Source organism: Carcharodon carcharias, chromosome 3, assembly GCF_017639515.1.
Source record: "Carcharodon carcharias isolate sCarCar2 chromosome 3, sCarCar2.pri, whole genome shotgun sequence".
Classification (NCBI taxonomy): domain Eukaryota; kingdom Metazoa; phylum Chordata; class Chondrichthyes; order Lamniformes; family Lamnidae; genus Carcharodon; species Carcharodon carcharias.
In genome coordinates, this window is record NC_054469.1 from 36,886,025 (window position 1) to 37,174,382 (window position 288,358).

General features: G+C 44.8%; 1 protein-coding gene across 1 annotated transcript; it reads right to left on the reverse strand.

Moving 5' to 3' along the window:
* Positions 1–39,499: 39,499 nt before the first annotated feature.
* On the reverse strand, positions 39,500–197,637 carry vipr2 (vasoactive intestinal peptide receptor 2). The gene is made up of 15 exons (XM_041183927.1): positions 197,592–197,637; positions 196,320–196,427; positions 190,739–190,836; positions 136,827–136,924; positions 119,978–120,084; positions 115,758–115,768; positions 113,750–113,753; positions 98,160–98,176; positions 96,197–96,347; positions 96,031–96,091; positions 81,453–81,522; positions 49,458–49,549; positions 47,443–47,572; positions 47,308–47,349; positions 39,500–39,796 (listed from the first exon to the last, which is right to left on the reverse strand). The coding sequence occupies exons 1-15, from the start codon at positions 197,635–197,637 to the stop codon at positions 39,638–39,640; spliced, it is 1,194 nt and encodes a 397-aa protein (XP_041039861.1). The 3' UTR covers positions 39,500–39,637.
* Between the last annotated feature and the right edge of the window lie 90,721 nt (positions 197,638–288,358).

The window sequence follows — 288,358 nt, forward strand, 5'->3', positions numbered from 1 at the left end:
CCTCGTGGAAAAAATTATGCAGAGAAACACCTTTGATCACAAGTCCATCAGGCAGTGGTCAGCACGTAACGTCTTAGAGGCCCTGCGGGAAAAGGAGAGGGTGGATCCTGTGGGATGGTTCCCCGAGCAGACTGTCAAAGTCATTTGGCAGAAAGCCTCATCGCCAGAACTTTCCAACAAGCACAAAGACGTAGCTTGGCTGGTGGTGAGAAAGGCCTTCCCCGTCAGATCCTTTCAACATGCCAGGAGTCTCACCCCCTCGGCACGTTGCCCTCGAGGTGGCTGTGGTGGGGAAGAGACCGTTGTTCACCTCCTTGTAGATTGTGCCTTTGCAAAGAAGGTCTGGAGAGAGATGCAGTGGTTTCTGTCGAGGTTAATCCCGAGCAGTTCTGTGACACAGGACTCTGTGCTCTGTGGGCTGATCCCAGGGACACACACCGAGACAAACATCAGCTGCAGCTGGAGGATCATCAACTCGGTGAAAGACGCTCTTTGGTCTGCCCAAAACTTGTTGGTCTTCCAGTGTAAGGAGTTGTCCCCGACTGAGTGTTGCAGACTGGCACATTCCAAAGTCCAGGACTACGTGCTGAGGGACGCACTGAAGCTTGGGGCAGCAGCCGCAAAGGCACAATGGGGAAAGGTCGCTGTCTAAGACCTTTCTGCCACAGTGCACCGAGGGACTGGGAACTGTGTAGAGCCCCTCGGGCAGTACAGCTCAAAATGAATGTCTGCAAATGATTGTAACATTCATTGTTTGTACTGATGCACCTCTTGATACATGTTGTAAAAGTTGAACTTGATTGTACTTTTGTGATGGTGATTTTGAAATGGTTTGGAATGTTCTTGAAGATATTTTATGAATAAAGTATATTTTTGCAAAAAAAAAGAAATCGGCTCTGAATGTGTTGGTTGCCTTATCGCATCTGAATTGGCTGATGCTTTGTCCAATGCAGTAAATAGACTTCCTGTCTTTACCCAGGTACATGTTCCCTTGGCAAATTGTGATTCCTTTTACCTTTAAAAATGGAACGTTGTGGTTAGTTTAAAACATTTTATACTTCAGGATTGATTTTTATCTTAACAGTTATAGGAAAAATAATTGTTATTTGAGTTAATCTATAATCAGCTAACTAACCATACCAATAATTCACTAAAAGATATCTTGGCAGTAACTTTTCATCTCTTCATAGAGGCACTGTACTGCTAGTGTTAACATGGCTCAGCATACTTACCTAGAGGTTATGGGTTAAAGTTCTACTCCAGCGACTTCATGCACAAAATCTAGGCTTGTGTTCCCATGCAATAGTTAGTGAGTGCTGCATTGTCAAAGGTGCCATCTTTTGGATGAGACGTTAAACCAAGGCCCTGTTTTCTCTCTCAGGCAGATATAAATGATCCATGGACCTATTTTGAGCAAGTGCAGGGGGGTTCTCCCTGGTGTCCTGGTCAATGTTTATCTTCAACCAAAATATAAAAAAAATCTGGTCATTATCACATTGTTTGTGGGAGCTTGCTGTGCCCAAATTGGATGCCACATTGCAACAACCATTGTCAAGAACAGCACCCGTATTAATCTCCAAGGTATCTGAAATGTCCTTGTGCTTGACTTGTAGAGACCTGGCTATGTCTATGAGTACATCATTTCCGATATGGAACCCAAACAGGCTACCATGAGAGGTGAACTCTCACATCTTAATACGCAGGCAAGAGTTAGATTGACAACCTGAGTTAAGCTATTGCCTTAGAGTCAATGTACAGCCAAAACTCCTTTGGACTAATGCAGTAGTTGCAATCTAAAGACATATTTTACGTAATGATATGAAAGTCATTATTTCCCTGAGGGATGTTAGGATATCGGGATATTATTTGCTATCATGTGGCCCTAATTACGCATGGGGATGTTTGTTGAGTGTTGTCGAGAACACCAGGAGAACTTTCTGCTGTTCTTCAAATAGTATTCAAGGATATATCACATTCACCTGAACAGGCCTTAAATCTCATCCAGAAGACATTTGCTTGGAATCTCTGTGATGCTCCTCCAGTCAGACATCAGCGCCAATCCAGAGAAATGGCAAAAGCTGCTGTAAAAAAACATTTACATTTTACCTCAGGACTTTATTTGACAGGAGATTAGGAGAATTATGTGCAAGTTCAGATCTAATGTCTCTGGCATTGCAACATTCCCTCAGTACTGCACTGGAGCATCATCTTAGATTATGTGCTTCAAGTCCTCAAGTGAAACTTGAAGCTATAGCTTGTTGATAAGAAGGTTGATACACTGGTCCTGCAACTGGGTGTAAGGGATCACATCAAGCTCAGGCAGATTCTGGGCTCCTTTAAGGCTGAGCATTCCCTCACCGAACCCTTGCTCAACAATTGCTCTTTGACCAGTGCACCGAATGATCCACTATGTCCAGGAGCAGAATGAGGAAAACCTCCCCGAAGAACTAAGCTAAGCTGAAGCTAAGGCCTCAAGATTTGGAGATATGAAGATTAACCTTTATTTCTTTAACCTTTAAACCTTTAACATTTAAGCAAATTGACTATATGAAGTTCCATCTCTGGCCCAGGCGTCAAACTGAGTATTTCAAGGTCATGATGTTGGGCAACATGATAAACATAACACCACGATCCTCATCAGGATTCCTTTTGAGGACACCTATGATCAAGTTTATGCTTGGCAGAATTACACCTTCAGTTCAGGATCAACTGTGTCCCCAATAACAGAGGAGTTTTCCCAGGATCTGGACAAATGTTCAAAGCTACAGAGAAATCCACACCTGTATTAGGTGGAAATGGGCAGATCAGGCCTTTCAGATGAATTCTTATGTTCCTTTGAATGTGTGAAAACTGAAGCAGATTGAAGATGTTAACATATATAACTGATGCTCATAGCTAATGGCCGCGCATAGATTTACAGCACAGAAACAGGCCATTCACCCAATTAGTCTGTGCTAGCATTTATGCTCCACAAAAGCCTCCTCCCATCCTACTTTATTTTACTTTATCAGAATTAACTTTAACATTTAAGCAAATTGACTATGTGAAGTTCCATCTCTGACCCAGGCGTCAAACTGAGTATTTCAAGGTCATGATGTTGGGCAACACGATAAACATAACACCACGATCCTCATCAGGATTTCTTTCGAGGACACCCATGATCAAGTTCCCACCTTTGACGATGTGACCACTCAGTAGGATCCAGCACCACTATCCAAATCATCCTTTCACTGAGAGCTCAGGGAAGGTTTTGCACCATCATGTGGAGTCTGGGGTTCCAGGAACATACTTTCATATTGTAACATTAATTCATCAGACAGCTGAAACTATGATATTCCATCGCAAATGCAATGCTGGGTAAGCCACTTCATTAACATCTATACTATTGCTTGCAATCGTTGCATCAAGAGACAGAAATAATTCAAGTCTCATTCAGTGTCAACATCTTCTTAAATAGTGAATTTAAAACAAAAATCTGGAGATAAGGTGAAACCAATGTCCTCCTTTTATGCCTGACTCCTATTTTATCCACTTGAATTAGAGTAGCAAAATTAATAATGATATTTACTTTAGAAATCCTTGGTGTCTGTTAGAGTCATGAATTCACTTGCCGATCCATGTTTATTCAATGATGATGCTGCAAACAGCTTTGACGGTTTCTCCTGAAAACAGATTTCACTCCAATTTTATGCTCAGTTCAGTGCTGCCATTTGCAGGGGAAGGTGAAGCGACATGCTCCATCAGAGAATAAGTGTACCAATTAGCATTGTCCCTTTAAATGGTCGACCGCTCTGCACACTTGGCACTTTGATCAGCCAAGCAGCAAACTGTCCACAGGCATTTTAAACAGACTGTTTAAAAACCACAAGATGTTGCATTCTCCCTCATGTGGAAGTTGAAGAACTCAATGTTTGATTGCATCAGTAAATTGTCACAAGTACAGAGAAGGCCATGACTAAACAAGAAATTAATATCAATATTTTCATTATAAATTGCACAAGATGATGTTGCAGACAATTTTTAAAGCTTGAATTGCAGTTTGATCTTTTATTAATTACTAAACCATCTAATGTCTAGTTTATACTTAATTTTGTATAGCTGAAACACATGTTTCCTGGTCCTTCCCAATCTGCTCAGCTGAAATTATCTATTAATAAGTATGCCAATTAGCCCATTCTTTACTTTTTATATCTCTCACAGGTCATCATTAAGACTTCGCTGTTTTAAAGTTAATAAACCCAGCTCTTTAAACCTGCCTGAGTAACTAAGGAATCAGTCTTGTGGTTCCCATCTGAACTCTCTTCAGGGCCACTATGTCACCCAAGATGTAAGGGGACCAAAAATGGATGCAGTCTTCCGGATGAGGTATAACTAATAAACCATATGACAGCATTATTTTATGCTTTGATTTGTACTTAAAGGTTTTAATAATGCAATCCAATTCACTGTTTTGTCTAAAGCTTTTCTGCATTGGTCATGAATTGCCATTGATGTATGCACATTAACATCCAGGTCCTTTTCACCCGTAACTGCTTTCGGTAGCATTCTGTATGAATGGTAAGTGTATCCTGTGTTGGTCCTACCTACATTCATCGCAACTGCATTTATCTATGTTTAATATAATTCACCATTGTTTGACCCATTCCCCCAGTACATCTGAATCCTTTACCATCTTAAGTCCTGTACAACTTTTAGTATCATTGTCAAATGTATTTATCATAGTCCCCAAACCTACTGCCCAGGTTATTATTAAAAACAACGAACAATGGCAGACTAACACTGATTCCTGGGGAGCCCTGTAATAACCTGCCTCAAGGCTGATTGCAGCTGTTGACTACAATGTTTTGGTAGTGGGATTGCAGCCAATTGCTGATCCAGCGTATCAAATTTCCACTAATACCGTCAGGACCGTTGCTTGTGAAGTAACCTAGTGTGAGATACTTTATCAAAGCTTTCCGAAAAGTCCAGGTAGACAATGTCAACCAAATTACTCTCACCCACTAAGCTACTTGTTCAAAAACCTCATTCAGGTTTGTAAGACACAACCTTCTTTTCAGGAAGCTGCTCCTTCTCTTTCACTCTGACCATAAAGGACATCTTTTAGGATCACTCCAATCATCTTCCCAGTGACGGCTAACAGGCTGAAGGGCCTCTAGTTCTCTGGCTCCGATCTGTGCCCTTTATTGAAAATGGGGACTACATGAGCTAGATTCCAATCTAATGGAGCTGGTTCTAATTTGCAAAAGTTGAAATACCACACTTCTGCTAGTCCACTTCTTTATCAGTTATTTTGCCAATGCAAGTTACAGTTCGATGCGATTATAGCAAGTTTTCAATGAATCAAAAATCAATTACCTGAATTGATCTCATTTCCAAATTGGACACAGGGATCTGAGGAGGAAGGTGGGGTGTGGGCTGGCCACATTTTGTTTCTTTTTGGAATGTCTTCTTGCCATCAACATTAACACAATGTCACTGCTGGGGCATGTCAGAGGAGCAAGGCACATTATATGTTAACCATTCATGATTTTGCAAGTGCGCAGTTCAAAATATGTCCATCAGGACAATCATGTATTTCCCCTATGGACCAATAAATACCGGGGGGGAGAATTTTATGATCCACATTCCCCAGCTGGTGTATTTGCAGACGGGGGGCATGAAAAGTAGGATGGGTGGCTAGCCCACCACCTTCCCGCTCACCCCTGAGATGTCTCCCATAATATGGTAGGCAGGTAGGGCAGCAGCCAAGCCTACATGCCCTTAGGACTGATGAGGCCCTTATCTGGCCAATTAATGGTCAGCTAAAGGCCTATCTCCAACCCCACTGCAATAATATATGTGGCTGAGGAAGGCGGAATGAAGGATGCAAGCCCACTAATTCATCATCTCAGATGAAAAGGTGGGAAGGAAGGGAGAACCTCTTTTGGGGACGCTCTGTGCCCATCTAGGCACCCTCCCAAGATGTTACCTCCTTTGTGACTCCCCCAACTCCAGCCTTCAAAATCCAACACCCCTGCCCCGCTCCCCATCCCCACGCCCCCAATCCCTCTCTGACTAAAAGCCCCAGAGTCACCTTTGTCTGGTACCATGTTGCCTTTTCTCTTGGGACTGCTTGTAGTCCCAGCAGCGGCCACTACCGAGTTCTGGCACTGCTGGGACTACTCAGCTGCTGGCCAATCAGATTGGCTGGTAGCTCTCGAGGGCGGGGCTTCCTTTCCCTGAGGGGTCACAATGACCTTATGGCTGTCCCCAACCTATTATCGCTGCAGGGCAGCCTTTTTTAAAATAGTTTGGCTCACGACTAACTTTTCAATTGGGGTGGGATGGGGGGTGGTGGTGTGAACTATGCACCTTCCCTCCTCCCATAAAATAGAGCCCATGGTTACCAACAAACAGTAAGTCTGCTGCCAAGTCAAGGCAGTGGCATACTACATATTCACACAAGGTGGCTTATTGATCTGGGCACTTGGATAACATGCATCTTCCCTGTTACAGCTTATTCCAACGTATGCTACTGTTTATTTTCTTATAGGGGAAGGCTGTACTTAAAAAACACAGAGAGAAATGAAAAGAGACAAGAAACAGGGCGGCCAACTGTTTCTAAATGTTTTCCTTGAGATTTCATCACATGATTTGCCTCATACTCCAGCCATTCTTCAGGCAACACATCCATCCTAATGATGCATTGCCTTTCTACACCAATTGGAAAGCAAAAAGACCCATTACCCAGATGGATGATGCTTGACTGTCAGCCAAACTACTCCCCCCCACCACCCCCATTTTCAATATTTATACATCTGATAAAGAGCAAAGGTCAAAGAAAATGACAAAAAAGAACCTTTTGTCACATGCCAATGACTTATCTCCAGGGCTGCACTGTCCTGGGGACCGAGCCTCAATCCCTGGGGAACCCATGGCCAATTCTGGAGGGTTGGCAACCCTAATAAGAGGTCAGAAAAAGGCCAAAGAGAAAGGGGGAGAATAAAATGTAAAAGCAAAGAAGGAAGTAATTGTAATTATAATGAAGAAACATCGATATTGTAAATTCTGATGTATCCCTTGCTACCGTTATCTTTTACATCATGGCCATCTAGATTGTTTCATCAAAACCTTCAGTGCTGGGAAAAGGAGACAAAACTTCACTTTGATTTCAGGCTTCCAAAGTGTTGAACGTGGTTATAGAGTCTTTTCAATGAATAGAAACAAACCAGTGGGTCAGAATTTTACACCTCACAGGCGGGTGTGTGCCTGACCCGATCGGGCGTGAAATCACCCGAGATGACATTGGGCGAGCGTCCTGACGCTATCCTGCACGCGAGCAATCTTCAGGCTGGCGGGCACGCGTGAGTGTCAGGCCCGTGCTTGCCATCAATTAAAAGGCCACTTAGGGCCATTAAAAAGGCAATTGTTCCCAATGTTACGTTACCCGTGCAATTTCGCACTTGTCGCACGGGCGAAACGGGCAGGCGGTCAGCCTGCTTTTTGCAAAACCTCATCCAAGGGCGGGATAAAAAGGGTCAGCGGCATTGCCAGTGTGAGTAGTGAAGATTTTAGGAGATAGCTTGCTGCTGGTTGCTTATTTGAATATGACAGCTTTATCTCTGTTCCGAGCTTCATTCTCAGCATTTCTAGGCTTCATTTCAGGACTCATTGGTGTCTCCAAAGTGCCTGGAGGACCATGTGGATCCTTCCAGGTATCAGACAGCCTTCTTTTACCCTGGTAATGGGGATTGTGAGCTCTGCTGGAGGCACCTCCTCTGAGGAGGAAGATAGGGGCCAAAGGGTTAGGAGACCAATGCAGCTTCCAGGGGAGGGAGCTGTGGGAGAAGAGGCGCAGGCACAAGGGGTGCAGGGCCAGCAGATAGTCCAAGGCGTTAGGGGCTACGGAAGATGTCACTATCCTGCTGCCAGGGTTTACAGGCAGTGATGCAGCTATCTCAATATGTCCAAGGTGCAATGCTGAAAGAGGGTCCAGCTCCACAGGCCACAGAGAATAAATCCAGTGGTGAGTCAGAAGAGGAACACAGTGAGGAGAATGCTGAGAACATGGAGGCAGGGCAGGGACACCTTGATCCAAGGCTTCTTCAGATAGACTTTTTTTCTTCATTTGTTCTTGGGAGATGGGCATTGCTGGCTAGGCCAGCATTTATTGCCCATCCCTAATGCCCTAGTTCAGGGGGCATTTTAAGAGTCAACTACATTGCTGTCGGTCAGGTAAGGATAGCAGATTTCCTTCCTTAAAGGGCATTTATGAACCAAATGAGTTTTTATGGCAATTGACAATGGTTTCATGATCATCCTCAGACTTTTAATTCCAGATTTTTATCTTATCTCAAATTCCTTCTGCCATCTGCTATCTGCCATAGTGGGATTCTAACCCTGGGTCTCTGGGTTACCAGTCCATTGGCAATACCACTACACCATAGGCTGCCAAAGACCTGCTCCCACCTCATGCCAGGGCTGCCGCCTCCATCCCGGATGTCTGAAAGGACCCTTTCATTTGAACCCAATGTCTACTCAGTGCCTGTGCAATGAAGTTTAGAGCCACTCACATCCAACATTACATTACTGGCGAACTCTGCACCAAAAAGAAAAGGTGAAGCATACTCAGGCCGTTGAGACAAAAGCAAAAATTTATATAATTTGGCCACTCAAAACAAATGAACATTACCATATCTAGTGTTAATGCCCACGCTAGTAAACATGAACAAAACACAGCAGAACATAAGATCACCCATGAACAGTGCCTCTTGTGCTCATGGTGCCTTAAACTTACAGCTATGAGTGCTGCATCTGGGTGTTGCCCCCTCGCTGGTAGTGGCATTAGAGGCAGCCTGCTGACTCTGCTGTCTTGTGGCCTTGATGACCTTGGTGGTCTTCCTCTGGCCAGTGGAGCTGTGCTGGCCTTGCCTGGGAGGGACCGGCCAGTGCCACAGCTGGCATCTCCCCAGTCATTGCAGCCTCATCAGATGCCATGGTCACTGGTGGAGGGGTGGAGGAGCTGCTGCCATCATCCAGAGCGCCCTGAGAGGAGTCCGCAGAGATGACAAACAGGTCATGTGCCAACTTGGGGTTGCTGTGAACCTCCCTGCTCTCCATTGATGGACGAGCACCCGGCTGGATACTGGGTGTCTCATCCATCTCCCAAACTGGCACTGACCACCTGAAGTCAGTGTCTGTATGAGCGCAACCCCAGGAACCCCTGATTCTGTTATAAAAGCAAAAAACTGCGGATGCTGGAAATCCAAAATGAAAATAAAAACCTGGAAAAACTCAGCAGGTCTGGCTGCATCTGCGGAGAGGAGCACAGTTAATGTTTCGAGTCCGTATGACTCTTCAACAGAACAGAACAGAGTTTACCCCTGATTCTGTCCCTGGAGCTGCCTCTCCATGAGAGTCGCCACTCTCTCAATAGAGGAGGCAGTGCACTCAGACATGAAGGTAAATACAGTGCTCATGCTTCGCATGGATTCCTCCACTACAGAGACTATGACATGCATGGATCTCCGCCAGATCCTCCCACACATCACGCTGTACATCCAGCATCTGCCGCCTAATGGACGACTTCAGAGGCTCATCATCTGCCTTCGACTCAGCATCATAAGACCATAAGACATAGGAACAGAAATTAGGCCATTCGGCCCATCGAGTCTGCTCTGCCATTCAATCATGGCTGATAAGTTTCTCAACCCCATTCTCCCACATCCTCCCCGTAATCTTTGATCCCCTTACCAATCAAGAACCTATCTATCTCGGTCTTAAATACACTCAGTGGATAGCAGAGGATGGTTTTGATCCATCGACCTCTGGGTTATGGGCCCAGCAAGCTTCCGCTGCGCCACTTTGCTGCATCAACCTGGTATCCAGCAGCCCTCCAACTGCCGGTGCCCTGGGCACTCTCTGACTCTGCCTGCTCCTCAAGTGAGTGTGAAGTGCCCTGGCTTCTATGCATCAACATTCTAGCCGCTGTTCTAATGGCCACCGAGGTGCTGGTATCGGCACTGGTGCCTGATTCAGAGACTGGGTGTGACGTAGGTGCACCTGAAGCCTGGTGGTCCTCTGGCATCAAGGGTAGTTCCTCGGGGTCCTGCATGCTGGTGCATGCTGGAAAATCTAAGGAAGAACAAGTTATTAGTTTAAGTTATCACACTGTCACTGTGCATGCCAGACACCCTGGTGAGACAATGGAGATCTGCATCCTGGTGCCAACATCTTTCAGTGATCAGTGGGGACTCCAGTTTTGAGGCTGCCATCAATGAAGAGACTACACAAGAATGTTTGCACAGTCTGAAACTCTCCTCTGTGCACTGCACTCTTACCTTTGTCAGAGACCCTGCCTCTCCACACCTGGCTAAACAAGATGTGTGGCAGCTCTCCAGCTCCAAAGCATCCATTTCAAACCTCGTCATGATTAGGATGTTTGGGGGGCCTCGGCCTGTCTGTGACCCCCTCTATGTTGTTATGGCTCATCTCCCCCTAAAAGGACAGAGGAGCATTGATTTGTCCAGTCTCTACCTCCAGCGCCATTGCAGTCTGGCCAACCCCACCTGAGGAACACCTGGCAGGGCACATCTGGGTTGTGGTTCTTGAGCCGCAAGGCACTCAGCTCAAGCAGCCAGGGCCCACCCCCTTGGCCTGCTCCGGCATCATTGACAGTTGGCACCCAGACTCTAACACCCCTGATCTCCATGCAGGGATGGCCAGACCTTAACACTTCTCCACACTTCTCCATGCCAACATGGTACTCACCCTTGCAGAGCGCAGCAGGTCATTGAACCTTGTGTGGTACTACACCCAAGTGTGCCTCACAATGTTGTAGCTGCTGACCTCAGCTCCTCCCAAGCTTTTATGGTCTGATGCGGTGGCCTCCTCTTGCCATTCCTGGGACTGAGGGTGAGCCGCTGACACCCACCTCCTTCATGAGGACCGTGAAGCACTCGCCTGAAAAATGGGGGGCCGAGTGCCCACCTGACCTGTCCTCCCACCTGACGTCTCCAGCCACTGTTGAGGCCATTGGTCCAGTCTCCAGAGTGCAGAATGATGCCTCTTCCTCTCCCCTGGGTCACCACATGCATTCAAGCTGTCTTCCTTGCACTGTCTCTCACTCACTCAGCTGTCAACAGTGCACTACTGCTTCACATGCCCATAGCAAAGAGTTACAGATCTTCAGCTGTCTCTTTGGACCTTCTGGCGTCTCACTTTAAATCTGCTTCCTTTAAGTTCGGAGCCTTTCTCTCTGCCCCTCACTGTTAACTTTACTTAAGAGGAGTTTTTCCAAGTTCCTGTCCTTCCTTTGACTAGATGGTCTTCTTGGGACTTTGTCCTGTGCCACTCCCCTGGATTTTGAGGTTGTTTCTTTAGCTTGGGACTGGCTATCTGTATCCCTTGCCCAAGTCTCTCCTGGCAGCTACTTTCAAAAACGACTAAACTCAAACAGCTACTAAATCAAACTGCCGTTTCTAGCTTCTTCTGTGTGTCTGTGGGAAGGACCTGCCTCTCTGGAGTCCTGTTGCTAGGCAACAGCCCAGTTTCTCTACTCTTGTTTGCATAACTTAGCTGCAACAGTTGCAACCCTCTCATCAGAAATGCAGGTACATTTTAAAGTGAAACTAAAACTCAATTCGACCTTTTCTTAACACACAGATGCAGAAATAGAAATCAAATGTAAAACATTAAAGCTAAAACTCATTCCTAACACCCACAAATACCAATATAACTTACTTAAAGCAGCTCTATTTCTTAAAAGTTACAAGAAATAAAAAGTTATATAATTGTGACATTTGTGGCTGCAGATATCCACTTGTGATAGTTATGAAAATCTATTCTTTTTAAATGCACACTAGATATAGGACCTCAGCTCCTCTCGTCCCTGCAGTAAAAGCGGAAGTTGATCTATTAAACATCAGCCCCATTATTAAACCCCAATCTGGCTTGGATTTGAATGCAATTTCTCCCCCATGGAACTGTAAAGCTGAATGTGCTCTGTTCAATACTTATTATAGTAATACATGTTACTCATCATATTGTATTGTCATGTTAAAACGGAAGGTGACAGTATGGTGGTTCAGTGAAGAAATCCTTAAATTAAAAAAATAGTGATGGCAATTATCCTGCAGGGAACTTACAGAATTACAGAATCAAATGACATCGAAGGGCGCCATTCAGTCCATCGATCCTGTGCCAATTCGTCTAAAGAGCTACTAATTGGTGCCATTCTCCTGCATGCTTTCCCCCCTTCAAATACTTATTCAATCTCCTTTTGACCCTGCATCCATCACCCTTTCAGACAGTGCAGTTAAATTAGCTGGAGATCTGTGAAAAAAACTTTTCAGTCACTGAAGTATTACTCCACCTGTTTTTAAAACATTTGAAGTGCCTTTCAATTTTCTGTCAAATCAAATCAAGCTCTGAGGTAAGAGCCCTATAAGGCCTGAATGTTCACTCTTGGGTCGGGTGCTCAGAGTTAGGACAATTCCTGGCTAAACAGCCCTGGAAGTTCCGATTTTTCCGATTTTCATTCCAGAGTGGGGCGGTGTTTGGAGGAGGGGTGGAGTGTAATAGGAGTTGGACCTGCCGACTCTGGGATCAGTCGAGAGGCAGCACAAGGGCTACCAAGCGTGCAAGTGTCTGGGCGAAAGACTGGCTTTGGCGATCTGGCACTCTGTCCCAGCTGCAAAAAAGCCCAAAAGACAGTCTTTAAACTCTCACCTTCTCACCCACCACACACTCCCCATGCCTCCTCCATGACAACCCATGCCACCTCATGTCCCCACCACCCCTCATGGCCCCTCATGTCTTCCATACCAATCTGTGCCCCCATTCACTATCCATGGCCCTTTATAGCCCCTATGCCACCTTAGTGCTAACTCATGTCAACCCATGCCCCCCAACCACCATCCTTTGCCCTTACACCCTCCATGCCAACTCACCCAGTATTCACCATGGGCAGACATCAGGGATTGTGCTGAGAGGAAATAAGATAAAGTTCTTCATTAAAGTATTTATTGATTAATTCACAATATTAAAAAATGCTCTTACTGATAAAAACCCATTCACCACATTTAAATTCCTTCGATCACTTAATCCTTTATTATAAGTGTTTTTATTCATAACCCACATCGAAGACCTTATAACCACTTGGAGCTGTCAATCAAACTGTGAACTGGCAGACCTCCCACTGCCTTAATGATAGGTTGTAAAATCAGTCATGCAGCACAAATCCTAAAATGATAGACCTTAGGCTATGTCAACAGAGTGAAATAGCAGCACTGATTTTGTTAACCAGCAGACTGCTTTTTTAAAAGTTAAAGACCAGAAGGTTTAAATCCCTTGATACTTTGACAGTTCCAACCAGTTTTAATTGTTCCCTTGACAGCTTGTCAGCTCCATTGACATTTCCCTGGGCAGTTCTCTTGATAATTCCATTGACAGCTTTATAGGTCCCTTGACAGTTCCAATGAACTTGACAGTTCTACTGAGTTTTTCTACCTTTTGCACACATTCATGTCTAATTTTAACAATGCTAAAGAGCAACTTACCTCTCCCAAAGGGCACCTTATTTCTCCCAGAGGACACCCTACTGCCCCAAAAGGTGTCCCTGGACCAATCCAAAAGGGTACACTATCTCTCCAAAAGGGTACCCTGTTTCTCCAAAGGACTCTGCTAAATTTAAACTCCCTGATAGGTATAACGTGCACAATTTGTGTTTTGGACATCTGACTAGCCAAAATTGGATCTGACTGAAGGCTTCTGGCTTTAACATGAGCAGCTGCCTCCGTGAGCCACAGATTTGCAAAAAACAAGTGGTTTCTGTTTCCCCCCAGACCCTATGAAAATGGTAGCAGCCAGATTTGGGGATGGGACTTCCGGTTCTGGAACTCCAGTGCCATTTTAGCCAAGCCAGACACCTGCTCCAATTGCATGAAAATTCAGGCGTTAGTTCCCAGAGGGTGTGATGGGAACACAGGAACAAGAATAGGTTAATTTAGTTCCCTTGAGTCTGTTCTGAGAGTCATTGAGATCATGGCTGATCTGCGATCTGACTCCGTATGCCCGGTGAATGGCACAATGGGTAGGGACACAGCCCTTTCATCTCTGAAATTGGGTTTGAATCCAGTCCAGGGTGACAATCTCCTCTATCTGGGAAGCCAAATGGCAGCATATTTCCTACTGGTTGTGGGCCCATGGGATAGGACTGCTCGTAATTCAGCAAGGATTGGCAATGTCACTTGCAAAACCATAAAGCTGCCTGGTGTAGGAAGTGGAAAACTTCACACTGCTGCAGCAGAGGATGTAAATATTTAAACGAGATCCTGAAGCAGGGAAGGGAAAATATTACATTCTCCTTCTGGCATGTTTTGCAGAGACAGTGCAACGATAACTGTGCTGGGAGCTGTCGAAGGTAGACATTTCATCAACCAGTCTTTTTGTTTGTATAATAAAGTTGCTGAGGTCCATTGTGTGAGATAACAGCAAGGCTGAAAAAGATTGGGTCAGAAAATAAGGTAAAAAGGTAATACCCAGCTTGGGTTTTCTAGGAGAAAGGGCAGGTTGCATGAACTCCAAATTTTTGATATACTGGGATATCCAATAGTGATTCTGAATTACTGTTAGTGCCCAAATCTATTAGAAAATGTCCATTGGAATAATATCAGTGACAACGGATACTAAAATGAATTCACATAACAACCAATGGAAGTCACCTCCACAGCTCCTGATGATACAATGTCAGAACAATAGAACCATTTTTCTGAGGAGATATTCAAGAAGATTTTTCAAAGCTTAACTATATTTTCTTTTAAAAGAAATGTGAGTTACACTTAGCCCTTATAAATCTGCTGGTGAACTCATTAAACCTTACTCTTATCTTCTCCTTTAATACACTTCTTAAATTGTTCAAGTGTTTGTAACGTAGGAGGCTTGTGCCTGAGGCAGGCGAGATTATGTGCTCAAGGCTGTAGTGGGATTTAAGCCCACAATCTTTTTATTAGCAGAAGCGAGAGTGACACCAACAGAGCATGGCAGCTGATGCTACTCTTCATTGTGACTACTAGTAGATACTAACCTGTATCAATGGCCATCACTTTCACCTCAATGGGTTCAAAACCCACTCTAGAGCTTGAGTACAAAATTCGGGCTGACACTGCAGTGCCTAGGGAATGCCAATATAGGATGTTAAATGGAAGCACAGTTTGTCTTTTCAAGTAAATGTTTCAGATACTAAATGAACCAAACTGACACTGGAGGGAAGTCTAAAATGAGGGATTGTCTTGTGGTTCCCAGAAGTCTGAAATAATCACACTATTTAACACAGATACTTGGAGTTGACATCAAGCGTATTTTTCACATCTCTCTGCGTGTGTAGCAGAATGATACAATGTAGATTCTGCACACAGGCTGCAGTGCAGTAGTGAGTGCTGTATATACAGGTATGTGCATGACAATATAGGGTTTACGGGGGTGGGGGGGGTGGTGGGATGGCGTGGGGGGTGGTGGTGGCGGCTGGGGGGGGGAGTGGGGTGTGGACAGCTTGTCCGCCCCCAGAAGGTATGTTGCCAGCAGCCAGTGCACCCATAAGTAGCCTGCCCCGCATCCATAGCCAGCAGGCTAAACTGGGTGGCAGTGGGACTTTTTGCCCCTCAGTGGGAGGAAGTCCCACCCTCAAGAGATGCCGGCCAATCCCGACAACGCCAGATCTCAGTGTTGGGCACTGCCGGGACTGCAAGCAAGTCCAGGACGAAGAGAAGAGGGATGCTGGAAGGTAAGTCGGGCTCTTTTTGGATAGGGAGGGATTGGGCAGCACAGGGAGGGGGCTGAGGGGAGATGGGTGGTGGGGTTTCTGGCTTTGGAGGTCAGGTGGGAGGGAACGGGGGGGGGGGTAAAATTTTGTAAGGGGTACCCCCAATGCACAGACGGCACCCACCCACAGGACATACCCCCTTCCTTCCCACCTTTTAAACATCTGCATTTGAAAAACCACCTGCCCACTCCTGCCCACTGCCCATGCCAACCATATTACAGCCTAGACAGCAGATGATCCGGGTCAATTGGCTTGTTACCAAAATTATTCATTTAAATGTGGTGCTGATTTTGGCACCTGCCCACCCACGGTATTATGGGGAAGGCCCCAGGGGTGGACAGGAAGGTGGTGGACCTGCCACCCGTCATATTTTATGTACACACCACCCTCATCTTAAACACGCCCACTGGGCTGATGTAAAACTGAGCCCATAATTCCTAAATCATTTTGGAATGAAATAACCGTGGCTCAAAACTTCCGATCCGAGTCAGAACGCCTGTGTTCAAAAGGCTCCAACTTCCCACCCACGATGCAGAAAACTCCCTCAGCGCAGGAATCCACACAGAAAGCAGAGAAGAGAATCAGTGCAGAAGCCCGCCGCACCCCTCCCCCTCCCCCAACTTTTACAATACCAGCCGCCATAAGGTAAGTTCAAATGTCCAGTGTGAATGGATGAATGAGTGAGTGAGTGAATGAATGAGTGAATGGGTAGGCTGGGTGGATAGATGCGTTAAGTGGGTAGGGTGGCAGATGGGTGAGGTGATAGGGTGGCAGGTGGGTGAGGTGATAGGGTGGCAGGTGGGTGAGGTGGTAGAGTGGCAGGTTGGTGAGTTGGGTGGGTGGGTGAGTGAGCCAAAGGGGCAGCTGGTTTGGGTCAGGAGGGGTTGTCAGGTCGGGGGCTAGTCGGGTCACGCAGCGGGGAGTTGGGGCTGGGGGTTGAGTCGAGGGGTCACGGGGTAGTTGGGTGATGGGGGCTAGTCAGGTTGCGTCTGGGGTATTTATGGGGTCAGCGGGTGTCAGGGGTTGCGTTGGGGCGTCAGGAGGCTACTCGGTTCAGGGAGTTAGAAGGTCAGGGGGTGTAGTTGCAGGTTCTGGGGTGGTAATCAGGGAATCGAAGAGCAAGTTGGAGGGGTTCAGTGTGGGTGATTGGGGGCGTCAATTGTATAGTCTCCCAGGAGTTAGAATAGGAATTTTCAGTCTAACATTTCCTGCGCCACTATCCAGGTGTGTCTCGCGGAACTGTCCGAGATCTCCGACCCCAATTCAGAGGGTACTGGGCAATTCCCGTGGAGTCGTTGCACTGGGACTCCCACGGGGTCCCAAAGTACATCAATGGGGGTACGTCTGATCTCCAATGATCCGGCGATTGTAAGATCTGGGCTGTTATAGCAGAAAGATTGTGCAAGGTCTGGGAAGGGATTTAATTGGGCTTTGCCATATTCCATGATGGATTTCCAATTTCTGTGGGACCTACTGTGTGTTCATCCGAGCTGTTTTTCTAAACTACTAGGGACACACTCGGAGGTATGATTTTCTAACACGGCTTTATTGGTGGAGAGCTTCTTCGCAAAAAAAAAGGGGAAATCTAACCTCCAAGAAAAAAGATGGGTTTGGTAGGACGAGGTTCAAAAATTTAAAAATCCTAATACCCTCAGCCCAACCCACCACAAGTCCGCCCATTTCTAGTTTTAACGGAGACGGGATGGGAGGGGGCGGTGGTAGGCAGCCAACCTCCTCTCAGGAGGTGGGTTGTTGGCTTAACATTTTAGAATTTATTTCCTTTTTAAATTTCATCTAGCAGCTGAAGGGAGGCGTGAACTGCAGCGTGGAAGACATAAGTGGCTTTTCTCAGTGGCTTACAGGCCAGCTGGGCCCTCAGCTAACCTACTTCCGCCTCCAAGATCAACCACCTTCCCCCGCCCCCACCACTATCCTCACTCACCTGTTAAAGGAACCTCCTGCCCTGTGACTAGGTCACTCTGGTCCCTGCCCTCCTGTCCCACCAACACCATAATTGGACCCTTCTACGCTGATCCTTCCCTGACCACGTCCTACCCCAACCTTCGCTCCAGTTTGCCTCCGAATTTCCAGCAATTGACTCCTATGCCTACAAGCCGCTCTGTATCCACTCCTCCCCCACACCTGCCCACAATCTCTACCGCTTGGGTAAAATTGGACTCCCAGGCTCCTGGCCAGAATTCCTTCAAGCCATCCACCCTCACTCCCAGCATGAAAGTCCTGCACCATGAAATACCGGGGCCAGTATGAGCAGAAAGTGTGGCCATAACCATAAGTGATCAGAAAATCATGTGCAAGGTGTGTTTGAATTTCTAATATGTGTGCCCACTGGGTTAGGCACTTCAATGGCAGTGCCAGGTTGGAACATTACACATCTGATACCATTTCTAAATAGGAATCAGAAGGACAGAGAAAAAAAACACATTCATTCTTACCAGTCTTTGGAGTAAGTCCAATTGGGAAACGTTTTAAAATATTTTTTGCATTTAGCTTCTTCATAAAGCTCCCCCAATTCCTTCAGCTGCAAATTTCATAAATTCTGACCCTTCACCTCTTTATATAAATCGACAACCTCTGCTCTAACTGGCTGGCAGTGGGCATAGTTTCATTTGGCCAAAAATATGTATGAACCTTGGTCCAGTGAGATATACAACCACGATTCACGGAGCACTCTTACTCTTGTGACTCAGCCTTTGCTACTGCCAATCTCCGAATGCTTGCATTGTGCAATTGGATGTAATGGGAAAGAAGATTGAAAGAAATAGTAAGTAAGCAGGTTAGAAGAATTGGAGAGTGTACAGAGCAGTTTTACCAGATTGATTCCAGGGTTTAAAGGATTAAGCTATGAAGGCAGGTTGCTGAACCCTGGCTTGTGTTCTTTTGAGTTTTGAAGTTTGAGTGGTGATCTTATAGTCATTTAAAATGATTAAGGGACTTGGTAGAGGAGAAACAGAAAAACAATTTCCTCTGCTGGGGCAGTATGGAACAGAAGGATAGAAGCTTAACATTGGAGCAAGACCATTTAGGATTGAAAACAGGAAATATCTCCACACAGAGGCTGGCACAAATCCGGAATTCTGACTTCCAAGAAGCTGTGAATGCTGAGTCAATTGAAACTTTCAATACTGAGATTGATAGGCTTTTGTCAGGTAAGAGAATGAAGAGACATAGATCAAAGAAAGGAGTTAAGGTATAGATTAGTCATGCTCTATATGAATGATGAAACAAACACAATGGTCTTTATGTCTATTCCTATCCTTAAAAATAAGGAATAAGCTCCTTTGGGCCTGATTATCTCTTCCTGTAGTGAAACATTCTTATCTTGGGATATTTCTGTTGCTAACTTCATTCCTATTTATCAATCAAAGTGCATGGCCAGAAACTACGTGACAGGAAACAACAAAATAACAACAACCATTTTCATTTATTCTGCACCTATAAACTAGTAGAAAGTCCCAAAGTGCTTGGCAGGAGCATTATTGCACCAAAAGTTTGCACCTAGTATTTGGCACTGAGAAATGGATAACTAATAACTTTGTAGTGAAGGGGCCTCTAGGAAAGAGTGACCATAATACTGTAGAATTTTATATTGGGCAGGATTTTTCACTGAGCAGGCGGGCGCGAGCCCAACCTGCTTGAGCATAAAACAACTTGCGGTGACATTGGGCGAGCAGCCCAACATTATTGTGCACTCGCCCGCTATTTCGTTCGGTGGGCGCGTGTGGGAGTTGGCAGAGTGCCTGCTGACAATTAAAAGGCCATTAAAAATGTAATTGAATTATATTTTTCGCTGCCCATCCTTACGGTTGGCGGGCAGGCGAAAAGACCACGCATTTTTTTGTGAAGCCTCATCCACGGGCGGGGTGAGATTTCGACCTGTCGTTAAAAGTAAACAAATTTCATCCTAATTTCTAACACGACCCTGCTCACGGGACAGAGTCACATGAGGGGACCTTTATTTTTAAACATTTTAAAAATCTTTATTTTCAATTTTCAAAACTCTTCACCTCCCTGAGGCTGCTCTGTTCCTCAGGGAGCTTTTCCAGCGCACCTCCACCAAGTTGCGCTGTTGCCCTCCTCGCCACCCCCCCACCCCACTCCCCCCTCCTCCCCCCCAACACAGGCCACGCTGAACCATGAGTTTCACGTTGGGCAGGCCTTAATTGGCCCATCAGTGTGAAATCCCGGCCCAGCCCCGATCCACGGCGACGGTGGACTTCCCGACTGCTCCCGACAGCTCCCGCCCGCCCCTGCTGAGCCCGCCCTGATGAGGGAAAATTCCTGGCCATTGAGTTTGAAGTGACTTGTTAAGCCCGCAACAACTTTAAGGGCGTATTTATTCGGGTGGTTAAGGAGAAAGCATCGGATGTGGTGCTCGGGGCAGAATTTTCTGCTCGGCGCGAGAACTGGCAACGTGCCCGCTGACAATTAAGAGGTCCCTTCAGGCCATTAATCGGTTGATTAAGAAGTTTTTTTTGCCGCCCGTCCAACCTTACGGGTGGGCGGGCTGGTGGATCGGCCAGGCGGCCTTTGGGTTTTTGCGCAAACTTCATCCAAGGGCGGGGTGGGGGGGTTTCTGATCATTTTTAAAAGAGATAAATGTTTGGGCAGAACCTTTATCATCGACACGTTTAGGTGAGTGCTTCTTATACGTGGAAAACGATATCAGGGATTTTGACATCTTTATTTAAGGGTTTAAGATTCTTCAGCTCCCTAAGGCAGCCCTGTGCCCTCGGGGAGCTGTCAGTGCGTGATTCCCCGTGCCTGTGCAGACTTCTGCGCTTGCCCTCCTCCCCCTCCCCACCCCCCCTCCCCCCCACAACCACCACCCACCCCCAACCCCGCTCTTCAGCACTTCTTTCATGCTGGCCGGCCGTTAATTGGCCAGCCAGTGTGAAATTGCGACCGGAGGCCGATCGCGGGTGGCAGGCCCTATCCTGGCCGCTCCCAGCCCTGCCCACCGCGCCCGCCTGGCGAGCCAAAAATCCTGCCCTTGGTAGTGTACAACTCAAGACGACATTCCCCGTATCGGGACCCATGGGATTGGCGGGGGGGGCGATATATTAATATGAATTCGGGAATTGGTTACTGGAAAGAAAACAGAGAGCCAGGGCCAGAATTTCCGGCACAGCTCGGCGAGCGGGGCCGGCTCGCTGAGGGGTAAAATGACGCGGGGTGATGTCGGGCGTGCGTCCCAACGTCACCGCGCATCATTTAGATTTTCAGTTCGGCGGGCGCGGGGCCGACTCAGCTGTGAGCCCGCCAAACTGGCAAAGGCCTATTAAGGCCATTTAAAAACTAATTAGAGAAATAAACTGAGCTTCCCGTCCAACCTTAAGGTTGGCGGCCAGGTGAAGAGCCCAGGCGGCCTTCGCATTTATATCATGGAACCTCATCCACGGGCGGGGTGAGTTTTTATGAAGTGTTCACAGATTGAATGAAAACTGAAAAAAAATTCACTGGCATGTCCCAGCTCGTGTCACATGAAGGGACGTGTCTTAAAATTTTTTCTTTTCTTTATTCAGCTTCTTAAAACGCAAATTAATCTCCCTGAGGCACCCTCTGGGCCTCAGGGAGATTTCTGCGCTCTTTCGCACGCACGCAGGCCCTGACTCAGGCAACCCCCCTTTCGCCCGCACAGGGAGCGCTCAGCGCTTCCGGGTGCGCGTCACGCTGGGCGGGCCCACTTAAAATAGCGGCGCGGATCCAATTGGGGGCGCCGATTGGGTTCGCGCCCGCCCCCACACAACCCACCCCCGACAGGTGGGGTGGGGGGGAAAATTCTACCCTAAGAATAAATGAGACACTTGGCAAACTGCAAACAGGGGTGTGACAAGGATTAGAACCGAGTGCTCAGCTATTTCCAAGCTACATTAATGACTTCGATGAGGGGCCAGAGTGTAAAGTATCCACGTTTGCTGATGGCACATTAGATGGGAAAATAAATGAGGAGCGTGCAAGTGGCTGCAAAGGGATATAGACAGGTTGGATTCTGTCCAACCTGTAAGAACGTGGCAGATTGGATACATGTGGAAAAGTATAAAGTTACCCACTTTGGTAGGAACAACAAAAATGCAGAATATTTTTTGATTGGTGGGAGACTTGATGCATTCAATGGAATCTGGGGCGTCCCTGAACATGAATCACCGAACGTTTACATGCAGGTGCTGCAAGCAGCTAGAAAGGCAAACGGTTCATTAGGTTTTGTTGCGAAGAGATTGGAGTTTGAGAGTAAAGAAGCTTTAGTACAATTATAGAGGGCACTGGTGAGGCCCACAACTGGAGTACTGAACGTAGTTTTCGTTTTCTTAACTAAGGAAGGACATAGTTGCCTCAGAGGGAGCACAGCAACGGTTGATGCCTGGAATGAAAGGATTTTCCTGTGAGGAAAGATTGAGCAGACTGAGACTATATTCCTTAGAATTTAACAGAATGAGAGATAATCTAATTGAAATATATAACATCCTTCAGGGGTTTGATACGGTAGATGCTGAAAAAACCTTTCCCCTGCCTGGGGAATCTAGAACAGTGTGTCATAGGGCAGAATTTTCCCATTAGCCTGAGGGGGCGGGTCCCGCACATCTGCGCATAAAACGACGTGTGTTGTCGGGCGAGTGTCCCGATGTCATCGCGCGCCATTGCGATATTTGGTTGGGCGGGCGCGCGATGGTATCTGCTGCGCACCCGCCATTAATTAACGGGCCACTTAAGGCCCTTGACTCAGCAATCGGCACCGATTTTTCGGCGCCCGTGCAATCTTCGGGTCAGTGCACGGGCAAGACAGGCAGGCGGGTAGGAGACATTTGCAGAAGTCTCATCCACGGGCGGGATAAGAGGGCTCAGTGGGGTCGCGGGCATCCTCTCTCAAGTATTGATTTTTCAAAGTTATTGAAACTTGCCTGTGTGATCTGCAGTACTTCAAAACGCATACCAGCTGCTTGGTCTGGACTCATAACCTTCAGGTCAGCACTCTGCAGTGAGGAATCTCTTCTGGGCCTGCAGGTTTCAGCAAGTCTTCCCTTAGCCTGGGAATGGGAGCTGAACTCTCCACTGGAGGCACCTCCTCTGAGGAGGAAGGGAGGGCTAGAAGGGGGAGGAGGCCAGGAGTGCACATTCAGCCTCCAGGGGAGCCACCTTTGGGAGGACAGGCACAGGCACAAGGGGCGCAGGGCACCCTGAGCGGTCCAGGCATTGGAAGCACATCTTGAGAAGACCGATGGCCTTCTCTTTCACAGCCCCAGATAGTCCAAAGTGGAAGGGGCCGCAGAAGACGCCACTATCCTGCTGCCAGGGTATACAGGCGGCGAAGCAGCTACCTCAATATGTCTGAGCTGCAGTGCCAAAGGATGCTCCGTCTCTCAAGGAGACAGTCAACTATATCTGTCAGATGATTGGGCCTGAGATCTCCTCTAACTGTGTGGGTGGACACCCCATGCCAGCGGCTCTGAAGCTCACAGCTGCCCTCAACTTCTCCGCCTCTGACTCCTTCCAGGGGTCGGTGAGTGATCTTTGTGGTGTCTCGCAATCAGGTGTCCACACTTGTGTCAAGTAGGTTACAGATGCTCTGTTCAGGCATGCATTGACCTTCATCCTCTACTGTTAGGACCAGGCAAGCCAGACACAGAGAGCTAGAGGCTTCGCGGCCATTGCTGGCTTCCCCCGTGTCCAGGGTGCAATAGGCTGTACACATGTGGCCAACAAGGCGCCAGCAGGTGAACCCGGTGCCTTCGTCAACAGGAAGGGCTTCCACTCCATGAACGTGCAGATAGTGTGTGATCACAGTATGCTGATTCTACAAGTCTGTGCAAGGTACCCAGGCAGCTCCCACGACGCCTACATCCTCAGACACTCCCAGGTGCCGGGGCTCTTCAGTGCTCCAGCCCGGCTGGATGAATGGCTGCTGGGTGACAAGGGCTATCCCCTCAGAAGGTGGCTCATGATGCCTCTCTGCCTTCCAAGAACAGAAGCTGAGCAGCAGTACAATAGGAGCCACGGCTCCACAAGGGCTGTGGAAGAGGGGGCAATCGGTCTTCTCAAGATGCGCTTCCAATGCCTGGACCGCTCAGGGGACGCACTCCAGCACCCCCCAGATTGTGTGTCGGTGATAGTGGTTGCATGCTGCGCTCTCCACAATCTTGCGCTAGAAAGGGGGGGCGTGGTGGACAATGAAGATGTTGGCACAGTGGCTGTGGCTGCACACGATGAGTCCAGCAGTGAGTCCGAGGATGAGCACACACAGGGAAATGCTGAGGGGGTAGACGCTGGCCCGAGCATACTCCAGGGAGGCAGCGACACCCAGGAGGCTTTAATCCAATGAACCTTCAGCAAGCACACCACGTATGAACTTCCAGGACAGGCCTGGGCTGTAGGCTCAACACTCGATACCTGAGTGCAAAATCTGCCAGGTTAGGAACAGTAACTAACAGGGACTTGTTATTAAAGCTGAATGTCCCACAAAGCACTCATTACAGTTTTGGAAACCATCCACAAACAGAAGAAAAGTGGCAACGTCAGCCATGGTGACAATACCTGAATTTAGAGCAAAGAAACCTAAGCCAAAAAAATGACAATGGTGTTCCAATTCAAAGCAAATGATTAAGATCTCATCTCGGGCCCACACAAAAGCACCAGTGATAAACCCATGGTGTGCCTAAGGTGCCTCATTTCCAGGTGCTATGTCTTGGTGCTGACCCCTCGCTGGGAGTGGATCTGAGACAGCTGCTGACTCTGCTGTCCTGTTGGCTTCAATGACCTTGGTGGTCGTCCTCTGGCCCGTGGAGCCTGTGCTGGCCCCGCCTGGGAGGGAGCTGCCAGTTCCACAGCTGCCATCTCCCCAGTCTTCGCAGCCTCACTGGATGATACGGTCACTGGGAGAGGGGCAGAGGAGCTGCTGCCATCATCTGGAGCATCCTGAGAGGTGCCCGCAGAGACGACTGGCAGCTGCTGCGCCGACGTGAGGTTGCTTCGGACCTACCTGGTCACCGTGGATGGATGGACACTGAGCTGGGAAACTTGGTGCCCAGACCATCTCCCACACTGGCACTGAGGTCAATGCCGATGTGAGGGCTTGCTTCTCAGAGCGCATCCCCAGGAAGCCCTGGTGGGTCTCCTGGAGGAGCCTCTCCATGAGAGTCGCCACTCTCTCCATGGAGTATGTTAAGTGGCGCTCGGATAAGTGGCTCATTGCTTTGGGGATCTTCCACGTAGACTCCTCCACCACAGAGGCCAAGCCAAGCATAGCCCCATATATCCCCCCCAGATGCTCTCACACACCCGGTTGCATTTCCTGCCCTTGCTGTGTCACGGATGAGTTCAGAGGCACATCATCAGGCACCGACTGAGCATGTGCCTGATCCCCTGCAGTCCTCCGATTGCTGGCACCATGGGCACTCTCTGTCTCTGCCAGCTCCTCCAGTGACTGTGAAGTGCCCTCACCGCTGTGCCCCAGGACAATAGCCGATATTCTAATTTCCACTGAGGTGCTAGTATTTGCGTTGGTGCCTGCCTGGCAGAGATGATGTGACGCTGGTGAGACTTCAGGGCCCTCAGGTGTGAGAGGGGGCCTCTGCTGCTCCTCCTCCCGGCCCTGCTCCACTGATGCTGAAAGGAAGAACAAAGGAAGAACAGTGGATCAGTTAATATGGAGACAATGACAGTGCATCCCTGTCCCCCAGATCATTATGCACTCATTCTTCCATAAACAATGGTCAAGCCCTGTTGCAAAATTAAATCAATTAACATTCAGCACTGCCATGGCTGTTGGGAGAACAATGCTGACCTCACTGCTGGGCAAACATACCTGGCCATAGTGCCCCAGCCTCACTGACACCAGTGGACCTGGGCGCATGGCCCCTCTCCAAATCCAGGGCCTCCTGCTTAAACCGGATCAGAATCATTAACTGTGCCTGGCTCCACACCAACCTACCCTCCCCTTGGCCACATGCTGCCCACATCACATTAGGCACCACACGGTCCTGGGGAACCAACACCTCCCGCCGTGGTGCCACCTCCTCGAGGAGGGCAGCAAGGCACTCATCATAAAAACAAGGGGCACAATGGCCCCCCCGCCCTACCCTCTGGGACTGGTCTGCCCCAGTGGTCTACCCTCCAGACTTACGTCGGTGCCCCTCTGCAGAGTCCTTTGCCCAGCCATTGTGAGCAGCCTTTCCAAGGCTGTCAGGCCTTCCTTTATACAGGCCGACGGGTTGCTATTGAACCCAGCGGGCTGAGCGTGCCCGCCCACCCCCGCTATGCACAGGAGTCGTGAAGTACACTGGGCGGGCCTTAATTAGTTGCCCGCGAAAAATGGCGGCGTGGACCCGATCGTAGGCAGAGGTCGGGTCTGCACCCACCCGCGCCTGCTTACGTTCCCGCTCCATCGCACCCACCCCCCCCCCCCCGGCCAGCCAGAAAATTCAGCCCATAGTCTCAAAATAAGGGGTCGTCCATTAAGAATTGAAATAAGGAGAAATTTCTTCAATCAAGCGGCTGTGAATCTTTGGAATTCTCTGTCCAGATGGCTGGGAATGTTCATTCACTGAGTATATTCAAGACAAAAGTTGAGAGAGTTTTGGGTGCCAAAGAAATTAAGGGATATGGGGATAGAGCGGGAGCGTGCAGTTAAGGGAGATCAGCCATGATCTTGTTAAAGGGACAAATAGCTTAATCCAGCTCCTATTTAATTTAACACTGAGCCAAATGGGGAGATAGTAGGATCGGTGACCCAAAATTTGTTTAAAGAGTTACACTTTAAGGGAAGGTTTAAAAGAGAAAAGAGATTATGGTGAATATTTAGTTCAGGATTCATGCGTTTTGGGATATAATTTTTATTAAAGCTTAACTGTAGAAAATGGGATATATGTAATTAAAGCAAGCTTGGAGCTTATTGCACTTAAAAGTTTGGGGCCATATTGCCTTAAGATGTTAACAGCTAGAAATATAAGATCAAAACAGCAGGTGGCCTTACTTAGCGAAGGAACTGGAAATGTGAGGTCCATAATGCTTGCAGTAATGGCTGTCCAGAGTAATGTTTTGTTTTGGAACTTAGATTTAAATTAGTTTAAAGCATTCAGGAAACCCTGAAAAACCTATTTACTTAATCAGATTAAAAAACAAACTGTAAATAGCGATAATTAACTTAAAGTTCAGTTTGAGGATAGCCCAGAGCAGGCTACATTGTCGTGGAGATGCATGGAGCTTAGGAAGGCTCCCTGGTTTCAATTAATATGCATGTTTGCTGGGAGAGGTCTTTTAGTTGCAGAGTAGACCTCATGTGGTTTGCAGCGCACTGAGAAAAGTTAGCCAAAGTAAATTACATTTAGACAGAACTGCACTGGAAGCAGAGTAAAGCACTAACTTCATCATTAATCACGTGGAAAGCAGGTGAAGCTTAATCTCAGTTTAAATTTTGTAAAGGAATTGAAGCCTGGCTTGAAGCTAGTGGGAGAATCAACAGTGGGCCTCATAGTGTCTTATTACAAAAGAAAACAATCAGCTGAATTAACTTGGAAGTATTGAAAAGTAACCAGAACAGGAGACTGAGCATCCACAGTCAAGCGATGGTAAATGAAAGTTTTACCTCTGAGAACAGTTGGATCTGAGGAGGATTCTCAGAGGACTGTGGCATACTTACGAGTGGTTCCCTACAGAAGTAAATAACTTTAAAATTGATGTGTCTTATAAGAGAATTCTTGGGGAAGTAAGCAGTAAACCTTGAATGCATAACATATATAGTTATAAACCATGTTGTTAAATTAATAGTGCTTGTTTTAAGTCTTTTATGTACAATAAAGTTTGTTTGTGGAAAAAAAAGTGAAATCTTGTGGCATAGTTCTGTTGGTCAGATTGTAACAATATTCAGAGAGGTTTAAGGGAGAGAATTCCAGATTTTAGAATTTAGGAAGCTGACAGTACGGCCATAATGCCAGAGCAATAAAAATCGGGGATGCACAAGAGGCCAGAATTAGAGGACTGTAGAGAACTTGGAAGGTTGTAGGGCTGGTGGAAGTTATTGAGATAGGGAGGGGCTGATAAGTGCTGATTAGCATCAAATCTGGAGCAGTTTTCTGCTATGGGTTTGTTCTCACTGGAAACTAAGTTGAGACCTTCCCAACTCATTTTCCTGTAAGGACTTTGTAGCCAACAGACATAAAGCTTAGCACTTTATTAAGAACACTGAGGTCACCATTAACTTGACAATCAAAAAGCTGCAAATGTGAAAACAATAATACACAGTTTAGAATAATAATGGAAACACATAACAAATTCAAATACTGTTTCCGTTTATAACAAAACTCTTTACACCATCAACTGTACATTTTTTTGCTAACAAGAATAATTTACACAGATTACAGTCCAATGGATACAACACATTGAAGTTTACTGCACATATGTTATCTGTACTCTATTTTGTTCTAAAACATTTCAATAGGACTATTTTTTTTTTGTTTATGGCTACTTATCAGCAAGGCAACCAAGATCCTCGGGGGTTAGCAATCTATTGTACAATATACAAATACAACACAGGTTTATGAATAGTCGTTTGGTAGTACAGAGCTTGAGTATTGCTGAAAAAGTATGTTTTTGTCAAAGCTTTTCGTCTTGCACTCATCAGGACAATTCGCAAATATACCCATTGTAAAGGGAACAACAATTTATACTGTATGAGAAGAGAGTGCTAATTGGTTGGCAAGTGGAGTCTGATTGGTAGAGGTGTTGCCATGAGGAATGCATCTGTTGATGGGGACAATTAACAACCCTATTACCAATCTGTTCAATCTCATCTTCTAAATTGTTCTTCCCTTTAGATTTGGTATTCTTGCGAATTATTCTGAAGAGTGCAAAATGAAAAGCTTTGACAAAAATGTCTCTTTTCTCAGCAGCACACAACACACATTTTTTCATCAAAGATTATTTTCTTGCCTCAATAACAATGAAGCCCCAGCATCAAATTATTTTAATCTGAACAACAATTTGCAAGGAATTGTATTTGAGACACTTGTGATTCAGCTTTCATGAGTTCTAATTACACACTCTATAATTTAGTTCAGTAAAAGTCTCCTTATGCATGAATATTTTCTTAAAAATTGGTCTTCCAGTAAACTTAAATGTGTTCCAGGTCCTTTTCAGTAATAGATGGGCTGACCGGAAATGTTTCACGGAGTGCAAGAACCTTTAAATAAAACTATCATCATTTCAAATTCCAATCACTTGCTGGAATATTTTTGGGATGGAATGGCTGGGGTAGCCATTTTTCATATAGGAGGAAAAAATACACAAAGTAAAGCACTTTACAGATCATTGTTTAGTGCTTATGTAGGGCATGGGTAGCAGCTGTGTTTTAGGAAAAAACCATAAACCATTCACAGATTGGTAGAGTGGCGATATGGTATGATGGTACAATGAGGCTTTGGCAGACTCGGTGCTGAGAGGTTGTTTCCCCTGGCTGGGCAGCCTAGAACTAGGGGTCAAGGTCTCAGGATAAAGGCGCAGCCATTTAGGACTGAGATGAAAAGCAATATTTTCACTCAGAGGCTTGTGAACCTTTCGAATTCTCTACCTAGGGAGCTGTGGATGCTTAGTCATTGCGTATAATCAAGATAGAGGTCGATAGATTTTTGGACACTAAGAGAATGAAAGGGGGAGTAGGGTATGTCAGGAAAGCGGAGTTGAGGTTATATCTCATCCAGGATCTTATTGAGTGATGGAGCAGGTTTGATGGGCCATATGAACTCCTCCCGCTCCTTTTTCTTACACTCTAACGATAGTTTGGCAAAGGGACATTTTGTATTATGGGGCTGAATCTTCGGCTCAGCGTGCGGGTGCGGGGCCCACTGGCTGAGGCATAAAATGACACGGGGTAACGTCGGGCGTGCGTCCTGATGTCATTGCGCGTCATTTAGATTTTTAGTTCAGTGACTCGGTTGCGCGCCCGCTGAACTGTCAAAGGCCTGTTAAGGCCATTAGTGAACTAATTATGCCTATCGAGAAAGCTGCCCATCCAACCTTAAGGTTGGCGGGCAGGCGAAGAGCCCAGGCGGCCTTCGCATTTTTCATGGAGCCTCATCCACGGGCGGGATGAGGTTTTATGGAAGGTTTATAAATTAAATACATTTTTTCATTAAAGTTCATTGGCATGTCCCAGCTCATGTGAGACTGTCACATGAGGCGATATGTCTCTAAATTCTTTTTCTTTGTTAAAATTTTTGGAACTTATACTAATCTCCCAGGGGCAGCTCTGGCACTTAGGGAGGTTTCTGCGCTCTTTCCCACACATGCGTGAAAGAGCGCAGACCCTGACTCAGGGAACCCCTCTCCTCCCGCTCGGACAGGGGGCACTCAGCGCTTCCGGGCAGGTGTCACGCTGGGCGGGCCTTAACTGGCCCGCCCACGTGAAATGGTGGCTCGGACCCGATCAGGGACGCCGATTGGATCCGTGCCCGCCCCCGCACAACCCCTTCGATGGGGGGGATGTTTTTACCCATGGTGTTCTGATGCAGTGATGGTTTGGCATACACATAGTTGGTATAGTAATGGTTGGTGCACTACTTGTTCAGTATAATGACAATTAGTATGGTGGTGATTTGGATATGGAAACAGTTCAATATATACATAGTTTGCCGCAATGATCTATCAGACAGTGGAAGGTTGGCATTTTGCAAACTTGTTAAAGTGGTGATTTGGTACAGCAGAGTTCAGTGCAATGACAGTTTGATACAAAGGCAATTTACTACAATGCAGTTTGGCACACTGATGTTTTACTATAGTGGTTGTTTGTCTAGTGATAGTCTGACACAATAGGAGTTTGGCATTGAGACAGTTTGATGCAATGATGTTTTGGTACGAAGCACATGACACAGTGGTGGTTTAGTATAGAGACTGTAATGCAGTGGTCGTTGGGTGATGGGACAATAGTGACAGCACAATTTTGTCCCAACTTACCAAAGTCACTGAAGCCAATCCTGTCCTCATTTGGTAATTAACCTATTATTGTCTTCTGCTCACTGGTTCCAACAGAATTCTCATTCAGATCCAATAAAAAGACAATTAAATTATTGGTCATCAGTCATGAGCTGAGGAAAATTCACTTGTTATGCGTTGAATTATCACATTTATATACAAGGTTGGGCCAAAGCTGAATGAGCTCATGAATACGAGGATTGAAAGTTGCATTTTCCCATTGATATCCGGGGATTTGGACGAATTATGTTTTTTATCCTTCAGTGATGCTCATGTCTCACCTCACTGATGACTCAATCTGGAATTTTTGTCGAGCTTTTCCTAATCTGTGGCTATAACTTCAGCGGGAGATTGGTGGGAGATCCCAATGGATAAAAACAGCCACTTGTGATGTTTCTCAGAGGTATCTCCCAGAATTCTGTGGAAGCTATGATGAGATACCAGGAAGATGTATAAGAATTCTCCCCCTATTATTGCATGGAAATGTATGAAATAGGCATAGGTGGTGAGTAGGGGCTAAATTGAACAGCTCTCAAAAATGGGTATGGACATTGCAGTGTATGATTAACTCTTCAGAGCATTGGAAATGCCACCCTTTCTCTGATCTGAGATTGTAGTTATGGCTGCAGCATATGGCTGATTTCAGTGAGGATGGCCTCACTGAAGCACAGATGTTTTACATACTGATCCCCATTGAGATTCAGGTGGGAGAGTTGCTGCCTGAACACCTTGGGCAGAAAAGGCCTACTCCATCACCTCTTCCCCTCTCTTCTGGTAGCTTGCCCTGCTCTGTGTGACCTCTGTCCATTTCCCAAGTCATGCTAAATTCCAACGGGAATGGATACTTGTGTAGGAGCAATCATTTGTACAGAAGCCTTGAATTTATCAAAAACACTTTGAACACCAGCCACACCACTCCCTGTGGAGCTGGTGGGGGGTGGTGGGGGGGTTAGGGGAGACTGTCAGGATGGTCCTTCCTGCTGCTGAATGCGTGTTCAGCTGTGTAAAGTTCAGACAGGATGTTAGCTGAAGTGCTGAATTCAAAAATTGGCATCATGATGTCATGATCTGCCAGATTTGCATGGTTCTGCACCACACACTGTCACCTTCACCATGGCTCACCCCAAAATGGTCCATGAGCTGTACACATCATTTTCTCCCTAGTTGACATAATTGAATCATAGAATAGTTACAGCAGATAAGGAGGCCATTTGGCCTGTCATGTCCATGCTGGCCCTATCCATGAAATATTCACCTACTGCCACTCCCCTGCTTTTCCTCATAGCCCTGCACATTTTTCCTTTTCAGATAATTATCCAGTAATCACATCCATAGTGCTCAGAAAACCCAATCGTGAGCGGTACGTGCTTTGTTTGGAACTGGCTCCTGACAGTGTCTGGTTTCCAAATCCACGTACCTAAGAACTATGTGTAAAGTTAATGAAGTAGAATATAGCAAAGACTCTTACCAAATCCTTTCGTGACTGTGAGCTTGTGCCAATTGTGGTTTTAAAAGTTTGCTGTCCTTAGAACACATTGCCAGATATTACAGGAGCTGGATCATTGCCGACTATGAGATTGATCTGTTCCTTATAGGTAACTGCAATTAATACAAATTAATTTCTTTCACTTAATTATCTCACCCTTAAGTTGCTGGATGGCAGTTTGGGTATAAAATACATTACAAGTGCTCACAATATTGGGCTACCTTTCGGGGGGGCACAATTTTGGATGTGCAGTCTTGGCTTGTCATGATCCCGAGGGTATCTGTAATATTTTTAACCTGCCACTCGTAGTTCTTTAGCTTGCAGAAGCATTTTGGAAGCTATGAGTGATTCAACCGCAATATTTCCTTCCCACATTTTTCAGTTACAATCAGATTTTCTAAGTTGAAGCAGCAATTTGGTTTCAATGGATTTCAATGAATGGTATTTCCCATTCTGGGACTAAGCCCTGTGGTGGCAGAGAGAGTGGGGAGACTTTTATGCCACTGAGGCTGCTGGGAACTTGATTTCAATTCTTGTTCGTTCATGGGATGTGGACATCATTGGCTGGGCCAGCTATTATTGCCCATCCCTAATTGCCCTTGAGAAGGTGGTGGTGAGCTGCCTTCTTGAACTGCTGCAGTCCATGTGGTGTTGGTACACCCACAGTGCTGTTAGGAAGGGAGTTCCAGGATTTTGACCCAGCGACAGTGAAGGAATGGTGATACATTTCCAAGTCAGGATGGTAAGTGACTTGGAGGGGAACTTCCATATGGTGGTGTTCCCATGTACCTGCTGCCCTTGTCCTTCTAGGTGGTAGAGGTCATGGAAGATGCTGTCAGAGGAAGGGGCTGTCCAATGGCACGGCACAATGGGTATCAATTGTGGACAAGTTAGATTCCAAGAAAGTGGAGGCTAGATTTCAATGGTATGGAGGCTGGGGTTCATTTATGTGAAGGCTGCATTTCAGTAGCATAGACATTGTGGTACAATTGTGCAAAGGTCATGTATAAGATACTGATGGGAGTTGACGGGGTGGATACTGAAAGGGGTGGTGTATCCCATTCTGGGACTAAGCCCTGTGGCGGCAGAGAGAGTGGGGAGACTTTCGTGCCACTGAGGCTGCTGGGAATTTGCGTCGTTTCGCCGGCCTAATTACTTATGCAGTCGGGGGTTTCCTGATATTTTGTGTGTCAGGACGGGCTGCATGGCTCATGCCCCATCATCATATCCGGACGCCATATTTAAAAGGCAACTAGACATCAGCTGATCCACTGTTGAAGTGGGAAGATCCACCTCCTGGTAAAGTCCTGATGTCAGAAGATCCACATCGTATATGCTCCACTTACTTCCTTCCGTTCTGATCTCGGTGAGCTGCCCCGGGCCTTCTTGCAGGTAAGCCTGACATTTGCACACCATGCCGGTGCAGACGTGCTCTGCCCCACCGTGAAAAACCCGCTGGCGGCACGGGAAGTCGGATGGGGCGGATGATTCTGGTTGGGCCTTCATCCCAGTAATGGGATGCAAAACGGCTTCATGCCAGCCTCTGGTAGGAATGGCGACCTGCCACGATGGCTGGGAGCGCACGTTCCCGCCATTATTTTACGCTGGTGGGAAACTGACTTTTTGCCTCCTGCTGCATTGCCCCCCCTCTGCCTGCCATTGAGTGAAACTAGAACTGGGGGACACTGTTTAAAAATAAGTGGTCTCCCACTTAAGACAGAAAGGAGGGGAATATTTTTCTCTGAGAGTTGTGAGTCTGTGGAACTCTCTTCTCCAGAGTGCAATAGAGGCAGGGTCTTGGAATATCTTGAAGGCAGAGGTAGATAGATTCTTGATTAACAAGGGGGGTCATGGGTAATTGGGGGTGCGGGGGAAGGTGGAGTTGAGACCACAGTCAGATCAGCCATGATCTTATTGAATGGCGGAGCAGAATTGATAGGCCGAATGGCCTACTCCTGCTCCTAATTCGTATGTTCATACGTCTCAGTGGTGTAGGGACTGCCTTCGATGCTGTACCAACAAAGATTCTTTGGGGACCCCTCCCAAACCTGTGACATCGATCATCTCGAAGGGCAAGAGCAGCAGGCGCATTGGAACACCATCACTTCCGAGTCTCGCTTTTAAGTCGCCAACCTGAGTTAGAAATATATCACTATTCCTGTGTTATTACTGGGCTAAAATTCTGTAACTCCCTAGCTAACCTCATTTTTTTTTCTTGTTCTTCCACGGGATGTGGGCTTTGCTGGCTGGGCCAGCATTTATTGCCCACCCCTAATTGTCCTTGAGAAGGTGGTGGTGAGCTGCCTTCTTGAACCGCTGCAGTCCATGTGGTGTAGGTACACCCACAGTGCTGTTAGGGAGAGCCATTGTTGGCCCATCACCACCTTCTCGAGGGCAAATAAGGATGAGCAATAAATTTTGGCATTGTCAGCAATGACCACATCCTGAAAATGAATTCAAAAAAAGTTGTAATTCAATGTTGTAGAGGTTTGGTTTCAGTGGTATGATAATTGGATTTCAGTGACGTGCAGGCTGGGGTTTTATTTTGGAAAATGAACTGGACGGTCAGTAATTTAAAACATTTGATGTGCACTCGCATTACCAAACGAACACGTAGCCCATGTTGTGCAAGGTTACTGTCGAATGAATCTGATTTGGTTTCAGTTATACTACACCCTGTGCATTGCAGTGACGCTGAAACAACTTCCTGGTGGTGCTGAGTACTGAGCTGTTAGGAGTGTGAAGAGAGTGCAAACACACAGGAAATCTGCTTTCACTTATTCTTCCGATTGAAACATTTACCAGAGCATGAACCTTTGAACTATTATTTGCAATCAGATTTGTTTTTCACTACTAGTGAAGTGCAATAGTCAACCCTGCTATCTGGGAGAAAGGGGAAATTTTTGCTTGATTATTTTTCATAATGTGTGCCCACCTAAATACAGATAGCCATATCCAAAAAAGGTGGCAAGGATGGGGTGATGCCATATGTCACATTATCCCTCATTCCGTCTTAGCAATGCTGGACGCTAGCTGTGGCAGCAACGTAGTGGCATTCAGCGTCACTAGAACTAGCACAATGGGTTAGAAATCTTGGAAAGGTCTTGGTAAATTGATCAGTTAAAGTCACCAACATTCCCAGCATGCTGCAGCTGCCTAAGGGGACATCAGCGTGGTGCGGCATCTGGTGCGGCATCAAGACCAAAAGGAACTAATAAAACAACTCAGATTAGGCCAGGCCTATGAAATGTGCTGAGGTCAATAGTGGGGCAACTGAGCAAGTGCCAAATGAACATCAGCAAATATCAGCATCCATGAAAACCTCGGCGATAAATTCACTTTGCTGACATGCTATTGGGTTTTTAAGATTGAAAGAATTGTTGGCGCTTTTCTCTTTGTAGCTTTTTAGTTCTGTCTGTAGCAAGTTTTGTGAGAAGTGTTTGTGTACTCTGCTTAATGTAAGCCACAATTGGCAAAGTATTGCAATGTGCTGCACACTGGAAGGTCCAGCTGCATTGACGCAAGTCATTGCCGTGATCAGGGTTTACAAATAATTCAAAAACCAAATGCTGCAAATCTGAAGCAAAAAGAGAACTGGTTCTGATAAATTGACCTGAAACTTTGGACTGAATTGTACTGCCGGCCACAGAATACCGATGTCAGGACCAAATGAGGGCCCTGAGCATGCAAATGCCAGTAAAATGGCAGCAGCCCCACTTAATAGACCCTAATTAAATGCTTCAGTTGGCTGCCCCAGCGATGGGACTGCGTTGGGAAAAGGGGCATTTTATTAACTCTGTGTCTCCCAGTCTGCCACCTGGTCCAGCCGATTTCCCTCTGTTTCCCTCTCCACATTGGCTGTTGACCTGCTATATACTCCAGGGATTAATTATATTCTAGCTCTATGACTGCACAAGGCAATCTCTAGTGTGATTTTGGTTGAGGACACTGTCTAAGAAAAGGACTTGGCCTGAAACTTGGGCCTAGAAATGACAGTTTGTGACATTGGTTTAATGGCATTTCCTTGTCTAATATTTTAAGAAAAGCATTAGCCTGTTATAGGTTGGTGCATTAGTTTGGAGTGTATAAACTTGCTCTCTCATCCACAAAATAAATAAGCATTGTTTCCCTAGCGGATAAAACGTGCCTCCTGACTGCGCTCCTCCAAACAGGGCAGCAAACCAGAGTGACTTGTAGTTTTCTGAACAATAGAAGCCATAATTTTCCTGCAAGTGTTGGAAAATCATTCTTTAACACAAAAATATGACATGCTGGAAGGATCAACCACGGTATAACCAACTGGAGAGTTCCCAACATATACCCTGGTACATTTCCACTTCTAGAGAGTTCAGATTCAACTCTGGAACATGGAAGCAGCATTTAAAGTGATAGGAAGTTCTTTTTCACTCAAACGCATGGATCAGCTTCCAGGTGGGGTTGTGGAGGGAGGAATTGAAGCACCACTTGCTGTAATCAGGGGCACTATCATTCTTCCTGGGTTCTTATCGGGTATATGAGCTATTAACTTCATATCCTCTCTGTCACCAAGGCCAGTTGTCTCCACCCCGGCCTCGGCTCATCTTCTGCTGAAACCTTCATAAACACCTTTGTTATCTCCAGTCTCGACTATTCCACTGCTGCCCTGGCTGGCCTACCACCTTTCCCCCTTTGTAAACCTGAGCACATTTAAAACTCCGCTGCCCGTATCTGAACGAGCTCCAAGTCCTGTTCACCCATCAACGCTGTGCTCAGTGAGGTTAACTGGATCCCTGTCCAGCAACATCTCGATTTTAAAATTCTCCAGATCTCTTCATGGCCCCTCCCCTCCCTCTCCCTGTGACCTCCTCCAGCCTCTCGAGAACTCTGCTCTCTTCCAAATTTGGTCTCTTGTGCACTCCTGATTTTAATCACACCGCCACTGTTGGTGGTGCTTTCAGACTTGGCCTTAAGCTCTGAAATTCCTTCCCTAAAAATCTCCATCTCTCTACCTCATTTCCTGCATTAGACACTCCTTAAAACATTACTTCTTCAGCCAAACTTTTGGTCATCTGACCCGATACGTGGCTCGGTGTTATACTTTGTTTTAAAATGCCTCTGTGAAGTGCATTTTTATACATCTGATTGGCTGGCAGTTCTGTAATCCCAGCATTGTCAGTGGCAGCAGTGGTCAGGACTGGGGCTACAAACAGTTCCCAGGCTCTAAGGGTGGAATTTTACATCCCCTCCTGTTGGCAGGATTTTCCTGTCCCACTGAAGTCAATGGACTTTTAAATGGTTCATTGCATTTTCTGGCCTTGCCCCCCCCCCCCCACCCCCGCCCCGCCACTCCCTGCCCTGCTGAGGCCTCGCTCGCCCCATATAAAATGGCAGACTGGTCCCCCACCCCTATCCGCCACCCCCCCCCCCCCCCCCCAGCCCCCACACACACACACACACACACACACCCCCCCACCAGGCTGCAGGCCCCTGGCGGGGAACCGTAAAACTCTGCCTGTTGTTGCTGTTTATAAGTTACAGGTATTCATCGAAACATCAGAACTAATTTGAGGCTTCCGGATGCTCATATCATCATACTGACTCTTGCACTGAAATAAGAATTATTCTGTTTTATTGAAATATACTCACCTCCTGGTATTTGCAATTTCTTCTCTGAATCATTCAATTATTTGACATAAGCAACATAAATAGAAAAGCAAAGAGTGAGTTCAGTGTTGGACAAATAGAGTTATCAGCTATTTTGAATTAAGTAAAAGAAGATGAGTGGATCGTGGTTGCTATTAATTCTCTACATCACGTTGTTGTGAAATTTGTGTCATTTGGTGTCGACTCAAGAATATTGCAGTTTGTCGACATATTTATTTGTTAGAATGGCAGTCAATACATATAATGTGATAGAAATGCATCGAATATGCTTTCATCAACTGGATCATTGTAAGTTGACAAAAAAAGCTACATATTTTTTGGTCGAGGGGTGGATCTTATATGCATCTGTGACATTTTATACAACTCCCGTTCATATTATCTGAATGGAGCTGTAAGGCTGGGATTATTGCTCGAAACCTTAATCAGGCTTTGTCCCATTCAAAGCAAATGAACTTATGCCATGCCAAAACCTTAGAGGGTGTGCAGAAGAGGTTTATTAAAATGGTACCTGCGATGTGGGACTTCAGTTACGTAGAGAGACTACAGAAGCTGACGTATTCCCTTCAGGGAAGAGAAGATTAAAGGAGTCTTCTCTTAATAGAGGTGCTCAACTTCATGAATGGCATCGATAATGGATCAAGGAGAAAAACTTTCCAATGACAGGAGAGGATATGGATTTAATTTAATTGGTAAAAGAACAGGAGGGAACGGACATGAGGGGATTTTTTTTTCACAGTGAGTTATGATGCACTGTCTGAAAGGCTGTTAGAAACAGATTAAATGGTAGCTTTCGAAACGGAATTGGATAAATACTTAAAGTGGAAAAAAAATTGCAGGGCTACAGGGATAAGATTAATTAGAGAGCTTGTTCAAAAATGATTTGACTGGCTTTCTGCAGTGCTGCATCACTCTATGATTCTAAGAAAATAGCAGAGAGAGGAATGTCATCCAAACCCACCAAGCGTTCCGACATTGGCTACAGTAAACTTTAGGCTTTAATTACTTCCCGAGCACTATAATCCCACTGATCAGCGGGATTAGTTTGTAACTGCCACATACTTACTTACAATACAGCCCCACAGTAATTCCTCAAAACGAACTTTGGGGATGAAATTACGTACAGAAATACCCAGTTACTAAATGATTAGAACATAATTTATCCATCTTGAAATCCCGGAATGTTTAAACAATAAATAAAACCTCACGGATTTAAATCTTGTGATGGAAGTTGTGACCTGGTAGAATTCCAATGTATGCTGTTGATGGATTTCCATGAGGCATTCAAATTTGTGGGTGTCCATCCATCCCCTGGGACATCGGAACAGGAACTCATAGCACTCTAAGAACTGGTGATGTGCCTTGTTCGTGTTGCAAAGAGTTGAATGTGAAATACTGGCCATTTTTGTACATAAAAAAAAGTCAACATCACAAGGCTCAGTAAACGAATGTCCGAGCCGCTACTGTGCAGAAGACTACATATATAATCGATTTTCAAGAAATCCTTAAAAAGGTGTTGTCTTGACTGCTGCACACGTTGTTGGGAAGTTTTAAATGTACGCATCGCAAAATGCAAGCTTTGAAAAATTCTCGCGTTTGGAAAGAAAGCGCCTGTGCCTGACGTTCCCCTCGGTTTCTCTCATGTGTCCAAGGAAAACACGAGTGGATCTCTTGATTCCGATGAATGTGTGGGAGGTAGAAAACTGCAGGATTCAGCACCGCCCTCAGAACCACGTTTATACCAGAGAGGTTTCTGTCTGCAGGAAGGACTGAGCTCGGGTATTTCTGCGAGAAGAACCATTCCCTGAAATTGACGTTCTGTGCATATTGTAATCAGACTTTAAGTGACAAGTTGAAACCAAGCTCCGCCATTTCTTTTTCAGTTCCGCTTGAACCTATATTTTAAAAATGAAGAATTGCAATGGCTATAATATATTTAATTTATTGTAGTTTAGTCCTAAAAATAAGCACAGCCACATAAATACATAATATATATGTTAATACATTTGCACTTTTCATTAATATATATTAAAATATATCAGCATATATTAACATACAATACATTCCATAATAACATTAATATGCATTAACATATGCATTAATATAGGGGATAGTGATCATTGTATCATAAGCCACTCACCAAAATGAGTTGGAAATATATCACTGGTCCTTCACTGTCAAAATCCTAAAACTCCCTTACTAACAGCATTGAGAGTGTGCCTACACCACAGGGACTGCAGCGGTTCAAGAGGGCAGCTCACCACCACCTTCTCAAGGGTAATTAGAGATAGGCAGTAAATGCTGGCCGAGCCTGCGATGCCCACATCGGACTTCATGGGGTCCGGAGTTGATGTTGAGGACTCCCAGGGCAACTCCCTCCTGACTGTATACCACTGTGACACTACGTCTGCTGGGTCTGTCCTGCTGGTGGGACAGGACATACCCAGGGATGGTGATGGTGATGTCTGGGACATTATCTGTAAGGTATGATTCTGTGAGGAGGACTATGTCAGGCTGTTGCTTGACTAGTCTGTGAGGCAGCTCTCCCAATTTTGGCACTAGCCCCCAGATGTTAGTAAGGAGGACCTTTCAGGGTCAACAGGGCTGAGTTTGCTGTTGTCGTTGCCTAGGTCGATGCCTGGAGGTCCGTCCAGTTTCATTCCTTTTTTAAGGCCTTGTAGCAGTTTGATACAACTGAGTGGCTTGCTAGGCCATTTCTGAGGGCATTTAAAAGTCAACCTGGAGCCACATGTAGGCCAGACCAGGTAAGGACAGCAGATTTCCTTCCCTGAAGAACATTAGTGAAACAGATGGTTTTTTACAACAATCAACAATGGTTTCGTGGTCATCATTAGAATTTTAATTCCAGATTTTTACTGAATGCAAGTTCCAGCATCTGCTGTGGCAGGACTCGAACCCAGGTCCTCAGGGCATTACCCTGGGTCTCTGGATTACTAGTTCAGCAACAGTACCACCACTCCTTGAGTTGACATTTCTCTAATGGGGTGCTGTGCAAGTGATAATTATTGGCACACCAATATTTCCTTCAGCTTTACCGACTACTCATTTGTTTAGTGAATGGTATTTCCAGGAAAACTCAGCTATGTAACAAAGATTTCTACCAAGTAACTCTGTCAACAGCAGCTGTGTTCATAAAGGTATAAACTGGACCTCTTGTATGTGTGAAAATGCCCTATTTATTAACTATTAACAGAGCTGAAAAATTGTAATTCCCTGATGCCAACTTGTAGCTGTAGGCAGTTCCAGAGCAGAAACAGCAGCCACTCATTCATCTGACATCTCATCCTTCAGGGGACCTTTAGCTGGATAGGGATGAGCAAAGTCTGGAAAATGGCATTGTCAGATTCTCCTGTTTGGAGTCTAGGACTATAAGACAATTTACATTCTACAAAAACAGCCTTGCTCCAAAGTCTTGTGTTAGCTCACAGACTAGTACCGTTGTGGATAACGCCCACTGAGGAATCTTTTCTAAAAACTGCAAAATACAACAAGGGCCCAGATTCAAATTCTCTAAAGTGGTTAAACTTAGCTTTTCAGCAGCCACAATGTTGTCAGCTTTCATTCTGATCTCAGGCTGGATACTGCTGAAACCTTTGTCCATCTTTCCTGGTTCAACTTCTCTGATGCTATCCTTGCCGGTCTCTCGGAGAGCTCGGCTGCTCTCACCCTGTCCCGTCCAAAGTCTAGATCAACCTCATGCCCTTGACCTCACTGACTTCCAGTAGCTCTTCCCATTCCCTCCTGCAGTGATTTTAAAAGCTTCGTCCTTTTCTATGAATTCTTTGGAATCCTCTCCAGCCCCATGTTCTAGCACGCACCCTCTTGTTCCTTTGTGTATTCCCTCCTTGCTCTACTCTCAGCATCCTAAAACTCCCTTCCTAAAAACCTTTCATCTTGCTGTATTTAGCAGTGAGGAAGTGTTGTGGTTATGACACTGGTCGAGTAACTGCAGAGTTTGTAATCACTGATCCTGGGGGGGCGGGGGGGTGGTGGGGGGGTGGGGATGGGGGTGGGGGTGGGTGGGGTGGGGGGGAAGTGATTATGAAAGCTACTGAGGTGTTGTAAAAACCCAGTAGGATGAGTGTCTTTCAGGGAAGAGACCCTGCCAACAGTATCTACGCTCACTCACTTTCCAGAACCGCTTCATGAAATTCCGGGTCATGGGGAGTCGGAACCTATCCCGACAGGCAATGGGCACCAGGCGGAGTACACCCAGGACGGGCCACCAATCCATCACCTGGAGTATCTATACTTGAACAGGGAAATGTGCAGGGCAGCAGGGCAGTTTCAAAGAATTGGGGCAGCCATAATGGGCTGAATGGTCTCCTTCTGTGCTGTATGAAATGATATCTCCCATCACTGTTAGAAATCTCCTCAAAATCCACCTTCACAACTATTCGGTGTCCTACACAACTCGCTTCACACACTCCTGCTCATTGTCCGTCCAATTATTTGCAAAGTGTCTTGAGAATTTCGCTATGTTACAGGTGCTACACAAGCTGCAAGCTGCTGTTATTTTATTGGGATCGTTGCCACTGCCTGCTCAGGCATTATTTCCTTTGAGGCTAGCTGACTCACACATTCTGTTGGAGTGCAGGGTTACAGCCAGGTTCTAGATTCTGGCTGCCTGTTGTTGTCATCCATTAGAAAATTACATTCCTTTAACATTCAAGTCTTGTAACCAAGTTATCAGGCAAAGGTCACTGAAGCAGGCAAAATGAATAAGTTCAAGGAAGAATTGGATAGAGTTCTGGAGAGAGAAGAGACTGAGAGCTTAGAGCAAGATGGAAACTAGGTGCACTTCACCTACAAACATAATAACCTTTACGTGTTCCTAAAACTATTTCTGTTCTTAAACAAATGTGCATCTTTACTAGGCTTAGGAAGGTAGATAAATCCTGTGCTAGCTTGCATATAGATTATACTTTGTTATAGCAAACAAAAACCAGCTGAAATTAGGGGTGCCATCCCCTTGCAAGTTATTATTAAGATTTTCCTCAGGGGTGAGTCACGCTTTGGAATGATGCTTTATATTAGTGGTAACCTTTGGGAAAGATTGACATTCGTGGAGACATCACACAGCCTGTAATTCTCATCTTTTAAAATTAATGCACAGAGGCTCACAGACAATGTCCCCAGGTGCTGCTAACATATTAGAAGTTCTGGAAGGCAGAATTCCCTATTTTGTTAACATGATAGGTGGAAATTTCCCTTCCAAAGACTAAGTGCGTTGGCAGGTGGGAAAGTCAGTGTGATTCCCACGAGGCCGCGGGGCAGGTTCTCACGCCTGATCTTCCGCTTTTCAGCTCATTTTTTATGCATCTGTGAGGACATTGTCGAATCTCATGGTGGGGCGGGCAGTGATTCGTCCGCCTCGCCGATACCTCATGGGGTCGAAGGTCCTGGCACCATAGTGTTAGGACATGGCAGATGACCTGTGCCAGGCAGATCAAATCCACGAGGGAAACTTGATCATGTGGCCACAAAAACTGTCTTTGTATTTTATTTCGAGATGCGGGCCTTGAATTCAGTAGTAATAAGTCCACCACGACTTCAGAGCTTCTTTAGAAAACTAAATTAAACATTTATTAACAAAAGAAAAGATTTCAAGCACATACATAAGTCAACAAATTATTACTATAATAACTCCTAAAACCCCGAATTAATCTGGCTTCCAGTTACACCCCGGTTAAGGCAACAGTAAAAAACAAATAGATTTAAACAGACCCAGGCAAAGCACACAATACCCTGGACAGTGGAATTCAAAGTGAGTATTCTCAACTTCGGTTCCTGTAGACAGCAACTTAATACATAGAGGCTGGAGGATTTTTACACTTGTGTTAGACCTTAGAATGCCTTCTTCCCTTACACATAGCCTTATCACATTTATACATATTTCTTCTTTTTAATGCAAATCCCGTTGTTCCCATGGGCAGGATTTTCCGTTTGTTGGGCGGGAGGGCATGGGAGCGGCCGGGATAAGGTCTGCCACCCGTGATTGGCCCTTGATCACGATTCCGCGCTGGCTGGCTGTTAATTAACGGCCATCCAGCGTGAAACGTGCACTGAAACACTCAGCGCTGGTGGAGTGGGGGCAGAAAGAGGGCGAGGGTGGAAGTCTGTGCTTGTGCAGAACAGCATGTGCTGAAAGCACCCTGAGGGCACAGAGCTGCCTCAGGGAGCTGAAGAATCGGAGAAAGGAAAGTAAAGGTTTAAAGATGATGTAAACATGTCCCCACATATGACTCAGTCAGATGAAGAGGGACATGTTTAAAATGACGGTGAAAAGTATTTAATGGATTTTTATTTACTGTTGGGAACCTCATTCCGTCTGTGGATGAGGTTTTGTTAAAAATGCAAAGGCTGCCTGGCCTATTCGCCTGCCCGCCAACTGAACAGTTGAACGGGCAGCGAAAAATATAAATTAATTAATTGCTTAAGGGCCTTAATAGGCCTCTTAATTGTTGGCAAGCACACTGCCGACTCTCGTTTGCACCCACCAACTGAAAGATCACCAGAGTACGTGATGACATTGGGACGCTCACCCGATGTCATCATGTGTGATTTTATGCCCAATCAGGTCGGGCGCGTGCCTGCCTGATGTATGTAAAATCCTGCCCCATGTTTTTGCAACTTTACTTTTGTCATAATATAAATCCTTTTTGGTACTAATTTTATCACTAACCTTTGGGAAAAATAAACACACTTTTTTGCTTAGCGTCTCCTGGCTGGTGTAACATCTTACCATCTCTTTGAAATTCAAACTACTCTGGTTTATATAAAAATGCTAATTTTCCTTAAACTTCACATTCTAAAACTTCAGCCATGTTTACGTATTTAGCGTTTAAAACCTAGCTTCCTTTTTGATAACTCATAGTCCCCAGATCAGCTGTCTCCAATTCAATTAAATCCCATACACATACTCATCCAAACCCCACTATTAACTTACTTTTACAATAAATCACAATAATATTATGAAAATTAATATATTTTCATGACAATATTTAAATGGCACCCTCCACCAGTGCAGATACATAGCTTGGTGGGCCCTAGTTCTATAGTAGGCTCGAGCTCACAATCTGATCACCTCACAGATGCATGTCCACAGCAGACAGAGACAGTGACAGCCGAGGTCTCTGATACTTGGGGAACTATTAGAGACCAGGTACCTGCTGAGTCCGAGTCCTGTGGTGAGCCTCTGGAACTGGCTTTGAGAGAAATGTTGGAGATGCGGGGACAGGCAGGGGAACATTAGGTAGAGTTGTCAGAGGCCGTCAGCAGACTGTTCTGTCTGGTGACATGGCTCCGGCATGCAAGCACATTGAAGTCTCCATTGGAAGGGAGACAGTTTCTGCCGGATTTGCGTTCAGACCTGCACATCATCACTCTAGCCATGTGTGCGTTGAGTAGTGGATAGGCAAGAAGGGGACGAGGCACCTCGACCTCCCTCCATGTGCCCCTTTCCTCAAGTAGACAGGGAGGAGTCCTTGGGCACCCAGACAGCATAGGAGCATCAGCCAGACACCCCAGGGGCATCACCCAGGAAATTCTGAAGGTGTCCAGTCGCTCCAACTCCCCCCTGACTCCATCAATGACAGCTGGTCAGGCCGAGGAGGGTGCATCTGAGCAGGTGAACCTTAGCAGGCTGGGGACCTCCAGACCTCGGGCCTCCAGAGGATGCCAGCCAAAGTCACCTCAGACAACAGGGCGTCGCAGTCAGCTGGCTGCCTCCATCTCTGCTGCGGATGTCAGGGCTGCAGCAATACGTAGAAATAGGTGTTTAATCACCACTTAAACTTTGCACTTTGTAAATGTATTTTGCTGCTCTCCCTCAAAGTCTCAGGTACTTAATGGCTCTTCCATTTGATGCAACGTTCTGTATTCATTCAAGGGTAACAAATGCCCTCCCACCCCTCCTCAAGTATCTCCCATCATGTCCCACGTTCCCCTTCCTCTGACACAACAACCCCACCCCACCCCCCCCGCCATTTGATGTTGATGGCCCCGTACCTTTTGTTGACCTGACCCTTACCCTTCTCAAGGCCACACGCACTTTGAATTTCAGGGATCCCCTCCCCCACACACACAATGAGACCAACCAATACCCTCCCCACCCCCCATGACTTTCCAACTCCCAATTTACAGGGTGCAGATTCCTCCCTTGAGCTTGACTGTGCCACCTGCCTCCAACCCTCAGGACCAAAATCTGTAACTGACTGACCACGTCCTGCACACCATGCTGTTTACGGCCATCACTGCCCAGAGAGGCTTTCCCCCTCCCAGTACCGGGATCAAGCCACGTGTGCCATGCAGAGCCCTTTAGCATGGCCCGTATAGCCCTAGGACTGTCTTTGGAATCTGTCCCTGACAGTGTGGCCTCAGTCCCAGGACAGTCTCACGCTACCACCCTCTGTTCCTTTAACAATGCACCCCGCCTAGTCATGTATTTGCCTTCCCCCCTTCCCTCCTGTGTTCCACTCACCACAACCACCCCCCCCCACCATCCTCCACCACAAGTCATGCCTCTGCCTCCCCTACCCCCTTCTCTCTGGCCTTGCCTGGTGGCCAGCAGCCTTGGCGCCGAGTCCGAGGGGCAGCGAGATATGGCAGCACTGCGGTTAAGGGTAGGTGAAAGCAGAGCCAACGTACCTCGAAGTCGCTGGTGAAGTGAAGGTCGCCGGGTGCACGCCACTTACACATGGTCATGTAACAGACCGTCCTGTTGGCAGGGCATTTAAACTTGGAGGGAGGATGTGATTCCGGCGAGTTGTATTTTTAATGAGTGTTCATGAGATGCAAATGTGGTCCCCACATTGATCAGCAGGAAAGTCTTTAGCCTGCCGTGAAAGTCGGGAGAACAAAATTCCAAACTAATTTCCGTCTGGCGGGAAACTCGTTTTTGCCCGCGTTCCAAATTTAGTGCCCCCGGCCACCACGTGTCTGGCCGCTGGCGGGAGTGAGAAGTTCCAAGCAATGTCACAAACGTGATACTGGTGTGCATTTATGGATTTGAAACTGGACTGACATAATAAGATTCAAACTACTGTACATAGGCTAAAGATGTTCTTTCTACTTAGAATTTGTACACAGGAGGGAAAGGGCTATTAACTCCCATTCTTACTGATTCACCTGTACTGAGAACAGAGATAGTTGATAAATGCTTGTCTATGATATTCCAGGCATGACTCTAACATAAATTATGACCTGAGATTGATATCTTTACAATGTACATATCAGGCTTAAGCAGATGCCAGAGCTTCTTAAGTCTCAGAAAACATGTGACTATTGATTCAGTGCCCTTTGGTCTGTGGGCAATAGTTACCCTGAATTAATTACAAACAAAATCATGAATTAGCAACTTTGTAAATCAGCAAAGTTAACTCACCTCACTATTTAAAAAACAGTACAGGACTGCAACGATAAACCCCTACAAGAGAAACAATTCAAAAAATATATCAGCACCATAATTTCTGTTGACACAAGAAATTAAATCCCAGGAGAGGTAAGAAATTGTTTTTACCTGAAAAGATCCAAAACATAATTCAAACGCCATCTTATATTCTTGGGAAATATTATCCGGAAAAAAGGCAAACACAATGTAATGTACTCCAAGCAACGGGATTAGGAGCAGTGTGGATTTAGCAAGTCTCCTGGTTAATTGGGAAGAACAGAAACAATCACCATGACTTATAAAACCAGCAGCTCCTTACAGAGCTGTGCAGAACCTGGACGACCAAAGACAACCAGCAGGTTCACAATTAAACATTACAGCAGGGATAGCAACTTGTAGGTAGCATAATGCATGTGGCAGGCACAGTTAGACAGCCGGTCTATGTTAACCAGCGGGCCTTGTTTCAATGGAGTGGGCAAGCTCTCTGTCTCAAGCAGGCATCTCTCCATGCCGATTCAATATTGGGCAGCTTGCTGGCTGCTCAGCTAACATATGGTAGGTCACTGAGGGGGCGAAGGGAGGGAGGGGATGGTTCAATATGGGTTCAGGGATGGAGAAGGGTGAGAGCCCCATGTGACAGTGGCTCAAAATATTCTGTGGGGTCTGGAGGAGAACCCTTATTCCCACAGTAAAGTTATTTTACTTCGCTTTGAGGGCCACTGCTCCTGACCTGACAGTTTCTACGTTCCACCCAGTAGGCCATGACAATCGTATTAGAGTCCTATGTATGTAATAGGACCCTGATTAAGATAAATTCAGGAGTCAGGCAGGTGCCAAGGGAGGTGAAAAGAGGGCAATTGGGTCGCTTTAACTTTAACTTCTGTATTATTTCCGCTGGAATGAAGGGATTTGTCATCCCTTCCCCACCCCAATTGAGTGATGGTCTTCAGTTGGCTAAGAACTCAACTGCATACAAGGTGGAGTAACAGGGAAAGAACATGCCATCTGAATGTTATGCCAATGTTTGGTGCTCAGAAAGTACAATGGTCCCCTGTTCAACTGCAGCATTTCCAGGGAGAGATCGCAGTGATTCATAGATTCATAGAACATAAATCCCCCCCAGCACCTGATTCTGGGAAACCATCTTACATTTACAGTCAGACCAGTTAATCCATATGTGAACACCTGGAATGTTTTCATTATGAACCGGTATTAATATGTTTTTCATGGTTATTCCATAAATTTCCTTAATCAAATGAACAAGCACCGAACATACAATTGTTTCCTTAACTGAAAGTTAACTCAGGCTGAGTTGATACGTTTGGGTACCATTACATGATGAATGTGTCAACTGGCATCCCATTAAGGAGGCTTTTTGTTTAAAGTTTTTAAGAGTTAACAATCAGGCCTGAAATATATGCCTATTATTTGCGTATCTCGTTGCCTCACAGAAGTCCTAATTTTGCGGCTTGGACAGTCCTTAATGCACTGCTCTTCTGTTTAAAGTCCCAATGCAGTGCTGGAGCAGTTGGCGAGTGGAGCTCAGGTGACTGAGTGTACATCCACCCAGATAGTGTTACATTAGCACACTCCATTCTGAATCTCCAGTGTACTACACAGAGGTAATGACTGGCATGGGAACTTGTGGAAAGAAAGAAAGCAGAACATTCAACCTGACATAGATTCAGATGAGGAAGCGTTTCTCAGTTTTAAAAAAAGGGAGCTTGGGGGTGGGGTGCGGAATGAAATGGAAAAAGGCTGCTGCAGTGAGACTGAGGGAGGGGTTAAAAAATCAAGTGTGCAAATAAAAGCACCAAGTTACTTCAACAACCCTGTTGAACTCTACAGTTTGATGGATGAGGCACCTTAAGGTATCAATAAGTCCATTGCCAGATAGCTAGAATATTTTCATTTTCTTTACACATTATGACATTGAAAGCTGATTTTGACTAATAATTATTGATAAAAAGAATTGATGTATCACTAATTGGTGGATTTTTGATACTTAAGAATATTACATTTTCCAAAGGTTTATGACTGAATCAAGCCTGATCGTACAAATTGTGTGTGTGCCTGTGTGTTTGTGTGTGTGTCCAATATTTTCTATCATGCACATAGTATGAGATAACAAATGAATTGCTTACTTGTATTGTGAGTGATCGTTGCCTCCAATATCTGGCGACCTTAGCTTCTGTATCAGTATTCGTACAATACTAATAAACAGGACAAAGTTTAGCTGTAAATGAAATGAAAATGTGCACATTAGCTGCATGCAGTCCTGATAAAATAAAGATACCTTATCTGTTATTTCTGAAGGTATATTTAAAACATGTTATGTAACAGTTCAATAATATTCAGACTATGCAACAAGAACCTCTGGTACTTTTCTACTTTTAGGCATTGCACTTGATGAGTTCACTTGTGCTGAAAAATTGCATTTGGGGTCCAACAGCAACTTAAGACCTCTTTTGGCATATTTAAACAGCCTCCTGACTGAACTAGGTGGAAGTACAGTCTGTCCAATTACAGGCCCACCTATAATTGCAGCTGGTTGGCGTTGGATGGCCAGGATGACTGATGGTTCTACCCCTTCCTCTTCCTCCACTGCACATTGTTCCACACCACCCACTCGCATCCCACTCCACCATTTTCTCTACTGACTGTCTAATTTTCAGCTGTGAAGCAAGTGGGCAGCAGTTGAGTATCATCTCCAACGTTACAATGTTATAGTGAGATTAATTTATGTGGACTCTGTTCATGGAAGAGCCATTAAATAATGATGATTACACCAGAGTGTTAAAGTGTTGTACTACAACATTGTTGTGTTAGCAAGTCACGAGGCCCATATGTACACACTCCTGGTCCAGCTGATCAATGTTTCTGTTATTGCAACATCAACAATAACAATCTGCCTTTATATATTGCCTCTAATATCATAAAAGTATCAAGGCACTTCACAAGATTAATTGAACGCTGAGCAACATAAGAAGATATTGGGTCAGGTAACCAAAGGCTTGGCCAAAGGTGCTAAGGAGCAACTTAAAGGAGGAGAGAGAGGTAAAGAGGTTTAGGGAGGGAATTCCAAAATTTAAAAGTTGAAGGATGAGCCACCAATGGTGGAGCAATGAATGTCAGAATCACAAGAGGTCAGAATTGGGCCCTGATGCAAGGTCATTGACCTGAAACATGAACTCAGCTTCCCTTTCCACAGGCTTGCTATGTACATTCCGCATTTTCTGGTTTTATTTCAGAATTGGAGATGCCACAGAAATCTGTGAGGGTAGTAGAGCTGGGGGAGATTAAATAGATAGAGGAGGGCCAGGTTAAGGAGGGATTTGAACATATGGTTGAGAATTTTAAAATTATGGCATTACAAGGTCATGATCCAAAGTAGGTCAGTGAGCACAAGGGAGATGGTAAATGAGTTAGGATCAAGGTAGAAGACTTTAGGATGAGCTCAAATTTATGGAGACCGCAAAGTAGAAGGCTGATCAGGAGAGCATTGGAACGGTCTTATCAGTTCCTAAAACCACTGTTGAGGTGGGGCTATAACCCCTCAATACATTCCACACATAAATAGAAAGAGAGAGAGAGAGAGAAAGGTCATATTGTAATAGAATTATCAATTTATCAATGCTCTTTTACTAATAAGAGGAGTAGGCCTTTCTATTCCCAGGAATGCCTTGTGCCATTCTATTCGATCAAGACTGATCTAGTTGAAAAAAGAGATATGTTAGCGAAGCCTTTCGTCTTGCACTCATCAGGACAGTTCACAAGAAATCACCAAAAGTAATGGGGGAACAACAATTTATACTGCGTGAGAAGAGAGTGCTGTTTGGTTGGCAAATGGACTCTGATTAGTGGAGACGTTGCCATGGAGAATGCAGCATGGAACAGTTAACTGCCTAGCTTTGTTCAAATTCAAACCAGGCAGGTTGACTTGATTGGCCAAGGCATTGCCCTGGGGAATGAACCAGGGAATGACTGTTCTCTAAGCTTCTGTTTAGTTGAAAAAGGTGCAACATTCCTTCTGTCTGCAAAGGAAAGGGCCCTATGTGTAAATATATGTAACTTCTAGCATGTGTAAATGAGCCACACTGCGAACCTGACTGATACTCTTAAATGGGTTTTCATTGTAAATCTTAGCACAATCAGGATTGTTTAGCAGTTCATTCATGGAATCACATCTAATGTTGAACACTATGGCCAGAATTTTCCAGTCCCTTATGCTGGCGGGATCTTCCAGTCCTGCTGATGTGAATGGAGATTTCAATGACTTGCCAGCCCTGCCGCAGGGGAACCTGTGTGGTGGGGGAGCTGGAAGATTCTGGTCTATGTTTTGAGTTTTGCAAGAGTCGGCTGGTTGGATACAGTCAGTACTTTGCCTGTAGCAAACAGCTGAGAATACAACCAGCCAATCATTAGGACATATGCCCTATACACCTGGAATTAACTGGCACTGAAATTCATTTACCACATTTCTCATTTGTGTGATAGGCAGAACATCTTTTAGACTTGATGGCAGCATCCTGTTAGTGGAGAATTCCACTCCTGTTGCTACTGCTCTGTGACAGTGTAAAATAGCTAGCTTCACCCGTTGCTCAACATTTTGAGACACCTTACCCTTCCAGGGTAATCTGAGGTAGAGTGGGTACTCTTCAGGATCAAAAGTGGTGGTATTTGGCCCAATCATGAGTTTGCATGATAGACAGTGTGAAATGATCTGATCAGGGTAGGCAACATCCTGCAAGATGTCTTGATGTGCCTATTTCAGCATCAAGGTTGCACGGTGAGCAGATAGCTTGGGCCCTATTTACGAGGTTACTGATAAAACCTGCTGTCCACCCGTTCTATGCCCCTCCTAACGGTCTGAAGGTCAATAACGTGACCTGTCAATCTCCTGTGTGCTCCACAGCAAATGTCGCAAGTGTTTGCAATGTTTCCTCAACACTCCAACTCTCCAGGCCAGCATGCATCCAGGTCAGGAACCTCTGCACTCTCCCAACTCCAATACCACATAACATTCCATGTGACATTCCTTAGGCCATCTGACCAGACTGTCTGTATGTGCGTGTAATGTTTGGGCCTCCTCTCGACTCTTTTCCACCCCACCAATGTTCATCTCCTTAGGGACTTGAAGGGTGAATGACTTATGAGGCTGGTGGTGGGGGGGGAAGGGATGAAAGCTGTTACTGAATGAATGCTAACTGATGCACTGTCCTTGTTGTTAATTTCAGCATCACCACCGGATGGCCGCCAGCAACATGTCTAGAGCCCCCCCTCCACACCTGAGGGCCAAGACTTGCAACTTGCATCACATCCTTTCAGCCAACCAGGCACCAGGGCAGACACAAACACTTTGGTGGGGAATGCAACATCGGCTAGTGTCCTGGGGCACAGTGGAGAGGGCACTTCACAATCGCTGGAGGAGATGGCAGAGACAGAGAGTGCCGATGGCACCAGCAGCCAGAGGACTGCAGGGGACCAGGCACATGCTGAGTCGGACAGTGATGATGTGCCTCTGGAGATGTCAGCCATGCAGCAGCTGCAGGGCAAGTGGCTGGATGCACAGGAGCACCTGGCAGGGTTGCATGAGTGTGTGCTTCAGTTGATCTCTGTGGTGGAGGAGTCCAGGCAGAGTGTCAGTGATGGCATGAACCTCAGGACAGAGCTTCAGGCTTCCTCCATTGAGACATTGGTGACTCTCATGGAGAGGGGCTTCAATCGGATTGAGACTCCTCTGATTGGGTTACGCTCTGACCAGCAAACCCTCACAGCGCTAATGGCCACAGGTGGTCATTCCCAGTGAGGGAGATGTTTTGGGCACCAAGTGTCGGCGCTTGGTGCCCAGGCATCTGCGGTGATGCAGCAGCTGCCTGTCGTCTCTGCGAGCTCCTCTCAGGGCGCTCCGGATGAGGGCAGCAGCTCCTCTGCCCCTTTGCCAGTGACCGTTGCATCCATTGAGGCTGCGACAACTGGGGAGGTGCTAGTTCTGGAACTGGCCACTCCCTCCCAGGCGGGGCCAGCACAGACTCCACAGGCCAGAGGACGGCCGCCAAGGTCATCGAGGCCAACAGGACAGCAGAGTCAGCAGGCTGTCTCACAAACCACTCTGAGCGATGGGGCAGCACCAAGATGTAGCACCCGCAAATGTAAGCATAAGGCACGTTAGGCACTCCATGGGTTTGTCAGTGGTGATGTTGTGTTGGCCTTAGATTAGGGAACAAATAGTTATGTTTGTAAGAGAGACGTTTCTCTTTGATGTTGGATGGAATAAAGTCCAGTTTTCTGACCATGGCTGAGGGTTTTCCCTTTGTGCTGCATTTGTATGTTTCACAGATATCTCATGAGTGTTTGAGTGGATATTGATGCTTCTGTACTAAGCCCTTAGTTGCAGCTGATGAGGTGGAAGATGTAGCACCTAAGTGCCACATGTGGAAGTGCCAAGCAATGCTGGTCCTGATGATCGATGTGTGTGAAGCTAGCTGAAGGTTCGTTGGATTAAATTGTCCCGGGTGTCCCTACCTCCTTGGTGTAGTAGCGGGTCGGCGTGCTGCCCCTCATCATCGCCCTGTGCTTCCTCATCCTCTGAGCCACTGCTGGATTCATCATGTGCAGCCTCATCCACTGCATCAAGGTCTTCATCGTCAACTGCATCCCCCCTTTTCAGCGCAAGATTGTGCAGAGCGCAGCACGTTACCACTATCATAGAGACGTGATCTGGGGGGTACTGGAATGCACCCCCTGAGCGGTCCAGGTAACAGAAGTGCATCTTGAGAAGACCGATGGCTCTCTCCACCACAGCCCTTCTGGTGCCATGGCTCCTATTGTAGCGCTGCTCAGCTTCTGTTTTTGGATGGCAGAGAGGTGTCATGAGCCACCTTCTGAGGGGATAGCCCTTGTCACCCAGCAGCCCTCCATCAAGCCAGGCCGGAGCACTGAAGAGCCTGGGCTCCTAGGAGTGTCTGAGGATGTAAGCATCATGGCAGCTGCCTGTGTACCTTGCACAGACTTGTAGAATCAGCATCCTGTGATCACACACTATCTGCACGTTCATGGAGTGGAAGCCCTTCCTGTTGACGAAGGCACCGGGCGCACCTGCTGGTGCCTTGATGGCCACATGTGTGCAGTCTATTGTACCCTGTACACTGGGGGAGCTAGCAATGGCCACGAAGCCTCTGGCTTGCTGTGCCTGACTTGCCTGGTCCCAGCGGAAGTAGATGAAGGTTAATGCCCGTCTGAACAGAGCATCTGTAACCTGCTCGACACAAGTGTGGACAGCTGATTGGGAGACACCGCAAAGATCACTCACCGACCCCTGGAAGGAGCCAGAGGAATAGAAGTGGAGGGCAACTGTGACCTTCAGAGCCGCTGGCATGGGGTGTCCACCCACACAGATAGGAGATATCTCAGGGCCAATCATCTGGCAGATGTAGGTGACTGTCTCCCTTGACAGATGGAACCTCCTTCAGCACTGCACCTTAGTCATATTGAGCTAGCTGCTTCACTGCCTGTATACCCTGGCAGCAGGATAGTGGTATCTTCTGCGGCGCCTTGCACCTTGGACAACCTCTTGGCCCTGTGCCCCTTGTGCCTGTGCCTGGCCTCCCAAAGGTGGCTCCCCTGGAGGCTGATTGTCCAGTCCTGGCCTCCTCCTTATTCTATTCCTGCCTTCCTCCTCAGAGGAGCTGCCTCCAGTGGAGATGTCAGAACCCATACCCCCAGGCTAAATGGAGGCCTCCGGAAAGCTACAGGCCCGATAAAGATTACTGTCTGCAGACTGGTGAGCTGAAGCTTCAAAGTACAGAGAAAGCTATTGGAAATCGATCTGAACTGGTAACAATCACACAGGCAAGTTTAAAACACTTTCTGCATTAAATACTTCATGAAAAACATGAACAACCTCTCTGAGCCCACATATCCCGCCAGTGAATAAGTTTTGTTAACAAATCACCTACCCGTTGGGCCCGTGCGCCGAGCCGAAGTTTGCACGGGCCCCTCAAAATCGGCATCGATTGGCAAGTTAAGAGCCTTAATAAGGCCTTTAATTAATGGTGGGTGCGCGTCCCGCTGCATAGCGCGCCCGCCCACCTAAATATTGCGATGCCGTGAGCTGATGTCGGGACGCTCGCACAATGTCAGCCAGAAGATTCTGCCCAAGGTGAACGTGTCCCCTCATGTGACTGTATCACATGAGCAGGCACACGCAATAAATGAGATTTAAACATTTTTATTTTATTTTTAATTAACATTGGAAACTTCATCCTGCCCATGGACGAGGTTTCCTCAAAAATCCAAAGGCCACCCGCCAACCAAACGGCTGGACGGGCAGCAAGAAGCCTGATTTAATTAATTGATGAAGGGCCCTAATGGTCTGCTAATTGTCGGTGGGCGCGCTGCCGCCTTTCGCGTGCGCCCGCTGAGTGAAATATTGCGAGAGTACACAATGACGTCGGGATGCTCGCCTGACATCATCGCGCAATATTTTACTCTAGTTTGGATCAGGTGCGTGCCCGCACGACGAGAGAAATATTCTGCCCTGGGTGTCATTCCATCAAAAGTGCATTTCTTGTGGAAACCAATGAAGATGTTCGCGACAGCCAGGCCTAGTGGGGATCCCATGGCAACATCATCTATTTGGGCATACATATGGTGTTCTTAAAACTGAACTCAACTGCAAGAGTTGCTGAATTCGTAAGCTCAATAAGTAGATTTAGATATTGGTGATAGTGTCTAGATCACCATGATACAGCGATGCAGTGCAAATGTCTATGGCTTCCTTGACCGGTACTTTGGCGAATAGTGTAGCAATGTGGAATAAGCAAATAGACACAGTGTTGCTATTGATATGCAAGTCCTGTATAGTCTTCACAAAGGTGAAGGAAGCCTTCACAGTGTATGTGGAAAACTTGCTCAGAATTGGTTGTAGTAATTTGGCCAACTCATGTTGTGGAGAACTGGTCATGGATAAGATAGAGATTAATGGGACATCGCTTTTGTGCATCTTGGGCAGCCCATACATACACAGACACAGTGAGCTGTATGAACAAGTTCAATCATATACATCTCCTGGCAGCTTGTAACTCTTACACAAGTCCAGCAAGTGCTTTTGTTACTAACATGTTGATGCAAGATGTAAAGCTTTGATAGCATCTCTTTTTTCAGCAGCACTCAAGTTCTGTACAAACCACAACTATAAGATCGATCTGCACTTTTACTCTATTCCCTGTCTTGGCCCCAATTTCCTTGACACTGCTACCCAACAAAAATCTATCAATCTCAGCTGTGAAAATTTCAATTGACCCAATGTTACAGTTTTTTAGAAAAGCAAGTTCCAGATTTTCACCACACTTTGTGTGAAAAGATGCTTCTTGATTTTAACCCCAAAAGGCCTAGATCTAATTGAAGATTCTGCTCTCTGGTTATGAACTCCCAACAGAGGAAATAATTTCTTGATCTACCCTATCCTATCTCTTTACCATTTTAAAGACCTTGTTTAAATCACCCAAACTTTTATATTCAAGGCAATACACACTATTTGATATAATTCATTCTCATAAGTTAACCTTTGAAGTCCTTTATGGCCCTGGTAAATCTGTGTGTTACCCTCCCCAAGGCCCATATATCTTCCCTGATAGATTGCATATACAAATTAGATATAATTAGCATAATTAAAGGAAAATTGGTTTGAAATGCTGTATAACTCTAAATGTAAAAAGGAATGCCCCCCTCCACAAACCTCAACTCATCGACAATTCTGTCCCCAAACCCCAGACTCTCACTACCATACCCCCATCAATGCCCTAAACTCTATTAGCCCCCTTGACGCTGCATCAGACTCTTGGCTTTGCTTTCAGATCCCTCAATGACCTCACCCACTTTACTCTTAGCGATCTTGTCTCCACTTAAAATCCTGAACTTAGCCTCCACTCTCTAATACTGGACTTCTCCTCCTTCCTCTTTCTCACAGATTTCCACATCAGCAGTTGCTTGTTCAGTCATAAAACTCCTGCTCTCTGACTCTCTCTCATTCGTTCCTTCCCCTCGGCCACCTGTGCCTCTGCTTTCTCAAGTTGTCTCAATGTCATCCTCTCCAACTGTGTCTTTGTACCCATTCTCTCATCCTCATCCCTTTCCCCGTGTGTGGTGTCCACAGTTTCAGTTTGTGATAAACTGTTTTGAGGCTTCTTCCTGCACTTGAGGACTGTATCATAAAGACATGTGTTGGGGTTGCACCATTTCCGTTCTTTTGTTGCATTAAAATGAGGTTCAGTGGGACACAGGTTGTAGATAATTGGCAAAAGAACCAGGGGGGAGATGAGGAAAAACATTTTACACAACAAATTATTAGATCTGGAATGCACTGCCTGAAAAGGTCGTAGAAGTGATATAAATTAGAAATATGCTTAGAATGAACATATATTTAATAGTAAGCCTGAGATGTGTAAAAGAATACATTTGTACTATAAGTTTCATTTTACTGGACACAGCTTAAAGTTTTGTTTCTCTAGAAACAAACCAGTGGAATGATTATTCTTATGTGATGACAGCTGTAGCTAGCCTGAAAGGGGCCCATGGTCAGGCGAGGCCCCTGCAATAGTGAGAGAGCAACTAGATAGATACTTAGAACAAATAGCTGTAATACAAAACTGTGCTGGGCTTTTCACTCAACCCTGCCTATTTAAGAAGCTTGCTGAAATACATAAGTTAATTAGCATAACTAAGTGGAATAGAAGTTACCTTAGTAAGCAACTTGTTAGTTCAATACAAAAACAAAAATACCTGGAAAAACTCAGCAGGTCTGGCAGCATCTGCGGAGAGGAACACAGTCAACGTTTTGAGTCCGCATGACTCTTCAACAGAATTAAGGAAAAATGGAAAAGGGGTGAAATATAAGCTGATTTCCTTAGTTCTGTTGAAGAGTCATGCGGACTCGAAACGTTAACTGTGTTCCTCTCCACAGATGCTACCAGACCTGCTGAGTTTTTCCAGTTATTTTTGTTTTTGTTTTGGATTTCCAGCATCCGCAGTTTTTTGCTTTTATCTTTTTTTTTGTTCGTTCAATAGTCTGATAAGTAATTAAAACCAATCAGACTGGATAGCCATTGTGACGAGCTCATTAACAGGCCAATATGAATAATGAGCCCCTGAAGTTAACCCAGGGATGAGCTGGGAAGGAACTTTAAAACTAAACTGGAGAAGGGCCCAGAGTGAGATAAGGAGGGGATGAAGTAAGGCCTGATTGACCAAGGACAGAAGGTACATACAAAAACTCAAGAGGTTAATGGCAGGTGGATAACATTAAAGATGGGTTTTCACCCCACGATTTAGACAAGGAAAACTTTTTTTTAGTGTATTTCAGAGAAAGTATATTTTTATGGGCAGGTTTTTCTAGTCGGTGAGCGGGGGTGGGGCCTGCTTGCCGGCGTGTAAAATGACGTGGGGATACATCGGGCGTGCGTCCCGATGTCACCCCGCGTTATTTAGACTTTCAGTTCGGCGGGCGCGTAGCTGATTTGGCTGTGCGCCCGCCTGCTGATCTGTCAACGGCCTATTAAGGCCATTAAAAAACTAATTAACACGATTGATGGACCTGCTGCCCGTCCAGCCTTAGGGATGGCGGGCAGGCCAGGAGTCCAGGCGGGCTTAGGAAAAATCATGAAACCTCATCCACGGGTGGGATGAGGTTCCATAAGGGTAGTTAAATTTTTATTAAATGTTTAAATGAAAGTTATGGGCATGTCCCAACTCGTGTGACAGTGACACGTGAGGGGACATGGCAGGGAAATTTTTTAATCATCTTTATTGAAAGTTTTAAATCTGAGCCGATCACCCTGAGGCAGCACTTTGCCTCAGGGAGATCTGTGCATTCCCGGCTGAGGGAATCCACCCCCCCCCCCCCCCCCCCCACCCACACAGGGAACGCATAGGTGTCATGCTGGGCAGGTCTTAATTGGCCCTCCTATGTAAAATGGTGGCGCGCCTCTGATTGGAAGCCCGCCTACCCATGCCCGCTCCCACACTTTCCCCCCCCCAACAACGGGGTGGGGTGGGGGAAATGCTGCCCTATATCACCAAAGGGCCCTGTCAATAACCCATCCAGCTTCACCCCTGAAAAAGATTAACAATTAAGAGACACCTCAGTGCAGTATGCAGAGAAACTGCTAAGGGTTGATCCATGCTAACACTCTTTGGGTGGTTTGCAAAACGTGAAGATGCGAGGTACTGAGAAGAAAAAAAGGAAGTTGTTTGTACACGCTGGCCATCCTGCTACTTGTCATGGTCGTATGCTTTTGCTGTATAATTCCCATCTTAAACTTTGATTAAACTTGACCTATCCACCATGTTAGTTGCGGTCAATCATTACAGTTATCAATTCTCTAAATGTGAACAAAGTGGAATTTTAAAATCACTACAGAAGCAGATTCAATAGTAACTCTCAAATGGGAATTGAATAAATACTTGAAAAGAAAATATTTAGAGCTATGAGGAAGGGGCAGATGAGTGGAACTAATTGATAAAAGGTTTGTCAAAGACACAATGGTTCCAATGGACTCCTTCTGTGCTGTGAAATTCTAAAGCAGCTGGTAAGTCAGATAGAGAAATATTTGCCCTTTGGAATTGCTCACTTCACTAGCATCATTTAATGTTAAATCAATGACAAGTATGTGATGTGTATGAATAATACTATTTATGTTATCATATCACGAGCACTTTACGTCACTGATACAAAAATTATGTCAGCTAATTGGCTGCTTCAAAGCAAAACATGGTTGAACGAGGTCAAGAGGAGCTTTCATGTAAGCGTGTAAAAAATGTACAAAAACACAACTTTATGTATTGCATGTAACCGATGAAAAATGTCATCCCACAGAGACATTAAATAGTGTCCATGGATTGTAATTATGGGTGAGCTGTCATGTTTTATTTGGAGCAGGAGCGCTGGGGGGTCAACAGTTGTATGAAGCACTTGACAGAGCTGACAAGAAGAATCGTACTGAGGCACACTGTACTGGTGATTTTTGTTTAAGTCAGATAACGATATCTTAAGGCTCACAGATGACTCAGTGAGAAGCTAAACATGGGTCAGCTGTGACTCTGGTCTAGAACTGCACAGACACTTGGGGCTGAACTCTCCTGTGGAGTTGGAAGTCCTGCCGCTAGGGGCGAAAGGGGGAGCCAACCACAGCTTCCCTGCCCCCATCTCCAGCTGGCGGCGGGACACTGGGGTGGCATCTACCAATAGCGGCCAATTAAGAGACCGCTTCCAGGGTCGCCATTCAATTGAGGATGGCACCACCTCCTCAAGGGCTGCCGGGCCAATCAGGAGGCCAGCAGTTTAACAGCCTCAGCTCGCAGTGGCCAGAGCTGACACTGAATCTCGAGGATGAGTGCTTGTCGATACTGAGGCACCTTTGTTGGCTTGTAGGTGTCCTTGGGGAAGCCGGGGCCAGGGAGACAGACGCTGGTGATTGGCAGGGTGGGGGTGGAGGTGGGGTTGGATTGTTATCATGGAGACCCTCGGGTCATTACAGACAGGGGTTCCTTCACGGGCCATACAGCACCTATTAAGGATGTCCCCCCTTCCCAGGAACCCGCTGGCAGGGTCAGGAAGTGACCCTTAATTGAGCCATTAAGTGGCTTAATTGGCTACCTGGGGTTGGGCGGCAGTGGTCCTAAGGTTCCCGCTGCCATAGTGGCAGGAAGTCATTGGGCTTCCCTCCCAATGCCATGTTCCAGCATAGTTCCAGCCTAACAGCTTGTCTCGAATGGCACAGGAGCATTCTGCCCCTGATCTTAATCTAGGCTGGCACTCCTGTGCACTATAGACGGAGTGCTGCACTGCAGTGCAGCATTCCCTCTGTAGTGCACAGGAGTGCCAGCCTAGATTAAGATCAGGGGTAGAATGCTCCTGTGCCATTCGAGATGAGCTGTTAGGCTGGAAATATGCTGGATGCCCTATGGCAATGTTTGAGAAAGATATCCTGTGGTAATACTTGATGAAGAGCTTGTGGGTTTTCCTGGTGTCCGGGTAAAAATTTTAACTCTCAATCAACAGCACCAAAACAGATAATCTGATTATGTATTTCATTACAGTATATGGAACCTTGTTGTGCTCAAATTTCTGTTTCCTCCATTACTATGACTGCATTTCAAAAGCACATCACTGGGTATCAATAGATTTGGGACATCCTGAAGGGAGAAAGGTTACACGTGTAAATGCAAGCTGTTTCTTTTGAAACCGAGACCCTATCTCTCTGTCCTGGTGGTTCAGGAGGACAGTAAAGAGCCTGTAGCTCTATATGAAGAAGAGCAGGGAGTTCCAAACGTGTCAGGGCTGACAGTCCTTCAACCAGCACTGCCAAAAAAAACTGTCTAATTGGGATGAACTGGAATTTGCTATTTGCCTACATAACAACAGTTACCCAACTTCAAAGTAATCTGTGGTTTGTGAAGCGTTTTTGGGATGTTTCTAAGAGACATGATAAGAAGCCAAATAAACAGACGTCTGTCTCTCTTCTCTTAGATAGTAGTTCAAACGCTTTGACTGCATGACAAAGAAGTTCATCCGAATTTGCAGTGACAATTCTTTCAGAGCTCAATCAGCGATGAGAAAAGCCTACAGCTTCCCTACTCACTTACTGAATGAACCTGGAGCTCAATGAACAATCTTTGGCTCATTCACTGTGTCTGCAGCTGAAAGAAAGAATTGGAGGTAGTGACTCCTCAGCTACTGAAGCAGTTCGTGTCCATATGCAGCAAGACCTGGACAACATTCAGGCTTGGACTGAAAAGTGACAAGTAACATTCTCACCCACAAATGCCAGGCAATGACCATCTCCAATAAGACAGAGTCTAACCATCTCCCCTTAATATTCAATGTTACCATCGCTGAATCCCTCACTATCAATATGCAGGGGGTTACCATTGACCAGGAACTTAACTGGACCAACCATTTCAAAAATGTGGCTACAAGAGCAGGTCAGAAGCTGAGGTCGGAAGGGTCTGCTCCCATTGGTGGCGGGCGTCAAAGGAGACAATATGGCTTGAAAGCAAAAAAGCAGCTTTACGCCATCATGAAACCAGTTTGCAATCGCACACTCTGCCTGTCAATGGTGGGTTGTGTTTCCCACCGTCCAACGTCAGGAACTTAATTTTAATGCATTTGCATCTCATCATTGTGCCCGCATGCCGGAATCATCCCCCCTACGTCAAATTACCTCCCGCATCGGCGTGACTGCAGAATGGCACAATTTATGACTGCCTTTAAAAGGTGTGCACCTGGTGAGCTGAACTTTGAGGGGAACTTGGAGGTGAGTGCACACAGCCTTGTGCAGCGCTCACGAGGATTGGCCCTAGGACATCAAGGAAGAGGCGCCATGCATTCGGAGGGGGTACCAGGCAAGTGGCTTTCTTCCGGCTGACTTTCGGTGCGGTGCTGGGACAAGGGCTCCAGTGGGGAGGCTAATGCAGCAACCCAGACTTTAGTGGAGCAAACGGTCAACATATTGAAAATGAGGTTCCGGTACCCCAACAGGTCTTGTGAAGCCCTGTAATACAGTCCCCAGAGGGTGATGTGCATCATCGTCGCTTGCTGCGTGCTACCCAATCTGGCAGTAGGTTGCCAGGGGGAGGACCCTGGCTGAGGAGGTGATGGAAGAGCTACACGTCTCCTCTGATGAGGTCGATGGGGACGAGCGTGATGAGGTCCTCGAAGGCAAGGATGCCAGTGATGAGGCCATCGCACTGGCCAGATAAGGATAGAGCACTCGTGAGGTCCAAATACCTGCAAGATTCGTGGAGGATAGAGGCGAGATGCAGTGAGGGCAGTCCTGACATCCTCACTTTGCATCTGTGAACGTTTGACTCCTGTGTGACTGGTAGCAGTGCACATTCCCTCAGCGCTCAGGCTCATGTCTTGGAGATGCAGTGGAGGCCCTAATAGTCACTAGATTTCAGGAGGTTGATGGTGACATGTAGTGAGGACGCTCCATAATCTTCATATTGCCTCTGTGAATGTCTGACTCCTGTCCCGCGATTGTCTTCGCAGCTCCAACAACTGATTGAGGACCGAATCCAGAGGCTCATCGTCTGACTCAGACTCAGCAGATTCCTTGCCTCCAGCAGTCCTCCGAGTGCCGGCGACTAAGGATATCCCTGCTTCCATCTGCTGTGGAACAGATTGTGTACTGTGCTCACTAGATTGTGATCCCACCCAGGTACCACCGAGGTGTGTGTCGCTGCGCTGGTGGGGAGTATGTGTGAGCGCCATGGAGGGTTTTCAACTGTGCTGCCCTGTCCTTATCCAAGGTGCTCTCGGTGCTGGAGTTGGGGTCAAGTTAGCCTAAGGGCGATGCAGCAGATGTGCCTAGGAGAGAAAGTGGAGATTATTAGTGCTTGGCAGCCGCACACAGAACAGTGGCCTAAGAGTTGTGTTGATGGAGGGATGATGTGGTGCAGGATCCTCACATGGATGCTTGCTGACCTCACCGTTGCCGCAGGAACAGTTCACACCCTGTCCAGCTGGCTCTAATGCCTGACTCTTGAACAGAGTGAGGACCTTGATGTCTGGCACTCCACCCCCCCCCCCCAACCCCTCCGGTCTGGGACCTCTCCCGTTGATTGTGCAAGATCTTGTCCTGCATAAACTCAGGTGAAGAGAGTGTGAGCAAGGCATATGCCAGGCCAAATGAAAAGAATGCCAGGCATGTGTGCTGAGTGGAGCCTTGGATGGGATGAGGAGGCTGTCTCCAGAGGAGATGAGGCCAGATGGAGATGTGAGGAAGTGTGTGACAGGGTGAGTGGTGATGTTCCTTGAGCTGGCAGTGAGTGAGATGCCAGTGAATGTGTGATGGGCTTGTGAGTGTTTGAGTTTAGAGTGATGAGATGGTTGCCTTACCCTGGCGACATGGATGAGATCATTCATCCTCTTTCTGCACTGGATAGCCGACCTCTTGTGTAAAGTGTTGGCACTGACCACCACTGCCACCGCCTCCCAAACCAGAGTGGTGACACTGATGTGTCTGTGTCCTGTGGCCAGAGTGGAGATAAAGGTATGTCCTGTACACAAAAAGCAGGACAAATCCAACCTGGCCAATTAACACTCCATCAGTCCACTCTCCATCATCAGTAAAGTAATGGAAGGAGTCATCAATAGTATTATCAAGTACCATTTGCTTAGCAATAACCTGCTCACTGACCTTCAGTTTTGGTTCCAACAGGGCCACTCAGCTCCTGACCTCATTACAGCCTTAGCTCAAACATAGCCAAAAGAGCTGAACTCCCGAGATGAGCCAAGAGTGACTGCCCTTGACATCAAGGCAACACTTGACCAAGTATGGCATCAAAGAGCAGTAGCAAAACTGGAATCAATGGGAATCAGGGGGAAAACTCTCTGCTGGTTGGAGTTATATCCAGCACAAAGGAAGATGGTTGTGGTTGTTGAAGGTCAGTCATCTCAGCTCCAGGACATCACTGCAGGAGTTCCTCAGTCCAAGGCCCAACCATCTTCAGCTGCTTCATCAATGACTTTCCTTCCATCATAGGTCAGAAGTGGGGATGTTCGCTGATGATTGCACAATATTCAGCACCATTTGTGACTCCTCAGATACTGAAGCAGTCCATATCCAGATGCAGCAAGATCTGGACAATATCCAGGTTTGGGCTGACAAATGGCAAGTAACAATCACGGCACACCAGTGTCAGGTAATGACCATCTCCAACAAGATAGAATCCAACCATCGCCCCCTGGTGTTCAATGGCATTACTATCACTGAATCCCCCACTATCAACACCCTGGAGGTTACCATTAACCAGAAACTGAACTGGACTAGCCATATAAATATTGTGGCTACAAGAGCAGGTCAGAGGCCAGGAATCCTGCAGTGAGTAACTCACCTCCTGACTCCCCAAAGCCTGTCCACCATCTACAAGGCACAAGTCAGGAGTGTGATGGAATACTCCTCGCTTGTCTGGATGAGTGCAGCTCCCACAAAACTCAAGAAGCTCAACACCATCCAGGACAAAGCAGCCCAATTGATTGGCACCACATCCACAAACATTCAGTTCTCACACCACCAATGGACAGTAGCAGCAGTGTGTATCATCTACAAGATGAACTGGAGGAATTCACCAAGTCTCCTTAGACAGCACCTTCCAATCACACGACCACTACCATCTAGAACTGTTACTCTGGTTCCAGATAAGAAGGAGTCATGAAGAGGATCATGTGATTCACTTTGAATTCTGCCTGACAACAAGCCTGAATGACCCAGGGTCAGGGAGGTCCAGGGTGACACTTACTGGGAGCAAAGTGTAAGATATTCATATCTGAAAAGAAAAGGCACGAGCTGCTGTGGATAGACTTTTCGTCTCCAGGTTTGGGCAGAAAAAAGAGAAAGAGGGAGGTCTCAGCAGAGAAAAAGGTTGCAGCTAGTGTGGTCAGTCGGGAATAAGATGGTGAGTTCCTTCTGAGCTACTAAGCAGAAATGTTGAAGGGAACACCGTCTCTGGTCAGAGGGCCACATCTTGTGGCAAACTACGGAATCTAGAAGATTTGTCCTGGTGAGGTCAATGGGGGAAGGAATTGCTGGAGTGGGCCTTACTGCTGGTGTTCAGTTTGGGACCTCTCCGGAAACTGAGAGAACTGCCTTTTGACGGTCGCTCGAGGTTAAGACACAGTGAAATGAGGAGGACCGAACCCTTGGAAGCTGGGAGTGATTTGGGATTGGTTCCTGTAAAAACTGCAATATGGCGGAGAGCAGGCAGTGAAGCATACAAGTGGCACGGGGTTTTCGGTCATGTGAATAAGTTAAAGGAGGCAGATGTTTTCTGTAGTTTCGAGTACTAATTGCCTAGTAAATAGCGTTTAGCTGATGTTGCTTTTGGTTTGTTTGTTACAGTAAAAGTCATAAAACTTGAAGCAATGTCATGTGATCCTTTCACAGGTTATCAGTCCCTATGTGTATCATAACAATTTACACATCCCCATTATATAGAAATGGTTATTAATTAAATGAGATAACATTAATATGAGAAGGCAGACAAAAAATGATCATTTACATGAAAAAATGCTTGAAAAATAAGCTTTATCCAATTTAAATTCTAAAATGATCATCTTTCCAAGTGCAAGGTTGGATTAAGGAATATTAGTTACTGCTGTTCTTTTCCCTTAGCAGCAAAATGCAGATTGGTTTAGTTCCCCAGTGTATTCCTGTTGCTGGGTAAGTATCTCCTCTCCTACCTATGCTTGCTATCTGGCTATCTCTTGCTGTCGTTGCTTAAACTGCTCTGAACATAAAGAAGTGCTATAGCAGCGAAGCTACTAGGTCCCCTTCTGGCCATTGTCTTTCCCTTTAGTGTCATACTTAGCCTCCATTGGATGCTGCTGGTTACAGAATTTCTGTCAGGGATAAAAATACAGCAGATTCTATCAGTAAAACTAAGCTGCCCAGGCAGATTGAAACTTTGCTTTGACTTGGCAAACAGGATAAGGAACGCAAGCTGTTTTCCTTCTTTGGAGGTTTCTTCATAGATTGGTCAACAATCTCTCCTATAGACATTCCTTAGCAGCTTCAGAATGGGTTATTTTGGCAATAGTAGTGTAAGCCATTAATGTAACGGAGTAATGAATCGAGTTATAAAGCAACTGAACATATCATGGTGTGACCTAATGTAACATAAATAGGTTATTCTAAAGAAGATTTAATGAGTTAACTATTCCTGTTTGTGCCTGTCTATAAATCACTAAAACTAGGCAAAGTTTAATACCTTGACATCTCTGTCTCAATTTCTGGTGATAGACTGTCCACCAATATTCATTACAAGCCTACCGACTCCCACAGCTACCTTGACTACAGCTCCTCACACCCTGCTTCATGTAAGCTCTCCATCCCATTCTCTCAGTTCCTTCGCCTCCGTCACATCTGTTCTGATGATGCCACTTTCAAAAACAGTTCCTCTGACATGTCTTCCTTCTTCCTTAACCGAGGTTTTCCACGCACAGTGGTTGACAGGGCCCTCAACCGTGTCCAGCCCATCTCCCGCACATCCGCCCTCACACTTTCCTCTCCCTCCCAGAAACATGATAGGGTCCCCCTTGTCCTCACTTATCACTCCACCAGCCTCCGCATTCAAAGGATCATCCTCCGCCATTTCCGCCAACTCCAGCATGATGCCACCACCAAACACATCTTCCCTTCACCCGCCCCCGGCGGCATTCCGCAGGGATTGTTCCTTCTGGGACACCCTGGTCCACTCCTCCATCACCCCCTACACCTCAACTCCCTCCCAAGGCACCTTCCCATGCAACTGTAGAAGGTGCAACACCTGCCTCTTTACTTCCCCTCTCCTCACCATCCAAAGGCCCAAACACTACTTTCAAGTGAAGCAGCATTTCACTTGCACTTCCCTCGATTTAGTCTATTGCATTCGCTGCTCCCAATGTGGTTTCCTCTACATTGGAGAGACCAAACGCAGACTGGGTGACCGTTTTGCAAAACACCTTTGGTCTGTCCGCAAGCATGACCCAGACCTCCCTGTCGCTTGCAATTTCAATGCTCCACCCTGCTCTCATGCCCAAATGTCCGTCCTTGGCCTGCTGCATTGTTCCAGTGAAGCTCAATGCAAACTGGAGGAACAGCACCTCATCTTCCGACTAGGCACTTTACAGCCTTCCGGACTGAACATTGAGTTCAACAATTTAAGTCACGAACTCTCTCCTCCATCCCCACCCCCTTTCCGATCCCCCTTTTTTCCAGTAATTTATATAGATTTTTCTTTTCCCACCTATTTCCATTATTTTTAAATGTATTTCCATCCATTGTTTTATCTCTACCTTTTAGCCTATTTCGATCCCTTCCCCCCACCCCACCCCCACTAGGGCTATCTGTACATTGCTTGTCCTGCTTTCTACCCTTAATTAGCACATTCCTTAGATAATATCACTACTTTCAACACCTCTTTGTCCTTTTGTCTTTGACATCTTTTGTTTATCTCCACCCTATCACTGGCCCTCTATCCAGCTCTACTTGTCCCACCACCCCACCCCCCCACCCAAAACCTTAAACCAGCTTATATTTCATCTCTTCTATTTCTCCTTAGTTCTGTTGAAGAGTCATACAGACTCGAAACGTTAACTGTGTTCCTCTCCGCAGATGCTGTCAGACCTGCTGAGTTTTTCCAGGTATTTTTATTTTTGTTTTGGATTTCCAGCATCCGCAGTTTTTTGCTTTTATCTTAATACTGAAACAGATTGCCACAGGGCCTTAGCCTGGCAAGTGCATCACTGTCCGTGAACAAGCTCAGCTTGTTGACGTTCAAGTTCATTCCTGAGACTGCTAAAGAGAACGTTGGGAGCTTCAGAGCTCCATCCCATTTTAAGTAGACAGAGAGCAATTGTGGCGTCACAATCAGCACAGCAATGGATTTATTCCACAATTGTGGCTACACAGGAACATGGAAACAGGCAGACACCATGTCGCTCCTTGGGCCTGTGCAGCCATCAATAGGATGGATTTTGGCTGATCTGCAAGTTAACTCCATATACTCATCTTTGCATCATACTCCTTAACATCTCTGGTGCAATCAATCTCAGGATTAATATTTACATTTAATCTCACATCAATTGCTATTGATGCAGTTGTGGACGAGAGTACCATGCTCCTACCATCCTTAGTGTGTAGAAGTGTTTCCTAATTTCGCTCTGAAAGGTCTGGGCCTATTTTTAGACTGCACCCCCACCCCCTAACCCATCCTAGTCATAGATTCCCCAACCAGTGGAAATAGTTTCTCTCAATGTACCCTACTTTCCTTAATATTTTAGAAACTTATCAAATCACCCCGTGACCTTATAAATTCCAGGGAATACAACCCTAGTTTATGTATTCTCCCCTTGTAAATCCTTGGAGTCCAGGTATCATTCTGATATGCTGCACTCATTCCTAGGAAGTGGTGCCCAGAATAGCTCACAGTAAGTTCAGGGCTGGTCTAACCAGTGCTTTGAAGCAAGTCTTCTACCCACTTTTGTTCTAGTTTTCTAGACGTAAAGGCCAACATTCCATTCGCCTTTTCAACAAATGTCAATGCAAGTGAAACGACGATGTCCTTCAAACAGGAATAATAAATTTATTACTGCACCTAACCTGCTGAAGTACTTTCCAATCTACATGTAAATCATCAATCATGATCTCCCAGCATGGAGCACGTGTCAGAGACAGGGTGACAAGGTCAAACCTCCAATTTTCTAACTACGCTTCCTCTAAGCAGTTCTGCTGGTGGTCCTACCTGAACAAGTGAAATGGTCACATATGAATTTTTTTACAATGTTTTTCACTAATGTTAAACATTACTGTGACTGTGAAAACCATGTGAATGTGGATAGACTGAGCACAGTACACAGTGTCTCAAAGCTGGCTGCCCAAAACCAGATTTGTCCGAAAACTGGACATTTTTAGAATGGGCCATGCGTCAATTTCAATTGAAGAAAATTAAAAAAAACTTACCTGGGCACTTGGGTAGTTGCTTCATTGTTGCGGTGTGGGGCTGGCCTAGTTTTTGGCTTTGCCTCCTCACGCGCTAATCTATTCCCCTGCTCCGAGTGATTCTTGACCCCACCTGACCCAGCTTGACACGAACTACCCACAGCCTGAACTGCCGGACCCAATATCTGGCAAGATCCGAAATCCGGCATGGCCTCGACTCTTGAGAATGCCAGCTTTGAGACGCTGTTCCTGTATTTACTGCTGACAAACATGGAAACTGCTCAAATGGTTATTACGAACATATGAAATAGGAGCAGGAGTAGTTCACTCGTCCCTTTAAGCCTGCTCCGCCATTCAATAAGATCATGGTTGATCTGATTATTATGTCAACCCCACAATCCTGGCTATTCCTGATAACCTTTCACCCCCTTGGCCCTTGCTTATCAAGAATCTATCTAGCTCTGCCTTTCAAATATCCAAAGACTCCACTGCCATTGAGGAAGAGAGTTCCAAAGACTCACAACCCTCTGAGGGAAAAAAAATTCTCCTCATTTCTGTCCTAAATGGGTGTTGCCTTATTTTTAAACAGAGACCCCCAGTTCTAGATTCTTGCACAAGAGGAAACATCCTCTCCACATCCACCCTGTCAAGACCCCCTCAGGGCCTTATATGTTTCGGTCACGTCGCTTCTTACTCTAAACTCCAGTGGATACAGGCCCAGCCGGTCCAAACTTTCTTCTTAAGATAAATCCATGTATTAGTTTAGTAAACCTTCTCTGAACTGCTTCAAATGCATATACATCCTTCCTTAAATAAAGAGACCAATACTATACACAGTGTCTCACCAACGCCCTGTACAACTGAAGCATAACCTCCCTACTGCTGCATTCAATTCCCCTCACAATAAGGGATAACATTGTATTATCTCTCCTAATTACTTGCTGTAGCCTTTTGCAATTCATGCACTAGGACAACTAGATCCCTCTGCATCTCAGAGCTCTGCAATCTCTCACCATTTAGATAATATGCTTCTTTTTTATTTTTCCTGCCAAAATGGATAATTGCACACTTTATACTCCATTTGTCAGATCTTTGCCCATAGAATACATAGAAACAAGGAGCAGGAGTAGGCCATTCGGTCCTTCGAGTCTGCTCCGCTATTCAATATGATCATGGCTGATCCTCTATTTCAATGCCATATTCCCACTTTCTCTCCATACCCCTTGATGCCCCTAATATCCAAAAATTTGTCCATGTCTTTCTTGAATATACTCAGTGACCCGGCCTCCACAGCCTTCTGTGGTAGAGAATTCCACAGGTTGACCACCCTCTGAGTGAAGAAATGTTTCCTCATCTCAGTCCTAAATGGCCTGCCCCGTATCCTGAAACTGTGGCCCCTGGTCCCAGACTCCCCACCCAGGATCCTCCTTGCATCTGCCTAGCCCTGTTAGAATTTTATACGTTTCAATTGGATCTCCTCTAATTCTTCTAAACTCTAGTGAATATAGGTCCAGTCGAACCAATCTTTCCTCATACGACAGTCCTGCCATCCCTGGTATTAGCCTAGTGAACCTTCGCTGCACTCCCTCTATGGCAAGTATATCCTTTCTTAGATAGGGAGACCAATACCCCAGGTGTGGTCTCACCAAGGCCTTGTATAACTGCAGTAAGACGTCCCTACTTCTGAACTCAAATCCTCTCGCAATGAAGGCCAACATTCCACTTGCCTTTCTAATTGCTTCCTGCACCTATCTGTTTACTTTTATTGACTGGTGTACAAGGACACCCAGGTTTCTTTGCACATCCACATTTCCCAGTATATCACCATTTAAATCATACTCTGCCTTTCTGTTTTTTACACTGAAGCTTATAACTTCACATTTATCCATGTTATACTGCATCTGCCATGTGTTTGCTCACACACACAACTTGTCGAAATTGCCCTGAAGCCTCCTTGCATCCTCCAAACAACCCTGCCCAGTTTTGTGTCATCAGCAAACTTGGAAATATTGCATTTGGTTCCCTCATCCAAGTCATTTATATATATCATGAATAGCTGGGGTCCAAGCACTGATCCTTGTGGTACACCACTAGTCACCGCCTGCCACCCGGAAAAAGACTCATTTATTCCCACTTTCTGTTTCCGGTCTGTCAACCAATTCTCAATCCATGCCAGTATATCGCCCCCAATCCCATGTGCTTTAATTTTGCCCACTAGCCTCCTATGTGGGACCTTATCAAAAGCCTAAGATAAAAGCAAAAGGCTGCAGATGCTGGAAATCTGAAACAAAAAGAAAAAATGCTGGAAAAAAACTTAGTAGGTCTAGCGGCATCTGTGGAGAGAGAAACAGAGTTAACGTTTTGAGTCTGTATGACCCTTCCTCAGAGCTGAAGAAAAGTGGAAATGTGATGAAATTTATACTGTTAAAGGAGGGGGGGGGGGCGGGGGGGGGCAGGTGAAGCTGGATAGAAGGCCAGTGGGCACAATGGAAGGATTGACAAAGATATCATGAACTAAAGGAAAAAGGGAGTGCTAATGGTACGGTTAGTGCTAAAAAAAAGGTGCTAATAGTGACATAAAGATAAGAAAGCAGAATGTGATTATAGCAGAACAAGGTTAGCATTGTGTGCAAGAACAACATGGAACAAGTAACAGATGGCCCTGGAGGGGATGGGGTGGAGGGAGGGGGCCATGGTGGGGAATAAAGGATAGAAAATGGGATAGAACAGGGGATAAAAAGGGGATAAAACCGCAGAAAAATGAATGAAAATAAAATAAAAATGGATAAAGGATAAAAATGAATGTAGATAAAAGGGGATTAAAAAAGGGGGTGAAGATGGAGGAGAGAGTTCATGATCTGAAGTTGTTGAACTCAATGTTAAGTCCGGAAGGCTGTAAAGTGCCTAGTCGGAAGATAAGGTGCTGTTCCTTCAGTTTGCGTTGGGGTTCACTGGAACATTGCAGCAGGCCAAGGAGGGACATGTGGGTATGAGAGCAGGGTGGTGTGTTGAAATGGCAAGCGTCAGGGAGGTCTGGGTCATGCTTATGGACAGACTGGAGATGTTCTGCAAAATGGTCATCCAGTCTGCATTTGGTCTCCCCGACGTAGAGGAGACCACATTGGGGGCAGCAGATGCAGTAGACCAAACTGAAGGAGGTGCAAGTGAAGCGCTGCTTCACCTGAAAGGAGTGTTTGGGCCCTTGGACGGTGAGGAGGAGGAGGTAAAAGGGCAGGTGTTGCACCTTCTGCGATTGCACGGGAAGGTGCCATAGGAAGATGAGGTGATGGGGATGATGGAGGAGTGGACCAGGGTGTCAAGGAAGGAACGGCCCTATGGAATGCTGACAGGGGGGCAGGGGGTGGGGGGAAGAAGTGCTTGGTGGTGGCATCATGCTGGAGTTGGCTGAAATGGCAGATCCTTTGAATGCTGAGGCTGGTGGGGTGAAAAGTGAGGACAAGGGACCCAATCTGATCGTTGGACACAGCTGAGTGGGGTGGGGGTGAGACCTTGGTTAAGGAAGAAGGAAGAAATGTCAGAAGGGCCATTTTGGAATGTGGCATCATCGGCACAGATGCGGTGGAGGCGAAGGAACTGAGAGAATGGGAAGCAGGATGTGAGGAGCTCTAGTTGAGGCAGCTGTGGGAGTCGGTGGGTTCACAAGCCCTGGGGATTTTTCAGCCTTTAACCCCGTTAATTTCTCTAGCATCATTTTTGATTAATACTGATTTTCTTCAATTCCTTCCTCTCACTAGACCCTAACGTTTCTGGGAAATTATTTGTGTTCTCTTTTGTGAAGACAGAGGCAAAATATGTGTTCAATTCTTCTGCCATTTCTTTATTCCCCATTATAATTTCCCCCATTTCTGACTGTAAGGAACCTACATTTGCCTTCAACAATCTTTTTTCTTCACATATTTATAGAAGCTTTTACAGTCAGCTTTTATGTTCCTTGCAAGTTTACTCTCATACTCCATTTTCCCCTTCTTGATCATTCTTTTTGTCCACTTTTGCTGAATTCTAAACTGTTCCCAATCCTCAGGCTTGCTGCTTTTACTGGCAATTTTACATCTCCTTTTTGCATCTAATACTATCCCTAATATATTTTATAAGCCATATTTGAGCCACCTTTCCTGTTTAATTTTTGCACCAGACAGGAATGAATAATTGTTGTAATTCATGCATATGTTCCTTAAATATTAGCCATTGCCTATCCACTGTCAACTCTTTTAATGAGGTTCCTCAATCTATCATTGCCAACTCGTGCCTCATACCCTAGTAGTTCCCTTTATTTAGATTCAGACCCTAGTTTTCAATTCAACTTTTTCACTATCCATCTTAATGAACAATTCTATCATTTTATGGTTGCTCTTCCCCAAGAGACCCCGCACAACAAGATTGCTAATTAATACTTTCTCATTGCACAATACCCAGTCTAGGATAACCTGCTTTCTAGCTGGTTCCTCAATGTTTTGGTCTAATAAACCATCACATACACACTCCAAGAAATCCTCCTCCACAGTATTATTGCTAGTTTGGTTTGTCCAATCTATATGTAGATTAAAGTCACCCATGATTACAGTTGTACCCTTATTGCCTGCATCTCTAATTTCCTGTTTAATGCCTTCCCTTACATCTCCATTACTGTTTGGGGGCCTACAGACAAACCTCACCAACATTTTCTGCCCCTTGGTGTTTCTTATCTCCACCCAAACAGATTCCACATCATGATTTTCCAAGCAATTATTGCATTGATTTCCTCCTTTACTAACAACGCTACCCCGCCTCCTTTCCCTATCTGTCTGTCCTTCCTAAATATTGAATCCCCTGGATGTTCAGTTCCCATCCTTGGTCATCCTGCTGCCATGTCTCGGTAATTGCAACTATATCATAACCGTTTATATCTGTTTGCATTGCTAATTCATCTACCTTATTGCGAATGCTCTGTGCATTACAATACAGTGTCTTTAGACTTGTCTTTTTAACCTTGTAGGTCATCTTAGCTTTATTTTGCACCATGACCCCATTTGTTTTTTGCCCTTGTTTTTTCTGACTTCCATTTTTGCTTCTTCCTTTTCTGTCTTTTGTTTCTATCCTTGTTTCCCCCTCCTCTGTCTTCATGCTCAGGTTCCCATCCCCCTGCCATTCTAGTTTAAACCCTCCCCGACCACACTGGCAAACACCCCCCAGGTGAGGACATTGGTCCCAGTCCTGCTCAGATGCAACCTATCCTGTTTGTACTGGTCCCACCTTCCCCACAGTGAGCCCACTCACTTAACTGATCCATATCCCTTTCTAGCCTTCTTGAGTCCTTGTCTCATCTTACTATCTTACCTATCTTTGTGTCATCAGCAAATTTAGCAGTCATACCTTCAGTCTCTTTATCCAAGTCACTTATACAAATTGTATGAAGTTGAGGCCCCAGCACTGATCCCTGTGGCACAGCACTCATTGTACCTTGCCATCTAGAAAAAGACCCATTTATGCCAACTCTCTGCTTCCTGTTAGCTAGCCAATCTTCTATCCATGCCAATGTGTTACCCGCTACACCATGAGCTTTTATTTATTGCAGTAGCCATTGATGTGGCACCATATCAAATGCCTTTTGAAAATCTAAGTACAGTACATCCACTGGTTCCCCTTTATCCCCAGCATATGTTACTTCTTCACAGAACTCCAATAAATTGGTCAAACATGATTTCCCTTTCATAAAACCATGTTGACTCTGTCTAATTACCTTGAATTTTTTGAAGTGCCCTGTTATAACTTCTTTAATAACAGCTTCTAACATTTTCCCTATGACAGATGTTAAGCTAATTGCCCTATCGTTTCCCGCTTTCTGTCTCTCTCCCTTTCTGAATAAAGGAGTTACATTCACTATTTTCCAATCTAATGGAATCTTGCCCGATTCTAGGGAATTTTGGAAAATTAAAACTATCTCCCTAGCCACTTCTTTTAAGACCTTAGGATGAGTCCATCAGGATCCGAGGACTTGTCAGCCTGCATCTCCAACAATTTGCTCAGTACCACTTCTCTGGTGATTGTAATTTTCCAATGTTCCTCCCTCCCTTCCATTTCCTGATTTACAGCTATTTCTGGGATGTTACTTGTATCCTCTATAGTGAAGACTGATGTAAAATACCTGTTCAGTTCATCTGCCATCTCCTTATTCTCCAATATTATTTCCCCAGTCTTACTTTCTATAGGGCCAATGGTCTCACTTTGTTGACTCTTTCCTTTTTTAAAGAGCTATAGAAACTCTTACTATCTGTCTTTATATTTCTAGCTAGCTGCCATGAAAATATAATAATTTTCATAATATTATTGTGATTTATTGTAAAAGTGGCTTAATAGTGTGTGTGGAATTAATTGAATTAGAAACAGCTGGTCTGGAGGTTTTTGAGTAATCAAACAAGAAGCTAGATTTGAAATGCTAAATATGTAAACATGGCTGAAGTTTTAGAATGTGAGGTGTGAGGAAAATTTGCATTTATAGATAAATTAGGTTAGTCTGAATTTCAAAGAGATGGTAAGATGTTACACCTAGCTAAAAGAAGCTAAGCCAAACAATTATTTTTCCCAAAGATTACTGATAAAATTAGTACTATGAAAGATTTATATTATGAGAAAAGTAAAGTTGCAAAAACATGGGAATAATGGAATTTGCATTAAAAGGGAGAAACATGTATAAAGGAGATGAGGTTATGTGTAAGGAGAAGGCATTCTAAGATCTAATAGAAGTGTAAAAAGCCTCCAGCCTCTGTGCTGTCTACAGGAACCAAAGCTGAGAAAACTTATTTTGAATGGGACTGTCTAGGATATTGTGTTGCTTTGCCTGGGTCTGTTTAAATCTATTCGTTTTTACTGTTGCCTTAAGGGAGCTGTAACTGAAGGCCAGGTTAATTAGGGGTTTTAGGAGTTATTATAGTAGTAATTTGTGGACCTATGTATGTGCTTGAAATCTTTTCTTTTGTTAATAAATATTTAATTTAGTTTTGTAAAAAGTCTCTAAGTCTGGGTGGACTTATTACTACTGAATTCAAAGCACGCATCTCGAAACAAAATACAAATTACAAAATCGTTGTGACCGTGTGATCACGTTCCCCTCGTGGATTTGATCCACCTGGCACACATCATCTGCCACATCATAACATTAGCTTTCTCTCTTACTCTAATTTTTCCTTCCTTATCAAACTTTTAGTCATTCTTTGAAGTTTTTTATTGTCTATCCAATCTTCAGACCTGCCACCCATCTTTGCACAATTGTATACTTTTTCTTTATTTTAATATAGTCTTTAATTTTTTTAGTTAAACATGGGTGGTGGCTCCTCCTCTTGGAAATTTTCTTTCTCATTGAACTGTAACCATTCTGTGTATTCGGAAATATCCCCTTAAATTTCTGTCAATGCAATGCTATTGACCTGTCCCTTAACCTAATTTGCTAGTTCACTTTAGCTAGCTGTTAGTGTGGTGTCAAATTCCACAGTTTTTCACAATTATATTTGCACAATTTCCAATCAGGTATACCATTTAGCATTCATCAGAATAAGAAAGTGTTTCCCTTTGGGTTAATTTATAAAGACCAAGGGAGCAATTTCCCCAGGATACTTAGATGCTAAAGAGCCTCTGAAGAGCCTAGATGGGGTCTTGAACTGCAACATTGGTTTTGCCTGTTTAGCACAAGATGCCATCTTAGTAAAGGAGTTGAACTGTGCAGTAGGAATGGCTGCTTCGAGGATCGATAAGGGACTGATTACCAATCCAATTGCTTACCAGCGCAATAATTAGCAAGTCGCGATAAGGCTTTTGAGCAATACTTAAAGCAATGTTCAGCTTTTCACTGTTCAATTGCTGCTGGAGGTTTGAAGAGGACTTTTGAGGTACATTGGGAGACTTTCTGGGACAGTTTGTCTAGACTTCACAACACTCTGAGAACTAAAGAGAATAAGTGCTGTACTACTCTACCTTAGAGGAGTCACTAGAAAGGCAGTACTCAGCCATCAGCACCGTACTAGGGCTCCTCCTTAGTCTGGAGGAGGACACAAGGCTGCACCAGCTTCTGCAGGCTAGAGGGATTGGGGGCCAAACTGTACTCCCTTTCTCCCTGCGGGTACAGGATATCCTACCTCCTATGAACCTCCTCTACCAGGACCTCCAATGTCGCCCTCTCACTCGGTCTCTGAGCCATCCTGAAGTGGCTGCTGTGTGCCAGCCAGCCCATTCAGCTCCTTCTGTGGAAGTGGATACTTGAAAACCACATATCCAGCTGCACAAAAATTGAATTAATCAGAGCTTGAGTGCTAAACCTAAAGATATATCTGTTTTAGTGTCTCCGGATAATTTAAAATTATGGTAATTAGCAACTAAGATCGAATTACACAATAAAATCAGACTTTCTAACAAGTGTGTATCTTATTATCACAGCACCCATTTAGCGACTATCACCCCTTAACGAAAACAACGTCCCCCTTGTCCTCACTTATCACCCCACCAGCCTCCGCATTCAAAGGATCATCCTCCGCCATTTCCGCCAACTCCAGCATGATGCCACTACCAAACACATCTTCCCTTCACCCCCCTTATCGGCATTCCGTAGGGATCGCTCCCTCCGGGACACCCTGGTCCACTCCTCCATCACCCCCTACTCCTCAACCCCCTCCTATGGCACAACCCCTTGCCCACGCAAAAGATGCAACACCTGCCCCTTCACTTCCTCTCTCCTCACCGTCCAAGGACCCAAACACTCCTTTCAAGTGAAGCAGCATTTCACTTGCATTTCCCCCAACTTAGTCTACTGCATTCGTTGCTCCCAATGTGGTCTCCTCTACATTGGAGAGACCAAACGTAAACTGGGCGACCGCTTTGCAGAACACCTGCGGTCTGTCCGCAAGAATGACCCAAACCTCCCTGTCGCTTGCCATTTTAACACTCCACCCTGCTCTCTTGCCCACATGTCTGTCCTTGGCTTGCTGCATTGTTCCAGTGAAGCCCAACGCAAACTGGAGGAACAACACCTCATCTTCCGACTAGGGACTTTACAGCCTTCCGGACTGAATATTGAATTCAACAACTTTAGGTCGTGAGTCCCCTCCCCCATCCCCACCCCCTTTCTGTTTCCCCCTTCTTTTTTTTTTCCCAATAAATTATAAAGATTTTCCTTTTCCCACCTATTTCCATTATATAAAATAAAAAAAAAAACCCACTAGAGCTATACCTTGAGTGCCCTACCATCCATTCTTAATTAGCACATTCGTTTAGATAATATCACCAACTTTAACTTTAACACCTATGTGTTCTATTGTACTATTGTTGTTGACATCTTTTGATGATCTGCTTCTATCACTGCTTGTTTGTCGCTACAACCACACCAACCCCCTCCACCTCTCTGTCTCTCTATCTCTCCGCCCCCCACACACGCACCTTAAACCAGCTTATATTTCAGCTCTTTCCTGGACTCAAACTCAAGTTCTGTCGAAGGGTCATGAGGACTCGAAACGTCAACTCTTTTCTTCTCCGCCGATGCTGCCAGACCTGCTGAGTTTTTCCAGGTAATTCTGTTTTTGCCCCAATCTATCCTCGATGTTTGTTGAGAGATGAACATTGGTCGGGACATCAGGTGAATTCCTCTGCTTTTCTTCAATAGCGCCATGGACAATGCTTCCTCTAAGCTGTGTGGGTGCACAGCCATGCAGCAATCCAGAAGGTAGCGCACAGTGCAACAAACAGTTCAGGCACTACCAATGTTCTTTAAGATGCGAGTGTGAGCAGTCGTGCAGCAATCTTAAAAGGACTGCGCAGTGCAACATAACAGAGAAAAATTAGAGGTACCATTGGCCATTGATCTTTTATGCTCATGTGAGAATGCAGAAGAGGCCTTGGTTTAACATCTTATCTGGAAAGTGGTGCTTCTGACAGTGTAACTCTCCTTCTGCATTGCAATGGAGTGTCAACCTATAATATGTGCATCAATCTCATGGAATTGGATTTGAACCCATAACCCTCTGACTCCCATTGAACCACAGCTGATTTCAGTCCACTTATTTTCTGAATTGGACACATGGGGGAGAATTTTCTCCTTGTCGGTGGGGGTTTGTGTCGGGGTGGGCCCGGAGCTGATTGGCGCCCCCGAGTGGCTGGGCGCCACCATTTTACATGGGTGGGCCAGTTGAGGCCCACCCAGCATGACGCACGCCCAGAAGCTCTGTATACTCCCTGTGCAGGCGGAGGGGGTGTTGCCTGAGTTGGGAGCGCGGAAAGACACAGAATCTCTCTGAGACACAGAGGTGGAGATTGGCTTTAAGTTTAAACAGCCTAGTAAAGTGTTGTAAAAATTTTTTATGACATGTCCCCTCATGTGAAACTGTCACATGAGCTGGGACATGTGCAGTAATTTTAATAAAAATTTTTCTGAAAATTTTAAGTCGTTCATGAAATCTCATCCCGCCCGTGGATGAGGTTCAATGAAAAATGCGAAGGCCGCCTGGGCTCTTCGCCTGCCCGACAACCTTAAGGTTGGATGGACAGCTTTCTCAATAAGCTTAATTAGATTATTAATGGCCTTAACAGACCTTTGATAGTCTGGCGGGCGTGCAGCTGACTCCGGTGCATGCCCGCCGAACTGAAAATCTAAAGGTCGCGTGGCGAAGTCAGGACGCATGCCTGATGTCATGCTGCATCATTTTACACCTCGGCGAGCAGGCCCCACCCCTACTCGCCAAGCCGAAGATTCAGCCCATGATTTTCAATTTTTCCACCCAGAAATACACACAGAATAACTTCATTTATATACAAAGATGATGGGGAGTGATGACAATGCAGGCCCACAAAATGATGAGAGGTATAGATCATCGCTCTCATTATCTTAAAGACATATGTCATGTTTTCTAATCTGTTCTGTAAATCAACAAGTTATTTAAATTGTGTGTATTAGACAACACCAACATAAGAAATAGCAAGCTCAATAAGAATAGCAAGATTTGTTATCCCACATAATTTTGGATATGTAGAACAGATTGTCCGCAAAAGCAATTAACATCACGGTTAAGCCCCTTAAAAATAAACTCGAGGAGTTCAATTGTAGATTATAAGGATTAGAATAAACATTCTTGATCAAATAACCCAAGGAACTACATGGCTCTGGTGCTGTTATGACCATGTTATTGCTATCTGTGGAAATCAGGCCAACAGAGTTGAGTATTGCAGGCTGTCAGGTTAGGCGTCAAGTTTCAATTGGTTACCTTTGAAATTGAGGAATAAATTTTACAGAAAATTCTGTGAGGAGGCATATAAATTTACATAAATTTTATATTAATTTGATAAACTGTACTGGGTTAATGATTCAAATCTCCAATGCAGCATTCTTCTGTTCTGGTGTACATTACCAGCAACACATGCCCAGGACCAGCATGTTCCTATCCCACTGTATTGCAAGTTCTAGGCGGTAGAAGGATATTGTGAACAATTTTTGAGCAGCTCTTAATGCATTACACATAGTGTCACAATAACGTAGATGGATGATGACAGTAACACAGTAATATAAAGGTTAGTAATCATTTTGATTTGCAAGAACATAGAACAATCAAGGCAAACATGTTTGAGGTAGGAATCTGATAAAAGTGTTCCCGTCTGAGGAGGTGCAGGCTTTTATTCATCACTTACGATGATAGATGCTACGATTGGTCCTCTAATTGTCCACCATGGAATGCTTTGCTTATTAGTGTCCCAGCAGCTAAATTTAAAGAAGAACATGCATTTTATATAGTACTGAACTACCGTAAAACTCAAAGCAGCCGGCATTTACAAAGTAAGCACTTAGGTTCTAACATTTAGTCTATGTTGAGAATTAACATTCACTTAACACCCCATGGTCAACTCTGACAATCTCAAAGAACAGGTAAATTGAAAGATCATTAATAAAATAAAAAACACTCATAATACATTGAACATGCGCTGTAATGGGAGCTCATAAATGTTTCAGGCACTTGAGTAAATTATTATCTCGGCCCAATGGATGGTCATTTGCTGCAGTGGATCCCTCACCCTCATGGAAACCACTGACCTCCATAACGTTAGGAACATAGGAACATAAGGCATGGGAGCAGGAGTAGGCCATTCAGCCTTTTGAGCCTGCTCCACCATTCAATAAGATCATGGCTGACGATCATGGTTGTGGTCTCAATTCCACTTTGCCATCTGCCTCCCATAACCCTTGACTCCCTTGTCTATCAAAAATCTGTCAACTCTGCCTTGAATAAAGCCAATGACCTGACCTTCACTGCTTTCTGGGGAAGAGCACCCTACATATTAATGACCCTTTGAGAGAACAAATTTCTCCTCATCTCCCTTTTAAATGGTAGACCTCTTATTCTTAAACTGTGTCACCTGGTTCCAGTCTCTCCCACAACTGGAAACATCCTCCCAGTGTCCACCCTGTCAAATCCCCTCAGGATCTTTATGGGCAGCATTTTGCATTCGGCATGTGGGCGTGCGCCCAACATGCTGGAACATAAAATGACCCATGGTGATGTCAGGTTTACGTCCCGATGTCATCGCGAACTCACACGATATTTCGTTCGGCGGGTGAGCGCCAGAGTTGGCTGCGTGCCTGCCAATAATTGAATAGCCTATTAAGGCCATTAGCTAGGTAACGAAGTTGAATTTTACGCTGCCCAATCAATGCGGGATGAGGTTTCCTAAAGCTAATAGTGATGAAATAAAAACCTTATTTTGAAAATAAAAAGACGTCCCATCTCATGCGACACAGTCAAATGAGGGGACATGTTTCATTAAGTTTTTACTGTCCACGTGTATTTTTTTAAAAAACACTTCAATCTCCCTGAGGCAGCTCCATGCGTGAAAGAGCGCTGGATCCAACTCTCCATCCTGCACCCTACCCGCACAGCACTACCGCTCGCGATCCACGCAGGGCGGACTCTAATCGGCCCACTCGTGTGAAATCGTGGTGCGCAGCCGATCACAGCCTGGAAAATCCCGGTCTCTGTTTCAATAAGATCACTTCTCATTCTTGGAAACTCCATTGGGTATTGGCCCAACCTGTTCAACCTTTCATCATAAGATAATCCCCTCATCCCAGGAATGAGTTGAGTGAACCTTCCTTGAACTGCTTCTAGTGCAATTATATCTTTTCTCGAGTAAGGAGACCAAAACTGTACACAGCACTCCAGATCTGGCCTCACCAAAGCCCTGTACAGCTGCAGTAAAACTTCCCTATACTTATATTCCATTCCCCTTGCAATAAATGTCAAAATTCATTTTTCCCTTCTAACCACTTGCTGTTAGTTTGAAAGGAATGCAAATTGGGCAGGATCTGAAACTGATGGGTGATCCAGTCCACCAGGTTAGAGCGCTGGGCTTGACCACAGGTAACTTCCTGAGCTTTTCCAAAAGTCAATTCTGTCCTGCTGTTCCAAGCCACCAGAAAATTTATCAATTACCAGTATCTGAAGATGGCATTTAGGATTCTTATTATATATTTATCTTCTTAATAAAGCAGAAAGATCATCCACGTAATAGGATAGAGAACATGGGAAGGGAATGAAGGGGAACTGAGTGAGTTGGTCATGCATGGGGTAAATATCCATACTTTCAGTTCACCCTAAAATAGGGACTAGCTTTAAAGGGCATTATTTTGTTACATGCAGGATACAAGTTTTGAACAAGTAAAAAGGCCTTCTGCTTCTTCTGTGCCGTAAGGAAGGGGAAAAAAATTAAATAAACTTACTTTGATGGGCTGTTTTTGGCTCTGTTTCCTGGTCCTGAGTGGTTTGTCCTGGCAGTGAAGCCATAAGGACTTTTCCACATGTGCTAGGTTGCAGACTGCAGTCAGGTGCCAATGACATTACCGGGACCCAATCTTTGGATTTAAACAAAGACCTTGCTGGATTTAGTAGGTGCTCTTGGTGCCTCCAATTTAGCTGTCAGCCAGATTGGAATAAAAAACTCATCACTTCATTTTAACTTTTCTGCTGCCCGGTTTTTTCCAGGAGACATTACAGATGAATAGCATTTAATTAGGAACAGGTTATAAGGAAGGGGAAGAAAAAGAAATTCTGCAAACCAAATATGGGAGAAGAAAATTATGACCTATAAAATTTCCTCTACGTTATTCCATTAGAGTTGAACATAAGCTTAAGGAAAAGCAGCTTATCTTTCTACGAGGTACTTTGCAGTCCTCTGACCTCAATATGGACTTTAACAAGTTCCAACCATAAAAATGTCCTCCATTCTCTTGTTGGAAAGTGGTGCCAGCACTGTGGGCTGTGGGACTGGAGGAGATTACTTAGATAGGGAGGGAAAGGCCATGGAAGGATTTGAAAAGAAGGAAAATAATTTTAAAATCAAGATGTTGCTTGGCTGAAAGTCAATATACCTTAGTGCCCACAGGGGTGATAAGGGAACAGGATTTGCTCTGAGTTAAGACAAGGGCAGCAGAGTTTTAGATGATGTTACTAATATCTAATTTCATGATTCTTATGTTATAAGAGTATAATATTTAGCTGCGGATTGAAATGTTTAAATGTAAGATAAATGAAAATACCTGGCTTGAAAAGCTGATAAATAGACCTGAAGTATTTGCAAATTAAGGGGTAGCTGGTGTTTAATTTATAAGGTCACAGTGGGAAGTATTGGAAATTAAACAACGTGCTACCTCTCTGAGCTTCTTGGTGGAGCCGGGATGTGTACAACTGTCTTATTAGAGGTTTAAATTCCCTCCCAGAACAAAGAGAAGCTTTGGGAATTGGAGATAATTAGTTTAAATCTCCATCTGGGACATCACACGTATGCCTTGGAGAATAGTGGGAACACTTAGGAGAATCAAAATGAATTCGTGGGAGCTGTGGCACACCTTGGTTTGGTCCCGGGTAGAATGTGGGGGACCAGCAATAGTTAAGTCTAGAGGTAATGAAGGCATGGTTAAGCATTTCAGCAGCAGATGAGATAAGGCAGGGGCAAAGTCGAAATAAGCAGTCTTAGTGATGGCACTAATATGAGGTCAGAAGGTTGTCTCAGGATCAAATATAACACCAAGGTTGCAAACAGACTGGCTTAATCTCTGACTGTTGCCAGGGGGAGGGATGGTGTTCAGAAAAATATTATGCCCATGCTCACTGCTCTCTGTGGCTGGCTGCCCTTAACCCTCCTCGTCCTGAGGCAGGAGCTGCTGACTGCTTCATTGTGGTAATTGGCTGATTTCCCACACATACACAACCAGCAAACTGGGACAAAATGCCAACTTGGTGCCTGCAGCTCGCTGCCTACATTTTGGTCCTCCTGACACTGGCTTTAAGTGGGCAGTACAGCTGCTCTGCCAACTTCCCTACTAATTTGGGCATAAATTGCTTTTGAATCTCTCCCTTCCCTGTTAAGAACAACCATGGCAGCCATGATTTCAATTTTAAACTTTCTAGTGCCTTAACTAAGCCATAAAAAAAGATAAATTGTAGAAAAACTTATGAATAAAAACTAGACAGATTCTTGGACCTGCCCCACTATCCATCTGAAAAGACAACATAATACTTTGTTTAACCTTTCCGCAGTCCAGAAATATCCTGATTTTCACCCTCAATGCTTGAGCGATCCCCTCTGTTAGATTATGGCCCTAACAGTGAAGGTGAACATTATCCCTGACCCCCGAAACCATCAAGCTATGATTCCACCAATAGGACATTTCGCTTTAGGACAGGAGACGAAGGTATCTTTTGTGTCTTTATCTCCCAGAAAGATGTTGGGTTTTCCAACTCCATTTGACATCCTCTAAATACTGTCTCTTGATTTATCTCCGTTTACACATAATACTTTTAGGCATGTTGCCTTTGGCCTTTTATCTAGGTGTTGCTGATATAAAAGTTACTGCAAAATTTTTACTATGGCATTAAATTAGGATTTTGTGAAATTGTTTATTTCAACTGAGGCCTGAAAAATACCACTATTATTGAACACCTGTCCACTTCCATATTTCTTTGCAACTGAGAATGATGCCAACTGTCACCTCACAGGAATGACATTTAGCCAATAAATGGAAACAGAAATGAATCTGGCTGCCAGGGAATTTTCTAGCTAAGGTAACAATGGGAATAGAAATGCCTTTCGGTTGGCTCCCTGCATCATGATTGGAACAGCTAATAAAATGTTGAAATGGGAACATTCCTAACTTAGCAGGCAGGGATGACCTATTATGGCACCACTTTAGTAGCAGGTCTCACCAGACTCTCCATCTGACCATCTTCATTGAGACTTCCAGCTGTTTTCTTTACAGTTTTATTCTGACTAACAGTGGAGCCTTTGTGCCACTCATGATCATTTGAAAAAATTATTTGTTCATGGGATGTGGGAATCGCTGGCTAGGCTAGCATGTATTGCCCAGCCCTAATTGCCCTTGTTCAGAGGGCATTTAAGAGTCAACCACATTGCTGTGGGTCTGGAGTCACATGTAGGCCAGAGCAGGTAAGGACAGCAGATTTCCTACCCTAAAGGACATTAGTGAACCAGATGGGTTTTTATAACAATCAGCAATGGTTTCATGGTCATCATCAGAATTTTAATTCCAGATTTGTTTTATTGAATTCAAATTCCACTATCTTCTATGGTAGGATTCAAATCCAGGTCCCCGGATCATTAAGCTAAAAGCAAAAAACTGCGGATGCTGGAAATCCAAAACAAAAACAAAAATACCTGGAAAAACTCAGCAGGTCTGACAGCATCTGCGGAGAGGAACACAGTTAACTTTTTGACTCCGTATGACTCTTCAACAGAACTAAGGAAAAATAGAAAAGAGATGAAATATAAGCTGGTTTAAGGGGTGGGGGGGCGGGGGGGACAGGTAAAACTGGATAGAGGTGATAGGTGGAGATAACCATAAGATGTCATAGACAAAAGGACAAAGAGGTGGTGAAGCTGGTGATATTATCTAAGGAATGTGATAATAAAGGTACAGATAGCCCTAGTGGGGGTGGGTGGGGGGAAGGGATCAAAATAGGCTAAAAGGCAGAGATAAAACAATGGGTGGAAATACATTTAAAAATAATGGAAATAGGTCGGAAAAGAAAAACCTATATAAATTATTGGAAAAAAGGGGTATTGGAAAGGGGGTGGGGATGGAGGAGAGAGTTCATGATCTAAAATTGTTGAACTCAATATTCAGTCCGGAAGGCTGTAAAGTGCCTAGTCGGAAGATGAGGTGCTGTTCCTCCAGTTTGCATTGAGCTTCACTGGAACAATGCAGCAGGCCAAGGACGGACATGTGGGCATGAGAGCAGGGTGGAGTGTTGAAATGGCAAGCGACAGGGAGGTCTGGGTCATGCTTGCAGACAGACCGAAGGTGTTCCACAAAGCGGTCACCCAGTCTGCATTTGGTCTCTCCAATGCAGAGGAAACTGCATTGGGAGCAGCGAATGCAGTAGACTAAATTGAGGGAAGTGCAAGTGAAATGCTGCTTCACTTGAAAGGAGTGTTTGGGTCTTGGATGGTGAGGTAAAGGGGCAGGTGTTGCACCTTCTGCATGGTTGCATGGGAAGGTGCCATGGGACAGGGTTGAGGTGTAAGGGGTGATGGAGGAGTGGACCAGGGTGTCCCGAAGGGAACAATCCCTGCGGAATGCCGCCGGGGGTGTGAAGGGAAGATGTGTTTGGTGGAGGCATCATGCTGGAGTTGGCGGAAATGGCGGAGGATAATCCTTTGAATGCTGAGGCTGCTGGGGTGATAAGTGAGGACAAAGGGGACCCTATCATGGTTCTGGGAGGGAGAGGAAGGTGTGAGGGCGGGTGTGCGGGAGACGGGATGGAGACGGTTGAGGGCCCTGTCAACCACCGTGGGTGGAAAACCTCGGTTAAGGAAGAAGGAAGACATGTCAGAGGAACTGTTTTTGAAAGTGGCATCATCAGAACAGATGCGACGGAGGCGAAGTAACTGAGAGAATGGGATGGAGTCCTTACAGGAAGCGGGGTGTAAGGAGCTGTAGTCGAGGTAGCTGTGGGAGTCGGTAGGCTTGTAATGGATATTGGTGGACAGTCTATCACCAGAAATTGAGACAGAGAGGTCAAGGAAGGGAAGGGAAGTGTCAGAGATGGACCATGTGAAAATGATGGAGGAGTGGAAATTGGAAGCAAAATTATTAAATTTTTCCAGGTCCAGATGAGAGCATGAAGCAGCACCGAAGTAATCATCGATGTACCAGAGAAAGAGTTGTGGGAGGGGGCCGGAACAAGGAATGTTCCACATACCCCATAAAGAGACAGGCATAACTGGGGCCCGCCATTTTACGCAGCCGGGCCAATTAAGGCCTGCCCAGCTTAATATGTGGCCAGTAGCACTCAGCGCTACCTGTGCGGGTGGCGGGGGAGGAGGGAGAGTCGGGGCAAGCGTTCTTTTGCATGCAATAATCTCGTGCCTCAGGGAGATTGAATGGATATTAAAATAATTAAATAAATGATTTTAAAATTTATTTAAACATGTCACCTCATGTGACTGTGTCACATGAAGATGGGACATGCTTTTATTTTCATGAAAACTTTTTTTATTTATTTAATAAAAGCTTTAGGACACCTCATACCGCTTGTGGATGAGGTTTCCTAAAAAATGTGAAGGCTGCTTGGGCTTTTTGCCTGCCCTTAAGATTGGACGGGCAGCGTTACTAATTACATGAATTGCTTTCTTATTGGCCTCAATAGGCCGTTTTCATATTGGCAGGCTGGCAGCCTACTCCAGCGCGCACCTGCCAAACGAAATATCGCAGGACTGTGCGATGATGTCAGGCCACACGCCCGACGTCTTCACGCATCACTTTACGCGTTGGCGTGTCAGGCCCACCCCTGCCGCTGACTGAAAAATTCTACCCCAACAATTCCAGGTCATAAATGATCGGCATCTTCCGGGACAAAGCAGCCCGCTTGATTGGCACAAACATTCACCTCTAAATTTCCAGGAATACAACCCTACTTTGTGCAATCTCCCCTTGTAGCTTGTTCAGGGATCATTCTGGTAAACCCACGCTGCACTCCCTCCAAGGTCCTTCTTCACTCCTCACAGCAGTTCAGCTGTGTTCTAACCAGTGAATTGTACGGTTAAAGCATGTGTTTTATTCCTCTAGATTCCATTAGCTGTTCATCACAGTTTCCTTTCCTTTATTCTTTCATGGGATGCAGGCATCGCTATCATCCCTAAATCCCCATGTATTGAACGGTTTGCTCAGGCCATTTCAGAGGGTAGTTAAGAGGGTCTGGAGTCACATGTAGGCCAGTAAGGATGGTGGATTACCTTCCCTAAAGGGCATTAGTGGACCAGTTGGGATTTTAGTTGTCATGGTCACCATTATTGAGGCTAGCTTTTATATTCCAGGTTTTATTAATTGAACTACTGTGGTGGGATTTGAACCCGTGTCCCCTGGGCATTAGCCTGGGTCTCTGGATTACTCGTCCAGTGACGATACCCCTGCACCACTACACCATCGGCTCCCACATGTGATCTACTTAATGATCTATGAACTTGGATTTTCAAGTCTCTTTGAAGTCCCCTCTCTCTAGCTCTTCACCATTTCAAAAGTACCATGTTCTATCCTTTTTTGTCCAAAATGGACCTCACAATGGAAACATTTTGAGTCCCCTCCTGTTCAGTTCCCAATGTGGGCCACAACGAGTGAGTACCAAAAAAGGCTTTGGTTTCCCTCCCTTCTCCTGAACCTCAAACAGGAAAGTCATTTGTGAAATCCCTGGTACCTCTATGGCCCCTCACACGCCCATGTCATGATAAAGAACTGGGAGAATACCAAGATAGCTTTATAGTCAAAAGATACAACAGAGGAATAGAGCTCCGTTCTGTCTCAGTGGTAGGATACTCAACCTTGAGCCAGAAGGTTGTGGTTCACTGTGTGTAACCCACTTCAGAGACTTGAGCACGCGGCTGAAACTTCAGTGCAGCACTGAGGGAGTACTGCACTGTCAGTAGTATTGTCTTTCTGTTGAGTTGTTAAACTGAGGCCCGTCCATCCTGTCAAGTGGACATAAATGATCCCAAAGCCCTATTTCAAAGAAGAGCAGGAGTGTTCTCTCTGGTTTCCTGGCCAATACTTTTTCCTCAATCAATATCATGAAGACAGATTATCTGACCATTATCTATAATAAAAACTGAAAGTATTGGAAAAGCTCAGTGATCTGGCAGCATTTGCTGAGAAATCAACAGAGTTAATGGGCTAGATTTTCAACAAGTAGGGAACGACTCGGGAGCCCTTTAAAAATGGCGGGCAGGTCTTGATTCCGGGATCTCTGACCCTATTCCCAGGGTTTCCAATTTTCGGGAGTGTCTTTTCAGGGTGAGGGCTGGTTTGGGTCAAATGACCACACCCTGCACTCCTGACCCTGTGGCATGTCCTAGCCCTCCACAATTTTCGTGATGTCAGGCAAGCTTTTCACAGAATCGCAGAATTGTTAAGGTGTACAAGGAGACCATTTGGCCCATCATGCCTGCACGAGGTGTGGCTCATGGTTTGTTAGAGGTCTTGTAACCATAGCTTGCATGAGGGCACCTTTTACATAGAAAAAAAATAGGAGCAGGAATAGGCCATTCGGCCATTTGAGCCTGCTCCGCCATTCATCACGATCATTCAACTCAATTGCCTGCTCCCGCTTTCTCCCCATATCCTTTGATCCCTTTTGCCCCAAGAGCTATATCTAACTCCTTGAAACAATACAATGTTTTGGCCTCAACCACTTTCTGTGGTAACGAATTCCACAGGCTCACCACTCTCTGGGTGAAGAAATTTCTCCTCATCTCAGTCCTAAATGGTCTACCCCATATCCTCAGACTGTGACCTCTGTTTCTGGACTCCCCCACCATCGGGAACATCCTTCCTGCATCTACCCTGTCTAGTCCAGTTAGAATTTTATAGGTTTCTATGAGATCCCCCCTCATTCTTCTGAACTCCAGCGAATATAATCCTAATCGACTCAATCTCTCCTCATATGTCAGTCCCGCCATCCCAGGAGTCAGTCTGGAAAACCTTTGCTGCACTCCCTCTATAGCAAGAACATCCTTCCTCAGATAAGGAGACCAAAACTGCACCCAATATTCCAGGTGGGGTCTCACCAAGGCCCTGTATAATTGCAGCAAGATATCCCTGTTCTTGTACTCGAATCCTCTGGCTATGAAGGCCAACATATCATTAGCCTTCTTTACCGCCTGCTGCACCTGCATGCTTACCTTCAGTGACTGGCATACGAGGACACCCAGGTCTCGTTGCACATTCCCCTCTCTCCAATAATAATCTGCCTTCCTGTTTTTGCTACCAAAGTGGATAACCTCACATTTATCCACATTGTACTGCATCTAATGCATTTGCCCACTCACTCAGTTTGTCCAAATCACACTGAAGCATCTCTGCATCCTCCTCACGGCTCACCCTCCCACCCAGCTTTGTGTCATCTGCAAATTTGGAGATATTACATTTAGTTCCCTCATCTAAATCATTTATATATATTGTGAATAGATGGGGTCCCAGCACTGATCCCTGCGGTACCCCACTAGTCACTGCCTGCCATTCGGAAAAAGACCCGTTTATTCCTAGGTCGGAATTTTCATGTCGGCGATTTGGGGGCAGAGTCCACTCGACAATGGGAAAATGACACTGAATGATGTTGGGAGGAATGCCCGATGTCATCCCGATCCCTTTAAATTTTTAGGAAGGGAGGCTGACAGCTGTCCGCCCGCCGACCTGTCAATGGCCAATTGAGATAATTAAATACCTCCCCGTCCAACCTTAAGGCTGGTGGGCAGGCCAGGAGCCCCAGCAGGCTCCTGATAATGCATGAAACCTCATCCACTGGCGGGATGAGGTTTCATGTCCGTTTTTAAAAAGTTTAATAAAGTTTATGTCCTTTTTATTAACATGTCCCATCTCATGTGACATGTTAATGATTTTTAAATTTTTCTATTTTTAAAATATTTTGGACTATCAGTAATCTCCCTGAGATAGCAATTTGTCTCAGGGAGCAGTGTACTCTTTCGTGTGCACTTTGACAGCTGGGGATTCCCTCCCCACCGGCACAGGATGCGCATAGTGCTTCCTGTCGGGCAGGTTGCTGGGCTGCCAAGCTGGTGGGGCCCGCCCGCCCACCAAGGGCAAAATTCTGCCCCTACCCTTTGTTTCCTGTCTGCCAACCAGTTTTCTATCCATCTCAATACACTACCCCCAATCCCATGCACTTTAATTTTACACGCTAATCTCTTATGTGGGACTTTGTCAAAAGCCTTCTGAAAGTCCAAATAAACCATATCCACTGGCTCCCCCTCATTAACTCTATGAGTTACATCTTCGAAAAATTCCAGTAGATTTGTCAAGCGTGATTTCCCTTTCATAAATCCATGCTGACTCTGTCCAATTCTGCCACTGTTTTCCAAGCGCTCAGCTATTAAATCTTTTATAATGGACTCTAGAATTTTCCCCACTACTGATGTCAGGCTGACTGGTCTGTAATTCCCTGTTTTCTCTCTAGCTCCTTTTTTAAATAGTGGGGTTACATTAACTACTATCCAATCTGTAGGAACGATTCCAGAGTCTATGGAATCTCGGAAGATGACCACCAATGCATCCACTATTTCTAAGGCCACTCCCTAAGTACTCTGGAATGTAGATTATCAGGCCCTGGGGATTTATTAGCCTTCAATCCCATCAATTGCCCCAACTATTTTCCTACTAATGCTGATTTCTTTTAGTTTCTCCCTCTCACTAAACCCTGTGTTCCCCAACATTTCTGGTATGTTATTTGTGTCCTCCTTTGTGAAGAGAGAACCAAAGTAAGTGCAAGTAAGTTCAAAAGGTCCTCTTCATGCACCCCCAAGCCAAGCTATGAACCCGCCCCCCCACCACCCCCCCACCCCCCACCACCAACAAGCAGCTCCTATGGCTCCTCATACCCCCATGCCAAACTATGCTCCCCCAAACAACCCCTCATGCTCCCATGTCAAGTCATGGCACTTCCATGTCCATTCACCCACTATATACTGTATTGAATCAATGAATCATATAGGATGTCATTCATTGAAAGCTTGCCACTTTCTTAAAAAAAAATCCTTTTTACTACAGCCGAATACAAGTGTCAATCATCCACATCCTTTAAAGGACAAGATAAAGGGCAAGCACTTGAAAGCTCTTTATCTTTTGTAAATAAACAATGTGAAATTAACAGAATAGATCTTGGAGCCAAAGCTGTCAATCAAACAATGGTTTCATTGGGGCTCGAGTGTTTTAGTACCCTGATGGATGTCAGGACTTTGAGCCAGGAATACATAATGAGGCTTAGTTGAAAGCCCAGAAATCCATTAGTCTGTTGAAATGCCCGAGTCCCAGAGAAAGGATTGGGCCGTAACCTTCACCTAGCATCTGAAAGTGCTGGCCTGCAGAAATTAGAAGAAATAAATGCACACACACCTGGTCTTGAAAATTGCGTTGCCACTTCCATTCAGTGGAGCTGCTTGGGGCCTGCATTAAAAGAATCCTCACACGCCCCAGCGAAGTGTAGATCCAGCGTATTCATGGAGGCCATGCCCCCTTTTTAACAGCACTTGCTGCCGTAAAGCAGGTAAGTTTAAAGGGCCAGAAAAATTGATAGACCAGGGGAAGGTAAGTGTCTAAGGCAAGTAAATGGCATGCCAGAGGTCGGGGGTGGGGTGGGGTCTGGAAGTCTTGGGGAGATGTGTCCGGAGGTCGAGAGGGATTTCAGGAGGTCGGGGGGAGGGTGGTGTCCGGAGTTCATGGGGCTGTCCGGTGGTTGGGGGGGGCTGTGGAGGTCAGAGGCCAGGCATCCAGAGGTCAGAGGGTGCCAGGAGGTCTGGGGATTGTGTGCCCGGTCAGGGTGGGGTGTGTCCGGGGGTCGGGGGGATATCAGAAGGTCAGGGAACGGGAGTGTACAGAGGTCAGGGATGTGTCTGGATGTCAGGGGGTTGGTGTCTGGAGGTCAGGGGGATGTCTCAAGGTCAGGATTGTGTCCAGAGGTTGGGTTGCGTGCCGGGGGCTTGGGGTGTCTGGAGGTAACGGAGTGGGTTGTGTCCAGAGGCCGGGGGGTGGGGAGAACGGTGGCGGCGGTGTCCAAAGGTTGGGGTGGGGGATGTCCGGAGGCCTGGGGTGGGGAATGTCCAAAGATCTGGATCAGGGGCTTCTGGAGATCCGGTGGGGGGGCGGGGGTGGGAGGGTTTGGGAGTTCTGGGGGCTGGTGTCCGGAGGGTATGGATGTCACGGGAGGGCGGATGTATCTGGAGGTCAGTGGGGGTCCGAGGTCTGGTGGTGGTGGTTGTTTTGGGGGGGGGCGGCGGGGGGGGTGTGTTGGGGGTGGTATTGTCTCCAGAGGTTGGAGGGGTCCGAGGTCTGGGTGGGTCCAAGGTCTGGGGGTGTGGGTGTGTTCGGAGGCCAGGGTGGGTGGTGGGGTCCGGAGGTTGGAGGGTCCAAAGTTGGGGCATGGGGTGCAGAGGTTGGGGGTGTCCGGAGGTCAGGGCATCAGGAGATCACGTGGGGAAGTGGGCATTCAGTGGTCCAAGGGTCCAAGGTCAGGGGAGTCTGAGATCTGAGGAGCCAAGGTTGGATGGGGGATCCGATGTCTGGGGGTGCTGAGGTCAGTGGGGAGGGGTTGGCAGGGCTGTTGCAGATCGGGGGGGATGGGGGAGTCCCGTGGGGTCAGTCTGGGCATTTACAATAGTTACCCAGAAGTTAGAAGAGGTTTTAATTCTTCTAACTTTTTCTGGGTAACTATTGGTATAACCCCAGAGGAACCATCAAAGTTTGTGATTTGAATCGCATTTTCAGATGGTTCCCAGTGCAGTGCAATTGTCCAGAAGAAGTTAGCACTTCTGGGAAATTGCCATGCAAACACTTGCCTGGGATTCCCCAGCACATTTTTGGGGTACCCCCAAATCCATCACTGGGGACCGCAGAAGTAACAGGCCATTGTTTGATTGACAGTTCTGGATTTCTGATCTATGCTGTCAATTTCACAAAGTTTAAGAGATTCAAAGAGATTTCAAGTGCTTGCAGTTTTTTGCTATTGATGCTTTAAAGGGCCTGGATGATTTTTATTGGGCTTTGGTAAAATGTTCTTGTTAAGAAAGTGGAAATTTATCAATCAATGACTTTTTAAAAAACCTTTTTTTAATATATCCTTCTGTCACTGTAGGTTTCGTTGCTTCTATACAGTGTATGGTGCGCGAATGGGCACAGAAATGCCACAGCTTGGCAGGGGGGAATACAAAGCCATAGGGGTTGTTTGGGGGGCATAACTTGGAATGGGGGCATGAGGGGCTATAGGTGATTTTGGTGGCATGCCTTGGCGTGATGGGCATGAAGGGCCATTGTGGGGGGACATGAGGTGGCATGGATAAGGCATGGGTGAGTGTGTGGAGTGAAGGGGTGTGAGGGGTGGTGGCTGCAGGGCCTTTTTGCTTTTATTTCAACTGGGACGAAATCCCAAGGCACTGAGGCAGGCCTTTTTAAACAGCTTGTCTCGGCATCCAGAAACCCTGTGGCTGCCTTCGAACATTGTCTCAGGTCACTGGCCCGACTGTAGCCCACACCCGCTACCCACCACAATGAAAATCCCATTCAGCGGGCACTTCGTCACGAGGCGGGTGAACCAAGCCGGGAATTTTCCAAACTTGCGCTACCCGCCTCGAGGATGAAAATCCAGCCCAATGTTTCAGGCCAATGACTTCGCATCAGACCTATTTGTGTGGCCTCATCGCTGTTTGTGGGAAATTTCCGTTTGGAAATTGGCTGCCACATGCCCTACATTAGAACAGCGAGTGCACTTCAAAAGTACTTCATTGACTGCAAAGCACTTTGGGATGTCTTATGGTCATGAAAGGTGCTATATAAAAGCAAGTCTCTCCTTCTCTGTCTGGGAGCTCATCTACAAGGGGCGGGGCTCTTGGCCCTCCTCTCTGACTCCCTCTGTACTGCTGCCACCCACCGCCCCACACCACTGCCACCCCCCCACTCCTTCCCCTATGACCCCCAACCAGCAAGGTGTCAGGCCTGATGGATGAAGAAAAGATGACAAAATGACCCCAAATGAAGAAATACACCAGATACTATCGCCAAAAAAATAGAAGCCAAAAGAAGAGCGAGAAGCAATCGGTGCATTTTCATCCCTCTCTGCAACATGTTGCTCAGACCAAAAAGACTCTACCAGTAACCAGCAATCGTAAACATTTTTATCTTTCTAATTTTGTTCATACTCACTCATTGTCTTCTAAATAGATTCTTGTAATAGTCCAGATGATTGTGCAGATTGTGGGGATTCCTGTAGAAAATATTATCAGGCCAAATAAAATCACAATAAGCCTGGACGGATTTCAAACGAACTCTGTTAAGAACATTTTCTGCTCATCCAACTAAAAAAACTTACCCCAGCCGATCAGCATGTAGAGAACAAAGTATTTATTTTCTGAGAAAAAGACCATGAGGAGTGTGTGCAGGTACAAGCCCTCCACCAACAGCCAGTAGAAGTTGGCAATGATGAAGTACTGGAAGAAGACCAAGATAGCTCTGCAGCCAACCTGGAACGAAACAATGAGGAGAATAAAGCTCAACTGTGATCAAAAGAAGAGGCTGTGTAAGCATGTTGCCTAAAAATAGCATGGAAAATGCAGGACAGAGCTTACTTTCAAACATTACTTCAGTCAATAAGGATAATGAACCTCACCAGTAGAATGACTGCTGTCTACAAACATGTGTCACAGCAGAAGGTAGTCTTATGTCTACCATAAGAACATAAGAAATAGGAGGAGTAGGCCATTCGGCCCCTCAAGCCTGCCCGCCATTCAATAAGATCATGGCTGATATGCCCCAGGTCTCAACTCCTCTTTCACGCCAACTCATCATAGCCCTCAACTCCCTGATATTAAATACTTTAAATACTTTCAGTGATCTAGCTTCCACGACTCTCTGGGTAGAGAATTCCGGACATTCACTACCCTCTGAGAGAAGAAATTCCTGCACATCTCAGTTTTAAATCAATGTCCCCCTTATTCTGTAACTATGTCCCCTAGTTCAAGATTCCCCCACTAGTGGAGACATCTTCTCTAACATCTACTCTGTCAAGCCCCCTCAGAATCTTGTACATATCAATAAGACCCCTCATTCTTCTAAACTCTAATGAATAAAGGCCTAACCTGTTTAGCCGTTCTTGATAAGTCAACCCCATCATCCCAGGAATCAGCCTAGCGAATCTCTTTTGAACTGTCTCCAATGCCAATATATCCTTTCTTAAATACGGGGACCAAAACTGTACACAGTACTCCAGGTGCAGCCTCACCAACACCCTGTACAGTTATAACAAGACTTCCCTAATTTAAACTCCAATCCCCTAGCAATAGAAGCCAAAATTCCATTTGCCTTCTTAACTACTTGCTGCACCTGCATGCTAACTTTTTGTGTTTCATGCACAAGAACACCTAGATCCCTCTGCGCTGCACTTTTTTTGGAGTCTCTCTCCATTTAAATAATAGTCTACCTATTGATTCTTCCTACCAAGTTGCAAGACCTCATACTTTCCTACATTAAACTCCATCTACCAAGTTTTTGCCCACTCACTCAATCTATCTATATCCCCTTGCAGAGTCCTTATGTCCTCATTGCAACTTGCCCTTCCACCAAGTTTTGTATCATCAGCAAATTTGGATACATTATACTCTGCCCCCTCCTCCAAGTCATTAATATAGATAGTAAATAATTGAGGCCCGAGGACTGATCCTTGTGGCACTCCACTAGTTACGTCTTTCCAACCTGAAAAAGACCCATTAAACCCATCTCTCTGACTTCAGTGTGTTAACCAATCCTCAATCCATGCTAATACATTACTCCCAATACCGTAAATTCAATTTTGTGCAATAATCTTTCATGTGGCACCTTATCGAAAGCCTTCTGGAAATCCAAATACACTGCATCTGCTGGTTCCCCTTTACCAACTCTGCTTGTTATATCCTCAAAGAGCTCTAGCAAATTTGTTAAACATGATTTCCCTTTCACAAAACGATGTTTATTCTGTTCGATTGCGTTAGGTTCTTCTAAATGTCCTGCTATTTCTTCTTTAATAATGGACACTAGCATTTTCCCAATGACAGATGTTAGGCTGACTGGCCTATAGTTTCCTGCTTTTTGTCTCCCTCCCTCCTTGAACAAGGGCATCACATTAGCGGTTTTCCAATCTGCTGGGGCCCTCCCTGAACCCAATGAGTTCGGGAATATTTTGACCAATGCCTCCAGCTATCTCTGCAGCCATTTCCTTTAAAACCCTTGGATGCAGGCTGTCAGGTCTTGGTGAACAGTCAACGCGATGTCGCATGATATTTCATTCAGCAGGCGAGCACCAGAGTTGGCTGCGTGCCTGCTGAGAATTGAAAGGCCTATTAAGGCTATTAATCAAGCAATTAACCTGAATTTTACATTGCCCATCCAACCTTACGGTTGGTGGGAAGGCAAAAAGGCCAAGCAGCCTTTACGTTTTTCAGGAAACCTTATCCATGAGCAGGATGAGGTTTCCTGAAGCTATTATAAATTAAAAAGTTTAATTTGAACTTAAAAACATGTCCCATCTCGTGTGACACAGTCATATGAGAGGACATATTTCATTGAATTTTTCTGCTCTTTATTATTTTTTTCAAAAAGTGCTTCAAGGCAGCTCTGTGCCTCAGGGAGATTGAAGCGCTCTTTCGCATGCATGTGCAAACTGCAGGCTAGTCCAGGCTTTCCCTCCTCTCCCCACCCACACAGGTAGTGCGCTACTGCTCGCAATCCACTCAGGGCGGGCCTTAATTGGCTCACTTGCGTGAAATCGCGGTACGGAGCCAATCACGAGCAGTGGTCAGCTCCGTCACCGCCACTGCTCGCTCATGCCAAGCCCGCCCGACGAATGGAAAATTCTGCCAATGTTATTGGAAATTATTTTAAATTGGATTTGTAGTCAGGTCTGTGCCTGTGGGTGTGTCTTAACTGGATCAAAGCCAGCTAGCCTGAGTGCTTTGCTGTATAGCATTCTTGAGATGTACACAGTAAGGTAAAGGGTGCATTTGCATTTTGTTGAATAAACCATTCAAAGACTGGGGGTGAAATCTTGCACCTAGCTAGGAGACACCAAGCAATGAATTTATATTGCTAAAGAATTAGTGCTATTAAAGGGGTTTTATTGTTAGAAGAGATGGAGTTCAAAGGGAATGGTGATAAAATGAGAATTTGCATTTAAAGGGGAGGCTAGATATATACAGAAGAGTCTTGTGTATGGAAGTCAGAGGCATGTGAAATCTAAGCCTGAAAGCCTACCATTAATTCTGTGAAGGAACGAAATTGAAAGGAACCTCATTTTGAATTTGTAAGATAAAATGTGCTTTGCCTGGTGTCTGTTTAAGATCTATGGGGGGAGTTTTCTCTCCGTTGGGCGGGCCGGTCAGGATTGGGCGCGGGCGGGCGCAGAGCTGATCGCCACCCGCAATTGGCTGCATGCCACCATTTTATGTGGGTGGGCCTATTAAGGCCTGCCCAGTGTGACGCGTGCCTGGCAGTGCTCAGTGCTATCTGTGCGTGAAAGAGCGCAGAAATCTCCCTGAGGAACAGAGCTGCCTCAGGGAGATTAACTTCAGTGTTAAACTTGCAATAAATAAAAAAATAACATTATTCAGACATGTCCCTTATGTGACAGTGTCACATGAGCTGGGACATGTTCATGAATTTTGATAAAAAAAAATTTTAAATTAATAAACCCTTCATGGATGAGGTTTCATGAGAAATGCGAAAGCTGCCTGGGCTCTTTGCCTGCCCGCCGACCTGAAGGTTGGATGGGCAGCCCTGACAATTGCTTTAATTAGTTTATTAGTGGCCTTAACAGGCCTTTGACATTTCGGTGGGTGCGCAGCCGACTCCGGTGCACGCCCGCCAAAAGGAAGATCAGGATGATGCGCGGTGACATCAGGACACACGCCAACCCGAAGATTCTACCCTACGGGTAATTGTTGCCTTAGTGAAGATTTTAGGATTTGGGGATTTGTTTAATAGTTATTATGGCAGTAATTTATAGATGTGTATGTGTTTAATACCTTGTAGAATTAATACACGTATAAAAATCTTCTTGAGGCTTGGTGGCTTCATTTCTGAATGCATCTCAAACATACCAATTGAAAATATAGGTTATGACAGTTGTTTAAAGTTTCCCTCTAGGATTTCAAATAACCTAACCTTTACCAACTGCTGTGTCATAACACCGTTAATATGCAGATTAAAATCACCCATGACAATTGTAGCGCCCTTCTTACATACCTCCATTATTTCCTGATTTATACTTTGCCCTGCAGCTTTGGGGGCTTGTAGATGACTCCCACCCAAGACTTTTTCCCCTTGCTATTCCTTATTTCCACCCAAACTGATTCCACATCACGACCTATTGCACCTATATCACCACTCATCACCACACTGATACCTTCCTTTATTAACAAAGCTACTCCACCTCCTTTTTCTTTTCGCCTATTTTTTCCGAATGTCGAATTCCTTTGAACACTGAGTTCCCAGTCTTGGTCACCCTGCAGCCACATCTCTGTTAAAGCTATCAAGTCATATTCATTTATTTCTAAATTTGTGCCATCAACTCATCTATCTTGTTATAAATGCTGCGTGCATTCACATAAAGAGCCTTAAGCTTTGACTTTTTACCATTATTACTCATTCTGGTTCTAATTTCTGCTGCACTCTTCTGCTTATATTTTCTGCCCCTTCCTGTCACACTTTGATTATTATTCACCTCTTCACTGCCCTCCACCTCTGCTCTCTCGTTTCTTCTTGATTTTTTAAACTTCAATTGAACCCTCCCCCCACTAATTAGTTTAAAGTCCTATCTATAACCCTAGGTATACAATTCGCCAAGAAACTAGTCCCAGCATGGTTCAAATAAAGCCCGTCCCAATGGATCAGCTCTCTCCTTCCCCAGTGCTGGTGCCAGTGCCCCATGAATCGGAACCCATTTGTCCCACACCAATCTTTGAGCCGCGCATTTATCTCTCTAATCTTATTTACCCTATGCCAATTTGCACATGGCACAGGAAGTAATCCTGTAGAAGACTTCTTACATGTATCTCTAACTCTGTCATGAAAATATAATAATTTTCATAATATTACTGTGATTTATTTAAAGATAGGTTAATAGTAGGGTTTGGGTTAGTTTCTCCATGAATGTGTGTGTGAGGGATTTAGTTGAATTGGAGGCAGCTGACCTGGCACTTTTGAGTTATTAAAAGAGGAGCTAGGTTTGAAATACTAAATACGTAAACATGGCTGAAGTTTTAGAATGTGAGGTGTGAGGAACAATTGGAACAATGGAATTTACATTAAAAATGGAGAAATATATATAAAGCAGCTGAGGTTATGTGTAAGGGGAAGACCTTCTAAGATCTAACACAAGTGTGAAAAGCCTCCAGCCTTTATGCATCAAGTTGCTGTCTACAGGAACCGAAGCTAAGAAAACTCACGGTGAATATCACTGTTCAGGGTATTGTGTGCTTTGCCTCGGTCTGTTGAAATTTATTTGTTTTTACTGCTGCCTTAACAAAGGTGTAACTGGGAGTGAGATTAATTAGGGGATTTAGGAGTTATTATAGTAGTAAGTTATAAACCTATGTATGTGCTTAAAATCTTTTCTTCTATTAATGAATGTTTAATTTAGTTTTGTAAAAAACCTCTAAGACTCAGTGGACTTATTACTACTGAATTCAAGGCACACATCTCGAAATGAAATACAAATTACAAAACAATTGTGACAGCTGTTTCAAGTTTCCCTCTGGGATTTGAGCAGCTCGGCATTTACCATCCACTGTGCCATAACAACTCCTTTATATGAAGTTGTGAATTCTAACCATTGACTTGTTGACTACTTAGTCTGGTTCCACAGTTCGTCAATTAAATAATGTTGACAGGAAAAACGAATTTCAAGCATCAGCCTTTGTAGGAACGGATTATGACCAACATATCCATCATATATAATATATCACAACTCAACTTTAAACATAGATCCTTGATATTTACACATTTTACCACAGGAATAATTAATCTGAATGGTAAATAATTTGTCAATTTTCTTTATAATCTTGAACTTTTCAATTTGTGTCATTTTGATATCTGTTTTTCAAAGAATATCGTTAACCTTTCCTCATGACTATAATTCTCGATATTTAAAAACATTTTTGTTGCTTATATCTGTACCATGTCAAAGGCAATAATACTTTTGAATTGGGCGACCACAGACCACAAACAATTGTTTTCATTTTTATAATATCTCTAAGTTAAGCACTCCACAGGAGCATAACAAACAAATTTTGATACCGAGTCGCAGTTTTTAAGCAGCTTCTCAAAGGGAGAGAGAGATAGAAGAGGCAGAGTGGCTTAGGGAAGGAAGTCCAGAGTTTAAAGCCAGGCAGCTGAAGGTATCTAGGATATTAAAATTTTGAATGCGCAAGAGGCCAGAATTGGTGAGCTTAGGGATCTCAAAGGCTTGTAAGGCTGGAGGATGTTACACAGATAGGCAGGGCAAGGCCATGGAGGGATGTGAAAACAAGGTTGAGAATTTTAAAACCAAGATGTTACCAGACTGGGAACCAATGTAGGTCAGCAAGCATAGGAGTGAGCTGGTACAAATTAGGACGTAGGCAGAGAGTTTTGGATGACCTCAAGATTACTGAGGGTGGAAAATGGGAGGCCATCCAGGAGAACATTGGAATAGTTGAGTCTAGAGGTAACAAAGGCATTGATAAGGCATGATTCGTGACAGTCTAACATGAGAATAGGTGATTCCTGACATTTTATTGAAGGATGGGATGATTCTTGGCACTTTCATGTGAAGTAGGTCTGATCATTGAAAGGGTGGCAATTCATTTTCCATCGATGTAATCTGGAGCAGCTTGACAATTTACTCACAATGTAAATGGCAAAAAACACTTTCTGTGCTGGTGAGGGAATGTCTATTTCTTTGGAGGATTTCTTACAAAGACTAGTTGGACTTTTTTTTATTCATTCATGGGATTTGGGCCAACATTTATTGTCCATCCCTAATTGCCTTTGTTCAGCAGGCATTTCACATTGCTGTGGGTCTGGAGTCACAAGTAGGCCAGACCAGGTAAGGGCAGCAGATTTCCTTCCCTAAAGAACATTAGATGGGTTTTTACGACAATCGGCAATGCTTCCGTGATCATCATCAGACTTTTAATTCCAGGTTTTTACTGAGTTTGGAAAGGGCATAGAGAACAACGGAGACTTCAGCTTGAAAAGGGCATGGAGAGCGGTGGGGACTTAGTTTGCAAAGGGGGCAGGAGAATGGAAGAGACTTAACTTTAAAAAGGGCATGGAGAGTGAGAGTGACTTCAGGTTAACTTCAGTTTAACTTTGTGAGAGAGAGGCTAAAATAGAGAGACTTTGGGAGAGAGGCTAAAATAGTGAGACTTCAGGAGAGAGAGGTTAAAACAGCGAGACTTTGGGACAGAGAGGTTAAAACAGCGAGATTTCGGGTGAGAAGTTAAAACAGTGAGACTTCAGGAGAGAGAGGTTAAAACAGCGAGACTTCAGGAGAGAGAGCTTAAAACAGCGAGACTTCAGGAGAGAGGTTAAAACAGCGAGACTTCAGGAGAGAGAGCTTAAAACAGAGAGACTTCAGGAGAGAGAGGTTAAAACAGCGAGACTTCAGGAGAGAGAGGTTAAAACAGCGAGACTTCAGGACAGAGATGTTAAAGTAGTGAGACTTCGGGAGAGAGAGATTAAACAGCAAGATTTTGGGAGAGAAATGTTAAAACAGTGAGATTCAGGTAGGAGTAAGAGTAAAATAAAGGCAAAGGTCCATATTCTATTTAGTTAAGATACATCTGGGGAGCTCAGTCCTGTGATTTGCACATCCTGCGCTATGTGGGAAATCCTAGACGCTCCTGGCGGTCTGGATGACCATGTGCGCAGGAGGTGCCTCTGAATGGAGCAACTCGAGCTCCAGGTTTTGGAGCTTGCGTGGTAGCTGGGGGCACTGTGGTGCATTCATGAGGCTGAGAAGTTTTTTTATAGCACTTTTAATAATGTGGTCACCCCGCAGCTTAAGGAAGTGCAAGCAGAGAGGGAATGGGTGACCACCAGACAGAAGAAAGGGACCAGGCAGGTAGTGGAGGAATCGCCTGAGTGCATCTCGCGCACAAACTATTTTTCGGCCTTGGAAAATGGTGAGAGTGACGGTTCCTCTGTAGAGGCCAATTAGAACAAAGGCCATGGTACTGTGGGTGGTCCAGCTGTTCAGGACAGGGAGGAAGAATTGTGGAAGGGCAATAGTGGTCGGGGATTCATTAGTGAGGGGAGTAGACAGGTGCTTCTGTGGCCGTAGACGTGACTCCAGGATGGTATGTTGCCTCCTGGGTGCCAAGGTCAAGGATGTTCCAGAATGGCTACAGGACATTCTGAAGGGGGAGGGTGAACAGCCAGAGGTCATGGTCCATGTTGGAACCCATGACATAGGAAGAGAGAGAAATGAAGTCTTGCAAGCAGACTTTAGGGAGTTAGGTAGGAAATTGAAAAGCAGATTTCAAAGGTAGTAATCTCCGGATTACACCTGGTGCCACACAGTAGAAAGTATAGGAACAGAAGAATATGTGGCTGGAGAGATGGTGCAGGAGGGCTTTAGATTTCTGGGACACTGGGATCGCTTCTGGGGTAGGTGGGACCTGCACAAGTTGGATGGGTTACATCTGAACAGGAATGGGACCAACATCCTTGCGGGCAGGTTTGCTAATGCTGTTGGGGTGGATTTAAACTAAATTGGCAGGGGGATAGGACCCTGAAAAGTAATTCAGAGGGGAGAGAAGCTGAGATGGAATTAGAAGTTAAAAGGCTAGTAAGTGAGTCTGGAAGGAAAAGGAAACATAGGCTAGATAAGAAAGAAATAAGTTTAGCAAGACTAAATGTAATATAGTTTAATGCAATTAGCCTGAGGAATAAGACAGACGAGCTGAGGGCACAGATAGCAATAATATCATACTCCAACGTGCCTATGACCGAGACTTGGCTAAAAGGGCAGGATTGGCAGCTCAACATTCCTGGTTATAGGGTATTCAGATGAGATAGAGACGGGGATAGAAGAGGAGGGTGAGTAACAATATTGATCAAGGAATCAACTATAGCAGTGAGGAGGGATGATATCTTGGGAGGATCATCGAATGAGGCCGTATGGGCAGAAGTAAAAAACACAAAAGGGGCAAACACGCTGTTGGGTGTGTACTATAGGCCCCCAAACAGTCATGGAGAGATCGAGGATCAAATATATAATCAAATTTCAGAGAAGTGTAAGAATAATAGGGCAGTAATAGTAGGGGATTTTAACTATCCAAATAGTAACTGGGATAGTTTTAGTGTGCAAGTTGGGAGGGAACAAATTTCTTAAGCAGCATCCAGGGGAACTTTTTTAGCCAGTACGTAGAAAGCCCAACAAGGGAGGGGGCAGTCCTGGACCTAATATTCAGAAACGAACCCAGGCAGGTGGAAGGCATATCAGTAGGGCAGCATTTTGGAGATGGTGACCATAACTCAGTTAGATTTAGGATAGTTATGGAAAAGAATAAGGTTGGGCCAGGAATAAGTTCCAAATTGGGGTAAGGTTAATTTTACTAAGGTGAGATATGATTTGGCCCAAGTGGACTGGGAGATGCGACTTACAGATAAAAGTGTCAGAGCAATGGGAGGCGTTCAAGGAGGAAATAGCGAGAGTGCAGGGCAAATATGTTCCTGTAAAGAGAAAGGGGAGGATCAAGTCCGGAGAACACTGGATGTCAAGGGACATAAATGTTAGGATTAAGAAAAAGAAAGAAGCTTATGGCAGATACCAAGGGATCAATATGGCAGAGTCCCTAGAGGAGTATAAAAAGTGCAGGGGGTACTTAAAAAGGAAATTAAGAAAGCATTGGTGGGTAGAATAAAAGAAAAGGATCCAAAATTGGCTGACAGACAGGAAGCAGAGGGTGATGTGACTGGAAGTCTGTTTCCAGTGGAGTTCCACAGGGCTTAATGCTGGGGCCCTTGCTGCTTGTGGTCTATATAAATGATTTGGACCTAAACTTAGGGGGTATGATCAAGAAGTTTGTGGATGACACAAAAATTGATAGGGTTGTAAATAGTGAGGAGGATAGTCAAAAACTGCAAGTGGATATCAATTGACTGGTCAGGTGGGCAGAGCAGTGGCAAGTAGAATTTAACCCAGAATAGTGTGAGGTAATGCACTTGGGGAGACCATACAAGGCAAGGGATTATACTATGAATGGAAAGTACTGAAGATCAGAGGGATCTTGGTGTGCATATCCACAGATCCCTGAGGTTGCAGGGCAAGTAGATAAGGCATATTTCCCTTTATTAGCTGAGGCATAGAATACAAGAGCAAGGAGGTTATGTTGGAACTGTATAAAATGCTGGTTAGGCCACAACTGGAGTACTGCGTGCAGTTTTGGTCACCACATTATAGGAAGGATGTAATTGCACTGGAGAGGGTGCAGAGGAGATTTACCAGGATGCTGCCTGGGATAGGGGGTCTGAGCTATGACGAAAGATTGGGTAGGCTAGGGTTGTTTTCCTTTGAGCAACCAAGGTTGAGAGGGGACCTGATAGAGGTGTATAAGATTGTGAAGGGCATAGATAGGGTGGATAGGAAGGTACTTTTTCCATTAGTAGCGGGGACAATAACCACAGGGGCATAGATTTAAGGTAAGAGGTAGAAGGCTAAGAGGAGAATTTTTTTCACCTAGAGGGTGGTGAGAGTGTGGAATTCACTGCCTAAAAGGATGGTTGAGTCAGAAACTCTCATAACATTTAAGCAGTATTTAGATATTCACTTGCGTTGCCATAGGCCAGGGCTATAGGCCAAGCACTGGAAAATGGGATTAGTGTTGTCAGATCTTTGTTGACCATCACAGAGACATGATGGGCTGAATGGCCTCCTTCTGTACTGTTAACTTCTACAAGAATTCAAATTTCATCACCTGTCATGGTGGGATTTGAACCCAGGTCCCCAGAGAATTCACCTGGGTCTCTGAATTACTAATCCAATGACAATTCTGCTATGCCACCACCTCCCATTGCCTTTTCTAAGAGAACCGTGAATAATTGTCTGAAGCAGAGAGGTGAGCATGGAACAGTGGAGTTTGGTTTGGATGACTTTAGCAACGAGGAAGCACAGTAACCAAATGTACAAAAGGGCCTCTTTCCAAATGGTAAAGCTCCTTGGCAATAGTCCCCTTACACTGTGAAAGTGCAGTTCAGTGACAAACATATCAGACTCACTGGTACAACTAACACTCCATCTGATCAGCAGAGGACAGCTTAGGAGTGCACTAGGCAACTATTCAATTTGTTAATTTATTTAAAGATGAAGCAGTAACCCCTAGGGTGATCAGTGTCCTTTTCATGGAAGGTGTACCTTTCCTTTAAAACAATGGGCTGAATACAACGGGTGTGTGAGGGAGTTGGGGGGAGTAGGGGGGAGTGGGGTGGGGGGGGGCGGGGTCGGGGCGGGAGGCAGCTCGCACTGTATATTTAACCATAACGAGCTGTGGGGCAGCTGCCAAGTGGGACTTCGGCCCCTCACTGGGGAGAAGGTCCCGCCCTCTGGAGCTACCAGCCAATCCCGGCAGCGCCAAGACCACATCACTGGCAGCTGCCGAGACTGCAGGAGAAGAAGGGAGAAGGCATATTGATCCCTGGATCAGGTAAATCTGAGGTCTTGGGCAGGGAGGGTTTGGGTAGGTCAGGTAGGGGGACAGGGCGGAGGGGAGGAGGTGGCTTTAAGGCTGCAGGCGGGCAGGGAGGAAGGTGATGTTCGATCTTAGGGGGTCTGCCCCACAATTGGCAAAGGGCCACCCCCTAAGAGCAACACCACCCCCTCAGCTTCCTTCCCGCCCTTTGAAGGACTTATAAAAAATATCGGTCTGCCCGTTCCTGCCCAGCTGCCCATACCAAACGTTTCATGGCATGGACGGTGTAATATCAGGGTCAGTTGACTTGATAACAAGCCTAATTGACCCTTGATTATTTATTTAAATATGGTGGGCAGGATGCCAATTTTGGCACCTGCCACCATATGGGGGTGAGCTCTGGGGTGGGCGGGAATGTGGTGGGATGGGCACCTGTGCTATTATATGTGCCCCCCATCCCACTCCCAAAACACACCCAGCGGGGGCACGTTAAATACAGTCCAATGTTGCTTAATCACAAAGACATCACACAACTGTTTATGCATTTCTTTATGAACTTTGCCCTTGAGTGCAGTGACTTTTCAATTTTTACTTGCTAAGCTCAATCTAGTTTTGGATTGAAGATTGCATAAGCCCCATCAGCTGATCTCAAGGTGCATTTCTTAATCGCCACATAGATTGTGGCCATCGAAGGTCAGGGGTCCGGAAGGTAAGAGTTCAACTCGGAATTCCAAACCTAGTGCAATCAAATGACATTAACTTGGGCTGTGACTCTATAGAAATAAATAAGGAGTAAGATGAGCGGATTTTGTGTAATGGAATATTGCATTCCCAGCTAAGCCAGTTTCTACGTGACATCTGCTTGCCAGAAAAAGCAAAACCAAAATATCTTGTGTACACGTAAACTTATCTCTGCAAATCTATAAAATCGCAGCTGATGCTTAGTTATGTTCAGCAATGTGGATATGCCACCTATGTTACATAACATTGTTTCAGTTACACTAAGTACCATGTGTGGGTTCAATTGCTTTTTTTTGGGTCCTTATTTTTGGCTCCTCTTGATCACCAGCTTTTGCTCATTGAGTTTCTTTCTGCCCCTATTTTCCTTTGACTCTCCCAGGTTCTGTTTTTGGTCAATGAATGCTGCACCTGCTAGCGACGCTCATATCCTTATAATAATAAGGATGGAATAAAAACAAAAAATGCTGGAAATACGCAGCAGGTCAGGCAGCACATGTGGGGAGAAAAGCAAAGTTAACGTTTCAGGGCATAACCTGAAACTTTGACTCTGTTTCTCTGTCCACAGAGAAAGGAGACTCAAGTGAGCAACCAGGACTTGAAAGTTAAATCCAGAGGAAGAAGGTTGGCAGTCAAAAGGACCAAGCAATAAGAATGAACAAAACTAAGTTACACTTGTCAAACTATAGAGGGGTTTCACCGACACTAAGTAATCCAGTTAGCTCCATTCCCATTTTGTCTCATGTAAACTGGGACAGTGAGGCTTCATTTGACACATGGGATGAGATTTTCTGTGCCCGTTGGCATTGGGCGTGTCCGGCGGTGTGAGTGGACAATATGGTGAGAAGGCCAAAAATCGGTTTCATGATGCCTTGAAACCAGTTTACGATCTTCCACTCAGCCTGCCAATGTTGGGTCGTGTTTCCCTCAGACGTCGGGAACCTCATTGTAATATATCTGCATATCATTATAAGGCCAGCCCGCCAGGATCACCCACCCGCGTGGGCAGGAAAACACGCTGGTGCAGAACACGTCTTGACAACTGGGACGTGCAGAAGCTGCGACCCACCAGGGCCTTGCTCACATTGCGGACATCCGAGGAGCAGGAGATACTGGAGCCCAACAGCAACGTGACCCTGGAGGAACATCCATGGCATGCTGGGTGGATTCTCATGGACATGGCTCCATTGTGAAGCAGCTCACGGAAGGTGGAAGGTCACCGCTGAGTGTCTGCTCACAACAGACGGTGGTCAAGAGAGTGGAGAGGATGGTCCAGCTGTGGTTGGGAGAGGAATCTGTACCGGGGGTGGGAGAGAAAGGTCTAGGATAGACTGGGAGAGGAAGAAATGTCAGGGTTGGGGGGGGTGCAATGAGGCTGAGAGGGGGGAAACAAAGCTGTCGGGAGGTTGGGGAGGGCGAGGTTGTGGGAGGAATGAAGGTTCCGGGGGTGCTGAGGTTGGGAGGGGGAATTCAGATGTTGGGCGGGAGGGGTGGGGGGTGGGCGGTGGGCGTGAGGTTGGGAGGGGGGGATTAAGGTGTCGGTGGGGGTGAGGTTGGGAGGGAGTGAAGAAAGCTGTCAGGGAGGAAGTTGGAGGGGGGGAAGGGGTTCCGGGGCAGAAGAGGGGGTAATGGTGAGATGACAGCAACTGGGGAGGTCGGCCTGAGCGGGGGTGAAAGGTGTGAGGGAAGGAGTTTGGAGAGGGGGAGGGGTGTGGAGAGAGGATGGGGTCTGAGGGAGTCAGGAGTCTGGGGAGGGGTGGTGGAGGAAGCAGAGAGGTGAAGGAATCCGGGGGAGGCAGGAGTGCTAGGGTGGGGGGATGGGGGTAAGGAGTGCAGAGAGGGGAGGGAGTAAGGGTAGACGAAGAAGGAAAGTTGGAGGAAGAAGTAAGGATGTCTGAAGAAGTCAGGAAGGGTGAAGGAATAAGGGGGGGTTAATCTGGAAGGGGGAGGACTAAGGTAGTAGTCTGGGGGGGGTGGGGGGGGGTTGAAGGACTAAATGGGGGGGGTGCGGAGACTGAAGGGTGGGCGAGGAGTTCCAAGGGGGGAAGAAGCCGGGAGGGGGGGGAATGTCCAAGTGAACATGCAAGGGAGAGGGTCTGATGAGTCCATGACTGCCTCCTGGGGAGCGTGTGTGTGGAATGAGGGGATGGTGAGAATGACCGAGGGCAGAGTGAGGCGGTCAGGTGGGAGGGTGAGGGTTCGAAGGTATTGGTAGAAGGGATGGCGAGGGTGGCTGGTGGGGACTCGGGGGCAGACACGGACCCTGGGGGTGGGAAGGAGGAGGTTGGGGAGGTTAATGTCGATGGGGGTGGGATTTTCAAGAAGAAAGAGAACGTGCACATTCACCAGCGCATCTCTGAAAGAAAAGGTTGGTGGGTGGTGGAGGGTGACCCCAGAGAGGTCTATAATGTTGGGGGAAAGGAAATGGGTGACTGGGTGAGGGAAAAGGCAGGACAGTGAAGGAAAAGCTGTCTTTTTACCATGCTGGCTAAATTACTAGTGAAACGAGAGTGGTGGTGGGTGAGATCAGGTGCTGCATGGGAGTGAGATCAGTTGATGGGTGGACATGCAGGGTCAGCTCAGATGGACAACTGAAAGCGAACGCCAGCAGGCAGCATTGAAAATGCTCAGGACATTGAGATGAGTTTGAAACGTGAAGGATCCACGTGCTTGGAGGAGTGTTTGTATGAGGCTCTGAAAGGCCCTGCCACACACACACACACACTTCTCCCTCCAGAATCACTCATTGGCCGGCTGAGTGCAGCCGAACTGCTAGTGGGGGTGGATGCAGTGGGAGGACTTGGGAAGCCTGTCAATGAAGCAGAAAGACACCATTACACATTATTCAGTGAAAGTGAATATATTTCCACATTGTAAAGTGCAAACAACTGTGGTCAGAATTTCTTAACTTTTGAACACCTTAGACTTCTAGGTTCTGCCCTGACATCTGCAGCAGGGGTGGAGACAGCCTGTGCAACGGTTGGCCCTGTTGCCCCTGATGCCTTCAGCATGTGTCCTCTGGAAAGCCAAGGCCTTGGGGACCTCAGCTTGCTTTGACTGTCCTCCTGTGGGCAGCTGCTCCCTCTGCAGTGACAAGTGAGATTGAGGGGGTCACAGGCAAAGAGGACTTGGAGGGAGCGGTCAGCGTCTGAGGTTCCTGAGCGGATGACCCAGGGGTGTCCAGCTGCACCTTCTCCTCCCTTCAAGTGCCGGGGGGTGCCTCAGCCTGGCTCCTTGAGGGGAAGGAGCACCTGGGGGGATGGCGAGGTGCCCCATTACCCTCGTGTGTTGCCACTGCGGGAACTCACCCATGGCTACCGCAATGAAGTGCAGGTCTGCACATATTTCCACATCCTGCTGGATCAGGTTCTCCATGGCATCAGCCAACCTTTCCATGGAGACATCCATATGCGCACGTGCGCACCATTTCACCAGAGAACAGGCGGACACACTCCTCTGACTTGCGTGCCACTCTGTTGAGGGCTTCCAGCAGCTCGGTGTGATGTTCCCCTGCCTTCTGCTGACTCTCCAGGATGAGATTGAAGGCCAAATCCAGAGGCACACCATCTGACTTGGACCTCAACAGATGCCTCTTCCCCAGAAGTCCTACAAGTGCTGGGGAGTTCGGCCAATCCTGCCTCCTCACGCTGCAGAGACGCGTCCATGCGGTGACCACCAGATTGTGAACCCAGGCTTGCTCTAGATGTTGGTCCCACCGAGGTGTGTCTCTGCGCTAGTGGAGGGTGTGAGTAAGCACTGTGATGGGTCTTCCAGGCTGCTTGTTTCCAGCTCTTCATTGGAGGGGAAATCCTCCTGGCTGGAGATGAGGATGTGGATGGAGCTGAGGGACTGGCTGGCTGAGGGCATCAGTCACTTTGCAGCACTCCCTGTGAACCAAATAGAGATAATTAGTGCATGGCAACAGGGTCAAAAGCAGGACCGAGAGAGCACAGCTGCATTGAGAGAGGCATGATGTGGTACAGGTTCCTCATGAGGGCATTTGCCGCCGACCCCACCGTCACCACAGACACGGTCCATGTCCTCAGCAGTCAGTGCGATGGCACAGTCCTCAAAGTGACTGGGGGGGCCTAATGTAGACCACTCTAGCCCCAGTCTGGGACCTCTTCCTACTGATGTGAGCCAGCTTCTCCTGCATGAAAACCGATGGAGAGAGAGTGAGCAGGACACATGGCACTGCGTGGAATGTTTGTGTGGTGAGCGGAGACTTGGACAGGATGAGAATGTGAGCTCCAGAGGAATGGAGCCTGATGGAGATGTGAGGGTGTGTGTGAGAGTTAACGGTGTTGTCTTTTGAGGTGTGAGATCCCTGTGGATACGTGATGGGTTTGTGAGTGTGTGAGTTGAGAGTGATGAGAAGAGTGACTTACCCTGGCTGAACAGATGAGACCATTCATCCTCTTTTGTACTGGGTGGCTGTTCTCCTTTGCAAGACATTGGTACTGACCATTGTTGCCACCGCCTCCCAAGCCGGGTTGGTGATGTTGCTACCCATCTTGCGGCCAGAGCGGGGGTGGATGGCATCACAGCATCCAAAAGGTGCTTGAGGGACACGTCATTAATCCTGGGGGGCTGAATTCTTCTTGCCTTTCTTGCCATGTCTTCTGTGCAGCCATCCTGGGCTGGAAGCGGGCAGCTACACTTTAAAAATGGCGCCCAGCATGAGGGAGCAGGGAGGTGCTGGCATTGAGGGTGAATGAGAGCCCGCATGCCATTGAAATGACGTGTTTCCCAGAATGCGTAATCAATGCGTTGGAATTTGGACGGTACGGTGTGAGAAGCCGCCATTGCAGCCGGTGGGTAAAACATAATTTTTCCCACCCACTACTTCACTTAGTGCAAACCTGGGATGATTCTTCCCATGCAGTCACATGATATAAACCTGAGAACAAATTATTTGTAGGTAACTTGAATGTATTCAAACCCAGGTTTCATGATTGTTTGTAGCATAAGTAAGTTGTGGTTTGTAGAATCATAGATATTTCCAGCATAGAAGGAGGTCATTTGGATGATCGTGCCTGAGCTGCCTCCTAGGAAGAGTGCTTTGGCCCACTCCCCTGCATTCTGTCCACAACCCAGCAAGTTTCCCATTCTTGGGTACCTGTCTAACAACCTTCTGAAATTATTAATGGAATCAGGTTCCATCACCTCTTCAGATGGGACATTGCAGATCCTGACAACTCTCTGAGTGAAGAAAGGATCTCCCCTCAAGACCTTTTGCTAATGATTTTGTTGATTCAATTGCTAGAGAGAATAATTTTCCTCCATCTACTTTATCGAGCCCTTCTCACTATCTTACTCTATTGGATCACTTCTTAATGTCTCTGTTCCAAGTCCTAACTTTGCCAAGCTCTCCTCATAACTGAAATCCTTCATAACATCCTGTTAAACCGCCAGTGTGTTTACTCTAAGGGCACATCTTTTCTTGCCCTGCCACCTTTAAGGATTTGTGTAAATGAATACACTGCACTTTTCAAAATTGCATCATTGTACTGTCATTCCATATTAGTTCTCATAAAGTGAATCATTTCACATTTGGCTTTGGCAACGTATCACTTAATACTCTTGTCTAACAAAAATCCATCAATCTCAAATTTAAGATTATTAATTAAGCTGACTTCTACTGTTTTTTGTGGGAGAGGGCTCCAGAATGCTACCATCTATTTTGTTGGGTTGACACCATTATCCTGGTATCTCTATTTCTGTTTTTGTTTTGGATTTCCAGCATCCGCAGTTTTTTGTTTTTTGTTTTTAAGCAGTCTCGTAGAAGTTACCAGGAAGTTTTTTATTAACATTCCTGAACTATGCACATACTTACAGTGGAGCGTACAGGCATGGAGAGGACTCCATGGCATGTCCTTACATGTTGCTACTGAACTCTACACTTCTGATCTAAATTCTAGGTCAGGTGCCTTCTCACATCACTGGTGGATGGTACTGTACCCAGTCCCAGGTTAACACTTAATATACCAGGTCCTTCTACTACACCATCTTTTGCATGAAAATATGTTTCCTAACGTTTCTCCTGAATGAATATTCTCTCATTTTTAGATTATGTCCCCTTGTCCTAGATTCCCGCACCAACGGAAAGTGTTTATCTCTGTTTACCCTACCAATTCCTTTCAAATTCATACAAACCTCCAACCATTTCACCTTTTATATTCTGTGGAAAACAAACCTAATGGATGTAATTATAGTAAAACTGATTTTAGGATTAATTTTGATTAAGATTGATAATCACCCACCAAAAGATGAATTTTGAAATTAAGATTAAATCCAATTGTCAAGATCAGTGTAGTAGAATTCTAATGTGATGTTTTCTCTGGACATGAATCATTATCACTGCCATTTTGATACAGTGAGAACTTTATCTTCTTTCTACGCCAACTTAAAAAGCACCGATAGTCACTCACCATCATGTGCAGAGGCTGAACAAAGTTCCATGAGAATAAATTTAAAGATGCATAGCACCTCATTTTAGCTTAGCATTGTAACTTGTGGAAGCATTTGTCAGCATTTATTATTCATTGAAAGCACTTAGCTCCTTCAATAAATGTTTAACTGATCAATGAAAATAATCACTTTTTACCTCGTCATGAGCTTTTGTAAGACAATTTTTAACATGCTTACCTCAAGTGAAAAAGCTCCTGTTTTTCAAGTCTTTACACTATAACCCTTCATCCCTGGTAATATTTATTATATCTAGTCCACTGATTTTCTAAGTCCTGTGAGAATGTGAACCAAACCTTACACAATACTCGAACTGTGGCCAAGGTCTTGTATCAGTTCAGCAATGACTTTGTTGCTTTTATATTCTATTTATTCTAGTTACAAAAGTGAAAATGCTATTTGCCATTAGTATGGCCTTAGCCTTCCATCTTTCAGATAAGATATGAAATCGTGTGCGCCTGCCCTCTTAATCTCCTGGAATGATTTGAAGAAGAGCTACTAGTCCTCTAACATTTCCCCTTCAGCCTACACCACTAAGGGAACAGATTCAACCATGTCATAGCTGTTATCAAAGAACAAAGAAAAGTACAGCACAGGAACAGGCCCTTCAGCCCTCCAAGCCTGCGCTGATCATATTGCCTGTCAAACTAAAACATTTTGCACTTCCGGGGTCCGTATCCCTCTATTCCCATCCCCTGTCCATGGGACCTTGCCGTGTGCAAGTTTAGTGGCTTGCGTTTGCCGACTTCTGAGGTTCCCCAGCCTGGGGCATGGTTAGGTGTGCCTGGGTTATTGGAGGAACTCCTGAAGAAGTTGGGCTAGCCAAGGATGAGAGCCAGTACATAATGGGTTATGTCAGCACAGTATAGGATGTCTGCGACATGACTGATTCTTTGAAGTCCAATCTGATTTAAAAGTATTAAATATCTATCTGGAAAGAATCAGAAGAAAATCTTATGGGTTAGGATTTAGCGTGAGCGACAGTGGTCTCGCCCATTAGTGGGTAAACTGATGGCAGCCAACATCGCTTTTCTCTGGGAGGCCCGACACAATTCATTCCAATCAGGCACTTACCCTCACAGGGCCCGACCTTCCAAGCAATTAAACCCCCAGTAAGGCATAAATCCTGCCCACCAGAGCTGCTGGCCAATCAGAGGCTGGCAGCTCTCCAGTACCAGCAACACCACCGATGGATCCCTGGAGCGAGGTGAGCATGGGAGGGATGGGGACCGTGGGGGTGGGATCACTAGTAGGCAGAGGTAGGGAGGGATCAGAAGCAAGGTAGAGGAGGGTTGGCTTCTTGCAGGCACCCCCCACCTTCCTGATGTCAGGTTCCTCAACTGGGAACAGAGTGATCACGAATCAGGGGCACCCACCCCATCCAATAAGCCACAGGCAGACCTGACAGGGTTTGCTGGGCAGCCTTCCTGGATGGTGCATCCCCCGTCTGCTACTGGTTGAATACCAGGGGCAGTGGCATGAGGCCCATGAGTGGCTTCAATTGGCCTCTGGGCAGGAAGGCTGTCTGAAAGCTTTCCAGCTCTAAATATGATTGGAGGGAGGTGGGAGGTGGAAATACTTTTGCTCTGCAATCTCCCACCCCGTTACATGGCCCTTCCCCTAACTCCGGACCTCCAACCCTGTCCAGGCCGAGGGGGGAGCTTTAAACTCCACCCATGGTTGTTAAGCTTATGAACTCCAATCTAATGCTATAAACTTTAGATAGAAAAATAGGAAAGGGAGAAAAGGAGTAAGGGTGGCATTTTTGGTTAAGGAGAGTATTGCAGTACTGGATAAAGAGGATGTGTTAGAGGATTTAAGGACAGAATTATTAATAAGCTTGCAATTACATTGCTCAGTGTAATATATAGACCACCAGCTAGTGGGAAGGATATAAAGGAACAAATTCGCAAGGAAATTACAGAGAGGTATAAACATCAGAGAGCAGTTATAATGGGGGACTTTAATTACCTGTATATAGGTAGGGATAGTGGTAGGGTAAGGGGCAGTGAGGGACAAGCATTCTTAGATTGTGTTCAGGAGAATTTCCTACAGCAGTATGTGTCTAGTCCAACAAGAAAGGAGGCTTGCTAGAACTGGTTCTTGGGAATGAGGTAGGTCAAGTAGATCAAGTGAGATTAGGGAAACGTTTAGGGTACAGTGATCATTGTATCATAAGGTTTAGGATGAGGCAGAAAATGACACTGGTCAACCCAGAGTAAGAATAATCAACTGGCACAGAGCAAACTTCAATGGGGCAAGAATAGAGCTGGGCCACAAAGACTGGAACCAAAGGTTGGTGGGAAAAACAATAGCTGAACAATGAACTACCTTCAAAGAGGAGATGGTTTGGGCATAGTCAAGGTATGTTCCCTCAAAAGGGAAGGGTAGGACAAACAAATCCAGAGCTCCCTGGATGACAAAGGAGTTGAATACAGAAGGTTCAGAAGGGATATGAGAAAGAAAATACGAGAAGCAAGAAGGATTATGAGAAAAGACTGGCAGATGACATAACAGGAAGTCCTGAAATATTCTATAAGCACATCAGTAATAAATGGGTGGTAAAAGGAGGAGTAGGGCCTATTAGGGACAAAAAAAGGGGATTTACACATAGAGGCAAGAGGCATGGCTGAGGTGTTAAATAAATACTTTGCACCTGCACCTACGAGGTAGATGCTGCCCAGGCCATGGTGACAGAGGAGGAAACTCTGTCACTAGAAGGGTTTAAAATTGATGAGGAGGTGGTATTGGATAAGCTGTTGGTGCTTAAAGTTGATAAGGCACTGGGACTGGGTGAGATGCATCCAAGAATACTGAAGGAAGTGAGAGTGGAAATTGCATAGGCACTGGCAATAATCTTTCAATGTTCACTGGATTCAGGGGAGGTGCCAGAGGACCAGAGAATTGCAAACGTTACGCTCTTGTTCAAGAAAGGTTGTAAAGATCTGCCCTGCAATTACAGACCAGTCAGTTTAACTTTGGTGGTGGAGAAACATCTAGAAACAATTATTTGGGGTAGAATTAATTGTCACATGGAAAAATATGAATTGATTCGGAAGAGTCAGCATGGATTTGTTAAAGGAAAATCATGTCTAACTAACTTGCTGGAGTTTTTTGAAGAGGTAAGAGAGATGGTTGATGAGGGCAAGGCCATTGATGTGATGTATATGGACTTCCAAAAGGCGTTCAATACAGTGCCACACAACAGACTTGTGAGGAGATTTATAGCTCATGGAGTAAAAGGGACAGTAGCAACATTAATACAAAATTGGCTGAGGGATAGAAAACAGCGAATAACGGTTAATGGGTATTTTTCGGGCTGGAGAAAGGTTTGTAGTGGAGTTCCCCAGGTGTCGTTATTGAGATCCTTGCTTTCCCTGATATATATTAATGATTTCGATCTTGGTGTGCAGGGGACAATTTCAAAGTTTGCAGATGACACAAAACTTGGGAGAATTGTAAACTGTGAGGAGGACAATGTGGAACTTCAAATTGACATTGACTCATTGGTGGAGTTGTCAAATAGGTGACGGAGATGAAGTTCAATGCGGAGAAGTATGAGGTGATACACTTTGGCACAAACAACAAGGAAAAACAGTACAAAATAAAATATAATATTCTAAAGAGTGCGTAGGTGCAGAGAGACCTGGGTGTATATGTACATAAGTCATTAAAGGTGGCAGGACAGGTAGAGGGAGCTGTTCCTAAAGTGTATAGTATTCTAGGCTTCATTAATAGGGGCACAGAGTACAAGAGCAGGGGGGTTACGAAGAATTTTTATAAGACATTGGTTAGACCTCAGGTGAAGTATTGTGTACATTTCTGGGCACCGCACTATAGGAAGGCTGTGAACACATTGGAGAGAGTGCAGAAGGAGTTTACGAGAAAGGTTCCAGGGATGAGATACTTCAGTTATGAGGAAAGATTAGAGAAGTTGGGACTGTTTTCCTTGGAGAGAATAAGGCTAAGAGGCGACTTGATAGAAGTTTTCAAAATCATGAGGGGTCTGGACAGAGTAGATAGGGAGAAACTGCTCATAATGGATTGAGAACCAGAGGGCACTGTTTTAAAGTGTTTTGCAAATTGAGCAAATGTGAGGTGAGAAAAAACTTTTTCACACAGCGAGTAGTTAGGGATTGGAATGCACTGCCTGGAAGTGTGGCGGAGGCAGTTCAATTGAGGCATTCAAGAGGGCGTTGGATGATTATTTAAATAGAAACAATGTGGAAGGTTACGGGGAAAAGAAAGGAGATTGCCATCATATTAAAATGCTAAGAGAGCCAATGCAGACATGAAGACCCAAATGGCCTCCTTTTACACTGTAACAATTCTGTGATTCTGTGATAAGCTTATCACCAACATCCTGGGGGGTTACCATTGACCAGAAACTGAACTGGACAAGCCATATAAATACTGTAGCTGCAAGAGGAGGTCAGCAGCTAGGAATTCTGCAGCAAGTAACTCACCACCTGACTCCCCAAAGCCTGTCCACCATTTCAAGGCACAAGTCAGAAGTGTGAAGGAATACTCCCCACTTGCCTGGATGAGTGAAGCTCCAACAACACGCAAGAAGCTTGACACCATCCAGGACAAAGCAGCCCGCTTGATTAGCACCCCATCCACAAACATTCACTCACTCCACCACAAACACACAGTAGCAACATCTACATTGTACCATCTACAAGATGTGCTGCAGGAACTCACCAAGGCTCCTTCCAAACCCACAGCCACTACCATCCAGAAGGACAAAGGCAGCAGACACATTGGAACACCACCACCTGGGAGTTCCACTCCAAACCCCTCACTTGGAAATATATCACTGTTTCTTCACTGTCACTGGGTCAAAATCATGGAACTCCCTCCCTAACAGCACTGTGGGTGTACCTACACCACATGGACTGCAGCGGTTCAAGAAGGCAGCTCACCACCACCTTCTCAAGGGCAATTAGGGATGGGCTATAAATGCTGCCCTAACCAGCGATGCTCACACCCCATAAATGGAATTTTTAAAAGTATGTGGTTTAGATCATGTCTATACTGTGATCATTGCATTTCAAAGAAATTAATAGAGTGTGAATTTCTTAGGAGTTATTTGGATGTGATTAGGTACCTTATCAATACAAATTTTATCAATAACAACAATGCACAGATCATTCTTTTTGCTAATTATCTGTGGGCATATGACTTGATTGTGCTTAAAGGAATCTATGAATGACTTACCAGTGCTGCTTCATTACACTGACCAGAATCTGAATACAGTGTGTCATCCTTCAGTAAAACAGATATTGCACGCAAAATGAAAGAGAGAAACAGATTCAGGTGGATGTAGTTCCGAGTACAACGAAGTTTCCTGTATGTAAGGAAAAGAAAGAGCAGAAAAAAATTAGTTTATCTGAATTATATTCTGTCCACCTCCATTCCCCAGTTGGCATTAATTTGATACTGGATACTGCCGGTGCTAAAATAATTCGCATTGAAAGGAATCATATTTTGTCCAAAAAGTATTTTGTCCCTTAAACGACTATATAAAAACAGGACTGTCATATTTTGTGCTACTGGATGAACAGCTCTTGCCTTTAACATGAATCATTGTTGCTTTGTGTTAGTTTTAACCTGGACAGTGAGCACCAAAACTGTTTTAGTAGCTTTTTAAACCTACTCAGTCATACAAAGGGTCCATCATGATTCACACTCATGAATGAGACAGTTCCTTGGTCTGGCTCTCATTTCAAGATTATGTCCCTCTGTGCTAGAATCCCCAACCAGTGAAAAAAGTAGGGTTGTTGATGTGGCAAAGATATTAATGGCCACAATACTGCATAAACACTTGAAGCTTTTGTATGACTTTCCTCTGTATATTGCCTTAATGGAAATGTTAGTCTGGTTATGTTAACTGAGCCAAAATAGGACATTGAAAAGTACAGGATCAGAAAAGACTGTAGCACATTTATTCAGTCCTAAAACTGAATACTTCTCAATCAAGAAAGAAAGATCTTGCATTTGTATAGCATCTTTCATGACTTCAGGATATGACAGAGCAGATTACAGCCAATTAAGCACCTTTGAAGTGTAGCTGCTCTTATAACATAGGAAACATGGTAGCCAATATGCACACAACAAGCTCCCACAAACTGCAACATGATAGGTAATCTATTTTTTGGTGATGTTTGGCTGCTGGTTGGGTCTATGCTCGTTGGGGCAGAATTTTCCCCCCATCGGGGGGCGGGGGGCTTGTGTGGGGGTGGGCAGGGACGGGCGCAAACCTGTTCGGCGCCCCCCATCGGGTCCGCGCTGCCATTTTACATGGGCGGGCCAATTAAGGCCGGGGCAGCGTGACACGCGCCTGGAAGTGCCGATCGCTCCCTGTGCGGGCAGAGGCGGATTCCCTGAGTCGGGGCCTGCGCTCTTCTGCGCATGTGCATGCGAAAGAGCGCAGAAATCTCCCTGAGGCACAGAGGTGCCCCAGGGAGATTAGTTTAAGGATTAAAATTTTAAATAAAGGGAAGAAAATATTTTAAGACATGTCCCCGCATGTGACAGTGTCACATGAGCTGGGACATGTTTATCAATTGTTTGAAGATGTTTTATTTAGTTAACAAACCCTTCAAGAAACCTCATCCCGCCCATGGATGAGATTTCATGAAAAATGTGAAGGCTGCCTGGGCTCTTTGCCTGCCTGCCAACCTTAACATTCTTAACTACTTTAATTACTTTCTTAATGGCCATAGGTTAATCAAAATTCTAACTCAACCTTGAAAGTATTCAAGCCTTCATTGCACTGCTGTCTGTGGAAGAGACTTCCAAACAAGACTAACAATCCGCCGAGAGAGGAAATCCTCCCCGATCTCCATCTTAAATGGGAGAACCCTCCTTTTTAAACTGTGCCCCCTAGTTGTAGATTCTCACATGAGAGAAAACAGCCTCTCAGTATCTACCCTGTCAAGAACCCTCTGTCTTACGTTTCAGTAAGATCGCCTCTCATTCTTCTAAACTCCAGGGGAAGAATTTTCAAGTTGACGAGGGGGGCTGGAGCCCACTCGCCAACGCGTAAAATGACGCCCAATGACGTCGGGCGCGGTGAGGTCGGTGACTGTGCGTCATTTAGATTTTCAGTTCGGCGGGCGCGCAGCCGACTCGGCCTGTTAACAAGGGAGTCAAGGGTTATGGGGGCAGGCAGGAAAGTAGAGTTAAGGCCACAATCAGACCAGCCGCAAAAGTATTGGATTGCAGGGAAGGTTCATGAGTTGAACAGCCTACTCCTGCTCCTATTTCTTATGTTCTCATGATTCGATTTTTAAAAATTCATTCATGGGATGTGGGCATCGCTGGCTGGGCCAGCATTTATTGCCCATCCCTAGTTGCCCTTGAGAAGGTGGTGGTGAGCTGCCGTCTTGAACTGCTGCAGTCCATGTGGTGTAGGTACACCCACAGTGCTGTTAGGAAGGGGGATCCAGGATTTTGACCCATTGACAGTGAAGGAGCGGTGATATATTTCCAAGTCAGGATGGTAAGTGACTTGGAGGGTAATCTGCAGGTGGCGGTGCTCCCATCTATCTGCTGCCCTTGTCCTTCTGATCAGGCGTGTCCAATCTTTTCACCTTGGGCGGGGGGAACAGACTTCAAAATTTTTCTCACTCGAGGAACCGATGAGTAAATTTTGGAAAGATAATGTTTAGTGCAACGTTACACATGGATTTAAAAGAAGAGATGAAATGAAACAAGTTGCTGATCAAAAGAAAAACAATGCGTAATAAATAAAGATGAGTATTGGAGTGTGTGTGTCCGATTTACTCCCAGTCTCAGGGTGCACACACATACTCACCCGCACCCACTGTGAGGGTGGATGAGAGTGCATGATGATGTGTGGGTGAAGGTGAATGAGAACCCTAATACTGGGAGTGAGGCAAACCTATGGACACACTCGGCCCCTGCCTCTCATTCTCCTCTCCCTCCCCCCCACACCCTCTCCCCACACACCTCCTCCCTCAAACCTGCTCCCCTTCTCCTTCAAACCCACTTCCCCTCCTCCCTCAAACCCTTCACCCACCTCCTCACTCAAACCCTCTCACTCTCCCCTCCCACTCAAACCCTCTCTCTCCCCCTCAAACCCTCTCCCTCTCCCCACCTTCTCCCCCAAATCCTCTCTCTCTCTGCCTCCTCAAACCCTATCCCCTCCTCAAACCCTCTCCCTCCTCTTTCCTAAAATCCTCTCCCTCTCCATACTTCCTCCCTCAAACCCAATCCCCCCTCACCTGTCCTCAAACCTTCTCCCCTTCCCCTCCCACTCCCAGACACTGTCTCTCTCTCTGTCCCCCATAAGCGCACACACTCACTCTCCCCCTCTATCTCTCTCCTCTTTCGCCCTCTCACATACACTCTCTCTCTCTCCTACTCATATACTCTCTCTCTCTGCCCCCTCACTCTCTCTCTCCCCCTTCATACACTTTCTCTCTTTCTCCTTCCTCACACACTCCCCTCTCTGTCCCTCCTCACATGCTCTCTCTTTCTCTCTATCTCTCCCCTCACACATACACTCACTCTCCCCCTCTATCTCTATCCTCTTTCGCCCTCTCACATACACTCTCTCTCTCCCTCCTCACACAATCTCTCTCCCCCTCACACACACTCTTCCTCTCCCTCGCACACCAACTCTCTCTCTCGCCCCTCACACTCCCTCTCCCCCCTCAAACACGTACACATTCTCTCTCTCCCCCGCACACAATCTCTCTCACATTGTCTCCAGTCACTCACTTACTGAGAAATCACTGGGCTGAGCTGCTGCTGCCTCGTTCTCCAACCTGGACATCTGCTCCCTGCTTACTGGCATCCCTACTTGTGGGCTCCCAGCCCTCAGCTCTCCGGCCCTCAGCTCCCCCCTCCTGGGCATGCTGGCCCTCAGCTCCCTGCTCCTGGGTCCACACTCCTGGCTTCCATGGCTCTCAGCTCCCTGCTCCTGTGCTTTCCAGCCCTCAGATCCCCGTTCCTGGGGTTTCCCGGCCCTCAGCTCTCCGCTGCTAGGCTCCCGGGCTCCAAACACACTATGGCTGGTGTTTGCTGCTCCTCCACTACAAGTTGATTCTCTCCCACATCTGCTGCTGATAGGCTCACTAGTGAGCTAATCAGCTGCAAATGTGGGAGAGAACTGGCCAATGATTGGAGGAGCAGCGCCATGCAGAATCTCCCATTTAAATTTACCTGTTTGACCAGGATATTTACAACTGGCTCCAGGGGTCACATTAAGGGTCTTCAGGGGCTGCCTCTGACCTGTGGGCCGTACATTGGACAAGCCTGTTCTAGATGGTAGTGGTTGTGGGTTTGGAAGGTGCTGCCTAAGGAGCCTTGGTGAATTCCTGCAGTGCATCTTGTAGATGGTACGCACTGCTGCTACTGTGCGTCGGTGGTGGAGGGAGTGAATGTTTGTGGATTTGGTGCCAATCAAGCGGGCTGCTTTATCCTGGATGGTGTCAAGCTTCTTGAGTGTTGTGGGAGCTGCACTCATCCAGGCAAGTGGAGAGTATTCTACATACTCCTGATTTGTGCCTTGTAGATGGCGGACAGGCTTTGGGGAGTCAGGAGGTGAGTTACCCATCACAGGATTCCTAGCCTCTGACCTGCTCTTGTAGCTGCAGTATTTACATGGATAGTCCAGTTCAGTTTCCAGTCAATGTTAATCCCCTGGATGCTGATAGTGGCGATTCAGTGAAGGTAATGATATTGAATGTCAATGGTTGATGGTTAGATTCTCTCTTGTTGGAGATGGCCATTGCCTGGCACTTGTGAGGCACAAATGTTACTTGTCATTTGTCAGCCCAAGCCTGGATACTGTCCAGGTATTGCTGCATTTGGACATGGACTGCTCCAGTATCTGAGGAATCGCAAATGGTGCTGAACATTGTGAAAACACCAGCGAACATCCCCATTTTGGACCTTATGATGGAAGGAAGGTCACTGATGAAGCAGCTGAAGATGGTTGGGCCGAGGACACTACCCTGAGGAACTCCTGCAGCGATGCCCTGGAGCTGAGATGATTGACCCTCAACAACCACAACCATCTTCCTTTGTGTAAGGTATGACTCCAACTGCTGAAGAGATATCCCCCTGGTTTCCACTGACTCTAGTTTTGCTGGGATTCCTTGATGCCACACTCGGTCAAATGCTGCCTTGATGTCAAGGGCAGTCACTCTCCCCCCACCTCTGGAGTTCAATTCTTTTGTCCATGTTTGAACCATGTTTGAATGAGTTCAGGAGCTGAGTGACCCTGGCAGAGCCCAAATTGAGCATCAATAAGCAGGTCATTGCTAAGCAAATGCCGCTTGATAGCACTGTTGATGACCCCTCCCAACACTTTACTAATGATTGAGTGTAGATTGTCTGGGCGGTAATTGGCCGGATTGGATTTGTCCTGTCTTTTGTGTACAGGACATATCTGGACAATTTTCCATATAGCCGGGTAGATGCCCAGTGTTGCAGCTGTACTGGATCAGCTTGGCTAGGGGCGCGGCAAGTTCTGGAGCACAAGTCTTCAGTACTATTGCCAAAAATGTTGTCAGGGCCCACAGCCTTTGCAGTATCCAGTTCCTTCAGCTATTTCTTGCTATCATTTGGAGTGATTTGAATTGGCTGAAGACTGGCAGCTGTGATGCTGGGGACCTCTGGAAGAGTCTGAGCTGGTTCATCCATTTGGCACTTCTGGCTGAAGATTATTATGAATGATTCAGCCTTATCTTTTGCACTGCTGTGCTGGGCTCCTCCATCATTGAGGTTGGGGACCCTCCTCCTCCAGTGAGTTGTTTAATTGTCCACCATCATTCACGACAGGATGCGGCAGGATTGCAGAGCTTGGATCTGATCCATTGGTCTGTCTATCACTTGCTGCTTATGCTGTTTGGCATACGAGTAATCCTGTGTTGTAGCTTCAGCAGGTTGACACCTCATTTTTAGGTATGCCTGGTGCTGCTCCTGGCATGCCCTCATGCACTCTTCATTGAACCAGGGTTGATCCCCTGGCTTGATGGTAATGGTAGAGCGGGGGATATTTCAGGCCATGAGGTTACAGATTGTGGATGAGTACAATTCTGCTGCTGCTGATGGCCCACAGCACCTCATGGTTGCCCAATCTTGAGTTGCTAGATCTGTTCACAATCTGTCCTACTGAGCATGGTGGCAGCGCCACACAACATGATGGAGGGTATCCTCAATGTGAAGGCGGGACTTTGTCTCCACAACAACTGTGTGGTGGTCACTCCTACTGACACTGTCATGGACAGATTCATCTGCGGCAGGCAGGTTGGTGAGGATGAGGTCAAGTGTGTTTTTCCCTCTTGTTGGTTCCCTCACCACCTGCTGCAGGCCAGGTCTAGCAGCTATGTCATTTAGGACTCAGCCAGCTCGGTCTGTGGCAGTGCTACCGAGCCACTCTTGACGACGGACATTGAAGTCCCCCATCCAGAGTACATTCTGTACCCTTGCCACCCTCAGTGCTTCCTCCAAGTGGTGTTCAACATGGAGGAGCACTGATTCATCAGCTGACGGGCGGGGGTGGGGGGGGTTACGTGGTAATCAGCAGGAGGTTTCCTTGCCCATGTTTGGCCTGGTGTCATGGGGCTTCATGGGGTCCAGAGTCAGATGTTATGAGTGGTCAGTGTCATTTTTTAAAATTCATTCATGGGGTGTCGCTGACTAGGCCAGCATTTATTGCCCATCTGTAAATGCCTTTGTTCAGAGGGCATTTAAGAATCAACCACATTGCTGTGGGTCTGGAGTCACATGTAGGCCAGACCAGGTGAGGACAGCAGATTTCTTTCCCTAAAGGACTTTAGTGAACCAGATGAGTTTTTACAACAATCAACAATGGTTTCATGGTCATCATTAGACTTTTAATTTCAGATTTTCACTGAATTCAAATTCCACCATCTGCCGTGGTGGGATTCGAACCCGGCTCCCCAGAAAATTACCCTGGTTCTCAGGAGACCTGGCCCAGTGACAATACCACTATGCCACCTCCTCCCCACGAATCGAATGCATTACCTGAAAGTGTGGCGGAGGCAGCTTCAATCATGGTTTTCAAAAGAGAAGTAGGTCTGAAGAGGAAACATTTGCAGGGCTAGGGAGAAAGGTGAGGGAGTAGCATGATGTAAATTGCTCCTGCAGAGAGCCAGCACAGACACAAGGGGTTGAATGGCCTCATTCTGTGCTGTAATCATCCTATGACTCTACGGTATCCTGGCTAACATTTATCTCTCAAGTCATATCACTTAAACCAGGTTATCTGGTCATTATTTCATTTTTGCTTGTGGGACCTTGCTGTGGGAAAATTGGTTTCCGCATTTCTTACAAGACCGACTACACTTCAAACATACTTCATTAACCGCAACGTTCCTTGGGACATTATGAGGCAGCAAAGGGGCTTTATGAATGCAAGTTCATTCTTCTCTTTCCTTTTGTAAGTAAATTTTGCCAATTGGAATTTCTACCTTTACAAGGAAGTTAGGGCAGAAAATCCCTCAAGGAAGAAATCTCTCCAAGGCACCTCGGGGAAGCAGCAAACTGTCAGAAACAGCGACCAGAAGAAAGGCAGAGAAGGTTATGCACTGTGCAGGAGTTGTTCCTTAGCCTGCTTAAAGCACTCTTAAGACAGAAAGTAACTCAGAACTCTCAGAGCACTGAACAAGATATAACCTGTGCACAGGTTTCTTTCTCTCAATGGCAGAAAAAACATTCTCAACTTCCAGTGTATTAGGCAATATTACTTATTCTAGTTTTCTGTGTGTAACCAATCTTCTAATTATAGCCATTCTCCATAGGGGTAATGAGCTCCATGACCAGTTTAGTATTAATGGACGTTATTTAATGGAAGTGAGGCGGCTTTGCCTGCCAGCTGGAGAGCCAGTGAGCCCTGTGTTGCTCTTTTTGGGAAGGCCAACTGCCTTAAGTACCAGTCAGGTACTTGATCAGGCAGCGGTAGGCTTTTCCCCAGAATCAAGGGCCCTAGGGGATAGAAGTCCCACCTGTTGCCCCTAGGTGTTGGCCAATCAGAGGCTGGCAGCTCTTCACTGGTTGACAATGCCCCTGGGGAGGCAGTGGCTGCTGCTGCTGAATATGTACCCACCAGCGGCCTTGGGTCACCATGGACCTAGGCACAGGTGAGTGATGGTAGGAGGAGGTTCGTGAGGTAGGGGTGGAAGGGCAGTCAGCACCATGCGTTAGACTCTTGAGAGAGAGGTTGGAATACCATACCTAGGGGCAACATACTTACTCTGTAACCTGTTTAGAAGTAGTCCTAATAGTAGTCCTAATAAACAAGTATGACCCTCAGCGGGCCCCTCCTCCCCCTTCCTGATGTTCAGGCCCTTGATCAAGCACTGAGTGCCTGGTAACAAGGGGCTATTCCTGGGCGCCCGCGAGCAAACTTGCCCAGGTTTATTTTTCAGGTTCCCAAATGGTGAGTCCGACACCGGTGAATACCAGTGGTGACGGGATGAAACCCCTAGTGCATTAATTGCCCACTTAAGGGCCTATATTGGTGGTGGGGTGGGAAAGCCAAAACGGCTGGCCTTCCCACCATGGACTTAATCGGGGCAGTGGTTGGAAGATGGCGGGGTCCCCACCCACCACAATCCTGCGTGATTAAATGCCCATACCCCCCACTAACGAACTTGCCACGGGAGGGGTGGGGGTGGGGCGGGGGGGGCGGGGTGGGGGGAGGCACTAAATTCCACCGAATATAGCTGTAATGGACCACCTCCCTTTATCCTGTCGAGTCAAATCAAATTGCTACTTTGCCGCTAATTCCTATTGTCATGAAGCTATTAATGTATATAATATTTTGGAAAATATTTTTCTTTTAAAACAGAGGTTTGGTCTTAATTGGATTAAAGCCAGTTAGTCTGGGTGCTTTGATATGTACTAGTTTTGATATAGAAGAGAGATAGTGTGCATCTGCATTTTTTTGAATAGAGCATTCAAGAAGTGGGGTGAAAATTGATGCCTATTTAGCAGATACCAAGCAATATATTTATATTACTCATAAAATTGGTACTATGAAAGGGGTTTCATTGTTAAAAGGTGAAGTTCAAAGAGGCTGTTGATACAATGAGAATTAACATTCAATGGGGCTGGTAGGTATAACTTCAATAGATTTCAGGTGCACAGAGCAGAGGCAACGTGAGGTCAAAAGGCAGCTGCAAGCCTCCAATTGGCTCCACAGTGGAAAGAACCTCATTTTGAATTCATAAAGTGAAAATGCTTTGTCTGATGTCTGGTTAAGTCTATTGGTTGCTGTTGCCTTAATGGGGATTAGTTTGAGAATTTGTTAAAAGCTTTGATAGTAATTTGTAGCCATATGTATATATATTTTAACCTGTGTAAATTAATAAAATGTTTCACTTAGTTTAATGTAAAACCTTGAGAACTAGTGGCCTGATTCCTGAATTTAGAGTCGCATCTCAAACACTTAAAATTATTGGTTAAGACAGTTGTTTGAAGTTTCTCTCTGGGATTTTTAAATAACTCTGCTTTACCAACTGCATCAGTCATAACACTATAGTGCAATTCAAATAATAACAACTCGAATTTATATAGCACCTTTAACATGTAAAAAGTCCTGAGGCTCTTCAATTGAGGAAGGAGGGAGAGGTAGAAAGTGTTCTCAGATGGTCCTTCTATCTGTGTACTCCACATGTGGTACTTGGTTAGTAGACAGACTGCAGGCATACATTGGCATCTGCTTAATACTTGTTTATTAGGACTACTTCTAAACAGGTTACAGAGTAAGTATATTGCCCCTAGGTATGGTATTCCAACCTCTCTCTCAAGAGTCTAACGCATGACTGACTGATGTCAGTCGTCCATCATCACCTACATCAGACATTAGCATTTTCCATCTGTTTAAACTACAGAGAGGTTTAAGGAGGAAATTCCAGAGGCTAAGGCCCAGGCAACACAGTACTTAACAATTAAGTAAATTTCTGCTACATCTTCCACTGTGTCACTAATCAGATTTGCCTCTAAAAATACTAAAATGTTCGTTCTCATCACTCCTGCTGTTTGTTCTAATTGCAGATGGCAACAACTATTTCAGCACTTAATATAATGAAAGAAAACTGCTGAGTGCCTCATTCAGATAAATTCTCTCTCCTTTCAGTTTCTGGGGACACTGGGACAGATTGTAAGCTTTTTACGATCAAGATACTGATTTTCTTTTCAGATTGGGAAGGCAAGTTGCCTGGTGCCAAGTTTTTAAACAAAGTTAAATCACAAGTTCTATAAGTTATAACTGTTATCAGCCCTTGCAGTAATAAGATGCATAATCATGCCGTGTCATCAAAATGGGTGTTTTAAAAATACTAGCTGTTGCTTAATGTGCACAAAATATTTTAGCCACTGTAAAATAGTGAAGAATAATAAAGCCTTCAGATGCTCAGAAGAGCTATTTCCCTACACCACAGGATTAATGACTAATCAATATTCATGCAAAAGGCAAAAATTACTGCGTGTAATTATGATAGGAAGTAAAGGGGATGTATTAAAAAGCCACTTTAAAGCTAATGGTTGAAATGAGACCTCCCTTCTAATAAATTATTTTTTTTACAATCAGTTCCATTCCATTAATGCCATGTTTAATATTAAATAGATAATTTGGAAAAAAACAGTAATTACTACAATTAACTTGTCACTGATTCTATTATCTTAACTGATGGTAAGTGTAGTTTATGCACATAATGCAGGAAAATGGTGTTGAAGGAACAAGCTCAGCCATGATTTTACTGAATGACAGAGTAGGCTCGAGGGGCTCTTTAACCTACTCTCTCCTACTTCTGATGTAACATTGCCTCACAAAAGTACAATCCAGTTAGGTAAATGGGTGCAACAGAGACAGATGAAATTCAAAACAGGATGGGGGGAGTGGGGAGAGGGGGGAGAGGGATGGGAGGAGGGGGAAGGGAGGAGGAGGAGGGAGGGGAGAGGGGGGAGAGGGGAGCTGAGGGGAAAGGGGGAGGGGAGAAGGGAGGAAAGGGGGAGGGGAGGAGGGGAGGAGGGGAGAGGGGAGAGGGCAGTGGAGGAGGAGGAGGGGAGGGGAGGGGAGGGGGAGAGGAGAAGGGAGGGGAGGGGGAGAGGAGAAGGGAGGAGAGGGGAGAAGAGGGGAGGAGGGAGAGAGGAGGGGTGGGCGGTGCGGGTACGGTGACCAGAAGAGTTGCACAAAGGGGTAAAGGTGGAGTTTGTTCTGTTATCATTGTTGTGGGTTTTAGATTAGGTTGTCCATGGTCTGGATTTATAAATACTGCTGGAGTCAAGGCTGCAGGTAAACTTTGCCTTTTATTGCACATTATATAATGTACAGTACAGGCTTACCACGAGGCTCTACATAGAACTATCTCTCAGCATACTCTGCTGTCATGTGATCAATGTAGATTGTTCTATTTACATATGTAACATGAACCCATTATTCTACATTTTTTGTAGGCTTCTAACTGGACCAAAGCATTAAAGAGATAGGATCTGGGAACCTGAGGAGAAGGATATTTTAATATGCTGCTCTGACACTTGATTAGAATAGTGCAACAAACGGTCCAAAGGTATTGGACTTTGGGAGTATTGGCCTGCTACTGCACTCCAGGCCTCAGAGGAAATGGCTTTCTGACTGCTGATCGAAGAGAGAGAGAGCCAGCGGAAGAGGTCTCTGCTTTTCTTCCCTGAACTTTATACCTGGGAAAATAGGGTTTCCTTCAGGGAAAAGGTCAAGAAAATTTGGTTCTCTTGTTTCTACTTTAAGCAGGATCAGAATTGGTATTATTACCAACAGGAGGTTTTAGGCATTATAAAATCAAACATTTATTCAAATAACCTTAATGTTCATCCAAGATAGTCACCCATGCCACTCCATAATTTTCTTAAGGCTGCTATGATTTACTAGGGTGTGAGCTTCCAAATCTGGCTTCTCCCTAGAATAATTTTTCTTATCACAGCCTTGCACTCCAACTATTTATTTTCAAAATATGGGTACATCTGAAATTTGTGGTTTGTCTAGTTCGCCTTCTACCATCCTGGTAATTGTATGATACAATGATAATGGAGTTGTTGACTAATCATGGTCATCAATCTTTCAATTAATCTATGACAGGCCCAGCCATGAAGTGGAAACCTTTAGGAACCATATGTTCCAAAATTCTGTTCCAAATGTTACAGCCTTGGAAACATCTTAGGAACATCTTAACTAAACAAAGTGTGTTGGCCCAATGTTTTAAAATGTTAATGTGATATGTGGAGTTTTCTCATATTTTCACTGAAAAAGTAATAATTTTCTTAAGGAGTTGGCTAAAATGAACAGGAACAATATATAACCAGATTTTCTGTAGTGCCAGTAAATAGTCAAATGATGTAAAGGTAACTCAACAGAAGGCCATGTTTCTTACAAATATAATTTTGTTAGGTATAGGAAAACAACAGTCTTTATTAACCAGTGACTACATTGAGGTTGGCAGCTGTGATTGGACATTTTTCTGGAGGTGTCAGCACATGACCTCCTGCTTCTAAAAGCCCTAGTCCCACACTCCTGCTATTGGTAACCCAACATATCCAAACTCACCTTGCGATACCAATCATTACCAAACTTGATGATTCCTGACTGCCAAACAATGCTCTAGCCCATGCCTGATATTTTTGTACCTAATGCATAAAAGTATTCAAAACATTTTTAAAGACAAATTAGTGCTCATATAATTTTTCTCCATGGCTGCTCACAGCAGTGTCCTGGAGATTAACCTACAATTCCTCAAGACTCCAAGACAATCCTGGAGGATTAGCAAATCTAGCTTACAACGCCCATACTTCCAGAGGCTCCATTACTATAGCTAGTCTCTTTTTGTATTCTTTGCCTCGAGATATTCAACTAGGGATCCCATTTGGCTTATTTACGGCCTTTCTCTACTTGCTTTTAATGATCATTGTACCTATAAAAGGCCCCTCTGTTCACTTTCCCAAATCTAACTTACAAAATCTATTAATTCACTCCCTACATCAGCTTCATCTGCCACATTGTTATTTGTCAATTCAGCGCCGACGGCTGTTTATTGTAATCCTCATCACAATTCACTGTACTCCCCCAACTTGGAGTCATCAGCAAATTTTGAAATAAATTTCATCTATCCACAGACACTTGTGGTACACTGCTTACTGTATATTTTCCATCTGAATAACCCTGTGCCCTTTCTTTTTCACTCTCCAACCATATCTTTAGCCATTTGCCTTCTTGATTAATCATACATTATCTTTGCCATGAGTCTCTTAACATGCTATCTCAAAGATCTGAAGTGTGGGAAAATGGTGGTTAAGATAATAAATTATGTGGAAAAATAAATTTGGAAAACTAGTTGTATATGATGATAAACAGTACAGAAAATTACCATAAGTGTTGCAAATGAACACAAGTTCAAAGGCAAAGTTAGGGCTAATATCAGGAAGTTCTTACACCTTGGTACAGCGTTGGAGGTGAACAATCTGGGATTATTTAAGAAACAATTAGTTGTTGCATTGGGGAGATGTTTAGGCTCTTTCTGATAAGGACTTAATGGCCTTTCTCCTCCCTCTTTACCATTGTGATCTGTGGCGTTGATCCACAACCCAATGTTCTCACTGGGGAGCCACACCTGTAGGTGGTGTTGGTCTTTGAGCCACATTCTGGTTCTTCACTGGGATACAGAATCACGGATAACCCCTTACATGACATTAATTCATTACTGACTATTGTTGCTGCCTCTACACAAACTTTCCAGCTCTTGCTCCTTCACCAAATACAACCAATTGACTGGGATATTGTGAATTTTCTTTTAGTGCTGTTTGGTTTTATCCTGACCCATCAGTAGCTGCGTAATAATGAACATTTTAAGGAAAGTTTTTAAGGCGCCCCTTGAATAGTTCATAGCAGTTGTTCATCTTCCACAGTCCCTGACTTCTCTTGCACCACAGCTGGCTTAGAGTATCATAGAATCATAGAAATTTATACCGTGGAAGGCCATTCAGCCCTTTGTATCCAAGCCAGCCAACAAGTAGCCATCAATCTAATCCCATCTTCCTGCTTTTGGCCCATAGCCTTGTAAAATATGGCACGTCAAGTGCATATCCAAGTACTTTTTAAATGTTATGAGGATTTCACCTCTACCACCCTATCAGGCAGTGTGGAGTATGCTCACCTGGGAATTTTCTTGTTAGGGAAAGTTTGCTTTACTCTTCACATTCATTTATTTTGTTAATTTTCTCTACAAAGTGCAACAAATGCTTACACTCACGGCCATGCATTCAACCTTTCTGTTTCTTTCAAAGCCTCTTTATACCTACGTGATGCCTCAGAAATTTGCTTGTTCAGATCTTGAAAAGTTTGGTTCATTTTTAAAGGTATATACTCAGCTTGAATCTTGTGTTTCAAATCTTCCAGTTCAGCTTCGATACGAACATTTTCCTGTGGAATAGCTTCACTTTCTTTTTGTAGGTTTTGTTTCTTTTGGGTTAGATCGGGTAGCTTTCCTTCATTTACAGCCAGCTGCTTGCTCTGCACTGCCACCTACTGTTGCAGTTTGATGTTGGCATTTTCAAAAAGCTCTATTTTTAAACATTTTGGCTGCTTCTCAGCTTCTTTTTTTCCTCTGTACTAAACTCTTTGATTCTTGCACTTCATTGATCTGGACATGGTCTACGATCATCTTGTGGTTTGTTTAGGTTTGTCTCCCTTGGCCTGGGGTCTCCTGTTTCCCTCGCTTTGGGGTCCCCTGTCTCCCTTGCCCTGGGGTTTCCTTGCCGCTTTAGTGCTTTGTTGGGGATGTTTTAGATCTTATTTTAAGGTCTGCGCTCTCCTCAACTTGGAGTTTAAAATATTTGTCCAAGGCTTTTAATATTTCACCAAAAATGGTTGAGGATTCACCTATCCCTTGGCTTAGGATTACTTCATCTGCAAATACAACAAACAAGTATAAAAATGTATTAACTTGGACTTCTTCTGATTTCTTGCTTAATCCTGATGTACTCCTGTATTCTAAAAATTTTCTTCTCCAGGATGTCAAATTTTGGGTGTGGTTTGGCTCTTGCCTTAGCTTAAATTGGTCTGGTAATGTTACTTTGCTATCCATGGCTGATTTGTGATACAGCTTTAAATTTTTTCTCTCTTCCAAGATGACACAACTGTAATCATTCTGTTAATGCTTCTTCTCAGTGAGGTCTCCCTCACTTGCCAGTTTTGGCAGGCTCCCACATTAATGGGGCTTGCAATTTCTGTGTTTTAAATTTTCAACAGCGACTTGCTGGATTGACCTTTCTGAGTCTTCCCCACAATCGCTAAGAGGTTTTTGGGTCATGAAACTGTTGATTCCGGGCTTTTGGGGCGGTTTTTAACTGATGATTGTTTTTAAATTATTTTCTTTCGATTGGAGCAAACTCAGCCACCACGTGGTCAGGAGCTGACTCGGGCCTTGGGCTGTTCAAGGTGTATTTCAACATGGAAATTCTGACTGCTGCTGGCACAAAAGCTTTTCTGCAAATCCATTCTGGCCAAGAACTTAAGTTTTTTGGCTCTGGCTTCTGTTTTAAGAATTGCTTTCATTCATTCATTCACGCTCAGCCATCACGTGGTAGGGCATTGACTTTGGACTCAGCGTTCCTTCAGCTGCACTTGTTAAACAATCTGTAAGCTCTGTCTGGTTTGTGCCCTGATGACTTTTAAAAGATACCTACAGCCTTTTAGTGAACTTTGCTCACCCTTTTTGTGATCTGCCTAGGTCCTGTGACTCTGCGTTCACTTAGGATCTTCTTTCCATCTGCACAGTGGATTCTTCTGCTGCCTTTCAGCCCTTAATTATTTTCTGAATTTTGCTCAGCCTTTTGTGATCTGACTAGGTCCCTTGACTCTGCCTTTGTGATCGATTAGATCAGGCAATGGAATGTTTTTTTTAGGTGATCTCCAACTGCGCTTTCAGGATTTCAGGGTCCACCTTTCATTACCACCACGTTTGATGTCTCACTGAGAGGTCTGGAGGGTTGAATGCTTAAACATTTAGGGCAGGATTTTTACCTCATTGGGCCAGTGTGGTGGGCAGGCCCGGGAGCGGCCACGAAACTGACAGCCACTCGCGATCGGGCCCTGACCGCAATTTCACACTGGCCGGCCAATTAACGGCCAGCCAGCATGAAAGGCATGCTCAGAGCCTCAGCGCTGCCAAGGTGGGAGCGGGAGGAGCGCAAACACTGAAGTTTGCGCAAGCGCAGGGGCGGAACTCAGTGAAAACTCCCTGAAGGCACAGAGCTGCCTCAGCGAGCTGAAGATTTTTAACATTACAAACGAAGAGTAGAAAAATAAGGAAAACATGTCCCCTGATGTGACTCTGTCACATGAGCAGGGACATGTTAAAAATGAGTTTTAAAAGTTTTCTTTTTAAATCACTGGTCGAAACCTCATCCCGGCTGTGGATGAGGTTTTGCACAAAATGCAAAGGCCGCTTGGTCTATTCCCCCGCCTGCCAACCGAACAGTTGGACAAGCAGCAAAATATTTGATTTAATTAATTGATTAAGGGCCTTAATAGGCCTCTTCATTGTCGGCGGGCGTGCTGCCACTGCTTGTGCATGCCTGCCAAGCGAAGTATCCCAAGAGTGCGCAATGACATCGGAACGCTTGCCCGACATCATCGTGCACTATTTTACTCTCGTTCGGGTCGGGCGCGCGCTCTCCTGACGAGGGAAATGTTCTGCCCTAAGTGTTTATCAAAAACTCATAACTTTTTACATCTCCAAGCCCTGTATGGGTGCAGTCTCCATGCTGGCTTTTGCAAGACTATTGCTGCACTCAGTTTACTATCATGTGACTCTCTACATCAAACTGTGAGGAGTACTGTTTTCCTAGTCCCACATTAACCCTTGCTATGCTAGAAACCCTTATACTACAAACATCAAAAAGCAGATAAGGCCATTTCACTCATCAAGCTCATGCAAGACTACGTTAAACATTGAGACTACACTATGCATCCCCGACCCCAACCCCCACCCATCTCTGCCCAAGAACCAAAAAAGTTAATTACTGTGAATCTAAATGTTACAAATAAGTGTTTCTCACCTAAAGAAACAAAGAATCGCCGATCCAGTCGTGAGAGCAGCCAAGGAGGCACTGTGTCCCAGCGTATAAATAGCCCTCAGTAGCACGTAAAAGTTAGCCTTGGAGAAATAAAAGACAACAGTAAGCCAACTAAACCATGATCAATTATACGTCAGTTAGTAACAGTAATTGAATAAAATCTGACAGCAGGCACTCTAGCCTTACCCTGAGATTATATGGGAAATGATCAGTTCCAGTTGATGCATCATCAATTCGATGAAATTGCAATGCTATTGCTGGGTTTAATTAGTTCATTAGTACTAATGCACTACTGGAAACATTGAACTTAAACCAATATGTCTCCTCATGTGCTACTCTTAATTTATTATCTCAAATTATTTCCGCCATTATTACTTCAATTGATGGACTTGTAATTCAGGTTCTGAAGAAGAGTCATTCACCATCCTAACTCAGTGTTAAACCTGTTTCTCCAGATGCGGTCTGACTTGCTGAGTATTTCCAGCACTTTCTGGTTTTATTTCAGATTTCCAGCATCTGCAGTATTTTGCTTTTATATTATTGGAATCCCACTACTTCATCCATGCTTGAAAAGCAACTTTTATAAAAATTGTGCTCGTTAATCCGTCGAGTTTTTTTAATTCATTTACGGAACGGCTAACATTTATTGCCTGTCTCTAATTGCCCTTGAGATGGTGCTAGTGCGCTGCCTTCTTGAACTGCTGCAGTCCATGTGGTGTAGATACACCCACAGTGCTCTTAGGGAGGGAGTTCCAGAAATTCGACCCATCGACAGTGAAGGAACAGCGATATATTTCCAAGTCAGGATGGTGAATGGCTTGGAGGGAAATTCCAGGTGGTGGTGTTCCCATGTATCTGCTGCCCTTGTCCTTCTAGATGGGAAGGTCGTGGGTTTGGAAAGTGCTGTCTAAGGAGTCTTGGTGAGTTTCTGCAGTGCCTCTTGTAGATGGTACACACTGCTGCCACTGTGCGTCGGTGGTGGAGGGAGTGAATATATCTGTAAGACGTGCCAGTCAAGTGGGCTACTTTGTTCTGGATGGTGTCAAGCTTCTTGAGTATTGGTGAAGCTGTACTCACCCAGGCAAGTGGGAAGTATTCCATCAAATTCCTGACTTGTGACTTGTAGATGGTGGACAGGCTTTGGGGAGTCAGGACGTGAGTTATTCATTACACTATTCCTAGCTTCTGACCTGCTCTTGTAGCCACTGTATTTTTATGGCTAGTCTAGTTCATTTTCTGGTCAATGGTAACCCCCAGGATGTTGATAGTGGAGGATTCAGCAATGGTAACACCATTGACTGTCAAGGGGCGATGGTTAGATTCTCTCTTGTTGGAGGTGGTCATTGCCTGGCACCTGTGTGGTGCGAATGTTACTTGCCACTTGTCAGCCAAGCCTGGATATTGTCCAGCTGTTGCTGCATTTGGACATGGACTACTTCAGTATCTGAGGAGTCTCGAATGGTGCTGAACGTTGTGCAAACATCAGCGAACATCCTCATGAGCTTATGATGAAAGGAAGGTCATTGATGAAGCAGCTGAAGATGGTTGGGCCGAGGACACTACCCTGAGGAACTCCGAGAATGATGTCCTGGAGCTGAGCTGATTGACCCTCAACAACCACAACTATCTTCCTTTGTGCTAGGCATGGACTGCAACCAGCAGAGAGATTTCCCCCTGATTCCCATTAAATCCAGTTTTGCTAGGGCTCCTGGATGCCACACTCGGTCAAATGCTGCCTTGATATCAATGCAGTCACTCTCACCTCACCTCTTTTGTCCATGTTTCAACCAAGGCTGTAACGAGGTCAGGAGCTGAGTGGCCCTGGTGGAACCCAAACTGGGCATCACTGAGCAGGTTATTGCTAAACAAGTGCAGCTTGATAGTACTATTGATGACCTCTTCCATTGTGTTATTGATGATCAAGAGTAGACTGATGGGGCGGTAATTGGCCGGGTTGGATTTGTCTTGCTTTTTGTGTAAAGGGCATACCTGGGCAATTGCCAGGTAGATGCCAGTGTTGTAGCTGTACTGGGACAGCTTGGCTGGGGGCGCGACAAGTTCTGGAGCACAAGTCTTCAGTACTATTGCTGGAATATTGTCAGGACCCATAGCCTTTGCACTATCTGGTGCCTTTTAGCCACTTCTTGATATCGTGTGGCGTGAATTGAATTGGCTGAAGGCTATGATGCTTCTGTGATGCTGGGAACCTCTGGAGGAGGCCGAGATGGTTCATCCACACTGCACTTCTGGCTGAAGATTGTTGCAAATGCTTCAGCCTTATCTTTTGTGCTGTTGTTCTGGGCTTCTCCATCACTGAGGATGGGGATATTTGTTGAGCCTCCTCCCCCAGTGAGTTGTTTAATTGTCCACTAGCATTCACGACTGGGTGTGGCAGGACTGCAGAGCTTAGATCTGATCCGTTGGTTGTGGGATAGCATGGCCCTGTCTATCACTTGTTGCTTATGCTGTTTGGCATGCAAGTAGTCCTGTGTTGTAGCTTCACCAGGTTGACACCTCATTTTTAGATATAACTGGTGCTGCTCCTGGCATGCACTCCTGCACCCTTCATTGAACCAGGGTTGATTCCCTGGCTTGATGGTAATGGTAGAGCGGGGGATATGCTGGGCCATGAGGTTACAGATTGTGTTCGAGTACAATTCTGCTCCTGTTGAACGCCCACAGCACCTCATGGTTGCCCAATCTTGAGATGCTAAATCTGTTCGAAATCATCCTATTTAGCAAGACGGTAGTGCCACAAAACACGATGGAGGGTATCCTTAATGTGAAGACAGGACTTTGTCTCCGAAAGAACTGTGTGGTGGCTGCTCCTACCAATACTGTCATGGACAGATGCACCTACGGCAGGCAGCTTGGTGAGGATGAGGTCAAGTATGTTTTTCCATCTTGTTGGTTCCCTCATCACCTGCCACAGGCCAAGTCTAGCAGCTATGTTCTTTAGGACTCGGCCAGCTCGGTCTGTGGTGGTACTACTGAGCCATCGGACATTGAAGACCCCACCCAAAGTACATTCTGCGCCTTTGCCTTCCTCAGTGCTTCCTCCAAGTGGTGTTCAACATGGAGGAGCACTGATTCATCAGCTAGGGGAGGTGGTAGTGGGTAATCAACAGGAGGTGTCATTGACCTGATGACATGAGACTTCATTGGGTCTGGAGGCTATGTTGGGGACTCCCAGGGCAATTTCCTCCCGACTGTATACTGCTGTGCCGCCACCTCTGCTGCGTCTGTCCTGCCGGTGGGACAGGACATCCCAGGGTTGGTAATGATGGTGTCTGCGACATGATCTGTGAGGAAGACTGTGTCAGGCCATTGTTTGACTAGTCTGTAAGATGGCTCTCCCGATTTTGGCACAAGCCCCCAGTTGTTAGTAAGGAGCACTTTGCAGGGTCAACATGGCTGGGTTTGCCATTGTCATTTCTGGTGCCTATGTCGATGCTGGGTGGTCCATCTGGTTTCATTCCTTTTTATTGACTTTGTAGCAGTTTTATACAACTGAGTGACTTGCTAGGACATTTCAGAGGGCAGTTTAGAGTCAACCACATTACTGCAGACCTTTAATTCCAGCTTTTGATTGAATTCAAATTCCACCATTTGCCATGGTGGGTTTCAAAACCCAGTCCCAAGAGCATTACCCTGGGTCCCTGGATTACCAGTCCAGTGACAATATACTATGCTACCACCTCCCCAGGAGTGAGACTATTTCCCATATTAGCTTCAAGGAAAGAGTGGTATAGTAGTATTGTTATGAACTAGTCATCCAGAGCAAAAATAAAAATACCTGGAAAAACTCAGCAGGTCTGACAGCATCTGCGGAGAGGAACACAGTTAACGTTTTGAGTCCGTATGAGGCCTGGACTAATGCTCCAAAGCCAAATCCTATCATGCAGCTGGAGGAATTTAAATTTAATTAACTAAATAACTCTGGAATTAAAAGCTGGTCTCAATAATAGTGACCATAAAACTACTAGGTTGTCATCAAAGCCCATTTGGTTCGCTAATGCTCTTTAGGGAAGGGAATCTGCCATCCTTACCTGGTCTGCCTTACAAACCACTGCAGACCCACTGAAATGTGGTTGACTCTTCACTGACCTTTGAAATGGCCTAGCAAGCCACTCAGTTGTGCCAAACTGCTAAGGAAAAGTTAAAGAATAAAGTTAGATGTACTGACTGGCGTTAACCTAAGCACAGGAAGAGCTGTTATTTCACTGTTGCTGGGTCAAAATCCTGGGACTCCTTCCCTAACAGCTCTGTAGGTGAACTAGCATTGGTTCAAGAAGGTGGCTCATCACCCCGCTGACACATTCCATGACCGAATAAATAGAAGTAATCCATATTGGATAGGGAGCAGCTGTTCCCCTTAGTTGTAGGGTCAGTCACAAGGGGACATAAGTTCAAGGTGAGGGGCAGGAGGTTTAGGGGGGATGTGACGAAAAACTTTTTTACCCAGAGGGTGGTGACGGTCTGGAATGTGCTGCCTGGGAGGGTGGTGAAGGCGGGTCGCCTCACATCCTTTAAAAAGTATCTGGATGAGCACTTGGCACGTCATAACATTCAAGGCTATGGGCCAAGTGCTGGTTAATGGGATTAGGTAGGTAGGTCAGGTGTTTCTCACATGTCGGTGCAGACTCGATGGGCCGAAGGGCCTCTTCTGCACTGTGAGATTCTGTGATTCTGTGATATTCAGGTACAGCACTGATCAGATCAAGAATAAGTCTATCTCTGCAAGGGCTCTTGACTCTCACTCTTCACAATGGAAACTGGAGTTCCACCAGAATAGTTTGAAAAGGCTGTTATAATTCTGACACAAATGTAAACAAGTAACCCATTAATTTACATATAACCTCTTATCTTGCCCACTTATTTACAAGTTCTATGTACAACGAAAACCATTTGAACCTGGCCACAAACATCTAACACCATTGAAGGGTTCCAAGCCCATTGGTTAGTGGTTCTCATGGAAGTGCAGCATAATCATCAAAACATTAGGTAATCACCCATTAAAACTATAATATTAAATAATAAAAATTGGATCTGACTTATTTAGTCACCAAACCCAATTGATGTTAATTAAAAATGGAGAGAATATGATCCATAAACCACAGGTGTCAATCCTATAATCCCATACAATAAAAATGCCTACAGAGCAACCAAACAAAAGCTGACTAACATCTTTAACACAACACAAAAACACCCTATGTATGAAGTCATAATGGGAATGCAGTGGAATTCCACTCTGAATCTTTCCCATGAGAAGTCCAATGTTGAAATGGGTGATTTCTGTCTTTATTATTGGCTTAAAATGTCACCACACACCACCTCATTCCCAACACTTTTAACCGGGCTGGAAACCAGTCTGTGATTTTGGTGTGGGCTGGAATGCAGGTGAACAGCAATCCCACTGGAAAGAAGGGCGAGCCTATTTAAGCATGTCGGTTAGCACCAATGACAGATGTAAGACCCAAATGAGCTTTCAGGGACCAACAAAATAGGAATGGATCACTGCAGCTTTCTTCACTACTGAACCTTATAAGTCTTCAATGTTGTAATGATTTTTGTGGGCCAGGAAGATTCTTCACCATGCAAAAGTGTTCCACTCACTTCTGGCCCGTCTTTAAAGGCACTTCCCACTGCTCTGTAACCAGCTACATCTTCAATCTTTTAATGAGCTCCCAAAACCCAGCACTGCCTCCATTTCTATCACAGCCCAGCACTGTCCATTGCTACCAATGTATCTCAATTCCATGCAGTATCACTAAAACAGTAGTTAAACCCTACTAAATAGTGTAATCCTTGATATTCCACCTTCCCTGTGCAGCTCCTCCTGGTAACGACAATTTACTTAAGGGGTTAAATCACAGAAAGCCCAGAAAAAGAAAACCATAAATGGTCCATATAACATTTATCACATCCTTTAGAATGGATTCTAACATTTTTCCTACTACTGATGTAAGGCTAACAGGTCTGTAGTTCCCTGTTTTCTCTTTCCTTCCCTTCTTAAATATTGCTTCCTCTCAGACTGCAGGAACCATTCTAGAAACTATAGAATTTTGGATGATGATCACCAATGCATCCAATATCTCCATAGCTACCTCTTTCAACACTCTGGGATGTAGAATATTAGGTCCCGGTGACATATCAACCTTCAGTCCCATTAATTTCTCCAATACAACCTTCTTACTAATACCACTTTCCTTCAATTCCACATTTTCCCATGTCCCTTGGATCTCTAATTCTGGGAGATTCCTTGTATCTTCCTCAGTGAAAATAGATAAAAATTAATTATTTAGCTTTTCTGTCATTTCTCTATTCTGTACTATAAATTCTTCTGACCCTGGCTGTAATGGAGCCACATTTGTCTTAACCAAACATTTCCTTTTTACTTACCTATAGAGTTAACCACATTGCTGTGGGTCTGGAGTCACATGTAGGCCAGACCAGGTGAGGACAGAAGGTTTCCTTCCCTAAAGGACATTAGTGAACCAGATGGGTTTTTACAACAATTGACAATGGTTGTATGGTCATCATTAGACTTTTAATTCCAGGTTTTTGTTGAATTCAAATTTCACTATCTGCTGTGGTGGGATTTGAACCCAGATCCCCTGAACATTACCCTGAGTTGCTAGAATACTAGTCTAGTGACAATACCACTATGCTACCACCTCCCCCAAGTGGACTACTGCAAAGCTCAGTACTCAGGCCCCAGCTGTTCGCAATATATATCAATGATTTGGATTTGGGGACCAAATGTAACATTTCCAAGTTTGCATTTGACACAAAGCTGGGTGGGAATGTGTGTAGTGAGGAAGATGCAAAGCAGCTTGACAGACTTGGACAGACTTAGTGAGTGGGCAAGAAACGGCGGATGGAATATAATGTGGAAAAATGTGAGGTCATCCACTTTGGTAGGAGGAACAGATGAGCAGAGTATTTCTTAAACAGTAAGATATTAGAAAGTGTAGATGTACAAAGGGACAATAAGTCACTGAAAGCTAACCTGCAGGTGCAGCAAACTATTAAGAAGGCTAATGGTATGTTATCACAAGAGGATTTGAGTACAGGAGTTGCAAAGCCTAGCTCTGATTGTATAGAACTCTGGTTAGACCATACCTGGAGTAGTATGTGCAGTTTTGGTTCCCTGAGGAAAGATATTATTGCCATAGAGGGGGTGCAATGAAGGTTCACCAGACTTGTTCCCGGGATGGGAGCACTGTCCTAGGAAGAAACTTTGGGGAAACTGGGCCTGTATTCTCTAGAAGTGTCGAAGAATGAGAGGTGATCTCATTGAAATCTACAAAACACTGAAATTGATAGACAGGGTAGAAGCAGGTAAGATGTTTTCCCTGGTAGGGGAGTCTAGAACAAGGGGATACAATTTCAAAAGAAGGGGTCCTAGATGAGGAGAATTGTTTTGCTCAGAGGGCTGTGAATCTTTGGAATTCTCTACCCCAGAGGGTTGTGGAAATTCAGTCGTGAGTATGTTTAAAGTAGAGATTGTCTGATTTCTAAATACCAATGACATAAAGGGATATGGGGAAAGTATGGTGGGAAAAAGGTTTTGAAGTGGATGATCAGCCATGATCGGATTAAATGGTGGAACAGGCATGATGGGCTGAATGGCCTACTCCTGCTCTTATGTTTATGTTCCTAAGTCCCACCTCAGAGACACAAGCATGTAAATCTGGACTGACTCTCTCGTACAGCCCTGATGGAGCTGTGCACTTTCAGATGAGACAACAAACAAGGCTGCTTGCCATTTTAATTTCGCATCCTGCTCTGAATCCCACACTTCTGTCCTTGGCCAGCTGTAATGTTCTAGTGAAGCTCAATGCAAGCTCTAGGAAGAGTGCCTCATCTTCTGATTAGGTACTTTACAACTTCTGGGCTCAACATGGAGTTCAACAGCTTCAGACCATGAACTCTGCCCTCCATTTTGATTTCCTTCCTCCTCCACTCACCCCACCCCCCCCACCCCCCCCACAAAAAAAAATGTCAGTCTGTTTCTTGTTTTCATGTCTTTTGCTTTCAGTTAGATCTGTTCATTATTCTATCATTAATACTCACTCTGGACCAATGCTTTGTTTGTTTACAAAAACAATTGTGATTCCCTTTTTCCTTTTGTTCCATGACATCTTTGTTACTTAAGCTCTCCCACCCTCTACCTGTCCCAGGCCTTCCCTTTTGTTCTACTACCCCTTCCCCCTTTAAACCGCATAAAACCCATCACATTTCTACCTCCCTTCCATTCCGAAGAAGAATCACATTGGACTGGAAACGTTAACTCTGTTTCTCTCTCCACGGATGCTGCCAGACCTGCTGAGTTTTTCCAGCACTTTCTGTTTTTATCCCCGAAAATTTGATTTGAGTCCAATCATGCTGTAACTGTATCTAAAACCCTGAAGGGCTTTTCTCGCAATAGCTTTAAACACATTCGCTTATTAGAACGAATGGGGGAGCAGTCTGAACAGGCATGTATTCATCAGGAAACAGGTAGGCCTGGGTGAATTACAGATCACGCATCTCAGTTAGTCTACCTAGTTTTTCCAGCCCAGGCCCAGTCTGCTCTCTCAGATAGCTGTAAACACAGAACTGTTGAAGGGTCATGAGGACTCGAAACGTCAACTCTTTTCTTCTCCGCCGATGCTGCCAGACCTGCTGAGTTTTTCCAGGTAATTCTGCTTTTGTCCTCTGTAATAGCCTTACAAGCCATTCAGGCAGCTCACCAACATCTTCCTGAGGGGAATTATGGATGGGCAATAAATGTTGGCCTTTCCAGAAACACCAACATTGCATGAACAAATGCATAAATTAAGGAAAAACATCACATTGCTGTTTGTGATAAATAAAATTTGTTTAATTTAGTTATTCAGTGACTATTTAAAAAATTCATTCATAGGATGTGGACATTGCTGGCTGGGCTAGCATTTATTGCCCATCCCTAACTGACCTTGTTCAGAGGACAATTAAGAGTCAACCACATTGCTGTGGGTCTGGAATCATGTATAGGTCAGACCAGGTAAGGATGGTAGATTTCCTTCCCTAAAGGACATTTTTATGACAATTGACAATGGTTTCATGGTCATCATTAGACTTTTAATTCCAGATTTTTTTTAATTGAATTCAAATTCCACTATCTGGGATTAGGATTTGAGCCCAGGTCCCCAGAGAATTACCCTAGATCTTGGGATTACTAACTCAGTGACAACACCACTATGCCACCACCTCCCCTGAGTCACAGAATCACAAAATTGTTACAGTGCAGAAGGAGGCCATTTGGCCCATCATGTCTGCACCAGCTCTTCGGATCAGCAATTCACCTAATGCCATTACCCTGCCTTATCCCTGTAATGCTGCACAGTCTTCCTTTTCAGATGACAGTCTAATTCCCTTTTGAATGCTTCAATTGAACCTGCCTCCACCACACACCAGGTGGTGCAGCCCAAACCCTAGCCACTTGCTGCATAAAAAAGATTCTCCTCATATTACTTCTGCTTCATTAACTAATTGCTTTAAATCTGTGCTCTCTCATTCTTGATCCTTTCACAAGTGAGAACAGTTTCATTCTATCTCCTCTGCCCAGACCACTCATGATTTTGAATATCTTTACCATATCTCTTCTCAAACTTCTTTTCTCCAAGGAAAATAGTCCTAACTTCTTCAATCTATCTTCATAATTGAAGTTCTATATCCCTGAAACCATTCTTGTGAATCTTTTCTGCACCCTCTCTAATACCTTCACATCCTTCCTAAAGTGCATACCCAGAACTGGACACAATACTCCAGCTAAGGCTGAACCAGTGACTTATATAAATTCAACATCACCTCCTTGGTATTCTATGCTCAGGATACTGCATGCTTTATTAACTGCTCAGTCAACCTGTCCTGCCACCTTCAATTATTTATGCTCATAAGCACCCAGGTCCCTAGCTCTGCTCCTCCGCCCCCTTTTGAGTTGTACCCTTTATTTTATATTGTCTCTCCATATTCTACCTACCAAAATGAATCACCTCCATTGAACTTCAGCTACCTCCTGCCTGCCCGTTCCACCAACTTGTCCATGTCCCACTGAAGTTCTACAGTGTCCTCCTCAGAGTTCACAATGCTTCCAAGTTTTGTATCATCTGCAAACTTTCAAACTGTACCCTGTACACTAAGCTCTAGGTCATTAATATATTTCAGGAAAAACAGGGGTCCCAAAACTGACCCCTGGGGAACTCCACTACAAATCTTCTTCCAACAGGAAAAACATCCATTAACCACTACTTTGCATTTCCTGTCACTCAGTCAATTTTGCAAGCATGTTGCCACTGTCTCTTTTATTCCATGAGCTATAACTTTGCTCACAAGTCTGTTGTTTTGCACTGTATCAAACACCTTATGGAAGTCCATGTACATCAACAGCATTTCCCTCATCAATCCTCTCTGCTACCTCCTCAAAACTCCAGCAATTTAGTCAAACATGATTTTCCCTTAAGAAATCCATGCTGGCTTTCCTTAACTGACTCATGTTTGTTTAAGTGGCTATTAATTTTGTCCCAAGTTATTGTTTTTAGAAGTTGCCCCACTACTAAAGTTAAACTGACTATTCTGTAGTTGCTGGGCTTATCTTTACAACCTTTTTTGAACAAATCTAATGAAGACTGAAAAATTATGACCAGTGCCTCTGCAACTTCCACTCTTACTTCCCTCAGTATCCTTGGATGCATCTCATCCGGTCCCAGTGCCTTGTCAACTTTAAGTGCAGATAACCTATCCAAAGCCTCCTCCTTTTCAATTTTAAACCCATCTAGTGTCTGAATTACCATTTTCACCATGGCCTGGGTAGCATCTTCTTCCTTGGTAAAGACAGATGCAGTGCATTTTTTTAATACCTTAGCTATGCCTTCTGTCTCCATGTGTAAATCCCCTTTTTGGTTCAGCGCTACTCCTCCTTTTACCACCCTTTTTACTATTTATGTACCTATAGAAGACTTTCGGATTACCTTTTATGCTAGTTGTCAGTCTCTTTTCATACTCCTTCTTTGCTTCACATATATGCTACTTCACCTCTCTTCTGAACCTTCTGTATCCAGCTTGGTTTTCAACTTTATATGCTACCTGACATCTGTCATAAGCACACTTTTTGTTTTTATCTTAATTTCTATCTCTTTTGTCATCCAGGGAGCTCTGGATTTATTTGCCCTACCTTTCCCTTTCAAACAAAGATGCCTTGATTGTGCCTGCATCATCTCTTCTTTGAAGGTACCATTTTCCTGCCAACCTTTGACTCCAATTTATTCAGCCCAGATCCGTTCTCACCCCATTAAAGTTGCCTTTCCCCCAGTTAATATTTCTTACTCGGGACTGTTTTTTTGTCCTTTTCCATAGCCAGTCTAAAACATACAGTATAATGATCACTGTTCCCTAAATCTGCTACTACTGACACTTGATCTACTTGGCCCACCTCATTTCCAAGAACCAGGTCCAGCAGTGCCTCCTTCCCCATTGGATTGGAAGCATACTGTTGTAAAACATTTTCCTGAACACACTCTAGGAACTCTTGATCCTCTCTGCCCTTTATGTTACTACTATCTGTCTATATTTGGATAACTAAAGTCTCCCATTATAAGTACTCTATAATTTTTGCATCCTTCTATAATTTCTTTGCAAATTTGTTCCTCTACATCCTTCCCACTGGTTGATGGCCTATGCACCACATGGAGTAATGTAATTGCACCTACTTTGCTCCTGAGTTCTAGCTAAATAGATTCTGTCTTTGATCCCTCTGGGACATCCTCTTTCTCCAGCATTGTAATGCTCTCCTTTATCAATGCCATCATCCCTCCTCTTTTTCTTCCTTTCCCACCTTTCCTGAATGCCTTGAATCTAGGAATATTTAAGGTCTAGTCCTGCCCTTCTTTGAGCTAGGTCTCGGTTATAGCCACAACATTATATTTCGACATGGCAATCTGCGCTTGTAGCTTACCAGTCATATTCACCACACCCTTTGCATCCACATACATGCACAGTAACCCTGATTTAGACTCTATTACTGTCTCCTTTACTCTGACCCTACCGATTAACTTATTATGCTCCTTGTTAATTCTCTCTAATATTATCTCCTGGTTCCCACACAATTGCCTAGTTAGTTTAAACCCTCCCCAACAACAAAATGCCTCACAAGGAACTTTGCTCCTGCTCTGTTCAGGTGCACCTTATCCAGCCAATGCAGGTCCCATCTGCCAATGTCCCAAGAATCTGAAGCCCTCTTTCATCCTAATTGCCCTTGAAGGTGCAATAGAAGGTGAGCATAGCACAGGATGGGCATTCTCGAGTTTGGAACAGCCCTGCCAGTTCTCTAACTGATAATGACTGTGATTAAACCTTACTGCTGGTAATAAACCTTACCAATATTAATAAAACTTTACCAATACCAATATAACTTACTACTATTAATGAACCTTAGCAATATTGATAAACCTCGCCAATGCTTAGTGCACCTTACTAGTGGTAATAAACATTACTTAAAAAACCTTAGAATTATAATATATTACCGGACTTTTGAAAGATAATTGACGAAAATACTCACCAACCAATCACTTACCTGTTCCCCTGTGACATCAGATTTTGACTTTCCTCAGAACGCGATTGGTCCTTAGACCGGCTAACTCTCGGTGCCTTTTTTCAAATGGAAGTCTCCCCTCGTTCCCCTTTCTTTTTAAACTGAAATCTCCGCTGCCCTCTGCCTTTTTCAAATGGAATTCTCCCTGCTCTCCCTCCTTTTTTAAACTGAAGTCTCTGTCACTCTTTGTGCCTTTTTTGCAAAATCAAATTTGAATTCCAGCAGCTGCCCTTGTGGACTTTGAGTCTGTGTCCCCAGGTTAATGGCCTGGGCATCTGAATTACTAGACCAATGTCAGTGCCACTACACCACTGATCCCCACTCCCACCTCCTGATTAGGCATAATATCAGGGCCAATGATTTACAACATGTAAGAAATACCCTTACTGTTATAAAATTGTACTGACTCACTGTGGGTAGTTTATAGTGGGTGCCATCATGTGAAGGCAATTTGGCCACTACACAAGGTAGCCAGTACAGCAGCTTCCTCCAATAAGAATTGTGATGGAAAGTAATCACACAAGACAATACATTGGTTTACTAATGTACGACACCGCAAAAGTCATGAGAATTATGGTGCAGGTCTTAGGAGCACTTTTTGATCATGACCAAGCTGTGAAAGAAAACATCGAAAGGGAAACCAGGAAATGCGATAAAAACATTGATCACAGCTTCTGTTTGCATTTCAAATCACAGCTCAGGGGAGATGGTGGCATAGTAGCAATGTTACTGGGCTAGTAAATCCAGAGACCTGTGCTGGCGAGCAGGTTCAAATCCCACCATGGTAGTTAGCTGCATTTAAATGTAAGTAATAAAACTTGGATTTCAAAACTAGTTTCAGTAATGGTGACCATAAAAATTGTCATTAAAAACCCATCTGGTTCACTAATGCCCTTACAAGGAAGAAAATTTGCCATCCATAACCAGTCTGGCCTACATGTGACTGTGGACCCACAGCAATGTGATTGACTCCTGACTACCCTCTAAAATGGCCTAGCAAGCAACTCAGTTAAAGGCAAACTAGGGATAGGTAACAAATGTGGCCTTGCATCAAATGAAAAATACAGTCCAAAGGTAGCTCAATTCTATAAATATCTGTTCCTTCATTGCAAGGTCAACAAGGCACACCATTGAGAAAACAATTACACTGCTTAAAGATCTTTTTTCTTCAAGCTTTGTTCTTGTCACAAAGGTGAATAATTGAGTAACCTGAATTTACAGGTAAAATTTCAATTGAAAGTTGTTGTTAAGTGCTTGTTAGCAGACAACATAATTAAAGAAGCAGTACATGATAATTTACTAATGATACTGATAATAATATTATGTAATGATTTATCATGGTGCTAATTACGCAAACTACAATTTACAGGCTGTGATTTCATTGTTGGTACACCTTAATTAGCATTACTGCTACAACAGGGGTATGGTAATTTTATTCCAATATCCTTAGGACTTTAACAAGATGCAAACTGTTGAGTAAGCACAGCTGTTTCTGCCTGAAATGTGTGGAGCATTTGACACATCATAACAGCAACTTTGAAATTTACACAAATGCAAATGGTTAATGGATATTGCTTTTTGCTGTGATGCTAAAGTTTTGGGACAAAACTTCAGATGTCCCATGGCAAAGTGCTATTTCATATACAGTTGAAATAGACAAGTTTTTTAAAAAAAGGTAGTTGTTGGTCTCTGATTTACCTTCAACAGCAATCAGCATGTAACAGACCTCACAATGTCAAGCTTCATAGCAAGTGGATCATGTGACCTTAAAGGGAAAGCCCACGTGTAACACCTTTCTACCGAAGCAGTAGAATAATATATTACAACTTAGAATACTCCCATCCCTAGAACACAATTACCTGACTTATTTAAAAAGCACCATAAGGCATTTTGCTGTTTATTTAAGAATGACTGTTGAAGTAGCCTTAGCTGACAGTTTCACTCTTATTGAGTGGAAAATGCAGAACCTGGAAATTATTGGTTTATTTTATATGGCACAGTAATAAATATTCTTTCAACTTTATGTTCGAGGCAATTCTTTTAGAAAGGGTGTATCACAGTCCTTTTAAAGAACTTTGCTCCTTATAGGATATCATGATACTGTATTCTGTCTCATATTTTTGCACAGTTCATACAACTTGATACTATAGGAACAGGAAACTATAGGCCAGCTAGCTTGACGTCTGTCGTGGGGAAGGTGTTGGAGTCGATCACTAAAGAGGTTATAGATGGACACTTAGAAAAATACAAGGTAATTGGGAACAGTTAGTATGGTTTTGTGAAAGGGAAATCATGTTTAACCAATTTATTAGAGTTCTTTGAAGGAGTAACAAGTGCTGTGGATAAAGGGGAGCATGAAGACGTACTGTATTTGGATTTCCAGAAGGCATTTGATAAGGTGCCACATCAAAGGTTATTGCAGAAAACAAAAGCTCATAGTGTAGGGAGAAACATATTGGGGTGAATAGAGGATTGGCTGGCTGGCTGGCAGAAAACAGAGTATGCATAAACGGTTCTTTGTCGGATTGGCAGGATGTGACGAGTGGAGTCCTCGGGGGGTGGGGAGGGTCTGTGCTGGGGCCTCAGCTTTTTACAATTTACATCAATGACTTAGATGAGGGGAGCAAAGGCATGATAGTTAAACTTGCAGACAACACAAAGATGGGTAGGAAGGTATGTTGTGAAGAAGGCATAAGAAGATTGCTGACGGATATAGGTAAGTTGAGTGAGTGGGCAAAGATCTGGCAGATGGAGTATAATGTGGGAAAATGTGAAGTTGTTCATTTTGGCAGGAAGAATAAAAAGGTAAAGTATTGATTAAGTGAACAATGACTGCAGAATTCAGAGGTGCAGAGGGATCTAGGTGTTCTTGTGGATGAGCCACAAAAAGCTGGTATGCGTGTACAGCATGTAATCAAGAAAGCTAATGGAATGCTATCCTTTATTATGAGAGGGATTGAACATAAAAGTAAGGATGTTATGCTTCAGTTATACAGGACATTGGTAAGGCCTGATCTCAAATACCGTGTGCAGTTTTTGTCTCCTTATTTAAGGAAGGATGCAAATGCATAGGAGGCAGTTCAGAGGAGGTTTACTAGATTGGTACCTGGAATGAGCGGGTTGTCTTAGGAGGAAAGGTTGGACAGACTGGGCTTGTTTCCACTGGAGTTTAGAAGAGTGAGGGGTGATTTGATTGAAGCATATAAGATCCTGAATGGCTTTGACAAGGTGGACGTCGAAAGGATGTTTCCTCTTGTGGGTGTGTCCAGAACTAGGGGGGCACTGTTTTAAAATTAGTGGTCACCCTTATAGGACAGATGAGAAGTTTTTTCTCTCAGAAGGTTGTGCAACTTTGGAACTCTCTACCTCAGAAGGCAGTGGAAGCAGGGTCACTGAATATCTTTAAGGCGGAGGTAAATTGATTCCCTTCTCTAACAAGACTCTAAGGTTATCGGGAATAGATGGAATGTAGAACTCAAAACACAAACAGATCAGCCATGATCTTATTGAAAGGCGGAGCAGGTGCGAGGGACCGAATGGCCTACTTCTGCTCCTATTCCATATGTTCAGACAAACATTCCCTCAAAGTGACCACAGTTAGGGAGGGTTCATCTGTGTACATGACAATGTTGGGCTACCTGCTGGTCCATTCAGCCTGTCCCATGTGTCAAGATACAGATGTTCCCCCCAGGAACCAGGTAATCTTCTGAGAGAGGTGGGAAAAAACAGATGGAAACACAGGCCAATCAAGGAAATGAAACCTGGAAAGTTCCTCACTGAGCCCTTAGGTAGTCAAAACTAATCAGGAGGTCACATAGACCCTGACATATGACAGGTTAATTACATCCTGTACAACATATTTCCCACCTCAGTCAGGAGCTCCTGCAGCTCACTTGGGACGGCACACATTGAATCAGCATTCACTGCATGGGCCGCAAATCTGTTCAATAAAGTGCTCTATTCTCTGAGAGAAGGAACACTGCCTACCGTCCAACTAGTTTTGTCCTTGTGTACTTTATGTGACTGCTGATTAATGCAGTTGAAATAATTTGTCCACGCAAACAGGATCTAGTTCCTCGTGGGTATGCTTTCAATCCTCGGGATTGATTAGCTTAGTGCTTCACTTACAATAAAGTTAGAGACTAAACATTGCATATTCCTTTCTCTCTAAATCACTCCCTGTTGCGTTTTTTGAAGTACAATACAAAAAGACTAAACGGTCTAGAAGCAGAATGTGCTACTTTGAACAGAGTTGAGGAACACAGGTACAGGAGGAGGCTATTCAGCCCCAGAGCCTGTTCCACTATTCAAATAGATCATGGCTGATTTGTATCTTAACTCCAACTAAGTGCTTTGATTCTGTTACCCTTAATACCCTTGACTAACAAAAATATTAGAAATGAAGGTTCCTTTAAGAGTAAACTGGGACAAGCTTCAGAGTGAATTAAGAGCAGGTGATGCTCATTGAAGCCTGTACTTAAGAGCTGGGTTTTCGCCAATATGGGGTGGGTTATGTGTGGGGTGGGGGTTTGCTTCTGGATGGGGAAAGGATCCAGAAGAGAAGAGTGGAAACTGGTATTTATACTGAATTATAGTTTAACAATAAAACAGATATGATTCAACAGAACGTCTCCTGTTGCCTGATTAGGTAAATGGACACCCACCTATTAAACACTATTAACTTCAGTTTTGAAATTTTCTTGGGCAGAATTTTCTGCCTGTCGGGTAGGCGGTGTGGGAGCGAGAGAGGCCACGGCTGGGCATGGACCTGATCGCTGTCTGAGATCGGGTCTGCACCGCCATTTTACACATGGCCTCGCATCTTTGTGTGAGTGTTCAGCAGCAGCGGGGTGAGGAGGCACTGGAGCCCTGCCATGTCCCACTCTGGTTGGGGTGGGCTGTGCGCGAAGGGAGTCCAGGAACAATTTGCACAAATCAATGCTCTTCTCTCATTTTCAGGAAAAGAACGCACGTAATGCAGCCAAGCAGTTGAGGACTGGCGGAGGGCTGGTTCAGCTGGCCATCATTTTCAGGGTTGAGCAGGAGGCCCTCGATCTGGAGTGGCGCCATGCACCCAGGTCCACCGGTGTCAGTGAGGCTGGGGTGCCACAGGCAGATATGTTAGCCCAGCACTGAGATCGCCATTAGTGTCCCAGCAGCCATGACACTGCTGAATGTTCAGTGATTGAAGTTTGCAACATGGCTTGACCATTTTTTATGGAAGGATGAGCACATAATGATCCGGGGGACAGGGATGCACATTGACACATTGACATTGTCTCCACGTTAACTAATCCAATGTCCTTGTTCTTCCTTTCAGCATCAGCGGGGCAGGACCGGGAGGAGGAGGCGTGGGGCCCCTTCTCACACCCAAAGGTCATGAACTCTCTGAGCCACCAGCATCACACCATCTCTGCCAGACAGACACCAGCGCAGTTACTAGCACCTCGGTGGGAATTAGATCATCGGGGCACAGCGGTGAGGGCACTTCACAGTCGCGGGAGGAGTTGGCAGAGACAGAGAGTGCCCATGGTGCCAGCAGTCGGAGGACTGCAGGGGACCAGGCACATGTTCAGTCAGTGCCTGACGATGTGCCTCTGGAGTCATCCATGAGGCAGCAAACACTGGAAGTTCAGCAGAGTGTGGGGGAAGATCTGGTGGAGATACATGAGGCTATGCTTGGCTTCATCTCCGTGGTGAAGGAGTTCACACAGACCTTCGCCAATGCAATGAGCCTCATGTCTGAGTGCCATGCGTCCTCCATGGAGAGAGTGGTGACTATTGTGGAGAAGCTCCTCCAGGAAACCCATCAAGGCTTCCTGGGGATGCGCGCAGACCAGCAAGCCCTCACATCGGCATTGACCTCAGCTGGTCAGTGCCAGTATGGGAGATGGTCTGGGCACTAGGTTTCCCAGCTCAGTGTCCATCCATCCACGGTGAGCAGAGAGGTCCAAAGCAACCTCACGTCAGCGCAGCAGCAGTTGTCTCTGTGGGCTCCTCTCAAGGCGCTCTGGATGAGGGCAGCAGATCCTCTGCCCCTCCCCCAGTAACCGTAGTAACCGGTCAGGCTGTGATGACTGGGGAGATGTCAGCTGTGGAACTGGCAGCTCCCTCCCAGGCGGGGTTAGCACAGGCCCCACGGACCAGAGGACGTCCACCAAGGTCATCAAGGCCAACAGGACAACAGAGTCAGCAGGCTGTCTCAGATTCCGCTCCCAGTGATGGGGCAGCACCTAGACGTAGCATCTGAAAGGGTAAATTTAAGGCACCTTAGGCACACTGTGGGTTTCTCACTGGTGCTTTTGTGTTGCCCCGCAATGTGGTCATGATTAGTTGCTGTGTTCTTTAACACCTTTGTCATTTTGTTTCTTTAAGTTCACTTTGTTATATCATTAAATTTTGACATGTGACCATGGCTGAGGTGCCTCTTTTCCTCTGCAAGTGGATGGTTACCCAAGAGGTTATGAGTGGGTTGTGTCACATTGAGCTCTATTGACTTGGCCCTTAGTTAATATTCCCATCCAGGCAGATGTAGCACAGGCTTTTGTTGGAGGTCCATCTGTGGTGTTCTAGCTGAAGGTTTGTTGGATTAAAGCCTTTTTCCCTGGAATATGCCTGGGTCAGTGTCTCCCCCCTCAGCATTTCCCTGTGTGTGTTCGTCCTTGGACTTGCTGCTGGACTCATCGTGTGCAGCTGCAGCAACTGGGTCTACATCTTCATCATCCACAGTGTCCCCCCTTTCCAGCACAAGATTGTGGAGAGCACAGCATGCCACCACTATCACCGACACACGATCTGGGGGGTGCTGGAGTGCACCCCCTGAACAGTCCAGGCATTGGAAGCGCATCTTGAGAAGACCAAAAGTTCTCTCCACCACAGCCCTTGTGGAGCCATGGCTCCTATTGTACCGCTGCTCAGCTTCTGTTCTTGGAAGGTAGAGAGGCATCATGAGCCACCTGCTGAGGGGATAGCCCTTGTCACCCAGCAGCCATCCATCCAGCCACACTGGAGCTGAAGAGCCCAGGCACCTGGGAGTGTCTGAGGATGTAGGCATCATGGGAGCTGCCTGGGTACCTTGCATAGACTTGTAGAATCTGCATCCTGTGATCACACACTATCTGTACGTTCATGTAGTGGAAGCCCTTCCTGTTGACGAAGGCACCGGGATCACCTGCTGGTACCTTGATGGCCACATGTGTACAGTCTATTGCACCCTGGACACGAGGGAAGCCAGCAATGGCCGCGAAGCTTCTGGCTCGCCTGGTCCCAGCGGAAGTGGATGAATGTTAATGTATGTCTGAACAGAGAGTCTGTCACCTGCTTGACACAAGCGTGGACAGCTGATTGGGAGACAACACAAAGATCACCCACCGAGCCCTGGAAGGAGCCAGAGGCATAGAGGTTGAGGGCAACTGTGACCTTTCGAGCCACTGGCATGGGGTGTCCACCCACACAGTTCGCAGAGATCTCAGGGCCTAACTTCTGACAGATATAGTTGACTGTCTCCCTTGAGAGACGGAGCCTCCTTTGGCACCGCACCTCAGACATATTGAGGTAGCTGTTTCGCCACCTGTATACTCTGGCAGCAGGATATTGGCATCTTCTGCGGCCCCTTCTGCCTTGGACTTACTGTTGGCCCTGCGCCCCTTGTGCCTGCCCCTTTCCTCCCAAAGGTGGCTCCCCTGGAGGTTGACTGTGCACTCCTGGCCTCCTCCCCTTCTGGCCCTCCCTTCCTCCTCAGAGGAATTGCCTCCAGTGGAGAGCACAAGTCCAATTCCCAGGCTAAGGGAAGGCTTCCTGAAATCTGCAGGCCCCAAAAAGGATCTTCACTGCAGAGTGCTGACCTGAAGGTTGTGAGTCCTGTCCAAGCACCTGGCATGAGTTTTGAACTATTTCTGCTCACACAAGCAAGTATCAGTAACTTTCAAAAATAAATATCTAAGTACATTCGCAACCCCACTGACCTTTCTTACCCCGCCCGTGGATAAGGTTCCCTACCTGCCTGCCCGTTGCGCCCGTGCGACGACCTGAAGATCGCACGGTCCCCGAAAAATCGCTGTCGATTGATGCCTCAGGGGCCTTAAGTGGCCCCTTAATTAATGGCGGGCGCGCATCAGATATCATCGCGTGCCCGCCCACCGAAATACCGTGATGGCACACGGTGATGTCAGGACACTCGCCCGGCGTCACCACGCGTCATTTTACATGTTGGCTTGTGGGGCCCACCACCGGGAAAATCCTGCCCCTTGCTTCAGCAGTTCTTTACAAGCTAGTTCCAGATTTCCATTAATTTTTGTGTGAAGGAGACTTTCTGACTGCTGAAAGGCCTATCTCCAATTTTAAGTTTATGCCTTCTCTAGTAGACTGCGTGTGTGACAGTCCCTGTAAGTGACCTTAATGTTGTGTCCGCTTGGTTAATACTGCTCCCCAATGTAGCCAATGCTCCCTTATTCCTTCATGGAATGTGGGAGCCACTGGCAAGGCCAGCATTTGCTGCCCATCCCTGATTGCCCATGAACTGAGAACAGTTAAGAGTCAACCACATTGCTGTGGATCCGGAGTCACATGTAGGCCAGACCAGGTAAGGATGGCAGATTTCCTTCCCTTAAGGGCCATTAGTGAAACAGATGGATTTTTACAACAATCAATGATAGTTCATGATCACCATTACTGAGACCAGCTTTATCTTCCAGAATATTTATGAACTAAATTTAAACTCCACCAGCTGCCATGGTGGGATTTGAATTAATGTCCCCGGAGCATAAGGTTGGGCCTCTGGGTTGCTCATCCAGTGACATTGCCACTATGTCGCCATCTCCCCAGACTTGATCTTGATCTTGGGTTTAGATTGAGGTGGACTGCTCCTATAATCCCCTTCCTGCTTTTTAATAGTTGTACAGTAAGTAACACCAAGGCTGAAGATTGTCATAAACCTATAAGACATCAAGAGTTCCAATGAGGTTAAAAATTATTACAGAGCTTCAAGATGTATAATGCCCACTAAGTAGAATTCATCCTGTGTTATTTCACTTAATGTGAACAGGAGGATTTTACAGAGATAAAAACAAAAAAACTGCGGATGCTGGAAATCCAAAACAAAAACAGAATTACCTGGAAAAACTCAGCAGGTCTGGCAGCATCGGCGGAGAAGAAAAGAGTTGACGTTTCGAGTCAACTAGTTCTGTCGAAGGGTCATGAGGATTTTACAGAGGACCATTTAATTGTCTTTGACCAAGTTTTTGCTTTGTTACTCAGGTGACATCCTGGTGGACAGCATGCTCCAACAATTAAATCAACTGGTTTAAACTGAAGTGTTTGGTCATATTGACCATATTTCACTGCTTGGTCCTATGTAACAACATTTTAATGTGGATTAATGTTGCGTCCCTTTCTTTGATAACCCTGCAAGTTGCTTGTTATGTATAGGATCAAATAGTGTGGAATACCCAAACAGTAAAGTCATTAATATATAAATATAAAAACAAAAAAACTGCAGATGCTGGAAATCCAAAACAAAAACAGAATTACCTGGAAAAACTCAGCAGGTCTGGCAGCATCGGCGGAGAAGAAAAGAGTTGACGTTTCGAGTCCTCATGACCCTTCAACAGAACTGAGTCATTCATTAAATCACACATCACCTTGAGGTTTATGGGCCACTTCAAAGCTTCTTATCTGAGATTATTTTGGCTCTCCTATCTTAGATCTAGGGCTGCATTCCACTCCTTCCTACTTGTGGAATTGTTAACTCTTGCCTTGAGATCCAGGTTGGCTTTTGTTTATGTGCCTGATAATAAAACTAACTCTATGATCGTGTATCTTTTGATAAATGATTGCTCTTGAGAGATTTTAAAACGTTGTTTATTAAGTGGTGACTTCCTGTTCCTGGGCTCAAGTCCAACAAATCACAAAGTTTCCATCCAACATTTAAGCCAGAAGATTTTCTTAATGTTGCCTTTGTCTATCGCTGATGGTGATTTTAAACGTTTTATTGTTTATATCATACTGTACAGCATCGGTAATTAATTAACACGCGTGAGTGAAATTTCTTTCTTCATTACTTTAATGAAAGCATTTAAACTTTAACTTTGAACAGGTTAATTCCATTTATAAGATAGCAGACAGAGAAATGCGTTGGAATGTATTAATGCCATGGTCACTATCACTGCCCAGTGTGATTTCAGTCCTTATCATTCCCTCTCTACTTGGTTAAATTAATATAGTACAAATATTTACTTTCCATTTAGTGATATATCTTAAAAGTTGATTGAACTGGAGTTTAATAAACTACACCAAGAATGATCATAGCAAAACAGTACACTCGCTAGATGCACCAACAGCTACTATCAGAGAAGCAGACTGTTACATTACACTATCAATAAAATCTATATTAATTCAGGTATAAAATGCAACATGCAGACAATAACGGATGTTTAGGAGATAATTATTAGGCAACAGTTTGATAAAGTGGCCTAGATGATAACAGTGAGAGGCAATAGTATGCTAGAGTGTTTTGTGGCTTCAGAATGGAGCCACCCTTACCCTGTTATTGCCATCATCACCCTCTGCTTGTTTCCTGTGGCAAGAAATTGATTTTCACACCGCTTCCATGACTATATGTGGTCTTCAGATCTCAAGCTTTCAAAAAATCTTCTGCATGTTTTTGCACTTTTTGAATTTAAAATGTTTAGAATACTTGCTCTAATAGGTGATTTGAGTCCATGTTATGCAATGATTTGTGCAGGATGTGGTGTGATGATGGTTGGATGGGGGAAGATGATTCATGTTTCTCAAATAACATTTGGTAAATATAAACATTTACCACAGCCATAAATATACATTGAAGAGGTTACAAAAATAATGAAAGGGCAAAACTTAAAGCTCTGTATTTGAATGCATGTAGCATTTGAAACAAAGCAGATGAACTGATAGTGCAAATAGAGATAAATAAGTATGCTGAGATAGCCATTACAGAGACATGGCTGCAGGTTGACATAGATTGGGATCTGAATATTTAAAGGTATGTGACATTTAGGAAGGACAGGAAGCTAGGAAAAGGTGGAGGGGTGGCTCTGTTAATTAAAGATATTAGCATAAAAGAGGGGGATGACTTGGGTTCAGGAAACCCGAATATAGAAGCGGTTGGGTAGAGATGATGAATGATAAAGCCAAGAATTCACTTGTGGGAGTGTAACTAAATGGTAGGACAGAGCATGAAAGAAGAAATAATGGGAGATTGTCAGAAAGGTACGGCAATTATCATGGGGGATTTTAATCTACATATAGATTAGAAAAAACAAGTGGGCAAAGGGAGCCTAGCTGAGGAATTCATAGTTTTTGGGATAGTTTCTTAGAACAGTATGTTCTGGAGTCAACCAAGCAGAAGGCTATACCAGACCTGGTATTGTGCAATGAGAAAGGGTTAATTGATGACCTCATAATGAAGGGGCCCCGAGGTAGCAGTGATCGTGACATTTTACATTCAGTTTGAGAGAGAGAAGATTGGGTCTAAGACAAGTTTTTAAACTTAAATAAGGGTAGTTATGAGGGCATGAAAGCAGAGCTGACTGAAGTGAACTGGCAATTTAGGTTAAGGGATAGGTCAATAGAGATGCAGTGGCAGAAATTTAAGCGGATGTTTCAAAATACAGAGAATAGATACATTCCAACAAAAAGGAGAAATTCCCAAGGGATTCTAACCATCTGTGATTAACTAAAAATGTTAAAGATATGATTATTCTTTAATTTAATACCATAATTGCAAAAAGATGGGTGGCAGGTCAGAAGATTGGACAGGATATAAAAGACAGCAAAGTAGTCTAGTTAAAAGGTTGGTAAGGTAGCTGACTGTGTGACAGTTAACTGTCAATCACCTAAAGCTTGATTAGGGCCTGAATAGGTGTTGGTTACTATTTGAAACTTAACTAGTGTGAGTCACCTGAGCTCACTTCAACTATATTTAAGAAAGGGACTATTTAGAAGCACACAATAGTGTGCTTGTACACAAACAGGGGAGAGACCTCATCTTGAGTGCGACACAGCCAGAGTGAGTGTGGGTATTGGAGATTTGGTGCACAGTGGGAACTCGATGCAGACGGGAAAAGGTGTTCTTTGCATTTTTTCTTTGCTATGCAACTTCTTAAATCTTCAGAGAGTGGTCTTGCCCTGCTGCAGCAGTAGAGGCTACAAGGGAAAGGAGTGACTGGAAAGTAGTGGGTAAGGGCGGGTAAGTATTTACTACTTTTATCGCTTATAGTTTAAGGTCTTTTTGTGGTTTACATTTTGTATATTCTGTAGTAATGAGGATCAGGAAAGAAGGGCCCTAGAGTAATTGATTTAAAAGGTTTAATTTAAAGGGATAAGTTATGGCAGAAGAACTCAAAGCAGTGGTGTGCTCCATGTGGGAAGCCGGGAACATTTCCAGTGCCCGGGACCAGCATGTGTGCGGGAAGTGTGTCCAGCTGCAGCTCCTGGAAGCTTGGGTTTCAGAGCTGGAACGGTGGCTGGGGACATTGTGGAGCATCCGCGAGTCTGAGAGCATCATGGATAGCACATTTAGAGAGGTGGTCACACCGAAGATGAAGGGACTTGAAGGAAGGGAATGGGTGACCACCAGACAGTCCAAGAGAAACAGTCGGGTAGTTCAGGAGTCCCCTGGGGTCCCGCTCGCAAATCGGTATTCCATTTTGGAGGCTGAGGGTGCTGGTTCCTTCAGGGAGTGCAGACAGAGCTAAGCTTCTGGCACCATAAGCAGCCTGTCTGTACAGGAGGGGAGAAAGAGAGGAAGAGCAATAGTAATAGGGGATCCTATAGTGAGGGGAACAGATAGGCACTACGGTGGCCGTCAATGTGACTCCAGGATGGTGTGTTGCCTCCCTGGTGCCAGGGTCCAGGACGCCACTGAACGGCTGCAGGGCATCCTGAAAGGGGAGGGTGATAAGGCAGAGGTCATGGTACATGTTGGCATCAATGACATAGGTAGAAAGAGGGATGAGGTCTTGCATCAAGAATTCATGGAGTTAGGCAGTAGACTAAAAAGCAAGACCTCTTGGGTTGTAATCTCTGAACTACTCCCAGTCCCACGTGCTAGCGAGCTCAGAAATAGGAGAATAGTGCAGATAAGTACGTGGCTTAAGAGTTGGTGCAGGAGGGAGGGTTTTAGATTCCTGGATCACTGGGACCGTTTCTGGGGAAGATGGGACCTGTACAAGCAGGACGGTCTACATCTGAACCAAAGTGGGACTAACATCCTTGCGGGCAGGTTTGCTAGTGCTGTTGGGAAAAGTTTAAACTAATTTGACATGGGGAGAGGGCACACAATGTTAGCAGAATAGGGACACATCATAATACAGTAAAACAATCAAGTCAGAGGGAGTACAACTGCATTAAGTTTCAAGGGAGTAAGGCAAGGCTGGATGCCTCTACTTTCATGCCAGGAGTATTACAGGTAAAACAGATGAGTTATGGGTGAGGATTGACATGTGGAATTGTGATATAGTAGCCATCACTGAGATATGGTTGAGGGAGGGGCAGGATTGGCAACTCAACATTCCGGGATATAGAATCTTTAAGTGAGACAGGCGAGGGGGTAAAAGAGGAGGAGGCATTGCATTATTTAAGGATTCATTTACTGCAGTAAGCAGAGATGATATCTTGGAGGGGGCATCGAATGAAGCTTTGTGGGTAGAGCTTAGGAATAAAAAAGGGGCAGCCACATTGTTAGGTGTTTATTATAGACCCCAGATAGTCAGCGGGAAATTGAGGAGCAAATATGTGCACAATTTGTGGAGGTGTGTAAAAACAATAACAATAGGGTAATTATAATAAGTGATTTCAACGTTCCCAACATTAATTGGGATAGACATAGTGTTAAGGGCTTGGATGGAGTGGATTTCTTGAAATGTGTACAGGAGAACTTTTTAGGTCAATATGTAGAGGGTCCAACAAGGGACGGTGCCTTGCTGGACCTAATTCTGGGAAATGAAGCTGGACAGGTGGCTGAGGTGGTGGTGGGGGAGCATTTTAGTGATAGCGACCACAACATGGTACAATTTAAGCTTATTATGGACAAAGAAATAGACAAGTTGCAAAAAAATGTTTTGGATTGGGAGAGACCGGATTTTAGTAAAATAAGGCAGGATCTGGCCAAGGTAGACTGGGAACAACTACTTGTGAGGAAATCTACAGAAAAGCAGTGAAGGGCATTCAAAAAGGAAATAGGGAGGGTACAGGCTCAACAGGTTCCCTCTAGGGTGATAGGAAGGAGTAACAAGCCCAGAGAACCATGGATGACCAGAGATATTCAGGATAGGATGAGAAGGAAAAGAAAGGCTTTTAACAGGTACAAGAGGAGCAAATGAGAGCCATTATTGGAGTTCAGAAAGTGCAGGGTGGTGCTTAAGAAAGCAATTAGGAGAGCAAAGAGGGGATATGAGAGAATTGTGGCTGGTAAAAGTAGGGAAAATCCCAAGATATTCTATAAATATATCAATGGGAAGAGGATAACCAGGGAAAGAGTTGGGCCTATTAGGAACCAAGGGGGCAATCTATGGGTGGAGCCAGAGGACATCGGTAGAGTGTTGAACCAATACTTCACATCCATCTTCGCCCAAGAGAATGAGTATGAAGGTATGGAACTCTGGGAGAGAGACTGCGAGGTTCTTGAGCAAATTGATCTAGGGAGTGACAAGGTATTGGAGGTGTTGGCAGGCTTAAAAATGGACAAATCTCCAGGTCCAGATGATTTTTGTCCCAAACTGCTGAGGGAGGCAAGGGAGGAGATGGCAGGGGCTCTGACTCTAATTTTTAATTCCTCTCTGGCACGGGGGAGGTGCCAGAGGACGGGAGAACAGCTAATGTGGGTCCGCTATTTAAGAAGGGTTGTAGAGATTAGCCAGGAAACTACAGACCAGTGAGTCTCATGTCAGTGGTAGGGAAACTATTGGAGAAAATTCTGAAGGTGAGAATCTATCTCCACTTGGAGAGGCAAGGGATAGTCAGCTTTGATTGAATTTTTTGAGGTGATCAGGTGTGTAGATGAGGTTAGTGCAGTTGATGTGGTTTATATGGATTTCAGCAAAGCCTTTAACAAGGTCCCACATGGGAGACTTATAAAGAAGGTAAATGCACACGGGATATAGGGTAATTTGATGAGGTGGGTTCAAAATTGGCTTACTTGTAGGAGTCAGAGGGTGATGACAGAAGGATGCTTTCGTGACTGGAAGCCAGTGTCTCAGTGGCGTACCACAGGGATCTGTGCTGGGTCCCTTATTACTCGTCATTTATATAAATGACATAGATGATTATGTGCAGGGTAGGATTAGTAAATTTGCGGATGACACAAAGATTGGCCAGGTGGTTAACAGTGAAGTTGAATGTCTTGGACTACAAGAAGATATAGACAGGATGGTCAAAAGGACAGACAAGTGGCAGATGGAATTTAACCCTGAAAAGTGTGAGGTGATACACTTTCGAAGGAGTAATTTGACAAGGAAGTATTCAATGAACAGCTTGACACTAGGAAGTTCTGAGGAACAAAGGGACCTTGGCATATGTGTCCATAGATCTCTGAAGGTGGAGGGGCATGTTAGTGGGGTGGTGAAAAAGGCATATGAGACACTTGCCTTTATCAATCGGGGCGTAGATTACAAAAGTAGGGAGGTCATGTTGGGGTTGTATAGAACCTTGGTAAGGCCACAGCTGGAGTACTGTGTGCAGTTCTGGTCGCCACATTATAGGAAGGATGTGATTGCACTGGAGAGGGTGCAGATGAGGTTCACCAGGATGTTGTCTGGGATGAAACATTTAAGTTATGAAGAGAGGTTGGATAGACTTGGGTTGTTTTTGTTGGCGTAGAGAAGACTGTGGGGTGACCTGACTGGGTGTACAAGATTGGGGGGCATGGACAGGGTGGATAGGGAGCAGCTGTTCCCCTTAGTTGAAGGGTCAGACATGAGGGGACATAAGTTCAAGGTGAGGGGCAGGAGGTTCAGGGAAGGATGTGATGAGAAACCTTTTTACCCAGAGGGTGGTGACAGTCTGGAATACGCTGCCTGGGAGGGTGGTGGAGGCGGATGCCTCACATCCTTTCAAAAGTACCTGGATGAACACTTGGCATGTCATAACATTCAAGGCTATGGGCCAAGTGCTGATAAATGGGATTAGGTAGGTAGGTCAGGTGTTTCTCATGTGTTGGTGCAGACTTGATGGGCCGAAGGGCCTCTTCTGCACTCTGTGATTCTGTGAATGACTAAGAGGTTGATAACGAGGGAAAAATTAGAGTAGCAGAGAAAACTAGCTACAAATATAAAAGCAGTCTGTAAGAATTTTTATAGATATTTATTAAAGAAGAGTCAACAAAGTGAGTGTTGGTCCTATAGAAAGTGAGTCTGGGGAATAATTAGTGGGAAAATAAGGAGATGGCAGATGAATTGAACTGATATTTTGCATCAGTCTTCACTATGGAGGTTATAAGTATCATACCTAGGGTCTTAAAATATGTGGTCAGTGAGATCATCAATATGTTGGTTTCAATTTTCCAAAACTCACTAGATTCTGGGGAGGTTTGATTCAATTAGAAAATGGCTCATGTAACTCCATTATTTAGAAAGGGAGGGAGACAGAAAGCAGAAAACTGCAGGCCAGTTAGCTTAACATCTGTCACAGGGAAAACGTTAGAAGCTATTATTAAAGAAGTTATAATAGAGCACTTAGAAAAATCCAAAGTAATCAGGCAGAGTCAACATGATTTTGTGAAAGGGAAATCATGTTTAACCAATTTATTGGAGTTCTTTGAAGAAATAACAGAATCTGTGGATAAAGGGGAACTGGTAGATGTACTGTACTTAGATTTTCAGAAGGCATTTGATAAGGTGCCACATCAAAGGTTGTTGTGGAAAATAAAAGCTCACGGTGTAAGGGGTAACATATTGGCATGGAGAGAAGATTGGATAGCTAACAGGAAACTGAGCATAGGCATAAATGGTTCATTTTCTGATTGGCAAGATGTAATGAGTGGTGTGCCACAGGGATCAGTGCTGTGGCCACAACTTTTTACAGTTTATATAAATGATTTGGATGAAGCGACTGAAGGTATGGTTGCTAAATTTGCTAATGACACAAAGATAAGTAGGAAAATAAGTTGTGAAGAGGACACAAGGAGGCTACAAAAGGGTATAGATAGCTTAGGTAAGTCAACAAAGACCTGGCAAATGGAACATAATGTGGGAAATGTGGAAAAAAAAGCATATTATCTAAATGGTGAGAGATTTCAGAGCTCTGAGATGCAGAGGGATCTAGGCATCCTTGTGCATGAATTGCAAAAGGTTAGTATGCAGTTGTAGCAAGCAGTTAGCAAAGCTAATAGAATGTTAGCGTTTATTGTGAAGGGAATTGAACACATATGTAGGGAGGTTAGTCTTCAGTTATACAGGGAATTGGTAAGACCATATCTGGAGTACTGTGTACAATATTGGTCTCCTTATTTAAAGATGTAATTGCATTGGAAGCAGTTTAGAGAAGGTTTACTAGACTGATACCTGGAATGGGTGAGTTGTCTTATGAGGAAAGGCTGGACAGGTTAGGCTTGTATCTGCTGCAGTTCAGAAGAGCAAGAGGCAACTTTATTGAAACATGTAAGATCCTGAGGGGGATTCACAGGGGTTCATTGTTTAAAAATAAGGGGTCACCCATTTAAGACAGAGATAAGGAAAACCTTTTTCTTTCAGAGGGTCGTGAGTCTTTGGAATTCTCTTCTCAAAAGGCAGTGTTTTTGAATATCATTAAGGCAGAGCTTGATAAGCAGGGGCTGAAAGGTTATCGGGGCCAGAATTTTTGGGTTGGCGAGCGGAGGCAGGGCCCACTCGTCAACACGTAAAATGACGGCCGGAGACGTTGGGCATGCGTCCTGACCTCACTGCGCGTCATTCAGATCTTGAGTTCAGCAGGTGTGTCAGCTGCGCACCCGCCAAACTGTCAAAAGGCCCATTAAGGCCATTTAAACATCAATTAATCTAATTAACTGAGCTGCCTGTCGAACCTTAAGGTTGTCGGGCAGGCGAGGAGCCCAGGCGGCCTTTGCATTTATCATGAAACCTCATCCACGGGCAGGTTGAGGTTTCATGAAGGTTTATAAAGTTTAATAAAAATTTTTAATTAAATTCGTTGACATGTCCCAGCTCATGTGACACTATCACATGAGGCGACATGTCTTAAAAATTTTTTTTTTCTTTATTTAAATTTTCAAATATCAAAATAATCTCCCTGGGGCAGCTCTTTGCCTCAGGGAGATTTCTATGCTCCTTTGTGTGGATGCGCATGAAAGATCACAGGCCCTGACTCAGCCTACTCCCCCGACCGGCACAGAGAGTGCACAGCCCTTCCGGGGGGGGTGCGTCTTAATTGGCCCCCCCCATGTAAAATGGTGGGCGCAGGCGGTGATCGGCTACATGCCCGCCTGTGCCCACTCCCGTCCGAAAATTCTCCACTGGGAGTAGGCAGCAATGTGGAGGAGAGATTAAAATCAGATCAGTCATGATCTTATTGAATGGCGGAGCAGGCTTGAGAGACCGAGTGGCTTACTCCTGCTCCTAACTCGTTTGTTTGTATGTATCTAAGAAAAGGTTGTAGTTTTCACGTTGAGAGTTCTGCATATGATGTTTAACCTGGACTTAATCTCTGACAGATAAATCGGACTCTCCAGCATTAAAATGTTCTGTCTAAAGCAGTTTATTGTATTATACAGTAGACAATATAAATGGTTACATATACTACTATAGATACCATCTGTTTGTGTACAGCCCATCAAAAGAAGCTCTCATAACTTAAATTTTCCCATTTTCAGGTTCACATACAAATTTTGACATTTTATTTAACTTAGATTTGTATTTAGAATGGCCTGACTCATTAAGGGATGATCATTTAGATATCATAAGAGACCCAGCATAACCTTTCGCACCTATGCCATCTTTGTGTGTGTCTCACCAACAATTTACCTTTGTTATGTCGAGTATGAAGACAGCTACTTCATATGTAAGAACCATTTTTTTGGATAAGTTCATTATTTTACTTATTAATAGTAAGCTGTTTTCTAGTTTGTGGTTTGGCTGAGGAACATAATATAATCCCTAGGATTCATGTTGTTTGTATGAATCCATTTTCACTTGTGGTCTAGTGCATGCATGTATGTGGGAAAGGAAGTCAGAATCCTGACAAGATCTGGGATTGTTTTAATCATCAGAATAGAGGGACTTATAGGTTCCAAAATTGAAACACAAAGCTAAGATATCAGTTCCATCAGTAAAGTTCACCTATAAAGTTCTGTAAACTTATCACTTATGGCTCAGTTGGAAGGACTATTATCTTTTAGTCTGAAGATTGTGGGCTTAATCACATTCCAGAGACTTGAGCACATAAGCCTAGGATGACACTACAGTGCTATGCTGATGGAGAGCTGCACTGTAATGAAGATGTTGTGGCATCAATTGAAGAGCAGCAGGGATTGTGCTGGGACTCTTGGTCAATATTTATGCCTTAACCAACATCACAAAATACCATTTCCGCACTGCTGATTGTAAGACTTTGCTTTGTGCAAATTGAATCTCCTACATTACAATAGTAACTCTGCTTCAAAAAGTAAGCCCTTCATTGGCTCTAATGCAATTTGAAATGTCTTAAATTTGTGAAAGGCATTATATAAACGTAAGTCTTTTTCAACTTTTTAACTACATCAGATATGTAGGGCTGGATTTTACACAAAAGGTGTGTAGTTCTGCTGTCAGGACCAAAAATGGGCCTTGACGGGTGGCAACGGGCTCTCAATGAAGAATCTTATTGGTGGCAGCCAATTAAAAGGCTGCTGCTGGGACCACGGTCGAATTGAAGATGGTTCGTTGCCTCTCCGAACTGCTGGCCCAGTCAGAGGGCTGGCAGCCTGGCAGCATCACTGATAGAGCTAGCTGTTGTTGAGGCTGCAGGGAGAAGAGGGTGTCACTGTGTTGAGGTCCGCTTTGGAGGCAGGTAATAATTATTTTCAAACATGTTGGGGCCAGGCAGGCGGGTCCTGGTAATCTGAGGGGTGAACTCTCTGGCAACTGTATCGGAGCCGTGGTGTGACCATTGCCACTGAGGGGTTCCTCTGTGGGTCTTGGGAGCAGACAGAAAGGAAGCCCCAAGGCTGGAAGGCCATCTCAATATACCTGGTGGTCTCTCCATGCCTCTGTTGTTCCTGTTTCTGGGAATATGCCAAGATGGAAAAAACAAATCGGGCTTCCCTCTTGACACCTTCTGCCTCTCAGCCCATCACCAGAAAGCTGATAAAATTCAATCCATAAACCATTATTCATCCTCATTCAGCCCTTTTACTGAAAAATTCACTTTTATCACTTCTGCAGCTAAAAAAGTATAATTGGAGCAAGTATTGGGATTTGTTCCTTCTCAGTTATAAGCATCACATTCTGTATTCTTGTTTATGCATTTAGTCAATCAACTGAAGGCTATAAATGAGTTTGGATTGATTCTAAATATTTTAGCCGCCTGTAAACCCTCATCTCCCTTGTTCAGCTCTCCTGTAATAAATCTACTTGTGACTTACAGCCTAAGAGATTTTTTTCAAAGAATGTTTTTAAGTGAAGATTCACTTCCATGTATGTTTTCAAATATTCATAGTGATGGACGTCAGACTTCCAAATACAATGCCAACTTGCATCTGTACAGCAAGTGCCCAAGCCACATAAGAATTGTAATAAGACAAAAATCGACATTGAGCTAAAGAAGGATATATTCAGACTGGTGACTAAAAGCTTGGATCGATGTATGTTTTAAGGATGGTCTCAAAGTAGGAGAGAGATGTGGAGAGACGGAGAGGGGTAGGGAGGGGCCCTAGATTAGGGCTAAGCAACTGGCAAGGCAATGGGGGAAATATAAGAGTTATAAGGAACACAGAGTTCTTGGAGGGTTTTAGGGCTGGAGGAGACTACAAAAATAGAAAGCTGAGACCACGAAGGAATTTGAACACCAGGATGAGAGTTTTAAAATTAAAACATCGGTGTCACTGGGAGCCAGTGTAGGTCAGAAAATGCAGTTTAAAATGGTACAGTGATTGCCATTGCCTGCAGCTCCAAATAAACTCCATGTCCAGTGGTTCTGTAAAGGTCCAGTCATTTCTGTAGCTACAAATGGAGGGGCATTAACCAATTTGTACTTGCCACACCACCCCCAGATTGTGAAAGAAAGTGGCGTAAGGGCTTGTAGAAAAGTAATTCCCTAAACAGCATTACTGTATTAAGGAAAAGCAGGTTCCACGAGAAAGCTGAAGTACAGGAAATCACACAACAGACGAACAGCAGATGACTAATTGACAACGGAATTACTTGTGTAATAAACCTGTCCGATAACAGCCCGAAGGACAAATTGATGGGTTGAATGTGTTTGTAGACCTAGCCATGAGACAAACAAAAGGGCTCTTAAAAAGATTTAAAAGGCAGGATAATAGCCCTTCAGCTGTAGCTGTAGATAAGGAATACTAAGAGGCACTAATGGGTTAAGATGCTCTGGCTGCTAGCAAAATGTTGGAATTTTCAACATCATCATTCGTGGCACATGTCTATCTAATTGATTAACACCTTGGAAGGGGGATTTTTATTGAAAGAGCTATGAGATTTATTCGTAGAAGGGAGATTTTCACAGTATTATTTAAAATATAAAAGCCATGTCTTTCCCTGCACCAAGCTAGCTCAATTTGGTAGTCAAGTCAGTCAATACAAAAGGGGGAGACAGACTTGGGCCTGAAATTTCTCCAAGTTGGGTCAACTTGGGACCCTTTTAAAAATGGCAGATGGGTCCCAATTCCGGGATTTCTGACCCCATTCCCAGGCTGACTGATTTTGGGAGTGTTGTTAAAGAGTGTGGGCTGGTTCCTGTCAAAAGCCCACATGTGACACCCCTGATCTGGCCAGTTCCATTACGGAGATAGGCATCTCCTACTCCTGCACAATTTTCATGGAGTTGGGCCAGGTTTTTAAAGAACTGTAGTTCATTGCCCCTTAGAGGATTTGCGAACCCTAATCTGCATGAGTGGACCTTTTAAAAGATAAGTTCAAAAGGTCCCTCTTATGCCCCCATGCCAAGTTATGCCACCCACCCATGGCCCTTCATGCCACAGATGCCAAGTTCCACCCTTCCACCCATCCCCTATGGTCCCTCATGCCTCCTATGCCAAGCTATGCCAGTTCCATAAGGAGACTTGGCTGAGAGATCAGACAGCTATTAGAATAGCAGAACACCTGGTCCCCAGAGGAAGCATTACTTGACTGACAGCTCAGGCTCTCTGTTCTCTGCTGTCAACTTCACAATGTTTGTTTACATAAGTTAAACGGTTTCAAGAGTTTGTGAAGCTTTAAAGGGCCTGGTGGATTGACATCCACTAGCTTGTAGTACAGACTTTCTTTTTCAAACATAGAAGAAAGATATCAATCAATTACTTTTTTCAAGGCATTTTTTTTTATCACATACAACCATACACTATAGGTTCTAGAAAGAATACAGTGGGTCAATGGGTAAGGAAGTTGCCATAGGTGACATGAGGGGCCATAAGGGGTGGGTTGAAGGGCAGAGCTTTCCATAGGGGCTATGGGGGTGGGTGTGGTGCATGAGGTGGCACAGATGATCTGAACAATGCCAAGTTTGAAACCATTAGAAACAGCAGAAAATGAGTTATGCCAGTCAGGAGAACACATGAAAAATATCTTGAAACTTCTCAGTTTGTGTAATCAAAAGTCAAATCACCATACAACAGTTTCGTCCATGAAGCTAGTTTGAGAGTGCTACCCCTTAACAACAACAACCTGCATTTATATAGTGCCCTTAATTAATAAAATTTCCAGAGGTGCTTTACAATCATTATTAAACAAAATGGAAAACCAAACCATGTTTGGAGAGATTAAGCCAGATGACTAAAAGCTTGGTCAAAGTGGTAGGTTTTAAGGAGCATCTTAAAGAGCAAAGAGAGGTCAAAAGGCAGAATAATTTAGGCAGGAAATCCCAGAGCTTAGCGCCTTTGCAGACAAAGGCACAGCCACTAGAGGTAGGATGATCGAATTTGGGAATGCTCCATTGTCATCCAGCTGGGTCGGACTGCTCTAACCATTCTTATCTATCTAGTTGTAGGCAGAGAATCACTTGCAATGACTCCTCTTCCAGCTATGGAGGAGTGCAGTGGAATAGTCATGTCTACAGTTAATATACCTGTGGATGAGGATTTTAGCAGCAGATGAGCTGAGGCAAGGGTGGAGTCAGGAAATGTTGGAGGTGGAAATACGTTGACTTAGTGATGGCCCAGAGAGGTGACAGGAAGCTCGTCTCAGGGTCAAATATGACACCAAGATTGCAAACAGTCTGGGTCAGACTCAAACAGTTGCCAGGGTGAGGGATGGAGTTGTTAGCTAGGGAGTGGTGTTTGTGTCGGGGACTGAAGGTAACAACTTTGATCTTCTCAATATTTAATTGGAGGAAATGTCTGTTCATCCAATAGTGAATGTCGGACAAGCAGTGTGGCAATTTATCAACAGTGGAGGGTTCAAGAGAGATGGTGGTGAGGTAGACCTGGGGTAGATGATATTGATATACAAATTAATCATGATCCAATTGAATGGTGCATCAGGTTTCAGGGGCTGAATGGTCTTTTCCTGTATCTATGTTCCTCTGGACTATGAGTCTACATAACCGTACCCTATAGTGGAACAACTTAGTCATTGTATTAGTTGCATTTGATGTTTCAGCAACACTGCACATTTGAAAGCAAGATTATGTGATTATTTACAACTTGCCAAACATGTACTGCAATGGTCATCTCCTGGAAAGCAGCAGCTTGGTGTAGCCAAGCAGCTGGAGAGGGAATACTTTCTGCTGTCAGTCCTGTTTTCCTGAATCAACTGTCACAAAGTTGATTAGAGTGTGGGCATCCTGGTAAACCTTGCACACTTCCAGGGTTGAAAAGAACTAACTCATCTGTCAACAGCTTTTCCCCAATCTTAGATATTTGTGACAGCCTGAGGCCAGTCAGGACAGCTCTGTGTACATGTTTAAGCACATCCAATGAAGAGAATGGTGCAGGCAAGCAGTGTAATACAGTCAAGCTGCCAATTTGAGTGAGTGTCAGGCAGTCCGGATACAAGTCCACTTGGCCCAATACAAACTTCGAAGTGTAGATATTGTAACGGCAGCATCTGTCCAAACCAACTAAAATTAGGGCAGTGTTTATACTGCAACTTTAGTGCTGCTACCGAGTGGTCTTCTTCAGGGTAATAGATGGCTCCAGTGCAAATCCAGAGCCTAAAGGCTTGACCTGACTCCAGAGACAAGTAGTGTGGGGCTCTCTTGAGGAGACAGCTGCACCACAAGTCTTGCCACAGTGTGGAATGAATACCAGATTTCAGAGACATTCCTAGCTCTCTGGCTGCTTCGTTGATCTACCCAGAATCTATTTAAATATTTGGAGAGTACAAATGCTCCCATTTTCACTTTCTAAACATTAATTACTGTGAAAGGAGCTGAGCCCAATATAAATACAATGCAAGATAGCTGGTTCTTAATATGTATCAGAAATAAGATCAGTCTCAGCTTTTATAGGGACATATTTTCCTTTGCGCACATGGAAACATTCTTTTATTAAACTCTGTATCAGCTATTGACAGGCCAGTATAATAATTTTCTTTAAATTTACAGAGTCAAATATACCCCATAGTTGACTCATGGTCTTCCCAACTTCATTTTAAAATGTGAAGCACCTACCCCTTACATAGCTTGTAGGTCAGAACTATTTAAAAAAAACAGTCACATCTATATATGGTTTGATCAAATGCTGTGGCTGTACAAAGGCACTCATGTCGTTTATGTTAGAGATCAGTTTTAAATATTGCAATGTAATCTTTGGCATCTATGTAAATAGTTACTTAAGATAAGGACGGATTTCTGCAGTAAATCTTTCAATTTAATTAACTTACCTTCTGCTCTATGGAAAGGCAGGTTGTTATCTATGAGAGGATAATGTGGGCTAATAATGGTCAGGAGTTTTTAATAGGAAAACGGACAGGTTTATGCCCGTCCTGAATATGCCTGTCCTGTGAAGCTTTAATTAATCATATGAGATTCAGAAGGGGTTTGACAGAGTAGACATGAAGAGGTTGTTTCCCTTAGATGGGGAATCTAGAACACGGGGGCACAGTCTCAGGATAAGGGGCCGATCATTTAGGACTGAGATGAGGAGAAATTTCTTCACTTGAAGGGTGGTGAATCTCTGAACTTCTCTACCCCAGAGGGATGTGGATGCTCCATCATTGAAAATATTTAAGGCTGAGATGGGTAAATTTTTGGTGAGTCATGGAATCAAGGGATAAGGGAGCAGGTGGGAAAGTGGATCTGAGGCAGAAGATCAGCCATGATCGTATTGAATGGCAGAGCAGGGTCAATGGGCTTTATGCCTAACCCTGCTCCTATTTCTTATGTTTATATGTTCTTAATCATTGTAGTTTAGAGCCTCACTGGGGAAACAGCCTTTTATTTCCTGTCGGCTGCTGAGTTTCAGTAAATACTTTTGACTCAGATCACTTAACACGTTGTTGAATGAAATCAACATCAAATCCAAGGAGAAAGTCTTTAGTTTGGTGCTGTCATGCCTGAGTCAAAAGATGCAGCTTTCAAACCGTCATTTGCATACAACTGAAGCTAGAAGACAGACAGAAAGAACTTGCCTTTGTACAGCACCATTCACAACCTCCTGACACTCCAGATTGCTTTAGAGCCAATGAAATGCTTTTGAAATGTAGTGGCTATTGTAAAATAAGAAACGTGAAAGCAGTCTTTACAAACAGCAATGAAGTAATCTCTTTTTTTTTAAAGATTGTTGGTTAAGGGATCAATGTTGGATGGGACACCAGGAAGAACTCCTTGCCTTTCTCCAAAGTAGTGTCATGGAAGCTTTAACATTCCCGAGAGGACAGGCAGGCCTTGGTTTAACATCTTGTCTAAAAGATGGCACCTCTGACCGTGCAGCAGTCCCCCAGTACTGCAGTGGAGTGTCAGCCCTGTGCTCAAGTCTCTGGAATGGGACTTGCATTCACAAGCTTCTGACTGAGATGACGGTGCTACCATTGAGCTGAGGCTGATGTACATTTAAAGCTATGGATATTATTATGTCTAGGTGTTCTGATGTAGGGGAAAAAAAAGACTTGCATTTATACAGCACTTTTGATGATCACCACATTTTTCAACATGCTTTGTAGTCAATGAAGTACTTTTTGCAGTGCATTCACTTGTTGTAATGTAGGAAACATTGCAGCCAATTTGTGCTCAGCAAACTCTCTCTCAAACATCAATGAGATAATGACCAGATAATCTGTTTTTTGATGTTGACTGAGGGATAAATATTGGCCTGGACACCAGGGATGGCTCCCCTTCTCTTATCTGAACTAGCATCATGGGATCTTTTACATCCACCCAAGGAGGCAGATGGGACTTTGGTGCAACATCTCATCCAATCACCTCCCTCAGTGCAGCACTCCCTCAGTACTGCACTGAGTGTCAACCTTGATTTTTATTCTCAAGCCATTGAGTGGGACTTGAACCCAGAGCCTTTTAACTTAAAAGGTGAGAGTGCGCTATAAATTGTGTTCAATCCTGTGGATTCTAGGCCTCTGAATCTAAAACTACCCAAAAGATCACTACTGGTTTCTACCAAATGCAACAAGGATGGGCAACAAATGTTTGCTTTGCCTATGACGCTCAAATCCCATCAAAGAATAAAAAACAGAGAATTAAAGATTCTTAAAATGCTTAAATGAAAGACATGACAAGGTGGCAGGGACACTGGGGCAGTTGAGCTACATGTTGCTCAGGGTAGTGTCCTCAGCCCAACCATCTTCAGCTGCTTCATCAATGACCTTCCTTCCATCATACGGTCAGAAGTGGATGTTCGCTGATGATTGCACAATGTTCAACACCACTCATGGCTCCTCAGATACTGAAGAAATCCATGTCCAAATGCAGCAAGACCTGGACAATATCCAACTTGCGCTGACAAAAGACAAGTAATATTAGTGCCACACAAATGCCAGGCAATGACCATCTCCAACAAGAGAATCTAACCATCTCCCCTTGACATTCAATGGCATTACCATCACTAAATCCTCCACTATCAACATCCTAGGGGCTACCATTGATCAGAAATTGAACTGGACTAGCCATATAAATACAGTGGCTACAAGAGTAGGTCAGAGGCTAGGGATCCTGTGACTCCCCAAAGCCTGTCCACCATCTACAAGGCACAAGTCAACAGTGTAATGGAATACCCCCCACTTGCCTGGATGAGTGCAGCTCCCATAGCACTCAGGAAACTACCAGAGTCTGCAGAATAAAGTCACATTGGCAATGCCAAGTCATCTCAGTGTTGTAACCAGGGCATTATAGCCCACTTGATTAGCACCACATCCATGAACCTTCATTTCCTCCACCACTGATGCACAGTAGCAGCAGTGTGTACCATCTACAAGATGCACTGCAGGAATTCACCAAGGCTCCTTAGACAGCACCTTCCAAACCCATGACCACCATGATCTAGAAGAACAGGGGCAGCAGATGGATGGGAACACCACCACCTGGAAGTTCCCCTCCAAGTCACTCACCATCCTGACTTGGAAATATATCGCCGTTCCTTCACTGTCGCTGGGTCAAAATCCTGGAACTCCCTTCTTAACACCAATGTGGGGGTAGCTACACTACATGGTCTGCAGCAGTTCAGAAAGGCAGCTCACCACCACCTTCTCAAGGGCAACTAGGGATGGGCAATAAATGCCAGTCCAGTGAAGCCCACATCCCGTGAAGTAATTTTTAAAAATGTATTACAGCTTTAGGCAATACATGGCGTGGCAATAAAAACAAAATGCTGGAAATGTTCAGAGTGAACGGAGTTAATGTTGTAGATCGATGATTTTTACATCACAGCTGTTCTGATGGTCACAGACCTGAAACATTAACTCTGTTTGGTTCCATAGATACTGCCTGGTATGCCAAGCATTTCCAGCGTTTTCTGTTTTTAATTCATATTTCAGGAATTTGGGGTGTTTTGCTTTTGTTCACATGATGTGGCAGTGTGAGCATACATTCACTCCATCCCTTTTTATCTGGCTCAGCACATTGCCCCAAGCCTGAAGGCAGTGGGGTGGTGAAAAAGGCATATGGGGCACTTGCCTTTATCAATCGAGGCATAGGTTACAAAAGTAGGGAGGTCATGTTGGAGTTGTATAGAACTTTAGTGAGGCCACAGCTGGAGTTCTGTGTGCAGTTCTGGTCGCCACATTATAGGAAGGATGTGATTGCACTGGAGGGGGTGCAGAGGAGATTCACCAGGATGTTGCCTGGGATGAAACATTTAAGTTATGAAGAGAGGTTGGATAGACTTGGGTTGTTTTTGTTGGAGCAGAGAAGACTGAGGGGCGACCTGATTGAGGTGTACAAGATTATGAGGGGCATGGACAGGGTGGATAGGGACAGCTGTTCCCCTTAGTTGAAGGGTCAGTCATGAGAAGTCATAAGGTCAAGGTGAAGGGCAGGAGATTTAGGGGGGATATGAGGAAAAGCTTTTTTACCCAGAGGGTGGTGACGGTCGGGAATGCACTGCCTGGGAGGGTGGTGGAGGCGGGTTGCCTTACATCCTTTAAAAAGTACCTGGATGAGCACTTGGCACGTCACAACATTCAAGGCTATGGGCCAAGTGCTGGTAAATGGGATTAGGTAGGTAGGTCAGGTGTTTCTCATGTGTCAGTGCAGACTCGATGGGCTGAAGGGCCTCTTCTGCACTGTGGGATTCTGTGATTCTGTGAAGCCATGTTGTGGTCAGTTAATTCCTTTCTGGGGAAATCCTGGGTGCAAATCCCTACATAGGCTAAAATTTTGACTCATAGCTCACAGTCAACGGTTTTTCTAGTACATTTGAGGGAACACTCATTCGGCTGCTAATAATAGAGTTTAATTGCAATGGCCTAATACAATCCTGAGTGTCTCATTCTGTCTGATAAAGTTTCATCAGCAACATTATTCAGTGCAAACCCATGAATCAGCTTATACCACTGAGGTAACTTGGCATCGCCAATGTGACTTTATTCTGCAGACTCTGGTACAATATAAGAAACAGGAGTAGGATAGGCCATTTGGCCTCTCAAGCCTGCCCCACCATTCATAAGATCATGGCTGATCAGCCCCAGGCCTCAACTCCTCTATCCTGCCAGCTCCTCATAGCTCTCACCTCCCTGATAGATTTCAAAAATCTATCTATCTCCTCTTTAAATACTTAGTGATCTACCCTCCACAACTCTCTGTGGTAAAGAATTCCAGACATTCACTACCCTTAGAGAGGAAATTCCTTCACATCTCAGCTTTAAATAAGTGTTCCCTTATTCTGTAACTATGTCCCCTAGTTTGAGATTCCCGACATCTTCTCAACATCTACCCTGTCAAGCCCCCTCAGAATCTTGTATGTTTCAATAAGATCACCCCTCATTCTTCTAAACTAATTTAGCCATCCTTGATAAGTCAGTCCCTTCATCCCAGCAATCAGCCTAGTGAACATCTTTTGAACTGCCCCCAATGCCAGTATATCCTTTCTTGAATACGGGGACCAAAACTGTACGCAGTACTCCAGGTGCAGCCTCACCAACACCCTGTAGAGTTGTAACAAGACTTTCCTATTTTTAAACTCCAAACCTCTAGCAATACGGGCCAACATTCCATTTGCCTTCTTATTTACTTGTTGCACTTGCTTACTAACTTTTTGTGTTTCATGCACAAGAACATTCAGATCCTTCTGTGCTGTACTTTTTTGGAGTCTCTCTCCATTTAAATAATAGTCTGACTTTTTCTTCTTCCTACCAAAGTGCATGGCATCACACTTTCCTACATTAAACCCCATCTGCCAAGTAAATGCCCAATCACTCAAGCTATCTACACCCCCTGCAGATTCCTTATGTCCTCATCACAACATGCGCTCCCACCTATTTTTGTATCGTTTGTAGTTTGTCGGTGACAGTTACTAGTAACTGAGGATAACCATGTAACATTGAGGTGAATAGAATTACCAACTAACTCATAGAAAGAAAACTAACTTGGAGCTTGCAGAAGAGATTAAATCTCAACATGCTACAGTTTAATATTTTAAACTGAAGTGAGGGAAATATACAAACAACGAGGTTTTCTGGTTTTCTGCCTCTGTGTTAACTGGGCTGTGATAGCGAATGGGACAAAAATCACCAGCTGTTCAGCAGAGGTGGAAAACCATGGCCTTTAATTCTTGGCAATATTCACAGGATGAGTAAACTGGCAACAATGCTGCAAAGCTCGTCAGCGACTCCAGTACTTTAAGGTTGGCCAGCTGAAGTAAGTAATGAGCTCAAACATCCTGCAGTTGACAGACTTGAAAGCAAAATGTTTATCGTCCTCAAGAGTTCAAATGTACAGCAAAGGATAATGACAAAATGGAAGGCTGGAAAACAGGTCACGCCTGGGGCAGGATTTTGAAGTCGGCGCGTGGGAGCGATTGGCAGGCTGGGAAATGGAGCTCTGCCTGTGATTCGGCCCCCCCTCCACTCCCCGACTCCAATTAACGGCCAGCCAGTGTCAAATGCGCACTGAAAGGCTCAGTGCTGCCGGGGTGGGGGTGGGACGAGGGCGGGCACTGATGTAAATGTGGGCACGGGCGTGCACTGAATGAAAGCTCCCTGAAGGCAAGAGAGCTGCCTCAGGGAGCTGACTAATTTAAAACCAATAAATAAAGATTTTAAAATCTGGAAAACAAATGTCCACGTATCAGAACCAGTCACCGGAACATGTGGAAATGATGAAAATTCTGGCCGCACATTTTTTAAAATTTAATAACGGAAACCTCATCCCACCCTTGGATGAGGTTTGATCAAAAATGCAAAGTCCCCCTGGCAGATTTGCCTGTCCACCAACCGTAAGGTTGGACAGACCACAAAAAATCAGGAACAATTGGAACCTTAACAACTTTAATCGTCATCTTAATTGTCGGCGGGCGTGCTTCCGACATTCGTGTGTGCCTGCCGACCGAAATATCACACGAGTGTGGGATGACGTTGGGACGCTCATTGCGTGCGATTTCGTGCCTGACTGGGTCAGACACCCGCCTGCACACCGACTTAAAAATTCTGTCCCTGGTTTCCAAGTGTGCTCATACTACCCAATGCCTAATGATACGTTAGCATGCAATAGGGTGTAATAATGGTACCTCCTTATGTTCTGAACTGGATTCTTGCTTTTCCTACATCACAGAAACTCAAAATGGTTACAGTACAAAAGGAGATCTCCCAGCCCATTGTGCCTGTGCTGTCTCTCTGAAGGAGCAATTCACCTAGTGTCAGTCCCTCACCTCCATGCCAACACATCCCCTCATCTTTCAAAAAGGAGAACTAGGTAAAAAAACAAAAGGCCAGATATGAATCATCATGCTATTTTGTTTCATGGAGCTGACATACAGAGCAGCAATTATGATTGGGCCCACTTACTCCAATCAGTACCACTTGTCTTTGCATAATAATATAAAAATGATGACCATACTCCCCTATATCATTGCCTCAATGTAGTTTGATAAATTCCAACTATTGCACTCTGTACTGATTTTTGCTAGACTTAGCTGCTTTCATCAATTATCTTTTCCCAAAGGTGATTGATCCTGCCACTCACTCCTTACAATCAGAACAGAAAGGGAAGCCTAAACCAGATAACCCAGGCTGAGCAATTGGGACCAGAAGCATCTCAACAACGTGAGTATGAGGTGCTTATCAATGCTAAGATGAATTGATTGTCATTGCAGTCTTTGGGGAAACAATAATAAAGCCTAGCTCATTAATATTTTAGATTATCTTTTGTCTCAGTACCTTTTTTTTAACTTGAGATTCCATTTTGTGTATTGCTGAAAAAAGACACATTGTTGAAGCTTTTTATCTTGCACTCATCAGGACAATTCACAAGAATACCAAATGTAAAGGGAACAAGAATTCATACTTCATGAGAAGAGAGTGCTGATTAGTTGGCAAGTTTTTGTAACCACCAAAGTTAACCACAGATCCATTCTATGGAAAAATGATCAAAAAATCGAAAGATCTGATCAGGTGCTCCCAAGGAAACATCTAACATTCTGGTTACTCAGATATTTATAACTCTTATTAATGCCATTGGGGTTGCTGTCCCAATTTACTCTGGGTCTAGGACATAAGGGCATGAATCATCTGCCAAAGTGAGCTCCCTCTGCACTTGTGGAAATCAGTGGGTGGGCACATAGCACTTCTTACGTAGTCTAACCTGACTGGTGTATTGTTCCTGTGCTACTACCTCCAAACAGCTTAGTTAGGGGGAATTCCCAATGGAAAATCCATTGAGGGCCAGGAATTAAACCTGTGCTATTTTTCATCAGAACTGGAACAACTAGTACACTGTCAAGTATCTTCCTGACAGTATGGGAAATAGCCCAGGTATGTCTTGTCCTCAAAAGCACGACAAATCCAACCTGGCCATTTACTGCCACATCAGTCTACACTCAATCATCAGCAAAGTGTTGGATGGTGTCATTGACAGTACTGTTAAGCAGCACTTCCATGGCAATAACCTGCTCACTGGTACTCAATTTGGGTTCCAGCAGGGCCATTTGACTCCAGACCTCATTACAGCCTTGGTCCAAACGTGGACAGAAGAGCTGAATTCCATTGATCAGATGCGAGTGACTACCCTTGACACCAAGGCAGTACTTGACTGAGTGTGCCATCCTAGCAAAATTGAAGTCACTGGGAATTGGCGGGGGGAAACTTTCTAATTTTAAAAAAACTCATTCGCAGGATGTGGGCAATAAAGGCTAGGCCAGCATTCATTACCCATCCCTAATTGCCCTCATTCAGAGGGCATTTAAGAGTTAATCACATTGCTGTGGGTTTGGAGCCAGACCAGGCAAGGACAGCAGATTCCTTCCCTAAAGTGAACCAGATGGGTTTTTAAAACAATCAGCAATGTTGTGGTTGTCATTGTCAGACTCCTTTTTTTATTAAATTCAAATTTCACCATCTGCCGTGGTGGGATCTGAACCCAGGTCCCAAGAGCATTACCTTGGATCTCTGGAATACTAGTTGAGTGACAATGCCACTATGCCACCACCTCCCCTCACAAAAGAAGATGACTCAGATTTTTTTGAAGCCGCTAAACTCATTTCTAGGACATCTCTGAAGGAGTTCCTCCGGGTAGTGACCTAGGTACAGCCGTTTTCAGCTGCTTCATCAATGACCTTCTCACCATCGTAAGGTCAGAGTGGAAATGTTTGCTGATGATTAAAGTGCTCAGTACCATTCAGAACTTCTCATGCAGAAGCAGTCTGTGTCCCTATGCAGCAACGTTTAGGCAACATTCAGACTTGGCCTAATAATTGGCAAATAACTTTCACGCCACACAAGCACTAGGCAATGACTATCTCCAATAAAAGAGAATCTAACCATCTTCCCTTGATGTTCAATGGAATTAGCATCACTGAATCTTCCACAATCAAGATCGTGGGGATTACCATTGACCAGAAACTTAACTGGACCAGCCATAGAGCAGGCCAAGGGCTAAGATTTCTGCAATAAGTAACTCACCTCCTGACTCCTCAAAGCCTTTACACCACCCACAATGCACAAGGCAGGAGTGCGAAGGAATACTCTTCATTACCTGGTTGAATACAGCTCCAACAGCACTCCAGGAACTGATACCTTCCAGCACTAAGCTGCCCATTTGATTGCACTCCCTGCCCACCCATCACCTTAAATATCCACTCCCTCCACCACCGATGCACAATGGCAACAGTGTGTACCAGTGCACCACACTCATGATGCACTGTAGCAACTCACCAAGGCTCCTTCAACAGCATCTTCCAAACCATTGACCTCTACCATCTAGAAGGACAAGGGCAGCGGAGACATGGGAACACCACCACCTGCAAGTTTCCCTCTAAACCCCACACCATCCTGACTTGGAAATATATCACCATTCTCTCAACATCACTGGATCAAAGTCTTGAAAATTCTCCCCTAACAGCACTGTGGGTGTACCTGCACTGATGGGCTATAGCAGTTCAAGAAGGTGGCATCCTACCACCTGCTCAAAGGTAATTTTGAATGGGCAAAATAAATGCTGACCTTGCCAGTGATGCTCAAATCCCAGAAACAAATAAAAGAAAAATGATGTTTATGACCACAAGTGCCACCAGACAAAAAGGCCTTCTCAGTACGTACCACTGCTCACTTCATACTGGTCCAAGTTAGACAACAATATCTGCAAGCCTGAACACAGGGGAATGACACGTGTGATGTTGCCACCCCAAATTAATATTTGAATAAAGCCTGTGCTTGTCTGAGGTGAGCACTTCCAATGGCCTTCCACAGGGCTCGGTGTTGGGACTCATGCTGTTTGTGTTATATAATGACAATTTGGACGTGAACGTGGGGGGTGGGGGGCACGATTGGGAAATTTGCAGATGACATAAAGATTGGCCGAGTAGTGGATAGTGTAGAGGATAGCCATAATCTCCAAAACGATATGGATGGGTTGGTGGAGTGGGTGGTAAAGTGGCAGATGGATTTTAACATAGAGAAGTGTGAGGTCATACATTTAGGGAGGTCAAACAGTTACAGGGATTACACAATAAATTGGAATGAACTAAGAGGGGTAGATGAAGTGAGAGATCTTGGCGTACAAGTACACAGGTCCCTGAAGGCAGCAGATCAAGTAGACAAGGTTGTAAAGAAGGCATATGGAATGCTCTCCTTTATTGGCAGAGGTATAGAATATAAAAGTAAGGATACAATGTTGGAATTGTATAAAACACTGGTGAGGCCACAACTGGAGTATGATGTGCAGTTCTGGTCACCACATTACAGGAAGGACGTAATAAGCTCTGGAGAGAGTGCAGAGGAGGTTTACAAGAATGTTGCCAGGGTTAGAAAAGTGTAGCTACGAGGAAAGATTGGATAGGTTGGGGTTATTTTCCTTAGAACAAAGAAGGCTGAGAGGTGACTTGATTGAGGTACAAAATTATGAGGGGAATAGATAGAGTGGACAGGATAAAATTGTTTCCCTTGATGGAGAATTCTAGAACCAGGGGACATAGATTCAAGATAAGTGGCAGAAGGTGTAGGTGGGACATGAGGAAGATTTTTTTTACGCAGAGGGTAGTGGGTGTTTGGAATTCACTGCCCAAGTTGGTGGTAGAGGCAGAAACTTTAAACTCTTTTAAATAGTACCTGGATCTGTACCTAAAGTGCTGTAAGCTGCAGGGCTAAGGGCCAGGTGCAGGAAGGCACCTGGATGTCCTCGGGCTGGCATGGACAAGATGGGCTGAATGGCCTCCTTCTGTGCTGTAATTTTTCTATGATTCTATGGCAATCTTCCCGTTGACTGGAAATTACATGCAACGTAATTCTGGATGACCATTCAATTTTAGAATCAGGATTGATAATCCAGTACAATGGTTTTCCAGTAAATTGTATGGCAGATGAACAATTGCTGCAGTGAAAGTAACTCCCATGGCATTACTTTGCATCATTTTCAGCTGGATTGTTTCTGTTCTCTCTTACATTCTGTCATTTTTACTTGTCAATGTTGTTTATAATAAGGTCCCATTAACACATTTTATTATACCAAGCATGCCTTAATTTTCTCTTAAACTGCATTGACTTCATCTCCATACTTAGTAGCTGCTAATTTTAACTGGAATGACATGGATTGCCTGCAGGTTTTTTTCTGTGCAGTTGTCAAGACTTTGCAGTAACTGAAAGAGACAGGCTCCCATTTGTAGGCCCATTACAATGATCAGGAATCACGTCTGTTTTCCTCATCACTTTACAATAAAAGGCTTTTCAACAAACTGTCCAGGTTCATGGCTTTTCCTCTACGAACGGACTTAATCCATGCAGTAGAATAAATCCAGTGGGTTAATTTGCTCCATGTTTTATTGCTAGCTCTAACTGTGCATTAAGTTATTCATTATTGTTAATGCAGTGGTCCCTAAATTCTGTCCATGCTCCTAAAATTTAAGTAGGTTTTGCTCAGAAAGTATAACATTTCCCTCATTTGAAAGCTGGTGTATAATGGTGTTATTGCAACTTTTATTCATTAAAACTGGCAACCTTACAAGGTTGAATCACCTCCTGACTCCCCAAAGCCTGGTTGAGTGCAGCTCCAACAACACTCAAGAAGCTCGACACCATTCAGGACAAAACAGCCAGCTTGATTAGCACCCTATCCACAAACATTCGCTCCCTCAAACGCCAAAGCACAATGGCAGCAGTGTGTACATCTACAAGGTGCACTGCAGGAACTCACCAAGGCTCCTTAGGCAGCACTTTCCAAACCCATGACCGTTACCACCTACAAGGACAAGGGCAGCAGATACATGGGAGCACCATCATCTAGAAATTCCCCTCCAAGCCACACCAGATGTAAATTGCTGTTCCTTCAGTGTCACTGGATCAAAATCCTCGAACTCCCTTCCTAACAACACTGTGGGTGTATCTACACCACATGGACTGCAGCGGTTCAAGAATGCAGCTCACCAACATCTTCTCAAGGATGATTAGGGATGTGCAATAAATGCTGGCCTAGCCAGCAATGCCACATACTGTAAATGAATAAAAAATCTCCACATTCCTGTCTATATCCCAAAACCTTTGACTCCCTTGTAGATCAAAAATCTGTTTAACTCAGCCTTGAATATATTCAATGATCCAGTCTCAACTGCTTCCCGTGATAAAGAATTACAAAGACTAATGACCCTCTGAGAGAAGAAATTCCTCCTCACCTTCATCTTAGATGGGAGGCCCCTTATTTATAAATTGTGCCCCCAGTTCTAGATTTCCCCTCAAGGGGAAGCATCCTCCCAGCATCCACCCTGTCAAATCTCCTCAGTATCATACGTTTCATTAAGATCGCCTCTCATGCTTCTAAACTCCAATGAGTATAGTTGTTGAGATTAGTTTTGTGGATAGGATCAATTAATAAAATGCTTCAGTTGTGACCAGTGCTTCCAGCGCCCCTTTCCTCTAAAGTCTACGCATGCAAATGTATCGCTGGTCATGATTATCTCATATGGTTCATGCCACCTGGGGGCAAACCCTGTTTGCTTCAGGCTCACATTGACCATCACTTGAGGGGTCCATTGTTTGCTCCTTGGACTTGCCTATTTCCATATCCTTAATCACTTGTTGGTCTTTGAATTCCTTCCTTAACTCATGCAATTGCTTACTAATTTCCTTCACATAGTCTTGCATCCTTCCTACATTTCCTACCCTGTGTGGTTCCAATGTCTCAGTTGATGGCCAGATTACCAAATTCAATTCCCTTAAAACAGTTTGTATATTGTGTCCTCTTTCTCCTACTTTTCTCACACCATTTTACAGATGCAACAGCTACCATCTCATCTTGTTCAGGTTGTCTGGAGAGACTTTATGGTCCAATAATATCCTCATAACAGTTTAAAGTAGAAATCAGGCATTGGCATGTTTTGTTTCCTTATCTTCTCAAACAACATTTTATTGTCTCAAATGTAACCCACTAAATTGTGTCTGGCTCATTTTTAGAATTATCCCAGATTCATTAACTCAGCCAAAAATTGGATTTCTGCCAAACTTTGTCAAGGTCTTGAGCTTAACTTTATATTTTGGAAACAGACTTACAAATACAAAAGCTTGCAGCATTTGAATTAGTGTCAGTTCTTGTCAAACCTTTTGAAATAAAAATTCCCTTTTGAGAACTTAATTGGGAACCAAACTGCAATTTTTAAACTTTGTAAGAACTGTAATTTACACTACCAAAATTAAAACTACCCCTTTCTCATGTGTATGATTTGTATCCAGATTAAAAGTCCCATATGTTTATTGACACATTCTTTATCTTGGGTGGCATCCTATTTATTCAAAAGTAACCTTCTAAATTACACTGCACTTTTTGCATCTCAAGATTGTCCCATATTCAAACAACAGTGCTGTTGGGATGCAGATTTCCTTTCATACTTAATTCATCTCTTCAAAAGAGACCCCTTTTATCCATTGGAACCACCTAGACCATGTATTTATGTCTTTTGGTTTTCCTAGAATCCTTTTGAATTTCAGGTGGTTCATCTCAAACAAAGGCAAACCCTGTTTTATCTTTACAATATCTTCAAATTGTGATTTTGCCAGAAATCTCAACTCAAACCTTATACTCAATACTTTGGAATTTTTGAGTATACTTTTCCTTTAACCTAACATGGGGCTTTCAGCTCTAAAGTGCTGAACTACACTCACAAATGACAATTTAGGGAAGAAAACACATTAAAGCTCACATACAAATGCTTCCTTGCACACAAACACACACACATACATTTATATATATATATACATATATAGGTATGTAATTATGTTTCTATAACATTGAACTTAACGACTTAAAACTCTCATACTCTAAACAAAACTTCAAGTAGCAGTGGGTGGAATAAAGGGATCTTGGAGGCTCCACCTATAGGGACAATCAAACTGACTGAAGCTCACATTTCCCCTGCTCCTGCCTGTGACAGCTCATTAACTCCCCTAGGGATACCCCCTTTCTTTCCCTCTCTCTCTCTCTCTCTCTTCAGCACAAACAGCTCTTGTAACTTAGATCAATTCATTTTTTTTAATTTATGGAAAATTCAGGAAGGGACCTTTCGGGTCCCAATCATCTTAAACACAGACCAGAACATGACACAATTAATTCAAAACCTGGCTACCATGCTCGAACATCATGAAAAATATTTCAGATGAAGCAAGCAGAAATGATATTCGCAGTACCTATGGATCCTGGGCACTGGAACAAGCCCAAGAGGATTTAAGAGAGATTAATGATGGGATAATTCCTTTATGGGTATCTAATGAACATTTAATTAATCTTTCACGACATAAGGATCATGACTTGACTGGTTGCCAGCTCACAGGTTTAACATGTGTATATATAATGAATGTTGAATGTATAGTGAATAATAATATGCTAATAGGCATTGGGCAGAATTTTGCCCTTGGTGGGCGGGCAGCCGAACTCCGCCGCCAAAACAGGGCACGCTGCCATTTTGAGTGGGCGGGCCAATTAAGCCCTGCCCAACAGGCTGCCCGATGGGAAGCGCTATGCACTTCCTGTATGGGGGGAGGGCTACCCCAACTGTCAAAGTGGCACTCAAGGGCTGTCTCAGGGAGAGCGCTGACAGTTTGAAAAACTTGAAAAATAGAACAATAAAAAAATTATTAACATGTCCCCACCCCATGTGACACTATCACATGAGATGGGACATGTTAATAAAAATGAGTGAAACTTTATCATACTTTTTAAAAACTGACATGAAACCTCATCCCGCCAGTGGATGAGGTTTCATCTTTTATCAGGAGCCGGCTGGGTGTCCAGGCCTGCCCAGCAACCTTAAGGTTGGACGGACAGGGCCTTTAATTGTTATAACTACCCTGTCAATGGCCTCAATTGACCATTGACAGGTCGGCGGGTGGACAGCTGATTTCGCTGTCCGCCCACCTTCCTGAATATTTAAATGGGCTGGGATGACGTTGGGGGTTCCTCCTGATGTCATCCCGCATCATTTTCGCATCGGTGAGCGGGACCCGTCCCCGACTTGCTGACGGAAAAATTCTGGCTATTGTCTTAGTGATACCTGTTATACCTATGTCAACACCCGGCAGAGTAGAAACTACTAGGGTGATGCGGGGGGATTATTATATTAGTACCATGACATTCAGTCATATACAGTAGACATAGAAGGGAATATAATTAGCACCACATTAGAAGGGTGTAGTATAGAAACCACCGCAGTAGTATGCGCACATCCAATATATGAGACGGAAGAAGCGGATTTAAAGCAGCAGCAAATTGTACAATGGAACTGAATGGGCTGCAAAAGAACCGACTCATGTTGCATATATGGGGAATGGAAGATATTGTATTACCACGTGGCAGCAAAAGATCCAGTACAGGAGCAGCCGGATGTGCCCCATCCACAATCATTCAGTGTGCCTATATCCGCAGGTGCCAGCAAGGGTGGGGAAGGTGGAACTGGTCGAAACATACAAGAGAGGAGCGGCTGCTATTCAGGTCATGGAAAGCCTTAAGGATAACCTGACACAGTATTTGAACCAGTTCTCCTATGAAATTCCCTTATTACCAGAGCACCTAACCGCGATATGGAGACAGGCTCAGCAGATGTATCGAACTTACTATACACTGCAGCAACAGGTTAGAGCCTTAAAAGAGGATATCAAGCAAATAGATTCCTCCACATGGTGGGAGGATCTGTGGGATTGGGGCTCAAATGTACAAATATACCTGTGGATTCGGGTTATCTCCCATGCCCTGGTTGTGATTCAGCCGATATTAGTTATATATTTAACATACTTGATTCATCATACCCGAAGTTCGCAAAAGAGGAGGCGCTGGGGGAATTTGAACAGGTGAAGAAGAGGCTTAGCAATTCAGAGGCCTGAATTGAAGGGCCAGATGATACAGATGGTCTGACCTAGTACCTTTACAATCCAAAGCTGGATACCTGGCCGGTGTCGGTATGTAAAGGGATGGACAGTACCACTGTAATTGGCTACCTTGGGCTAGGCCAAGGACCAAAAGGGGGGGTTGTTAGGGGGAACACAGTAAAAAATTTATTGAAAGGGAATTACTCAGAATCTCCAGGCAGACAGTGCCATCAAGAACATTACCACTTAAAGGTCACCAGATGAACTTTGCACACCCTTAGGGCCTGCAATCACCAGAAAGACTCTGGGAACTAGACTGGAGACAGAGAAAAAATCAAGATAGATTAAGTGTGCTCTTCAGCAGATAAGGAAAGGACAGATGGTCCCAGCTTAGATAGGGGGAGAAGGTTCTGCCTGGGTGAAGGGGGATGTATGTACCTGGAACCAGAGATATCTGTTTAATGTAAACCTATATGCTGACAAGATTGGAATCTGAACAATGTTCTTGTACATGATCAGTGATGTATAAATAAGCTATATACTTGTAATTGGTAGAGTGCTACCTCAAGCTGCTTTGAGTTGGTTCTCTCCTTGCAATTGCTCGAATAAATGATCGTGACTTGTACCTGAGCCTCCGGTGGTTCATTTGTCAAAGATACCGCAACAATGGATAAAGCAGGTGTCCAATCATGGCGGCAAAAAGACATGAATATTTATGTACTTACCCTTTCAGCATTTTCACTGATATTAAATCCACAGGCATTAACATACTCTGGAAATGTGTCTGTCCAACCATTAGCTGTGCAGTTCTTGCTGACATTCCCTATGGGAGAAAGATTAATGAATTTACCCCAGATCATACTGACTGCCTATATGGACTGACTTAAAAAACATCATTGCTTGAAGTAGAGTCAATATAGCTGAATTTATTAACTTCAGATTTTCTTTTAAATTGTGTAAACATTTAAAGAAATTCATGAATGAGCAAGATCTTCATGAAAAAGTATTTGCAAACTCTCACTAACTCCTAAACCCTATTCTCAAAAGTATGCTTTCATGAGTGAAGCTCTACACTGGGAACCTCACCCTGCAACCTTTACCCTTTGGCATCAGCAACAATTATTCTCAAGTTTAAATTAATTAGACACAGGATTCAATTCCCTTCTGTATATCTCCTAACATTTGCTTATGTGAATTGCATTCAGCTACATTAAGCTGTTTGTATGTGCCTCCATTAAAATTAAATGATGCATAGCTTATCTCTCTCTAAAAAGAGTTTGCAAATACCTGTACTTTTTCACAAAGGCCTTGCCCAACTATAGAAGTAAACACCCCGACTGAATAAATGTCACTTTATGTTTCCGTCTCCTGAAACAGCCCTGAATTAGTTTGCCAATTATTATTGAACCATGATTATTTCTGTGTTATGGCATTTGGTTTAATATGGTCCAAGCTCATTTCAGACAGAATCATTACAAGAAAAGATTATTGTCCCGTCAATCTGGACCTGGTTTTAAACTGAGGACCCAGACCATGACCTTTACCCTGCACAATTCTAGTGACAATGTAATCTAAAACAAAAGATATTTCAGCAGTAAAACTGTGCAAGCAGACTAGTGTGAAATGATCCCAGTATGTATACATAACCCCAACTGCAACATACACTCATTTAGTGTTGAAAATGTTATGAATCTTCCCAGCTATTCCAATAATGATTAATTTGTCTGAGATTGTCGTGGGTAGCGGACAGGCAGTGATCAAAACTATTCTTGATGGACTTAACATCCAACTTCTATTCAAAATTCAGAACCTGAATGGTTGCTCTGGTGGGTGTAGCTCAAAGGAAATTGAGTATGTTCTATTGTATCTTAAGAATAAGACCTTTACACAGATCAAGAGATATTAAAATGGATGGTGCATTCAAAGTGACTGTTGTGCAGTGCCTCTCGGTATGTGATTTTGTGAAGAAAATATTTGAGCTAGGAGCAACGATTTGGTGCATGAACCCTAATACTGCAGGAAATGCTTTGCTTAGATAAATGAATAGACAAAGTGATTGCAGAGATAGTTCTTAATGGCTAAGACTTGTTCCAACATTTGTAACAACAGGTCTGATCTCGATGACCTCATTAGGCTACTGCATGTCTGATAAGCTGATTAATTGTCAAAGTGTTTAGCAGTCCTATTTTCCCTTGTCTGTAAGATACCCTGAGTGGTTAAGTAAATTCCCATGAATAAAATGTGGTATTAGTTTTAGTTAGCCTCTCACTTGCCATTTAGTATGTTATTTTGATTTGATGTATTTTTTTTTAAAAATTGTTCATGGGTTATAAAAAAAAGTTGGCAAGTGGCAACTGTCAGAGATTTTAACTCAAGCTTTGAATTCTGAGACATCCTGATAAAGTTGTTCTGTATTTGATGACCTGTGCATGTAAAATTTCCAATTATTCTAATAAATATTTATTCTTAAAGCAGTGTTTGGAAGTGATCCATAAACCAAGTGAAGAGTAAGCACCATAGTCTACTGCAAAAATAGGAAATCACCCAGCATTATGGGAAGTGTCTGAGTAAAAATAGCAGATCTCTTATCCTAGCACTCCAGCATATGTGAAACAACTCCACAAGGCTGCAGAGTAGATTTACATTCACTTTTGTTCCTGGGATTGTAAAGGGGATAAATCCTGAACTGAGATAAGCAAAATAAGTAGGCTAACTTAAGGGGGGCAAAACTCTGGGGCATTTTGGGGTATTTCCAAGGACCCTGAGGGATATAGGGCATGAAAATAATGAAGGTTCTAGGAATTATGGAGGTGATTCTCAATTTGCACATGAAATGGTCGTGAGGTTGGTGTTAAAGCTGAGATCTGAAGACCCAAACTATTTTCAGGTTCTGGCCTCCTTTGGATGCCATGGACCTCAAATAGAGGGTGGGAGTTGATGGCATAGTGGTATTGTCGCAGGCCAATAGACCTAGGGTAATACTCTGGGGACCTGGATTTGAATCCCGCCATGGCAGATGGTGGAATTCAAATTCAATTTAAAAAAAATTTGGAATTAGAAGTCTATTGATGACCATGAAACCATTGTCAATTGCTGTAAAAACCCATCTGGTTCACTAATGTCCTTTTGGGAAGGAAATCTGCTGTACTTACCTGGTCTGGCCTACATGTGACTCCAGACCCAAAGCAATGTGGTTGACTCTTAAATGCCCTCTGAAGAAGGGCAGTTAGGGATGGGCAATAAATGCTGGCCCAGCCAGCAACGCCCACATCCCATGAATGAATAAAAAACAACAGCTTTCAGTTTGCTGGTAATGGGAAAGTCAAAAGTCAAAAGTGAATGTCAAACGCCCAGGACAGAAACCTGGGCGGGGGCTCAGTTATGAACTGTAGTATTTCTGTGCTGTCGTGAGACACAATTCTGCTCCTCTTGACACAATAAAAATCCTTCCACCAAAATTGCTGAGCCTTTTCTTGTGCTGCATTCCCTTAAAGATCACTGGTTAAAATGGGCAGAGTGTGCACAGTGCAGGCCATATGAAGGATCCTGATTTGCATTTTTTAAGAACCAGCGCCGAATGCCTGGGCTGAATTTAATGGCTGTGGTGGTCAACCAGCCTGAAAGTCTTGGGCATCTCCGAGGTGGCCGTTGGACCTTAATGGTAATCAGGCAGCTAACTACCTGCCCTTGGGGCTCCCAGGCCGTTAAGGGTAGAGATTCCCGTCTCCAAGAGCTGCTGGCAGCTCTTCAGTCTCAACAGTGCTACTGGAAGCGGTGGCCGGTGCTGGGACTGCACCTGGGCCCGAAGCAGCCAACATGGAGCCCATCCTGCCCTCCACAAGTGCCCCCTCCCCATCTCATCAGGATTAGTCAGACAGTCCCTGACAGCAGATGAGTTCGCTGGGCTCGCCGTGGCCTGTGTTTTGTGCAATTTTAACTTCCTTGCTTTTCTACACTATGCCCCTATTGATAAAGCCAAGGATGCTGTTTGTTTTATTAACCACTCTCTCAACCTGCCCTGCCACCTATCCTGATTTATTCACCTTTACACCTAGGTCCCATTGCTCCAGCACCCTCTTTGGAATTGTACCCTTTATTTTATACTATCTCCATATTCTTCCTACCAAAATGAATCATTTCACATTTCTCTGCATTAAATTTCATCTGCCACTTGTCTGCCCATTCCACCAATCTATGTCCTTTTGAAGTTCCACACTATCCTCCTCACAGTTCACAATACTTCCAAGTTTTGTACCATCTGAAAATTTTGAAATTGCTCCCTATACATCAAGGTCTAGGTCATTAATATATATCAGGAAGAGTAGGGCTCCTAACACTGATCCCTGGGGAACTCCACTACAAACCTTCCTCCAGTCCGAAAAATATCAATTAACCACCATTCTCTGTTTCCTGTCACTCAGCCAATTTTGGATCCATGTTGCTACTGTCCCTTTTATTCCATGAGCTATAACTTTGCACACAAGTCTGCTTTGTGGCACTTTATCACATGTCTTTTGGAAGTCTATGTACACCATATCAATGGTATTACCCTCATCAACCTTCCCTGTTCCTGTATTAAAAAGCTGAAGCCAGTTAGTTAAACACGATTTGCAGTTAACAAATCCATGTTGGCTTTCCAAAATTTTCCTAATTTTGCCCAAATTATCATTTCTAGAAGCTTCCCTACCACTGAGGGTAAACTGACTGGGTTACTGTGTTTAGCTTTACATTCTTTTCTGAACAAGGATGTAACATTTGCAATTCCCCAGTCCTCTGGCATTCCACCCATGTCTAGGGAAGATTGGAAGATAATGACAAGCGTATCCACTATCTCCATTCTCATTTCCTTTAGCAACTAGGGATGCCAGCCATCCAGACCAGGTGACTAATCCACTCTAAGCATAAGTTGCCTACCCTGCCTATCAATTTTCACCTTATCCATTAGCTCTATCATCTCCAATTCTTCTGATATTTTGTCAGCATCCTCTTCCTTAGTAAACACTGATACAAAGGGCGGAATTTTCCATTCCCACCAATGACAGGATCGTGACGGGCGGGGGCACTAAATTTGACAGGGGACTAGTATGCTCTCAGTCCAACTAGGAAGGAGGCATTGCTGGAAAAAGTCAGTTTCCCGCTGGCGTGAAATTAGTTTGCATTTTTTTCTCCTGACTTTGATGGCGTTTCCTGCTGAGCTATGTCAGGTATCACATTTGCATCTCACGAATACTCATTAAAAGGCCAACTTGCTGGAATTATGTTCCCCCCTCCAAATTGTTCCTCACTTTTCTCCATTTTTTCTAAACCTTATGAAGTGATGATTACTCTTGTCCAAGTGTTCCCCCACAGACACTTGGCCCACCACATTCCCCAGGACCAGATCCAGCAATGTCTCCTTCCTCTTTGGACTGAGAATATACTAGTCTTCTGTGTTGAATGCGTATTCACATTATTACTTGCACTTTTAGTTTTAACTGTCTCTAGGCATTATTCACCTACACCGCTGGCTTATATCTTTGCTTCAGCCTCTTTCCTTGCTCCTTAGTCATATTCTGACTGCTCCAATATCAACTTTGCACATTGCTTCTTCAGGCATGATCTTAATTCCCGCTTCCACTTCCCCTACAGGTTGAGGCAAAATTGGTTCCATGTCAGTGAAAGCGAAATCTCAGCCACACTGCTCAGCGAGAATGACATTGCTATAGGAATGTATAGCAAGCTTTGTTACACAATGATGGGCCATTCTTTGCACATTATAGCTAAACAATCCATAATTATCAATTCATTTCTCTAATTAGGGTTACTGGGCCAGTAGGCTGATAATTTCTTAACCAATGAAAGTCAGGATATTGTGATTTTAATAAAAGCATTTTCTGTTCTCTGAGAAGTAAAATTATTCTAATAAAACAATCATATTTACAGGCCATCTCTGGCTAGGTTGAAAAGATCTATTTGCAACATCTGAATTTGAAAGCTTGCCCATCACATGTTATACAGAACTACAACAACGGAAACAGGCTTGTTTCAAACAACTCATTAAAAACAGTTTTTGTGATAGGGAGGTTGTGGGGAGGGGTAGCTTTAGTTGATGCGTCGTGGCACCTTAAATGCCTTCATGAAGGGTTTTTTTTGTGTCACTATTTGGAACAAATGTGCATGAACACATTTACAAAGACATGCCATGTAACAGCCAGAGAGAGATTCCTGCCCACCCCCTCAGACCCCCACCCCAACAAACAGATTGTTAAGGATCTGATCCCTTAGAACTCCACTTCATTCATCAAACAATCCAAAGAGAATAAAGACCTGGTTTATCGGTGAGGTGGTGGAATATTATTGGACATGGTATGCTGACTGTTTCTCCAACCTTGGCTGGCATCCAGCAGGTAAGATTATCCCAAATCCCAGCACATCCTGGAACCAAGAAGAAAAACAAACAGACCTTCAGCTTCATATTTTTACTTCAAGCAATTCAATCCTTTGTGATCATTTATCATTATTAACAAAGGTGGAAAAACACTGAGGCTAGGGGCTTTATTGGAACAGTAATTTTTTTTTAATGCACAGAACTTGTTGTTTCACTTTATGCCACTTTATGCCACTCTAGGGTTTCCTCACATTGGTTCCACACATGGTTTCCCTCTTATTTCTCTCAAGAGCAGCCATCCTTCATATGTGACCTTTGGGACGTATAAAGAATAGCTATTTGTGAGCAGAGAGGCGTTTTGACTGGTATAAACCTCACCAGTATTCTGTCATCAGTCAATCTTTGCACCAATCAGCAGCAATGTTGACTTTTCTTCCTATCCTTCAATCAGAGGTGCTGAGGTCTATTACATCATCTCCAATTCAACCCCAACTGACATCAGCTGTCTCTCTCTTCATGTGGCATCCACGGCGTCTGAGGATAATCATGGCTCTGCACACATCCCTATGCCATGATATCACAATGGAGCAAGTAGAATAGACAGGCCCAAAGAACTATCTCAGCCTGGACTGGGACTGAACCTGCGCCATTGGCATTATTAAGCATCATACAATGTCAGCTCACTCAACACAAGTTGGGCATCGATCTGGGAGCCTGTTGCTCTATAAGGGTTGAACTTTATGCAGCCCGGCATAGTGGGAAGCATGGCAGCCAGACCCATTTCATTGTGGGAGAGGCCCCGTGTCAGTCTCCTGGCAAAGCCTTCAGCAAAACCTTTCTTGATTAAGTTGAGGGGTGGGTGGGATTCTGGGCCGCTGCCAGCAGGATGTCTATTAGGCTCATAAATGAGCCAATTGACACCCATTATCCCTGAGCCCACCACAATTTAGTGGTGGCTTGGGGATTAAATAGAGGCTGCATGGCTTTCTCCTGACCTCAGAAGGGTGCCCAGCAAACCCTGTCATGTTTGCCATTAGTCTCCCAGGGCATTCCCTCACTATCAGGAACACTGTGCCCAATCGCGGGACCTAGCATCAGGCTTGAGGGTGGCCACTGAAGACCATCCCCAGCCCCCCAGCCCTTGCCTCTGGTCTTGCCTCAGTCCTTCTCCAAAGACCCCCACCCCGTGAACCCAACCCACTTCCACTCACCTGTGGCGTGGGCTCCTTGGCGATCCAGGGCCTCTGGCAAGTCCATTACCAGCAACAGCCACTGTTCCCATTGACACTGATGGCAATGAGGAGCTGCCAGCTGCTGATTGGCTGACAGCTCTCAGTGGGTGGTACTTCCGCTGCTGTGGCCCTCATTTTCAGGGAAGGCCCATTGGTGGCCAGTTAAGTGCCTGAAAGGCACTTAATTCTGTCCGGCCTCCTACACGGAACTGACAGTTGTTCCCTAGATGTTCTCCAACCGGTGGGCAATGTAATATAAGGGTCTGGCACATAAAGGGTTAACATGTGACTGAGTACAGTACCGCCCACACAGTGATGTAAGAGAACACATGACCTGCACCGAGGGTTCAGTATTATTTTGGCCAAGAGCCGTGTGGAGAAATAAGCATGGAGGCAGCTTCTAGCTTGGACCTTTACAGTACCTATGTATATTGTTTCTAGTAGTTAATAAATACTTACTGTTGAAATACCTAAGACCAAGCGAACTATGCCCAACACCTAACAACAGACAAGGCCCCTGTAGGCCCAACAAAATCCTGGCCCACATAAAAATCCCACAACTTATATTCGTTTGCAAACAATGGATTCACATTCCTTCCTACCAGCAATCTTCACCTCAAACAATCCCTAATTCAGGGCTTCCCAAACTCTGGATCGTGACCCCATTGACATGGTTTTGGGGTCGTGAGCTCCGACGCAGCAATGGCTGCCGTGGAGTTTGGACTGTTTTCTGCCAGGTGTGAGGCTCCTTTAAATCATCGCTTTGTTTTTGTTGGTGGGAGGGGCTTAACAGACTGCACTCTGAGGACCAATTGCTGCTGCAAAAAAACTTGTAAAAAGTCAGGTGTTTTTTTTTGAAGAGAGCCTATTTCTTGTATAATCAGGGTCATCTTGCGGGAATAATCAGGATCATCCTGCATTAATAATCGGAAGCCTATTGCATCAATATTGAGGGTCCTAATGCTCGGGCACTTACTACATTCATAATCAGGCCCTATTACTTTAAGATTCAGTGTAATACCACATCAAAAATCAGGATCCTATAACACTAATAGTCTGGTGCATACAACATCAGCAATCAGGATCTCAGTGCATAATTAATCAGTGTCCTATTAGATTAATAATTAGGGTTCCACTACATTAATAATCAGGAGTTTTTATAATTCATTCACAGGATGTGGGCTTCGCTGGCTGGGCCAGTATTTATTGCCCATCCCTAGTTGCCCTTGAGAAGGTGGTGGTGAACTGCCTTCTTGAACCGCTGCAGCCCATGTGGTGTAGGTACACCCACTGTACTTTTAGGAAGGGAGTTCCAGGATTTTGACCCAGTGACAGTGAAGGAATGGCGATATATTTTCAAGTCAGGATGGTGAGTGACTTGGAGGGGAGCTTCCAGGTGGTGGTGTTCCCATCTATCTGCTGCCCTTTTCCTTCTGGATGGTTGTGGTCGTGGGTGTGGAAGGTGCTGCCTAAGGAGCCTTGGTGAATTCCTGCAGTGCATCTTATAGATGGTACACACTGCTGTTACTGTTCACCGGTGTTGGAGGGAGTGAATGTTTGTGGATGTGGTGCCAATCAAGTGGGCTGATTTATCCTGGATGGTGTCAAGCTTCTTGAGTGTTGTGGGAGCTGCACTCATCCAGGCAAGTGGGGAGTATTCCATCACACTCTTGACTTGTGCCTGGTAGATGGTGGACAGACTTCGGGGAGTCAGGAGGTGAGTTACTCATCGCATGATTTCTAGCCCCTGATCTGCTCTTGTAGCCAGAGTACTTACATGGCCAGTCCAGTTCAGTTTCTGGTCAACGGTAACACCCAGGATATTGCAAGAGCTGCACTCATCCAGGCAAGTGGGGAGTATTTCATAACAGCTGAAGGCACTGGATATTGCAAAGCTATGGGCCCTGACAACATTCCAGCAATAGTACTGAAGACTTGTGCTCTAGAACTTGCTGCACCCCTAGCCAAGCTGTTTCAGTGTAGCTACAACACTGGCATCTACCCGGCAATATGGAAAATTGCCCAGGTACGTCCTGTACACAAAAGGCAGGACAAATTCAACCCGGCCAATTACCACCCCATTAATCTACTCTCTATCATCAGTAAAGTGATGAAAGGGGTCATCAACAGTGCTATCAGGGAGCACTTACTTAGCAATAACCTGGTCACTGATGCCAAGTTTAGTTTCCACCAGGGTCACTCAGCTGCTGACCTCGTTACAGTCTTGGTTCAAACATGGACAAAAGTGCTGGACTCCCGAGGTGAGGTGAGAGTGACTGCCCTTGACATCAAAGCAGCATTTGACTGAGTGTGGCATCAAGGAGCCCTAGCAAAACTGGAGTCAATGGGAATCAGGGGGAAAACTCTCCGCTGGTTGGAGTCATACCTAGCACAAAGGAAGTGGTTGTGGTTGTTGGAGGTCAGTCATCTCAGCTCCAGGACATCACTGCAAGAGTTCCTCAGGGTAGTGTCCTCAACCCAGCCATCTTCAGCTGCTTCATCAATGACCTTCCTTCCATCAGTAACGTGAGAAGTGAGGATGTTTGCTGATGATTGCACAATGTTCAGCACCATTCACGACGCCTCAGATACTGAAGCAGTCCATGTCCAAATGCAGCAAGACCCGGACAATATCCAGGCTTGGGCTGACAACTAGCAAGTAACATTCGCGCCACACAAGTGTCTAGCAGTGACCATCTCCAACAAGAGAATTCAACCATCACCCCTTGATGTTTAATGCCATTACCATCACTGAATCCCCCAATATCATCATCCTGGGGGTTACCATTGACCAGAAACTGAAATGGGTTAGCCATATAAATAAATACCATGGCTACAAGAGCAGGTCAGAGGCTAGGAATCCTGTGATGAGTAACTCGCTTCCTGACTCCCCAAAGCCTGTCCACCATCTACAAGGCACAAGTCAGGAGTGTAATGGAATACTGTCCACTTACCTGGATGAGTGCAGCACCTACAACATTGAAGAAGCTGGACACTGTCCAGGACAAAGCAGTCCGCTTGATTGGCACCACATCCACAAACATTCACTCCCGTCTCCACCGACGCACAGTAGCAGCAGTGTGTACCATCTACAAGATGCACTGCAGGAATTCACCAAAGCTCCTTAGGCAGCACTTCCAAACCCATGACTGCTACCACCCAGAAGGACAAGGGCAGCAGACAGATGGGAACACCACCACCTGGAAGTTCCCCTCCAAGCCACTCACCATCCTGACTTGGAAATATATCGCCTTTCCTTCACTGTCGCTGAGTCAAAATCCTTGAACTCCCTTCCTAACAGCACTGTGGGTGCTGCATCGGTTCAAGAAGGCAGCTTACCACCACCTGCTCAAGGGCAACTCAGGATGGACAATAAATGCTGGGCCAGCCAGCAACACCCACATCCCGTGATTGAATTTTTAAAAAATCACACTCCTGATTTGTGCCTCGTAGATGGGGGACAGGCTTTGGGGAGTCAGCAGGTGATTTATTTGTCACACGATTCCTGGCCTCTGACCAGCTCCTGTAGCCACAGTATTTATATGGCTAGTCCAGTTCAGTTTCTGGTCAATGGTAACCCCCAGGATGTTGATATTGGGGGATTCAGTGATGGTAATGCCATTGAACATCAAGGGGCAATGGTTATATTCTCTCTTGTTGGAGATGGTTATTGCCTGGCACTTGTGCGGCATGAATATTACTTGCTACTTGTCAGCCCAAGCCTGGATATTGTCCAGGTTTTGCTGCATTTGGACATGGGCTGCTTCAGTTTCTGAGGAGTCGCAAATTGTGCTGAACATTGTGCAATCATCAGCGAACATCCCCACTTCTGACCTTATGATGGAAGGAAGGTCATGAATTACACAGTTCCTCCTATATTAATAACCACCTGCCTATTGCATCAATAAAAAGGAAATTATTGCATCAATAAATAACATGCAAGTGCGTTAATCATCAGTGAAGCTGACAGGTTGAGTGGGTGGGCAAAAGTCTGGCAGATGGAGAATGGGCCAGGATTTTTTGCTCATCGGTCGGGCATGCGCCCTAACCGAATGAACATAAAATGACGTATGATGACGTCAGGCAAGCGTCCCGACTTTATCGCGCACTTGTGGGATACTTCAGTTGGCGGGCGCGCGCGGGAGTCAGTAGCGCGCCCGTCGGCAATTAACAGGCCTGTTAAGGCCATTAAAGATCTAACTGAATTCAATTTTTTGTTGCCTGTTCAACCTTACGGTTGGCAGACAGGCGAAAAGGCCAAGCGGCCTTTGGATTCTTTAGGAAACCTCATCCCCGGGCGGGCTGAGGTTTCCAACAGTAATTAAAAATTGTATTAAAATTTTAACATTTCACTCCTAACATCTCCCTGCTCATGTGACAGAGTCGTATGAGGGAACACGTTTTTAAACATTCTAATATTCTTTATTTTAAATTTTTTAAATCTTCAGCTCCCTGAGGCAGTTCTGCGCTCGCCCCCCTCCCCCCCTCCCCCAACGCCGCCCACCACCCCCCCACCCCACACAGGCAGTGCTGAGTACTGTAGCGGCGCGTTTCACGCTGGATGGGACTTAATTGAGCCTACAGTGTGAAATCGCGGTCACGGCCTGATCATGGGCAGTGGTCCACTTCCCGACCTCTCCCGCACGCCTCCCGACCTCTCCCGCACGCTTCCCGACCTCTCCCGCACGCTTCCCGACCTCTCCCGCACGCCTCCCGACCTCTCCCGCACGCTTCCCGACCTCTCCCGCACGCCTCCCGACCTCTCCCGCACGCCTCCCGACCTCTCCCGCACGCCTCCCGACCTCTCCCGCACGCTTCCCGACCTCTCCCGCACGCCTCCCGACCTCTCCCGCACGCCTCCCGACCTCTCCCGCACGCCTCCCGGCCTCTCCCGCACGCTTCCCGACCTCTCCCGCACGCCTCCCGACCTCTCCCGCACGCCTCCCGACCTCTCCCGCACGCTTCCCGACCTCTCCCGCACGCCTCCCGACCTCTCCCGCACGCTTCCCGACCTCTCCCGCACGCTTCCCGACCTCTCCCGCACGCTTCCCGACCTCTCCCGCATGCCTCCACCGAGCCCGCCCAACAAGGGCAAAATTCTGCCCATAATGTGAAGTTGTTCACTTTGGCAAGAAGAACAAAAAAGCAGAGGATTACTTAAATGGAAAACGGTTGCAGAATTCCAAGTTGCAGAGGAATCTAGGTGTTCGAATTCATGAGTCACCAAAAGTTAGCATGCAGGTACAGCAAATAATTAAGAAGGCTAATGGAATGCTATCCTTTATTACGAGAGGTATTGAACATAACAGTAAGGATGTTATGCTTCAATTATATGGGGCATTGGTGAGACCACACCTAGCATACTGTGTGCAGTTTCGATCTCCTTATTTAAAGAAGGATTTAAATGTGTTGGAGGTGGTTCAGAGGAAGTTTACTAGACTGATACCTGGAATGAGAAGGTTGTCTTATGAGTTAAGGATGGACAGACTGGGCTTGTTTCCAATGGAGTTTAGAAGAGCGAGGGGTGACTTGATTGAAGTATATAAGATCCTGAACGGCCTTGATAAGGTGGATGTGGAAGAGATGTTTCCTCTTGTGAGTGCATCCAGAACTAGGGGGCACAATTTTAAAATTAGGGTTCAACCTTATAGGACAGAGGTGAGGAGAATTTTTTTCTCTCAGAGGGTCGTGCAACCTCGGAACTCTCTGCCTCCGAAGGTGGTTGAGGCAGGGTCGCTGAATATTTTTAAGGCAGAGGTAGATAGATTCTTGTTAGGCAATTGAATCAAAGGTAATCGGGGGTAGATAGGAATGTGGAATTCAAAACACAAACAGATCAGTTATGATCTTATTGAATGATGGAGCAGGCTTGAGGGGCCGAATGGCCTACATCTGCTCCTATTTCATATGCACATATGAATTAGGCACAGGAGTGGGCCACTCAGCTCCTCGACCCTGCTCCGCCATTTAATTTAGTCATGGCTGCTCTGAATGTAACCTCAACCCCAACTTTAACCGTATGGTCATATGATCCTATGTTTGTAAGCCTCCTCCTTCCCTCCCACTCAACAACTCCTGTATCCCCAAATTATCACTCTGGGGTTAGATGAAGTCTGAGCCATTAAAATGGGGTCACACCGGGAAAAAAATTGGGAAGCATTCTCTAATTCCCTAATAATTACAAAACTTAGCATTGGGATCCTGTTTTCCACTTGTTTCAGCTCATCTCATATTTTCTAATTAGTTTATTTTGCAGTTTTGCCAAGTATGATAACTCTTCAGTTATGTAACTGGCAACTTGTGAGCTTCAAATCTGTGCTGCAGGAACCATGAAGCAAGCCAGTTGCATTTGCAAACTTTGAAGACATTGCCAGTAGGTTTATCTAAAGCTGTTGGTGTTGCTTGAAGAAGGGGTGGGAAAAGATTTGTGCGGAACAGTAATACTGGCATGGACCAGTTGGCTCGAACGGCCTCTTTCTGTGCTTTATGTAATTCTAGGATGTACACACAGGGCAACAAGAGTGCATCGAAGGACACATCAATGGCCTAATTAATTCCACAAGGCTTAACGTTCATGGCTTGGTGGTGTAATATGCATTGGATGACTGATCAGGCTATGGAGATTTCAAGATGTTTTTTGTCAGATAGTGGTTTTATGCACATCTCTAATATAGTGCAGTCCGATATATTATATGTTACTACAAATCAGAAGTAGGCAAATTTAAATCATGATGATGGTTCCAAATTCAGAGAACTTGTAGATTTGGCGCTAATTATTTTGGCTCAGGCATTGTCCTGCAATGTTCTACTAGTTTATAGTTCACTTATTAATTACTAATCTGCTGTGTTTAATAAAGTTTATGGTCTACTTTTGGAAGTGAACTATTTCAAACCTTCAGTGGAATTTCTGCACCAAATATGAAGAGAAGGTTCTTTTTAGCATAAATGATTTAAAATGGTAGTTTGGTAGTACAGAACTTGAGTACTGCTGAAAAAAGAGATATGTCAAAGCTTTTTGTCTTGCATGCATCAGGACACTTTGCAAGAATACCAATATAAGGGAAAAACCACAATTTACACTGTATGAGAAGAGAGTGCTGATTGGTTGGCAAGTGGACTCTGATTGGTTCTACATTGCCATGGAAAATTCATTGGTGCTGGTGACTGACAGTTAACAGCCAAGCATTGTTTGAAATTTAAACTAGGCAGCTTGACCCTGATTGGTCAAGGCATTGCCCCAATGAGTCAGCGAATGGCTGTTACTTATTTTATTTAGCTGAAACATGCACAATATGTGTACCTGTTCTTTCTGTCTGCAAAGAAAAGGGCTGTGTGTATTAATATATGTAGCTTCCAGTAAAGGCAAATGCACCAAACTGACAGACTTAAATTGGATTTCAGTTTAACTCTAAGCACACTGAGGATTATTTAGCAGATGTTGTCCAACTGTGGAATCACATCTAACATAGGACACTGTGTTTTGAGTTTTACAGGCACGGGCTGGTTGCATAAGGTCTGTACCCTGCCCATTGCAGACAACAGCTGGGACATGCTGTTTGATACGATCCGCCAGTCTTTGGGATGTACGGCCTACATGCCTAGCATCACAATGACACTGAAACTCATACACCACATTACTCATTTGTGTGATACACAGAACGTCTTTTTGGCTTGACAGCAGCATTCTGTTAGTGGCAAATACCACTTGTGTTGCTACTGCATAGTGGCAGCGTGAATCAGCTAACTTCACCTGTTGCTCAAATTTTTGAGATACCTTGCCCTTCCAGGGTAATCTGAGGTAAGCTGGGCACTTTTCATGGCTGAAAGTGATGGCCTTGGGCCCGTTCATGGGTTCTTGGGATAAACAGCATGAAATGATCTGATCAGGGTAGGCATTATCCTGCAGGATATGCCCTATTTCAGCATCAAGCTTGCATGGGGAGCAAATGGCTTGGGTCCCATTACAATATAGGACCATGCTGGGGGGGTGGGGTTGGAGTTGGGAGAGGAGGGTGAGGGAAGCAGCCATAGCTTATCCAATGTGAGCATTCTTCCGCGGCTGAGACTGTTCAGCAGCAGCTCCATCGACATGCTTGGAGTCGGGCCTCTGAAGCTTTCCTGCCCACTCAAGCAATGCAAAAGCACCAAATGCTCCAGACCTTTTCGGCTCTTGTGTGCAGACTGTGCTTTAGGGGGCAGCAGGGCAATTGGCCGACTGGACAAGCTGCACAATCCCCTTGCGAAAGGCAGCCATGGCACAGTCACTGGTGGAGGTGCACACAGCCCCTTGCAATGTCTTCATTAAGGTTTGAACTAGTATCCATCATGGTTCAAGCTAACAGTGCAGCCTTGCAGTGCGGGTTAGGGGAATGCCTGTGTCTGAGCTGAGAGCACAGCATGCAGTCCAAAGGCCAAAGCTGCCGCCAATCGGTCAAGTGGAGTGGGGCAGAGGTGGGTGGGGTTTCAGACAGCCAATGAGCAGTCTACATACTGGCCATCCAAGTAGTGGCCAGCACTGTCCTGCATATGTGAAGGGGCCTTCAGACTTAACCAAAAGAGGTTCTTAGGTCACCAATGCTGATCCCCGCATCTCACTTTTTGATCCTGCAGGAGGAGAACATCAGGATCATGGAGCCTGGTGATTTAGCAGTATGCATCATGGCTTACAGAGACCAGGGAGAAGAAGAGTGGCTGAACTCCATCGCTGACGCCATAGTTGGCCTCCAACAGTGCATATGCAAGAGGGGTGCCGGGCAGCTTGACCTCACTCCAGCTTCATCTTCTCCTCAAAGAGTCAGCCAGTGGCCCCTTGGACACTCATAGTGAGGAAGATCAGCAGGTGCAAACCCCAGGGCCATCCACCCAGGTGACTCCGGGAGTGTCCAGCTCACCTGAAACCCCTCTTTGTGTGACCCCAGCAGCTCCAGGTCCACAGGCCGAGGAGGGTGCCACTGATACACAGCTGGACCCCGAAAGAAGGCCGGGGCCCTCCAGGTCTCGGCCTTCCAGTGGACACCTGCCAAAGTCATCACAGACAGGGCATAGTAGTCAGCAGGCTGGCTCCACCTCCACTATGGATGTCGAGGGAGCACCAAGATGTAGTGGCAGGGTTAGTAAGGTTAAGAAGATGTAGTTGCACAGTATGGGCATGGGCGTTAATCACTTGTACATAACGTTCACTATTGTTAATAAACTCCCAAACAATGCTTCCCTGCCTAAGCACCTTGTTCTTATGGGCAGCGTTCGTGTAACTCGGATGTCAAACCCTGGTCCCTGCACAAGATAAAGGGAAGTGTCTCAGTCCAGCAGGGTCTCTTTCCTGTGCAGTGTGTAATCTTCAGACCAAAGTAATGGTCCAGCTTCACACTCACTTGATGCGTTAGTGATGCCTGCACCTCACCAGGATGTCACAGAGTTCCATCATTCTCTCTGTGTGCTCTCAGCACCTTTGAGCTGCCCCCATCTCTTCAGCATCTGTGACCGGTGACCCTGTGCTCCTGAAGGGGTCAGGTGCTGAAGGCTGACAAAGACCCAGGTGCATTTAAAGTTTCACGGCTGCATCTCCATGATATGACCCTGATCACAGAGTGCAAGCCCTCAGCCAGACAGGAGGCAAACATTCTCAGAGGCTATGTGAAGATCTATGGACTGTCCTCACTGCTTGTCGTCATCATCCTCCCGAAATCTTGTGACTATTAGGACCTCTGCTGCATCTCCATGACACGAGCCTGAGCACTGAGGGTATGTGCGCTGCCACCAGCCGTACAGGAGTCAAATGTTCACAGATGCAAGGTGAGGATGCCAGGACTGTCCTCACTGCATCTTGTCATCATCCTCCACAAGTCTTGTGGCTATGAGGGTCTCCTGAATGCATGTGCCTCATCTGCCAGTGCGATAGCCTCACTGCTGGCATCCTCATCTTTGAGGACCTCATCACCATCATCCCCTTTATCGTCCTTCTCATTGGAGGAGATGTGCTGCTCTTCCACCTTCTCTTCAGCCAGGTTCTTCCCCTGTTGCAGGGTCAGGTTGTGCAGCATGCAGCAAGCGACAATGATGCACAGCAGCCTATGGGGACTGTATTGCAGTGCTCCTCCAGACCTGTTGAGGCACTGGAACCTCATTTTCAAGATGCCTATCATTTGCTCCACCAAAGTCCGGGTCGCAGCATGAGCCTTGTTGTACCATCAATCTGCTGAAGTCTGAGGCCACCGCACAGGCATCATCAGCCACTTCCTCTGTGGGTAGCCCTTGACCCCGAGGATCCAATCCTGCAGCGTCTCTGGACCCTGGAAGATGTCAGGGGTCTGAGACCTGCTAAGGATGTAGGAGTCATGGACGCTCCCTGGGAATCGTGTGCAGACCTGTAGGATGTGTTTGCGGTGGTGGCACATCAGCTGAAGATTCAGCAGGTGGTTGATGTAGTTGTCTGCTTGTTGCTATGGAGACCTAAGCGGCACGTGAGTGCAATCAATGGCATCCTGAACCTGTGGAAAATCAGAGATCTGCGTAAATCCCTGTGCTCTTGCTTCCTGGCTTTCCTGATCACAGGCGAAATGAACAAAGTTCAGTGCCTTCGCAAAGATGGTGTCCGTTACCTCCCGGATACATCTGTGCACGGAGGCTTGTGAGATCCCACACAGACCACCTGTGGAGTCCTGGGAGGAGCCACTGGTACAAATATTAAACGCCTCAGTCACTTTCAAATGCCCTCCATGTCCCTGTGGCGTCAAATCCGGCAGCCAGTGGAATATGTGACCAACCTAGACATGCACAGTCTTTGGCAACACTAGTTCTCAGTCGTCTGCAGGAATGACAGGCACTATCTATAGATTGACAGCTCAACGGCTCTCTGGGGATCTTCAGCCGTGTGTGCAGAGGTCCTGCCGCCCCTTTACTTCAGGGGTGTGCTCCTCCCTTTGCCCAGCCAGGTGCCTCCGCCACACTTTTTTTCTTCTTCTCTGCTTCCCTTAGGGCATGAGGCGCACCACTAAATCACCAGGATCCATGATCCTGATGTTCTTCTCCTGCAGGAGCAAAGAGGGAGACACATGGGTTAGCATAGGTGTACTAAGAACCTCTCTTGGTTAAGTCTGAAGATGCCTTCATGCATGCAGGAGAGTGCTGGTCACCACTTGGATGGCCAGTGTGTTCTATGCTCATTGGCTGTCTGAACCCCACCCACCTCCGTCCCACTCCACTTGGCCACTGGACGGCATGCTGTGCTCTCAGCTCAGGTGCAGGCATTCTCCTAACCTGCACTGCAAGGCTGCGCTGTTAGCATGGAGGAGACTGGTCCAAATCTTAATAAAGATATTGCAAGGCACTGTGAGCACCTCCACCAGTGACTGCGCCATGGCCACATTTCACAAGGGGATTGTACAACTTACCCAGTCGGCCAATTATTCTGCTCCTCCTTCAAAGGCGTATTAATTTGCAGTCTGTGCCCGAGGGGTAAAAACTTCTGGAGCATTTGGTGGCACCTTCATGCTTTTGTGTTGCTTGAGTGGGCATGAAACCTTCAGAGGCCCGACTCCAAGCATGTCAATGGAGCTGCTGCCGAACGGTCTCAGCTGCAGAAGAATGCTCACATTTGATAAGCTTTTCCAAGTGCATTGCCACTTCCATCACCCCACCCCCAACCCCTGGAATATGTTGATCTGTGCTGCTTTGCCCGCCCCACTTCCCAGCCTCACCCCACTGGAGCCCTTACCCTGGCACCGCACTGAAAACCAGCCGGGAAGTAGCAACTTGCCTGTGACACCCCCTCCTCCCAAATGCCTCTTCCTTGATGTCCTACGGGCGATGCTTGCAAGTGCTGTGCAAGGTTGTGTGAACTCACGTCCGAGTTCCCCTCAAATTTCAGGTCAGAAGGTGCACGCCTTCTAAAGGCAGTGGTAAAGCGCGCCATTCTGAAATCACACTGCCGCGAGCGGTAAATTTGACATCGGGAGATGGTATTGACGTGAGGGTACAAGAATGAGATGCAAATGCATTAAAATTAGGTTCTCGACATTGGACGGCGGGAAATGCAGCCGCCATTGACAGGCGGAGCGGACGATCACAAACTGGTTTCACAACCTCGTGAAACCACTGATTTTTGGCCTTCTCGCCATATTGTCTGCTGACACCCACCATGGCGCCTGGCACCAACTGGACTGGACGATCTGCCCAAAGCCAAATATCGGTAGACAGGGTCCAGGTTAGCCGGGTGGGTGGAGAGAGAGAGAGTGATTGAGAGCAAAGCTGGAGGGACTTCACTCAGCTTCCCAGCTGCTTGTACCATTCTGCGGAGAAGATGTGCTTAAAACAGACAAATGGGTTTTAGCTTGTCATGTGAACTCTCTCTCCAGCAGCCTGCAATTCAAACATAATTGTATATTCCATTTGTAGCTTCATTAAGTCGGGTCTGAGGGATCCCCTCTCTTAGGGCCCCATCATCTAAGCAACTAACCTTTAATGGTTCCTCTTCAACAGTTGAATACTTCAGGTGATTTTCCCTAGATGCCATGTTAACAGGGCAGGAAGGGAGGTCATTCACAATCCCCAGGGGTTGGGGGAGTGAGGGGGGCGGGGGCAGTGGGGGAAGGGGTCATTGTCTTTGGTGGGCTTTGCAGGCTTTTTGTCTCTGTCTCAATTGGGTTGGAATGTATGGTAATGTAAATTTGGGTCAGCCATCTTGAACTGTGAGTTGGAATCCCTGTTTGAACAAAGTCTGTATTTTTAAAAGTTTAATTCCTATTTCCAGCCGATGAATTAAAAAATCATTGTTTGGCAATGTCTTAGTGGCACTTTAAATTAGTTGCAGTTTAAAGAGGACAAAAGCCATGCTTAGTTTATGCTGGCACTTTTGGAATGCTTAAATGTCAGTGCACAAATTCACCTTCTTCAGATCATTGAATTCTACAGCACTGAAAAGCTGTTCAGATCTTAGTGCCTGTTCTGACTCTTTGGATGAGTTATCCAATAAATCCCTCTCCCCAGTGCGCGACAACGTTTTTCTTACAAATGGTACATTCAATTCCCTTTTGGAAATTACCATCGGACTGAGTTCCAGAACATTCCAGAACCTACTTCTAGATCAATGCATTCCAGGACAAAATGATGCAGTTATACCTCATGATAGTTTGTTCCAGAGTGTAGTTTGCACACTATATGCAATGCTTTCTCAATTTAACTTATCTCGGAGTTTGACAAGTGGTATATAATTCAAAGTGATCTGTTGGCTATAATGGCAGCTTATGCTGGTGTGCAGTGCATCGAAAATGTGACACACCTAAATTCTGGGGCAAGACAAACAGAAAGTTCTGGAAATGCTCAATAGGTCAGGCAGCATCTGTGGAGAGAACAATAGAAGCAATGAGATCACAGGACCACCCTAGTACTACAAAAAGCTTGAAATATGGTCCTTTGGTAGTACAGAACTTGAGTATTGCTGAATGACCTCCCTTCCTACCCTATTAACATGGCAGATATGGAAAATCACCTGAAGTATCGACTGTTGAAGATGAACCATTAAAGATTAGTTGCTTAGCTGATGGGACCCTTGTAAATTGTTGTTGTTTTCTTCTTATGTTGTTATTCTTGTGAAGTGTCCTGATGAGTGCAGGATGAAAAACTTTGACATGTCTCTTCTTTCAGCAATAGCTTGAAATATATTGCACCGAGGGTTCAAGTGTAGTCAAGACAGATGAGACCACTTACAACTCCTACTTCATCATCACCCTGACTCCCGGGTCATGCTGCCATGTCAATAAACACCTGAAACTACTTCACACTGAGAGGAAAATTTGAGTGTAATGGGTGGGGGGGCATAGACAAATAAAGCTGAGAATTTCAATTCTAACAATTATATCTTCTTGGTCACTCAGATTGCCCTCTAACAAGTGTGGAGGATGAGGTTTGGTTTGCAAAGAAGATGTATCCATTTCCACCACCTTGGTTGGATTCTCTCTGGTTGAAGAAGGTCGTTGCCTGGCACTTGTGTGGCGTGAATGTTACCTTGTGCTTATGGTGTGTTTATGGTGGGTGGGTGGGTGTATGTGTGTGTGTGTTTGTCTGTGTGTGTGTCTGTGGGTGCGTCAGTGTCTGTGTGTGTGTCTGTGTGTATCTGTGTGTGCGTGGATTATTTGGGCTCAATTTTACTGACCCCTGGGGAGGCGACCACCCAGTGGCTGCCTGGGGTAGGGGAAGGTTTCATGCAGTGACGAGAGGGCTGCAGGCAGGGAAACAAACCCCTGCACACCAGCAAAATCCCCAGAGGGATCCCCCCCGTTCAGCACTCAGCCCTTTGATCATATTAAATTTTTTTGTCCGACCTGCTGTATGTCTCCCGTCTGCCTCAACCATGACCGCTGCTCCCAGTGGCACCCTGACTTGACCAGCAGCTCTTGGAGATCCACATAATTGGCAGCCGCCTGTAAAATTCAGGTGGAAGTCCTGCCACCTGCTGCGCATGCTGGTGACATGCATTTCCAGCCGACTCAGGGAACTTCGCGCAAATGGTAAAATTCTGGCTTTCTATTGTTTTTTGTGTGTGATTGTATTTGTGTTGTTGTGTGCATTTGTGGTGTGTCTGGGTGTATTTGTGGTGCATGTGCGTGTATTTGAGGTGTGTATCAGTGTATTTGTGGTATGTGTCTAGAGCAGAGCTAGACGAGAGTGCAAGAGGGGGACTATGGGACAGGTAGTCAGCAGTACCTAGAGGAGAGTGTGAGAGGAGGATTCTGAGACAGACAGTCAGCAGCACCTAGAAGAGAGAGCGAGAGGAGGACTCTGGGACAGGCAGTCAGCAGCACCTAGAGAAGTCGGGAGTTGAAAAGGAGCGCAAGAAGAACTGGGAGCTGAAAAGGAGCGTGCGAGGAGTCAAGAGTTGAAGAGAAGTGTGACAGGAGTCGGGAGTTGAAGAGGAGCATGAGAGGAGTCAGCAGTTGAAGTGGAGCGCGAGAGGAGCCAGGAGTTGAAGAGGAGCACGAAAGGAGTTGGGAGTTGAAGAAGAGCGTGAGAGGAACGACGAGTTGAAAAGGAGCATGAGAGGACTTGGGAGTTGAAGAAAAGCTGGGAGAGCAGGGGAGACTGAGGGAGCTCGGTGAGGAGGGAACAAGTTGATCCTTTGAGTACCGTGAGTATGGCTGGGTAAGCATTTACTACTTTTATTGCTTATAGTTTTTAAGTTTTTATTTTGTGGTTCAACATTTGTAGGGGCTATATTCTGTAACAACGAGGAGCAGGGACGAAGGGCCCAAGAGTAATTGATATTAAGTATCTTCCAAAAGGTTTAATTTAATTTAAAGGGCTAAGTCATGGCAGGAGAGCTCAAAGCCGTAGTGTGCTCCTCCTGCTCTATGTGGGAAGCCAGGCACATTTCCAGTGCCTGGGGCCAGCATGTGTGTTGGAAGTGTCTCCAGCTACAGCTCCTGGAAGCCCGGGTTTTGGAGCTGGAGCAGCGGCTGGGGACACTGTGGAGCATCCACAAGGTGGAGAGTATCGTCGATAGCACGTATAGAGAGGTGGTCACACCGCAGGCTAAGAGTCCACAGACAGGAAGGGAATGAGTGATCACCAGGCAAAGCAAGAGGACAAGGCAGGCAGTGCAGGAATCTCCTGTGGCTATTCCCCTGCAAAACAGATATACCGCTTTGGATACTGTTGAGGGGAGTGACCTCTCAGGGGAAAGCAGCAACAGCCAAATTCGTTGCACCACAGTTGGCTCTGCTGCACAGGAGAGGAGTAAGAAGTGTGGGAATGCAATAGTTATAGGGGATTCAATTGTAGGGGAAATAGATAGGCATTTCTGTGGCCACAAACGAGACTCCAGGATGGTATGCTGCCTTCCTGGTGCTAGGGTCAAGGATGTCTCAGAGCAGCTACAGGACATTCTGAAGGGAGAGGGTGAACAGCCAGTGGCTGTGGTACACAATGGTACAAGTGACATATGTAAAAAAAGGGATGAGGTCCTAAAAGCAGAATATAGGGAGTTAGAAAGTAAGTTGAAAAGTAGGACCTCAAAGGTAGTGATCAGGATTACTACCAGTCCCATGTGCCAGTCAGAGCAGAAATAACAGGATGTATCAGATGAATACATGGCTGAAGAGATGGTGTGATGGTTTTCCGATTCCTGGGGCATTGGGACCGGTTCTGGGGGAGGTGGGATCAGTACAAACTGGACAGGTTACACCTGGGCAGGACTGGGACGGATGTCCTAGGGGGAACATTTGCTAGAGTGGTTGCGGAGTGTTTAAACTAAAATGGCAGGGGGATGGGAACCTATGCAAGGAGTCTGAGGAGGAGGAATCAAGGACAAGAACAAAAGACAGAAAGCGGAATAAGAAAAGTGATAGTCAGAGAAATCAAGGGCAAGAAACAAACAGGGCCTCAGTTAAAAATAGTGGGAATGGGACAAGTAATGTTAAAAAGACAAGCCTTAAGGCTTTGTGCCTTAACACGAGGAGCATTCTCAATAATGTGGATGAATTAACCGCGCAAATAGATGTAAAAAGGTATGATATAGTCAGGATTATGGAGACGTGGCTGCAGGGTGACCAGGGATGGGAACTGAACATCCAGAGGTATTCAGTACTTAGGAAGGACAGACAGAAAGGAAAAGGTGGTGGAGTTGCATTGCTGGTTAAAGAGGAAATTAGCGCAATAGTGAGGAAATATATTAGTTCCGATGATGTGGAATCTGTATGGGTAGAGCTGAGAAACACTAAGGGGCAAAAAACATTAGTGGGGGTTGTATATAGACCCCCAAACTGTAGTGGTGATGTTGGGAATGGCATTAAACAGGAAATTAGAGATGCATGCAATAAAGGAACATCTGTAATTGTGGGTGACTTTAATATGCAAATAGATCGGGCAAATCAAATTAGTAACAATACTGTAGAGAAGGAATTCCTGGAGTGTAAACAGGATGTTCTTCTGGACCAATACATTGAGGAACCAATGAGAGAACAGGCCATCCTCGACTGGGTATTGTGAAATGAGAAAGGAATAATTGGTATCTCGTTGTACGAGGCCCCTTCAGGATGAGCGACCATAATATGATAGAATTCTTCATCAAGATGGAGAGTGACATAGTTGATTCTGAGACATGGATCCTGAATCCTAATAAAGGAAACTACGATGGTATGAGGCGTGAGTTGGCTATGATGGATTGGGAAACATTACTTAAAGGGATGACGGTGGATAGGCAATGGCAAATATTGAAAGAGCACATGGATGAACTGCAACAATTGTTTATTCCTGTCTATTGCAAAAGTAAAACAGGAAAGGTGGCCAAACCATGGCTTACAAGGGAAATTAGAGATAGTATTACATGCAAGGAAGAGGCATAAAAATTGGCCAGAATAGACAACAGACCTGAGGATTGGGAGCAATTTCGAATTCAGCAAAGGAGGACCAAGGGATTGATTAAGAAAGGGAAAATAGAGTACGAGAGTAAGCTTGGTGGGAACATAAAAACTAACTGTAAAAGTTTCTACAGGTATGTGCAGAGAAAAAGATTGGTGAAGACAAATGTAGGTCCCTTACAGTCAGAAACAGGGGAATTTATAATGGGGAACAAAGAAATGGCTGACCAACTAAATACATACTTTGGTTCTGTCTTCACAAAGAAGGACACAAATAACATACCAGAAATGTTGGGGAACACAGGGTTTAGTGAGAGGGAGAAACTGAAATAAATCAGTATTAGTAGGGAAATGGTGTTGGAGAAATTGATGGGATTGAAGGCCAATAAATCCCTGTGCCTGATAATCTACATCCCAGAGTACTTAAGGAAGTGGCCCTAGAAATAGTGGATGCATTGGTAGGCATCTTTCGAGATTCTATAGACTCTGGAACAGTTCCTACAGATTGGAGGGTAACTAATGTAACCCCACAATTTAAAAAGCGAGGCAGAGAGAAAACAGGGAATTATAGACCAGTCAGCCTAACGTCGGTAGTGGGGAAAATTCTAGAGTCCATTATAAAAAATGTAATAGCTGAGCATGTTGAAAACAGTGGCAGAATTGGACAGAGTCAGCATGGATTTATGAAAGGGAAATCATGCTTAACAAATCTACTGGAATTTTTCAAGGATGCAACTAGTAGAGTTAATGAGGGGGAGCCAGTGGATGTGGTTTATTTGGACTTTCAGAAGGCTTTCGACAAAGTCCACATAAGAGATTGGCATATCAAATTAAAGCGCATGGAATCAGCCATGATCATAATGAATGGTGGAGCAGGCTCAAAGGGCCGAATGGCCTACTCCTCCTGCTCCTAGTTTCTATGTTATGTTCATATCTGTGGTGCGTGTCGGTGTATTGTGGTGTGTGTGGTGTATTTCTGGTGTGTATGAGTGTATTTGTTGTATGTGTGCCAGGCTGTATATGTGCTATGTGCCAGTGTATTTGTGGTATGTGAGGGTGTATTTGTGGTGTGTGTGGGTGTGTTTGTGGTGTGCGTGGGTGTACTTGTGATGTGTGTAGGTGTAGTTGTGGTGTGTGAGTGTATTTGCAGTGTATATTGTGTGTGTGTTTTTATTGTTGATGCATGTAAAAGTTGAAAGGGATCTTCAGCACTTAGACAGTTACTCTGATTTAAGGCTGTCACTTGACAAGAACTCTGTATATCTGTCTACAGCTCAAAGCATTATCTGCAGGGGTAGGATTCAATGGAACATTGAGTACACCAGTTCAAGAGGGTGAGCTGCTATATATTCAAGGTTGCAAAAAGCAGGCTTAAGAGAGAATCAAGAAGGATTTTTTTACGCAGGAGGTACCATGCATAAAATTTGAAAAGCTGAAAACTTCAAAAAACCTGTCAACTTTAAGCATTGTCGAACTCAAAAACTAGCCTGAACCATAAAGACCACAGAACTGATTTACAAGTCTAAATGTTAAGCAGCAGAGAGTGTTCTGGACTTATTGAAACTGGCCAACTTAGTTTATTTGAGGATTTAATCAGGTCTGCATTACTCACAAAGACACATTAGATCAATGGTTTGAGAAATCGAGCTGTGCAGTTAGCGACTGACCCACAGTAGGACTGTGCTCTGCAGAAAAGTAAATCCAAAAACTCCTGACCTGACAGGTTTATCAAAGAGGAAAAGCTTCTATTAAAAATGTCACTATTTCCATACCAAAATGCCAACTGTTAATGTGAACCTGGTATTCCTTTCGGAAACCTAAACAGGATGGAGGAGGGTTTCTGCTGGATTCTCCTGACCAACTGCCGAAACCTTAGGGAAACAGGCCCCAGTATTTACAAGGAGGTGGGGAGGACGAGGGGGGAGTGCTGTAACAATCGGTGTATACCTGGAAATCCCAGGGGTGGGGAGGGCCTGTTAAATTTAAATGCAGGACCTCATTATCCTTTTCCCTCTTCCAGTGGGAAAGCTAGCAGGAGGCCACAGCTGGGGGCGCATTCATGTCCCCATGTTTCCTGTCAAACAGGAGGGATCGAGGCATGGTCAGGGAGGCCTGGGTGGAGGTTGGGTTGACCTGAGTTTGATTGCATTTGTCATTTTTAACAAGGATCATCGGTTGGTGGCAACTTGTGGCTTCTTCACTGATGGATGAAAGCCTGATGGATATCTTTCTAGAATTTGGGCTTTTTTCTGTGAGTGCTCTTGACCCATTGCTACCAAAGATTAGTGATGAACCAGCTGACTGGGGCCCATAGTTAGATTTCAGATCATCATAGGATCGCTGGCAGCCTTTGTGGTCTGCATATGACTGAAGTTAGTGCCTTCGCCAAAATCCTTCTCAACCGCTGAATGCAACACCTCAAGCAGGACCTGCAACCAGAGAGTCAGTGCGGGTTCAGAAAAGGTTGAGGAACCACTGATATGGTGCTTGCAATTAGTCAGAAATGCCAAGAACAGAGCATGGATCCCTACACCATGTCTGTTGACCCTGCCAAGCCCTCGGCTGTGAGAGCCTTTGGAAAGTAATGGAGAAATTCGGCTGCCCTGAGAAATTCATCATAATGATTCCACACTTCCATCTTGAAACTGGCCAACTTAGTTTATTTGAGGATTTAATCAGGTCTGCATTACTCACAAGACACATTAGATCAATTGAGCTTTGCAGTTAGCGACTGACTTACAGTAGGATTGTGCTCTACAGAAAAGTAAATCCAAAAACTCCTGATCTGACAGGTTTATCATAGAGGAAAGGATTCTATTAAAAATGTCACTATTTCCATACTAAAATGCCAACTGTTAATGTGAACCTGGTATTCCTTTCGGAAACCTGAACAGGATGGAGGAGGGTTTCTCCGACATATACAAGTGTCTTGGATGATGGGGAGTCTTCCCACCCATTCCCAGTCACTAATGGAGTTAAACATGGCTACGTGCTAGTGCCAACCCTCCTCAGCATGTTTTTCTCTACCATGCTCTCTGAAGCTTTCCATGATGGTCATCCAGGCATTGGAATCAGAAATTGCCTAGATGGTGAGCTGCTCAATCTGAGAAAACTCCAGGCAAAGACCAAGGTCTCCAAGGACATACTTTGCGACTTCCTGTTTGTCAATGACTGTGCACTTGCTGCTGGTTCAGAGCTGGACATGCCACATGGCATGGACTTATTCTCCAATATACGTGACAGCTTTGGCCTGATGATCAGCATGAAGGAAACTGAGATAATGTACCAGCCTGCTCCAGGAAAACCCTGTCTTGAGCCCAAGGCTTCAGGCAAATGGCCAGGACCTGTTGGCGGTGGATAAGCTCACTTACCTCAGCTGCTCATTACCTCAAATTGTCCACACTAATGATGAGACGCATGCGAGAATTACATAAGCAAGGGTAGCCTTCTGCAGACTTTGAACACCAGTCTTGGAATGAAGAGGAGTAAGTTTACCTACCTAACTGAAAGTCTATTGGCAATAGTCAAGCCCACTCTGCTCTACGCATGTGAGACTTGGACTGTGTACCAGCATCATGCTAACTTTCACTTGAGCTGCCTTCAGGAGCTTCTGAAGGTCAGCTGGCAGGTCAAAATACCAGACAATGAGGTGCTAAGCTAAGCTGGCATGCCGACTATCCACACCATACTAAGTTAGTCACAACTGAGCTGGGCTGGTCATGGAGCCGGAATGTTTACCAAATTGAATCTTCTACAGAGAGTTCAAGTCTGGGGTGTGCTGCCATGGAGGTCAAAGGAAGCACTACAAAGACACATTGAGGGCTTCACTTAGGAGTTTTAATATTGATTTTGACCCAGGGAGAAGCTTGTCCTGGATCACTACACCTGGCGCAACCAAATAGAATACGGTGTGGCCTCCTTTGAAGGTAAGCAGGTATCAGAGGCAGAGAGAAAATGCAAGCAGAGGAAATTCCAAGCCAGCAACTCATTTAAAACACAATTTTTAAAAATTATTCATGGGATGTGGGTGTCGCTGGCTAGGCCAGGGTTTATTTCCCATCCATAATTGCCCTTGAGAAGGTGGTGGTGAGCTGCCTTTTTGAATCGCTGCAGACCCTGTGATGTAGATACACCCATAGCGCTGTTAGGGAGGGAGTTCCAGGATTTTGACCACAGCCTTGTCCTAGGTGGTAGCGGTCATGGGTTTGGAAGGTCCTGGCTAAGGAGCCTTGGTGAAATCCTGCAGTGCATCTTGTTGATGGTACACACTGCTGCTACTGTGCATCTGTGATGGAGGGAGTGAATGTTTGTGCAATCAAGTGGGCTGCTTTGTCCTGGATGGTGTTGAGCTTCTTGAGCTTTCTGGGAGCTGTACTCATCCAGGAAAGTGGAGAGTGTTATATCACACTCCTGACTTGTGCCTTGTAGATTGTGGACAGGATTCCTAGCCTCTGACTTGATCTTGTAGCCACAGTATTTATATGGCTAGTCCAGTTCAGTTTCTGGTCAATGGGAACCCCCAGGATGTTGGGGGATTCAGTGATAGTAATGTCATTGAATATCAAGGAATGCTGGGTAGATTCTCTTTTGTTGGAGATTGTCAATGCCTGGCACTTGTGTGGCACGAATGTTACTTGCCACTTGTCAGCCCAAGCCTGGATACTGTCCAGGTCTTGATGCATTTGGACATGGACTGCTTCAGTATCTGAGGAGTTGCTGATGGTGCTGAACATTGTGTAATCATCAGCAAACATCCCCACTTTTGACTTTATGATGGAAGGAAGGTCATTGATGAAGCAGCTGAAGATGGTTGGGCCGAGGACACCACCCTGAGGAACTCCTACAGTGATGTTCTGGAGCTGAGATTGATCTCCAATAACCACAACCATCTTCCTTTGTGCTAAGTTTTACTCCGACCAGTGGAGAGTTATCCTCTGATTCCCATTGACTCCGGTTTTGCTAGGGCTCCTTGATGCCACACTCAGTCAAATGCTGTCTTGATTTCAAGGGCAGTAACTCTCACCTCACCTCGAGAGTTTAGCTCTTTTGTCCATGTTTGAACCAAAGCTGTAATGAGGTCAGGATCTGAGTGACCCTGGCAGAAACCAAACTAAAAGTCAGTGAGCAGGTTATTACTAAGCAATTGATAGCACTTTTGATGACCCCTTCCATTACTTTACTGAGTAGACTGATGGGGCGGTAATTGGGAAGGCTGGATTTGTCCTGCTTTTTGTGTACAGGACATACCTGGGCAATTTTCCACATTGCCAGGTAGATGCTAGTGTTGTAGCTACACTGGAACAGCTTGGCTAGGGGCGCAGCAAGTTCTGGAGCACAAGTCTTCAGTACTATTGCCGGGATATCATGAGGGCCCATAGCCTTTGCAGTATCCAGTAGCTTCAGCCACTTCTTGATATCACGTGGACCAAATTGAATTGGCAGAAAACAGGCATCTGTGAGACTGGGGACCTCCAGAGGAGGTTGTGGTACCCTGTCCTGTTTGCAACAGAACCTGCCAGGTGCCGATCTGCCTTAGCAGACACCTACATCCTCAAAGGAACCCTAACAAACACCCCAGATGGTGACATGGTCAACTTCATCACGAAGGACAAAGAAGAAGAACTGAGTAGTGGAAAACGCTCAAGAGGCTGGATAGCCTACTCCCGTACCTAAGTTCTGGCAGTAAACTGGGTGAAACCTTCTCTCTGAAATTCCAGCACCTTCTTCTAATAGTCCAGTTAAGAGCAAGTACTCACTTAACAAATATTTTCTCCTCAACCTAATATAATTCTGAATGGAGTTTTATTGCAACCACTGCAGCAGATACTTTCAGTCAAACAACTATCAGGCATATACAGATTTATTTTGCAACTCACTACATATTTGCAGTAAAACAGGCTGGCATAAATCACAAGAATCAATCTTAATTGAAATATATCACCGTTCTTTCACTATCGCTGGGTCAAAATCCTGGAACTCCCTCCTAACACCACATGGGCTACAGCGGTTCAAGAAGGCAGCTCACCATCACCTTTTCAAGGGCAATTAGGGATGGGCAACAAATGCTTCCCTAGCCAGCGACACCCACATCCCATAAATTAATAGGGAAGAAAAAGGAAATTATCAGGATTATTAGACTTCATGGCAAGAATTTTACATCCCATGGGTGGGAGCGTGCCCAATGGATGTGAACCAGTGCGAGATGATGTCGGGCAAGTGTCTCGCTGTCATCGTGCACTCGCGCGATATTCACTCGGCGGGTGTGTGCAGCAGTTGGAAGCGTGCCCACCAACACTTAAGTGGGCAATTAAGTCCATTAACAATGGGCCATTCTCCCAGACGGCATTCACATTTTTACTATATTTCCTGCTTTTATTTCAGATTTACGGCATCTGCAGTATTTTGCTTTAGTATTAGCTCCAGTGTCACTCCCCGTATCTGGCATTTGACCCAAATGTCATCCATAACTCCAGCCACTCAGTAAACCACCCTCAGTAAAGGCAAGAAAGAGAAAAGCAGAATAAAAGATAGAATCAAAGACTATCATATCCTCTGGAACATCTCAAGACACGTTACTACCAGCAATTAGCCTTAAAGTGTAGCCACATTTGTTGTATTGGCACCACAAGATGATAGATTAAATGAATGCTACATACCGTTGTTGTGCAGGCCTGCTAGAACCTACCATACTATTCTAACTATTATATTGCTTATTATGTAGCACATTTAACAACGTGTTGAAAGAAGAAACATTCCAACAAAAGTGAAAATCTAATGTTCAGGTAACTGTGCAGTACTTTGTTTTTGTTACTGAAATCTCACAGCTCCACAATTCACTTGAGGACACTATTTTACCATAATGCTACCCAGTATGTTCACAGTTACTCTGATATCCCATGGCCAGGATTTTGCCCTCATCGGGCAGGCTCGACGGGGGTGAATGGGAGCGGCTGGGAAGCCGACCGCCACCTGCGATCGGGTCCCGACTGCGATTTCACACTGGTGGGCCAGTTAAGGCCTGCCCAGCGTGAAACACGTGCTGTAGTGCTCAGCTGTAGTGTGGTGGGGGGGGGGGGGGGGGGGGGGGCGGAGGGGGAGGGGTGGAGGGGGAGTGGTGGGGGGGAAGAGGGTGAGTGGGGGACTTTGCGCGTGTGCGAGAGTGAGCACAGGGAAAAGCTCCCTGAGGCACAGAGACTCCGTCACATGAGCAGGGGCATGTTATTAATGAAACATTAAAATTTTTATTTGATTTTTATTTGCTGTTGGGAACTTCATCCTGCCCGTGGGTGAGGTTTCCTAAAAAATCCAAAGGCCGCTTGGCCTTTTTGCCCGTCCGCCAACTGTAAGGTTGCACGGGCAGCGACAAATTTCACTTAATTATGACTTTAATGACCTTAATAGGCCTTTTAATTGTCGGCGGGTGCGCTGCTGGCTCCTGTGCACGCTGGCCAACCAAAATATCGCACATCACATTGTTCGGGTCTGGCTCAATGAGCCCGGCCAATGAGCGAAAATTTCTGGCCCATCTCTTGTGGTCCAGGATCAGAGACACAACCATAGCTGCTTTTACCACCACTAAACAGCAGTCAACGTCAAAAGCATTGCTCTTCCACAGCTTGGGATCAATGGTACCCTTAATAATGCCATTGTGCTGAATGCTTGCACAGAAGGTAGGATTCCATGGCTGGTATTTAATGTGGGCAACAGGAGTCTTGCCTACCAACTGGAGAGCCAAGAGAGCCCCACGTCACCTACTTTCGGGAATATTACAATTTCCATAGAGACTAATAACCTTTAAAAAGAAATCTAAGCTCCCAGCTAATAGCCGAAAAGGATGACGCAATAAGAAGTCATGTTTTAAAACTGTTACTGTAACAAAGGGCTAAAGGCACCCATGACCAAACACTATCTTTTTTTGTAGGCATCTTGTACTTTATACAATAGAGTAGAACATTCACTTTTTATACTTATCACATATCACACTCATTGAATTACAGTCCTGATAAAAATAGTCCACAGTTACTCCCAGCTTCCAATGGGTTCCCATATCTCCATTTCACCATGTAGTAATTTGGAGTGACTGTCTCCAGGTGATTTCCTCAGTTTTCAGGGAGTTTCTTAAATCCACCACCCTCAGTAAAGCCTGTTTTGTTGACTCTTCTTCTCCCTGGGTAGAACTACTGACTAACTATTCTCAACCCCAACTCCTGTCACCTTAGAAATAAATGGATAGTTTACAGCATGACTATTTACAACAGAACACCTTTCTGGGAACTTGGGAGACTTTGAGTATACTTACTGTAAACTCAAAAATGTTGCTATTGTCTCCAAGTGTAAATAGCTTGCACCTTCTTCTCAGTAAAACAATTTAAACCTTCCTTTGATCATTAATAATCAAACCGCCCAGGCTTACTATCAGGCAGACTTTAGAACAAGTCACATGATCCCCTTCATTTACCCTAAATTGAAAGTCCCAAAATATAATAATCTTATAAACCTCATAATTGTGACAGGAAGGCCTGCTGCATTAGTGTCCCTCAGGTATTTAAATGGGCAGTGGCATGCCTTTCCCAAGATCAAGGACGCTGGGGCAGAAATCCAGCCCCCACCCCCGTTAGATGCTGGCCAATTAGCGGCCAGGAGCTGTGCATTACTCAGCAGCACCACTAGGGGGCCATTGTTGGACCTGGACCATGGGTGATTGATGGTGGGAGATTGATGGTCACGGGAGAGGGGATTGGCAGCAAGGGCAGGGGGTGGCTGTCAGTAAGCCCTCCCCTTCCAGAATGCCTGGTCTCTCGCTCAGGCACTGAGTGCCTTCGAATGAGGGATCCAACCCTGGAATCCCCGCAAGCAACACTGACAAGGTTTGCTTTTCGTGCTCCCCGAATGGCACTCACCCCGCCTGCTGCTGGGTACATACCAGCAGTGGTGGGATGAGGCCAGTAAGTTGGCATTAATTGGCCATTTAAGGGCTGCAATTGGCGCGGTGAGAAAGCTGTTCACGGGTCTTCCTACCCTGGGCTTAATCGGGGAAGTTGGGGGGGAAGGCTGTGAGGTTCCCACCCGCCACCTTCTCACCTGATTAAACGCCCCCGCCACAAAACTTGACATGAGGGAGGGCATTAAATTCACCCTGATATTTCCAAGTGGCATCATGTGGATTTACAGGGAACAGCATTGGGAGGTTAGCACAGCTGCTGACTCCCCAAATCAGTGCAGAAAATGTTGAATCACGACTGTCACCATTTTAAATGTCAGTTGTTAAGATCATGCAATGTATGTTCCTTAACTTGTTGCTGGTCTTATTCACTGATAGCCAATGTAGAAGTATCTTTTAAAGGTTGTACTTTGCAATGCTTGGTTTCTTAAGAAATGCTTCGCTGTTTCACAGCCTATAACTATCAAGGAGCTCGATGTTAACTTTGGCTTGTATTAATGGCAATTAAAGGAAAAGGTTAACATGCCTCAGCATAGCATTTGTGGACAGTTTGGTTAAATAAATGTAATATTTCACATACCAATTTCCATGGCCACTACACTGTCTCACGCTATGTCATTAGTCATTGTGGTTGCTGCAATCACATCTCTGCTTTCGTCATTTGTGGACAGTGAGCAGGCTAATGACAAATCAACATGGGCCTGGAGCCCGGACTTGTTTCGTTGCTTCAGTTGCTTGGTTGCTGGGAGTCAGTTTTCCTAAGTTTTAGCAAGGACGCGGTGTGCTGAGGGAGAGAACGTGTAGTGCTGAGAGTTGTATGCTGTGGATTGGAATCCTTCCTCAGAGAAACATAACATGAAACGAAAGGGAAACAAAAGAAAACAGCAACTTTTGTTTCCCGGGAAACATGCAGTTTCCATGGCGGGCGGGTTCTCAATTCCCCGCCACGCCATCATCTTGCCGCTTCATCACGCCGGGCACACGGACACCCCTCAGAGCTTCCAGCCCACCACTGCTGCAGAGAAGACATGGCGCTGAAAGGCAAAAAGGCAGCAGCCCCCAAGGTCAATGACATGTCCCTCGAGTGACTTTTGGGTGCATTGGAGGCTCGCCGTGATGTCCTCTACCCCGCTCTAGCCGCAGGATGGGCAGCAGCCTCACTAATCTGGTTTGGGAGGCAGTGATCAGCACCAACGCCCTGCAAAAGAGGACAGCCACCCAGTGCCACAAAAGGATGAATGGTCTCCTCTGTCCCTCCAGGGTAAATTAGTCTTCTCATCACTCTCAACTCACAAACCTATCACACATTCACAGGGCCCTCACTGCCAGTTCAAGGGACATCACCATTCATTCTCCCACACAAACCTTCATTGTCCTCATCCCATCCATGGGACCACTCACCACCCATACATGCCAGGCACACTTATCATCTGGCCTGGCAGGCATCCTGCTTACACTCTCTCCATCTCTATTCATGCAGGTCAAGCTGGCACACAAGAGGGAGAGGTCATAGACTGGTGGAAGAATGCCTGAAATCAAGATCCTCGTGGACTTTGAAAACAGAACCATCCAGCTGGCCGGAGAGGATCTGGCAAGTCCTGTGCTGATGGTGAGGTCAGTGGGAGTCTACCAAGTAAGGATCCAGCAGTACAACATCCATCAGACAACCATCCTGTGAATGATGTGTCCTGTTTCACAGGCCACTGCTGTGCATTAATTAACTCTCCTTGCTTTCGCAGGCACATCTGCCAAACAGCTGACGGAGTCCACAATCCAGGGCCTCCAATCATGCCCCAAAGAAACCTCTGAAGAGGAATTTGGAAGCAGCCTCATTGAATTCCCGTCACAGCGCTCACCCACACCTTCCACCAGTGTAGAGACACGCACCTCGGTGGGATCTAGCTTTACTGTAGCTTCAGGATCACAATCTGGTGAGCACACCGCACTGTTTGATCCACTACAGGCAGAGGCAGGGACTTCTCAGGTCCCCGACACTCAGAGGATTGCTCGAGGCCAGAACGTTGCTGAGTCCGAGTCAGATGACTCGGTCATGTCACAGTTGCTGGAGCTGCAAAGGCAAGCTCGGGAATAACAGGGAGGTCTGCTGCACTCCTCAGATTGCAAGGCACGACGGATGAGTCCGTCGCCTTCAGGCTGAGGTGATAGCACCGGATTGCCATTGCACCGAGGTCAACACTGGTAGGATGTCAGTTGCCATGGAGACCTTGGTCTAGGACATCGCTCCTGCACTGCTGCACGGGCTAAACTCCATCGCTGATACCATAGTTGGCCTCCAAAAGTGTGCATGCGAGAGGGATGCCAGGCAGCTCAATCTCACTCCAGCTACCCCTTCTCCGCAAGGAGTCAGCCTGGGGCCCTTGGATACCCTGGGGCTATCTGCCAAGGTGACTCTGGAAGTGTCCAGTCCATCTGACTCCCTTCTTCCTGTGACCTCAGCAGCTCCAGCTCCACGGGCCGAGTAGGGTGTCACTGCCACACAGCAGGACCCTGAAAGCAGTTCGGGGCCCTCCAGGTCTCAGCATTCCAAAGGACGCCTGCCAAGGCCATCATAGACAGGGTGTAGCAGTTAGTAGTCTGCTTCCACCTCCACTGTGGATGTCCAGGGAGCACCAAGACACAGCAGCAGGGTTAGGAGAGTTAAAAAGATGTAGTTGCACAGCCTGGACATGGGTGTTAATCACTTGTACATCATATTCACTATTGTCAATAAACTCCCAGGAATATCTCTGAAGAAGAGTCATACGGACTCGTAACTCTATCTCTCTCTCCACAGATGCTGTCAGACCTGCTGAGTTTTTCCAGCATTTTTTGTTTCTGTCCCAGGAATGTCTCCCTGCCTATGGCTCCTTGTTCTGATGAGCAGTGTTCATATCACTCAGGTGTGAAACTTTTCTGCACAAGATAAAGGCAGGTGTCTCAGTCTAGGGCCTCTTCCCTGTGCTTTGTGTAGCCTTCAGACCAAAGTGATGGTCCGGCCTCACACTCACTGGACACATTAGTGATGCCTGCACCTCGATGGTACTTGTCATTGCTGCCAGAATGTCGTGGGCAGGCGTCACAGAGTTCCGTCATTCTCTGTGTGTGTGTCAGCATCTTTAAGATGGCACTGGCCCCCATCTCTTCAGCATCTGTGACCAGCGACCCTGTGCTTCTGAAGGGGTTAGGTGCTGAAGGTGGACAAAGGATCAGATGCTTCATGGCTGCATCTCTATGATATGACCCTGATCACAGAGCGCAAGTGAGCTGCCCTCAGCCAGACAGGAGTCAGAAATTCTCAGAGGCAATGTGAGGATCTACGGAGTGTCCTCACTGCAAGTTATCATCATGTTCCTGCAATCAAGTGAGTATTAGGACCTCCACTGTGTCTCCATGACAGGAGCATTATCAGAGCATGGTATTCATGCTGACATAAGCCAGTCTGGAGTCAAAGGTTCACAGATGCAATGTGAGGATCTATGGTGTCTCCTCACTGCATGTCGTCACCATCCTCCACAAATCTAGCAGCCATGAGGATCTCTCGAGTCTGCCTCGTCTGGCCAGTGCGAGGGCCTCCTCCCTGTCATCGTCACCTTCGAGGACCTTTTCACCCTCATCACCGTTGGCGTTCTCCTCATCGGAGGAGACCTCCTCCACCTCCTCCTCAGCCAGCTCCTCTCCCTGTTATAGCGCCAGGTTGTAAAGGGCTCAGCAGGTGATGACGATGTGTGACACCCTCTGTGGACTGTATTGCAGGGCTCCAGCAGATCAGTCCAGGCATTGGAACCTCAGTTTCAGCATCTTGATGGTCTGCTCCACCAAGTTGCGAGTTACAGCATGAGCCTCGTTCTACCGTCGCTCTACTGCAGCCTGAGGCCGCTGCATAGGTGTCATCAGCCACGGCCTCTGTGGGTAGCCCTTGTCCCCGAGGAGCCAACCCTGCAGCTTCTGTGAACACTGGAAGACTGTAGGGATATGCGATTGATTGAGAATGTAGAAGTCATGCACAGTGCCTGGAAACTGTGTACAGACGTGGACAGGATGCAATTGTGATGTTGTACACCAGCTGCACATTCAGTGAATGGAAGCCCTCGCGGTTGACACTGTTGACCGTGTGTTGCCATGGAGATCTGAGTGCCACTTGAGTGCAGTCAATGGCACCCTGCACCTGTGGGAAACCTGAGATCTGGGCAAATCCAATCGCTGTTGCGTCCTGGCTGTCCTGGTCCCGGGCTAAATGCACAAAGTTGTGTGCCCTCACAAAGATGGTATCGGTGACCTCATGGATGCATTTGTGGATGGAGGCTTGCAATATCCCACTAAAAGGAGCCACTGGCTACCTTCAATTGCAGAGCAGCCCTTGCTCCCACCACAAGTTGCCTCAAACGCAGGGTAGCCCTTGCCCCCTCTCCCCCAATATACCTCAACCGCAGGGCAGCCCTTGCCCCCTCTCCCCCAATATACCTCAACCGCAGGGCAGCCCTTGCCCCCTCTCCCCCAATATACCTCAACCGCAGGGCAGCCCTTGCCCCCTCTCCCCCAATATACCTCAACCGCAGGGCAGCCCTTGCCCCCTCTCCCCCAATGCACCTCAACCTTGTAGTACAACAGGTGACCCGGGTGCTCCACAACGTTACTGTGCACTCAACTCCGCGTTCCCCTCAAAGTGCAGCCCGTCAAGTGCACGCCTTTCATATGCTGTTGTGAAACATGTTGGCATGGTGGGCGGATGATGCAACGGGGGGGAGGGAACGATTCTGGCAGGCTGGGCTTATAATTATATGCAGATGTATTACAATGAAGTTCTCAATGTCCGATGGTGGGAAATGCAGCCCGCATTGGCGGATGGAGCGGACGGTTGCAAACTGGTTTCACGATGTTGTGAAACCAATTTTTGGCCTTCTTGCCATATTGGCCACTGAGCATGTCCGACGCCAGCGGGCACAGAAAATCCTGGCCATTGGATTAGTACATGTCCACTATGTATTCCATTTGAAGCAAACTATGCCGCAAATTAAATGTTAAGATTTTAAATATATATATTATAATCTGTGTGTGTGTCATCCCAAATGCCAGTTTCAACATGTATAGAGGAACTATATATTGGATGAGAGGGTTAGAAAATTTTCCAACTAATGGAAGCTTATTGAGGGGAAGAGTTGACAGGAGTCAAAGCAAAAGGTCTCGCCATGTGGGACACCATTTCTTACTCACGCAGGTACAAAACTTGTGCCTTCTCAGACGACATAGGAATTGTAATTGGGTTGATGGGGTCCTATTTGGAGCGATGTTTATGAAGCATTGTCAAGTGTTAATTAATAGTATTACAGGCTAAGATCATTCAGAGCACATCTGTGGGCTGCTGAAAAATGTGCCATTTCCAAAAGCTAACCTGCAGGAGAGGAAGGAAGTCGATAATTGCTGAGGGGTAAAGGGGGATGGAAACAGAGGCCGGAGAATTGTTTGGAATACAGTTTTTTCTGAGAATGTGGAAGAAATGCATGGACCAAAGCAGTTAGTAACTTCGAACAATTTAAGAGCTGGACATTGGGGCTTTAATTTGTGGAAGGATGTTCAACTTAATTTATTAACGGAATAAGCTGTTATTATTTTAAGAGCTGAGTTCCTCTCCTAATTACGGAATAGAACATGCTTTTTTAAATTAATAGAAAATAGCAATATTAACAATGGAAATAGTCTTATTTAATGATGGATTAATTCTAAAAAAAATCCATAAAGACTTACAGAGCTCAGGACCACTATTTCCCTACAGTTAGATTGGAGTTAAAGGCCATGCATTATCCATCATACCCTGTGGGTCGTAGCTATTACTGGATGAGATGGCATTCAAATGACATTACTGCACCAAGAATGTAGTGGAAGCCAATGAGATAACTTCAAATCTGTTTACAATTTTCTTATTGGCTTATCAGGAAATAAGCATGGATCAAAACAAAAATCAGTGACAGTATTCTTGGGGCAAAATGAAGACAGTTTTAACCTGGTCCACAGGATTGTGTAACACCTGTCCATCCAATATTGCACCCCACTGACTTTAAGACAAGTAGCTTGGATTAAAATTAAAATGACATTAAAATTACCTTGTGGCTTTCCTAATCCTGGGCTTTTTAAATCTCGATGGAAACAATGCCTTTAAATTAATTAGTTAACTAATTTGAAAAGCAGCGCCATGTTTGGTTGAAAGAGCTGTCACATTTTTCACCCATTTCCATTTGATCTTTTCGAAATGCATTCTCACTATCAAAACCACTGACTCCCATCTCTGCTGTTTTGAGGTTATCTTGACTTATTGTTTCCCTCCTCTCTCATTGTTTCACTCAGCCCTATATGGAAGCTCCCTCACTTTCCCTATCTACTTCTGATCAAGGATCTCTAACCAAAACATTAATCAATGTTCTTCCTCTCTTTCTAGAAGTTATTTCTGCTAACATTTGATTTTAATTTCACCGATTTATTTTCTTGTCTTGAGCCCCAACTCCCACCTCTTCTGATCAAGTCAAATATTCTAATCTCTTGGTATCAGACTGTGTCCCCAATACCTACTCCTTTCTAAACAACTGTCCGCCAAGTCATTGCCAAATTATGGGTTGACTTGCATTGTGGACTCAGGCTGAGGAAGAAATAGATTGAGACAGCACAAAACAAATTTACTTATGTCTGTGAAAAAAGGATAACTTTTCACACCAGCTTAGACCATGCAGCTAAAAATGTGGTCCCTATCAGCACCCACCCCCCCATCCCTCCCCTGCACTGAGTATCTTCTGGCAGGGGGTTGGGGTGCTTTAAAACCCAATAATACTGCTATTAGCTTTTATTCAAGATTGTTTTAGAACGTTCAGATAGTAATTATGTAATAATGTCCGTTCAGATAGTAATTATGTAATTACATTCATTCAGATGGTAATTATGTAATAACGTCCTCCCCTTTCCCCAGTTACTACATATAAACACTCTGGGGACTATTGTAAACTCTCAACAATATGTGGGAAAAGGAAGGAGTGTGAATGCAGGCCCACAGTAGTTCCCAGTTTTAACGTGGAGCCAGGGAGATGATTCCTCCTCGGATAAGTGTAAATTTTTGTGCTTACCTTTTTGATGGCAGCGTTGGTTTAGTGGTCCCAAGAAAACTGGCATGGGGCCTAGAGGCTCCTTGGATGCCATTCCTATACAGGCTAAGCATTCTTAAGCTTCACACCATATTGGGCCCTCACTGCCTGTGCCACTGAGAACTATGAGCTGCACAATCTGATTTCTAGGTGCCTCTGTTTGGTATTTCTGGTTAATTTAAGCTGTTCTCAAAATTCCAATCAGAGAAAATCTTTCTGCCAAAGCATTTATAATGTAACCACGGTGCCAGAGGAATTCCAATGGTGAAGCAGAAAACTTTAAAAAAAATAAAGACTCCATCAGCTTGCATCCCTTACAGGATAAACCTGGTCACCATGTTGCCTTCTGGATGTCCAGAAAGCACCTTCCCTCTTACATGCATCAGTTTGATGTGTGTGGAATCTTCAGGGAAAATGCCAATCAAATAAATACCATTTTCAAGTAGACAGCAAAGCATTGCATGCTGAAGTGGAAGATGTGAGCTGTAACACTTCCATTTGCTAAACCTTCACCAGGTGCCTGGAGACTGTAAGTGTCATTGAAGGCTCTTGGTGTTTGACTCTGTAAACAGAATCAATCACAGGCTTTGTCATAGACATGATAACGTTTTGCACAGGTCTGTCAACTAGACCTATCAACCCCCTATTTTGACTGAGATGATCACTTATTTTGTTTGTTTTTAATTAAAACTGTTAAAGTTAAAACTGTCAATTCAACATAACAAAAGCAAAACATACTTCCTACATTACAGCAGTGGCTACTCACAGAAGTACTTCTGTGTTGGGATCGGTGCTATATAAATGCATATCATTCTTTTATTGGCAAACACTTTTGTTTTTGTTAAAGCTTACACTCCCCTTCATCCATCAAACTTTAGTTCCCTTTCTCATCGGTGTATGATGGTGGCATAGTGGTAGCATCACTGGACTAGTCATCCAGAGATCCAGGGTAATGCTCCAGGCAGATGGTGAAATTTGAATTAAATAAAAATAGGCAAGATAGGGACTCATGGAGCTGGAGGTAATATGGATAGAAAGTGGGTTAGTGGACAGGGAGCGAAGAGTAAGCAGAAATGTGGCATTTTAAAGTTAGCAGCTGTGACTAGTGGAGTGATGCAAGGATCAGTGTTGGGGCCTCAGCTATTTAAAACTCTATATTAATGATGTAGACAAAAAGATAGAGAGTAATGTATCTAAGTTTGCCGATGATACATTTCCACTGAGCTTTGCACATTGTGAGGAGGACACAGACGGGCTGATAAAAGATGTAGACATGTTAAGTTAGTGGGCAGCAAGATGGCAGATGGAGTATAATGTGGGGAAGTGTAAGGTTATTCACTTTGGTCATAAGAATAGAAAAGCAGCATTTTGTTTTAAAGGCATAAAACTTGCAAATGTTGATATTCAGATAGACTTGGGTGTGCTTGTACAAGGAACTCGGAAGAGTTCAAACAGCACATCCCAGCCGCTGTTCACAATGGGCAGGGTACAGACCATACCCAACCAGCTCGTGCTTGTAAAGCTCAAAACACAGTGTCCAAGATTAGATGTGATTCCACAAATGGACATCTTTTGCTAAATCATCCTCAATATGCTAAGAATTATGTTGACAACCAGTTTAAGATTGTCAGTTGGGCTCACATTGTGGTGCATTTGTGTGTGCTGAAAACTACATATATTAATACACGGGGCCTTGTTCTCTGCGGACAGAAAGAACATGTACACACATAATGCCTGTTTTACCTAAACAAAATAAGTAACAGCCATATGCTGACTCATTCCTCAGGACAATGTCTTGACCAAACATGGTCAAGCTGCCTGGTTTAATTTCAAACAGTGCTTTCCGGTTACATGTCAGTCACCATCAGTGGTGCATTCTCCATAGCAACACAACCTGCCAACCAACCAATTAGCACTCGCTTCACATACTGTATAAATTGTTGTTTTCCCCTTATATTGGTTTCATTGAGAGTGTCATGATGAGTGCATGATAAAAAGCTTAAACATTTCTCTTTCTTTCAGCAATACTCAAGTCCTGTACTACCAAATGACTAAAAAAAATGAAATTAAAAGTTCGTTATCTGAATGCATGAATCATCTGCAATAAGATTGATGAATTAGTGGCACTAAGAAAAGTAAATGATTTAGATCTAATTGCCATTACAGAGACATGGTTACAAGGTAATCAAGGTTGGGAAATAAATATTCCAGAGTGCCAATAGTCATTCAGAACATGCATAACACTGAAAAAAGACTCATTTTGCACTCACCACAACTTTCACAAAAATACCAAATGTAAAGTGAACAACAATTTATACTTCATGAGAAGGGAGTGCTGATTGGTTGGCAAGCGGACTCTGATTAGTAGAGTAATTACAATGGACAAACACCAGTTAATGCCAGTCATCAGGTCATTATACTTTCCCTCTATCATAATTGATTGCACAATTTTCAGCATCATTCACGACTCCTCAGATGCTGAAGCAGTCCTGCCTACATGCAGCAAGATCTGGACAGCATTCAGGTTTGCGCTGATAAGTGGCAAGTAACATTTGCGTCACACAAGTACCAGGCAATGACCATCTCCTACAAGAGAGAGTTCAGCTATCTCCCCTTGACATTCAATGGCATTACCATCACTGAATCCCCCACTATCAGCATCCTAGGGGTTGCCATTGATCAGAAATTGAACTGGACTAGCCATATAAGTGATGTGGCTACAAGGGCAGGTCAGAGGCTGGGAATTCTGCAGAGAGTTACTCACCTCCTGACTCCCCAAAGCCTGTCCACTATCTACAAGGCACAAGTCAGGAGTGTTATGCAATATTCTCCATTTGCCTGGATGAGTGCAGCTGCCACAACACTCAAGAAGCTCAACACCATCCAGGCCAAAACAATCCGCTTGATTGGCACCACATCCACCACCTTCAACATTCGATCCCTCCACCATCAAAGCACAGGGGCAACAGTGTGTACCATCTACAAGATGCACTGCAGCAACTGACCAAGGCTTCTTAGTCAACACCTTCCAAACCCACGACTACTACCATCTAGAAGGACAAGGGCAGCAGACAAATCAGAAACCACCACTTGGAAGCTCCCCTCCAAGTCACTCACTCTCCTGACTTGGAAATATATCACCGTTCCTTCACTGTCGCTGGGTCAAAATCCTGGAACTCCCTCCCTAACAGCACTGTGGGTGTACTTACACCACATGGACTGCAGCGGTTCAAGAAGGCAGCTCACCATCACCTTCTCAAGGGCAGTTAAGGATGGGCACTAAATGCTGGTCCAGCCAGTGACACACACATTCCATGAATGAATAACAAAAAAGGAACAAATATTTTGTGTCTGTCTTCACAGTAGAAGACACAAGTTTCCTTCCAGAAATAGATGGTAAGATAGAGACTTGGGCTTGCTCATACAAGGAACGCAAAAAGTTACCATATGGGTAGAGCAAAGAGTTAGGAAGGCAGATGGCATGTTGGTCTTTTTTGCAAGGGGATTGGAGGATAAGAATGAAGAAGTCTTGCTACAGTTCTACAGGGTTTTGTTGAGACCACATCTGCATACTGTGTGCAGTTTTGGTCTCCACATTTAAGAAATCATATACTTCAACTGGAGGGGGTACAGCGAAGGTTCACTAAATTGGTCCCAGCGATGAGGGGGTTGTCCTTTAATGAGAGGCTGAGCAATATGGGTCTATTTTCTCTGGAGTTTAGAAGAATGAGAGTCGATCTCATTGAAATGTGCAAGATTCCGAAGGGGCTCGATAGGGTAGATGCTGAGAGATTGTTTCCGCTGGTTGGGAATCTAAAAGACAGGGCACAGTCTCAGAATAAGGGGCTGATCATTTCAGACTGAGATGAAGGGAAATTAGTTCACTCAACAGGTGAACCTTTGGAATTCTCTGCCCCAGAGGGTTGTGGTTGCACCAGTGACCAGTGTTGAATACATTTAAGGCTGGAATAGCCAGATTTTTGTCTCTCAAGGAACATGGGGCAACAAAGTGGACTTGAAACCCAATATCAGCCATGATCGCATTGAATGTCGGAGCAAGCTTGATGGGCCATGTGGTGTACTCCTGCTCCTATTTCTTGTGTTTTGTGTTCTTGTGAAGGATATATTTACATTGGAGGCAGTGCAGCAAAGGTTCACTAGATTAATCCGTGGGCTGAAAGGGTTGTCCTCTGATGAGAGGCTGAGTAAACTGGGTCTATATTCTCTGGAGTTTAGAAGAATGAGAGGTGATCTCATTGAAACCTATAAGGTTCTGAAGGGGCTGACAGGGTAGATACTGAGAGATTGTTTCCGCTGGCATGGGAATCTAGAACACAGGAGCACAGTCTCCGGGTAAGGAATCAATAGTTTAGGACTGAGATGAGGAGACATTTCTTCACTTAAAGGGTTGCGAATCTTTGGAATTCCATACCCCAGGAGTGTGGATTCTCCATCATTGAATATATTTAAGGCTGGGATAGACAGATATTTGATCTCTCAGGGAATCAAGGGATATGGGGAGCAGGAGAGAAAGTGGAGTTGAAGCCCAAGATCAGCCATGATCATAAAAGCGAAATGCTGTGGATGCTGGAAATCTGAAATAAAAACAGAAAATCCTGGAAAAATGTAGCAGTATGATCTACTCCTGCTCCTATTTCTTGTGTTAAGACCATAAGACCATTAGGCTTAAGTGCAGAAGTAGTCCATTCAGCCCATCGAGTCTGCTCTGTCATTCAATGAGATCATGGCTGATCTGATAATCTTCAACTTTACTTTCCTGCCTTTTCCCTTAATTCTTAATTTTCCCTTGATTCCCTTACTGATTAAAAATCTGTTTTCTCAACATTGAATATACTTAACAACCCAACCTCCACAGCCCTCTGCAGTAAAGAATTCAACAGATTCACCACCCTCTTAGAGAAGAAATTCCTCCTCATCTCTGTGTTAAATGGGTGACCCCTCACTCTGAGATTATGCCCTCTGGTCCTAGACTCTCCCACAAGGGGAAACAACCTCTCAGCACCTACCCTGTCAAGCCCCCTAAGAATCTTATATGTTTCAATAAAGTCACCTCTCATTCTTCTAAATTCCCACGAGTACAGGCCCAACCCACTCAACCTCTGCTCATAAGAAAATCTCTCCATTCCCAGGATCAACCTAGTGAATCTTCTCTGGATTGCCTCCAGTATATTTTTCCTTAAATACCAGGACCAAAATTGTTCAGTATTCTAGGTGTGGTCTAACTAGTGCCTTGTATAGTTTTAGCAAGACTTCCTTCCCTATTTTTACACTCCTTTCTAATATATATATAGATATAATTATCATTATCACAGTTTGGGCACAAAGTGGTGAGTATAGGATTTGCGAGTATGCAGCACTGAAGGGGTTTCGTTTCTCTGAATGCTTGGGATGTTTTTACCAGGTTAAAGGAACGATATTCACCCAGGTTACCAATTCCCCTAAGTTTGATTGGACAGACACGTTGACTGACTGATGACAAAAGCAAAATTCTGCGGGTGCTGGAAATCTGAAATAAAAACGGAAGATGTTCTGTTTTTACATTGACTGACTCGGTTGCCTCTCCGGCAATCCAACCCCAGCGCCAAACGGGCAATGTCCTCACCGTTAGAGAGATCCGTACTGTTGAACTTGTTCAATCGAGTCAAACAGCGGAATTCCTCCTGCTTTAACTCCAGGTACAGTTGGCAGTCGGAGTGAATGCCGTTCACCTGCAGACAGTGAGAAGGAAAAGGGGTGGTTTGATACACTTCACCTCTCACTCACAACACACGCCGTTTACTGTACACACACGACCAGCAACAGTACCACCGACTAACACTGTTAACACAACCAGGGGACGGTACAGGCAGCTCGTTGTGAATGAATGGGGTCGGTCGCAGGTGTTCAATATGTCATGTTATAAATATGACTATTTAATGGGGAAAAGTTAGCTCACCCACTCCCTGCCCACCGACTAACTTTAAACCTGGGGCGAAAATTCACACACACACGCACACACATCGGGGGGAAACTATTTTCATAGAACATTTAATGTACCATTATTCCCCTTTGTAGAAACCCCGTTTTCCACTTGTTCAGAAAATATATAAAACCGGAGACAGGCTGCCCCCGGATTCGATCGGTTCCGCCTGAGGAAGCCCCAAAATTTGGTGGCGCTTTCCCGCCCTCGGGCACTCCCTCATTGTTCAAGCAGCACTTGGTGCTGGCGAAGTCTGGGAGGAAAGCTGCTGTCTTTTCAAACGCAGGTCATTCATAATGGAAGCGCGTTTGAGACCGTTCGGCCAATGGCTCGGTCTCGCCCAGTGTTGTGAGATTTACAGGGGCATGTGGCAGCTCCAGGCCGGAAGGATTGGCCGCCCCAGGGGCACAGGGCAGGCTAAAAGCTCACAATCTCAAGAGGTTAAAGCCAATCGGTGCACCACTCCTTCAAAGGCAGCTTGGTAAGGCAGCGAGTGATGGTCCTGATATTTGCTGCCCGTTTAACAACTCAGGTCTATGAAATATTTATTATACACATTTGTGTCATGTATCGCATCCAAACCGTAATTAAAAATAATCGGAAACCACAAAAACACCGTAAAAGGCAAAGGGATAAAACAATTTTAAGTAGTTTAATAGTGGACTGTAATTTGCCCCGTTCCTCGTTTCCACAAGGTTGTCCACAACATCGACAAGGTTCAGGCTAAACACGAAATTAAATTGATTAGCGGGAAGATCAAGATGTGTTTTCTTTCAGCCAAAGTTGGCTGTAAAACTTGACTGCCTCGCATTCCAGTTAAAACGTCCCTCACTTTTGAAAGTCAGGGCAATGTATCCAATCTGTCTGAACATTGCACGCACCGCCAGTTATGAATAGACCTTATCCCCAGACTCACCGAAACCAAGGCGTGGAAGGTTAAGGAGATAATGAACAGAATGTCCCTCATGGTGACGCCTCGGTCAGCTTCCTAAACTGTGGTCTCCTTCCAGTCGGGAGCACCATTCGATTCCACTGCAGGGAACGACCTTACAGTGGGAATTGGGAAGTTTGCAAACAGCACAGGCAGTTCCACCTCTCGCCAGGCAGCCTCCCGCCTGCAAATTTCAATGAAGGCAAATTTAATTTCAAGTGATTAATTCAGAAAAAGTCGCTTGTTTCTTTCTCTCTCTCTCTCTACCTCTCCTTCGTTTTCTCTCCTTTTCCTCTTCCTCTTCCCTCCCTCTCCCACTCTCCCCCTCTCCTCTTCTTCCACCTCTCTCCCTCTCCACCTCCCATCTCTCCCTCTCCCCTTACCACTCCCTCACTCTCTCCATACCACTCCCCCTTCCCCTTCTCTTTCTCTCCCTTCCCCTCTTTCCCCTCCTCCCCCCTCTCTCCCCCTTGCCCACCTCTCTTCCTCTGACCCCTTTCTCCCCTTTTTCCTTTCCCCCTTTCCCCTCTCTCCCTTCCCAATCTTTCTCTCTCCTAACTCTCCCCCACTCCTTTTCCCTTCCTCTTCCACACACTCTCTTCCCCTCTTCCCCATCTCTCCCTCGCTCCCTGTCTCTCCCACTCCCCTCTCTCGCTTTCTCTCCCTCTCCCTCCCTCCCCACTCTCCGCCGTACCCCTCCCCCCCCCCCCCCCCCTCACTGCCCCCGCCCATTTCCCCCTCTCACTTTTTAAACATTTGCCTTGGTTCGCCTTCTTTAGCACGCCCTGGTCACACTGAGTCCAGTGCTGTATGTACGGAAGAGCCCGGCGACTGAGTGAGATGCCCTTCGTCAGCAGGTGCCCTTTGCCCTGCCGCTGGTGTGAATTCCAGGGGGTTGGTCCTCTGATGTCTGCCAGGGTCTGTGATGGAAACGGGGCGGCTGGGTTAAGGGTGAGACCATCAAATCGACTGCAAGCACCACCCCAAGCGGAGGTCAGCCGTGAGCCTGGCCGCTAGATACTCCCTGTCCTCTTGGATCCCCACCCCACCCCAACTCTAACCAGGGGTTTCAAATGTACCTTCTCGGTCAATAATAATAATAATGGAAAATGATCAAAGCCAGCAAAAATAACTCCAACATACTGCAGTACTTTTTTTTTAATACTGGAGATAAGATGAAAAGTAAAATGGGTATTAAATAAAAAAATTAAAATGCTGGAAATACGCAGAAGGTCAGGCAGCGAGTTAACATTCAGTTCTGTTGAAGGGTCATGAGGACTCGAAACGTCAACTCTTTTTTTCTCCGTCGATGCTGCCAGACCTGCTGAGTTTTTCCAGGTAATTCTGTTTTTGCTTTGAGTTAACATTTCAGCTTGACGATCTTTGAAGGAGGTACAATACTCACAGAATGTTAACCTGTCCTTTCTCCATCAGAGGCAGACTGCCAGCATTCTCTGTTTCTGATTTACCTTATTCCATCTGAAGTGACCTCATTGACTTAAAACGTGAACTCTGTTTTTCTCTCCACAGATACTGTTTGACCTGCTGAGCTTTTCCAAAATTTTCTGCTTTTATTTCAGATTTGCAGTGCCCCCAATAGTTTGCCTTGCTGTGGATATTAAGTTAGATCTTAAGTATGCACATGATATTCAAACTTATCGGATTGCCAAAAAAAAACTCCATCTGGTTCACTTCAGGAGAGGAAATCTATTGTCCTCACCTGGTCTGGCCAGACATGACTCAAACCCACAGCAATGAGGTTGCCCACTGAAATGGCCGAGCAAGCTACTCATTGTACCAGACCACTACAGGAAAGAAAAGCACTTTTTTTTATCCATTCACGGGATGTGGGCTTTATTGGCTGGGACAGCATTTATTGCCCATCCCTAGTTGCCCTTGAGAAAGTGGTGGTGAGCTGCCTTCTTGAACCGCTGCAGTCCATGGTGTAGGTACACTCACAGTGCTGTTAGGAAGCGAGTTCCAGGATTTTGACCCAGTGACAGTGAAGGAACAGCAATATATTTCCAAGTCAGGATGGTGACTGACTTGGAGGGGAACTTCCAGATGATGGTGCTCCCATCTATCTGCTGCCCTTGTCCTGCTAGATGGTAATGGTTGTGGGTTTGGAAGGTGCTGTCGAAGGAGCCTTGGTGAATTCCTGCAGTGCATCTTGTAGATGGTACACACTGCTGCTACTGTGTGTCAGTGGTGGAGGGAGTGAATGTTTGTGGGTGGGGTGCCAATCAAGTGGGCTGCTTTGTCCTGGATGGTGTCAAAATCCTTGAGTGTTGTGGGAGCTGCACTCATCCAGGCAAGTGGGGAGTATTCCATCACACTCTTGACTTGTGCCTTATAGATGGTGGACAGGCTTTGTGGAGTCAGGAAGTGAGTTACTCGTCACACGATTCCTAGCCGCTGACCTGTTCTTGCAGCCACAGTATTTATATGACTAGTGCAGTTCAGTTTCTGGTCAATGGTAACCTCCAGCATGTTGATAGTGGGGGATTCAGGTGATGGTTGTTGGAGATGGTCATTGCCTGACACTTGGATGGCATAATTGTTACTTGCCACTTGTCAGCCCAAGCCTGGATATTGTCCAGGTCTTTCTGCATTTGAAGATGGACTGCTTCAGTAACCGAGGAGGTGCGAATGGAGCTGAACATTGTGTAATCATCAGCAAACATCCCCACTTTTGACCTTATGCTGGAAGGAAGGTCATTGATGAAGCAGCTAAAGGTGGTTGGGCCTAGGACACTATCCTGAGGAACTCCTGCAGTGATGTCCTGGAGCTGCAATGACTGACATTCAACAACCACAATCATCTTCTTTTACGCTAGGTTTGACTCCAACTAGTAGAGAGTTTTTCCTTGATTCCCATTGACTCCAGTTTTGCTAGGGCTCCTTGATGCCACACTCGGTCAAATGCAGCCTTGATGTAAAGGGCAGTCACTCTCACCTCACCTCGGGAGTTCAGCTCTTTTGTCCATGTTTGAACCACGGCTGTAATGAGGTCAGGATCTGAGTGGCCCTGGTGGAACCCAAACTGGGCATCAGTGAGCAGGTTATTGCTGAGCAAGTGCAGCTTGATAGCACTGTTGATGACCCCTTCATTACTTTACTGATGATCAAGAGTAGACTGATGGGGCAGTAATTGGCCAGGTTGGATTTGTCCTGCTTTTTATGTATAGGACTTACCTGAGCAATTTTCCACATAGCCGGGTCAATGTTAGTGTTGTAGCTGTACTGGAGTAGCTTGGCTAGGGGCACGGCAAGTTCTGGAGCACAAGTCTTCAGTACTATTTCCGGAATGTTGTCAGGGCCCATAGCCTTTGCAGTATCCAGTGCCTTCAGCCGTTTCTTGATATCACGTGGAATGAATCGAATTGGCTGAAGACTGGCATCTGTGATGCTGGGGATCTCTAGAGGCCGAGATGGATCATCCACTCAGCACTTCTGGTTGAAGATTGTTGCCAATGCTTCAGAATTATTTTTTGCACTGATATGCTGGGCTCCTCCAACATTAGGGATGGGGATATTTGTGGAGTCTCCTCCACCAGTGAGTTGTCGACCACCATTCATGACTGGATGTGGCAGGACTGCAGAACTTAGATTTGCTCCGTTGGTTGTGGGATCGTTTAGCTCTGACTACCACTTGCTGCTTATAATGGTTGGCACCCAAATAGTCCTGTGTTATAGCTTTGCCAGCTTAGCACCTCATTTTTAGGTTTAAAAACAAAAATGCTGGAAAAACTCAGCAGGTCTGACAGCATCTGTGGAGAGAAAGACAGAGTTAATGTTTCCAGTCCATATGACTCTTCATCAGAACTAAAGGGAAGCAGAAATGTGGTGAAATATGTACTGTTTAAGGGGGTTGGAACAGGTGAAGCTGGATCGAAAGATAGGTGGAGGCAAAGGAGAGTTTGCAAAAGATGTCATAAACAAGAGGTCAAAGGGGTGTTAATGGTAATGGTACTGGCTAAAGGACGTGCTAGTGGTGACATTAAGAGTAAAAAGCAGAATGTGATAATGGCTGGATCAGAGTAAGCACTCTGGAAAGTGACGGATGGCCCTAGTGAGGGTGGAGTAGGGGGAAAGAAAAAAATCAAAAATAGGCTGAAAGCTGGGGATGAAACAATAAATAAATTTGGAAATATGTTTTTAAAAATTATAATAAAAATAAGTGGGGAAAAAATGAATATTGAAAAAAGGGGATAAAAATGGAGTGAGGATGGAGGAGAGAGTTTATGGTCTGCAGTTGTTGAACTCAACATTAAGTCCGGAGGGCTGTAAAGTGCCTAATCGGAAGGTGAGGTGCTGTTCCTCTAGTTTGCGTTGAGCTTCACTGGAACATTGCAGCAGGCCAAGGACGGACATGTGGGCATGAGAGCAGGGTGGAGTGTTGAAATGGCAAGCGACAGGGAGGTCTGGGTCATGCTTGTGGACAGACCAAAGGTGTTCTGCAAAGCAGTCACCCAGTCTGTGTTTGGTCTCTCCAATGTAGAGGAGACCGCATTGGGAGCAGTAGACTAAATTGAGGGAAGTGAAGCGCTGCTTCACTTGAAAGGAATGTTTGGGCCCTTGGATGGTGAGGAGGGGGTAAGTAACGGGGCAAGTGTTGCACCTTCTGCGATTGCATTGGAAGGCACCATGGGAGGGTGTTGACGTGTTGATTGTGATGGAGGAGTGGATCAGGGGCTCCCAGAGGGAACGGTCCCTTTGGAATGCCAATGGGGGGTGCGGGGGGGAGTCGGGTGGGGTGGTGAAGGGAAGATGTGTTTGGTGGTGGCATCATGCTGGAGTAGGCGGAAATGACGGAGGATGATCCTTTGAATGCAGAGGCTGGTGGGGTGATAAGTGAGGAGAAGAGGGACCCTGTCATTGTCATGGGAGGGAGAGGAAGGTGTGAGAGCAGAGGCACGGGAGATGGGTCGGACATGGTTGAGGGCCCTGTCAACCACCGTGGGTGGGAAACCTCGGCTAAGGAAGAAGGAACATATGTCAGAAGGACTGTTCGGAAAGTGGCATCATCAGAACAGATGCGACGGAGGCGAAGGAACTGAGAGAATGGGATGCAGTCCTTACAGGAAGCAGGGTGTCAGAAGCTGTAGTCGAGGTAGCTGTGGGAGTCGGTAGGCTTGTAATAAATATTGGCAGACAGTCTATCACCTGAAATTGAAACATAGAGGCCAAGGACAGGAAGGGAAGTATTGGTGATGGACCATGCGAAAGTGATGGAGGGGTGGAAATTGGAAGCAAAATTGATAAATTTTTCCAGGCCCAGACGAGACCATGAAGCGGCACCGAAACAGTCATTGATGTACTGAAAAATGAATTGTGAAAGGGGGCCTGAGTAGGATGGGAATTTTCCACATACCCCATAAAGAGACAGGTATAACGGACCCATTTACACACCTTCTCTTTGGAGGAATTGAGACAAGTTTAAGGAGAAATTGTTCAGTGAGAGAACAAGTTCAGCCAGACAGAGGAGAGTAATGGTGGATGGGGATTGTTCGGGCCTCTGTTCGAGGAAGAAGTGGAGAGACCTCAAACCATCCTGGTGAGGGATGAAGGTGTAGAGGGATTGGACGTCCGTGGTGAAGAGGAGGCGTGAGGGCCAGGGAACTGGAAATTGTTGATATGATGAAGGGCATCAGAGGAATTGTGGATGTAGGTGGGAAGGGACTGGACAAGGGGAGAGGGAACAATATCAAGATAGGAAGAAATGGGTTCCGTGGAGCAAGGACAGGCTGACACGATCAGTCTACCAGGACAGTCCTGTTTGTGGATTTTGGGAATGAAGTAGAAGTGGGATGGCCAAGATTGGGGCGGGGGAGGGGAGGAGATGAATGATGAGTACAGATCTCCTTCATTAAGAACAGGGAGATCATATGAAAACTGTTTGAAGTTCCAAGTTTACCACATTACAACAATAAATACAATATGCAGATGCTGGAAACCTGAAATAAAAACAGAAAATGCTGGAAATACTCAGCACGCCTGGCAGCATCTATGAAATGAAGTTAACATTTCCAGTTTCAACAAGTTTATTTTGAATGAGTGTCTAGCTGGATAGATATAGTTGTACATGTGGATTTTCAGAAGACATTCATGATGTTTCAACAATTGTTATTACAAGGTTCAAGGCATGTGGTGTAAGAAGGAATATAATTACATGATTGACAGAAGAGAGAAGTGGTTTTGGGTGCTATTGCTTAGGTTACAGATTGAAGTCTGCAAATTCATGACAGCCTCAAGTTAGGTACACTCTCAGAATTACCATCAGGAAGCAATGGTTTGTTGTCACCTCCTTCAATTTGGTCTACCTGCTTGCACACGAACAGGGGAGAGAGCTTATCCTGACTGAGGCACATCCAGAGTGGGTGTTGGCAATTTGGTGCACAGTGGGAATTCGTTGCCTAGGAGATGAGGTGCTCTTAGCATTTTTTCCTTGCTATCCAACGTCTTAAATCTTCAGCACGTGGGTCTTGCCCTGCTGCAGCAGTAGAGCCTACAAGGGAAAGAATCACTGGTAAGTAGTGGGTAAGGTATTACGACACTAATCGCTTTTTCTTTAAGGTCTTTTTGTGGTTTATAGTTTGTATTTTCTACAGTAATGAGCATCAGGAAAGAAGGGCCCTAGATTGATTTAAAAGGTTTAATTTAAAGGGATAAGTCATGGCAGGAGAGCTCAAAGCCATGGTGTGCTCCTCGTGCTCCATGTGGGAAGCCGGGGACATTTCCAATGCCCGGGACCAGCATATGTGCAGGATGTTTGTCTAGCTGCAGCTCCTGGAAGCTTGGGTTTCAGAGCTGGAACGGCGGCTGGGGACACTGTGGAGCATCCGCGAGTCTGAGAGCATCACGGATAGCACGTTTAGAGAGGTGGTCACACCGCAGAAGAAGGGACTAGAGGAAGGAAGGGAATGAGTGACTACCAGGCAGTCCAAGAGAAACAGGCAGGTTGTTCAGGAGTCCCCTGGGGTCCCGCTTGCAAATCGGTATTCCATTTTGGAGGCTGATGAGGGCGCTGGTTCCTCCAGGGAGTGCGGACAGAGCCAAGCTTCTGGCACCACAAGCAGCCTGTCTGTAAAGGAGGGGAGGAAGGGAGGAAGAGCAATAGTAATAGGGGATTCTATAATCAGGGAACAGATAGGCGCTACTGTGGCCATCAACATGACTCCAGAATGGTGTGTTGCCAGGGTCCAAGATGTCATTGAATGGCTGCAGGGCATCCTGAGGGGGAGGGTGATAAGGCACATGGTACATGTTGATACCAATGACATAGGTAGAAAGAGGGATGAGGTCTTGCATCAAGAATTCAGGGAGTTAGGCAGTAGACTAAAAAGCAAGACCTCTCGGGTTGTAATTTCTGGATTATTCCCAGTGCCACCTGCTAGTAAGCTCAGAAATAGGAGAATAGTGCAGATGAATACGTGGCTTAAGAGTTGGTGCAGGAGGGATTAGATTCCTGGATCACTGGGACCGTTTCTGAGGAAGGTGGGACCTGTACAAGCGGGTAGGTCTACAACTGAACCAGAGCAGGACTAGCATCCTTGCAGGTGAGTTTGCTAGTGCTGTTGGTGGGAGTTTAAACTAATTCGACATGGGGAGGGGACGCAGAATGCTAGCAGAATAGGGACACATCATAATACAGTAAAACAATCAAGTCAGAGGGAGTACAGTTGCAACAAGCTTCAAGGGAGTAAAGCAAGGCTGGATGGCCTCTACTTTAATGCCAGGAGTATTACAGGTAAAACGGATGAGACAAGGGTGAGAATTGTGATATAGTAGCCATCACTGAGACGTGGTTGAGGGAAGGGCAGGATTGGCAGCTCAACATTCCAGGATATAGAATCTTCAGGTGAGACAGGGGAGGGGGTAAAAGAGGAGGAGGCATTGCATTATTAGTTAAGGAGTCAGTTACTGCAGTAAGGAGAGATGATATCTTGGAGGGGGCATCGAATGAAGCTTTGTGGGTGGAGCTTAGGAATAAAAAAGGGGCAGCCACATTATTAGGTGTTTATTATAGACCCCCAGATAGTCAGCGGGAAATTGAGGAACAAATATGTGCATAATTTGTGGAGGTGTGTAAAAACAATAACAATAGGGTAATTATATTAGGTGATTTCAACTTTCCCAACATTAATTGGGATAGACATAGTGTTAAGGGCTTGAATGGATCGGATTTCTTGAAATATGTTCAGGATAACTTCTTAGGATAATATGTAGAGGGTCCAACAAGGGACAGTGCATTGCTGGACCTAATTCTGGGGAATGAAGCCGGACAGGTAGCTGAGGTGGTGGTGGGCGAGCATTTTAGTGATAGCGACCACAACATGGTACAGTTTAAATTTGTTATGGATAAAGATATAGACAAGTTGCAAAAAAATGTTTTGGATTGGGGGAGAGCATGGATTTTAGTAAAATACGGCAGGATCTGGCCAAGGTAGACTGGGAACAGTTACTTGTGGGGAAATCTGCAGAAGAGCAGTGGAGGGCATTCAAAAAGGAAATGGGGAGGGTACAGGCTCAACATGTTCCCTTTAGGGTGATAGGAAGGAGTAACAAGCCCAGAGAACCATGGATGACCAGAGATATTCAGGTTACGATGAGAAGGGAAAGAGAGTCTTTTAGCAGGTCCAAGGGAAGCAAATCAGTGGAGGCATTAATGGAGTACAGAAAATGCAGGTTGGAGCTTAAGAAAGCAATTAGGAGAGCAAAGAGGGGATATGAGAAAGCTCTGGCTGGAAAAAGTAGGGAAAATCCCAAGATATCCTATTAGTATATCAATGGGAATAAGTTTTCCAGGGAAAGAGTAGGGCCCAAAAGGGACCAAGGGGGCAATCTATGGGTGGAGCCAGAGGACATCGCTAGAGTGTTGAATGAACATTTCACATCTGTCTTCACCCAAGAGAATGAGGATGAAGGTATCGAACTCAGGGAGAGAAACTGCGAGGTTCTTGAGCAAATTGATATAGGGAGTGACAAGGTATTTGAGATGTTGGCAGGCTTAAAAATGGACAAATCTCCAGGTCTGGATGATTTGTGTTCCAGACTGCTGAGGGAGGCAAGGGAGGAGATCGCAGGGGCTCTGCCCCAAATTTTTAATTCCTCTCTGGCCACGAGGGAGGTGCCAGAGGACTGGAGAACAGCTAATGCGGTTCCGCTATTTAAGAAGGATTGTAGAGATAAACCAGCGAACTACAGGCCAGTGAGTCTCACGTCAGTGGTGGGGAAACTACTGGAGAAAGTTCTGAAGGAGAGTATCTATCTCCTGTTGGAAAGGCAAGGTTTGATCAAGAATAGTCAGCATGGCTTTGGTCAGAGGGAGGTCATGCCAAACAAATTTGATTGAATTTTTTGAAGTGGTGACCAGGTGTGTAGATGAGGGTAGTGTAGTTGATGTAGTTCATATGGATTTCAGCAAAGCCTTTGACAAGGTCCCACATGGGAAACTTATAAAGAAGGCAAATGCACATGGGATACAGGGTAATTTGATAAGGTGGATTCAAAATTGGCTTAGTTGTAAGAGAAGGAGAGTGATGACAGAAGGATGCTTTATTGACTGGAAGTCAGTGTCCAGTGGCGTGCCACAGGATCTGTGCTGGGTCCCCTATTATTTGTCATTTATATAAACGACATAGATGACTATGTGGGGAGCAGGATTAGTAAGTTTGTGGATGGCACAAAGATTGGCTGGGTGGTTAACAGTGAGGTTGAGTGTCTTGGGCTACAGGAAGATATCGATGGGATGGTCAAGTGGACAGATAAGTGGCAGATGGAATTTAACACTGAAAAGTGTGAGGTGATACACGTCGGAAGGAGTAATTTGACAAGGAAGTATTCAATGAACAGCATGACACTAGGAAGTTCTGAGGAACAAAGGGACTTTGGTGTGTGTGTCCATAGAGCTCTGAAGGCAGAGGGGCATGTTAGTGGGGTGGTGAAAAAGGCATATGGAACACTTGCCTTTATCAATCGAGGCATTGATTACAAAAGTAGGGAGTTATGTTGGAGTTGTATAGAACCTTGGTGAGGCCACAGCTGGAGTACTGTGTGCAGTTCTGGTCAGCACATTATAGGAAGGATGTGATTGCACTGGAGGGGTGCAGAGGAGATTCACCAGAATGTTGCCTGGGATGAAACATTTACGTTATGAAGAGAGGTTGGATAGACTTGGGTTGTTTTCGTTGGAGCAGAGAAGACTGAAGGGCGACCTGTTCGAGGTGTACAGGATTATGAGGGGCATGGACAGGGTGGATAGGGAGCAGCTGTTCCCCTTAGTTGGAGGGTCAGTCACGAGGGGACATAAGTTCAAGGTGAGGGGCAGGAGGTTTAGGTGGGATGTGAGGAAAAACTTTTTTACCCGGGGGTGGTGACGGTCTGGAATGCGCTGCCTGGGAGGGTGGTGGAGGCGGATTGCCTCATATCGTTTAAGAAGTATCTGGATGAGCACTTGGCACGTCATAACATTCAAGGCTATGGGCCAAGTGCTGTTAAATGGGATTAGGTAGGAAGGTCAGGTGTTTCTCACATGTCAGACTTAATGGGCCGAAGGGCCTCTTCTGCACTTTGATTCTGTGATTCTGTGATCCTGTGATACTGCATTCACTGGTCTAATGCGGTCTCCTCTACACTGGGGAGACCAAACGCAGACTGAGTGACCACTTTGCGGAACACCTTCGGTCTGTCCGCAAACATGACCCAGACCTTCCTGTCGCTTGCCATTTCAACACACCACCCTGCTCTCCTGACCACATGTCCGTCCTTGACCTGCTGCAATGTTCCAGTTCCAACATCATCTGAAGGAGCAGCAACTCATCTTCCAATTAGGTACTTTACAGCCTTCCGGACTTAACATTGAGTTCAACAACTTCAGATCATGAACTCTCTCCTCCATCCTCACCCCTTTTAAAATTTTTTTTTTATTTTTTATCTACCTATTTTAATTTACTTATTGTTATATCCCCTTTTTAAACACTCTCTTTAATCCCTTTTTCTATTTTTTCTCCCCCAACTACCACTGCCCCCCCCCGCCCCCCCACCCCCAACCCACCCCCAAAAGGGCCATCTGTTATGTGCTCCATGTTATTCTTTCACAGGCTGCTGACTAAGTAGTAAGCCAGAGGATTGGGAATTTTTTAAAAACCAACAAAAGATGACCAAAAAATAATTAAGAGGGAGAAAGTAAACTTTGAGGGTAAATTAGTAAGTGATATAAAAATGGGCAGTAAGAGCTTCTTTAAAGATATAAAACAGGAAGAGAGAGGCCAAGGTGAAGAGGATGAAATAAATGTAATAACTATTACTCGAGAAAAAGTACTAGGGAATCTAATGGGGCTAAAGGCCGATAAGTGCCCCGGACCTGAAGGGTTGCATCCTAGGGTATTGAAGGATATGAGGGCAATGGCGTAGTGATATTGTCATTGGACTAGTAATCCAGAGGCTCAGAGTAATGCTCTGGGGACCCAGGTTCAAATGCTAACATGGCAGATGGTAGACTTTGAATTCAATAAAAATCTGAAATGTCTAATGACGACCATTGTCAGTTGTTGTAAAAACCCATCTGGTTCACCATTGCGACACTACAAGTGACTCCAGACGAACAGTAATGTTGTTGACTCTTAATGTCCCCTGAACAAGGGCAATAAATGCTGGCCTGGCCTAGTCAGTAATGCCCACACATGAATAAAGAAAAGTAGCTACATAGATAGTGCAAGAACTATCTTGGAATCTTCTGGAAAAATCTCAGAAGATTGGAAAACTGCCTTATTCATGGTGGGGTGGGGGGGAAAGAAGTGGTGGGGGGGTGGTTGTAGGGACAAGCAAGCAGTGACTGGAGCAGATAATCAAAAGATGTCACAGACAAAAGAACAAAGAGGTGTTGAAGGTGCTGATATTATATAAGAAAATGTGCTAATTAAGAATGGATGGCAGGACGCACAAGGTACAGCTCTAGTGGGGGTGGGGTGAAATAAGAATAACAGGCATAAAAGGTATAGATTTAAAAATAATGGAAATAGGTGGGAAAAGAAAAATCTATGTAAATTATTGGAAAAAACAAAAGGGAGGGGGAAGAAACGGAAAGGGGGTGGGGATGGAGGAGGGACTGCAAGATCTAAAGTTGTTGAATTCAATATTCAGTCCGGAAGGCTGTAAAGTGCCTAGTCGAAAGATGCGGTGCTGTTCCTCCAGTTTGCGTTGAGCTTCACTGGAACAATGCAGCAAGCCAAGGACAGACATGTGGGCAAGAGAGCAGGGTGGAGTGTTAAAATGGCAAGCGACAGGGAGGTTTGGGTCATTCTTACGGACAGACCGCAGGTGTTCTGCAAAGCAGTCGCCCAGTTTGCTTTTGGTCTCTCCAATGTAGAGGAGACTGTATTGGGAGCAACGAATGCAGTAGACTAAGTTGGGGGAAATGCAAGTGAAATGCTGTTTCACTTGAAGGGAGTGTTTGGGCCCTTGGACGGTGAGGAGAGAGGAAGTGAAGGGGCAGGTGTTGCATCTTTTGCGTATGCATGGGGAGGTGCCGTGGATGGGGATTGAGGAGTAGGGGGTGATGGAGGAGTGAACCAGGGTGTCCCGGAGGGAATGATCCTTACGGAATGCCGCCAGGGGGGTGAAGGGAAGATGTGTTTGGTAGTGGCATCATGCTGGAGTTGGCGGAAATGGCGGAGGATGATCCTTTGAATGCAGAGGCTGGTGGGGTGATAAGTGAGGACAAGGGGGACCCTATCATGTTTCTGGGAGGGTGGAGAAGGCGTGAGGGCTGATGCGCGGGAGATGGGCTGGACACGGTTGAGGGCCCTGTCAACAACCATGGGTGGAAAACCTCGGTTAAGGAAGAAGGAGGATATGTCAGAGGAACTGTTTTTGAAGGTAGCATCATCAGAACAGATGCGACGGAGTCGAAGGAACTGAGAGAATGGGATGGAGTCCTTACAGGAAGTGGGGTGTGAAGAGTTGTAGTCGAGGTAGCTGTTGGAGTCGGTAGGCTTGTAATGGATATTGGTGGACAGTCTATCACCAGAAATTGAGACAGAGAGGTGAAGGAAGGGAAGGGAAGTGTCAGAAATGGACCATGTGAAAATGATGGAGGGGTGGAGATTGGAAGCAAAGTTAATAAATTTTTCCAGGTCCCAATGAGAGCATGAAGCAGCACCGAAGTAATCATCGATGTACTGGAGATAGAATTGTGGGAGGGGGCCGTAGTAGGACTGGAACAAGGAATGTTCCACATACCCCATAAAAAGACAGGCATAGCTGGGGCCCATGTGGGTACCCATAGCCACACCTTTTATTTGGAAGAAGTGAGAGAAGTTAAAGAAGAAATTGTTCAGTGTGAGAACAAGTTCAGCCAGACGGAGGAGAGTAGTGGTGGATGGGGATTGTTCGGGCCTCTGTTCGAGGAAGAAGCTAAGGGCCCTCAGACCATCCTGGTGGGGGATGGAGGTGTAGAGGGATTGGACGTCCATGGTGAAGAGGAGGCGGTTGGGGCCAGGGAACTGGAAATTGTTGATGTGACGTAAGGTGTCGGAGGACTCATGGATGTAGGTGGGAAGGGACTGAACAAGGGGAGAGAGAAGGGATTCAGGATAACAAGAAATGAGTTCCATGGGGCAGGAGCAGGCTGACACCATCGGTCTGCCGGGACAGTCCTGTTTGTGGATTTTGGGTAGGAGGTAGATGCGGGCCATCCGAGGTTGGGCGACTATCAGGTTGGAAGCTGTGGGAGGAAGACCTCCAGAGGAGATGAGGTCAGTGACAGTCCTGGAAACAATGGCTTGATGTTCAGTGGTGGGGTCATAGTTCAGGGAGAGGTAGGAGGAAGTGTCTGCGAGTTGACACTCAGCCTCCATGAGGTAGAGGTCAGTGCGCCAGACAACAACAGCACCACCCTTGTCAGCGGGTTTGATGACAATGTTAGGGTTGGACCTGAGAGAACGGAGTGCAGTAAATTTAGAGAGACACAGATTAGAATGGGTGAGAGGAGCAGAGAAATTGAGACCACTAATGTCATGCTGACAGTTCTCAATGAAGAGATCAAGAGAAGGTAAGAATCCAGAGGGAGGGGTCCAGGTGGAGGGAGAATATTGGAGGTGGGTAAAAGGATTCGTTGAACTGGGAGAGGACTCCTGCCCAAAGAAGTGAGCATGGAGATGAAGGCGGCGGAAGAAGAGTTCAGCATCGTGCCGAGCCCAAAATTCGTTGAGATGAGAGCGTAAGGGTATGAAACTAAGTCCTTTGCTGAGCACTGAACGTTCAGCATCGGAGAGGGGAAGGTCAGGGGGTACAGTGAATACACGGCCGGGGCTGGGATTGGAAGATGGGGTGGGGACGGAGGGACAGGCAGGGGTGGAGGGTCCTGGACGGGTGTTGGTGTCGATGAGTTGTTGGAGCTTGCGTTCCTTAGCACTTGAGAGAAAGAGAAAAATTTCTTGTTGAGGCGTCGGATGAGACAAAGAATAAAATGAAACTGGAGGCACGCGCAGCTTTGAAAAAGGGTGCGGCAGTGCTGCTGGAGGGAGAGGTCGAGTGTGTTCATATGGCGACGCATGGCACCGAGTGTGGATCTCAAAATGTGACGGGAACAGCAGTCCAAGAAACGTTTTATGACCCGGAGATACCTGTAATCCTGGGTGGGTTCAAAACAGGAGGGATGGAATTTCAGTTGAAATCCACGTGGGGTAAGTCGGAGATGGAGACAGTCACTGAGAAAGGAGATATGGCTGTGAAAGCGGGTTTTAGTAAACACCTTGTCAAACACCAGGAGAGAAATGGAAAGCAATGAAGGTGAACAAGGCAAAAGAGACTAACTATAGGTCAATTAGCTTAATGTCTGTCATTGGGAAAATGTTAGAGTGTATTATAAAGAATGTAATAGCAGAGAATTTAGAAATACTTTATCTAATCAAGCAGAGTCAGCATGGCTTCGTGAAGGGGAAATCATGCATGTTAAATTTATTAGAATTCTTTGAGGAGGTAACAAGCAGGATAGAAAAAGGGGAACCAGTAGTATTTGATCCCACACATTAGACTATTTAATAAGACATGAGCCCATGGTGTTGGGGATACCATATTAGCATGGATAGAGGATTGGTTAACTAATAGAAGACAAAGAACTGGGATGAGGGGGCATTTTCAGGATGGCAACCTGTAACTCGTGGATTGCCACAGGGATTACAGCTGGGGCCACAATTATTTACAATATATATATATTAATGACTTGGATAGGGGAAGTGAATGTACTATCGCCAAGTTTGCGGATGACAAAATTAGGTGGGAAGGCATGCAGTAAGGTGACACAAAGTGTACAGATGGATATAAACAGGTTAAGTGAGTGGACAAAAATGTAGCAGATGGAATATAATGTTGGTAAATGTGAGGTTATGCGCTTTGGCAGGAAGAATAGAGGAGCTGAATATTATTTAAAATGGAAAAAGACTGCAGAAAGCTGCAGCACAAAGGGATTTGGGGTTCCTTGTGCATGAGTCACAAGAAGCTAGCATACAATTTTAGCAGCTAATAAGGGAGGCAAATGGAACATTGGCCTTTCTTTCAAAGGGAATGGAGTAAAAAAATTAGGAAGCCTTGCTAAAACTATACAGGACACTAGTTAGACCACACCTAGAATACTGTGAACAGTTTTAGTCCACTTATCTAAGGAGAGATATACTGGCATTGGAATTAGTCCAGAGAAGGTTCACTAGGTTGATCCCGGGGATGGAAGGATTTTCTTATGAGGAGAGGTGGAATAGGTTGGGCCTGTACTCATTGGAGTTTAGAAGAATGAGAGGCGACCTTATTGAAATAAATAAGATTCTGTGGGGGCTTGAAAGGGTAGATGCTGAGAGGCTGCTTCCCCTTGTGGGAGAGTCTAGGACCAGAGGGCATAATCTCAGAGTAAGTGGTCTCCCATTTAAGACAACAATGATGAGGAATTTCTTCTCTCAGAGGGTAGTGAATCTGTGAAATTCTTTACCGCAGAGGGCTTTAGAGGCTGGGTTGTTAAGTATATTCAGTGCTGAGATTGATAGATTTTCAATCAGTAAGGGAATCAAGGGTTATGGGGAAATGGTAAGAATGTGGAGTTGAGGGTTATCAGATCAGCCATGATCATATTGAGTGGCAGAGCAGACTCGATGGGCCAAATGGCCTACTTCTGCTCCTACATCTTATGGTCTTATCTTATGTACCCTTGTTCTGCTATTAACACATCCTGTTTTCTTACCTTTATGACACTATCAGGACCTTCTTTAGCCCTTACCTCTACCATTAACACTCTCTGTCTTGTGTCCATGACATTTATGTAAATCTCTCCTTAGTACCATCTATCGCTGACTTTCTATCCACCTTCACCTGCTCCAGCCCCCTTAAACAGTGTAAATTTCTTCACATTTCTATTTCTCTTTGGCTCTGAAGAGTCATACGGACTCGAAACATTAACTCTGTTTCCCTCCACAGGTGCTGTCAGACTTGGTATGTTTTTCCAGCATTTTCTGTTTTGATTTCAGAAGGCAGAGTCAGATTACTTGATCTCCACCCTAGATTACCCAATCCCTTATCAACCATCATTACAATCTTTCTCACTCATACCTCACTCTTGATCCCTCCTCAATATCATTGTCTCTTAAATTGTTTGTACCTCTAACTGTTTCAAAGGCCAATGGTGCTTTGAGTGGTGCTCTTCTGTGTTCCTTGTTTCCAAATGGCACTGTTTTGAAGAAGGGCAGGGGAGTTCTGATTAGTGTCCTGGCCAATATTTATCCCTCAGTCAACATCACTAAATTAGATTATCTAGTCATTTTAACATTGCTGTTCCCCTATTTGCATTTTAGTCTGCTATTGAGTTCAGCAGGATCTGAGTACAAGCGTCAGCTAAGTGGAAACGTTCATGAATGTTCCCTAGCACTGCTATGGAAGTGTCTACAGACTTGACTATTTACTTGATATAAATAGGCATGCTTATCTACATAGGCAGTGTTGCAATGTCATGTTGGTTCAAAGGATATTTTTCCCATGCTTAATGTGAAGCACCTTGGGATATTTCTTTAGATTAAGGGGGATAACATTCATGCCAGAGAAGTGCCAGGCAATGACCATTTCCAATAATAGAGAATCTAACCATCTCCCCTTGACATTCAATGACATTACCATTGCTGAATCACCCACTATCAACATTCTAGGGGTTACCATTGACCAGAAACTGAACTGGACCAGCCACATAAATACTGTGGCTACAAGAGCAGGGCAGAGGCTGGGAATTCTGCAGAGTGTAACTCAACTACTGACTCCCCAAAGCCTGTTCACCATCTACAAGGCACAAGTCAGGAGTGTGATGGGTTATTCTGCACTTGCCTGGATGCATGCAACTCCAACAATACTCAAGAAGCTCAACACCATCCAGGACAAAGCAGCCCGCATGATTGATGGCCCAAGCATTCCCTCCACCACCTATGCACTATGGCAGCAGTATGTACCATCTACAAGATGCACTGCAACAACTCACTAAGGCAGCACCTTCCAAACATGTGACCTCTATCACCTAGAAGGAGAAGGGCGGCAGATGCATGGGAACATCACCATCTACAAGTTCCCCTCCAAGCCACACACGATCCTGACTTGGAACTATATCACTGTTCCTTCACTGGGTCAAGTTCCTGGAACTCCCTCTCTAACAGCACTGTGGGTGTACCTACACCACAGGGACTGCAGCCGTTCAAGAAGGCAGCTCACCACTACCTTCAAGGGCAATGTGGGATGGGCAATAAATGCTGGTCTAGCCACATCCAGTGAAAGAATAACAAAAGGGTGCTATATAAAAAACAAATTATTGTTGTCATTATCAATAGTATCAAAGGCACAGGGAGGATGGGTCTCTGTCATAAAATGGTATCAGGAACTTTGAGCATTGCAATGTTGGAAGTACCATCTTTCAGATGAGATGTTGGCCAAGACCCAATCTGCCTTCTCAGATGGATGTAAAAGATCCCATGGCACTGTTTTGAAGAAGGGTAGGGGAGTTCTTACTGGTGTCCTGACCAATATTTATCCCTCAGTTAACATTGCTGAAACAGATTATCTAGTAATTTCAACATTGTTGTTCATGCAATCTGTGTAAATTGGCTGCCACCTTTTCTAGTCTTCAAAAATACTTCATTGTTTGTAAAGTATTAGAGACATCTTGAGGACACGAAAGGCATCATAAAACTGCAAGTCTTCATTCTTTGACCAATGTATTTTCAGAGATAGGGAGCTTAAAACATGATAACAGAAGTTGCGTTGGGGATGTTACCAGTTACCATCCTTTTCTTCTATGAGTTCTCTGCCTGAAAGTATATCTTTGGTGATTATTCACCTGACCACGGCAAAGTGGTTTTTTTAACGTGGCTAGGGCAAAGAGGCAAACTCCATGACTGCTTCAGCCAAAATGGGGATTGAACGCAACGCTGTTGGCATTAATCTGATCCACACACCAGCCAAATGGGCCAACCGTTCCCATGGTTGCCATGGCCTTTTCAAAATATAATATTATTTAATTAAAAACAACATTTTTAAAGCTTAGCCTTGAAGGTAAAATCAATGTATTATTTTTCTTCTACACTTTGAAGGAAAAAAGTAATTAAACATCAGCAACATTGAGTATTCAGAAGAAAATAAATGAATTAATGGTGCAAATAGAGGCTAATGGCTATGATTTTATGGCCATTATGGAGACAAGGTTACAAGGAGATCAAAGCTGGGAACTAAATATTCAGGGGTATGTGACTTTTCGAAAGGACAGGCAGGAAGGAAAGGGTGGTGGAGTAGCTTTGTTATTATAAGATTGAATAAGTACAATAGCAAGAAATGATCTTGGATCAGAAGATGTAGAATCCATATGGGTGGAGGTAAGAAATAAGAAGGGGAAGAAGACACTCATGGGAGTAGTCTATAGGCTCCCTAACAGTAGCCATGCTGTAGGACAGACAATAAATCGGGAGATAATGAGGGCATGTAAAAAAGGCAGTATATTAATCATGGGTATCTTCAATGTTCATGTAGATTGGGAAAATCAAATTGACAGGGGTAGCCATGAGCAAGAATTCATAGAGTATATTTGTGACTGTTTCTAGAACAATATGTTGTGTATCCAACCAAGGATCAGGCTATTTTGGATCTGATAATGTGTAATGAGGAAGGTTTAATAAATGATCTCAGAGTAAAAGAACCCCTAGGAAACAGTGACCATAACATGATGGAATTCAGCGTTCAGTTTGAGAGTGAGAAATTTAGTTCAGAAACAACTGTGCTAAACTTAAATAAGGGTAATCATCTTATTCCCAAAGGAATGAGGGCAGAGTTGGCTGGAGTGGACTGGGAAAGGAGTTTAGCAGAAAAGACGGTTGATGAACAAAGGTAGATGTTTAAGAAAGTAGTTCATGACTCTCAACAGAGATATCTCCCAGTGAGGAAGAAGGATTGTAGGAAAGGGTTAAACCAACCATGGTTAAACAAGGAATTTAAGGATGGTATGAAAGTGAAAGAAAAAACATACAATGCGGCAAAGCTCAGTGGCAAACTAGAGGATTGGAAAAGTTTGAAAAACCAACAAAAGGTGCCCCAAAAATGATAAAGAGGGAGAAAATAAACTCTGAGGGTAAACTAGCAAGTAATAAAAATGGACAGTAAGAGCTTCTTTAAATATATGAAAAGGAAGAGAGGGGCCAAAGTCAATATAGCCCCTTAGAGAAGGAGGCTGGGGAAATAATAATGGGGAACCAGAAAATGGCAGAGGAGTTGAATAAGTGCTTTGCATCAATCTTCATGGTAGAAGACATTAATAGAATACCAAAAATACTAAATAATCATGGGGCAAAGTGGGGGGAGGAAATAAATACAATAACTATCAATAGAGAAAAATTACTAGGGAAACTAAAGGCCCCCAAGTCACCTGGACCTGATGGGTTGCATCCTGGGATATTAAAGGAAATAACTGCAGAGATAGTGGATGCACTGGTATTAATCTTCCAAGAGTCATTAGATTCTGGAAATGTCCCAGAGGATTGGAAAGCTGCCAATGTATTCAAAAAGGGAGGGAGACAAAAAACAGGCAACTATAGGCCAATTAGCTTAATATCTGTCATTGGGAGAATGTTAGCATCTATTATAAAGAATGTAATAGCAGAGCACTTGTCACACCATAACATTCAAGACTATGGGCCAAGTGCTGGTAAATGGGATTAGGTAGGTAGGTCAGGTGTTTCTCACATGTCGGTGTAGACTCAATGGGCCGAAGGGCCTCTTCTGCACTGTATGATTCTGTGATTCAGAGCATTTAGAAATACATAATATAATTAAGCAGAGTCAACATGGCTTCATTAAGGGGAAATCATGCCTGACAAATTTATTAGAATTCTTTGAGGACATAACAAGCAGGATAGATAAAGGGGAAGCAGAAGATGTTATATATTTGGATGTCCAAAAGATTTGATAACTTACCATACATAAGGCTACTTAATAAGATAAGAGCCCATGGTGTTGGGAGTAGTCTATTAGCATGGAGAGAGGACTGGCTAACTAATAGAAGACAGAGAGTTGGGATATGGGGGGGGGGGCATTTTCAGGATGGCAACCTGTAACAAGTGGATCACCGCTGGGGCCACAATTATTTACAATATATGTTAATGACTTGGATGAGGGAAATGAATGTACTGTTGCCAAGTTGCAGATTACGCAAAATTAGGTGGGAAGGCAAGTGGTGAGGACGACACAAAGAGTCTACTGAGGGATATAGACAGGTTAAGTGAGTGAGCAAAAACTTGGCAGGTGGAATATAATATGGGAAAATGTGGAGGTTATGCACTTCGGCAGGAAGAATTGAGGAGCTGAATATTACTTAAATGGAGAAAGACTGAAGAAATTTGCAGTGCAGATGGATTTGGGGGCCCTCGTGCATGAATCACAAAAAGCTAGCGTACAAGGTCAGCAGGTAATAGGTAAGGCAAATGGAATGTTGGCCTATAATACAAAAGGAATGGAGTATAAAACTAGGGAAGTCTTTCTAAAACTATACAAGGCACTAGTTAAACCACACCTAGAATATTGTGAACAGTTTTGGTCCCATGACCAAAGGAAAGATATACTGGCATTGGAGGCAGTCCAGAGAAGGTTCACTAGGTTGATCCTAGGTATGGAGGGGATTTTCCTATGAGGAGAGGTTGAGTAGGTTGGGCCTGTATTCATTGGAGATTAGAAGAATGAAAGGTGACCTTATTGAAACATAAGATTCTTCGCGGACTTGACAAGGTAGATGCTGAGAGGTTGTTTCCCCTTGTGGGAGAATCTAGGGCCAGAGGGCATAATCTCAGACTAAGGGGGCACCCATTTAAGACAGAGATGAGTCATTTGTGTAAGCTAGGGAAACAACAAGCTTCCACAAATGGAATGAGATAGTGAGCAGAAAATTTGTTTTAATGATATTAATTGAGTGTAAAGTATTGGCCAGATCTCAACATCTCATCCCACTAATACCTCGCTGGAATATCAGCTTAGATTATGCACTCAAGTCTCTGAAGTAGGGTTGAATGATGAGTGGTACCACTGAACCAAGGTTGCCAAGCTGTATTTTTCGGGTGTTTTTACCAATAATTCATTACCAATGCCCAAGCATCTCTTGATGGTGACAAAAAAAACCTGCAGCCAATTTAAGGAAAAATGAGGGGAATCCCGGCTCCCTGAAACAATTCCTGGGAGACCCACTTCTGGGACTCCATTGCTCTTTATGATCCTGGCCAACCGGGAAATTACACCAAAACCAGGAAAAAGCACTTTCATTCAGGAAATTGTCCAATTCCTGTTCAGGACACTACAACAACTCCTTATTATCATAGAATCATAGATTGGAGAATGGTTACAGCACAGGAGGAGGCGGTTTAGCCGATCGTGTCCATACTGGACCTCAGTGAGAGCAGCTCATTTAATCCCACTCCCCTGCTTTTTCCCCATAGCCCTGCAAATCCTCTCTTCAAATAATGATCCAATTCACTTTTGAAAACAACAATTGAATCTGCCTCCACCATACTCTCAGGCAGTGCATTCCAGATCCTAACCACTTGCTATCTTAAGTAAGCTTTTCTTCATGTCTCCTCCAGTTGTTTTGCCAATCACTTTAAACACCTGTTTCTTGACTTTTTCATCAATGGGAATAATTTCTTGATCCTTTTATTAATGGGCACAATTTCTCCCTATGCGCTCTGTTCAGGCCCCTCATGATTTTGAGTACCTCTGATCAATCTCCTCTCAACTTTCAATTCTAAGGTGAACAATCCAAGGTTCTAATCTAGCCACATAACTGATCCAACTGGATTCAGTCTACCCCCTCAGTTAAAAGCCTTACTCATCTGGGCCATTATGCTAATATTATTAACTCAGAAAGTACTGCTGGTGAAATAATTGGACAAAAGTTTAAAACCCATTTGTTTGGCATTCCGAAGTTTCCAATTTAAGCCGAATTATTCATTCATTTAGAATAAATTGGCTAACCCCTGCAAAAAAAATGTAAAATGGCATGAGATACAAATCTTTTCTCCGAATTAAATAACTCTTACTGAGCCAACCTCAGTAAAGTTATGTTTCTTCCTTTGCCTAATTTTATTCAACTGGAGACTGGGACTATGGGTCTTTGCAATTTGCAGTCTCTCCTCGATAAATGCCATGGCCTAAAATTGACTATTGCCAATATCAGTGAATGAATGCTGAACATTTTGTATCTCATGCATTTTACACCTTTTTTGCAGGGGCTAGCCAATTTAATTTCAATGTTAGAATAATTGTGCTTAAATGGCAGACATGGGAATGACAAACAAATGGTTTTAAAACATTTGCCCAATTATATCACCAACATTACTTTTTAAGTTAATAATATTGGAATAATAGCCCAGATGTTCTGGTCTCTGGATAGTTAGAGACCGGGCATACCCTGGAAGATGTGCTATGGGATCCTTTACAAGTCCCAGTGCAGTGACTCAGTGAGAATTGCCTAGGAAGTTTCAACTTCTTATGGATAATTCCCCTGCTGCCCTCTGATAAAGTCATCAATACTGAGTTAGAGCGGGAGTTCCGACTTACTTAGCTGGATAGTTAGCCAGGAAATGTTAGACAAATTAAAACCTAGTATAACACCCGGATAACAATACAAGTGACCCTCTCCAATCACTCACACTGATCCCTCTGACTCCCCCTGATCCTTCAAGCCTTCGACAACACCGCCCCCCCCACCATGATCCCCCAAATTCTGACCTGACCCAACTAGCCCCCAGCACCCGACTCCCCACCCAACCATACCTGATTGGTCCCCAACAGGCAATTCCCTCCATGATCATCTGACTCCCACCCTGACCCTCCGACTCCTGGCGTGACGCCCCAACCCGCCAAACCCGAACTGACTACCCGCCACCACCCAACTCCACCACCCCCATGGTCTCCCGACTTCCCCCGACCTGACCTCACCACCCTACCCATCTACTGCCTTTCCCCCTTACCCATGCTAACCCCTTACCCACCTACCTTCCTCCATAGCTTATCAAAGAAGCTCTGAGACTTTAAGCTCTTTACTTATAGAATAATGCAGCTTGTGCTGTTAAAAAAGGGGCGTGGTTTCTGCATGGATTGCCTCCAGGATTTCCTGCACTGACTGAGTTCTGTAGGATCCTCCATCAGAAGAGTGCCATGAAAAAAAATGGAGGAAGGCAAGTCTGATCCAGGATGGGTGTTCCAACCCTGAACTGAAGATTCGGGCCATAATATGTTGGTGACCTCATTGGAATTCTTGGCTTTGCAACTCTGTTCTCATGAGTGGTTGAGGTAAAGTCCATCCCTTAAATGCAAAGTGGATTAATCATTGAATCAGAGGAAGGTACATGTTAAGGGAAAGCGCGCCCTATAATTTTATTTGGACTCACTAGGAGTGCAAACATTAAGAAAACAAGAACAATTGCTTAGGTTTTCCATTAACAGATTAAATGCAGAACTAAATGGAAACCATATTGCGATTGAAATAGATATTAATTTTAAAAATATTTTTGGGGAATATTGTGTTATTTAGTTAAGCCGAACAGAGATTCATAGATGACAGATTGTCTGGGGGTTTAAAACATGTAAAGGATAGAGGTGTTAGGTTTGAGGTACAAGTGAATAGGTTAGATCCAATATTTGCATTTTTAGATAAGTTGACAGTTTGGTTGAATATCAAAGGGAAGTCAGAGGTATCAAGGAACATGTTTGCATCTTGAAGGAGTTCCATAGTTAAACTGAAGGGGGATATTATATTTTATTGACCCAAAAGCAAAGACATGATAGAAGCACAAAATATTTTATATTTGGAAGGATTTGATTTTCAAAGAGGTGTGAGAACAATGGAATTTGAGATGAAAGAGGGAATAAAGGTACTTTAGAATTACTGTGGGGAGCTGTGGGAGGTAACAGCTGGAGCTGTGAGCTATAGCTGGAGCTACGTTGGGAGCTGTTAGTTCTGGGCTGGGAGGAGATGCAGTTTGAATAGCCATCCAGTCAAGCCAGTCAAGCCTGGGCTGCAAAAGGCAGTTTTGTTCTGAAGCCTGGAATTCTACAGTAGAGTGGAAGAGAGTTAAAGGTCATATGGTATGCCTTTGTTAAAGCTACTGTGGCTTACCTTGGGTAATATTACTGGATTTTTATAGTTAAACATCCATAAGGCGGTGTTGCATGGAAAGTGTTTACTTGTGGGCCTGAGCAAGTAGTGAGTCTTTTGGGGAGAATGTCTTGTAAGACAAAGTTTAACTGTGGAACTGTAATCTTGTGTGCTTAAGTTTTCTTCTATTCTTGTTAATAAAATCTTAACTTTTAATTTTTAAAATCCCAAAGATGTTACAGGACTCCTTGCTGCTGAGATAAGTATGTCTTTTTCTCATTTTCAGAATACAAAAAAAAAATAAGTAAGCCAAGTTTCCCTCTGGGATTTGGTTTGTGCATTGGCTGTGGTCATAACAATTGTTAATGGAAAAGGAGCAATGTTTGTGTTATTTATAATTTCAGTGAGTTAGGGAAATAGAAATGTAAGAAGAAAGAACAAAGTTTTATTTACATAACACTTTTCATGTCCTCAGGATATCTCAACGTATTTCATTGATTGAGTGTAGAACAGTAGGCTAGCCAATTTACATGCAGAAAGAGCCAAAGGTAAATGATCAGATAATCTGTTTTTGGGAGTGTTATTTATGGGACAAATGTTAAAAAGAACTAAGGAAACTTCTCTGCATTCCTTAAGGTAGTGCTATAGGATCTTTAGTGATTGCCTAAGCTGGGAGACAGGGTTTGGGTTCAACGTCTCATTCAAAAGGCACTGCCTTTGACAATGCCACACACCCTCTGTAATGCACGGAAATACCAGCCTAGATTATGCCCTCGAACCTTGGGAGTGGAGCTTACATCCACACCTTTCTAGCTCAGAGGTAAGAGTGCTATCCCTGAGCCAAGGTGGAGACCTTAAGCTGAATGCTTAACTTTAATTCTTTTTTTTTATTCATTTGGTGTTATACCCTTTCAGAGAGGAGAAAGACAGCGCACACAATATTATTAAAGTACTGTTCCTCCGCTTATGGTTGTGTTATTAAAATGGTATAAAAAACAATTGATGGGAGCAGTTGAAAAGTGTATAATCTATTAGGGAACAGGGGTATGTAGGGGTATGTAGACTAGGGCAGTCCCACGTCCAATTTCTAATCTCTCTGAACTAGTTTCAGCTAATGCTGAATTTGTCCTCAGCTACCATTGTTTGGGGATGGTGTATGTGCAATTGGGCAGAATTGCAGCTCATGACTTCCCACCAGTAACACTTACTGAAAAATGGCGCATTAAAATTGGCAGTAGAGGTCCAAGTACAGAAGCGGCCCAGATTATTTTATAATCCAGAGAACCACAGATGACCAGAGATATTCAGGATACGATGAGAAGGAACAGAGAGGCTTTTAGCAAGTACAAGGGAAGCAAATGAGTGGAGGCATTAGTGGAGTACAGAAAGTGCAGGGTGGAGCTTAAGGAAGCAATTAGGAGAGCAAAGAGGGGATATGAGAAAGCTCTGGCTGGTAAAAATAGGCAAAATCCCATGATATTCTATAAGTATATCAATGGGAAGAGGATAACAGGGAAAGAGTAGGGCCAATAAGGGACGAAGGGGGCAATCTATGGGTGGAGCCAGAGGACATCTAGAGTATTGAACCAATACTTCACGTCCATCTTCACCCAAGAGAATGAGGACGAAGGTATGGAACTTGGGGACAGAGACTGCGAGGTTCTTGAGCAAATTGATATAGGGAGTGACAAGGTATTGGAAATATTGGCAGGCTTAAAAGTGGACAAATCTCCAGGTCTGGATGATTTGCCAGAGATAAGCCAGGGAACTACAGGTCAGTGAGTCTCACGTCAGTGATAGGCAAACTATTAGAGAAAATTCTGAAGGAGAGAATCTATCTCCACTTGGAGAGGCAAGGTTTGATCAGGGATAGTCAGCATGGCTTTGTCAGAGGGAGGTCATGCCTAACAAATTTGGTTGAATTTTTTGAGGAGGTGACCAGGTGTGTAGATGAGGGTAGTGCAGTTATGTAGTTTATATGGATTTCAGCAAAGCCTTTGACAAGGTCCCACATGGGAGACTTATCAAGAAGGCAAATGCATATGGGACACAGGGTAATATGATAAGGTGGATTCAAAATTGGCTTAGTTGTAGGCGACAGAGAGTGATGACTGAAGGATGCTCTAGTGACTGGAAGCCAGTGTCCAGTGGCGTACCACAGGGATCTGTGCTGGGCCCTCTATTATTTGTCATTTATATAAACGACATAGATGACTATGTGGGGGGTAGGATTAGTAAATTTGTGGATGACACAAAGCTGGTTAACACTGAGGTTGGGCTTGGGCTATAGGAAGATATGGACGGGATGGTCAAATGGGCAGATGGAATTTAACACTGAAAAGTGTGAGGTGATACACTTTGGAAGGAGTAATTTGACAAGGAAGTATTCAATGAACGGCATGACACTGGGAAGTTCTGAGGAACAAAGGGACCTTGGTGTGTGTGTCCATAGATCTCTGAAGGCAGAGGGGCATGTTAGTGGGGTGGTGAAAAAGGCATATGGGACACTTGCCTTTATCAATCGAGGCATCGATTACAAAAGTAGGGAGTTATGTTGGAGTTGTACAGAACCTTGTTGAGGCCACAGCTGGAGTACTGTGTGCAGTTCTGGACACCACATTATAGGAAGGATGTGATTGCACTGGAGGGGGTGCAGAGGAGATTTACCAGGATATTGCCTGGGATGAAACATTTAAGTTATGAAGAGAGGTTGGAAGACTTGGGTTGTTTTTGTTGGAGCAGAGAAGACTGAGGGGTGACCTGATCAAGATGTAAAAGATTATGAGGGGCATGGACAGGGTGGATAGGGAGCAGCTGTTCTCCTTAGTTGAAGGGTCAGTCACGAGGGGACAGAAGTTCAAGGTGAGGGGCAGGAGGCTTAGGTGGGAAGTGACGATAAACCTTTATACCCAGAGGGTGGTGACGGTCTGGAATGCACTGCCTGGGAGGGTGGTGGAGGCGGGTTGCCTCACATCCTTTAAAAAGTACCTGGATGAGCACTTGGCACATCATAACATTCAAAGCTGTTGGCAAGTGCTGGTAAATGGGATTAGGTAGGTAGGTCAGGTGTTTCTCACATGTCGGTGCAGACGCGATGGGCCAAAGGGCCTCTTCTGCACTGTGTGATTCTGATTCTGATTCTGATAATTGTGTCGAAGGTATACGATGTACTCATCTCTGCATTTGCCATTATGATCTAGTCAACTCTCCGCTAGTTATACTGTTTTCTGAAGCAGTGCCAAAAGAAATTCCATTCTCAAATGCAGTGAAAGCGGCAAACATTCAATAAAGTGCAGGATTTTCAGTCACAGGTTAATAATACTTCATGTACAGGCTATGGCTAAAAATCAGCATTCTGTTCCTAACACATCAGCTGAACAGTATAGCCACATCACATCAATGTTTTTGCCCCTCTTCTTTTTCTTACTGTTCATACTTTGCTCGAGGTTGGGATTTACAAGTAATTTTCTCTTAAAAGCAAATGACAACTATGGAAACATCTGTTGCAATTGTGGAACAAAAACTGTGTCAAAACTATTGGCCCACTAGTTCAGAAATTGCTCAGAGTTATTAGCATTGCCAATGCGTACATTTGACTCTGGTATTAAGAGGGAGATTGTGATGTATTTAATGTAGATGACTTGCCTGTAAGCCCTTCAGTAAACTTTGATCAAAGATCTACAGCTCCTTTACTCATAATAGCAGATTCCCACATCATGATATTTTTCTTAAATACCTACTTGAAAACTTACAACTGTCGGTATAGGTAATCTGTCGAAACAATTTCAGCAAATTCTTTTGCCTTTGAAACAGGATCAACCCACTCACTGAAAATTTGTTTGAGTTTCAACTATTGTCAGCTAGGATTGAACTCAGCCTGAGGCATCATCCTGGTACTTACCTTGAATCCAGTCTGTTTTACAAAACACACCAATGCTGAGGTTCTTCGGTAGCAGAGCTCTCGTTCAATTTTGTTTTGGGCAGACTCTAGAATAAGTTTTAGACGTGATTTAAATTAAATCAGTTGCTTTTCATGTGTTGTGTTGTAAGCCTACATTGATGTTAATAAAAATAATTTTAGTATAGCTGAAAAAAATAGACATGTTGTTGAAGCTTTTCATCTTACACTCATCGGGACAGGTTCTCAAGAATACCAAATCGCAAAGGGAATAACTATTTATACGGCATGCGAAGAGAGTGCTGATTGGATGGAAAGTGGAGTCTGATTGGTAGAGGTGTTGTCATGATAGATGCACCAGGGGACAGTTAACTGTCAAACTTTTGTTTAAATTCAAACCAGGCAGTTAAACTTTGATTGCACAAGGCATTTTCTTGAGGAATGGACCAGGGAATGGATGTCCCCCAGTCTTTTGTTTAGTTGATATGTTCTTTGTTTGCCAAGGACAGGACCCTGTGTGTAAATATATGTAGCTGCTAGCACACATATGTGAGCCATACTCCGAGCCTAACTGATAGTCTTAAATTGGTTGTCAGTGCAATTCTTAGCATACTCAGGATTGTTTAGCAGGTTTGTCTAATCATGGAATCCAATGTTGGACACTATGGCCGGAATTTTCCAGCCCGCCCGCAATAGGTTTCCCCCACAGCGGGACCAGAGAGCCATTGAAATCTCCATTCACATCAGCAGGTCTAGAAGATCCTGCCGGCGTGAGGGGCTGGAAAATTCCGGCTTGTGTTTTGATTTGTGCAAGCATGGGGTGGTTGAGTATGGCCAGTACTTTGCCTGTTGCAAACAGCTGAAAGGACGTGCTGTTTGATACCAATCATTGGGACGTATGGCCTACATACCCGACATCACAACGGCAATGAAATTCATATACCACATTACTCATTTGTGTCATAGACAGAACATCTTTTTGGGTTGAAGGCGGCATTCTGTTAGTGGAGAATACCACTCATGTTGCTACTGCATAGTAGCAGTGTGAAATGGCTAGCTTCATCTATTGCTCAACTTTGAGACGCCTTACCCTTTCAGGGTAATCTGAGGTAAACTGGGAACTTTTCAGGGCCAAGAAACAATTTTAGAAAACGTAGCAGCAATTTTGTAAATGCAGCACAATGGCTAATTTAGACAGTGCTGTCACAGGCGTGTTTGTATTTGGCCATTAATCTCATTGGGTTAAAGTTAAACTTCACTTACCAATCTTCAGATAAAGTAGTCAAAACTATATTTGAAAAGACAACATTGATGGTAAGTGTAGTGATTGTAACTAAAGCCTTTCATACGGTTTTGGGATCATGTGATCATACAGACAAATCAGCCCTAAGCGCAGGTAATCTTAGGGACGGGGCTTTCTCGACCTGGTCTTGGATCAAGCATGTAGCTTCATCAGGAGTTCTGTAAATAAAGTTTACCGTTTCTAACAAGAAATTTGTCCGGTATACCAAGTTTATCACAGTAAGATACTGCATGAATGGGAGAAAGCGAAAGGAAGAACAAAGAGAGGAAGGAAAGGAGGAAAAAAAGAGGAAGGAAAGAATGAAAGAAATAAAGAAAAAGACAAGCAGACTTGCACTCAGATGGAATGATTCACAAGTCCAGGATGCTGGAAGCATTAAGCATTAAAAACTCTTGCTCAAAGAGGATTGTTTAAAGCAGCAAAGATTTTACCAAAGAAGCTGATTATTCCACAGCCACCAGCCATCATTAATCATGCTTTAGATAAAAATAATAAGAAAGGTTGTGGCACATAATTCCACCCACCTTACTGAGCAAGCTCTTAATCAGACCCAGACATGTGAGGCTTAACTTTACAAGACTCCATCAGCTGCACGCTGTCTCATATTGAGGTCAGTGGACAGGGAAATCAGCCTTTCAGTCACAGCAGCAAATTCAGATCAACTCTGCGGTTGAAGAACATACAATTTTGAGAGCGATAATTGGTGTTTCATATATATATATATATAAAACTGCTGTTACCATTTTGACTTTTCATGGAATTGATTCCCTCTCGCTCTCTCTCTCTCTCTCAGTGGTTTTAATTCAATTTCTGCAAATAGACCTTGTCTCCCACAATCTGAAAATGGTACCCTGCTTTTTTAGCTGATTATCTGATCCTCATTCACTTTGGTGACCTGGAACTAACAATCACTGCATTTACAGCAATCTGCCCACTGACATCAGCAGAACATTATGGTCTACCATTATATTCTCTAAACACAGATCAAGCTTTATAGGCTTTAACTTGTTGATTATTTGCAATTAAATAGAAACGTGAGTTACAACAGTCCACCAAGTATTAAACAGAACAGTGGAAAACATAATGGAACAAGAAAATGTACTTTATGGCAGGTCATTTGGCGGTCATAAAAAAGCTTCAAATATAAAAAGTAACACATATTTGTTGGAAGAAAGTTCTGCCTTATGTCGACGCAGCCTAATTATCTATGAAATAAGGCTGTGAACTTGGCCTGCTGTCTAAATCAATCAATCACGAGAATTGCACAAGCACTCCTGAACTGAAGCAATTGTCTACTTGTGTCCTCTTGATTCCTTTCAGACAAACTTAGCAAGATTTACAAATATACAATGGATAAAGTTGTGTACAAATATGTACAATACACAAAAGTGAGCCTGAACAGTGTCACATTCTCAAATTAATATTTGTGTCTGCAAAACTCCAAAGATTTAATTTAATAAAATGTAATTACTCAGATGGCCAAAGTGAACCGCTTCAAACTTTGCAGCAAAAAAACACTAAATGCTACAATTACAGAGCAAATAAATCAATCCAAGATTACTGACAACCCTGCATTGAAGAATCATAATAATATTTTCAGCAATAATATTTACACGTTTTATTACATGCATTGAAATTGTTCATGGACCAACATGCTTCTTCATTATATCACAAAAATGTTATAGACAGCTCCTCATTATATTGGAGAGATGGTGGCATAGTGTTATTGTCACTGGATTAATAATATAGAGACCCAGGGTAATACTCTGGGGACTTGGGTTTGAATCCCACCCTAGCAGATGGTGAAATTTGAATTAAATAAAAATCTGGAATTAAAAGTTTGATGATGACCATGAAACCATTGTCAACACAAAAACAAAAACAGAATTACCTGGAAAAACTCAGCAGGTCTGGCAGCATCGGCAGAGAAGAAAAGAGTTGACGTTTCGAGTCCTCATGACCCTTCGATAGAACCTGAGTGAATCGAAGAAAGGGGTGAAATATAAGCTGGTTTAAGGTGTGTGTGGGGGGGTGGTTTGGGTGGGGGGAGAGAAGTGGAGGGGGTTGGTGTGGTTGTAGGGACAAACAACCACAACCAACAACCTACAACCACACCAACCCCCTCCACTTCTCTCTCCCCACCCAAACCACCAACCCCCCCCCAACCCCCGCCCCACACACCTTAAACCAGCTTATATTTCACCCCTTTCCTGCATTCACTCAAGTTCTGTCGAAGGGTCATGAGGACTCGAAACGTCAACTCTTTTCTTCTCCGCCGATGCTGCCAGACCTGCTGAGTTTTTCCAGGTAATTCTGTTTTTGTTTTTGTTTTGGATTTCCAGCATCCACAGTTTTTTGTTTTTATGAAACCATTGTCGATCGTTTTAAAAACCCATCTGGTTCATTATTGCCCTTTAGGGAAGGAAATTTGCTGTCCTTACCTGGTCTGGCCTACTTATGACTCCAGACCTACAGCAAATGTGGTTAACTCTTAAATGCCCTTTGAACAAGGGCAATTAGAGATGGGCAATAAATGCTGGCCTTGCCAGCGATGCCCACATCTCATGAACAAATAAAAATACCAACAGTATCTCTGCAAAGTTACTTATACAACACTGGATGGTCTCACAGGACACTGAGACACTATGCACTATAACTCTTATTGCTTTAATGCTTGTGCCAGGCTGATATTTAAGTTTCACATTTTATTCCCAGTTTGATTTTTTAGCAAAGAAAAATTAAACCAGTGATGCCAAAACCACAAACTCTAACACCTAGAAGAAAAAGGGCACCAGGTCCATTAGAATACCATCACCGCCTGCTTTCTCACCGAACCCCACATCATCCTGACTTGGAACTATATCGCTGACTCTTCACTGTCGCTGGGTCAAAATCCTGGAACATCATCCACTGTGGGTGTACTTACACCACACAGTCTTCAATGGTATAAGAAGATGGCTCACCACCAACTTCTCAAGGGTAGCTAGGGCTGGGAAATAAATGCTAGCCATACCAGTGACACCCACACCCTATGACTTAATAATTTTTTTTTAAATATGGGGTTACATAGTATTGTATTGAGTTTTCAGCAGAAAATATGTATTAAACTGTAATTTTTGAAAAAAACTATCATTGTACTAAATCCTAATTTTATATGTGCAAATAACTTTCAGTATAGTAGGCAAATAAGGTAACCAGTTAAATGCTCAAAAAGCAATAGAAACACTTAATTTAGAGTTGATTTACAGGGAGAAGTCTATTTTTGGATGTTAACTTTATAAATTATACTTCATCACAAACTAGTCAGTGAATACATTTTTCAGTTAATGTATCACAGTTCATGCCTGTTCAACAATTCTCAGTACAGGTCATGCAAACAGCAAAACCCTGGTTAATCTCATCTAGTTTTCATATTTCCAACACAAATATTGTCCAGTACATATCCAAGTCATTTCATCACAAGTAATTGTCTTTCAAGCTATTCATAACACACATTGTGAGCCTGAAATTCCTGGGTTCAGAGAGGGCCTAAACTGTTAATATGTTAAGAGGGCTTGGGAAGATGGGCAGGATCCTAACTGACAGTATTCTGTCACATTTTGACTGTCATGTCCCTGCTCTCGGCCCCCCACTAAAACAACAAGGATGTGTGCCAGGGCAAGTGCCAAAGCTACCCTGGGATATTCCTTAACTTAAGCCTTTGAATGCCACCGGTTCAAATGATGTCACTGTTGAATTGGCATAAATCTCTTTCAGGCCTACCAAAGACCCAAGCCTCTACTGGAGCAAGATATTTGATCCCAGAAAGGGTGAATGTCCTTATTTAATCTGAGTGAAATCCAGTCAGAATTAAAGAATTTAAAAAATATCATCTCCATTTAGGTTTATGGAAGCTTCTGAAACATCTTGAATAAATGGATTGGCACGGGTTAATGTGCTCATTACTCGATTTACCCATGCAGATACATGTGACCAGATCCCATTATGTGAATGATCCTGTCCCCATAGAAACATAGAAAATAGGAGCAGGAGTAGGCCATTTGGCTCTTAGAGCCTGCTCCGCCATTCATTATGATCATGGCTGATCATTCAACTCAATAGCCTGCTCGCGCTTTCTCCCCATATCCTTTGATCCCTTTCGCCCTAACTCCTTCTTGAAAACATACAATGTTTTGGCCTCAGGTACTTTCTGTGGTAACGAACTCCACAGGCTTGCCACTCTCTGGTTGAAGAAACTTCTCCTCATCTCAATCCTAAATGGTCTACTCCATATCCTTAGGGTGTGACCCCTGGTTCTGGACTCCCCCACCATCGGGAACATCCTTCCTGCATCTACCCTGTCTAGTCTGTTAGAATTTTATAAGTTTTTATGAGATCCCCCCCATTCTTCTGAACTCCAACGAATATAATCCTAACCGACTAATCTCTCCTCATATGTCAGTTCCGCCATCCCAGTGATGAGTCTGGTAAACCATCGCTGCACTCCCTCCATAGCAAGGACATCCTTCCTCAGATAAGGAGACCAAAACTGCACACAATATTCCAGATATGGTCTCACCAAGGCCCTGTATAATTGCAGCAAGACATCCCTGTTCTTGTACTCGAATCCTCTCGCTATGAAGGCCAACATACCATTTGCCTTCTTTACCACCTGCTGCACCTGCATACTTACCTTCAGCGACTGGTGTACGAGGACACCCAGGTCTCGTTGTATATTCCCCTCTCTCAATTTATAGCCATTCAGATAATAATCTGCCTTCCTGTTTTTGCTACCAAAGTGGGTAACCTCACATTTATCCACATTATACTGCATCTGCCATGCATTTGCCCACTCACTCAGCTTGTGCAAATCACACTGAAGCATCTCTGCATCCTCCGCACAGCTCACCCTCCCACCCAACTTTGTGTCATCTAAATTTGGAGATATTACATTTAATTCCCTCATCTAAATCATTAATATATATTGTGAATAGCATCGATCCCTGTGCTATCCCATTAGTAACTGCCTGCCATTTGGAAAAAGAACCGTTTATTCCTACTCTTTGTTTCCTACCAGTTTTCTATCCATCTCAATACACTACATCAATCCCATGCTCTTTAATTTTACACGCTAATCTCTTATGTGGGATTATGTCAAAAGCCTTCTGAAAATCCAAATAATCCACATCCACTGGCTCCCCCTCATCAACTCTACTAATTACATCCTCGAAAAATTCCAATGGATTTGTCAAGCATGATTTCCCTTTTGTAAATCCATGCTGACTCTGTCCGATTCTGCCACTGTTTTCCAAGTGCTCAGCTATTAAATCTTTTATAACGGATTCTAGAATTTTCCCCACTACTGATGTCAGGCTGACTGGTCTATAATTCCCTGTTTTCTCTCTACCTCCCTTTTTAAATAGTGGGGTTACATTAGCTACCCTCCAATCAAGTAGGAACTGTTCCAGAGTCTATAGCATCTCAGAAGATGACCACCAATGCATCCATTATTTCTAGGGCCACTTCCTTAAGTACTCTGGGCTGTAGATTATCAGGCCCCGGGGATTTATCAGCCTTCAATCCCACCAATTTCCCCCAAACCATTTCCCTACTAATAGTGATTTATTTCAGTTCCTCCCTCTCACTAAACCCAATGTTCCCCAACAGTTCTGATATGTTATTTGTGTCCTCCTTTGTGAAGACAGAACCAAAGTATGTGTTTAGTTGGTCAGCTATTTCTTTGTTCCCCATTATAAATTCCCCTGTTTCTGACTGTAAGGGACCTACATTTGTCTTCACATACCTGTAGAAACTTTTACAGTCAGTTTTTATGTTCCCCACAAGCTTACTCTCGCACTCTATTTTCCCCTTCTTAATCAATCCCTTGGTCTTCCTTTGCTGAATTCTGAAGTGCGCCTAATCCTCAGGTCCATTGTTTTTTTCTGGTCAATTTGTATGCCTCTTCCTTGCATCTAAAACTATCTCTAATTTCCCTTGTAAGCCATGGTTTGGCCACTTTTTGCACCAGACAGGAATAAAAAATTGTTGCATTTCATCCACTCAGTCTTTGAATGTTTGCCATTGCCTATCCACCGTCATCCCTTTAAGTAACTTTTCCTAATCCATCATAGCCAACTCGTGCCTCATACCATCGTAGTTTCCTTTATTAAGATTCAGGACCCTAGTCTCAGAATCAACTATGTCACTCTCCATCTTGATGAAGAATTCTATCATATTATGGTCACTCATTCAATCAATAGTTGCCAATTATTCCTTTCTCGTTACACAATACCTAGTCTAGGATGCTCTGTTCTCTAGTTGGTTCCTCAATGTATTGTCCAGAAAACTATCCCGTATACACTCCAGGAATTCCTCCTCTATGGTATTGTTACTAATTTGATTTGTCCAATCTATATGCAGATTAAAGTCACCCATAATTACAACCCAAGTTTAACCAGTCCAATTTGTACTGGTGCCACCTCCCCCAGAGCCAGTCCCAATGTCCCAGGAATCTGAAACCCTCCCCCTCAAACCATCTCTTCAGCCATGTATTCATCCATTACATCCTACTATTTCTACTCTGACTGGCACGTAGCACTGGTAGTAATCCCGATCACTACCTTTGAGGTCCTACATTTCAACTTACTTCTTAACTCCCTATATTCTGCTTTTAGGACCTCATCCCCTTTTTTACGTATGTGACTTGTACCAATGTTCCTTTATTACATGTGTCTCTAATTTCCTATTTAATGCCATTCCCAACATAACCACCACAGTTTAGGGGTCTATGTACAACCCCGAATAATGTTTTTTCTGCCCATTGGTGTTTCTCATCTCTACCCATACAGATTCCACATCGTCGGAGCTAATATCTTCCCTCACTATTGCATTAATTTCCTCTTTAACCAGCAATGCAACTCCACCACTTTTTCCTTTTTGTCTGTCCTTCCTAAGTACTGAATACCTCTGGATGTTCAGTTCCCATCCCTGGTCACCCTGCAGCCACGTCTCCATAATCCCGACTATATCATACCTTTTTACATCTATTTGTGCGGTTAATTCATCCACTTTATTGCGAATGCTCCTCGTGTTAAGGCACAAAGCCTTAAGGCTTGTCTTTTTAACATTACTTGTCCCGTTTCCACTATTTTTCACTGAGGCCTTGTTTGATTCTTGCCCTTGATTTCTCTGCCTATCACTTTTCTTATTCCCTTTTCTGTCTTTTGTTCTTGTCCTTGATTCCCCTTCCTCAGACTCCTTGCATAGGTTCCCATCCCCCTGCCATTTTAGTTTAAATCCTCCCCAACCACTCTAGAAAATGTTCCCCCTAGGACATCCGTCCCAGTCCTGCCCAGGTGTAACCTGTCCAGTTTGTACTGATCCCACCTCCCCCAGAACTGGTCCCAATGTCCCAGGAATCGGAAACCCTCCCCCTCACACCATCTCTTCAGCCATGTATTCACCTGATACATCCTACTATTTCTACTCTGACTAGCACATGGCACTGGTAGTAATCCTGATCACTACCTTTGAGTTCCTACTTTTCAATGTACTTCCTAACTCCCTATATTCTGCTTTTAGGACCTGATCCCTTTTTAACATATGTCACTTGGTACAATGTGTACCACAGCCGCTGGCTGTTCACCCGCTCCCTTCAGAATGCCCTGTAGCTGCTCTGAGACATCCTTGACCCTAGCACCAGGGAGACAGCATACCATCCTGGAGTCTCGTTTGCGGCCACAGAAATGTCTATCTATTCCCCTTACAGTGGAATCCCCTATAACTATTGCATTCTCACACTTTTTACTCCTCTCCTGTGCAGCAGAGCCAACCGTGGTGCAACGAATTTGGCTGTTGCTGCTTTCCCCGAGAGGTCACTCCCCTCAACAGTATCCAAAGCGGTATATCTGTTTTGTAGGGGCATAGCCACAGGAGATTCCTGCAATGACTGCCTAGTCCTCTTGCTCTACCTGGTGGTCACCCACTCCCTTCCTGTCTGTGGACTCTTAGCCTGTGGTGTGACTACCTTTCTATACGTGCTATCGACGATACTCTCCACCTCACGGATGCTCCACAGTGTCCCCAGCCGCTGCTCCAGCTCCAAAACCCGGGCTTTCAGGAGCTGTAGCTGGAGACACTTCCCACACACAAGCTGGCCCTGGGCACTGGAAATGTTCCCAGCTTCCCACGTAGAGCAGGAGGAGCACACTACGGCTTTGAGCTCTCCTGCCTTGACTTACCCCTTTAAATTAAATTAAACCCTTTAGAAGATACTTAATATCAAATAATATCAATTACTCTAGGGCCCCTCTTCCCTTCTCATTGTTGTTACGGAATATAGCCCTTACAAATGATGTAACACAAAATAAGACTTTAAAAACTATAATCGATAAAAGTAGTAAATACTTACCTGACCGTACTCATGGTACTCAAAGGATCACCTCGTTCCCTCCTCACCAAACTCCCTCAGTCACCAAACTCCAACTTAAGCACTCTACTGCAGCCCAAAGCAGCACTCCAGTGCAGACAAATTTGTTTCCGGTCTTCTGCAAGTACTATGTTGGATTGAAGCCCCGAAATTCTCAGGTCTGTGTTTTCCTTAGCCCCACTTTTGAAATTATGATGGCTATTAATTGCCATAATATGCAATTGAGTCGACTGAAGCGCAGTTCTGCTGATTGGCAGCACTATTCTCATGATTATGATCTTTAGTGGTATTCTGAGATGAAAAGGAACACAAATGCAACACACCATAAAGAAAAGTCATATTTTTTCCCTCTGCTCTTGATCCTTCCACCGGTGGGAACAGTTTCTCCCTAACTACTCTGACTAGGCCTCTCATGATTTTGGACACATCTATCAAATTTCCTCTCAACCTTTATTTCTCTAAGGAAAACAGTCCCAGCTTTACCAATCTATTCTTGTAACTGAAGTCTCTTATTCCCCAGAACCAATCTTGTAAATCTTTTTTGCACCCTCTCTAATGCCATCACATCCTTCTTGAAGTGTTGTCCCCAGAATTGGACACGATGCACAAAATTGAATTTATGCATGAGAAAGTGGAGAGAGCTGAGGTGGAGGAATATCTTTGGAACCAGTCAGATTCACAATAGAACATTGAAGGGCCTAGACATCCCTATCAGGAATAGAGTGTACCACATTCAGCACACTCCACGTGGAATAATATGATCTCAGTCATTTCATTCGCACAAGAAAATGTTTAGATATTATCAAAGACCACAACAAAATAGGTTTCTGTTTGTTGTACAAAAAAGATTTCTTATAAATAATAAACATGCCAGCTGAAGAAATTAGATTTGCTTGTTATTATTTCACCCCTTTGCAATTAATCTCTTTTTGCTAGTAACATAACATTTCAGCGTAAAAATAACAAAAATAGGGGACAAGAATTACAAGTGAGCTAGCTCAGCATAGTAATTGTAATATGTGAAGACATAAAAACAGACCGGGGAAAAATTAAAGTGATCATTGCCTAAATAGTTACCTTAGAAGTCGCAATACCCTAAACAAAAATTAAGTTTACTGCATAAATAAGAAATGAGATGTCAAAAGGTCATTGTCGATTTGAGCTTTTAAAACTATTAGTGAGAATTGGAAGTTCACCACCCGTCCCTGGGGTAAATTTAAAAATGTTTCTCCAATAACTGCATAGATTTAATGTAATTGCATGCTGATGTGCTCAGATGATCCCAGCGAGCTGGGCTTGTAATGATATGCTCATGTATTACAATGAAGCTCCACGATGGCGTAGTGCTTTTGTTGCTGGACACGTGTTCCAGAGACCCAGGATAATATTCTGGGGACCTGGGTTTGAATCCCGCCATGGTAGATGGTGGAATTTGAATTCAATAAAAATCTGGAATTAGAAGTCTAATGATGATCATGAAAACATTGTCGATTGTTGTAAAAACCCATCTGGTTCACTAATGCCCTTTAGGGAAGGAAATGTGCCATCCTTACCTGGTCTGGCCTACATGTGACTCCAGGCCCACAATGTAGTTGACTCTTAAATGCCCTCTGAAATAGCAAGCCACTCAGTCATAACAAACTGCTGCAAAGTCACACAACGTCAGCACTGGAAATGACAATGACAATGGCAATCTCAGTCCTGTCAACCCTGCAACGTCCTCCTTACTAACATCTGGGTTCTAGTGCCAAAATTGGGAAACTAGTCAAACAACAGGCTGACAGACATCCTCATGGAATCATACCATACGGGTATTGTCCTGTCCCACTTGCAGAATAGACCCAGCAGAGGTGGCGGCACAGTGGTATACAGTCGGGAGAGAGTTGCCCTGGGAGTCCTCAACATCGACTCTGGACCCCATGAAGTCTCATGGCATCAGGTCAAACATGGGCAAGGAAACCTCCTGCTGATTACCATTTACCGCCCTCCCTCAGTTGATGAATCAGTGCTCCTCCATGCTGAACACTGTTTGGAGGAAGCACTGAGGGTGGCAAGGGTGCAGAATGTACTTCAATGTCCACCACCAAGAGTAACTTGGTAGCACCACTACTGACTGAACCCTAAAGGATATAGCTGCTAGCCTGGGTCTGCGGTAGGTGGTGAGGGAACAACAGTCTGACAGACATCCTCATGGAATCATACCTTACAGGTAATGTCCTGTCCCACCAGCAGGACAGACCCAGCAGAGGTGGCGGCACAATGGTATACAGTCAGGAGAGAGTTGTCCTGAGAGGATTGTGATGGAATAACCCTAACCCTAACACTAACCCTTGGATTGGATGAGTGCTGCTCCCAGAACACTCAAGAAGCTTGACACCATCCAGGACAAAGCAGCCTGCTTGATTGGCACCAAATCCACTCCCTCCACCAATGACGGACATTAGCAGCAGTGTCTACCATCTACAAGATGCACTGCAGGAATTCACCAAGGCTCCTTCAACAGCACCTTCCAAACCCATGACCACTACCATCTCAAAGGACAAAGGCAGCAGATAGATGGGAACACCAGCACCTGGAAGTTCCCTCCAAGCCACTCACCACCCTGACTTGGAAATATATTGCTGTTCCTTCACTGTTGCTGAGTCAAAATCCTGGAATTCCCTTCGTAACAGCACTGTGGGTGTACCTACACCACATGGACTGCAGCGGTCCAAGTAGGCAGCTCACCACCACCTTCTTAAGGGTAACTAGGGATGGGCAATAAATGCTGGCCTAGCCAGCAAAGCCCACATCCCATGAATGAAGAAAAAAAAGTGGGGTAGTGAGAAATGCAGCCTGCCATTGATGGGCGGAGCAGATGATTACAAACTAGTTTGATGACATCATGAAACACATGAGATGGGACATGTTCATAAATTACACTAAAACTTTTTTAAACTTTTTAAATCCCTACAAGAAACCTCATCCCGCCGGTGGATGAGGTTTCATGTTTTTTCTATTGCCCACCGGGGCTCCTGGCCTGCCCGCCAACCTTAAGGTTGGATGGGCAGGTTCTTTAATTGTTTAAATGATCCTGTCAATGGCCTCAATTGGCCATTGACAGGTCATTGGGCCTGCAGCTGATTTTGCTGCGGGCCCGCCTTCCTGAAAAATTAAATGGGGCGGGATGACGTCGGTGGTTCCCCCCAACGTCATGCCACATCATTTTAAGTGTCGCGAGTGGGCCCCACCCCCCTGCTCGCTGATGGCAAAATTTAGCCCTAAGTGAAGTTTTAGATATCTATTACAGCCTTCTCCATATTAAAAAAGACCCCCATTCATGAAAGCTCATTCAAAATCTTTAAACCCCTCAAGTACTTAATCCATGATAAAAACAAACAAAGTTGTATTCATAACCCCACAAAGAAAGCTAATTCTTTAATATTCTCTTTGAGCAGTCAGTAAAACTGTGGACTTCCTTTTGGCATGATGGATTGTGGAAAGCAGCCAAACATTAATAATGACATAATAGTCCTTAGGGTAATGTCAACAAACAGTGATTAGATATGTTAGGCTAAAAGAAATCTGACCTATCACTGACATAGGCAGCCTCTTTTACAGTCAGAAACAGGGTAATTTATAATGGGGAACAAAGAAATGGCTGACCAACTAAATACATACTTTGGTTCTGTCTTCACAAAGGAGGACACAAATAACATACCAGTAATGTTGGGGAACACGGGGTTTAGTGAGACGGAGGAACTGAAATAAATCAGTATTAGTAGGGAAATGGTGTTGGGGAAATTGATGGGATTGAAGGCTGATAAATCCCCGGGTCCTGATAATCTACATCCCAGAGTACTTAAGGAAGTGGCCCTAGAAATAGTGGACGCAGTTTAAATCTTTAGGAAGGCGGGCTGACAGCGAAATCAGCTGTCCACCCGCCAACCTGTCAAAGGCCAATTGAGGCCATTCACAGTGTAATTAAGATCATTAAAGACCTGACCGTCCAACCTTAAGGCTGGACCCCAGCGGGCTCCTGGTAATACATGAAACCTCATCCACATTGTCACATGAGGGGGGAACATGTTAGTAATTTTTTTACTTTTCTATTTTTTAACTTTGTAACACTGTCAGTGATCTCCCTGAGACAGCACTTAGTCTCAGGGAGCAGTGCGCTCTTTTGCGTGCATGCATGAAAGAGCGCACTTTGATAGATGGGGAATCCCTCCTCCCCCCCAACACAGGAAGCGAATAGCACTTCCCGTCGGGCAGGCCCTTAATTGGCTCCCCCATTTAAAATGGCGGCAGGGCCCATTTCGGCGGCGGACTTTGGCTGCCCACCCGCCGCTGAGCCGATGGGGCCCGCCCGCCAACGAAGGGCAAAATTCTGCCCAAAGAGTAGGAATAAAAGAATCTTTTTCCGAATGGCAGGCAGTGAATAGTGGGGTACCGCAGGGATTGGTGCTATATTAATGATTTAGATGAGGGAAATAAATGTAATATCTCCAAATTTGCAGGTGACACAAAGCTGGGTGGGAGGGTGAGCTGTGAGGAGGATGCAGAGATGCTTCACTGTGATTTGGACAAGCTGAGTGGGCAAATGCATGGCAGATGCAGTATAATATGGATAAATGTGAGGTTATCCATTTTGGTAGCAAAAACAGGAAGGCAGATTATTATCTGAATGGCTATAAATTGAGAGCGGGGAATGTGCAACGAGACCTGGGTGTCCTCGTACATGAGTCGCTGAAGGTAAGCATGTAGGTGCAGCAGGCGGTAAAGAAGGCAAATGAGGATTCGAGTGCAGGAACAGGGATGTTTTGCTGCAATTATACAGGGCCTTGGTGAGACCACACCTGGAATATTGTGTGAAGTTTTGGTCTCCTTATCTGAGGAAGGATGTTCTTGCTATAGAGGGAGTGCAGCGAAGGTTTACCCGACTGATTCTTGGGATGGCGGGACTGACATGTGAGGAGGGATTGAGCCGATTAGGATTATATTCGCTGGAGTTCAGAAGAATGAGGGGCGATCTCATAGAAACCTATAAAATTCTAACAGGACTAGACAGGGTAGATGCAGGAAAGATGTTCCCGATAGTGGGGGATTACAGAACCAGGGGTTACAGTCTAAGGATATGGGGTAGACCATTTAGGACTGAGATGAGGAGAAATTTCTTCACCCAGATAGTGGTGAGCCTGTGGAACTCGTTACCACAGAAAGTAGTTGAGGCCAAAACATTGTATGTTTTCAAGAAGGAGTTAGATATAGCTATTGGAGCGAAAGGGTTCAAAGATATGGGGAGAAAGCGGGAGCAGGCTATTGAGTTGGATGATCAGCCATGATCATAATGAATGGCGGAGCAGGCTCGAAGGGCTGAATTGCCTACTCCTGCTCCTACTTTCTAGGTTTCTATTTTTTAATTTTGAAAGGACTGGGGATTTAAATAACTTTGCAGCTTGACTGTTATACAGACTTTCTCCACCCTTCAAGAGCATTTATGTCTACTCTGAATAACTCCTACACTATGAGTTAAGGCCCTTGCTTCAGCAAAAATGGGATCTGTTTGAACTCAGCACTGAGTTCAAATGGCCCTGTGAATTCAGGTTTCCCTCATGTGAGAATCATTTCCTACCCCTTTCTCCTACCAGCAAAAATAGGATCTGGGTTCCACCTGCTATTTAGGAAGGTTCATGGAACCTCTATGACTCAATGAAAATCTGGGCTGATGTTCCCAAATTCTTGGCCTTGTATGACCAGTTCATCCTAACCTCCAGAAATTTGACCCAAGTGTGATTTGTTTTCAAATCTCTCCAAGGATATATCTCTTTTGATCTCTGTAACTTTCACCAGAACTACAACCCTCCAAGATATCTGCATTCATCCAATTCTGACCTCATGAACATCTCCTATTTTACTTGTTCCACCATTTGTGCAGTGCCTTCAGCTCTCTCGGTCTTGATCCATGGAATTCCCTCTGAAAACCTCTCCAATGTGCTACCTCACTTTACTCCTTTAAGATGCCCCTTCAAAATTACCTCTCACCAAGCTTTTCGCTATCTGCCCAAATATATCTCAATGTGGCTCAGTGTCAAATTTTGTTTGACAACGCTCTGGTGAAGTAACTTGGGATGTTTCACTACTTCAAAAGCACTATATAAATCACAAGTTATTGTTGGTTTCCTTCATGTAAAAAAATCTAGGGAAGAATTTTCCCCCCGTTGAGGGGTGTTGTGCGGGGGTGGGCAAGAGCGGGCGCAAACCCATTCGGCACCCCCGACCGGGTCCATGCCGCCACTTTACGTGAGGGGGGCCAGTTAAGGCCTACCCAGCGTGACGCACACCTGGAAGCATGGTGCACTCCCTGTGCAGGCGGGGGAGGGGGGATTCCCTGAGTCGGGGCCTGCGCTCCTTCACGCATGCGGGCGAAAGTTCACGCATCTCCAAGCCTCAGGGTGATTAGTTCAAGTTCAGAAAAACTTAATAAAGGAAAAGAAAAATTTTAAGGATATGTCCCCTCATGTGAAACTGTCAGATGAGCTGGGACATGTCCATTAATTTTTTCAAACATTTTTATTTAATTTAAAAACCCTTCATGAAATCTCATCCCACCTTAAGGTTGGATGGGCAGCATTCTTAACAACTTTAGTTACTTTCTTAATGGCCTTAATAGGCCTTTGACAGTTCGGCGGGCGCGCAGCCGAGTTGGTTTCACACCCGCCGATCTGAAAATCTAAAAGCGCGCAGAGACGTCGGGACTCTCGGACAACATCGCCCCGCCCCCGATCGCCAACCCGAAAATTCTCCCGCTAGTATTTTACCTGTATGACATTCCATTTTCCACATCAGCCTTGCAGTTGTTCTGGTGACCTCTGTGTAAGACTGCTGACAGGTGCTATATTATGTGCTGTCTAAGAATGCAGACTTAGACTGAACAAAGACCTAATTAGGACTGAGGAGATTCATTTAATATGGTATCCTTAGAGCTGAAGGAAACAGGAGGCTTTAATCCCATGAGTTTGAGTTGGTCTGAAACGCAGCTCTATGAAGTGAAATGGTGAATGTTTTAACCCACTGCCTCAGCAAGTTCTCAATGAGGCCTGGTTTTAATAATCAATGTTTTTTTGGATGTGTAGTACATAATTATTATAATGATAACACGATGTTCAGACCTTAGTACTTGCCTACGCAATTGCAATCTTTCAAGAAAATATTGTTTGATAATTGGTTTCTTGAAAAGTCATCATGACAGCATGTGTCATATTGTGATAAAACAAGTAATCATAATTCATAACATAGTTACAGACAATTAAACTAAACACAAAGTATAAAATGGTAAAAGAATTGCACAATTATGAACATTACAGCATATAAATAATTACAATACATTGCAAATGCAGGTCCCCTTCATTTAATGAATAGAAATGAAAGTTCTACAGCACTCTGCATTTTGTATTAAAGTCCATAGATCATATGTTGTCAGGTTGAGTTCATTAAATTCAGTCATTTACATACTATTTATGAGTTTTATAAAGTAGGAGCTATCCCGTAGTCTATTCATTTTATTTGCAGAATGGTGTCTTGTCTCCTTCATTCCATCGCACATTTACTATTGCGGGATTGCGGGAAGGGATAGTGACAATGGGAGATGGGATTCAAGATGTTTTCCAGCAAAGTTCAGGCAGAAAAAGCTGTCTTTCAGCAAGGGAACACATTCAGTTGTTTGATCGTGTCAGAGTAGCTTTGGTACGTGTTATTTAGGATCAGTTTGAATGCTCATTTCTGACTGCTTGTTCACATGCTCTTTGGTAAGTCCCGCATTCCAAACCAAAAGGATGGCAAATTAGAGGCAGTAATGGACCATGAAAGGTTAGTGCTTCATCCCTATTGTACATATCAGAAGGTGCCAGGAAATCAGAGCCATGCTCCATACCTGGTGGATCACTTTCTCATGGAACCTACACATAGATGAGGCCAAGGGTCAAGGGTTCAACTTGCTCTGCTAATATGAAATGCAATTCCCAAGCCCATCAAGATCTCAAGGATTGGCATTTTAATCCTGTCGCATAGACAGTTGGCTCCATGTACTCCATTTTCTCTGAATGGATTTGAAAGGGTTAGAATAAAAAACATTAAAGGGAAATGGAATTAGAAATGATACATCAATGCCCTAACTGGAGTTGAGAAGAATGGGCCAAATGAGCACCTGATGCATTGGAAATTCAATCCCAAGACATTCTAAATCTTTTCTGTGACCTTTTTTTACTGTCATATTACTCAGGACCACTTCTGAGTGTCTGTGTGTCTGACAAATAACAAGCCTGCTGGGAGATAAATGATATAAAAGTGATACATTTATGCAGTGAATTTCTCTTCCTTTCTCTACAAAATGAGCCAAATGGTTGAAACCAAAAGTAGTGAGGGGATTGACGACTGGCCTGGCTCGGCCCAAGAGCTATAAAAATTCCTCTTAAGTCCAACATGGCATTGGATAAATAGAAGATGCTGCCATGTAAATAAGTGTCACATATCATAAGAAAATTAGCCTCCCTACAAGATTGCCCTTCTTGTCTCAATAAATTAACATGATATGAAATATGTTTTGAAGCCCAGTAGAGCTCCCAATCGATTTGCTTTGATTTTTCCAATAAAGCTTTTGCTATTGAAAATGTCATTTGATCCCGAAACAGTTTGTCATTCTCAGTATTTAAATACAGTTATTATCCTTGCTGACCATCTTTTCAAAGTTCAGTATCTGTATTATTCATTCCCATAGCAGGCATGATACGACACTGGAGTCATAACTTAAAGATAAAACTATGACTGTCTGCAATATGAGGTTAAGACAAATAAAGAACGTGAAGTGACCTCTTGAAATGACACCAATCTTGCTTTAGTTACGTATTTTCTTCATTAATTTTGTATTTTTTATTGTAATGCCCCCTTTTAATTTTGCATCTCCAGCTTGACATTCTCCTTCCATCCCTTCTTCTAAAGACCATAAGACGTTGAAGAAGCAGGCCATTCGGCCCATCGAGTCTGCTCCGGCATTCAAAGAGATCATGTCTGATCTGATAATCCTCAATTCCAATTTGCTGCCTTTTCCCCATAACCATTGATTCCTTTACTGATTAAAAATCTGTCTATCTCAGCCTTGAATATACTTAAAGACCAGCCTCTACAGCCCTCTGCAGTAAAGAATTCCATAGATTCACTATCCTCTGAGAGATGAAATTCCTCCTCATCTGTCTTAAATGGGTGACCCCTTACTCTGAGATTATGCCCTCTGGTCCTAGACTCTCCAACAAGGGGAAACAACTTCTCAGCATCTATCCTGTTAAGCTCCCTAAGAATCAAATATGTTTCAATAAAGTCACCTCTCATTCTACTAAACTCCAATGAATACAGGCCTAACCTACTCAACCTCTCCCCATAAGAAAATCCCTCCATACCCAGGATCAACCTAGTGAACCTTCTCTTGACTGCCTCCAATGTCAATATATCTTTCCTTAGATAAGGGAACCAAAACTGTTCACAGTATTCTAGGTGTGGTCTAACTAGTGCCTTGTATTGTTTTAGCTAGGCTTCCTTTATCATATATACACAATATTCCTTTTGAAATAAAGGCCAATATTCCATTTGCCTTCCCTATTACCTACTGAATTTGTATGCTAGCTTTTTGTGATTCATGCACAAGGACCCCCAAATTCCTCTGCGCTGCAGCTATCTGCAGTCTTTCTCCATTTAAATAACATTCAGCTCCTCTATTCTTCCTGTCAAAGTGCATAACTTCACATTATATTCCATCTGTTAAGTTTTTTCCCACTCACTTAACCTGCCTATATCCCTCTGTCGACTCCTTGTGTCATCCTCACTACTTGCCTTCTCACTATTTGTGTCGTCCGCAAACTTGCCGATAGTACATTCAGCTCCTTCATCTAATATATATTGTAAATAATTGTGGCCCCAGCATTGATCCCTATGGCACTCCACAAGTTACAGGTTACCATCCAGAAAATGCCCCCCTTATCCCAACTCCATCTTTTATTAGTTAACCAATCCTCTATCCGTGCTAATATACTACCTCCAACACCATGTGCTCTTACCTGTCAAGTAGCCTTATATGCAGTACCTTATCGAATGCCTTTTGCAAATCCAAATATATTGCATCTACTGGTTCCCCTTTATCTATCTTGCGTGTTACCTCCTCAAAGATTTCTAATAAATTTGTCAGGCATGATTTCCCCCTCATGAATCCATGCTGACTCTGCTTGACTATATTATGTATTTCTAAATGATTTGCTATTACATCCTTTATAATTAACTCCAACATTTTCCCAATGACAGATATTAAGCTAACTGGTATATAGTTAGCTGTTTTGTTTTGTTTCCCTCCCTTTTTGGCAGTTTTCCAATCTTTTGAGACTTTTCCAGAAACTAAGGATATTTGGAAGTGCATCCAGTATCTCTGTAGCTCCTTTAATATCCTAGAATGCAACCCATCAGGTCCAGGGGACTTATCGGGCTTTAGCCTCATTAGCCTTCCTAGTACTTTTTCTCTAGGGATCGTCATTTTATTTATTTCCTCGCTGACTTTTGCCCCTTGATTACGTAGTATTTTTGGAAGGCTATTAGTGTCTTTTACAGTGAAGACTGATGCAAAGTATTTATTCAACTCCTCTGCCATTTCCTGGTTCCCCATTATTATTTCGCCAGCCTCATTCTCTAAGGGAGCTATGTTCACTTTGGCCTTAGCTTCCTTTTTATATAATTAAAGAAGCTCTTACTGTCCATTTTATATTACTTTCTAGTTTACCCTCAAAATTTATTTTCTTCCTCTTTGTTATTATTTTTGGTCATCTTTTGTTGGTTTTTAAAACTTTGCCAGTCCTCTGGCTTACCACTAATCTTTGCCACATTGTATGTTTTTTCCTCCAATTTGATACTATTGCTAATGTCCTTGGTTAACCATGGTTGGTTTGTCCCTTTCCTAGAATCCTTTTTCCTCACTGGGATACATCTTTGTTGTGAGTCATGGACTATTTTCTTCCCAGTTATCTCCCATTGTTCATCAATCGTATTTTCTGCTGAACTCCTTTCCAGTCCACTCCAGACAACTCTGCCCTCATTCCTTAAGTTACTTATACCCTTACTTAAGTTTAGCACCGCTGTTCCGACCCAAGTTTCCCACTCTCAAACGAATGCTAAATTCTACCATGTTATGGTCACTGTTTCCTAGGGGATCTTTTACTCTGAGATCATTTATTAAAGCTTCCTCATTACGCATTAGCCTGATCTCTGGTTGGATCCACCACATATTGTTCCTGGAATTGTCCTGAATATACTTTATGAATTCTTCCTTGTGGCTACCTCTGCCAATTTGATTTTCCCAATCTACATGAAGATTAAAGTCACCCATGACTAACACACTGCCTTTTTTACATGCCCTCATTATTTGCTGATGTATTTTCTGTCCTACTGTATAGCTATTGTTAGGGGACCTATAGACTATTGTAACCAGTGTCTTCTTCCACTTCTTATTTCTTACCTCCACCCATATTGGATTCTACATCTTCTGATCCAAGATAATTTCTTGCTATCGTACCTATTCCATCTCATACTAACAAAGCTACCCCACCAACTTTTCCTTACTGCTGTCCTTTCAAAAAGTCACATACCACTGAATATTTGGTTCCTAGCTTTGATCTCCTTGTAATCATGTCTCCATAATGGCTACAAGATCATACTCATTACCTCTATTTATGCCGTTAATTCATTTATTTTGTTCTGAATACAACATACGTTTAAGTAGAGAGCCATTAATTTTGCCTTTTCACCATTTTTCTCTCATTTGACTGTACTTGCTGCTGTATTTTTTATGTTTGTACACTCTGTCCCTTCCTGTCACTCTGGGTATTATTATCTAAATAGCTGCCCTGCAATGCTGCCATATCTTTTTGCTTTGTAAACCTACGCATCCCCTCACTAGAACTCTCACCACCAGCCCACCACCACCCCCCCCAACAATTTAGTTTAAAGTCCTTTCTACAGACCTAGTTATTAAATTCACCAGGATACTAGTCCCAGCATGGTTCAGGTGAAGCCCGTCCCACCAGAACAGCTCCCTTCTACCCCAGTGCTGGTGCCAGTGCCCCATGAACTGAAACCCATTCCTCCCACAGC

Excerpts from the sequence above, each read along its gene's own strand:
- vipr2 (XM_041183927.1), bottom strand. The coding sequence starts at position 197,637 with ATGGACTTGCCAGAGGCCCTGGATCGCCAAGGAGCCCACGCCACAG. Across the intron at positions 136,925-190,738 it reads TCAGTGAAAATGCTGAAAGG|GCTAACTTTTACGTGCTACT; the intron begins GTAAGTACATAA and ends TATTTCTCCAAG. Across the intron at positions 47,573-49,457 it reads AACGATCACTCACAATACAA|GAGACTTGCTAAATCCACAC; the intron begins GTAAGCAATTCA and ends CCAATTAACCAG.